The 288,358-nt window shown below is 45.0% G+C and overlaps 2 protein-coding genes across 3 annotated transcripts; both read right to left on the reverse strand.

Moving 5' to 3' along the window:
* Positions 1 to 4,162: 4,162 nt before the first annotated feature.
* Positions 4,163 to 125,639, reverse strand: CYP21A2 (cytochrome P450 family 21 subfamily A member 2). Of its 2 annotated transcripts, XM_082263706.1 has the most exons (10): positions 125,390 to 125,639; positions 79,580 to 79,669; positions 76,339 to 76,493; positions 49,204 to 49,299; positions 44,686 to 44,796; positions 36,005 to 36,091; positions 35,705 to 35,914; positions 32,216 to 32,385; positions 13,795 to 13,898; positions 4,163 to 4,479 (listed from the first exon to the last, which is right to left on the reverse strand). In XM_082263706.1, exons 1-10 carry the CDS (start codon positions 125,622 to 125,624, stop codon positions 4,217 to 4,219), a joined length of 1,521 nt encoding a protein of 506 aa, XP_082119832.1. In that variant the 5' UTR covers positions 125,625 to 125,639; the 3' UTR covers positions 4,163 to 4,216. The 2 variants fall into 2 exon arrangements, with proteins under 2 accessions (XP_082119832.1, XP_082119833.1); XM_082263707.1 differs by lacking the exon at positions 49,204 to 49,299.
* LOC309559772 (uncharacterized protein) lies at positions 116,110 to 116,745 on the reverse strand (the record flags this gene model as incomplete). Its single annotated transcript, XM_082263207.1, has 1 exon — positions 116,110 to 116,745. One exon carries the CDS (start codon positions 116,743 to 116,745, stop codon positions 116,110 to 116,112), a length of 636 nt encoding a protein of 211 aa, XP_082119333.1.
* Positions 125,640 to 288,358: the final 162,719 nt, after the last annotated feature.

Genomic DNA, 288,358 nt, shown 5'->3' on the forward strand with positions numbered 1-288,358 from the left:
CAGATGAAGCAACTTAAGAGTCGAAGAACCACCACCAGAAAGCACTCCAATATCACCACTCCTTACCAGCTGTAGTTGACCCCCATGACAGAGATCACATACGCCCAGAACACAGGTTTTGGAACAGGAAGCTCCCACTCTCTGATCCCAGACTGGCAAACTCAATGGATGGTATGATATGAAAAAGAAGGCAGGGACACTCACATAGCGCAGACTGCTATTAAAATTTATTCCCACACGTAAAAATCACACTTACAGAGCATAAAGGATGATCTCGCATCTCTGGTCAGTGTATAAGAACCTCCCCACGGTGTTCCTTGGCGTCCCTCGCATCGACAACCCAAAAGATGGCCGCCACGTCTCCTCCACGCCACAGCACGTGTCACCAAGAGCGCCACCCGACACACGTTTCGTCATCAAAAGACGTTGTCCAGGGGTGTGGCCTCGAGGTGCGCTCGTGCTATATAAAGCTGCGGAGGAGAGCGGAACAATCAAGGATAATTGGTAACCGGAAGTAGAAAATGCGCTCCACACACCGGAACAATCCACATACCGGAAAGGGAAGAAGAAAAATAGCAACATCCGGGGGATCAAGAACTAAATCATGATACCATCGGTGACAAAATTAAATAGCTAAATTCTCGACCACAATCCGTATGCACTACTCAGAATATGATTTCTGATGGTACAAATCACACAAGGGTGAATATATTTATAATTATGTATTAAGCCGCAACATGGGGGAGACAGTGCCATCTACCGGTGCCCGTGCGAAATACACCAAAGGAACAAGGAGGTCCACCCAATTAAAATACATATAAAATCACAAATGTATACAACATTCTTAATATAATACACAATAAAACATTAAATGGTAAATAACAAAGACACTGTTAAAACATCAAACAATTAGCACGAAAGTAAGGAAACCCAAGCTAGGAATTATTGATATGGGCATTCAAGTCCCATTCTATATTGAGCCCCAAGGGGGTATAAGACTTCAGCCTATAGATCCAACTCGTCTCAAGCCTTGATACTCCCCTCGTTAAATTGCTCCCCCTCCAGTGGCCTGAAAACCTATCAATGCCCAGAAATAAGGTACCGCTGGGGTCTCTCTGATGGCATTCGTCATAATGACGTGAGAGACTGTGTTTGGGGAAAATAATTTTAGGCCTGAAGAACACTTAGTGATTGTAAACCATCACCTTGTATAACAACCCATGCAGTTTAAATTCAAAATGAAAGGCAAAACATGTTTTAATTGATATAAAAATAAATTATAAATACCTTTTTCCTTTAATAAGTGATCACATTCCCTCTTCTCAGCTGCATAAGAGCTGGGGGAGGGGAAACGGCAGTACACCAAGCTTCCCAGTGCATGACTGTGCTGCGGGGGGAGGGGGGTCAGGACAAGTCTGATCATTGGAGAGCATTACTGATTTCCCAGCATAGCCAGAGAACCAGAGATGTATAGTAACTAAGTAGAACTACTTCACTACTGTACTTAAGTACCGAAAGGCGGTATCTGTACTTTCCTAGAGTAGAATTTTTTTCTCCTACTTCCACTTTTACTTCACTACATTTTTTCAATGATTTCAATACTTCTACTCCGATATTTTTTTTTTTTTTTTTTGTGCTGCATAGTTACTCGTTACAATTATAAAAATTACCACTGCCAGAACAGTAGATGGCAGGTTTCATGAAGCTCAAAACATGTGTATTATCAGCGCATACGAAAATAAAAGCTACTGTATGTAAAAATAAAAGCTGCATTTGAAATAATAAAAAACAATATGATGTTCAAACTTTTGACTTCTTTCTTTAATAACTACATAACACAGTACTTGTACTTTTACTTTCAGTACTTGAGTAGCAATTTTTTTTTTCAAAACTACTGGTACTTTTACTTTCAGTACTTGAGTAGCAACATTTAAAAAAAAACTACTTGCAATACTTAAGTACAAAAAATGTTGAATACTTTAGTACTTCTACTCAAGTTACTTTTTGATCGAGCACTTCCACTTCTACTCAAGTCACTTTTTGATCGAGCACTTCCACTTCTACTCAAGTCACTTTTTGATCGAGCACTTGTACTTTTACTCAAGTATGGGTTTCGAGTACTTTATACAACTCTGCGGAGAACTCACCACAGTGTGTTCTCCTGCTTAGTGTGGTAATTTAACAGGAAAGCAGAGGGACTGCTAGGAACACCAAGGATTTCACACAAAGAACAGGAGACTTCCTCATACAAGTACATGGTACATTTATTTATTGTTTTTATTTCAGGTAATTATATAGCGCTGTAATTTTACGCTTCGCTTTACATATATATTGTACATTCACATCAGACCCTTCTCTCAAGGAGCTTACAATCTAAGGTCCCTAAATCACATTCTTATATACACATAGTAAGGCCAATTTATACAGGATCCAATTAACCAACCAGCATGTCTTTGGAGTGTGGGAGGAAACCCGGGTACCCAGAGGAAACCCACACACGCACAGAGAGAACATGCAAACTCCAGGCAGGTAGTGTCATGGTTGGGATTCACACCAGCAACCCTCTTACTGCTAGGCGAAAGTGCTAACCACCACACCACTGTGCCGCCCAAATAAGTAACAAGAAGTTTTGGGGTAACAAACGCTTTAAAACCCCCACAAAAAACATTGTATAGAGCAGAGACCCTGAAGAATGAAATGGCAGCAGTTCCAGTTTTTTATGTCACACGATATTAGTGCAAGTGCAAAATTTCAATAAAAAAAAATGCACAAAGTTAACTACGGCAAGCAAACACAAGATTACCCAATTATTTGGTAAGATAGCAAAGATGGAGGTTGCACAGAGTTAATAGAGAACCAACATTGCATGGCTGAAAATGCCGACACCCTAAGGGCTCTTTCACACGGGCGATCCGATCAGATCCATGCAGCTCTATGGGGCAGCGGATGTCAGCGGAGACAAGATCCCCGCTGAGCAGCACGGATCCGCCAATGGAGGCAGACCGTGTGAAAGAGCCCTAAAGCTTCCATAGGTGATGCCTATCAGGTCATCAGTTTAGAGTTCGCCATGTACATTGGCGCTAGAATTTTTGCTCTCACTGTAGGCGACATTTAACCTGTGTAGAGCAAGCATTGTTTTTGCTCACAGACACCCCCATCATGTGAGGTTAGGTTTGTATTGTATGTGCATGTATGTGGGGGTAGCCCTGACTTTTTTTTTTGTTAGGTGGGGGGGGGGTGGGTTTGAGTGTGTGTAAAAACATTTTTGGAGACTTTTTTTTTTATTTTAGCTGAAGTCGTCAAAATTTTCTAGCAAGCTCAGAGTCGCATTACCAGTGAATAAAAATCTAATTGAACTGTGTGCTTAGAGTTTACCTTTTATCCCCGGGATCAGGGGTCTCCAAACTTTATAAGCAAAGGGCCAGTTTACTGTCCTTCAGACTTCAGGGGGGCCAGATGGTGGCCATTAGGAATAGAAAAGATCCCGACATCAATGAAAAAACAATAATCATTTGTTTCAGTGGTAAAAATTGTGCCCCATCGTTGGTGTCACTGGGAGGAATTGGGTCCCTTCATTGGTGTCAGTGGGGGGGGGGGGTTATGTCCCATTATTGGCATCAGTGGATGAAACAGTGCCCCAAGGGCCAGTTAAAAGCAAGCAAAGGGCCGCATCTGGCCCCTGGGCCACAGTTTGGTGAAATCTGCTCTGGATTATACACTAGGGGGCACCTGACAATGAAATGATGCATCAGTCGCCCCCTAGTGGATTCTTCAGGATAAATACAGAACATGCTGAGCTCAGGGACCCAGAAGCTTGGCTGGAAAACCATCATTGGCCTTACAAGGGTGTGGTATCCAATCAGTTTAATTGTTTGACAGCAGTGTTATGAAAATCAGATGTACCCCCATGTCTGCCAAAGATAGTAAGGTGAGGTCATTGTCATGCTGCATATTTATTAAACATTCTTTATACACAAATATTAGGCTTAAAAAGTCAAATTATTGTGCAATAGGAAAAAAAACTAAAATTTCTCTGGCATGATGAATCTACACTTGAAGATGCTATTTTGCAGGCAAAGCAAGTGGTGAGGAGAAGGCAGCCAGCCAATCCAAGGGGGGATACTGGCTTCCTTTTTACAATTGTTGGTTGTTTAAAGCTGGTTGTTTGGAGACAGGTACTCTTCAAAAAGTCTTCATCCATACCAAGTAAGAAGGTCTATGGTGGTAGAAGTAGGGTCTCCCGAGGCACGGCCCGGACTAGGAAAGGGTGGCACTTCAGATTTATCCCGAAGACCCCTTGGAGGTCAGGCAGATTATTCGGAGAGGGTGAGGAAAAGGAGAAATCCTTCAGGAGGTGAGAGAGAAAATAAAATATCTCCATACGAGCCAAAGACTCTCCGATACAGAACCGGGCCCCCACACTGAACGGAAGGAGAGAGCGTGAGCTGAGGTTGCCTTCCTCTTCGGACAGGAATCGCTCTACAAAAAAAAAAGGAAGATAATAGCTGTGTAAGGATAGAAGGCGGGGCAGTGGCACCAAGTCAGCAAAACTGGTCAACTCAGTTTGATAGAGTCCGATCTAAACCGAGTCTAAATTAATCGAAAGGTGTGTCAAAGCTAAAGAAAAAAAGCACACAGCATGGTGCAAGTGCATCGAAAAAAGGTCCAGTGCTGGCATCATGCATAGCTCCCAACTGTCCCTGATTTCGAGACCCTGTCCTTGATTTGGAACAAATTCTCTCTGTCCCCCTTTCCTTCTCATTTGTCCCTCAATTTGGTCTGATCTATATAGTTGTATATAAAGTCCACTTTTTATCTTTCAAAAAGTTTTTCCCAGTGCTAAACCTTTCATCCAATTTCTAAATTGCTGCATTTGTACATTTCAAAAGCCAATATAAAGGAATAGTAAAAAAAAAAAAAAAAAATCACTTGTGGATTTAACTAAAACTTTTTTTGTATAATTCTCCTTTAAGAGGGGGTGATGGGGGTGTAGGGGCGGGGCAGAGGGTGTGTCCTATGCCACATACTTTTGCTAATAAGTGTCCCTCATTCCTATCTCAAAAAGTTGGGAGGTATGTGTATCATGTGACCTGACAACCATTATATAGGCAAGCTGACCCCCCTCCTGAGCTCTGAGGAAGGGGGTGCATCCCCCGAAAACGTAGCTTGCCTGGGTAGCAGTACATCGGGTCAGGTCACATGATACCAATACTGGACCTTGTTTTGATGTGTTTGCTTGCTCCTTTGTGCTTTTTTCTACATTTGTCCACTAAGCGGGGTCCCCCAGGGCCCAGTCCTGGGACCAACCTTGTTCAATTTATTCATAAACAGCATTGAGGTCGGGGTCAGTAATTCGATATCAGTTTTTGCAGATGACACAAAATTGGGCAGGGCAATAACTGCACAGCATGAGGCAGATATCCTACAGGATGACCTGGACAAAATAACAGAGTGGGCAACGACTTGGCAAATGAGGTTTAATGTGGAGAAGTGTAAGGTTTTGCACTTGGGGACTAGAAACATAAAAGCACAATACACGTTAGGAGGGGAACCCTTGGGGGAATCAAAAATGGAGAAAGATCTGGGAGTCTTGGTTGATGATAGACTAGGCAACAGCATGCAATGTCAAGCGGCAGCTGCCAAAGCCGGCAGAATATTAGCATGCATAAAGAAATGGATGTATTCCAGAGATAAGACTATAATCCTTCCACTTTATAAAACTCTGGTCCGACCACATCTGGAGTATTCTGTCCAGTTCTGGTCACCAGTCCTCAGGAGGGATGTGTTGGAGCTGGAGAGAGTCCAGAGAAGGGCAACTAAACTGATTAGGGGATTGGAGGACCTTGATTATGAAGAGCGTCTGCAATCGCTTGATTTATTCTCCCTGGAGAAGAGACGCCTGAGGGGGGACATGATAGCAATTTTTAAATATCTCAACGGGGATCTCAGCTTAGAAAAAAAGCTGTTCAGTCGAAGGGATTGCATGAGGACTCGAGGGCATACAATGCGATTAGAGGAGAAGCGTTTTAACCTCAGGCAACGTGGGGAGTTCTTTACTTTTAGGGCTACAAGATTGTGGAATTCTCTACCACAAGAGGTGGTTTCTGCGGGAAGTATGGTGGCTCTCAAAAGACTCTTAGAGGTACACCTCAAGGATCAGAATATTCAGGGGTATGAGAGATGATTACAGCCGCACACACCTACACAGGTTGAACTGGATGGACTGTTGTCTTTATTCAACCTCACCTACTATGTAACTATATGTAACTATGTAACTAGATTCCCCTATCTGAGGAGGGCTGCACCAATGGAGAGGTTGCAGCTGAAGATTTTGCATTTGATAGTACACACTGCATGGTGATTGTGTAGCAATCCTCCGAGAACTGGGAGTTTTTGTCTGAATGTGTGTGTTGTAGCTATTTGATCAGTTTCTGATTAAATCATTTTTATCAAATTGCAAATCAATTGGGTAAAAAAAAAAAAAAAAAATCAAAGCATGTGTTGTGGCCACCTTTAGAGAGATTTTCTTGCAATTCCTTTCCTTCTGAAAACATTTAACCAGGCAAGAAGTGGGAAGAAAAAGAAAACGTTTTAGCTGGATGTACACCTTAAGATCAATAATACTTTGTTCCAACTGACACTGCCAGGTGTCAAGAGGTCACAGGGGACACTCCCATCAAAATTTTACTATGGGGCTCCATGAATTGTAGATAAGCCCCTGTATACAATCAGCCACAAAAATTCTACCATAGAGAGATGAGACCTAGTTGGGCTTTATGTTTATTTTACCCTTTATGTTTGGAAATTGGAAAATCATCCCTTGCAACTGGGTCTAGCCAATGCTGCTATAGTTAATTGTGCATTTAGTCTAGGGGAGGATGAAAATGCTTTAACTTGCCCGATCCTCTGCTCCCCCAGCAGATGGCGTTCCCCCATGCTCCAGAGGTGAATTGTCCCTCAGCATCATCATGTCTAGACCCTGCATTGGTCTTAATGATGTGAGAACCATAACCCACTAGAGAGTGGGGGAGAAGACACTGCAGGGACCGGTCTAGCTCTGTGGGTGACCAGGTAGGTAGATCTTCTTTTCCATGTCCCCTATAGACCTAAACAAACAATTAACCCTTGCACTTAGGGCCCAGATCCACTGCAAGAGATAATTTTTAAGTTTCTCAAAGCTTGGCTTTAAAATGGACTACAGGTTCACTTTTCATTGAGCGAGTGCCTATAGAATATACAATAAAACAAAAGCTTATTATAAAAGAGTGTTCAATATGTACAACTCACCAGCAACACGGTGACATGAGCTGTATCTTGTGCCAGAAGCCCCCCCAGGCAATGAGGAGAGACATTGAAGAAGAATATAGAAACGTATGAGCTGGTGAGGAGTTTGTCAGTGTATTGGCAATTGTTTAGTTTTGTGCTGACACCAAAGCACCTGAGTATTATTGAATGTATCCATTTCATCCAATATTATACCACTTGAGCCTTTCATTGCCTGACAGTTTGTAACAAAGTGAAAAAGAAAAAAACCATTGGCCGGCTGCCTGCCCGTGACCCTTCAGCTCTGGTTTTTACCAGTGGTTGTCTGCTTGTGACCCAATAACTCCAGTTTATGACTGGCGCATCAGTTCAGGTTTGCACCATTGGTTGGCTGCTTGTGGCAAATCAGCTTCGGTTTGCACCATTGGTTGGCTGCCTGTGGCGCATCAGCTTCGAATTGCACCATTGGTTGGCTGCCTGTGACCCATCTCATCATTGAGAAAAAGAAAAAAAAAATGTAAGAAATTTTAACATTCTCCTTAAAGAGGAACTTCATCCTACCTAAGCAAAATGCAATGTAATATCACCAATACTTGTATAAAAATAACAAATCAAAAATAGCATGGAGTCCAGCACTTTTCTCCTTGCAGGCAAAATTACCCATTCACCACTCTGCTCCTATGCTGCCATACCAAAGCACCCAGGTTATGTGGTATGTAACTAGGTCACCCAAAAAGATACCACATAAGCGTTCATTGCCTGTCGGTTTGTAAGAAAGTGATGAAACAAACAGCTCTGGTTTGCACCATTGGTTGGCTGCCTGTGACCCATCAGGCTTGGTTTGCACCTTCCGTTGGCTGCCTGTGATCCATCAGCCTTGGCTTGCACCTTCCGTTGGCTGCCTGTGATCCATCAGCCTTGGTTTGCACCTTTGGTTGGCTGCCTGTTGCCTATAAGCTCAGGTTAGCACCATTGGTTGGCTGCCTGTGATCCATCAGCGTTGGCTTGCACCTTCCGTTGGCTGCCTGTGATCCATCAGCCTTGGCTTGCACCTTCCGTTGGCTGCCTGCGATCCATCAGCATTGGTTTGCACCTTTGGTTGGCTGCCTGTTGCCTATAAGCTCAGGTTAGCACCATGGTTGGCTGCCTGTGTCCCCTCAGCTCAGGTTAGCACCTTTGGTTGGCTGCCTGTTGCCTATAAGCTTAGGTTAGCACCATTGGTTGGCTGCCTGTTTGCCATGAGCTCTGGTTTTCACCATTGGTTGGCTGCCTGTGACCCATCTCACCATAAAAAAAAAAAAAGAAAAAAAAAATGGATTTTTGTAAAATCTTACCGTAAAATCCTTTTCTCTTAGCTCATTGACAGACGTAGTCCTCGGTGATACAGCACCTTCGGGTTATGTTGCCTCCACAGGAGTAGGACTAGACAGGAAATAAAATGCTCTGGCCACACCCCAGGGGCAGTCCCCGAGGGTATATCCTCTCTCTCTCTGCCACAGCAAATCAGTTATGTCACAAAAGCAGTGTTTAGAGAATTTAACCCAACCCAACTCAAAAAACAGAGGGGCGGGTACTACGTCTGTCAATGAGCTAAGAGAAAAGGATTTTACGGTAAGATTTTACAAAAATCCATTTTTCTCTATCGCTCATTGACAGACGTAGTCCTCGGTGATACAGCACCTTCGGGAAGTCCCAGAGCAGTATCACAAATGAGGGGTGGGAAAATGGAAATCAAATCCAAATCTAGAAGGCCCAACCGGTGCCAACTAGAAGTTTACAATGCTCATCCTTGATGATGAGACTCAACAAAAAAATATTTCAACAGAAAAAAACCCTCGAGGTAGACCACCGGTCTCCTCAAATTGCGGCCAAAAGAGGCATCCGCCGATGCCATCACATCAATTTTATAAAATTTTGTAAAGGTATGTACCGACGACCAGGTGGCCGCCTTACATACCTGGACCACTGACGCCTGATGGCGAAAGGCCCAGGAAGTACTGAGCGCTCGAGTGGAGTGCGCCCTAACAGGGAACGGAGGACTCTGACCCTTAATAGAATAAGCCTGTACCACCGTCTGTCTAATCCATTTGGCAATAGTCGCGGCAGATGCAGGCAACCCCTTTCTGGGGCCATCCGTGATCACAAAAAGTGAATCCGTCTTACGGAATGATTCCGTAGCTTTCAGGTATACCCTGATTGCCCGAACCACATCCAAGGAATGCAACGCATGTTCCCGATGATGATTGGGCTGAGGACATAAAGGAAGGTAGTACAATATCTTCATTCAGATGAAAATCTGAAACCACCTTAGGAAGAAAGGATGGTTTAGGATGAAGTACTACCTTATCCCTATGAATCACTAGGTATGGGGACTGGCATGATAATGCAGCCAGTTCTGACACCCTGCGAGCAGAAGTGATAGCCACCAAGAAGGCCACCTTCTGGGATAAAGTAAGCAAGGGAATCTCCCTGATGTTTTCAAAGGGAGATTTCTGTAGAACCGACAAAACCAAATTAAGATCCCAGGGCGGTAAGGGCGCGCGGACTGGTGGAGCCAGGTGCCGCACCCCCTGGATGAAATTCCGCACCAAGGACTTGGTAGCTAAAGGTTTCTGAAAGAAGATTGCTAATGCTGAAACTTGACCCTTGATGGTGCTCAAGGCTAGTTTCTGCTCAACCCCTTTTTGCAAAAAGGCCAATATTCGAGTCACCGAATAGGTACGTGGAGGAAATCCTAAAGATTCGCACCACGCAATATAAGTCTTCCATGTGTGATAATAGACCTTGCTGGAAGTCGCTTTCCTTGCTTTAATAAGGGTAGGAATGACTGAAGCTGACAACCCTCTGTCCTTCAGTACTTGGGTCTCAATGGCCAGGCCATTAAAACCAGCGACTGTAAAGCACGATGGTAGATTGGTCCTTGAGACCACAGACACTCCCTGAGACGAAGTTCCCACGGAACGTCTGCGACTAGCATGTCCAAGTCGGCCAGGTGGCTTGACGAGGCCAGCCTAGAATTTCTAGGACCACTGGCGCTGACTGGATCTGAACCAGGCGTCCCTAGAGCTATCTGGCCCCGACCATCCGAGAAAGTCTGGTCGTTTTCTGTTCCCACACATTTATCAGATACCTGATTCCTATCAGGAACGGTGATCTTTTCTGGTTGAACCTCAGGGACCGAAGTCACCCGGCTAGAGGCTTCTTGGTCTGTCTGGTCAACCAGATCCGATTCCTGTGGGGAATAGAGACTAATCTTAGGAAAAGGTAAAGGAAAAGATCTATTCAGGGAACGGTGACTACCGCTCCCTGTAGTACTTAAATGTTGGAAGGGAAGAATCGCACCGGTAGTAGTAGTCGATGCTCGATCTAATGTCCTGAATACCCTCAACCCGGGTGGGGGCGCACCTTCAGGCTGTGTAATCCTTTGCTTCGGGTTTGGCTGAGTCGGTCCTCTGTTTGTCCGACCAGCCTTTCTTGAACCCTCCTGGAGGAGTCTTGCCTTTCCCGCTTTTTCCAGCCGGGCGTACGAACCCTTTATGGGCGGTAAAGAAAGGTCCTAGCTTGTTGCGAGGTCCCTTAGCTTTAGCAGCCTGTGGCAAGAAAGTGCTCTTGCCCCCAGTGGCGTCCTTAATAATTTCATCTAGGGTGGCCCCAAATAGGCGATTCCCCTGAAAGGGGAGATTCGTCAAGGTCTTTTTGGAACCTAGGTCAGCTGACCAGCATTTTAACCACAGCACACGTCTGAGGATTACCGCTGACATAGATGCATGCCCTAATAGGGGGGTAGCATCCAAGGCTGCGTCACAGACAAACTGTAGCCCTTGTATAATCTGTTCCATCAAATCAGATGTTCCCTGGGGGATATCTTTTCCCCTTAGGTCTTGGCGTACCAATCTTGCCCATTCCGTTAGTGTCTGGGAAACTAGACTAATAACAATTACTGGTCTAAATGCTGACCCTATCAGGGAGAAGATAGTGCGGGACTCTGCTTCCATCTTTCGATCCACCGGATCCTTAAAGGACGAAGTGTCCTCCACTGGGATAACCGTGGCTTTATTCAGCCTGGAAATAGGTGGATCCACCACTGGTGGTACCGTCCATTTCTTAATGAGGGATTCCTCAAACGGATAGCGTCTAGCAATACGCTTGGAAATAGTAAAGGTACGTTTAGAATGCTCCCATTCTCCTTTAATTTTATTACCAAAACACTTGGGTACAGGAAAAACCTTCACCGTTTTGATGGGCTTGTTAGTACCAAAGGGAATCTCTGTTTCAGTTGCCTCTGTCGGTGAAACCTCAAGTCTTAAGGTTTCCCGCACCGCCACAACTAGTGCGTCCACCAATGCTTCTTCCTGAATTATAGCGGGAGAAAGAACGTCCTCCTCACTGTCTGAGGGAGCTTTACCTGAGATAACAGCCCTTGCAGAGGGACCTGCAGCTGCAGTGACCATCTCTGAATCTGAGTCAGAGGTGTCAGATAATATAGGGGTAGGCGGGGGTCGCTTTCTTGACCCCCGTCCCTGACAGGCTGCCTCCACCCGAGCCACCAAAGACTCCAAAACTGCTGTAAATGCATCCATACTCTGTGCACCGGCGGGTCCCGTGGCCCCCTCGAGGGAAACAGGTGGGGGTATTTGTGTGGCAGGGTCCATGATTATTCCAGTAATTTCCCGGAAAATACAATTCAAATTTAAATAAAAAACTTTTTTTTTTTTTTTTTTTCAGACCCCCAGCGCCACAAAAGCCCCTCAGTGTTACCTGCTAGGGATCCCTATCGATCGAGAGAGAGAGAGAGATAGACCCCCAGGCTCACCACTTGATGCTCAGAGTTCACTGCAACAGGTTACAGCGCTGTGTTCACAAACAGGAAGTCTTTTGGCTGGCTGCCCAGGAAGAAAGGAGGCGGCTCCGCCCCTCTGCACGCCTTCCGGCGCCTCCTCTAGCTCCACGAGGTGTTTGGATCACCTCAAACATGGCCGCCCCCATGCTGGAGACACGAGGCTACGCCAAAATGGCGGCCTCGTGCGATCTAGCAAACAATGGCGGCGGTTAGTACCGAATAGCGGCGTGACTGCAGAGCATCACAACACCTTCTCTACATGGGGATTTAGCCTGGTCGGCGGTACCGGCCCTGGCGGACCGCATGGCCGTTCGGAAGGCCTGCTATCGCTGGAGACTTGACTAGGAAAGCAGTCTACATGTCCGTGGCTACTGACTGGTAGGATACTTATATTATCACAGTAAGATACCCATACTGCCACTAATTACAATCTTTTTAACATGTTTACAATTAGATTGTCAGCTCCCAAACCAAGCCTCCTGGCTTTTTGCACATAAAATCACACTCAAAGTAGGGGGATCTGTGCCATGTTATAGGATAGAGGGGAACTCATCCTTACCATACAGAGAGGGGCCCGCGTTCACCACAAGACCCGTCAGGGGAAAAGGGGGAACATGCTACTCACCATACCGGAACCAGGCGGGCACCAACTCCTGACAGTACCCCTCTCCACCGGGGCGGGAGGGCTGTCGACCAATACGGACGCCGTGACTCATGGTCCTTGGCATTTCAGCGAGACGTTTAACTCGCGGGGTCAGTCCCTCCAGTGGGACTATGTCGCGGCCGACCCAGCGCGGAGCTATGGCCTGCACGCGCTCGTAGGCTGAACTGGGGTGACCACCGGATCTCAACATCCAGCCCGTCGCCCAGTTCAGCTTTCTTGCTTGAAGATCTCACAGGAACACTGGAGAAAAAAGCTGTCTAAAAAAATCTTTTTAAGAAAAAAATCCTGCCAGGACCGAAGATCCCAGCAAGGTATCTAGGTCCTTACTCCTGACTAGACAGAAAAAAACTGATTTGCTGTGGCAGAGAGAGAGAGGATATACCCTCGGGGACTGCCCCTGGGGTGTGGCCAGAGCATTTTATTTCCTGTCTAGTCCTACTCCTGTGGAGGCAACATAACCCGAAGGTGCTGTATCACCGAGGACTACGTCTGTCAATGAGCGCTAGAGAAAAGGAATTTCAACGATTCTCCTTAAACAGGAACTATAACCTACCTAGCCATAATGGAATATAACATCTCCAAAACGTAACCCTGTGTGAAAATACCAAATCAAACAGTCCAGCATTGGTCTATTTGCAGGCAAAGTTCTCCATCCATGGCTCTGCTCCCCCTCTGCCATCTTGGAATTAGATCTGGCAGGTGCACAGGCACACAGTGGCTCTCTGCCATAGACCTGGTACACATGCACCGGGTTCCCCCAATGCATTTGCAGACACGTTGCAGGAGATCTCAAGAACAACCTCCAGGGATGTGCGATAAGTGACCCCCATGTAGTTGTATACATCATCCTTGTCTAGATAGGCATAAAGGAACATTAACAAGGATCAATGAAATTGAGACATTAAAAAAATGTGCTTGAAAAAATTGCAATAGTGTAATAGAGGAGGGAGGCAGGAGAAAGTAGGGAATTGAAATGGGTGAAAGTCTACAGATTATTCATACTATAAATGTGGATGAGCATACATACCGGGACAAAACTGATCAGGATTCTTCCAGATGGTTTGATCATGGTGTGCAGCAAATATATTTGGAATGACGATGGTCCCTTTTGGAATAGTGTAATCTGCGATACTGAATAGAATGAGATAGCATTAAAGAGCCAAACCAAAAACATAAAAAATATATTTAAGTTAAAAAGGTAGAGTCAGCTCGTAGCTTCAGCTATGGTAACATAAATACTAATTGTAATAAAGGGAATCTGAATGTGATTGGCTTACAGTAAACCGAATACACAAGTTAGAGCAATATAGACAATGAAAGCCATAAAAACGCATACAGTAGGCAAGGTTTCTCATTAGGTGATAATGATCATTAGATCCGCATATGGGATAGGTGGGAGATAAAGTGTATTCAAAGCCAAAACATTTATTAATTTTTGGGCTAGAGTAGGGAACAGTTAAAACCCATCATGTTATTTTTTGCTGTCTGTACTACTAGAGAGATTTTCCTTCACTTCCTGTCCAGGAGACGCAATGGGAAGTTACAGGAAATCTCACAAATTGAGGGGAATTCCTGTCTTAGGTGTCGCCATTGGAAGAATTCCCCTTACTACTTGTTGGGACAACTAAAAAAAAAAAAGAAAAAAAAAAAAAGCTTCCTCCCTAGCAATCCCTATTGGTCATGGTCAGTGTCGCTGCCCAACAAATATAGGGGCCAATAGGAAGAGATAGGAGATAGAAGGGTCTAAGCTGAGCTTTTTCAGTAAAAGTTGGGATTTGCATATAACTTGGTTGTAATCACAATCATTAAGGAGGCTTTGAGTTAATGGTGCTTAAGTAGCATTAAAGTGAATCAGTAGCCAAAACTTTTTCTTTCAGTTTGGATAAAGCGAAGAGGGGTTACATCCACTGCCAAGTAACTTTTTTGCTGTGTGTACCATTGGGGAAATTTCCCTTCACTTCCTGTCTAGGAGACTCAACAGGAAATTAGAGGACATCTCCCAAAGTGAGGGAATTCCTTTGTAAGACAGTTATCCCCAGAACAGGTGTCCCCGTTCAAAGATTTCCCTTTAACCCTTTTCCAGGGATAACTCCATAATTTCGGATTTCCCCTCACTTTCTCTCTCAGGGATAGTGGTCACCAGTACAAATAGAGGTGTAATCTCCCCAATAGGGGCAGAGACTGAAAATAAAAAGAGAAAAAATGAAAGGCCAAAAAGTATTGCATATCCACAGCTTTACACATTATATAGTCTATTGCTGTGTGTATTAATTGTTATGAACTTTGGTACCCTTAAGCACTTATGCACTACTGATTAGTAGGCTGTAGGTCCTCAGACTTGACCTGAAAGTCTTGGGGGGGGGGGGCCTTATGGCCAGGTTCTCCCCATCCCGTGTGTCTCTCTTCAGGGATGCCCCACCTAGTACTTGGGTGGGCTTTGCTTTGGCAGGTCTCCTGAAGAATGGAATCCGCCTGGTTTTAGTCGGGTGTTCCATGAGTATCTAGTCCCCACCAGGAGTCTTGCACTCCAGGATATCAGGGCTAGGGTACTTTCTCTTCGGAGGTGGACAATGTGATACACCCTGTGCACTTTTTTGTGTGCTTCAATTTTGTGTTTGAACTGGGATCAAAAGTTATATAATGGTTTACCAACACACAGGATTTTAAATTTTCAAAAAAAAAAAAAAAAAACCCCCTCAAAATTTGCATATAAAGAAACATACTTTATCAAAACCTATAGTTAAAAAGCCTCAGCCACACATGTAATATAAACCAATAAAAAAAAAAATAATATATAAATTAAACAATCAGTAATATGATCCAGAATCCTGAAAAACTGACCACATAGTAAAAAATGACTCCAAAGTGAGGACTTCTAATATACAGGGGTATCAATCACCATATGGATTCCAAAGATGGAAAGCAAAGTCCATGCCCAATATACAGACAAATATTTATCCAATGAAGAAAGTTCAAATACACCCACAGGGCAACTTTGTAAAGGGCTTGAGGAAGTTTAGAACAAAGTCCCCAACTGTGTTGTATAGTATAACTAAAAGGCAACACTTTTTTGTTCTGTTTTTTTTTTTTTTTTTTAACTAGTTTTGGATGGAGTGGGGAGGGTTTAGAGCCCCTGTCAGTGTTTGTTTCTGCCTGTGCCCCTGTGCTCCCACAAGCTCTTAATTGCATCTCCACTAGTAACTGGCGTAATCTTCTGGTGCATTCCAGTCTTCCATGATCGCCACTACAGACTTCCGGGTTCCGGTGACATGAGTTCCTCCGCTTTCTTGCCACAGCCGGTGTTCCGTGAAAAAACCATACCCGTGAGAAAACCATACCCTCGTCACTTCCGGTGCTCCTACGGAGGGTATGGATTTCTCACGGTAGTTCCATTTGCGGTGGTTCAATTAAAACAGCTCCTCTGCAACATACATCATCTCCGCTCCTTCACCTGCAACTTCCCTGATCTCCGGTAATAAATATAAAAGCGGATCACGGAGCCGCGATCGCCGTCATTTACATCTCATACACCCGCTGCCACTTTTATATTTATTAGGGGAGATCAGGGAAGTGACAGCGATAGGTGAGGAGATGATTGATGTTGCAGCCGAACTGTTTTAATGTACCCACCGCAAGCATTAAATTACACACAGTGCCGTGAGCATTTCATGCCCTCCGAGCATGCGCACTTGTCAAATTTTTTGATTGTCAATTAGGTATCCGGGGCTCTGAGCATGCGCACTGCTGCGCTGCTCAGCTGTTTCCCACAGGAAGTGACGAGGGTATGGTTTCTTCACGGGGTATGGTTTTTTAACGTTACACCGGTGTAACGTGAGAATTACCTACCCCGTGAGAAAAACCTACCCTCTTCACTTCCGGCCAGAAACAGCTGAGCAGCGCCGCAGTGCGCATGCTCAGAGCCCCCGATACGTAATGGAGCAGCTGAGGATCAGACTAGTGCGCATGCGCACTAGTATGAAATAATCACGGTGTCCGTGATAAAAACTTACCGACGTGGCGGTTACATTAAAACAGCTGGGCTGTAGTATGAGTCATTTCCGCTCCTCTCCCTGTCACTACCCTGATCTTGGCTAGTAAATATAAAAGCGGCTGGCGGCTCCGTGATCTATCTTTTCATACAGCCGCCGCCGCTTTTATATTTACTAGCCCAGATCAGGGAAGTGACAGGGACAGGAACGGTGATGACTTGTATTGCAGGCCAGCTGTTTTAATTTAACCGCCGCATTAAACACACTGCCGTGCAACCGGAAGTGACGAGGGTAGGTTTTTCTCACGGGTAGGTAATTCTCACGGAACACCGGTAGTTTTTTCCACTCACGGACCTTACAGACAACTTGGTCCCCAAGGTACATGCCGTATGCCCGAAGCATGTGACTGGTCAACTACTGGTAACCACTGTAAGTGACCAGGTCTAGCTTTTAACAATTTTTGGAATAAACTGACATTTTATTGGACATTTGTCCTTGTGTATGTGGGCTCTTGGATCCATCTGGTATTTAGCCCCAAGGGTCCCAATAATGCATCCACCAGATTATTCTGCACACAATTCGCCTTATAGGGGTGGAGGTTCACCAGGACAAATAATGGTCAAACAGTCCTTACAATAATGTTAAAGTTAAATCATTGGGGATCCCCGTAGTACTACAGCATAGTTGGATACATTTAAATAGGGAATATTATATCACTATTATGCATAAAGTATGAAGGGACAGGGCAAATAGTGATGTATAGCGCCATGATGGGTATAGATATGATTTTCCTTTAGTGGTAGAGCCCATCTAGGGCAGGCAAGGCTGTATGCTCTGGTATGGAAATAGTGAGATCCAGCATAAGCTTTAAAATAGCAGTCCATTTGAATATAATATATTCAAACAGAAAAAAACTAACCCCTACCCTTCCCCTAATTCTGCCCCTAAACACACTCAGACAACCTCAAATGTTATTGGGTTACAAAAATAATTATTAACAATAACTTTAACAGTGTCCATCAGCACAGCCTGACCAGTGCCCATCAATGTAGCCTGACCAGTGCCCATCAATGCAGCCTAATCAGTGCCCAACAGCGCAGCTTCACCAGTGCGCAGGGATTAGAGAGCCAGCTGAATCACACAGAGCCGGGAATCTCACAGCTTGGATTGGAATTGCCTGGCAGCGGCAGTCAAACGAAGTCATGCCTCCTATAGTAGACGTCACCCTTTTTTAATTTCCCAGCATTGGACCAGTGTGCTGTTCATCATAGAAGCTGGTCCAGGAGGCGGGACTACGTTTGACTGGGCAATTCAAATCCATGCTGTGTCACAGCCGGTGATCCGGCGGCGCTCGCCCCTTACATAGTCAGGTTGAAAAGTCCATTGTATGTAGGGAGTGTAGGCTTATGCTGGTCTGCACATCAAAAGAGTGCAGTACAGACATTGAGCCTAGGGGTTTGAGTGTGCCACAAATACCAATAAACAAATATAGAAACTTCCACACTTCCAGATAGTATAAAAGTCAATAAATATAAGTTTATTCAATTTTTGTTTACAACATTAAGGGATATAGGAGATCAAATATACATAGACAGTACATAGATTACATGTTTATAATATTCATTGCATTCCAACAAGCCCAAAAAGGTTCAGGGCTATACAAAATAAAGAAGGAGCTGGAACTATGCGTTTCGCATGATATGCTTCTTCAGGCTCCAGCAAGTTAGGAATATAAGTAATTCTATGAGATAAACAGTGTATGTATTAGTTTACAATAAAAATACATATTATTATTAATATGCATATAATCGAAGCGTACACAGTTTGAAAATGAAAAAAAATTTTAATGTTTTTTAATATTCAGTCTCATAAATGTACCAAAAAATTATTACTCACTTAAAAACAAATGTTTTACTCATTTTAGCCAGTATTAAACAATAAAGTATTTATTCCATATTTCTTAAACTTTAAAATCAAGAACGACTAGGCGGATATTAACTTGTTTAGCATTAGATTATAGATAATAGCAAGAGGAAAACAAGAAAGATAATAGAAACAGACAGAAAGGGGGAAAGAGAGAAGAGAAGAAAAAGGAAAAAGAAAGTGAGGCTCATTATTTGTATACAAAGTATTCCCTCAGAGAAGCTTAAGGGGGGGCATATTGGCCAAATCCCTGGTAACCACTGGATAGGAAGTCCAGGATATCCACGAGAAAGGGCCAGACATGAAGAGAGCTGGTAGGCAAATATAAATGGATGTTTACAAACAGATAACAGAGAGAGCTTACCTATGATCTTGTTCTAACGTTGATTCTTACTGGATATATATATATATGGTCAATTGACTAAGTATATGTCTTTCCGCATAAGTCACAAGATAAGAGGAGAAGGGGAGGTTGATAAAAATATGGGTGGAAAAAATAATGTTTGAGACCTAAAAATAAGGAAATAGTATTGCCAAGGTTATCTATATTAGCTAATTTGCTCAAAATGTGGATATAGGGAAAGTTTGTGCCTAGGAAAGAATGTGAAATGGTTGCATTGTCAACCAGATTAAAAAGTGAGAGAGTAAATGCTACAAGTAATAAACAGTGTAGCTAAGTGCCAAAGAAAAAATAAATAAAATGTTATAAATAGACAGATGGTTATCATAGAGAAGAAATATGGAGAAGGGGGAAGGGAGAAGGATGTGAGTGGAAGGATATGTAGTGTTAATAGGGGTAGGTGCCTCAAATAGATATGGGATATAAATGTTTAAAGGAAAAACTTGCCCTATGAGGGTGATATGGGATATTTTAAATCGATATATGTATATCCCAAAGAAGGGGAAAAGAGGATATGACATAGGAATATTGATATCAAACGATTTGATCGTATCTCTCAATAGCGCTGTTTGTGGATATTATTGACTAAAGAGTCAATTGCAGTCGCCCAGTCTCTAGGGAAGAGAAAAATCATGGGAATGTTTTACCGATTTTATCTATACATAAATAGGGTCATAAATGACCAAGAATAAAGTCTCGAAAGAAAAATAAAAATAAAGAAATATATTTAGAATTTGTGGGCTTTTACCTTATTCCATCAGTGCTGAATGAGAGAGTACGTAAAGAATGGACAATCAGAGGTGATCAAGTATGCATATCCCCGTAGGTTTAGCTGGCAGTGTCAGTTTGCACGTTTGTTTGATAGTTAAATAGGAGTAGGTTTGGCGCCAAAACAGTTCCCTTGCGTCTCCCGCCCCCCACGTCCGCCCGCCAATTGTCCGAAATGGACTTGCGGGAGGACGTTCCTGCGTATCCATCGCTAGCGTCATCTTCCGGTCATATGGACCGGAAGTGACGATAGCGTTCCACCTTCAGTGTCAGCAGAGGATGTATCTGCCGGAAAACAAATAGCGATGGTGTGTATAAACATAATTGGGATGAAGTGAGCGATCTCAACAACGGATTATAGAAGTAATATCTAGTTCACCTCTACATATAAGATCATAAAAACTACCGCAAGAGCGACAAGAAAAGAAAAATGATAGATAATAAATAGTAAAGTTTATAAAAAATATATTTTTTGGAAAAATAGAAAATTGCATATATATATATATATATGTCACATATCCAAATATTATCGATTTTTGAGTATACAATGTATCCGGACTAAAATTCTCACCATTATTTATAATAATTAAAAGAGATTGTATAATCATTTAATGAGCATAATAGAAGTTCATAAATGGAAAAGTATATTAGTCCGTCAACATTTGATATGCTGCTAATTATATATGCTTTCAGATTCCATTCGTTTATGCATATTACGGATCTCTTGCTCATAGATATTGTATGAAAAATGACCTTATTATTTATAAACTTGCCAGATATGAGGTGGAGTTGAGGATAGCAGGACAAAAGGTCCCCTGATAGTTAGATTATAAACAAAAAATGAGGGAGGAGAGGGAAAAAAAAAAAAAAAAAAAGGGAAGAAGGGAAAGGATAAAGGAGAAGAAGGGGAAAAGGGATGGGGAAGGGAATGGTTATTCCTAGGATCATCATGACTGACAAATAAGAGCCACAGGTGGGACGAATAAAAAGATGGGGTTTAAACCATCTACCGTTAAAGGTGGTTAGCCTCTCAAAAAAACCCCAAATAAGGAAGGACAATGTTATTTTTCTAAGAATGGTGCATAGCTTAATTGCTCATTTAAGCCTGGAGGAGTGCAGGCATTTAAATTAAAGATCCAGCGAGATTCTCTTTGAAGAATAACATTGTCAAAGGGTCCACCCCTGGGGCCTGGGTGGATTCTTTCTAGAGCGAAAAAACTAAACTTCGGCCGTTTGTATTTATGTATATAGGCTATGTGACGGGCTATGGGGCTTTCAAGATCCCCTCCTTTTATATATGTCACATGGTCCTTAATGCGTTCCCAAAAATGACGTTTAGTTTTGCCTATATAAAAGGCTGAACATTCGCATTTCCACAGATAAACTACACCGATTGTTTCGCATGTGACAAAGTGTCTTGATATAAAAGTTTTTCCATTTGGTAATTTCTGTTGCGATTTCGTGGCAATGAATTGGCAATATATACACGAGCGGCAAGGAAAAGTGCCATGTGGTAACTTCTCACAAGGGTCCTTTTTTTTAAATCTCTCGTAGTGGCTAACTGTAACTAAGTCACCCACAGACTTGTTTCTTCTGAATATAAGGTTGGGTTTAGTTTCTACAAAGTTGTTTAAGACCTTATCTTCTGTTAGTAGATGCCAATGTTTTGTTAGGATTTTTTTCAATTGATCTGATTGAGAACAGAATTTGGTTATCATCTTGGTTTTGTTAGTATTTGGGATGGGCTCTCCTTGGAATAGGAGAAGATCACGAGGGCTATCTTTAGCCTTTTTGTATGCCCTTTTTGTGCTTTTTTTACTATAACCTCTATTAAGGAATCTTGTTTGAAGTTGTTTAGCCTCTTGTTCAAAGGTTGCGTCTTCTGAGCAATTACGTTTGACTCTATAGTATTGTCCTGTGGGTATACCCTTTATGACGTGTTTAGGATGACTGCTATTAGCGTGCAATAGAGAATTGGTCGCTGTGGGTTTCCTAAATAAAGTTGTAGCAATTATATCATTGGAATCTCTGTAGATCTCTAGATCTAAAAAAGGTATTTTATGTTTATCAAAAATATATGTAAAGTGCAGATTGAAGATGTTACTGTTTAGCATTTCTGTAAAGTCCCTCAGTTTATCAAGGGGACCCGACCACAGAACGAAAATGTCATCGATATAACGTTTCCAGATTTCGATGTATTCCATATAAGGTAGGAGGTGTTCTTGAGAGAACAACCAACGCTCCCACCCCCCCAGGTACAGGTTAGCGTAGGATGGGGCACATTTGGTCCCCATCGCTACTCCCTGCACCTGGAGGTAGTGGGAGCCATCGAAGACGAAGACATTATGGGTAAGGATGAAAAATAACAAGTCTAGAATTAATTTATTCAAACGTCTGTGGTCGAGTCCCCTTTCATCGAGGAAGGTCTCCACTGTCTCAACCCCCAAATTATGGGGTATGTTTGAGTACAGGGATTCTACGTCTATAGAGACTAAAAGCGTGTCTTTTCCTATTTGGATTCCTTCAATTGTCAATAGCATGTGCATCGTGTCCTTAAGGTAAGATGGTAATGCCTCTACATGTGGGCGTAGATATGCATCTATGTAAGAACTAGCATTTTGTGTCAAACTGTTAATGCCGGACACAATAGGGCGTCCGGGGGGATTTTTTTTCCCCTTATGCATTTTAGGCAACGCATAGAAAGTAGGGGTGGTCGGTTCTTTGATAATCAGAAAGTTTGCTAACTCTTTAGTGATAATGCCCCATTGGAGATATTGGTTGATAAGTTGTGTAAATTGTCTTTGATTTTTTTGTAATTCAAGGCAGCTTACTCTCGAATACCAGGCTCGATTGTTAAGGATCTCCATACACATTTCCGTATATTGTGTATCGTTTAAAACGACTACGTTTCCGCCTTTATCGGCTGATTTTATAATTATATAATTTCTCGCCTGAAGATTTTTTAGAGCCTGATATTCGATTTCAGATAGGTTTTTGGCCTTTTTTTGGGGGTTTCATTTGTTTTATGTCTCTAGTTACTAATTGCACAAACAGGTCTACTTTTGGGTGGGTTTGGCTTGGGAATCGTTTTGATTTTTGTTTAAAAGGTTGTAAAGTATTTTGTTTAGTTTTTAGTATCTCCACTGATTCAGAGGAGGGGGGTCCGTCCAAGGAGGGACCTGATTCATCCTCTAATTCAGTGAGGATCTTTAAAGCCTTATAGTCTTTTTTTGTCCAATCTCGCCAACTCGATAGGAGGCCATCCATTGGGGCCTCTTTTTTCTTTATATCTGGCCCGGACGCCCTATTGTGTCCGGCATTAACAGTTTGACACAAAATGCTAGTTCTTACATAGATGCATATCTACGCCCACATGTAGAGGCATTACCATCTTACCTTAAGGACACGATGCACATGCTATTGACAATTGCTATTGACAATTGAAGAAATCCAAATAGGAAAAGACACGCTTTTAGTCTCTATAGACGTAGAATCCCTGTACTCAAACATACCCCATAATTTGGGGGTTGAGACAGTGGAGACCTTCCTCGATGAAAGGGGACTCGACCACAGACGTTTGAATAAATTAATTCTAGACTTGTTATTTTTCATCCTTACCCATAATGTCTTCGTCTTCGATGGCTCCCACTACCTCCAGGTGCAGGGAGTAGCGATGGGGACCAAATGTGCCCCATCCTACGCTAACCTGTACCTGGGGGGGTGGGAGCGTTGGTTGTTCTCTCAAGAACACCTCCTACCTTATATGGAATACATCGAAATCTGGAAACGTTATATCGATGACATTTTCGTTCTGTGGTCGGGTCCCCTTGATAAACTGAGGGACTTTACAGAAATGCTAAACAGTAACATCTTCAATCTGCACTTTACATATATTTTTGATAAACATAAAATACCTTTTTTAGATCTAGAGATCTACAGAGATTCCAATGATATAATTGCTACAACTTTATTTAGGAAACCCACAGCGACCAATTCTCTATTGCACGCTAATAGCAGTCATCCTAAACACGTCATAAAGGGTATACCCACAGGACAATACTATAGAGTCAAACGTAATTGCTCAGAAGACGCAACCTTTGAACAAGAGGCTAAACAACTTCAAACAAGATTCCTTAATAGAGGTTATAGTAAAAAAAGCACAAAAAGGGCATACAAAAAGGCTAAAGATAGCCCTCGTGATCTTCTCCTATTCCAAGGAGAGCCCATCCCAAATACTAACAAAACCAAGATGATAACCAAATTCTGTTCTCAATCAGATCAATTGAAAAAAATCCTAACAAAACATTGGCATCTACTAACAGAAGATAAGGTCTTAAACAACTTTGTAGAAACTAAACCCAACCTTATATTCAGAAGAAACAAGTCTGTGGGTGACTTAGTTACAGTTAGCCACTACGAGAGATTTAAAAAAAAGGACCCTTGTGAGAAGTTACCACATGGCACTTTTCCTTGCCGCTCGTGTATATATTGCCAATTCATTGCCACGAAATCGCAACAGAAATTACCAAATGGAAAAACTTTTATATCAAGACACTTTGTCACATGCGAAACAATCGGTGTAGTTTATCTGTGGAAATGCGAATGTCCAGCCTTTTATATAGGCAAAACTAAACGTCATTTTTGGGAACGCATTAAGGACCATGTGACATATAAAAGGAGGGGATCTTGAAAGCCCCATAGCCCGTCACATAGCTTATATACATAAATACAAACGGCCGAAGTTTAGTTTTTTCGCTCTAGAAAGAATCCACCCAGGCCCCAGGGGTGGACCCTTTGACAATGTTATTCTTCAAAGAGAATCTCGCTGGATCTTTAATTTAAATGCCTGCACTCCTCCAGGCTTAAATGAGCAATTAAGCTATGCACCATTCTTAGAAAAATAACATTGTCCTTCCTTATTTGGGGTTTTTTTGAGAGGCTAACCACCTTTAACGGTAGATGGTTTAAACCCCATCTTTTTATTCGTCCCACCTGTGGCTCTTATTTGTCAGTCATGATGATCCTAGGAATAACCATTCCCTTCCCCATCCCTTTTCCCCTTCTTCTCCTTTATCCTTTCCCTTCTTCCCTTTTTTTTTTTTTTTTCCCTCTCCTCCCTCATTTTTTGTTTATAATCTAACTATCAGGGGACCTTTTGTCCTGCTATCCTCAACTCCACCTCATATCTGGCAAGTTTATAAATAATAAGGTCATTTTTCATACAATATCTATGAGCAAGAGATCCGTAATATGCATAAACGAATGGAATCTGAAAGCATATATAATTAGCAGCATATCAAATGTTGACGGACTAATATACTTTTCCATTTATGAACTTCTATTATGCTCATTAAATGATTATACAATCTCTTTTAATTATTATAAATAATGGTGAGAATTTTAGTCCGGATACATTGTATACTCAAAAATCAATAATATTTGGATATGTGACATATATATATATATATGCAATTTTCTATTTTTCCAAAAAATATATTTTTTATAAACTTTACTATTTATTATCTATCATTTTTCTTTTCTTGTCGCTCTTGCGGTAGTTTTTATGATCTTATATGTAGAGGTGAACTAGATATTACTTCTATAATCCGTTGTTGAGATCGCTCACTTCATCCCAATTATGTTTATACACACCATCGCTATTTGTTTTCCGGCAGATACATCCTCTGCTGACACTGAAGGTGGAACGCTATCGTCACTTCCGGTCCATATGACCGGAAGATGACGCTAGCGATGGATACGCAGGAACGTCCTCCCGCAAGTCCATTTCGGACAATTGGCGGGCGGACGTGGGGGGCGGGAGACGCAAGGGAACTGTTTTGGCGCCAAACCTACTCCTATTTAACTATCAAACAAACGTGCAAACTGACACTGCCAGCTAAACCTACGGGGATATGCATACTTGATCACCTCTGATTGTCCATTCTTTACGTACTCTCTCATTCAGCGCTGATAAAATAAGGTAAAAGCCCACAAATTCTAAATATATTTCTTTATTTTTATTTTTCTTTCGAGACTTTATTCTTGGTCATTTATGACCCTATTTATGTATAGATAAAATCGGTAAAACATTCCCATGATTTTTCTCTTCCCTAGAGACTGGGCGACTGCAATTGACTCTTTAGTCAATAATATCCACAAACAGCGCTATTGAGAGATACGATCAAATCGTTTGATATCAATATTCCTATGTCATATCCTCTTTTCCCCTTCTTTGGGATATACATATATCGATTTAAAATATCCCATATCACCCTCATAGGGTAAGTTTTTCCTTTAAACATTTATATCCCATATCTATTTGAGGCACCTACCCCTATTAACACTACATATCCTTCCACTCACATCCTTCTCCCTTCCCCCTTCTCCATATTTCTTCTCTACGATAACCATCTGTCTATTTATAACATTTTATTTATTTTTTCTTTGGCACTTAGCTACACTGTTTATTACTTGTAGCATTTACTCTCTCACTTTTTAATCTGGTTGACAATGCAACCATTTCACATTCTTTCCTAGGCACAAACTTTCCCTATATCCACATTTTGAGCAAATTAGCTAATATAGATAACCTTGGCAATACTATTTCCTTATTTTTAGGTCTCAAACACTTTTTTCCACCCATATTTTTATCAACCTCCCCTTCTCCTCTTATCTTGTGACTATGCGGAAAGACATATACTTAGTCAATTGACCATATATATATATATCCAGTAAGAATCAACGTTAGAACAAGATCATAGGTAAGCTCTCTCTGTTATCTGTTTGTAAACATCCATTTATATTTGCCTACCAGCTCTCTTCATGTCTGGCCCTTTCTCGTGGATATCCTGGACTTCCTATCCAGTGGTTACCAGGGATTTGGCCAATATGCCCCCCCTTAAGCTTCTCTGAGGGAATACTTTGTATACAAATAATGAGCCTCACTTTCTTTTTCCTTTTTCTTCTCTTCTCTCTTTCCCCCTTTCTGTCTGTTTCTATTATCTTTCTTGTTTTCCTCTTGCTATTATCTATAATCTAATGCTAAACAAGTTAATATCCGCCTAGTCGTTCTTGATTTTAAAGTTTAAGAAATATGGAATAAATACTTTATTGTTTAATACTGGCTAAAATTAGTAAAACATTTGTTTTTAAGTGAGTAATAATTTTTTGGTACATTTATGAGACTGAATATTAAAAAACATTTAAAATTTTTTTCATTTTCAAACTGTGTACGCTTCGATTATATGCATATTAATAATAATATGTATTTTTATTGTAAACTAATACATACACTGTTTATCTCATAGAATTACTTATATTCCTAACTTGCTGGAGCCTGAAGAAGCATATCATGCGAAACGCGTAGTTCCAGCTCCTTCTTTATTTTGTATAGCCCTGAACCTTTTTGGGCTTGTTGGAATGCAATGAATATTATAAACATGTAATCTATGTACTGTCTATGTATATTTGATCTCCTATATCCCTTAATGTTGTAAACAAAAATTGAATAAACTTATATTTATTGACTTTTATACTATCTGGAAGTGTGGAAGTTTCTATATTTGTTTATTGGTATTTGTGGCACACTCAAACCCCTAGGCTCAATGTCTGTACTGCACTCTTTTGATGTGCAGACCAGCATAAGCCTACACTCCCTACATACAATTTTTGCTTCTGAGGGGAGGTGCCAATAAAACGTATGCTTAAAAAGCCACTACCTTCTCCACCACAATTTTCCTGTTGAAAAGTCCATCTTGTTCAATCAAAAAATAAATAAAAATAAAAATGTGTATATATATATATATATATATATATATATATACAGATACACATACACATATACATACGCATACATATATATACATACACACACACGTATATACAATCCCATATACACAATCATATACCCACGCATGGTCATGATCCAATTTCCTCCAGCAGGGGAAAAAATTCCTTCCTGATCCCCAGAGAGGCAATCGAATATTCCCAGGATCAACACTTTACCTATAAAATGTTAGTATCCAGTTAGTACATTTAGGAAAGAATCCAGGCCTTTTTTTAAGAAATCTACTGAGCTGACCAGAACCACCTCTGGAGGGAGTCTATTCCACATTTTCACAGCTCTTACGGTGAAGAAACCTTTCCATATTTGGAGACGAAATCTGTTTTCCTCTAGATGTAAAGAGTTCCCCCTTGTCCTCTGTGGTGACCTTAAAGTGAACAACTCAACACCAAGTTCACTATATGGACCCCTTATGTATTTATACATGTTGATCACATCCCCCCCCCCCTCAATCTCCTCTTCTTAAGAGAGAATAAAATCAGTTCCTCTAATCTTTCCTCATAGCTGAGCTCCTCCATGCCCCTTATCAGTTTGGTTGCCCTTCTCTGCACTTCCTCCAGTTCCCCAATATCCTTTTTGTGAACTGGTGCTCAAAACTGAACTGCATATTCCAGATGAGGTCTTACTAATGATTTGTACAGGGACAAAATGATATCTCTCTCTCTGGAGTCCATGCCTTTTTTAATACAAGAAAGGACTTTGCTTGCTTTGGAAACTGCAGCTTGGCATTGCATGCTATTATTAAGCTTATGATCTACCAGAACACCCAGATCCTTCTCCGCTATGGACTCCCCCAGTTCTACTCCCCCTAGTATGTATGATGCATGCATATTCTCAGCCCCCACGTGCATAACTTTACATTTATCAACATTAAACCTCCTTTCCTACATAGTTGCCCAATGAAATAGTGCATGGAGATTGGCTAGTAAGTTGGAAGCATCCTGTAAGGAAGTTATTTTATAAGAAAGCATTGAAGCTTCTTTATAACTTCATCTGGTGAGTCAATTTGGGGTGATCAGTGGAAGGATTGAAATAGTGTTTGGACAAATTTACCCGTTGAAGATTTTGCACTATGCTACAGTACATGTACTTTTTGCTATTTTTTTTTCCTTTTATCTGGGACTTAAAGCAGAGTTCCGGCCTCAACTAAAAAAGAAATGGATAATCACGATTTTATTTCATTTACTTACATTGTTATTGAAGAAAATATACTTACCTTTCTTCCACTTCCTCCCTCTGCGGCCGCGCCGGTGCCGTCTCTTCCTGCTTGCATTGACTCCTGGGAGCTGAACGTCATCGCTCTCCCAGGAGTCAATGCGCCTGCACCGGCCCCGCTCGTCACTTCCGGTGCAGGCGCATCATTCCCTGCTAAACAGCTTCTGGGCATGCCCAGAAGCTGTGGAGGGATGAGGCGCCTGCCCCGGAAGTGAGGAGAGGGGCCGGTGCAGGCGCATTCTGGGACAAAGAGGACGCAGAAGAGGATGCGCTGGCTTTAGCTGCCCACACCTGAGATGGCAGCGCTGGAAAATAAATTTTCAAGGTAAGTATTTCTTCTAAAAGGTAAGTGCGACCCGGGACAGTTGTGAAATGCACTAGCCCTGACTGTCCCGGGGGTATTTTTATCTAAAAAACCTTTCTGAGGCCGGAAATCCGCTTTAAAGAAATATGGGACAACTGTTGCGGCCTCGGATTTTTGGATTTCTTTATTGTGTTATTTGATTTTGGACTCATGGTATACATTTGTCATGCACTATATGAATTTGTAATTTATGATTGTATTTTTTTATATGCAATATTTATTTTTTCCTGTGGCACTTATTCATCATGCTTATATGAGAGGGATTGTTTCTAATAATTGTTTACAATAGATGCACCAGCATTTTAGGATGGAGCACAAATAAATTGTTTCTTGATATAATAGGGGATCATTTATTTAATTATCCCCACTTCATTAGCTGAGGGAGTGTAAAAGTTTCGGAACGCCTGCCTTTACACGCACATTAACTTTAATGGCATCGCAGTCTTAGTCCGTAGGGTTCAATATTGAGTTGTCCCACCTTTTGCAGCTATAACAGCTTCAACTCTTCTAGGAAAGCTGTCCACAAGGTTTAGGAGTGTGTCTATGGGAATGTTTGACCATTCTTCCAGAAGCGCATTTGTGAGGTCAGGCACTGAGGTTAGACGAGAAGGCCTGGCTCGCAGTCTCCACTCAAATTCATCCCAAAGATGTTCTAAATCGGGTTGAGGTCAGGACTCTGTGCAGGACAGTCAAGTTCCTCCACCCCAAACTCGCTCATCCAGGTCTTTATGGACCTAGTGAATATGTCCAAATTGTCCCAAAGTGTCAATGTTTTGTGTGCCCACCATTATTTTTCAGCACTGCCTTAAGCCTCTTGGGCATGAAGTTCACCAGAGCTTTACAGGTTGCCACTGGAGTCCTCTTCCACTCTTCCATGACGACATCACGGAGCTGGTGGATGTTAGAGACCTTGCGCTCCTCCACCTTTCGTTTGATGATTCCCCACAGATGCTCAATAGGGTTTAGGTCTGGAGACATGCTTGGTCAGTCCTTCACCTTTACTCTCAGCTTCTTTAGCAAGGCAGTGGTCGTCTTTAAAGGTGTGTTTAGGGTCATTATGTTGGAATACTGCCCTGCTGCCCAGTCTCCGAAGGGTCACAGTACATGTTGGCATTCATGGTTCCCCCAATGAACTGTAGCTCCCCAGTGCCGGCAGCACTCATGCAGCCCCAGACCATGACATTCCCACCACCATGCTTGACTGTAGGCAAGACACACTTGTCTTTGTACTCCTCACCTGGTTGCAGCCACACACGCTTGACACCATCTGAACCAAATAAGTTTATCTTGGTCTCATTAGACCACAGGACATGGTTCCAGTAATCCATGTCCTTAGTTTGACTTTTTCAAGCAGTAAGGCCTCATCCCTGCCACACATAGATTTCGTTTTTCTTTTTTGCTTTTGGTGGCTGTGACCATCCAAGTTATATGCAAATCTCAACCTTTTCTGAAAAAGTTCAGCATAGCGTTTCCCTTTCACCCATGTCTTTCTATTGGGCCCTTTTTTTTTAACCACTTTACAACCGGAGGATTTTGCTGTCTTCCGTCCAGGCCACTTTTTGCGATTCGGCGCTGTGCGACTTCAACTGACAATTGCGCGGTCGTGCGACGCCGTACCCAAACGAAATTTACGTCCTTTTTTTCCCACAAACAGAGCTTTCTTTTGGTGGTATTTGATCACCTGTGCGATTTTTACTTTTTGCGCTATAACCAAAAAAATAGCGTTTATTTTGAAAAAATAACAATATTTTTCACATTTTTTTATATGAAATTCCCCCCAAAAAAGATGTAAAAACCAATTTTTTTAAAAGTTTTTGGCCAATTTGTTTTATGCTACCTATGTTTGGTAAAAAAAATCGCAATAAGCGTATTTTGATTGGTTTGCGCAAAAGTTATTGCGTTTACTAACAAAGGGAAAGATTTCTGTCATTTTTGGTGTTTTTTTTTAAATGCGTAATGGCGGCGATCTGCGATTTTTTTTGCGGGACTGCGACATTGCGGCGGACAGACCGGACCCCTGACTGACATTTTTGACACTTTTGGGGGTACCAGTGACATTACTGCAGTAATCAGTGCTATATATATGCACTGTTACTGTAAAAATGACACTGGCAGGGAAGGGGTTAATTTTATTGGAGAGGGAGGGGTTAATGTATGCCTGGTGCTTACTGACGTGTAGGGGGGGAGGTGACTATGTGATTCATGGACAGATCGGATGTCCAGCTATGCTGAACAGTCCAATCTGTCACTCCCTGTCACTATGGAGATCCGCCCGCTGTGTTTACACACAGCGGGCGGATCTCCAGACTCGATCCCCGACGATCGGGTAAGAGCAGCGGCGATCGCCGCTGCTCCTCCCCTGGCCCGACTCCCGCTGTGAATGAAAACAGCGGGAGCGAGCCTCCGGCGGCGCGCAAGCGCCGCCCAGAAGGGGAGGAGTCCAGTCACGTTAATACTACGTGGCTGGACGATAACGAACCACTCTGCCGCAGTAGTATTACTGTGAGCGGTTGCAGAGTGGTTAAGGCACACGTACTGACTATTAGAGAAAGCTCGGACGGAAGCAGGGGACAAGTCCATGCTAGACATTTACAGGAAATGTTGTGATTGCTCCATACCTTTAATAGGACTATCGATAAATCATTCTTTGGATGAATTACACACAATTTGTGCATGCTGCACGAGTTTTGGCTGTAATTTCTCTAATAGATTAATTCCTATGATAGTCAGCTTCATCTAGTGGCCAAAATGCCATACATTTTTCGGAAATATCTCAAAGAAAAAAATGATGCCACATTTTAGCCACTAGATGGAGTGAACATTTATGGGGATTATACAACCAAAATTCATGCGACATGCACAAATGTGTTTGACAGAGCGCCTAACCTTCTCTCTATCCAAATCGAAAAAATTTTTTTAAAAATATTTTTTTTAACAACTTCTCACCTAGTGTCCCTGGTGGCAGAATGTGGAATAGCAAGGGGAACCGCTGGACGCATTCGGAGCACCTCGGAGATGGTGGCACTGAGATACGGTAACCTGTTACGCTCTGGGTATGCGGGGTAGCGATCCTGCCCCACTGCTTCAATGATCTCTTTATGAATTTTCTCCTGAGCCTAAAAGTAAAGAAAGTTTAAAGTCTAACCAATGGTGTCACTCCTGGATGAAGTATAACTCTTTCCTTTAACATGGCATTTGAATATTTGTTGCTGATCAAACACCTGACTTCAAAGCAATGTTCTTCTTTTACACAGAATAGAGTAAATCAGAAAAATACTGCATTATGGACACTAGATGAAGCTGACAATCTTTGTAAAGCATTTAAGCTTTCCCAGGCTCATCAACGCTATCTAGTGGCCATAATGCAGCGTTTTCCTGATTCACTCTTTAAAGAACATTCAACCAGGAGAAAAAAATAGCCTAATAAAATTAGATTTTGTCCTCATTCGCACAGGATAAATGTACATACAGTTGCACAGGATGACTATCTCTGCAAAAGAGCAAACAGGTTAGAGATCAAACATTTTAAAACACTGCACTTGCACTTTAAAAGCTGCACTCCAGGCAGCTATAAAATACAACAATCAATGCAATCTCTATTTATTATTACATCATTAAATACATTTCTTAAAAGCAGTGAAAGTACCTATGTTTGACTTGGTATAAGCCTCTTGTAGTACCTGTGACCCCTACCGAGGAAGTCAAAGGAGCATCACGCTCGACGTAACGCGTATAGGGGGGGCGGAGCGTGCGTGGCCGACGCAGATCGTTTCTCCGGAGCACTATCTACACTACATGTCAGCAAAGCAGGCACGGCTGAGTGCCCTGCAAATGTGAGTTTGTTTATTCTCTTCAATAAAGCTGATTTATATATATATATACGGAGAGCACTAGATTTTGTCCCATTCTTATCCCCACATATATCTTGGAATCCCTGGAGCTGCACAGTAGAGAGGCCCTTTCCTGGAAATCCATTATCCATTATCCATGTTATGTGATTGCTGGCCCATTTGGGTCTGATGGGAAGGTGAGAGGCTTATCTGTCTGGTGGAGGGATTCACTAAACGGTGCTCACAATATTCTTGTTTATCACGATTGGATCACATTTCAGTTGAACACTGGGACTTTTGGAGATTTCTTTGATTGGAGCACTAGCACGATTATGTGCCTTATGAACTGTTTTTCATCTATTATTATCACATATTATCACTGTTTTATTTGTGTGATTTCTGGCGCAGCACATTTTTGTATTATTAGTACCTGTGAAGCACAGAGAGTAAAGCAGCACAAGCCAATCAGTTGTGTTGCAGTGCTTATGCCAACAAGAACCATGCTGATAGGAGGAGAGAGCAGAGTGACAGACAGATGAGCTAATCAGTCTGCTGCATTTCCTTCACCGTCCAGTTACAGGCTGGGGGAGGGACAAGACCTGTAAACAATGCCGGGACAAGGTCATTTAGAGCCCAGGGCAAACATGCCAATCTGCATCCCCCCCCTCCTCCAAGTGTTCATTGTTTCAGAAAAAGCCCCCACCAAAAAAAAAAGTTGAGCACTAATCTACATGCTTACCCCCCGAAGTATAAATCCTCCCCTCCTAGTACAAATTTCACCTTCCAAAATTTTTTTTAAAAAAATCACCCCTTCCAGCACAAATCCACCCCTTCCCCTACTACCACAAATTGTCCCCCTTCACCATATGACCACCTTTAGCACAAACTCCCCAAATCACTCCTAGCACAAATCCTCATTCCCCCCCCCCCCCAAATGTCCCCACCTAAAAAATTTCTATCCCAAAAAATCCCCCTCCCAACACAAATCTCCACCCCAAATCCCCTTGCGGGGATGCCCCCCCCAGCTCACATGGTACCACAGTGTCCTGGGCAGTTATCCTTCCCGCCCACCCCTTGTCCCCAACCCTGCCTGTAAGTACTATCAAACTGTATCAGAGGGCAAACCAGTCTCATCTCTGCCACACAGCACAGCCCTGCCTTGAAGGGGCAGTTTAACTTTGGACTGGATGGACAGAAATACAAACAGTTCCTTTACTGGGGTTGTATCTGGTTATTTAGCGGTTTTCCTGGAGCAGAGCTTTAAAGAAAGAGGAACGCATGAAACATCAGCAAACTCATAAAGGACTTATAAACTCTAAAGGTGAACCTTTTCATTTTTTTGGGGAAGATGGGAAAAATGGGGGACCTGAGAGTGATTATACTGAGAAGTGCCAAGTCTACTAAATCGGGGGTCCCCAACCTCCGGGCTGCAAAGGCTGCACTGAGCGAAATGAGGCAGGTGAGCAGAGAGAGGTCATCATCTCTCATTCCCCACCCCACATCACTGCTGTTCCACCCTCTCACTCTAGGATGGGACAGGACAGGACAAAGTAGCGACTGCGCATGTGCCGGTTTCTCCGTTGTAGGGGGGGGCTGCGAGGCTTGGGGGTGGGAATGAGTCTGGGACATTCACTGCAGAGAGAAAAAAAAAACACACCTTAAAATTGGCCTTAAACTCCTTAAGTGGCAAACTGCATCTGGTATTTTGGTATTTTTTGGTATATGTGGTATTTTTTGGTGGCAGGCTACTGTGAAATTCCACAGCTGGTGACAGTGGGAAGTGAAACACTCCACCTGGTGGCTGGCGACGGTGGGAAGTGAAACACTCCACCTGGTGGCTGGCGACGGTGGGAAGTGAGACGCTCCACCTGGTGGCTGGCGACGGTGGGAAGTGAAACGCTCCACCTGGTGGCTGGCGACGGTGGGAAGTGACACGCTCCACCTGGTGGCTGGCAACGGTGGGAAGTGAAACGCTGCACCTGGTGGCTGGCGACGGTGGGAAGTGAAACGCTCCACCTGGTGGCTGGCGACGGTGGGAAGTGACACGCTCCACCTGGTGGCTGACTATTGTGAAATGTGACAAGCTGCTTCTGGTGACAGGCGACCGTGGAAAGTGACACGTTGCATCTGGTGGCAGGATAGGGACAAGCTGCATCTAGTTACAGGTGACCGTGGAAAGTGACACACTGCCTCTGGTGACAAGCAATGGTGGCAAGTGACATGTGGCATCTGGTGACAGGATAGTGACACGAGGTATCTAGTGACAGGCGACAGTGGCCAGTGACACGATCTGGTGAAAAGCGATAGTAGCAAGTGACACACTCAGGGCTCCCACTGATTCTGCATGATAATGTGTTGAGCTATTAAATGTTATATTACAATATAATAATATAAATAAATGCGCTTCAATCATCCTGACACCCTATTAACCATGGTGCCATGATGACTGAACTGCTAACACCAACAATTGCCCTGGCAAATCACCCATGGCCGCGAACCAATTCTTCCACAAAACTGGTCCTGAAGCCAAAAAGGTTGGGGACTGCTGTACTAAATAGACAACGCTCCTTATCATACATGGACTGCATTTCGTCTGGGGTCACACCTCAGGGTAATGGAGAAGGAAGGCCAAGGTCCAGGTTAAGATGGAAGCTGTGGTTTCGGTCCCTCCAATGAGTAGATCTACTAAAGCCATGTGAAGGTGTTCTTCTGTCAGCTGGGAGGCGTCACTGCCGTCCGCCTTGCACTTTTCTTTTAGAAAGTGGATCATTTCATCCAGGATGTCCTCCTGAGACTCGTCAGTGGGGGGATCAGACTGATGGGGAGACAGATGGGTTATTACATTATTGGAGTTTTTTTTACATGAAGAGGAAATCTTTGAACATGAGCCAATGTCCTCACGCACCTTATGCTTCTCCATCAGATTTCTCACAAAGCAATCTCTCTTCTCTACTGCCTTTAAGAGCCTCTTTAAGGATCCATTTGGGAATTTCTGATAAGAGAGACAATATATGAAGGAGTTGAGGATAAATGACATACACTTCACAAAGCTCCTTCCTATGTCACCCTGTAGGAACAGACACAGATTTACAACTATTTCCTATCGGTGTCACTCTGCAGGAGAAGGGACAGACTCAAAGCTCCAGGACCAGCAATGGGCGGGGGGGGGGGGGGGTTACAGGCTGCTCCTCTGTACTAGGCCTAGGCCCAACCTGGTCAGCCGCCTGTAAACCGCTCACAGTGCACTGGTATTCCAAACCCTGCCCCCCCCCCCTTTGCTCCTCATCCCTGAATAAAACTTCCAGAATCCCTTGTGCCCAGGAGAGTGGGGCCATGGTCATTCATAACTTTCAGCATGTGAAAACGTTGGAGGATCACCTGTGAGACAAGCAGAAGGTGCCGGCCATGACAACTACTAGAGGGTGCCGGACATGACAAATTTTTTTTTTTTTTTTTTAAGCCCGTAGCGTGTGAAACACACTCAAAAGACTCCACCCGGTGCATAAAAAAGTGCACACAAAAAAGCACAGGGTGTGCGACAAACGTATGGTCTTCCCTCCGAAGAGGTAGGACCCGAAACCTCGATCCCCCGGGGCGCAAGACTCCTGACAGGGATTTAAGGTACTTGTGGTCAGTCGGCCGAAACCAAACTGACCCCGTTCTTCAGGGGGACTGCCGAAACAGCCCACCCCAAGTACTAAGTGGAGCTCCCCCGAAGGGAGACCCCATGAGAGAGGGCGGACTAAGCCAGAAGGCCATATCCACCCCCTCCCAAGACTCAAGGCAGGGCCCGAGGACCCACACCCTCCAGTCGTGCAAAATAAAGAAAACAAAGGTGACAGTGCAGGTGACGGACTCCAAAGAAAAGGACAAACAAACAAAGAAGTGGGGAAGGGGGGGAAGGGGAAGTGGGGAAAGTGCAATGGTGCCATGTGAGGAACCAAGGCAGGCCTTCCAGCCGGAATAAAAAATTCCTCTGGTGCAAGCCAAAAGGCCTGTCCCAAGAGGCAGGTGTGAAAAAGATGTTCCACGTTATGTAAGTATAATCCACTTTATGCCACTTTAGGTAAGTATAATCCAAATGGATTGGATGGACTGAGTTTTAGCCCAAGCTCGCTTCCGGAGCAGTGATGAGGGCAAAAATAATTCAGCTGCACACCCCCACCAATCCACCAAGGTTTATTGAAAGAATCAAGTGACTGCCACCAGGACATGGAACTCAGATACCGAGGTTGTCGCGTTTCACACTAAAATCGTGCTTCTTTAAAAACTAAATCGCCACTCTTTAAATAGGAACACTCCCCACCAGGTGTGGGTGATGTGATTAGTATCCTCAATGTTTGACAAGCAAATAAAAAAACACTGCTATATCTATCTATCTAAAAACACAGTGTAAATAGACCAAATATACAAAATAACAAATATCTAACGTTTCAAAACTATAATGAGAAAGTATAATGAAAGTTATGAGCTTTTTTTTTAAGAGAAATAAATATAGGGAATATAAAAAAATAAACCAAAAACAAAAAAGACCAATATACACTTGACGACGATGACGAGGAGGAGGAGGAGGAGGACGAGGAGGACGAGGATGACGAGGAGGAGGAGGATGACGACGAGGAGGAGGACGACGACGAGGACGACGACAACGACGACGACGAGGACAAATATAGACTCGAACAACAAAAGAGTACATATGTCCCATTGAACCATGCCAATAAGACCAGAAGTGAAACAATTTATTCAATCAGGGTAAAGCAAAATGCACAGTCTAATGGGCCATACACACTATACAATTGTCTTTAGATTTTTGCCTTTAGATTTACCAAAACCATATAATATGGAGGTCAAATCTAAACACTTTCAAATTTGTATGTAATCAGTCAGGCCCTTGCACTACATAGTTGAAGGTAAATCTAAAGGAAATCTAACAATAGTTGTATAGTGTGTATAGTGTGTATCCAGCTTTAGTCTGACCCAAAGAAAATGGAGTTTACGAACCAGCAGGGGAAGGTGATGCCGAAAAATAGATATAGTATGAAACATATTACTGTATGTATATACATGATCAATACTTCCACCAATCTCATAAATCCCCAAATATAAAATGCAACTATAATAGTGGCCCACGTCGCACTCAAAATTGAGCCCGGAGGGAGTATGAGTCTGGGGCTGCAATATCCAGAACACTTCCCTCTGGTACAATAAATGGAACACATCACCCCCTTCTTGGGGGGCACATACTTTTTTCAATTACTTGGACCTGCATAGCAGAGATACGACACCCCTTAAAATGTCTGCCTATATTAGTAGCTTTAGTTTTCTCTACACTGTGGATATGCTCATAGAACCGATCCCTGAGCCACTTTATAGTCCTACCCACGTATAAATGTGGCATAGTCAAGAGTATAACATAGTTAGAGTTGCAATTATAGAATGACCGGATCTCAAATTCTTTTTGGTAGTTTGGGACACGAAACCTATTTCCCCCTAAAATGTGGCTACAACAAGGACATCCTGGTGCCCTACATTTGAAATTTCCTTGTGCCATGTAAGTGACTGCAGCGTAGATTTGTTGTTTTAAAAACTGGGAAACGGGAATTGGCCCAAGGTGGGTGCCCTTCTAGTTACTATGTCGATACCACATTTGAGGAGATCTGTGCATGTCTTGTCCATGCTAAGAATGGGAAGGTATCTATTGACAATATCTCTGATTTCACAGAATTCTGCACTGAACGGAGTAGAGAGGGTTACCTTGTTTTTTTTTTTTGTAGATCTACTTTTCTTCCTTTTTCCGACCTAACAAGTCCTCCCTCATTTTGTTTTTAGCTATCAATAAAGCTCTGTCAAGCATCCATTTAGGATAGTCCCAATCCAGGAATCGTCTGTATAGAAGACCTGCTTCCTTGTCAAATTGTAATTTACTATTACAGATATGATTAACACATAGAAATTGTCCTACAGGTATACCCTTAATGGTGTGTCTCGGGTGTCCAGATTGAGCCATGAGTAATGTATTCCCAGATAAAGGTTTCCTGTAAAGGCAGGTCCTGACTCCTGACTCCCAATCCCTCATCCATAAGGCAGACATTCAGATTATTGATCTCCCTACTGTTGGCCTGACCTGTAAAAGACAGGTTTTATATTTTGGCGTTCACATATTCCAACCTAATAGGTCAAGCCCACTCTCAACCACCAGTAAGAGGTCATCAATTAACCTCAGGTAAATCTTGATGCATGGCTTGAAGGGGTTCTCTCTTCCAAATACGCGGGACTGCTTCCACCAACCCATGTATAGGTTGGCAAGGGAGGGTAAAAATGTTGCCCCATCGCAGCCCTGCATCTCTGGAGATAGAACCCCTCATCAAACACAGAGTAATTATGGGGCAGTAAATATTACAATACTTCCAAGATATCTATTGAGTACCACATATATAGATCAGTGTATGGTTTGTAAGTATAAAGGAAACCGCCTCAACTGCCAAACTATGGGGTATGGAGGAATACAAACTCGTGATATCACAAGTGATCCACAGATAAATTCCCTCATGAGCTGCAAAAGATGGTTCTATCTTTTAAAATATCAGGTAGTTGTGTCACTAAAGGCTGTAAAATGTCTATCCGACCATTGTCCCAGTCTCTTTTAGCGAACCAATCCCAGAAATGATAGGTCTGCCCTGTAGGGGATTTCGTCCCTTTTGGGTTTCGGGAAGATGGCAAAAAGTGGATGAAGTTGGGCTATTCCAATATAAGGAATTCTGCCTCTTTTTTGTTGAAGATACCCAACCTGATTCCCCTATTGATTAATTATGTTAGGATGGTCTCATATTTTTTTGTAGAGTCCCCCTTAAAGTAGTTGTAAAGTCAGAAGGTTTTCTATCTTCGTGCAAAGCGCCATTGGCTCCCGCTGCTGTCAAAGTCAGTGAGCCAATGAGGAGAGAGAGGGGGCAGAGCCAAGCTGGGGCTCCGTGTCTGAATGGACAAAGGGAGCTGTGGCTCAGCTCTGGTTCCCCTCATAGCAAGCCGCTTGCTGTGGGGGCACTCAACAGCAGGGAAGGGCCAGGAAGGTCGACATGGGACCCAAGGAGGAGGAGGATCTGGACTGCTCTATGCAAAACCAGCTGCATTATGCAAAACCAACTGCACAGAGGTAAGTATAACATGTTTGTTGTTTTTTTTGCTTAAAAATAACAAACGAGACTTCAGTATCACTTTAAGTGCCCGTTCACCCTGCCACGGCACGACTTCGGGGGCGACCTGTGAAGTCACGTGCACTGCGACTTCGGGGGCGACTTGCACGGACTTCATATAATGAATGTCAATGCAAGTCGCTCTGATGTCGCCCCGAAGTAGTACAGGAACTATTTTCCAAGTCGGAGCGACTTGAGTCACTCCTATTAGAACGGTTCGCGTAGCACTGCATGGACCGCGACTTGTCAGGCTGACCAGTCGCCTGACAAGTCGCGGTAGTGTGAATGGGCACTAAGCTTCATGTATGTGTGACTATCAGATAGCTGCCGAACGGCTTCCTCCAAAATGAGATTTCACATTCATAACCACTATCAATCCTACTTTGTCAGAATTTCAGATGACATTGAAATTTGTCTTCCTCAAGACTCCTTAAAGCCACTCTTTCATGCTTAGAGATTTTAGCCTGCCAAGGTACAGGCCCCTCAGTAACCCGATGGCCTAGAGCTGTCAAGTCTCGTTCCACTGTTCTTTGGAATTAGCTCATATTGGGTGTAAGAGAGTTGACAGGATAAAAATCTGATCTTTTCCTGAATTATACCTTACCAACAGAATAATCACATGTACATTTCATCCTACAAGCTGGTTTGTATACTCCATCTTCTTTGGGTCTCACCTCTAGTCTATACATTCTTTGAGTGCATATTTGTCAATAAGCTTTGCTCTGATTGAATACATTGTTTCACTTTCTGGTCTTATTGCCATGGGTCATTTGGACATGTATGCGCTCTTTTGTTGTTCGAGTCTATATTTGCTCTTTTTTTTTTTTATATAGATAATAACTGATTATTGTTTATTATTTCTATTCATAATTTTTTCTATTTTTGATTGTTTCTTTTTGATTTGTTTATCGTTAGGTGTATTTTGGTCTTTTTTGTTTCTTTATATTCCTTGTTTTTATTTCTTTTTAACAAAAATTTATTTTATTAATGGTTTCATTTATTTTTTCTATGATAAAAGTATAATGAAAATTATAACCTTTCACATTATAGTTTTGAAAAGTTACATATTTGTGCTGTGTATATATATATATATATATATATATATATATATATATATACACACACACACACACATTATATATATATATATATATACACATATATATATATATATATATATATATATATATATATATATATATATATATATATATACATACATATATACATATATATATATATATATATATATACACACACACATACATATACATATATATATATATATATATATATATATATATATATATATATATATATATATACATATATACACACATATATACATACATACACACATATACATACAGTTTTTTTTTTTTTATCGGCTTGTCAAACAGTGAGAATACTAATTGCATCAACCGCACCGGTGACAGGTGGGGGGTGTTCCTATTTAAGGAGTGATGATTTCATTTTCCTTAGGTTTTGACCCACATGGAAGAAAAATATATTTAAAATATATTTTATAAAAACATTTTTTTATATTTCAAAATATTTTTTCCCTAAATATATTGGAAATACATTTTTCTTCCATATGGGGAAGAAGCACGATTTTAGTGTGAAATGCGTCAACCTCTGCATCGGTGTTCCATGTCCTGGTGACAGTCAGTTAATTGTTTCAATAAACATTGTTAGATTGGTATGGGGATATACAGTATCTCACAAAAGTGAGTACACCCCTCACATTTTTGTAAATATTTTATTATATCTTTTCATGTGACAACACTGAAGAAATAACACTTTACTACAATGTAAAGTAGTGAATGTACAGCTTGTATAACAGTCTAAATTTGCTGTCCCCTCAAAATAACTCAACACACAGCCATTAATGTTGAAACCGCTGGCCACAAAAGTGAGTACACCCCTAAGTGCAAATTGGGCCCAATTAGCCATTTTCCCTAGTGTCATGTGACTCGTTAGTGTTACAAGGTCTAAGGTGTGAATGGGAAGCAGGTGTGGTAAATTTGGTGTTATCGCTCTCACTCTCTCATACTGGTCAATGGAAGTTCAACATCGTACCTCATGGTAAAGAACTCTCTGAGGATCTGAAAAAAAAGAACTGTTGCTCTACATAAAGATGGTGTAGGTTATAAGAAGATTACCAAGACCCTAAAACTGAGCTGCAGGACGGTGGTCAAGACCATACAGCTGTTTAACAAGACAGGTTCCACTCAGAATAGGCCTCGCCATGTTTGACCACAGAAGTTGAGTGTGCATGCTCAGCGTCATATCCAGAGGTTGTCTTTGGGAAATAGATGTATGAGTGCTGCCAGCATTGCTGCAGAGGTTGAAGGGGTGGAGGGGGTCAGCCTGTCAGTGCTCAGACCATACGCCGCACAATGCATCAAATTGGTCTGCATGGCTGTCGTCCCAGAAGGAAGCCTCTTCCAAAGATGATGCACAAGAAAACCCGCAAACAGTTTGCTGAAGACAAGCAGACTAAGGACATGGATTACTGGAACCATGTCCTGTAGTCTGGTGAGACCATGATAAAGTTATTTGGTTCAGATGGTGTCAAGCTTGTGTGGCAGCAACCAGGTGAGGAGTACAAAGACAAGTGTGCCTTGCCTACAGTCAAGCATGGTGGTGGGAGGGTCATGGTCTGGGGCTGAATGAGTGCTGCCGGCACTGGGGAGCTACAGTTCATTGAGGGAACCATGAATGCCAACATGTACTGTGACATACTGAAGCAGAGCAGGATCCCCTCCCTTCTGAGACTGGGCCGCAGGGCAGTATTCCAACATGATAACGACCCCAAACACAACTCCAAGACGACCACTGCCTTGCAAAAGAAGCTGAGGGTAAAGGTGATGGACTAGCCAAGCATGTCTCCAGACCTAAACCCTATCTGAGCATCTGTGGGGCATCCTCAAACCGAAGGTGGAGGGGCGCAAGGTCTCTAACATCCACTAGCTCCATGATGTCGTGGAAGAGGCCTCCAATGGCAACCTGTGAAGCTCTGGTGAACATCATGCACAAAAGGGTTAAGACAGTGCTGGAAAATAATGGTGGCCACACAAAATATTGACACTTTGGGTCCAATTTGGACATTTTCACTTAGGGATGTACTCACTTTTGGTGCCAGTGATTTAGACATTAATGGCTGTGTGTTGAGTTATTTTGAGGGGACAGCAAATTTACACTGTTACACAAGCTGTACATTCACTACTTTACATTGTAGCAAAGTGTAATTTCTTCAGTGTTGTCACATGAAGATATAAAATATTTACAAAAATGTGAGGGGTGTACTCACTTTTGTGAGATACTGTATGTGGAGCAGAGTTCAGGGTAATAGGAATGCAGAGAGTGGGACAATAGGGCAGGGGGGGGGGGTGCAAAGAGTGTAGAGTGAAAGGTGGGGGGGTTGGGGACATTGCAAAGTGTAAGGAGGCTATATATAGAGTAGTGGGAGATGCAGGTGGTACTGAGTGTTGGTTAATAAAGAGCACAGGGGGTGTAAAGTGTAAGGAGAAACACAGTGGATACAGAGTACAGGGAAGTGGAGGGTACAAGGAGTACAGAGTATGGGCTAGTGGAGGGTGCAGGGGGTACAGAGTATGAGGTAGTGGAGGGTGCAGGGGTACAGAGTAGGAGGTAGTGGAGGGCGCAGGGGTACAGAGTGTGGGCTAGTGGAGGCTGCAGGGGTGCAGAGTGTGGGCTAGTGGAGGGTGCAGAGTGTGGGGTAGAGGTGGGTACAGTGTATGAGGTAGTGGAGGGCGCAGGGGTTACTTACAGAGTGTGGAGTAGAGGAGGGTGCAGGGGGGAACAGAGTACGAGGTACTGGAGGGTGCACAGAGTGTGGAGTAGAGGAAAGTGCAGGGGGTACAGTGTATGAGGTAGTGGAGGGTGCAGGGGTTACAGATTGTGGAGTAGAGGAGGGTGCAGGTGGTACAGAGTATGAGGTAGTGGAGGGTGCAGGGGATGAACAGCATGGGGTAGTGGAGAGTGCATGAGGTTCAGAGTGTGGAGTAGAGGAGGGTGCAGGGGGGAACAGAGTACAAGGTAGTGGAGTGTGCACAGAGTGTGGAGTAGAGGAAAGTGCAGGGGGTACAGAGTATATGGTAGTGAAGGGTGCAGGGAGCAAACAGTGTGGGGTAGTGGAGAGTGCATGGGGTAAACAGTGTGAAGTAGAGGAGAGTGCAGGGGGGATCAGAGTGTTGAGTAGAGGAGGGTACCCACTGATAAGAGGGTATGGGGGGGGGGGAGCTGTCAGGTGGGCTGTATGGGGCCCTATGATTTCTAACGATGGTCCTGCATAGCTCTCTCTCTCTGTCTCTGCAGGAGGAGAGGGGCCTGTTATTTATGTCTAATGTATACAGCTGTGCATAGCTCTCACCCTGAGAATTGGGATAAAGTCCAATGCGTTGACAGCTGGAACCTCAAATAATTTCACAATATTAGTTACACATTCATGGATTTCCTGAAATGTGGGGTCTGAGAGCTCATACTGAAAGAGATGAATTAGGAGATAAAACAATTAATAGCCATACTTGCTATGCATTTATTATATATGAATATAACATACAACTTCCATCACAACACATAACAATTCTGTTTTTATAACTCTTAATAGTAATGTTCAGATAACTAAATTTTAGGGTGTACACTGATTAACAAAACTTTATTAAGCGCTGCTTGTATCTGAAATGACAAACATTTGAATTTTATGGGCTGTACCACATAGCAACACATAAGACTTTGAAGTTTTGAATCTCTGCTATTGTGTTCTTAATATTAAAACTGATATGTTCTTAAAGTTTGGATTTTTAAAATCACCTTCATTGTTGCCAAGATACAGATTATTAATACAAAAATGTAATTTTGTGCTCAGTGTGGGAAAAAAGAAAGTGTACACAGAGCAGCACCCACTAAACAGCGGAATATGTAAATATCAGAATCCTGTTCCCCTGATGATGCTGTTTGACGGCAAAACATGTTGGGTGGGGCCTAACTTGTGACATCAGCGCTTTCACCGCATGGTCAGCGGACCGCATTAGTGCATGCTGAGACATGCTATATTTTCCTTTTACCTCTAAGTATCATTCTATGGTTTCAATTAAATTGTTTGGTGGTTTTACACTATGTGTGGCCTCGGTTCTCCACTAGGAGTGTGGATGCAGCCTAATTGGACATGCTGATCCTTGGGATCACTGGAACCGGAAGTTGGTGTTTTGCTATTGACATTGATAAATGTCTGGGGGGTCTGCTAGTTACATGCCCGGCTGATCTCTGTGGTGGGGAGCTTTCATATTTAGTAAGAGGCCAACTTTATTTGTGGTGAATATATATATATATATATATATATATATATATATATATACATACACACACACACACACACATATATACACATATATATATATATATATATATATATATATACACACATACATACATACACACACACACACACACACACACACATATACACGCGTATTGAACATGTCACCATTTTTCTGTGTAAATATATATTTCTAAAGTTTGTATGGACATGAAATTTTCACCATGTCAGTAACAACCCATGCAATCCATACATATAAAGAAACCAAAACAAATAAGTTCAGAAATTAAGTTATGTGTAATAAAATGGAATGACACGGGGAAAGAGTTTTGAACACACTAACTGAAATGTAATACTTTATTCAAAATCCTTTGTTGGTAATGACAGCTTCAAGACGCCTCCTGTATAGAGAAACTAGTCACATGCATTGCTCAGGTGTGACATTTAGTTCTTTCCAGATTTTCAATTGGATTCAAGTCAGGTGGTTGGTTGGGCCATTCCATCAGCTTTAATTCTTTTAAACCAGTTGAGAGTTTCCTTGGTTTTGTGTTTGGGATCATGGTCTTGCTAAAATGTCTATTCTTGTTTCATCTTCATCATCCTGGTAGATGGCAGCAGATTTTTATCAAGAATGTCTTGGTACATTTTTAAATTCATCCTTCCTTCAAAGATATGAAGTTTACCAGTACCGTATGCTGAAAAACAGCCCCACACCACGACGTTCCCACCTCTAAACTTCACTGTTGGTATGGGGGTGTTTTAGGGTTGATGTGCAGTACCATTTGACCTCCAAACATGGTGTGTATCTTAGCATCCAAAGAGTTTCATTTTGGTCTCATGTGACCAGACTATTTTCTCCCAGTATTTCACAGGCTTGTCTAAATGTTGTGCTGCAAACTTTAAACAAGCCTCAACATGCTTTTTCTTCAGCAATGGAGTCTTGTGCGATGAGCGTGCATACAGATCATAGTGGTTGAGTGCATTACTTATAGTTTTCTTTGATACAATTGTACCTTCCAATTCCGGGCCTTTCTGAAGCTCTCTAGAAGTGGTCCTTGGCTCTTGGACAACTCTTCTGATAATTCTTTTCACTCCTATGTCAGAAATCGTGCAAGGAGCACCGTGGCTGGTTTATGGTGAAATTATGTTCTTTCCACTTCTGGATAATGGCCCCAACAGTGCTCACTGGAACATCCAGAAGCTTAGAAATCCTTCTATAACCAATGCCAACAGTATGTTTTGAAAGAAGAAGGTTGCAAAGGTCTTGAGAGAGCTCTTTGCTTTTATTAATCATGAGATGTTTCTTGTGACACCTTGATAATGAGACACCTTTTTATAAGCCATCGGTTAAAACTGAACCAGCTGATAATAATTTGCATTGACAAAGGATTGCTTTCTAATTACCGATAGAAAAATGATGATGTGTTCAACACTTCTTTTCCCCACTGCATACAGGTATATGCAGATTTTAAAAAGGGGGAGGTCTCCTTCAATTTCTTTTCAGTAGCAGAATGGTCGCAGAATAATCTGCAGCTGAAAGAGGCTGAATTTTTTTTTGAAAAAAACACAACTCATTTCTTTTAGTACAGTGTTCTGTCCCCCGGGGGCCAAAGTACATATAGTACTTTGCCTCATCTTCCTACATGCTGTGGAAGGCTAGCTACATGGTCAGATGACCTTCCTCCTCTCACGGTCATCCAACAATGCAGCTAGCAAGGAGATCACTGCATTGATTGCTGGGCCTTAACTCCAGATCCAAACACTTTGCCAAGACAAGCAGTGGTAAGAGGAATACAAGGCTTTCCATCCTTTTTGCAGGCCTTGTCTAAAATGGAAAGTGCTTGAAGCCAGAGACAAACACCAGCTAGAAGTGCAGCAGTCTCCTTGCTAGCTGTGTTGTTTGACGGCATTGGTGGGGGAGGAGCATGTAGGAATGAGAGACACTGCATACCTCCTATCTCTCTGAAATGTGAATTAGGGACACCAATTAGCAAACGTATCTACAGTAGGCATAGGACACACCCCCTGCCATGCCCCATTTAAAGGAGAATTGGAGTCTAGGATGGAAAAGGACTTGGGGGTACTGGTAGACAACAGGCTTGGCAGTGGCATGCAATGCCAAGCCGCTGCAAGCAAAGCCAACAGAATACTGGGATGTATAAAAAGGGGATTCACTCCAGAAATAAAGAGATTATTCTCCCTCTCTACAAGACTCTGGTCCGGCCACATCTGGAGTATGCTGTCCAGTTCTGGGCACCGGTCCTCATGAAGGATGTGCTGGAACTGGAAAGAGTCCAGAGAAGGGCAACAAAAATAATTAGGGGAATGGAGGACATCAGCTATGAGGAAAGACTACAAGCACTGAACCTATTCTCTCTGGAGAAGAGACGATTGAGGGGGGGATATGATATCAATGTACAAATACTGTACTGGCGACCCTAGCATAAGGAACAAACTATTCAGAGAGAGGAGATACAATAAGACACGTGGCCATTCACTAAAACTAGAGGAAAGGCGGTTTAACCTTAAAATGCGTAAGGGGTTCTTCACTGTAAGAGCGGTAAGGATGTGGAATTCTCTTCCACAAGCAGTGGTATCAGCAGGGAGCATTGATAGTTTCAAAAAACTATTAGATGTGCACCTTGGAGACCACAACATACAGGGGTATACAATGTACGGTTAAAAGCAAACGCACACACATCATAGGTTGAACTGGATGGACTGATGTCTTTTTTCAACCTCACTAACTATGTAACTATGTAACTAGTACAAAAGAAAAAAAAAATGATTGGTTTTTACCACTACTATTCCTTGATTTCGACTTTTGGAATTTACAAATTGGATGAAAGGTTTAGCACTGGGAAAAACTTTTTGCTAGAGAAGTAGTGCATTTTATATACATAAATATATATAGTTCAGACCACAATGAGGGAAAAATTATGAGGAAAGAGGGACTTTGTTCCGAATGAGGGACAATCCCTCAAAATCAGGGACATTTCGGAGGTATGGACACTGTAATACATGGACAAAACTTTATATTAAAAAAAAAAAACAAAAGACTTGTTTAAAGCCCAACTCTTGGCAAAAAAAAAAAGAAGAAGAAAAGCTTTCCCATGCAGTGGGGCTGTGTCCACACTGCATGAGTTAACTGTTTGTTTTGTCCAGGGCAACCAGAAAGCTTACACACACCTGATCCTCCACTCCAGCGGCAATTGACGCCCCCCCCCCCCCCCCCCCACGATCCAGCGGTGGACTGTTCCTGATGTCCTCACATCAAGAGTAAGTCTATGGGCGTGATGACACAAGAAACAGTCCACCGCACAAGACAGCTAGACTGCAGGCGGGGAGGAGGGCAAGAGCCACAGGGACCGGTCTTGTCCTGGGAGGATAGGAAGATTAGGTAAATATATCTGTTCTTCAATCCCTTAAACAAAAACAAGCAGTTTTTTTGGGCTTTAAGAGCTATCCTCTCTTTTTCCCCAAGATTCCCTTATACTTGGTGCTGCCATCAAGAGGCGTCACTGAATTCTGGCCCATCCCCCTGGTGAAGGGAAACAGTTCAGCATATCTTACACTTATTCCAAACGTCAATGCTGCAATCAGCCTCAATGTGCGCAAAGAGAACTCTTCAGCTACATTCACTAGATCCCCACGTCGCTGCAGGAAATCCTGGAGACAAAAACAATGACAGTCAGTCGATATCCCAACCCTATCACTCAAACCCATTACTCAATATCATATTAGCACTGTTATGTCGCTTCTTCATAACACCAGACCATAAAATGCCAGTCCACATAAAAGGAATATCTTACTTCCAGGTGAAGGCTGGTGGGCCAAGTCTGCCTTGGCTTCTTATAAAGGTACAGTGAATCCGGAAAGTATTCACAGCGCTTCACTTTTTCCACATTTTGTTATGTTACAGCCTTATTCCAAAATGTATTTAAATTCATTATATTCCTAAAAATAAAAAATGAAATAATCACATGTACATAAGTATTCACAGCCTTTGCCATAACTAAAACTGGATTTTTGACTTACCGTAAAATCCTTTTCTCTTAAGTTCATTGACGTACGCAGTTCCTGATGCATATCAGTAGGGTTATACTACCCCCTACAGGAGTAGGACACTAGGCAGAAAAAATGTTCTGGCTACGCCTATGGGCAGTCTCGGAGGGTACACCCTCTCTCTTCCTGCATGGGATGTCAAGTTTTGTATCAAAGCAGTGTCAGAGAAGTAACACCAACCCAAATCAAAATAGAGGGGCGTGTACTGCGTCCGTCAATGAACTTAAGAGAAAAGGATTTTACGGTAAGTCAAAAATCCAGTTTTCTCCATCGTTCATTGATGGACGCAGTTCCTGATGCATATCAGTAGGGACGTCCCAAAGCAGCGCCATAAAATGAGGGGTGGGAACAGCAGAAAAAAAAACAAGTCCCCAAGGCTAAACATAGCCAACCAGGCAAATCAGAACAGCAAGATGAGGCCCACCTGAAACAAACGAACACCCTCAAGGAAGGCCAAAAAGCCCTCAAAACAGCAGCCAGCAAAACTTGCGGCCAAAAGAGGCATCTGCAGATGCCAGCACATCCACCTTATAAAATTTGGTAAAGGTGTGAACAGATGACCAGGTAGCCGCCTTGCAACCTGAAGCCCAGATGCCTGTATAGCGAAAAGCCCAGGAAGCACCAAGTGCCCGAGTAGAATGCGCTGAAACAGGGAAAGGTAGAACCTGACCCTTAATTGAATAAGCCCGCACCACCGTCTGTCTGATCCATCTGGAAATAGTTGCAGCAGACGCAGGAAGCCCTTTTCGTTGGCCATCCGTGAGTACAGAGAGCGAATCTGACTTACGAAAAGACTCAGTAGTCACCAAGTACACCTTGATTGCCCGAACTATATCCAAAGTATGCAGTGCACATTCCTTAGGATGTTTGGGCTTAGGACACAACGATGGTAATACAATGTCCTCATTCAAGTGAACACTAGAAACCACCTTCGGAAGGAAGGACGAACGGATCCGGACAAGTACCACTTGTCTTCATGAACCAACATATAGGGAGAACAACAGGACAATGTCGCCAGTGCCGACACCCTGTGCACAGAAGTGATAGACACCAAGAAGGCCACCTTCCGTGATAAAGTAGGCAGGGGAAACCCCCGAATACTTGCAAAAAAGGAGACTTTTGACCGACTGCACCAAATCAAGGTCCCCAGCTGGTGACGGAGGTCACACCGGAAGTACCAAGTGTCGCACCCCCTGGAAAAAGTTACGCACCAGGGAATGGGTGGCCAACGGCCTTTGGAAGAAAATTGCCAAAGCCGATACCTAACCCTTGATAGTACATAGTACTCAAGGCCAACTTTTGATCGACTCCCCGTTGGAAGGAAAGCCAAGATCCGGGCCACCGAGTAAGAGCGAGGGGGAGCCCAAAGAGACTCATTCCACGCAATATACTGTACAACCTTCTCATACGAGGAGAAATCATCCTAGAGGTTGCTTTCCTTGCTTTAAGCAGAGTGGGAATCACTGAAGCAGACAGACAATCCCCTGTCCTTCAGCACCTGGCTTTCAACAGCCAAGCCAACAAAGCCCGCGACCATAAAGCAGGATGGAAGATTGGCCCTGGAGACAATAGATCCTCTCAGAGGAAGTCTCCAAGGACCAGGTCGGCGTACCAAGCTCGGCGAGGCCAGTCCGGAGCAACAAGAATGACCAGAATCCCTTCCGCCTTGATCCTGCGAAGAAGTCTTGGTAGCATCTTGAGAGGAGGAAAGGCAGACAGCAGCTGATACTGACCCCAAGGTGCCACCAGTGCATCTGCCAGAGGGTCCCAGGAGCGGGCCACAAACCTCTGCACTATCCTGGTGATGCGCCGCCAACAGATCCATTTCTGGAGTGCCCCAACAAAGGCACAACTGCTGGAACACCTCCGGATGTAGGGACCATTCCCCTGCATCCAAGGCCTGTCGACTGAGGTAATCCGCCTGCCAATTTTCCACACCTGGAATGTGAACATCGGAAAGAGCTGGAACAAGGCGCTCTGCCCAACGAAGAATGCCTGTCACTTCCAAGGCCGCAAGGACACCCTTGGTGCACCCTTGGTGAATGACATAAGCCACGGTCATAGTCAAATTGAATGCGCACTGGACAGCTGCAGGTGCCTGGTCCAGTGAACTAGTCAAAGCCGGATTGCTCTCAGCTCCCGGACATCGATCGGTAACCTGGATTCCTCCAGGGACCATACTCCCGGAGCAGAAAACCTGCCAAGGAGTCCTCCTCAACCGGACAGGCTTGCATCCATGGTGACAAATGTCCAGTATAAGGGGAAGGAAGGATTTCCTGCTTGGGCATCGGCGACCGAAGCCACCAGATCAGGGACTCCCTGGTCACCTGGCTCCACTGGACTCGAATGTCCAGAGAGTTTGGATTCTAGTTCCATTTGAGAAGGATTGCCTCCTGGAGAATCCTCGTAAGGGAGGGAGCGAAAGAGACTGCCTCGAAAAATGACACCATCAGTCCCAGAACTTGGAGGTTCGAAGGGACAACCATGTACTGGAAAGCCACAGTTGAATCGCAGTCTGAAGTTTCAAGAGTTTTTCCAGAGGGAGAAACATTCTGGCTGAGGACGAGTCCAAAGTCAGGCCCAGATAGTCCAGTCTCATGGAAGGGACCAGGGATGACTTCTGAAGGTTCAGAACCCACCAAACTCCTCCAGAGTGCTCATGGTGACTTCAAAATTTGTCGTCAGCACCGAAGGGGACTCCGCACGGAGAAGCAGACCGGCCAGAAACCCAGGACTTGTATACCCCCGCTGTTGCAACAACGCCAGGACCTTGTGAAGACCCGAGGAGCAGAGGCTAGACAAAAGGGTAACACCACAAACCGATAATGATCCCCTCCCACGGCAAAAACTGAGAAGCCGTTAGCGTCCTGCACATAACGGGATGTGAAGTTAGGCATCTTTGATGTCTATGGAGGCCAGGAATCCCCCTGATGTAGGGAAGCCACCATCGTGTGAACCGATCCCATCTTAAATTTCTGATTCGCACGGAACCATCCAGGGCCATTAGGTCCAGCCTTGTTGAACCAGATCCTGTACTGCCCCATAGAGCCCCAGCAAGCAATCTGGGGACAGCCCTACATTGGAAGGTAAAACCTTACCGGAGAAACGGATCGAAACTCGATCTTGCAATTGGACCACATGATCTCCTGAACCAAGCTGTCTGGGATCCGAGCCAGCTGCAGGTCCGAGAACCGGCAAAGACATCCCCCCACCCCATATACAGGGGAGGACGCACCTTCAGGCCAAAGAGAGGCCTTGTCAGCAGGTCTGAAAAAAAAACAACCTTTTGTTCGCCAGACCAGGGTTGCTTGGAGCCACCCTAGGAAGTCTTGAAGGACTTTGCCGCGTCGCCTGTCCCAGAGGGACGAAGAAGCCGTTTGTGAGCCGAAAAGGAGGGACCCTGTCTGCGAAGAGGGTCCTTATCCTTGTTCGCCTGTGGAAGAAAAGTACTCTTCCCCCCCGTGAGACCCTTATATAAGGTCATCCAGGGCAGCGCCAAACAGGCGATCCCCTGAAAAGGGAGATCCATTAAGGCCTTCTTAAAAGTTTGATCCGCAGACCAACACTTCAGCCAAGTATACACCGGATAACCACTGCCGAAACTGACAGGTGACCCAATAAAGGAGCCGTGTCCAGCGCGGCATCACAAACAAATTGCAGCCCCTGCACCAGCTGGTCCATTAGCTTCCCCAAGGGCCTTCAGTCAGTCTGCTTGGCAAGGGCAATCTTAAACACTGTTCTCAGTGCAGACCCCGCCAGGGAGTACAGATCGTGGGCCACAACCTCCGCCATCCTATCCCCCAGGTCCTTAAAGGACAGGGATTCCTCCACTGGAATAACGGTAGCCATATTCAACATGGAGACAGGTGGGTCCACCTTACGTGGTACAGTCCACTTCTTTACCAGAGACAGCTCAAAATAGGCTGGAAATGAAAAAATAATTTCCGCTCTGGATGGCATGCGAGTGCCAAACGCAACCTGCGCCCCAGGCGCAGCCACCGCTGCGTCTTCCAAATTGCAGGGTGTCATGCACTGAAACAACCAGTGTATCCACCAGCGCCTGTATCTTGCACGGCAGGGGAGGTAGAAATGTCATCCCCATTATCCGAGGAGGCAGGGTGTGAGGTAACAGGCCCGGCAGGGAGGCCCACGTCTGCGGCGGCTGAGTCAGACTCAGAATCGAGACATCAGATGAGGTAGGGGGTAGGTGGAGATAGTTTCTGCGCACCTCGCCCTCTCAATGCCACCACCACCTGGACACAAACGCTTCCAGAGCTGCCAAAATTGCATTGGTGGACAGTTGAGATCCGGAAGGCCCTACGGCCTCCGTAAGGGGGTCAGGTGTCTATACTGCAATAGAAGAACACGCCAGCAAAATTTGAAAAAAACAACAAAAAAATTAATTTTCTTTTGCAAAAAAAACGGTCCCACTGTGTACAGTGCCCCCCGAAGGTCAGGCACGCCCTGAAGACCCCCAACAGAGAGAGAGAGAGAGAGAAAGAGAGAGACCCCCAGAACTCACTGTCCCTATATGCATCAGCCGGTCCCAGAACGTCTGCACGTGTAGCAGCAGTTCTCCAAAAAGGAAGGGAGCATTGAAAACTGCCCAGGGTGAAGGGAGGGGCTCCACCCACCGGAAAATGCCTCCAGGCACTCCCACCTAGATTCCTGGCAAGAATACATTGCAAAATGGCCGAAAACGGGTGTACCAAGATGGCCGCCGCACTGTAGCACACGAGGCCACAAGAAAATGGCGGCTCCGCTCGGCAAACGAGGACCCACAAGGGGACCCCCCCAGCCCTCCCAACACCATCAATAGGCTGGTAGGCTCTGGAAGAACCAACCAAGCCCCCCCCCCCATGCGGCCTGGGAACGTGGTCCCAGCCTCAGGTAGGCCAAAACAGCCTTCAGTCAGTGTCTAGGGGGGAGGGGGGAGGTCGGACAGAGGGGAAGCCAGGAATGTGAGGGTCTGACCATCGCAGGGAGGGGCCCGCGTCCACCCCAAATCTGCCAAGGAGGGGGGGGGAACATTTACTCACTGTACCTGCAACACAGGCCTAGACCCTGTCGTGTGCGACCTTGCGTTTAACTCGCGTGGCTAGTCCCCATCCAGTGGGACTAAAAAAAAAGCAAAGGGGGGAAAGGTTTGGGACTTTGAGTGAGATGCACGAAGGGGCCTTGTATCGTGCAACTCCATCCCTATTCATTTAGAAGAAGAAAAATTGGGAGGTTTGGGACTTTAAATGAGAGACATTGCAAGGCTGGTTGGACAGAAGATAAAAACATTTATTGATACATACATACATGATTGGTAACGTAAGATACAGGATAATAAAATAATAAAGAAAACGGGTAAGTAGTCCCCAAATCCCAGTACATCTCAATCAACAAGGCAGAGATTCCAGAAGGTAAAAAATTATTATACAAATCATGACATCATGGGACTCTACACATTTCGTGGACTTTGTGTATGCCACTTCTTCAGGAGTAGATGTGTGATATGTATCTAAAGAATAAATAAATATAAGGAAAATTGCAACTATGATGATGAAGGGAACTGGAAAGGGGAAGGGTGAAAGGGGGAGGGACAAGGCCCCCAAAAATTCCAAACTTACATAGAAGTTCTCATAGCACCAGCATTGGATGTGAAGACACGACCATGGGTGCCTCCCATGGGAGCTGAGGGGACACAGGGCAGGCAGGCAGGGTGAGATGCCACATATGTGGTGAGTCTGGGTGATTCAGTAGTGTTGACAGTAGTAGCATCATAATATCTAATAACGATGAGGTGTATAAAATATATAAAGTGCATATGGATAAAAACATGATGTTGCTTTCAAGCAAGTGCATATTAGATGAATGAAAATGAGGTGGGTGATAAGGGAGAATGTGGTAAGAGAGAAGATAAAGAAGTCTAGCCCAATCCAAGGAGAGTGAGTGAAAGCCCTTGTGGAAAAATCATGAGCCACTCATGATAGAGAAACCAGAAAAGGAAGGTGGGGGGGGGGGGGGGGGACAAATTATATGAGAGTGTGGGACCTAGAGTGAACCAGAGTCCAGGTATCCCCAGGGGAAGTAACCAGTGGGGCATAGCCGTAGTGAAAGACAGAAGGCAAGTTACCAAGGGAAGTGTTGATCCCAGAACTCAGACCACACAGTGCCCAGAACATCGCAAACCGCCTCCAATCACTGTGTTCCCAGCGTCACGTCGGTGTAACATGGTAAGGAAGCCGCGGGAGCGGAGGAGACAGTAGCAGCACCGTCCCATGGGCCACCTATTGTACACTGTGATGGACAAACAGCCGTCAACGATTGGCGCCAAAATGACGTCAGACGTCGGCGCAGGACGTGGCGCCGATGAGCAGCGGGACCGCCCACCAACCACCCCACACCAGGGGGGCGGGGGGAGAGAAGGAGGACATCCGCTGCGCATCGCAGCTCCCGGGTGAGACATCATGCGGTCAGTCAAAACAGACAGTGCATGTCCAGGTGCACTGTAATAAATAGTTGGAAACATGAAAATTAATTCATGATGGTAAAAGTATCATTATTGTGCTGTATGTACATTCTGGTTGTAAATTGTAAAAAAAGAGTATACACAATCCCCAAACTGTCTATGGGAAATATGTGAAACATCATGTGGGGCTGGGATATGTAGGCCATCACATGCGGTAACATAATGACTGTTTATTCAACCAATCGGCCAGAGCAATGTCTCTCCATCCCTATATTGCGTAGCAAAAGCAAAGGGGGGAAAGGTTTGGGACTTTGAGTGAGATGCACGAAGGGGCCTTGTATCGTGCAACTCCATCCCTATTCGTTTAGAAGAAGAAAAATTGGGAGGTTTGGGACTTTAAATGAGAGACATTGCAAGGCTGGTTGGACAGAAGATAAAAACATTTATTGATACATACATACATGATTGGTAACGTAAGATACAGGATAATAAAATAATAAAGAAAACGGGTAAGTAGTCCCCAAATCCCAGTACATCTCAATCAACAAGGCAGAGATTCCAGAAGGTAAAAAATTATTATACAAATCATGACATCATGGGACTCTACGCGTTTCGTGGACTTTGTGTATGCCACTTCTTCAGGAGTAGATGTGTGATATGTATCTAAAGAATAAATAAATATAAGGAAAATTGCAACTATGATGATGAAGGGAACTGGAAAGGGGAAGGAGGGAAAGGGGGAGGGACAAGGCCCCCAAAAATTCCAAACTTACATAGAAGTTCTCATAGCACCAGCATTGGATGTGAAGACACGACCATGGGTGCCTCCCATGGGAGCTGAGGGGACACAGGGCAGGCAGGCAGGATGAGATGCCACATATGTGGTGAGTCTGGGTGATTCAGTAGTGTTGACAGTAGTAGCATCATAATATCTAATAACGATGAGGTGTATAAAATATATAAAGTGCATATGGATAAAAACATGACAGTGGACATGCACTGTCTGTTTTGACTGACCGCATGATGTCTCACCCGGGAGCTGCGATGCGCAGCGGGTGTCCTCCTTCTCTCCCCCCGCCCTCCTGGTGTGGGGTGGTTGGTGGGCGGTCCCGCTGCGCATCGGCGCCACGTCCTGCGCCGACGTCTGACGTCATTTTGGCGACAATCGTTGACGGCTGTTTGTCCATCACAGTGTACAATAGGTGGCCCATGGGACGGTGCTGCTACTGTCTCCTCCGCTCCCGCGGCTTCCTTACCATGTTACACCGACGTGACACTGGGAACACAGTGATTGGAGGCGGTTTGCGATGTTCTGGGCACTGTGTGGTCTGAGTTCTGGGATCAACACTTCCCTTGGTAACTTGCCTTCTGTCTTTCACTACGGCTATGCCCCACTGGTTACTTCCCCTGGGGATACCTGGACTCTGGTTCACTCTAAGTCCCACACTCTCATATAATTTGTCCTCCCCCCCCCCCCACCTTCCTTTTCTGGTTTCTCTATCATGAGTGGCTCATGATTTTTCCACAAGGGCTTTCATTCACTCTCCTTGGATTGGGCTAGACTTCTTTATCTTCTCTCTTACCACATTCTCCCTTATCACCCACCTCATTTTCATTCATCTAATATGCACTTGCTTGAAAGCAACATCATGTTTTTATCCATATGCACTTTATATATTTTATACACCTCATCGTTATTAGATATTATGATGCTACTACTGTCAACACTACTGAATCACCCAGACTCACCACATATGTGGCATCTCACCCTGCCTGCCTGCCCTGTGTCCCCTCAGCTCCCATGGGAGGCACCCATGGTCGTGTCTTCACATCCAATGCTGGTGCTATGAGAACTTCTATGTAAGTTTGGAATTTTTGGGGGCCTTGTCCCTCCCCCTTTCCCTCCTTCCCCTTTCCAGTTCCCTTCATCATCATAGTTGCAATTTTCCTTATATTTATTTATTCTTTAGATACATATCACACATCTACTCCTGAAGAAGTGGCATACACAAAGTCCACGAAACGCGTAGAGTCCCATGATGTCATGATTTGTATAATAATTTTTTACCTTCTGGAATCTCTGCCTTGTTGATTGAGATGTACTGGGATTTGGGGACTACTTACCCGTTTTCTTTATTATTTTATTATCCTGTATCTTACGTTACCAATCATGTATGTATGTATCAATAAATGTTTTTATCTTCTGTCCAACCAGCCTTGCAATGTCTCTCATTTAAAGTCCCAAACCTCCCAATTTTTCTTCTTCCAGTGGGACTATGTCACGGCCGATCCAGCGCAGAGCTAAGGTCTGAACGCGCTTGCTGGCCAGCTGGGGTGATCACTGGATCTAAACAGCCAGCCCGTCACCCAGATTCTGCATAGTTGCTTGTAGATCTCACAGGAAAAAAATCCTGAGAAAAGAGCTAGCTAATAAAAACACTGTTTTGCCAGGACCAAAGATCCCAGCAAGGAACTAGGTCCTTACTCCTGACTAGGCAGATTAAAAACGGACATTCTATAGAGGAAGAGAGAGGGTGCACCCTCTGGGACTGCCCATAGGCGTAGCCAGAACTTTTTTTCTGCCTAGTGCCCTACTACTGTAGGGGGCAGTATAACCCTACTGAAATGCATCAGGAACTGCATCCGTCAATGAATGATAGAGAAATTGAGTTTAGGTGCATCTGGTTTCCACAGTTGATTGGACATGATTTGGAAAGGCACACACCTGTCCATATAATGTCCCAGAGTTAACAGTGCATGTCAGAGCACAAACCAAGCCATGAAGTCCAAGGATTTGTCTGTAGACCTCTAAGACAGGATTGTATCGAAGCACAGATCAGGGGACGGGTACAGAAAAACGTCTGCAGCATTGAAGGTCCCGTGGCCTCCATCATCCATAAATGGAGGAAGTTTGGAACCACCAGGACTCTTCCTAGAGTTGCCCGGCCTGGCCAAACTGAGCCATCGGGGGAGAAAGGCCTTAGTCAGGGAGGTGACCAAGATCCTGATGGTCACTGACAGCGCTCCAGTGTTTCTGTGTGGAGAGAGGAGATCCTTTCAGAAGAACAACCATCTCTGCAGCACTCCACCACCAATCCTGCCTTTATGGTAGTGTGGCCAGACGGAAGCCACTCCTCAGTAAAAAGGCACACGACAGCCCACCTGGAGATTGCCAAAAGGCACCTGAAGGACTCTCAGACCATAAGAAACAAAATTCTCTGGTCTGATGAAACAAAGATTGAACTCATTGGCAACACGTTTCACCTGGCCAATACCATACCTACAGTGAAGCATGGTGGTGGCAGCATCATGCTGTGGGGCTGTTTTTTAGCGGCAGGAACTGGGAGACTGTTGAGGGAGATATGAGTGCAGCAATGTACAGAGACATCTTTGATGAAAACCTGCTCCAGAGCGCTCTGGACCTCAGACTGGTTCATCTTCCAACAGGACAACGACCCTAAGCACACAGCCAAAATAAAAAAGAAGTAGCTACTGGACAACTCTGTGAATGTCTTTGAGTGGCCCAGCCAGAGCCCAGACTTGAACCCAATGAACACCCTCAAGGAAGGCCAAAAAGCCCTCAAAACAGCAGCCAGCAAAACTTGCGGCCAAAAGAGGCATCTGCAGATGCCAGCACATCCACCTTATAAAATTTGGTAAAGGTGTGAACAGATGACCAGGTAGCCGCCTTGCAACCTGAAGCCCAAATGCCTGTATGGCGAAAAGCCCAGGAAGCACCAAGTGCCCGAGTAGAATGCGCTGAAACAGGGAAAGGTAGAACCTGACCCTTAATTGAATAAGCCCGCACCACCGTCTGTCTGATCCATCTGGAAATAGTTGCAGCAAACACAGGAAGCCCTTTTCGTTGGCCATCCGTGAGTACAGAGAGCGAATCTGACTTACGAAAAGACTCAGTAGTCACCAAGTACACCTTGATTGCCCGAACTATATCCAAAGTATGCAGTGCACATTCCTTAGGATGTTTGGGCTTAGGACACAACGATGGTAATACAATGTACTCATTCAAGTGAACACTAGAAACCACCTTCGGAAGGAAGGACGGACGGATCCGGACAAGTACCACTTGTCTTCATGAACCAACATATAGGGAGAACAACAGGACAATGTCGCCAGTGCCGACACCCTGTGCGCAGAAGTGATAGACACCAAGAAGGCCACCTTCCGTGATAAAGTAGGCAGGGGAAACCCCCGAATACTTGCAAAAAAGGAGACTTTTGACCGACTGCACCAAATCAAGGTCCCCAGCTGGTGACGGAGGTCACACCGGAAGTACCAAGTGTCGCACCCCCTGGAAAAAGTTACGCACCAGGGAATGGGTGGCCAACGGCCTTTGGAAGAAAATTGCCAAAGCCGATACCTAACCCTTGATAGTACTCAAGGCCAACTTTTGATCGACTCCCCGTTGGAAGGAAAGCCAAGATCCGGGCCACCGAGTAAGAGCGAGGGGGAGCCCAAAGAGACTCATTCCACGCAATATACTGTACAACCTTCTCATACGAGGAGAAATCATCCTAGAGGTCGCTTTCCTTGCTTTAAGCAGAGTGGGAATCACTGAAGCAGACAGACAATCCCCTGTCCTTCAGCACCTGGCTTTCAACAGCCAAGCCAACAAAGCCCGCGACCATAAAGCAGGATGGAAGATTGGCCCTGGAGACAATAGATCCTCTCAGAGGAAGTCTCCAAGGACCAGGTCGGCGTACCAAGCTCGGCGAGGCCAGTCCGGAGCCACGAGAATGACCAGAATCCCTTCCGCCTTGATCCTGCGAAGAAGTCTTGGTAGCATCTTGAGAGGAGGAAAGGCAGACAGCAGCTGATACTGACCCCAAGGTGCCACCAGTGCATCTGCCAGAGGGTCCCAGGAGCGGGCCACAAACCTCTGCACTATCCTGGTGATGCGACGCCAACAGATCCATTTCTGGAGTGCCCCAACGAAGGTACAAATGCTGGAACACCTCCGGATGTAGGGACCATTCCCCTGCATCCAAGGCCTGTCGACTGAGGTAATCCGCCTGCCAATTTTCCACACCTGGAATGTGAACAGCGGAAAGAGCTGGAACAAGGCGCTCTGCCCAACGAAGAATGCCTGTCACTTCCAAGGCCGCAAGGACACCCTTGGTGCCCCCTTGGTGAATGACATAAACCACGGTCATAGTCAAATTGAATGCGCACTGGACAGCTGCAGGTGCCTGGTCCAGTGAACTAGTCCAAGCCGGATTGTTCTCAGCTCCCGGACATCGATCGGTAACCTGAATTCCTCCAGGGACCATACTCCCGGAGCAGAGAACCTGCCAAGGAGTCCTCCTCAACTGGACAGGCTTGCATCCGTGGTGACAAATGTCCAGTATAAGGGGAAGGAAGGATTTCCTGCTTGGGCATCGGAGACCGAAGCCACCAGATCAGGGACTCCCTGGTCACCGGGCTCCACTGGACTGGAATGTCCAGAGAGTTTGGATTCTAGTTCCATTTGAGAAGGATTGCCTTCTGGAGAATCCTCGTAAGGGATGGAGCGAAAGAGACTGCCTCTTCGAAGGGACAACCATGTGCTGGAAAGCCACAGTTGAATCGCAGTCTGAAGTTTCAAGAGTTTTTCCAGAGGGAGAAACATCCTGGCTGAGGACGAGTCCAAAGTCAGGCCCAGATAGTCCAGTCTCATGGAAGGGACCAGGGACGACTTCTGAAGGTTCAGAACCCACCCAAACTCCTCCAGAGTGCTCATGGTGACTTCAAAATTCGTCGTCAGCACCGTAGGGGACTCCGCACGGAGAAGCAGACCGGCCAGGAACCCAGGACTTGTATACCCCGCTGTTGCAACAATGCCAGGACCTTGTGAAGACCCGAGGAGCAGAGGCGAGACCAAAGGGTAACACCACAAACCGATAAAGATCCCCCCCACGGCAAAAACTGAGAAGCCGTTAGCGTCCTGCACATAACGGGATGTGAAGTTAGGCATCTTTGATGTCTATGGAGGCCAGGAATCCCCCTGATGTAGGGAAGCCACCATCGTGTGAACTGATCCCATCTTAAATTTCTGATTCGCACGGAACCATCCAGGGCCATTAGGTCCAGCCTTGTTGAACCAGATCCTGTACGGCCCCATAGAGCACCAGCAAGCAATCTGGGGACAGCCCTACATTGGAAGGTAAAACCTTACCGGAGAAACGGATCGAAACTCGATCTTGCAATTGGACCACATGATCTCCTGAACCAAGCTGTCTGGGATCCGAGCCAGCTGCAGGTCCGAGAACCGGCAAAGACATCCCCCCACCCCATATACAGGGGAGGACGCACCTTCAGGTCAAATAGAGGCCTTGTCAGCAGGTCTGAAAAAAACAATCTTTTGTTCGCCAGACCAGGGTTGCTTGGAGCCACTCTAGGAAGTCTTGAAGGACTTTGCCGCGTCGCCTGTCCCAGAGGGACGAAGAAGCCGTTTGTGAGCCGAAAAGGAGGGACCCTGTCTGCGAAGAGGGTCCTTATCCTTGTTCGCCTGTGGAAGAAAAGTACTTTCCCCCCCCCGTGAGACCCTTATATAAGGTCATCCAGGGCAGCGCCAAACAGGCGATCCCCTGAAAAGGGAGATCCAGTAAGGCCTTCTTAAAAGTTTGATCCGCAGACCAACACTTCAGCCAAGTATACACCGGATAACCACTGCCGAAACTGACAGGTGACCCAATAAAGGAGCCGTGTCAAGCGCGGCATCACAAACAAATTGCAGCCCCTGCACCAGCTGGTCCAACAGCTCCCCCAAGGGCCTTCAGTCAGTCTGCTTGGCAAGGGCAATCTTAAACACTGTTCTCAGTGCAGACCCCGCCAGGGAGTACAGATCGTGGGCCACAACCTCCGCCATCCTATCCCCCAGGTCCTTAAAGGACAGGGATTCCTCCACTGGAATAACGGTAGCCGTATTCAACATGGAGACAAGTGGGTCCACCTTACGTGGTACAGTCCACTTCTTTACCAGAGACAGCTCAAAATAGGCTGGAAATGAAAAAATAATTTCCGCTCTGGATGGCATGCGAGTGCCAAACGCAACCTGCGCCCCAGGCGCAGCCACCGCTGCGTCTTCCAAATTGCAGGGTGTCATGCACAGAAACAACCAGTGTATCCACCAGCGCCTGTATCTTGCACGGCAGGGGAGGTAGAAATGTCATCCCCATTATCCGAGAAGGCAGGGTGTGAGGTAACAGGCCCGGCAGGGAGGCCCACGTCTGCGGCGGCTGAGTCAGACTCAGAATCGAGACATCAGATGAGGTAGGGGGTAGGTGGAGATAGTTTCTGCGCGCCTCGCCCTCTCAATGCCACCACCACCTGGACACAAACGCTTCCAGAGCTGCCAAAATTGCATTGGTGGACAGTTGAGATCCGGAAGGCCCTACGGCCTCCGTAAGGGGGTCAGGTGTCCATACTGCAATAGAAGAACACGCCAGCAAAATTTGAAAAAACAACAAAAAAATTAATTTTCTTTTGCAAAAAAAACGGTCCCACTGTGTACAGTGCCCCCCGAAGGTCAGGCACGCCCTGAAGACCCCCAACAGAGAGAGAGAGAAAGAGAGAGACCCCCAGAACTCACTGTCCCTATATGCATCAGCCGGTCCCAGAACGTCTGCACGTGTAGCAGCAGTTCTCCAAAAAGGAAGGGAGCATTGAAAACTGCCCAGGGTGAAGGGAGGGGCTCCACCCACCGGAAAATGCCTCCAGGCACTCCCACCTAGATTCCTGGCAAGAATACATTGCGAAATGGCCGAAAACGGGTGTACCAAGATGGCCGCCGCACTGTAGCACACGAGGCCACAAGAAAATGGCGGCTCCTCTCGGCAAACGAGGACCCACAAGGGGACCCCCCCAGCCCTCCCAACACCATCAATAGGCTGGTAGGCTCTGGAAGAACCAACCAAGCCCCCCCCCCCCCATGCGGCCTGGGAACGTGGTCCTAGCCTCAGGTAGGCCAAAACAGCCTTCAGTCAGTGTCTAGGGGGGAGGTCGGACAGAGGGGAAGCCAGGAATGTGAGGGTCTGACCATTGCAGGGAGGGGCCCGCGTCCACCCCAAATCTGCCAGGGAGGGGGGGGGGGGGGGACATTTACTCACTGTACCTGAAAAAAATCCTGAGAAAAGAGCTAGCTAATAAAAACACTGTTTTGCCAGGACCAAAGATCCCAGCAAGGAACTAGGTCCTTACTCCTGACTAGGCAGATTAAAACGGACATTCTATAGAGGAAGAGAGAGGGTGCACCCTCTGGGACTGCCCATAGGCGTAGCCAGAACTTTTTTTCTGCCTAGTGCCCTACTACTGTAGGGGGCAGTATAACCCTACTGAAATGCATCAGGAACTGCGTCCGTCAATGAATGATAGAGAAATTGAGTTTAGGTGCATCTGGTTTCCACAGTTGATTGGACATGATTTGGAAAGGCACACACCTGTCCATATAATGTCCCAGAGTTAACAGTGCATGTCAGAGCACAAACCAAGCCATGAAGTCCAAGGATTTGTCTGTAGACCTCTAAGACAGGATTGTATCGAAGCACAGATCAGGGGACGGGTACAGGGGACGGGGAAGGTCCCGTGGCCTCCATCATCCATAAATGGAGGAAGTTTGGAACCACCAGGACTCTTCCTAGAGTTGCCCGGCCTGGCCAAACTGAGCCATCGGGGGAGAAAGGCCTTAGTCAGGGAGGTGACCAAGATCCTGATGGTTACTGACAGCGCTCCAGTGTTTCTGTGTGGAGAGAGGAGATCCTTCCAGAAGAACAACCATCTCTGCAGCACTCCACCACCAATCCTGCCTTTATGGTAGTGTGGCCAGACGGAAGCCACTCCTCAGTAAAAGGCACACGACAGCCCACCTGGAGATTGCCAAAAGGCACCTGAAGGACTCTCAGACCATAAGAAACAAAATTCTCTGGTCTGATGAAACAAAGATTGAACTCATTGGCAACACGTATCACCTGGCCAATACCATACCTACAGTGAAGCATGGTGGTGGCAGCATCATGCTGTGGGGCTGTTTTTTAGCGGCAGGAACTGGGAGACTGTTGAGGGAGATATGAGTGCATCTGGACCTCAGACTGGGGCAAAGGTTCATCTTCCAACAGGACAATGACCCTAAGCACACAGCCAAAATAAAAAAGAAGTAGCTACTGGACAACTCTGTGAATGTCTTTGAGTGGCCCAGCCAGAGCCCAGACTTGAACCCAATTAAACATCTCTTGAGAGATCTGAAAATAGCTGCACACCAACGCTCCCTATCCAACCTGATGGAGCTTGAGAGATCCTGCTAGAATGGGAGAAACTGCCCAAAAATAGGTGTGCCAAGCTTGAAGCATCATACTCAAAAAACTTGAGGCTGTAATTGCTGTCAAAGGTGCTTTAACAACGTATCGAGCAAAGGCTGTGAATGCTTATGTACATGTGATTTTTTTCATTTTTTATTTTTAATAAATTTGCAAAGATTTCAAACAAACGTCTTTAATGTGTCATTATAGGGTATTGTTTGCAGAATTTTGAAGAAAAATAATGAATTTAATCCATTTTGGAAAAAAGCTGTAACATAACAAAATGTGAAAAAAGTGAATCGTTGTGAATACTTTCCGGATGCACTGTATAATGTACTTTAATAGGGAGATTTCTCGCAATATTTTATTGACTTTGTTTGTTTCTGTCCTGCTGGGTGTTCCTGTCCACATTTGTGTGTCAAGCCAGTGCACGAATGGAAATCTTAGGCCTGGAGAAACAAAGACAACCATATGCCCCTTTCACAGCAGGTAGCAATTTATCTGAGCGAAAGAAAACATATCCATGGTGCCACACTGATTGGTGGACATGTTGGAAAGTGAGTTCTTCTAAAGCAGGGCTTCCTAAACCTTTTTGGGCCGAGACCCACTTCTGAGTTATTCAGTTATTTTTCGAGACCCACTTGCTTGTAATTATAGATTGTTAAGCGCTACAGAATTTGTTGGATATATATATATATATAAATGCAAATAATAATAATGCATATTTTAAAGGGAGGGGGATGTTAGGGCATAAAATCGGCACAATATGGCAATAAGTGTTAGGGGCATAGAGGGGCACAACATGGCAATAAGCTTTAGGGGCATAGAATTGGCACATGGCACAAAAAAAGGCAAAAAAATTTAAAAAACATTGCATAGAAATGGTTACTCACTGTGTGTAGATTCTTACAGACAGAAGTGCTGTGTCCCGCTCTTTCATCCACCAGGCACCACACGTGGTGCAGGAGATGCAGGGCTGCGGCCATGGTGCATGAGATGCAGGGCAGTGGGCATGGTGCATGAGATGCAGGGCAGTGGGCATGGTGCATGAGATGCAGGGCAGTGGGCATGGTGCATGAGATGCAGGGCTGTGGGCATGGTGCAGGAGATACAGGGCTGTGGCCATGGTGCAGGAGATGCAGGGCAGTGGGCATGGTACGTGAGATGCAGGGCAGTGGGCATGGTACATGAGATGCAGTGCAGGGGGCATGGTGCAGGAGGGGGGTCTGTCTTACCCATCCCTGAGGTGCCTTCCATTTAAAAATGGCGCCGCCTGGTTGCTGTGTCACTGCGCATGCGCCGCCTGCCCAAACGTGTGCGGGTCTCCCCGAGCAGTGGTGACGGCGCATGCGCAGTGGACATGGGCCAGCCGCAGCCATTTTTTTTTTTTTTATGGAAAGGTAGCGGCTCCGGCTTCCTATAATTTGAGCGGGTCTGCTCAGCGCGACCCACTCAAACTGAGCTCGCAACCCACAGTTTGGGAACTCCTGTTCTAAAGGACATGTTTAGTGTGACAAACCCTTTTGCATGTTGCAGCATTCGCTTCCGCTCCTTCCTTCCATTTCTCGATTTTTGATCACATGGCATGATGATCTGCCAAATGATCTGAGGTCTGAATGAGGAGCAGATAGTTATAAAATGCTCAGCATGGTCCTATTATGATCAATGTCTAAATGAAGTATCTCCACTCAGGGCCTCAGTCCTACTGATGCTGGCCCAGGGAGAAAATGCCTCCCTGTCCCCCAGCCCAGTCCTCCTCTAAAACTTCCAGCTTCTTTTGTGTTTGATTTACCATGGTCTATGACCCAATTGAAGAAATGTTTCCATACTATTTTCCCTGTGACACCCATATGTGAAATGAAGGTGTAATCGTCACTGGGATGAGAAGAAAACAAGATATGAATGGAGCACCATTGCTTTTCCAGATAGATAGATCAAATTTATAGCTTCAGCACATCTACAATTAAGCCCCAGTAGGGGGGGAAATGTGTTATTATGAAGTTCTGTTACGGAGTGTTCTCTGATGTGCTAGAAAAGGCGTCGCCAAACGGTCTAAACAAAGAGCCAGTTTACGGTCCTTGAGACATTAGGGGGCCAGACTGACCAATGGGAATAGAAAATGACCCAGAATCAGTGAGAGGAAACATTGCCTCAAGATTGGTGGTCAGTGGGTGGGAGTAAAAAAAAAAATTACAAAGTGTGGTCAGAAGGAGGAAGGATAGTATTCCGACTTTGGTATTGATACAAGGAATTGTGCCCCATGGTTGATGCCAGTGGAGGCAAATGAGGTCAGTTTAACCATTTAAAAGTGAAGTTCCACCGTAGTTCCACTTGAAGGACTCCTCATCCCCTTACATGTCACATTTGGCATGTCATTTTTTTGAAGGGGGAGCAGGTACCTAGGTTTGACAGGTACCCAGCTTCCACTTCCGCTCGGGGCGCCTAGGCCACTCAAGCAGAATTTCTCCTCTTCCCCCTCGCTCCCATCTTCTGGGACACGCCAAAGGTCCCAGAAGATTGCCCAGCCATTGAGGAGGGAGGGAGAGAATCGAGGGTCTGGGCGGCCGCATCGCTGGATCGTGAGACAGGTGAGTGTCTGTTTATTAAAAGTCAGCAGCTACACTTTTTGTAGCTGCTTACTTTTAACTACTTAAGCCCCGAAAGATTTTACCCCCTTCCTGACCAGGGTGTATTTTGCGATTCGGCACTGCGTGACTTTAACGGACAATTGCGTGGTCGTGCGACGTTGTACCTAAACGAATTTGACGTCCTTTTTTAACGAATTTGACGTCCTTTTTTTCCCACAAACAGAGCTTTCTTTTGGTGGTATTTGATCACCTGTGCGATTTTTTGATCATGCGCTATAAACAAAAAAAGAGCGTACATTTTGCAAAAAATAGCAATACTTTTCAAATTTTTTTATATGAAATTCCCCCCCAAAAAAATGTAAAAATCAAAATTTTTTTAACATTTTCGGCCAATTTGTTTTATGCTACATATGTTTGGTAAAAAAAAAAAAAAAATCGCAAAAAGCGTATTTTGATTGGTTTGCGCAAAAGTTATTGCGTTTACTAACAAAGGGAAAGATTTTTGTCATTTTTGTTGTTTTTTTTAACGCGTAATGGCGGCGATCTGCGATTTTTTTGCGGTACTGCGACATTGCGGCGGACAGATCGAACCCTTGACTGACATTTTTGACACTTTTGGGGTTACCAGTGACATTTCTACAGTAATCAGTGCTATACATATGCACTGTTTCTGTAAAATTACACTGGCAGTGAAGGGGTTAACTTTATTTGAGAGGGAGGGGCTGTGTGTCCCCCTAGGGGCGTGCTTCTAACTGTGATTGGCTGCGGCTTGAGCTGTAGGAACAATGATCAACGGTCCTACATAGTAGAACCGTATGATCATTGTTTCTACACAGGGGAGAATGACAGGCGGCTTGTTTACACTAGCCGCCTGCCTTTCTCCCTCTCCCCCGACGATCGCTGAGTGATGTCCGCCGGTCACACGCACGGGAGAGTCCGTGACCGAGCGGGAGCTTGTGTATAAATACGTCACTCTGCCTGTGAGGGGCTGACCGCCGCAGTATATCTGCTTGCGGCGGTTGGCAAGTGGTTAAAGACAAAGCCTTTTTCTGACACTTGTTGCTTGCAAGTTAAAAATCAATACTTTTTTGCTAGAAAATTAACTTAGAACCCAAACATTTATTATATATATATATATCTTGGTTTGAGAGCGCTTTGCAAGACAAGCGCATTTTTTAAATAAATTTTGACTTGATATACAAGCGATGTCTTGATATACAAGTAGCGTCATGTATAAAAAAGAAGAGAGGAGCCTTTAAAGCAGGGTTCTTCAAACTACGGCCCTCCAGCTGTTGCGGAACTACACGTCCCATGAGGCATTGCAAAACTCTGACATTCACAGACATGACTAGGCATGATGGGAATTGTAGTTCCTGAACAACTGGAGGGCCATAGTTTGAAGACCCCTGCTTTAAAGTGTAACAATATGGTTACATTTAATGAAGGTTCAATATTTAGCAACTCACATGGTTGATGATTAAAACAGGCACATCTAAGTATGCAGGCATCTGGGGTAAAGCTGTCCACATAGACCGTCTTCTGCACAGCCATCTTCATCATCCCTTCCCCGCTGCACTCCACGAGCGATTCAAAGCCTCACTTTCAGATCACTCTACTGCAGGCTATTCTTCCCGGTCAGGATTGCAGACTGACAGTGGTGAGAGCCGGCGGTTCAGAAGATGGTCTATGTGGACAGCTTTACCCCGGATGCCTGCATACTTAGGTGTGCCTCTTTAATCATCAACCATGTGAGTTGCTAAATGTTGAACCTTCATTAAATGTAACCATATTGCTACACTTGGAGGCGTCTCTCATCTCTCTTATATTCTGTAGCTAGATTTTGCTTCTAATCCCCTTGGGAAGGCTGCATATTGTGGATGGACATTTGGCATATTGTGGATGGACATTTTATGGTTACACAACCTATCACATTACTATAATCTTTGTATATAGACTATAAACTGAAGGACTTGTGGAACGAATCATCTGAGCTTCCATTATTTCTTATAGGGAAATTCGCTTTGATATAAGAGTGCTTTGGATTACAAGCATGTTTCCAGAACGAATTATGCTCACAATCCAAGGTTTTACTGTATATATATATATATATATTTTAGTAGAGACCCTAAAGAATAAAATTGCGGTCGTTGCAATATTTTATGTCACATTGTATTTACTCAGCGGTCTTCCAAAAGTAATTTTTTGGGAAAAAAAATACACCGCTGCTAAATATAAAAAAAAAAAAAAAAAACAAGTTTAATTTTTTTGTATAATGCGAAAGATGATGTTACGCCGAGAATTATTATGTTTTTTCCATGCAAAAAAAAAAAAAAAAATCGTAATTCTCATTTTATCAAGAATCGTGCAGCTCTGAGTGTAACTAGTGGGTACTGGTGAGGGTCCAGATGTAGTGCTAGCCATCAATGAGCAATTTTATCTGTTTCTTTGTAGTTACACATGCTTTACAGCTCCTGGAGAAGCAGGAATGCAAAACATGTTGCGCAACAAGCATTGTAACTGACACAGTTTGTCTATGTCTAAGCATATGTGTATTGGATGAAACCATTTTTAAATGCTTCATTGGGGAGCAGCTGTATCCCCCATCCCTTTTTTAAGTTTTGATTTAAATAAAAATTGTTTTTACCAATTTCTGTGTTGTGGCACCATTAAAATCCCTTTATCTATATACTTGTCTAAAAATTCCAGCAATGAGCAAGGTTCAGCGGGTAATATTGGGGGCATTAGTGGTAGGGTGTAAAGAATACCAAAACAGAAGGTAAGTTGGCATATCCAAATTGCAGCCCCATAACAACTGACAAGGAAATAGTATGCAACAGGAAAAAATTACGAGGCATGTACACCAATAAAATGGGAGAACTGGAGCTGGAGCTGCTAATGTACTAAGAGGATTTCAGAAACTTGGTTTGACATGTCACATGATTGGCTGACAACCATTCAGGGCTATTCCCTATAACGTAGGGATAGGAAGGGTAAGAAAGTGGGAAGGGTATGCCTGTATATCAATAATGATGTGCAAATGAACGCGAGGGAGGACATTACTAATGGAGCTATGGAGGAGGTGAAATCTTTGTGGGTGGAGCTACAAAAGGGCAAAAAAAGAATGGGAAAGTAATACTGGGCCTATGCTACAGGCCCCCTAACCTGAGCGAAGAGGAGGAGTCTGATCTCCTACCACAGCTTGGAATGGTGGCAAGGCAGGGCAATGTCATAATGGGTGATTTAAATTATCCAGATATATTGCTACACAATATAAAATGGGATAATATCCTAGAAACAAAAAAAAAATGAAAGTGCTTTATGAGCCTACTAAAATTAAAAAAAAAGGTATTGGCCAGTGCATTCCAAATGAGAAAAACGTTTAAAACAGCTAAAATTATCCTGGGTGGCTAAACTCTAACCTTAAAAATGCATATAAAAGCAAAAAGAAAAAAGGCCTTTACCTCCCTGGCGGTCTTGATCATGTCAGTATTTTTGAATGTCAAAGCTATACATTGTTTTGCTTGGAAATCTGTTTTATATTGTAGGCCTGTAATTCTTAGGAAGAAAAACAGTAAAAGGTGAATAAAAATTATAAATAATTATTAAATGAATAAATGAATTAATAAAAAAATTGTTAATAAAAATAAAAAGGAATAAAACCGTAAGTGCAGGCTGGACACTGGACAAAATTGAGGTGAAATGGTTTGATACAGTAATGTAATCCTAACAGTCATGTTTGGTGTACTTTTTTTTTTTTTTTAATTTTCAGCCCGGTTCCGCCCCCCGTGTGGCGGCACTCGCAGGGAAGGGAACCCGGAAGACTGATACGGGTATCGGCCGGAGGACATCAGGGGATCGTAGGGACAAGGTAAGTTTCACTACAGGGTAACCCAGAGTGTGGCTCGGGGTTACCGCTTTTGGTACTGAAAATAACCCAGAGCCACACTCAGGATTACCGCCAGGGAGGTTAAAAAATATAAGACTGAAGGGTCATTGTCAGCATTCAAACAATACAAAGAATGCAATAAGAAGTTTAAGCACACAATCAGGTCAGCTAACATAACACGAAAGGAACATAGCGGAGAAGAGTTAAAAAAAAAAAAAAAACACAAGAAAGGTTTTAAATATATTAACAGTAAGAAAGTGAGGCCAGAGCATATTGGACCCATAAGAAACGATGAAGGGAATTTGGTTACAAAAGAGAAGGAGAAGGCAAAAGTTTAAATTGCATTCTCAGTTTTCACAATGGAAAAAGGGGGAAAAAGTAACCTTGACTGTAACGTTAATAACACGTCACAGAATGTACCCTTATGGGCTCTTTCACACGGTCCGCCTCCGTAGGCGGATCCGTGTTGCTCAGCGGGGATCGATCCGCGATCCCCGCTGAGCCGGGCGGATGACAGCTCCGTCTCCGCTTGCAGATGGGAGAGGGAGGTGTCTCAGCACCTCCCTGCCCTCTATGGGGGATCGGATGAGAGCGGACTGCTTGTCCACTCTCATCAGATCCGATCCGATCCGATTACTGAACGGATGGAAAAATAGGGTTTCCATCCGTCCAGATTTCAAGAACAGGATCGGATGCGGATGGCAGCGGGTGTCAGCGGAGGTGTCTCCGCTGACACCCGCTGCCCCATAGAGCTGCATGGAGGATCCGATCAGATCCGCCTAAAAAACTGACAGGCGGATCTGATCGGATCGCCCGTGTGAAAGAGCCCTATGGCTAACAGAAATAGGCTTCAAAAACTTAAACAGGTCACCAGGACCAGATGGCTTATACCCGAGGTTCCTTAAGGAACTCAGTCAGGTAATAGCTAGACCATTGTTCCTAATTTTTATGGACAGTTTACTGACTGGAATGGTACCAGCTGATTGGAGGAAAGCCAAGGTGGTACCAATATTTGAAAAATATATACCCTAGAAGCTACAAGCCAGTCAGTCATCAATAGTCTGTAAGCTATTGGAGGGGATATGGGACTAAATCCAAGATCCAATGAAAACAGTATCATTAGTAGTGATCAGCATGGATTCATGAATAATTCTTCTTGCCAGACCAATTTATTAACATCCTATGAAGAAGTTAGATAAAGGAAGGACTGTGGATGTGGCGCATTTTGATTTTGCAAAGGCATTTGATACAGTTCCCCACAAATGTTTACTTTACAAACTGAGGTCTGTTGGACCATAGGGTGTGTACCTGGATAGAAAGCTGGTAACCGGGGCAGCTCCAAAGGGTGGTGATAAATAGCGAGTACTCGGAATGGTCCTGTGTTGGTAAATGGGGTCCCCCAGGGCTCTGACCTGGGACCAATTCTGTTTAATTTTATTCATAAACGTTCTAGAGGATGGGATAAATAGTTCAATCTCACTATTTACAGACCATACAAAGCTAAACAGGGCAATAACTTCTGTGCAGGATGTGAAAACCTTTACAAGAAGGACTAAATTAAAATAATGGGTTGGGCAAATAGATGACAAATGAGGTTAAATGTTGAAAAATGCAAAGTAATGCATTCGGGTGCTAAAAATACGAATGCAAGTTACTCGCTAGGGGGGGAGAACGTCTGGGGGAATCTAGGATGAAAAAGGACCTGGAGGCCCTAGTAGATGACTTATGAATGGCACCCAATGCCAAGCTGCTGCAAGTAAAGCCATCAGAAAGGAGATGTACTCTAGCGATAAAACAAATCTCCCACTCTACAAGACTCTGGTCCAGCCGCATCTTGCCATCCAGTTCTGGGCACAAGTCCTTAACTTCTTCCCATCCGCGCTACAGCCTATATACGGCTGCAGCGCGGACTCGAATTTTCGGGAGGCCGTTTTTAAACGGCCTCCCAGTGACACGCCCTCAGCGCGCTCCTGCGAGCGCGCTGCGGGGAAAATCTGTGTCGGCCGTGTCCCTTGGACACGGCCGATCACAGATCGTGGTGAATGGGCAATCACAGCGGCCATTCACCACGTGATCGGGCCGTCCAATGAGCGATGATCTCATATGTAAACATATGAGATCATCTCTCATCGCCGGCGCTCCTTCCTCACACGGAGCCTGCAGTGTGAGGAAGGAGGGGGAGCCTCACAGCGCCGGGGACACAGGAGAATGTAATCAGGGCACCGATCACCAGTGCCCTGATTACTGAAGGTAAAAACACACAAACACAGTGCCCACAGTGCCCGCCATCAGTGCCCCCCATCAATGCCCACAATCAGTGCCCATAGTGCTGCTAGTCAGTGCCCATCAGTGCCTGCTCATCTAGGCACTGATGAGCACTGACTGGCAGCACTATGGGCACTGAGTGTGGGCACTGATGGTGCTGCCCATCAGTGCCGCTCATCAGTGCCACCCATCAGTGTCCAGTGCCATCCGCCAGTGCCCATCAGTGCCGCCTATCAGTGCCCATCAGTGCCGCCCGTCAGTGCCGCCTCTCAGTGCCGCCTCTCAGTGCCCAGCAGTGCCACCTCTCAGTGCCCAGCAGTGCCGCCTATCAGTGCTCATCAGTGCCGCCTATCAGTGCTCATCAGTGCCGCCTCTCAGTGCCGCCTATCAGTGCCGCCTATCAATGCCGCCTATCAGTGCTCATCAGTGCGGCATATTAGTACCTCCTCATCAGTGCCCATAAGTGCCACCTCATCAGTGCCCATAAGTGCCACCTCATCAGTGCCCATCAGTGCAGCCTATCAGTGCCCATCAGTGCCGCCTCATCATCGCACATCAGTGAAGGAGAAAAATTTATTTTCAAAATTTACTCGCAGAAAATAAGAAAAACTTTTTTTTTTTCAAAATTTTCTGTCTTTATTCTTTTTTTTTGTAAAAAATAAAAAACCCAGAGGTGATTACATACCACCAAAAGAAAGCTCTATTTGTGTGAAAAAAATGATAAAAATTTCATATGGGTACAGTGTAGCATGACCGCGCAATTGTCAGTCAAAGTGTGACAGCGCTGAAAGCTGAAAATTGGCCTGGATGGGAAGGGTGTTTAAGTGCACAGTAGGCAAGTGGTTAAAAAGAATGCGCCGGAACTGGAGAGAGTCCAGAGAAGGGCAACAAAGCTAATAAAGGGACTAGAGGATCTCGGCTATGGAGAAAGACTACAAGCATTGAACTTATTCTCTCTGGAGATGAGACACTTGAGAGGGGATATGCTAGCGATGTACAAATGCCTTACAGGCCACCTTAGCATAGGGAAAAAACTTCAGTGAAGGAGTTTAAAAAGACAAGTGGCCATTCACTGAAATTTGAAGACAATTGGTTTAGCTCCAATCTGCATAGAGGGAAGAGCAGTAAGGATGGGGAATTCTCTTCCACAAACAGTGGTATCAGTAGGGAGCGTCGATCGTTTAGAATAACTGTTAGATAGGCATCTTAACGATCACAACATACAGGGATATACGATTTACTATTGACATAAAACACATACAAAACACACATCAGGATGGACTGGTGTTTTTTTGTTTTCAACCATAACTACGTAGCTATGTACTTTGACGAAGTTGGCCAGCTTAAACATATATTGCAATATGTGTGAACTAAAAAGCCCTATTTTTTTTTTTTTATTGCAAAGGGATTTAGTTTTTTATTGCTTGAAAGGGTATAGCAGTGTGCAGAGGGTTCATGCAGTATGTGTAGTGGGAGGAATAATACCCCATCTTTGGTGTCATTAGGGGTGAATTGTGCCCCATCGTTGGTGTCAGTAGAAAGAATAGTACCCTATTGTTGATGTCAGTGGGATGACTAGTGCCCCATTGTTGGTGTCAGTCGGAGGAATAGTTCCCCATCATTGGTTTTAGTGGAAGGAATAGTGCCTCATGGTTGGTGTCAGTGGGAGGAATAGTGTCCCAAGGTCTGGATAAAGGCAAGCAAAGAGCCACATCTAGCCCGTAGGCTACGGTTTGGAGGCCACTGTGCTAGAACAATAAAGTGGATTTTACTGAGGTTTCCTTGAGGTCACTGGAGGAGAGATCTTCCAACACTTCCTGTACTGACAGGAAGTCAGGGGAAATCTTCCCAACTGGGACATAAAAAATGGCAGTGAAAAAATGTGACATACCCCTTTTCTGATCTATCCAAAAAAACTTTTTTTTGGCTGGGGTTGGGCTTTAAAAGTGACCAAAAAAAAAAAAAAATCAGACTCCTGAGCTGCACAGAAGTTCCAAGGCACCAACATCACTCGAAGAGGTTCAGCTCCACTGCGCCGGAACTGGCAAGATACCTGAATGGCGGTGGAAGGTGGAAGCTCCCATCTGAAATTTCTTAGATATTTGCAGATTTTATTGAAAAATAGGCCTACCATTCAGCCTCCCCCAAAAATGTCACCTGACACAGCTTCTCAGCCTCCTCCTCCAGAAGGTTGTCCAGGCCCTGGCGCACTCTTTTCTGTAGGGCAATGTGTGTGAGACGTCTCTGTACCTTCCAGACAGCAGTGTAGTCTCCCAGTGACAAATCCTTCCCGCCATAAGATATCAGGTCACCTGAATCACAGACAAGACACACAATGCATTATATAGATGGTGGCAGCAGCAGCCAGGAGCTCAACTACTTCCAGTATCTGGGTAAGGTAAGTTATTATTATTATTATTTCAGGTACTTATATAGCGCTGTCAATTTACGCAGCGCTTTTACATATACATTGTACATTCACATCAGTCCCTGCCCTCAAGGAGCTTACAATCTAAGGTCCCTAACTTGCATACATACACAGTAGGGACAATTTTTTTTATACAGGATCCAATTAACCTACCAGCATGTCTTTGGAGTGTGGGAGGAAACCGGAGTACCCGGAGGAAACCCACACAGGCACAGGGAGAACATGCAAGTTGCCACTTTTAATCATTGTATGGCATGGGTTTCCAAGGTGCAGAATATATTTTGTGTTGTAGATTGTCATTCTTTCTTTACCCCTATGAGACAGTGCTGGGTGTAAGTGAGGCCAATCGCCACCAGCAAAGCCATGTGGGAGTAAGTTACATGTCCTCCTATATCCAGAAGAAATGGGTTTTTCTTGTCATTCTTGGTTGGGAAAGTTATGGGAACCTGCTGCCTTTCCTGCATGGACTATATGTGACTCAATTGCTGTATCAAAGACACACCTAGAAGGAAAATACCCTCAATGGGGCAATGTAGGTACCCTGAGTAATACAAATCTAAGGGTGGTTCCTCACTCAACAATTAAAAAAAATAAAAAAATCATAAAATAAAAAAATAAATAAAAAAAACAAAAAAAAAAAAAAAACTGACAGACTCAATCTTTTTCTGACATCACTTTTCTATGTTAATTTGACAAAAATGTGGCAAAAACTAGAAACTGCCTTTCACTGTAATAAAATATATTAGCTGAAAAGGGAAACATGGAGGAAAGTGAGTAAATCCTTGTCCGTGGTCTGAGTGTCCGGGTTATTCCTTGTTCTAGAGTAGCCTTTCCTCAATCTTTTTAATACGGAGGAACCCCTAAAATGTTTTTCAGGTCTTAGAAAAACCCTACTAATAGTTATTATAGCTACAACTTATGGGACATTAGATTAGCCTTTTTGATACTCAAGTCTTCCCTATACAACTAAATACATTTTAATAATAATAATAGGCAAATAATCACCAGAAAATAAACCCAGATAGTGGGAAAAATTGGTAATGCTTCCTAACATTCAATGAATTCAGTAGAAAAGTGATCCTCTACATTGATGGTCAGTGGACAGTTCAAGTACACTGGTTGTCAATGGGAAGAATGTTTAGTTACATTCAATGAAAACATGGGTGGCCTGTGGGAAGAATGCTCCTTGCATGGGTGGCCTGTGGGAAGAATGCTCCTTGCATAGGTGGCCTGTGGGAAGAATGCTCCCTTACATGGGTGGCCTGTGGGAAGAATGCTCCCTTACATGGTTGGCCTGTGGGAAGAATGCTCCCTTACATGGGTGGCCTGTGGGAAGAATGCTCCCTTACATGGGTGGCCTGTGGGAAGAATGCTCCCTTACATGGGTGGCCTGTGGGAAGAATGCTCCCTTACATGGATGGCCTGTGGGAAGAATGCTCCCTTACATGGGTGGCCTGTGGGAAGAATGCTCCCTTACATGGGTGGCCTGTGGGAAGAATGCTCCCTTACATGGGAGGCCTGTGGGAAGAATGCTCCCTTACATGGGTGGCCTGTGGGAAGAATGCTCCCTTACATGGGTGGCCTGTGAGAAGAATGCTCCCTTACATGGGTGGCCTGTGGGAAGAATGCTCCCTTACATGGGTGGCCTGTGGGAAGAATGCTCCCTTACATGGGTGGCCTGTGGGAAGAATGCTCCCTTACATGGGTGGCCTGTGGGAAGAATGCTCCCTTACATGGGTGGCCTGTGGGAAGAATGCTCCTTGCATGGGTGGCCTGTGGGAAGAATGCTCCTTGTATGGGTGGCCTGTGGGAAGAATGCTCCTTGTATGGGTGGCCTGTAGGAAGAATGCTCCTTGCATGGGTGGCCTGTGGGAAGAATGCTCCTTGCATGGGTGGCCTGTGGGAAGAATGCTCCTTGCATGGGTGGCCTGTAGGAAGAATGCTCCTTGCATGGGTGGCCTGTGGGAAGAATGCTCCTTGCATGGGTGGCCTGTGGGAAGAATGCTCCTTGCATGGGTGGCCTGTGGGAAGAATGCTCCCTTACATGGGTGGCCTGTGGGAAGAATGCTCCTTGCATGGGTGGCCTGTGGGAAGAATGCTCCCTTACATGGGTGGCCTGTGGGAAGAATGCTCCCTTACATGGGTGGCCTGTGGGAAGAATGCTCCTTGCATGGGTGGCCTGTGGGAAGAATGCTCCTTGCATTGGTGGCCTGTGGGAAGAATGCTCCCTTACATGGGTGGCCTGTGGGAAGAATGCTCCCTTACATGGGTGGCCTGTGGGAAGAATGCTCCTTGCATGGGTGGCCTGTGGGAAGAATGCTCCTTGCATTGGTGGCCTGTGGGAAGAATGCGCCTTGCATTGGTGGCCTGTGGGAAGAACGCTCCTTGCATTGGTGGCCTGTGGGAGGAACGCTCCTTGCATTGGTGGCCTGTGGGAGGAATGCTCCTTGCATCGGTGGCCTGTGGGAACAATTCACCTTTCAGTATATTAGCATTCAGAATGTTCCCCTCATTAGTGGTCAGTTGGAAAAATGCTTCCATTACAGATACCAGATCATTGAGTTCAGTGGTAGCTTTTCTGAGATCTATGTTCAAAGAACCACTAGCAACCTCTGGAGGAACCCTAAGATTCCATGGAACTCTTGTGAAAGACTGTTCTAGAGGAATTTTGGAATTTGTTATCCAACAGTCTCTCTACTACCATATACGTACCAAATACTGTACATATCTGGCAAAAGATTAGACAAAAAGAGGAAGCAAACCCCGCAACTTATTACCAACACCAAGGCATCTTTAGAATAGAGAGGTTTGGGGTTAAGAAGGTACAGAGGTCAGTCAGGTTTTGGCCCGGCTCCCCAGAACACCATGCCACCATATTGGTTTTGCTGGAGATCTCTTTTAATACAGGAGCCATGTTGGCTAAACTATTTGAGTTTAGGTAACAGAAGGATACCTAAAAAATGAACTTACCAACATAGCTCTTGGGTCGCCCAGCAAAATTGGCCCAGTTTTTGACAAGAGCTTCGCGGATCAATCCTGCATTGTTCAACACGACAATATCTATTTTGTGGCAAAAGAGAATAAAAACAGTTACCAAGCTGCAAAGGGTGAATTACAGGTTATGTAGATTACATTAGCTGGAGCAAAGCATAGGGTTTATAATCTTCAGACTTAATAAACTGGCTTACACACAACTCTGCAAATTTCTTTTACTACAGGCAGTCCCTGGGTTACAAACAAGCGGGGGTCTGTAGTTTTTGTTCTTAAAGTGGAAGTAAGCCTGAAATAATGCTTACCTGTAGGTACTGTGAATATTTCCTAAACTTGCACTGTTTAGGAGATATTCAGAATGCATGCAGCCGGCGACATCACTGGCGCATGCACTCTGAAGTTCCAGCATACCATGCCGGACCTTCAGAGTCCAAGCCGTAAATAGTGGCTCCAATGCACATGCACGGGAGTAACGTCATTGTGCCTCCAGCCACTCAGGTAGCCAGAGGCTGTGAACCCGAAGAAAGACCAGGTGAAGATGGAAGCCCTCTCAGTGGTGACTGCGCAATCTCATGTTCTAGTGTAGCACTACTCCCTTGGTAGTTGCTAGTGACAGGTTCCTCTGGGTTACCCATAGCAACACCACAATAGTTTAGCGACTTTGAAGTGCTTGGCTCAGTCAAGAAACAGTCTAGGGTTTTTTTTTTTTGTAGTTTGAGACCTTGGATAGGAGAAGGGATGAGTGGGATTCTCCAACTTGAATAAACTATGCACAGTTTGCTGGGACGTTTAGATAGGAGAAGGGATGAGTGGGATTCTCCAACTTGAATAAACTATGCACAGTTTGCTGGGACGTTTAGATATAACTGAGTGCGGCAAGGCCGCTGCTTCACCTTGTCACTAGCAGTGAAGAAAAATTTTACTGGACTTGTATTACTCTGTGAATCCCTCTTCAGGGCCCAACTAGGCACCCCCTTTATCCCTATTCTTCAGGGTTCTTCACGGCACCCCCTTTACTATAGTTCTCTCTGTGTGAGCTAGCTCCTTGATCCCCTGACTTCACTGGAGTGGTCCCCTTCCTGGGCCGACCCTTTGGCAAGTCCCTGAGTACTCACGGACACTGTTTTGCCTGAGAGACTCTGCCAGCAACTCCACCGTCAGCTACACTGGATCCTCTGCAGCTCAGCCCCACACCTGGTTCACTAGGCAGACTGCCTAAGACCTCCTTCCTCATACACAGCAGGAGGAGAGACAGCCATCTGCCTCCTCCTGGGACTCTGCTTCCTGCCAAAGATGCCCTGTCACATGTCCCCTCCGCTTTTATGAGCAATCCCTGGATGCATTGCAAGAATGCCCTCCCACTGTGACTCCCATAAAAGCTAATGTGTCACTGGCTGGGTTTCCGCCACTGTCCAACAAGCTCCCTCATTGGATACAGTGGGGACACTCCCTCAGACCCAGCGAATCACACCTGGAGACATGCAACAGGCAACCTAACAGATCAGGCTCCCCTGACAAGCCTGAGAAGCAATAGATGCTTTTTCCTAGCTCCTACCTAGGAGGGTGCTACCCTAGTATGCAATGCATAGTAGCACATTATGAAATTGCCTTGCAAGGGATTTTTTTTGTTTATCTTTTACTTTAACTGCAGTTTACTACTGCTTTAACCACTTAAGTCCCGGAGGATTCGGCTGCTCAAAGACCAGGCCCTATTTTGCAATTCGGCACTGCGTGATTTTAACGGACAATTGCGCAGCCGTGCGACGTTGTACCTAAACGAAATTTACGTTCTTTTATTCTCTACAAATAGAGCTTTCTTTTGGTGGTATTTGATCACCTGTGCGATTTTTATTTTTTGCACTATTAAAAAAAGAGCGACAATTTTGAAAAAACAACAATATTTTTCACATTTTTTTTTTATATGAAATTCCCAAAAAAACAAAATGTAAAAATCTAAGTTTTTTAACATTTTAGGCCAATTTGTTTTCTGCTACATATTTTTGTTAAAACAAAAAAAAAAAAAAAAAATTGCAATAAGCGTATTTTGATTGGTTTGTGCAAAAGTTATTACATTTACTAACTATGGGAAAGATTTATGTAATTTTTATTGTTTTTTTTTTAACTAGTAATGGCGCGATCTGCGTTTTTTTTTTTTTGCGGGACTGCGATATTGTGGCGGACAGATCGGACCCTTGACTGACATTTTTGACACTTTTAGGGGTACTAGTGACATTACTACAGTAATCAGTGCTATAAATATGCACTGTTACTGTCAAAATGACACTGGCAGGGAAGGGGTTAACTGTATTGGTGATCAGTGGGTTAAATGTATCCCTAGGGGTGTGTTTCTAACTGTGGGGGGGGCTAGTGATGTAACCACAGAGACATACGATCCTACATAGCAGGATCGTATAGTCTCTGCACTCACATCAGGGAGAATGACAGACGGTTGTGTTTACATCAGCCGTCTGCCTTTCTCCCTCTCCTGAGCGGGATCGCAAGTGGCCGGTGGACATCGGAGCCGTGGGTCACACGCGCGGGGATGCCTGTGAACGAGCGGGAGCGGGAATGTGCCTCCTGCGGCACGCCCTCACACCCTACAGGCTCCTGGGCGAGCGACGTAGATCTACGTCGGTTTGCCTAGGAGCGGCTGACTGCCGCAGTAAATATACTGACGGCGGTCGGCAAGTGGTTACGTTGAAACGGGTACGTGTGTTTTGCAGGCTGTGCCCCTGTTTAGAAGATTTATTCTCATTTTCTGTCCCCAGTGGGTTTTAAAAGATTTAGGTTGTCGTGGAAACAAGGATTGGTGATAAAACTTCAGTGGGAACACCTTTTTTCCATGATGACTCTTACAGGAGTGAGTTTCCCTTCCTAGGGGTAGGTAGACACAGACACAGAGCTGACAGACAGGGGGACAGAGAGCTGCGGATGAAGGAGGCATGTAAACGGACCATGGTGATCAGGGCTCAGCAGCCATGATTATTGTGGTCAGTAGAGAGAGAGGGGGACACAGGATCAGCCAGGTTTTTTACATATATAAAAGAAGAGGGGAAGGGAATAAAATGGATATTGAGGTATTATGGGATCGGCATATTGGATAAGATGTATAAAATTATATAAAGAGTAACAAGTATGTTGATAACATAATATTGGTATTAATCTTAAAAAAAGCCGATACCCAATACTATAGTAAGGTAGGACGGGAAAAGGGGAAAAAAAACGGGACTTTGAGTGAGGTGTGTGGAGTCGGTGGTCACAGTAAAATGGTACAGTCATCTGGTAAAAAATACAGATTTAGTAATTTGATAACATATACAGATATATACAAGGTACATCAAAATTGCATATGTATGATGATACAATCAAAGGGCAATTAAGAACATCCTGAACACAAGATCATAACAAAATTGATGGGATGTGCACTGGAAAGAATAGGTCATTAATGGGGTACAGCGTTAAAAAGTAACATGTAGGTATTGGTGGGGAGTACATCCATATTAGGCTCGATGCGTTTCGTGGATAGATTCCACTCATCAGGAGCCGGTACACCCCAAATCATCATTGTCAGGGGGGATAAGTATAAAGGGAAATATTGTGGACAGTGATCCAAAGGGTCAGAGAGGTCTGCTCTGGGAGCTGTAGGGGCCCAAACCGCGACCGAGGGATACCACATAGGCTGTCAGGACTCTGGAGGCGAGCCTGATGTGCAGAGGGTAGCCTCTAGCTCACCGAGGGATGGAGCACAGACGAGTCACCCAGGCAGTAGACGCAGGCTAACCCGAGGTGCGGAATCTAAGTGCCAACCGGTCTTCACCAGAGCCTCAGATGGTGAGGTTGGATTTTGCTGCGTGTATAGCACCAGGTCGCGGTCCTCGGGGTTGCCCTGCCAGGAGGTGAATAGGTCCGGATCTGGTGGCAGATAAACAGACAAGGATAAGACAAAAGAGTGGTCATAAACAAGCCGAGGTCAGGGCGGGCAGCAGACAAGCGAGGTGAGGGACAAGCCAGGAGGTCAAACAGGAATCAAACTGGATACAACAGGTTTCAGGTTCAGGAACACAGGAGAAGCTTCAGATCAGACAGCAAAGACACTGTGCTTCTGAGGTGCTTAAATAAGGCAGCCTATTGCCAATTAATGAAATTAGTCTGAGCTAGGTTAACCCTTAGGTGGCAGATTCATGACAGTACTTCAGTGTGCACAGGGAGCGTTCCTGACATTGCCCCCCCCCTTAAGGGCAACCTCCGGGTGCCCAATAGGTTTCTCTTTTGTGGGTGACTGCGAAAGAAAGCCTGGATAAGTTCCATAGCGTGGATGTTTTGTTCAGGCTCCCAAGAGTTTTCTTCTGGACCATAACCCTTCCACTTGACAAGGTACTGTAACAGGTTTCCTCTCTTCCGGCAGTCCACAATAGCTTCTACTTCATATTCTACATCTCCATCAACGATTACAGGTTCGGGTGGCTCTGAACTCCTACCAGGGAAGGCATTGGGAACTGCAGGCTTTAACAAGGATACGTGAAATACTGGGTGAATGCGGAGTGAATTGGGTAAAGATAATTCATAGGAAACTTCATTAAGTTTCCTCTTGAGCGGAAAGGGTCCAATAAACCTTCATTTTTTAGATGGACAGGCTAAACGGAGGTTAGTTGTGGACAACCAAACCTGGTCACCTGGTTGAAGAATTAATTCTCCCCTTCTTCTTCTATCAAAGATCTTCTTGGATGCCGTTTGTGCCTTAAGTATGGCTTCTTGCAGTAATTTGCTGTTGCGAGCAAAGAAATTAATAGTGTCCTGTACTGCAGGGACTCCAGAGTCAGACAGGATATCGGGCAAGAAGGATGGGTGGAAGCCGTAGTTTGAGAAGAATGGAGATTGTCCAGTAACAGAATGTTTAGCATTATTATAGGAAAACTCTGCGAATGGCAGCAAGGCCACCCATTCGTCTTGAACAAAGGTGGTAAAACACTGAATGTACTGTTCCAAGGTCTGGTTGGTCCTCTCGGTCTGCCCATTAGTCTGTGGGTGGTAAGCAGAAGACAAGGATAATTCAATCGTCAACAGACTGCATAATGCTTTCCAGAAGCGTGAGGTGAACTGCACCCCTCTGTCAGAGACAATATTTGCAGGTATGAACAAGGTATTTCTGTATAGGCCACAGAGAAAAGGAGGTTAATTAGTCAGCAAATGACATATCAGGCTCTGTGTAAAGTAAACATAGATATTTTATTAATAAATTTATAGGGTATAGTAACAACCGTGCAATAAAATCGTTGGATAGATACAATCAGTGCAAAAACGAGAAACAAGACAGACAAGACATATACATAAACATAAAGTGACAAAAAACCGGCCGGCTTGAGCTTATATTACTTCAATTAGTATAAATATACAGTCAAGTGCTTTATCAATAAGATTTCTTGAAGAGACTCCTTAAAGTACAATCGTACGCCGATTTGGATTGGTAGCTGTGTGTGGGTAATTAATGTTATCTGATTTGCTCCTGGAAAGCCACTAACCGTGGTATATATAGATAAGGCGGTTATGAAAGGTGTGCTGCTGTGAAAGAGTTATCGGGGTGGGATAGGATGACAGTTTATAATTTCCTTATATGGTGATATAACATTCCATATGGTTATATGGCTTGGTTCGGGATTTTTGCAGTGATCATGTATTGATGCCTTGATCACTGACGGTTGTAGTACCGTTGTTTCACCCCTAGGTGGTCGGATGTTGCTCCACATATAAAAAAATGAAAGTTAATTTATATCCAAGCACAGACTTCCTTTATCCTATTTAGAGCAGGAATATGTCTACCTCTCCGGGGACTAAACAATGGTATGACAATGGTGTCTAACTCATTGACGGTTAATCACCGTGTCTTCACCCCTATTTGGTAGATTTGCTCTTGTATGGAAGATATTCAGTAGTGCTGGGGACTAGGCAGAGCTATCTCTATGTTTTCCGCTGACCGCGCTTGTGTGTCGGTTCAGTACGGTTTGCATGGAGGGTGTTTGCTCTGACGGCATGAAGCCGTTTCTTCACCCCTGTATATCAAGTGCTTGGTTTACCTTTGCTGATAATCTGTGGAGCAGTGCATCCGCCTCCGCCGTTTGTCGCCGCCGTCTTCCATGTGCCGCCTTTAATTTCCGCTGGTAAAACACCGAATGTACTGTTCCAAGGTCTGGTTGGTCCTCTCGGTCTGCCCATTAGTCTGTGGGTGGTAAGCAGAAGACAAGGATAATTCAATCGTCAACAGACTGCATAATGCTTTCCAGAAGCGTGAGGTGAACTGCACCCCTCTGTCAGAGACAATATTTGCAGGTACCCCGTGAAGCCTAACAATCTCTTTTATGAAGACGGGGAGGGAGTACCCCTGAGGGGCAAAAAATGGGCCATTTTAGACAATCGCACCACAACAACAAAAATGGCAGAGCATCCCTTAGAAGGAGGAAGTTCCACAATAAAATCCATGGCGATCATCCTCCACGGTCTGTCAGGAACTGGTCTAAGGAGACCCCATGACTTACTTCTCGCGGGCTTGCTTCGGGAACACACAGCACAGGAAGACACGTAGTCCCTACAACTTTTTTCCAAGTCAGGCCACCAGAATGTACGCTGCAGCAAGTCAAGGGTCTTACGGACTCCAAAGTGACCTGCCAAGGGATGGTCATGACAAGAACCCAGAACCGACATTCGGACATCTTCTGGAACGAAGATCTTGTCCCCAAACCATAGCAAACCGTCCTTAGGTACCAGAGAAATTTCAGGAAGACAGGGAATACTCACAGAAGACTGTTAAATATGAGCCATCAGATTAGTTAATGGAAGAAGAAAGTTACCTTCAGACAGGATGGTGTCAGGTACAGGAATTTCCTTAGGGTCATCGAACATGCGGGAGAGTGCGTCTGGTTTGACGTTCCGGGAACCAGGTCGGTAAGTAATATGAAACGCGAACTTCGAAAAGAACAGAGCCCACCGTCCCTGGCGTGGTCTCAGCCGTTTAGCAGATCTCAAGTATTCAAGGTTCTTGTGGTCGGTGAAGATAAGGATGGGATGTGCTGCCCCTTCGAGTAAATATCGCCACTCCTCGAGTGCCACCTTGATGGCCAAAAGTTCACGATCGCCCACATCATAGTTTCTCTCCGCTGGAGAGAGTTTGCGGGAAAAAAAAGCTACAGGGTGTACCAAGTCTTTAACTCCCTGTCTTTGGGAGATAACAGCCCCTACAGCCACTTCTGAGGCATCTACCTCAAGGAGGTAAGGTAAGATGGGATCAGGGTGTCTCAGGATGGGAGCAGTAGTAAACAGCTTTTTCAGGACTGAGAAGGCGGTCTGGGCTTCAGGGGACCAATGGAAGCGAATGTTCTGCTTGGTAAGCTGTGTGATAGGGAAGATGATGGTAGAGAACTAGTGATGTCGTGAACATAAAATTCGCTGTTCGTGAACGCGAACATCGGCAAATGTTCGCGAACCGGCGAACATTGCGAACCGCCATAGACTTTAATAGGCAGGCGAATTTTAAAACCCACAGGGACTCTTTCTGGCCACAATAGTAATGGAAAAGTTGTTTCAAGGGGACAAACACCTGGACTGTGGCATGCCGGAGAGGGATCACACAAAAAAAAGTTCTTAAAAATTGTAATTTTTTGATAGAGAGCCAATTATTGGAAAAATTAAAAAAAAATAAAAATAAAAAAAATCTTTGGATTTAGCATCTGGGGGGGTCTAAAAAGTGTACCTGTGAAGTTTCAGCTCTGTAGCATGTCCGGAACCAGAAAAAAATATGAATTAGGGTTAGGGCTAGGGTTAGGCTTAGGGCTAGGGGTAGGGTTAGGGTTAGGGCTAGGGTTAGGGTTATTTTTATGGCTAGGCTTAGAGGGTTAAGGTTAGAGGGTTAGGGTTATGGTTAGAGGGTTAGGGTTAGGTTTAGTGTTAGGGGCTAGGGTTAGGGTTACGGTGAGATACTTAGGGTTAGAGTTAGTAGCCCTACCCCTACCCTCTAACCCTAAGCACTAAAAATAACCCTAACCTTAGCCCTGACCCTAACCCTAACCCTAATTCTATTTTTTTTTCTGGTTCTGGACATGCTACAGAGCTGAAACTTCACAGGTACACTTTTTAGACCCCCCCAGACACTAAATCACACAAAAAAAGTTATTAAAAATTGTCCTTTTTGATAGAGAGCCAATGATTGGAAAAATAAAAAAAAAAAAAAAAATTTCTTTGGATTTAGCATCTGGGGGGTCTAAAAAGTGTACCTGTGAAGTTTCAGCTCTGTAGCATGTCCGGAACCAGAAGAAAATACGAATTAGGGTTAGGGTTATTTTTATGGCTAGGCTTAGAGGGTTAGGGTTAAGGTTAGAGGGTTAGGGTTATGGTTAGAGGGTTAGGGTTAGGTTTAGTGTTAGGGGCTAGGATTAGGGTTACGGTGAGATACTTAGGGTTAGAGTTAGTAGCCCTACCCCTACCCCTCTAACTCTAACCCTAAGCACTAAAAATAACCCTAACCTTAGCCCTGACCCTAACCCTAGCCCTAATTCTATTTTTTTTCTGGTTCTGGACATGCTACAGAGCTGAAACTTCACAGGTACACTTTTTAGACCCCCCCAGACAATAAATCCAAAGAAATTTTTTTTTTTTTTTTTAAGTTTTCCAATAATTGGCTCTCTATCAAAAATGACAATTTTTAAGAACTTTTTTGTGTGATTTAGTGTCTAGGGGGGTCTAAAAAGTGTACCTGTGAAGTTTCAGCTCTGTAGCATGTCCAGAACCAGAAAAAAAGATAATTTTCAGTAGAGTAGGGATGGTGGGAACCCCTTTTACACCTATATGATCTTTTTTTCCTGGTTCTGGACATGCTGCAGAGTGTAAGATTCTGGTACCTCTGGTATCCTTATTTTCCATTTTCTTTCAATATGCGTCCCACCTTTCTAATTAGGTGGTACGCATATACCTTTAAGACGGATGACGTCATCGCCGAGCGCCGCAGAGCGGCTATTTCAACCTCCGGCGTTCTCTCTCACGTTGTTCGTTCAACCTGCCTGTGTGTCCACATGCTTACAAGCTTGTCTTGCTGCCGGAACCTCCAGCTATTCTCTTTTACTTGGAACAGACCGGAACCTCGCTACTGATCCCTGTATCTCGCTACTGGATCACTCCCTCACTACTGGACCCTTCTACTACTAACCTTACTAGTGATAAGTACCCCACAGGGGAATCCTCCATAACCTTACTTACACTATCTACCTCTGCACATTAAGGACTGTTACTATCTATGCATACTAATTCGATCATCTGCACTGTTACATAGATTGCTAGCTCTTGAGTCTACTACCATCTATCCTTGCACTGGGTTAGTCTATCCTGTATTTGTCATCTGCTGTCCTTACCACCTGTTACCATACTCAATTACTAACCTATCTACATTCTACATAATACCATCTAATACTCTCCTGAACATTTCTATCAAGTGCTTACCATCTCTGTCACTATTCACACCTGTCCCTTCAGCACATCATCTTCATACTATTATATACATCCTATCACTCCAGGAACATCTTATTGAGTGTGTATATCTGTATGCTGAAGCTGACAGGCCCACAGTGATGAGTCTGGAGAGTTGGATCTGGTTATTCAACACATCTCTACATGACTACTGAGTGGAGATTCTGCAGCTGCAAATCCAGCCTACTACAAAAACGCAGGAGCGTTACAGATTGAACGAACCTAAAAAATGGATTCAGCAGAATTACCCACTCAAGTGACACAATTAAAACAACAAGTAAATGCATTAATACTTGCTCTTACTGAAGTAAAAGAAGAAAATCAGACTCTGACACAGCAGGTAACCCGTCTTTCACGGCTTACTGCTGCTCAACCCCCTGAACCTAAAATAAACCCTCCTCTAGTGTTTACAGGTGATCGGAAAAAAATTAGTGAATTCAAAAACGCATGTCAATTGCTTTTTTTGTTAAAACCTCGTACATACCCTACTGATCAAATTAAAGTCTGTACCGTCATTTCATACTTAACGGGTGATCCACGGGCCTGGGCAGACTCTCTCTTTGAGAAAAATGATCAGCTTCTCAACTCCTATTCTTTATTCCTAGCGGAACTCGCTAGTTTATATGATGACCCCAACAGGCAGAGTACTGCTGATATTCAATTGAGGGCTTTAAAACAAGGAAGGAGACCTGTAGAAGACTTTTAGCTGAGTTCAAAAGATGGACCCTTGATTCAGGGTGGAATGATACATCTCTGCGAACTCAATTCAGACTCGGGTTGTCAGAAGCTGTTAAAGACGAGCTCGCCCGAGCGGATTTACCTGGCACCTTGGATGCCTTAATACAACTCAGTATCAACATCGACAGGTGACTGCGTGAAAGAAAGGCTGAGAAAATGGGAATGCCATTGTCTAGTCCTTCTCGGATTTCGGCCGTTGACCCTACTCCCATGGAGGTAGGAACCATACGTCCACCTTTATCAAATACTGAACGAGCCAGAAGAAGATCCAGAAACCTCTGCATGTACTGCGCATCCCCGGATCATTTGATAAGCGTCTGTCCCCTTGTCCGCAAAAAAAAAGGTGAGTGTTCACATGTCTTGCTAGGAGGATTAAAAACTTCCTTTTCTAACCCCTATCTCTTTGTTCATTTGACATTGCAGTGGGACCAGACTAGGATTACCACCAAGGCTATGATCGACACCGGATCTTGTGGAAACTATATTGATACATGTTTTGTTACCTCAAATAAAATACCTATTATTTCAAAACCTAAACCTGTTTCTGTTAGTTTCATTAACGGTATTCCACTATCTTCTGGTCCAATCACCAACCAGACACAAGCACTCCTTGTCACTGCTAACGAGTCTCATATGGAGACCACCACTTTTAATATACTATCTTCACCCCATTTTTGTATTATTTTGGGACTCCCCTGGTTACACACACATCAACCAATCATAGATTGAAAAAGACGGACTCTGTCTTTCCCTTCTCACTATTGCGAGATTACGTGTAACCTCCCATCTTATGGAAAGATCCTGTCTGTGGTGTCAGATGAGATTGCACCACTATGCTATCAGGACCTGTCCGAAGTATTCCTTGAAAAAAATGCTCAAGTGTTGCCTCCCCATAGGGATTATGATTGCACTATCGATCTACTCCCTAACAGCAAATTGCCTTTCGGTCATGTTTATCCTCTTTCACAGGATGAACTTTCTCATCTCAAGGAATACTTGGATGAGAATTTGACAAAAGGGTTCATCAGACCCTCTACTTCTTCCACAGCTGCAGGACTTTTCTTTGTCCGCAATAAGGATTCAAGTTTTAGGCCTATTATCGATTATAGGCAATTAAATACGATTACAATAAAGGATCGCTATCCTTTACCGCTCATCCCTGAACTTATTGAACAAGTGCGTGGGGCTACTTACTTCTCTAAATTAGACCTGAAAGGGGCATACAACCTAATCCGAATCCGTGACGGAGATGAGTGGAAAACAGCATTCAGAACCAGATACGGATTATTCGAATATCTTGTGATGCCATTCGGGTTGTGTAATGCTCCCGCAGCTTTCCAAAGGTTCATAAACGACATCTTTAGAGACTTACTTGATGTCTGTGTTGTAGTATATCTGGACGATATACTTCTCTATTCTCGATCTCTCTCTGAACATATAAAACATGTAAGACTTGTGTTATCCAGATTACTCGCACACAATCTATACGTGAAATTAAAAAAAATGCCTATTTCATAAAGAAGAAATATTATTCCTAGGATACATCATATCCAAAACTGGAATTAAGATGGATATGAGCAAGATATCCTGTATTCTGGACTGGCCTATACCAACAACTCGTAAGGCATTACAGCGATTCCTTGGATTTTCAAACTTCTATAGGAAGTTCATCAAGAACTTTTCTGCCATTGTGAGACCTCTCACACAACTGACAAGTATAAAGAAACCATTCAAATGGTCAGAAGAAGCAAATCGAGCTTTCTGCTTGTTAAAATCAAGCTTTACTTCTGCTCCCATACTACGCCATCCAGACCCATCCCTCCAATATATTCTGGAGGTAGATGCGTCAAATATGGCAGTAGGAGCAGTTCTCTCCCAACGACCAACAAATACTTCACCACTCCACCCAGTTGCTTTCTTTTCAAAATCATTAAGCAGGCCAGAGGGGAATTACCCAGTGGGTGAAAAGGAGTTGCTTGCCATAAAACTGGCACTGGAGAATTGGCGACATCTACTTGAGGGTACCCGGTTACCAATACTCATATATACAGATCATAAAAACCTTCAATACCTCCAGACTAACAAAACTCTCTCCCACCGGCAGGTACGATGGTCATTATTCTTCCTAAGATTCAACTTCTTAGTGACCTACACGCCTGCAGACAAAAATAAAAAAGCGGATGCGCTATCACGATTAACCGAAGATAACTGCGCTGAAATCCCTTCTATTCCTATAATACCCTATGAACGTATTATTGGGGTTGTTCGTTCCCTGAAGGAAGAGATTTTGCACAGTATAGGATTGGATTCACCTCCACCACAACTAAGTACTGATGCAGAAGGCTTCCTCTATTACAACGACAAACTCTACATACCCCCTACTATGCGCACCAAGATCTTGGAGTTATCACATGATGTGCCCATGGCAGGACATATGGGTATGACGAAAACCCTTAATTTGCTTACTAGGCAGTTTTGGTGGCCTGATATGAAGACGTCTGTACAAAAATTTGTATCTTCATGTGACATCTGTGCAAGGTCCAAAATTGACACTACAAAACCATCTGGTCTACTCTGCAGTCTACCAATACCCCAGGTTCCATGGGAAGTTGTGTCCTTAGACTTTATAGTAGAACTACCACCTTCTAAAGGATTTAATACCATTCTAGTGTCAGTGGACCACCTGACAAAGATGGCACATTTCATCGCTATCTGTAGACTACCTTCATCTAAACAAACAGCGGAACTACTGATGAAACATGTGTTCAAGTTACACGGAATTCCAAAGACTCTTTTATCCGACCGTGGTTCACAGTTCATCTCCAAATTTTGGCAAGCTCTTTGTCAAATATTACGGATTGAGCGAAAGCTCACTTCTCCCTATCACCCTCAGACCAACGGACAGACTGAAAGAGTCAACCAGTGTATAGAACAATATCTGCGTTGCTACACATCATACCTACAGGATGATTGGGTGGACCTTCTCCCTCTGGCGGAATTTGCTTATAACAACGCAACCCACAGTACTACTAAGCAAAGTCCGTTCTACTTGAACTATGGGTTTCATCCCACACTTCTTCCACCACGCATCCTACCATCAAGTAACCCAGTAGCCTCAGACTATCTTACCCAAATAAAGGACTCTCTGGGCTTAATTAATACCACTATCTCACACGCCCATAGCCAACAAAAAAGGTACTACGACCTACGTAGAAGACCTTCTCCTCAGTATGCTATTGGGGACCTCGTTTGGCTATCGACAAGAAATTTAAGATTAAAGATCCGTAGCAAAAAGCTTGGACCTTTATTTCTGGGACCCTTCCCAATTAAGAAACTTATTGGAAAAGCTGCAGTACAGCTCACCTTACCAGCAGATCTAAAGATCCATCCCATCTTCCATGTGTCGCTACTGAAACCCCATGTTCCTAATCAAGGAATAAGGCCTACCATCTTGCCTCCACCTCCAGTACAAGTTGAAGACGGAGAAGAATATGAGATTAAGGAGATTTTGGATTCTCGTATCCATAGAGGAAGACTCCAGTATCTCATAAGATGGAAGAACTATGGACCCCAAGACGACACCTGGTTGGATACCTCTGATGTTCACGCACCTAGGCTTATACGAAGGTTTCACTCGAAATACCCAGAGAAAGCAGTGCTATAGGCCTTCCGGAGCCGGCCTTAAGGGGGGGGGGGTACTGTAAGATTCTGGTACCTCTGGTACCCTTATTTTCCATTTTCTTTCAATATGCGTCCCACCTTTCTAATTAGGTGGTACGCATACACCTTTAAGACGGATGACGTCATCGCCGAGCGCCGCAGAGCGGCTATTTCAACCGCCGGCGTTCTCTCTCACGTTGTTCATTCAACCTACCTGTGTGTCCACATGCTTACAAGCTTGTCTTGCTGCCGGAACCTCCAGCTATTCTCTTTCACTTGGAACAGACCGAAACCTCGCTACTAATCCCGGTATCTCGCTACTGGATCACTCCCTCACTACTGGACCCTTCTACTACTAACCTTACTAGTGATAAGTACCCCACAGGGGAATCCTCCATAACCTTACTTACACTATCTACCTCTGCACATTAAGGACTGTTACTATCTATGCATACTAATTCTATCATCTGCACTGTTACATAGATTGCTAGCTCTTGAGTCTACTACCATCTATCCTTGCAATGGGTTAGTCTATCCTGTATTTGTCATCTGCTGTCCTTACCACCTGTTACCATACTCGATTACTAACCTATCTGCATTCTACCTAATACCATCTAATACTCTCCTGAACATTTCTATCAAGTGCTTACCATCTCTGTCACTGTTCACACCTGTCCCTTCAGCACATCATCTTCATACTATTATATACATCCTATCACTCCAGGAACATCTTATTGAGTGTGTATATCTGTATGCTGAAGCTGACAGGCCCACAGTGATGAGTCTGGAGAGTTGGATCTGGTTATTCAACACATCTCTACATGACTACTGAGTGGAGATTCTGCAGCTGCAAATCCAGCCTACTACAAAAACGCAGGAGCGTTACACAGAGCTGAAACTTCACAGGTACACTTTTTAGACCCCCCAAACAATAAATCCAAAGAAATTTTTTTTTTGTTAAGTTTTTTTTTTTTTTTTTCCAATAATTGGCTCTCTATCAAAAATGACAATTTTTAAGAACTTTTTTTGTGTGATTTAGTGTCTAGGGGGTCTAAAAAGTGTACCTGTGAAGTTTCAGCTCTGTAGCATGTCCAGAACCAGAAAAAAAAGATAATTTTTCAGTAGAGCAGGAATGGTGGGAACCCCTTTTACACCTATATGATCTTTTTTTCTGGTTCTGGACATGCTACATATATATATATATATATATATATATATATATATATATATATATATATATATATATATATATATATATATTATATATTAAAAAAATACTCAAATACCAGCCCTCAAAGGGGCTTTTGGGGACAATAATATATATATATATATATATATATATATATATATATCCAAAAAAAAACCTCAAATACCAGCCCTAGGAAGGGCTTTTTGGGGTGCTGTCCTTACAGCAGGAGTGTACCAAGAACACTGGCTAACAAGACCGGGAACTGTCCCTAGCTATAACAGCAGCAGCAGCACCAGCACTTTCCCTGCTCTCAGTAACACAGAAATGATCTAAGATGGATGCTGCCCTTGCTTATTTATAGGAGGTGGGAAGGTGTGGGAGGGAGGTATGCTGATTGGCCTGGAATGTGTCTGCTGACTGTGAGGTTCAGGGTCAAAGTTTGCCTCAATGATGATGTATAGGAGGCGGACCGAACATCGCATATGTTCCCCCGCAGCGGCGAACGCTCGAAGTTCGCCGGGAACCGTTCGGTACATCTCTATCGCCGGGAACCGTTCGCCGGCGAACCGTTTGGTACATCTCTATAGAGAACCCCTTAATGAATCTCCTGTAAAAATTTGCAAATCCAACAAAGCGCTGCACCCCCTTTTTGTCAGATGGAGCTGGCCAATCCAGGATAGCTGAAACTTTTTGAGGATCCATCCTAACTCCTTCGGTGGATATGATCAGGCCCAAGAACTGGATGCTTTGCTGTTCAAATTCACATTTCTCGGCCTTAGCATAGAGTCCATGTTGGCGGAGGCGGCCGAGAACGTTCCTGACGTGCTCCCGATGCTGGTCCAGAGATGCAGAAAAGATTAAAATATCGTCTAAATAGACAATTACGAAGGTGTCAAGCCAGTCTCTGAAGATGTCGTTTACAAAATGCTGGAATGTAGCCGGGGCGTTGCAGAGACCGAAGGGCATCACCAGGTACTCGAAATGCCCAAACCTGGTACGGAACGCCGTTTTCCACTTGTCCCCTTCGCGGATATGAACCAAATTGTAGGCCCCACGTGAGTCTAATTTGGTAAACAAGACAGCAGACCTTAATCTCTGAAAGAGTTCTGTAACCAAGGGGAGAGGATATCGGTTTTTAACCGTGACTTTATTCAACTCTCGGTAATCCACACAAGGACGGAGAGAGTGATCCTTTTTTTCTACAAAAAAGATTCCTGCTCCTGCTGGTGAAGTAGATGGACGGATGAAACCCTTCTTTAAGCTTTTGTCCACGTATTCCTTAAGAACCTCCAACTCCCGTTTGGATAGTGGGTAGATACGACCAAACGGAATCTCGACCCCTGGAAGCAGCTCTATAGGGCAGTCATAAGGACGATGAGGGGGGAAGGGTCTCAGCCCCACGTTTGCTGAAAACATCCAGAAAATTATGATAAGCCTCAGACACAACAGAGCATAAATCTGGATCAGATTCTAGGCACAGCAAGGCTCTGGAGGAGCTGAGAGAGTCAGGCAGGCAGGAATTCAAGCAGTAGGTAGACGGGAACTTGAGGACTCCAGAGGTCCAGTCGATTTGGGGGTTGTGTGCCTTCAACCAAGGTAGCCCCAAGATGACTGGAAACAAGGGGGACGCAATAGCGTCTAGGCTTATTAGTTCCTTATGGTCACAAGAGGAGATCATGAGGAGAGGAGGGGTCTCCTGGGTCACAGGTCCGGAACTGATGTGGGAACCATCAGCCAGGAAGATGGTAAGTCCTTGGGTTGAAGTGGAATACCCAGTTGAACAGCGAATGATAGGTCGATAAAGCAACTACATGCTCCGGAGTCAATAATCGCGGTTACTGATATGCTACCTCCTGGAAGCTGAAACGAGACAGGGAAGGCTAGGTGAGAAGCACTGGAAGCGGATGCTGGACCACTGGATGGGGAGATGGAAAGGCACTTACGTAGCTTCGCAGGGCAGGAGCGCACGTAGTGACCGGCTTCTCCACAGTACAGGCAGAGATTGTTCTGTCGCCGGCGATGCCTTTCTTCAGTAGACAGGGCAGGTCTCTTAACCCCAAGCTGCATGGGTTCCGGGACATCCGTAGCAAGGTTTGCAGGAGCAGAGCTGGTAGGAATCGGATTAAAGGAAGGGACGTTTACCGGGGCCGCGAACCGCGGCATCATCCAGGCTGGACGAGGCCGCTGGGTGGAACGTTCTGCACGGCGTTCCCTGAGCCGGCGGTCTATCTGGATAGCCAGATTTATTAGAGTCTCTAGGGTGTCAGGAACCCCAACCCGGGCTAGCTCATCCTTCAGCCCTTCAGAGAGACCTAAACTAAACTGATACCGTAATGCAGCGTCATTCCACTGGGTGTCGGAACTCCAACGCCTAAAGTCTGTTACATAGTCTTCCACAGCTCTTTGACCCTGCTGAAGCGCATGCAGAGCAGCTTCAGCGGTGGAGGTTCGCTGAGGGTCGTCATACAGCTGAGCCATGGCACTGAAGAAAGACAATAAGTACTCTAGATGAGGACTGCGCTCTTCAATAAGCCGATGAGCCCAAGACTGTGGTTTATCCAGGAGCAGGGAGATGACAAAGCCCACTTTGGTAGCCTCCAAGGAAAAAGTCCGAGGTTGCAGAGAGAAATATAATTCACATGCGTTGCGAAACGCCCTGAACTTGCCTCTGTCCCCTGAGAACTTTTCGGTGTAGGGACCCGGGGTTCAGGTGGCAACATCACTACGGTGGGACCTGGAGTAGGTTCTGCTGGTACCGAGGAAGAAGAATCTGTCATCACAGGGGGGTTCCCAGGTGTAGAACGCATCCGTTCCTCCAGATGCATGTAGCCCTCCTGAAGTGTCTACGGCTTGAGATAAAGTTGTGAGATGCTGGCAGATCTCATCCAATGGGGAGGCCCCTCTTGCAGGCTGCGACATGGCTGTCTGATACTGTCAGGACTCTCGAGGCGAGCCTGATGTGCAGAGGGTAGCCTCTAGCTCACCGAGGGATGGTGTACAGACGAGTCACCCAGGCAGTAGACGCAGGCTAACCCGAGGTGCGGAATCTAAGTGCCAACCGGTCTTCACCAGAGCCTCAGATGGTGAGGTTGGATTTTGCTGCGTGTATAGCACCAGGTCGCGGTCCTCGGGGGTTGCCCTGCCAGGAGGTGAACAGGTCCGGATCTGGTGGCAGATAAACAGACAAGGATAAGACAAAAGAGTGGTCACAAACAAGCCGAGGTCAGGGTGGGTAGCAGACAAGCGAGGTGAGGGACAAGCCAGGAGGTCAAACAGGAATCAAACTGGATACAACAGGTTTCAGGTTCAGGAACACAGGAGAAGCTTCAGATCAGACAGCAAAGACACTGTGCTTCTGAGGTGCTTAAATAAGGCAGCCTATTGCCAATTAATGAAATTAGTCTGAGCTAGGTTAACCCTTAGGTGGCAGATTCATGACAGTACTTCAGTGTGCACAGGGAGCGCTCCTGACATAGGCATTCCATATTACATAGGTGTGACTGAAGTATTGAGAGATGATATCTCAGATATTAATCTCCAAGGATTTCTACATGGCAGTGGCGGCCCGTGCATAGGGGGCGCCAGGGCGCCGCCCCCCTACCCCTAAAAAAAAAGAAAAAAAACAAAAAAAAAACAAAAAACAAATAAAGTTGTTCAAAAAAAAATTGGGGTTCGCCGGCCTGAACCCAAGGAACTGGTGGCTGGGGGGGGGGGGGGGGGGTGGGGTTACGTCCCAGAAGAGGCACCGATTGGCTGCCTTCTGGGGGGGTAGGGGGGTATCCTGGGCGCAAGTCTTTGCGGTTGGACACCCCCACTTTCTGATATCCTGGCTGTGATTGGTCCAGTCTACAGCCAGGATATCATCCAGGATATCGCTGACGTCGCAATGGGGGCGGTGCCGGTGCGTGCGTCAGTCACTCACCGTCACCGCCGCTCAGAGAAGAGGAGAGGCCGCCCGCCCACCGGTTCCCGCCGCCGAGACGACTAGGGAGAAGGACCCGCCGCAGAAGAGGAAGAAGCTGAGCCGCGCCGCCGCCAGGTAAGTTTGAAGGGAGCACGCACGCTGGCACTCTGCAATCATTGGGGGACAATGCTGGCGCTCTGCAATCGTTGGGGGACAATGCTGGCGCTCTGCAATCATTGGGGGACAATGCTGGCGCTCTGCAATCATTGGGGGACAATGCTGTGGTGCTCTGCAATCATTGGGGGACAAAGCTGTGGCGCTCTGCAATCATTGGGGGACAATGCTGTGGCGCTCTGCAATCATTGGGGGACAATGCTGTGGCGCTCTGCAATCATTGGGGGACAATGCTGTGGCGCTCTGCAATCATTGGGGGACAATGCTGTGGCGCTCTGCAATCATTGGGGGACAATGCTGTGGCGCTCTGCAATCATTGGGGGACAATGCTGTGGCGCTCTGCAATCATTGGGGGACAATGCTGGCGCTCTGCAATCATTGGGGGACAATGCTGGCGCTCTGCAATCATTGGGGGACAATGCTGTGGCACTCTGCAATCATTGGGGGACAATGCTGGCACTCTGCAATCATTGGGGGACAATGCTGGCACTCTGCAATCATTGGGGGACAATGCTGTGGCGCTCTGCAATCATTGGGGGACAATGCTGTGGCGCTCTGCAGTGATTGGGGACAATGCTGTAGCGCTCTGCATTGAAAGGGGCTCGCACGCTGAACTCTGCATTGATGGGGGCACGGAACAGTTGCATTGAAGGGGGCACGCACGCTGAACTCTGCACAGTGTTTATTGCATTGAAGGGGGCACAGCACAGTTGCATTGAAGGGGGCATGCACGCTGAACTCTGCATTGTGGGGGCACAGCACAGTGTTCATTGCATTGAAGGGGGCACAGCACAGTTGCATTGAAGGGGGCATGCACGCTGAACTCTGCATTGTTGGGGCACAGCACAGAGTTCATTGCATTGAAGGGGGCACAGTGTTTATTGCATTGAAGGGGGCACAGTGTTTATTGCATTGAAGGGGGCACAGCACAGTGTTTATTGCATTGAAGGGGGCACAGCACAGTGTTTATTGCATTGAAGGGGGCACAGCACAGTGTTCATTGCATTGTGGGGGCACAGCACAGTGTTCATTGCATTGAAGGGGGCACAGCACAGTGTTTATTGCATTGAAGGAGGCACAGCACAGTGTTTATTGCATTGAAGGGGGCACAGCACAGTGTTGCATTGAAGGGGGCATGCACGCTGAACTCTGCATTGTTGGGGCACAGCACAGTGTTCATTGCATTGAAGGGGGCATAGCACAGTGTTTATTGCATTGAAGGGGGCATAGCACAGTGTTTATTGCATTGAAGGGGGCACAGCACAGTGTTTATTGCATTGAAGGGGGCACAGCACATTGTTCATTGCATTGAAGGGGGCACAGCACAGTTGCATTGAAGGGGGCATGCACGCTGAACTCTGCATTGAAGGGGGCATGTACACTGGTCTCTGCATTGAAAGGGGGCATGTACGCTGGTCACTGCATTGAAAGGGGGCATATACCATCTCCTGTACCATGACCTGTGACATGCCTATACCATATCTGTGCCATGCCTATACCATCACCTGTACCATGCCTGTACCATCACCTGTGCCATGCCTATACCATCACCTGTGCCATGCCTGTACCATCACCTATGCCATGCCTATACCATCACCTGTGCCATGCCTATACCATGACTTCAAAGTCACGCAATTTTTTACTGCGTTTTTTGACGCGAAGCAATACCCATTACATTTTTCTTTTTGCGCCCCCCCCCCCAAAAAATTTTGAGCACCAGCCGCCACTGCTACATGGATAAAGAAGTTACACCAATATGAAAATATTTTCACTGGTAATACAGTGACAGATATAAATTAATAGAATCAATGTGAAGGTAAATATTATACCTGGATGAATTAATAATTTGAGTTGATCAAGGGAGATGAACAAAGTGATCTGAAAAATCTAAAAAAATGGTGAAAAAGGACTGGTTAGTGAGGAATGAGTAGAAAGAGATGATTCCAAACCAAACCACCAAAAAAACACCAAAAAATTATAAAAAAGTGCAGTAGTGAAAAAATAAATAAAGTGCTAAGGTGGGAAAGAATCAAGGGTGATTGAGTGAATAGAATTGTGAGAAAGAGGGAATACTAAAGAAAATACCTGATTTCAAATGAAGATCTGAAAAATTGAAGTGATGAAAAAATAAAAAGAAAGGGGATCGGTTGGTAAGAAGTGGATAAATGTTGTTTGGTTCTAGACCAAACCACCGAGGGAGAGTGATGGGAAGTGTAATGGTGACCAAGGAATGCTCAAGTGAAAAAACGTGAAGGGAAAAAACGTGAAGGGAATGGAAAAGCGTAAAGAGAAAGGAATGCCAAGGGAAATACCTATTAGCGGCCACAGGAGGGGCTCCTAGCGTCACGTCCGCACACAAAGAAGTAGAGGAAACATTGTCAAGTCCAGGGCCAGATGCTGTCATGGATCGTGACACAAATGACCAGGTTTTTTACATCTTAGATAGCGGCAGCTGAGACAGCCTAAGCCTAAACAGGAGTTTGTTTTTGTTTTTTTTTGGGTTACAAACACTTTAGGTCATGCTAGATCCCTTCAGGCTGGCCCCTTTAGCGAGTAGAACTATGTAAAACATATATTTTTTTTTTTTTTAAATAAGTGTCTATACTGTGTAAAATCCAGTAATACATGGTCTTACCCTGCTCTGCACATGCTCAGTTGCTCTCTATTTTTAGGCGCTGCGCCAAATTTGTAGAGAATGATCTGCTGACAGCCTATAAATTTGCTGCTGTTCAGGGCCTCTGGGCTTCAGCAAAATGGCAGCCTCCAGCAAGAAGAAACAGGCGCAATCATGGAGGCAATTTATAACACACTCATTTTGGTAGCATAAATATTAAAGTGGTTGTAAAGTCAGAAAGTTTTTCATCTTCATGCTTTCTATGCAGGAAGATAAAAAGCCTTCTGTGTGCAGCAACCCCTCTCAGCCCAGATTAACCTGATCCCATCTCAATCCAGCCATGTCTCAGGTGCCTGGGACTCTCCCTCATTGGCTGAGATGGCAGCTCAGTGCCGTCGGCTCCCGCTGCTGTCAAAGTCAGTGAGCCTATGAGGAGAGGGGGTGGGGCCAAACCGCAGCTCTGTGTCTGAATGGACACACAGAGCAGCAGCAGGGCTGGGTGCCCCCATAGCAAGCTGCTTCCTGTCGGGGCACTTAACATGAAGGAGGGGCCAGGAGCGGTGGAGGGGGACCCGAGAAGAGGAGGATATGGGCTGCTCTGTGCAAAACCAACTGCACAGAGGTGATGGATAAGTATTTTTTATTACTATTATTATTACTATGTAGGATTTATATAACGTTTGTTATGTTTAAAAGAAAAAAAAAAACTGGGACTTTAGTAACACATTAATGTGATATGTATGTTCTTGCTAAAGAACATAATTTTTTATCAAGTGGTTATCGGTATAGTTCCACTTTAAGCATAACAAATGTGCCGCATACCCAAGACTTTTGGAAGTCATGACAGAAGAAGTTTTATTGAACTGCTCCTCTCCTTTAGAACCGCTATTAGTCGTTCCATCTCATTAATTTCATTCACCACAGCTTTCCACTGACCAACCGTCAGGGGAAGGCTTGACATTACCAATTTTGAGAAAGTCTTTTCTTTAGAAGGTATTTATATGCAATTTTTGTTATTTATGGGAAGCCATAGACCTAAAATGTACCCACTCTCATAGCGACATCTCCCACGTCCATCTTATTTCAAAGGACAGAAAAGCAATAATAAAGTTTTGTCTGATTGAATATTTCCTGGAGAGCAAATGGCCAGGGGTCTTTGCTGCTGCTATGGACAGAAAATTGTCACTCGGTCTGGCCAAAAATGGTTAGAGTGGGTGGGTGGGTGACAATCATACCAGATTATGGGGTCTTTTAAAAAAAAAAAACATTTGTTGTGCAAATGCCTTGGCATTCCTACAGGTCTTCACAAATAATTCCCATAATGTGTCTAATATGTGTATTTCCTATGTTCGGCAGCTCCATCTAGTGGCCATAATGCAGTATTTTCCTAAACCCGGTATTTAACCACTTAAGCCCCGGAAGATTTTACCCCCTTCCTGACCAGGGCCTATTTTGCGATTCGGCACTGCGTGACTTTAACGGACAATTGTGCGGTCGTGCGACGCTGTACCTAAACAAATTTAATGTCCTTTTTTTCCCATAAACAGAGCTTTCTTTTGGTGGTGTTTGATCACCTGTGCGATTTTTACTTTTTGCGCTATAAACAAAAAAAGAGCGTTAATTTTGCAAAAATAACAATATTTTTCACATTTTAGGCCAATTTGTTTTATGCTACATATGTTTGATAAAAAAAAATAAAAGTCGCAAAAAGCGTATTTTGATTGGTTTGCGCAAAAGTTATTGCGTTTACTAAGGGAAAGATTTTTGTCATTTTTGCTGGGTTTTTTTCAACGCGTAATGGCGGCGATCTGCAATTTTTTTTGCGGTACTGCGACATTGCGGCAGACAGATCGGACCCTTGACTGACATTTTTGACACTTTTGGGGTTACCAGTGACATTACTACAGTAATCAGTGCTATACATATGCACTGTTACTGTAAAATGACACTGGCAGTGAAGGGGTTAACTTTTTTTTGAGAGGGAGGGTTTATGTGTGTCCCTAGGGGCGTGATTCTAACTGTGATTGGCTGTGGCTTGAGGTGTAGGAACAGTGATCAACGGTCCTACATAGTAGAACCGTATGATCACTATTCTTACACAGTGGAGAATGACAGGCGGCTTGTTTACATTAGCCACCTGCCTTTCTCCTGCTCTAATGGACGATCGCGAGTGACCGGCGGACATCGGGTCCGCTGGGCACACGCGCGGGGGGGGGGTCCGTGACCACGCGGGAGCCCGCCTCCGGCGGCGCGCGCTCGCTCCCTAGACCCTCACAGGCTAGCGACGTAGCCCTACGTCGCTTTGCCTGTGAGGGGCTGACTGCCGACGTAAATAGTCGTGCGGCGGTCGGCAAGCGGTTAAAGGAACATAACATTATGGCCACTAGATGGAGCTGACAAACATAGGAAGTAGGAATGTTATGGGGATTTGTGGCAGCTGTGTATAATTTGCAGAATGAATGAATTAAAAAAAAAAACCACCACACACACACACACCATTATGTCTTTCCATGCTCTGGAAAAGCTGATCATTTACAAAAAGTTTGTGTATAAAACGTGCTGCCTTAAAAAAAACAAAAACAAAGTGGTTGTAAACTTCAGACATGAAATATGAACAAAGCATATCCCTCTGTAGCGTGTACTTGTCTCAAGAACACCAGGTGTCATTTCTGTCTGCTGCTCCCTTCCTCTGCTATCTTTATGAACCACTTCTGGTAAGTTTGACACCAAGAGAAAAACAGTGACAGCAGAGGGATCTAAAACACACAGCCTGTGATTGGCAACCTCAGCTCTCTTCCTGTGTGCTGTGGGAATGGAGGTATGTCCCTTCCCTCTAATCAGCTTTGAGAGCTCTCCTCACTGAGCTCTGTGATGTGTAATTTGTAGTGTAGTTAATAGGCAAAGGCTTGCCAGCCTTACTTGAAATGGTAGAGTTCTTCCTCGGCAGTAGAAGTCAGGATGAGGAATCCTCATAAGCTTCCCATCCTGGTCCTTTAGGAACTGACCAAGCCTGGCCAGATCCATCTGGGCGGTGGTCCTCCACTCAGTCCAGGTAGATGGACCGCCTGTAATTCCATTGGGTCCTGACTGATAGAAAGTTTTTCCACAGATCTATCCTGGATTGGTTGCGATATGGTTTGGGAATAAAGAGAGAGTCCCATATGGCCTCATCACACCAGGATTCTCTCTTAGCCTCAATCTCAAGCATGACCTCCCGTGGAGCGTAAGGATAATCGTACCCGTACTCCAAGGCCACCGTTGCATCCTGGAAAATCTGGGAAGGGTTTTCCGGTTTCCTCTCCCAGCTGGAGAAAATGGGGTCTCTTCTTGCTGGATGAGAGAGTCATAGGCCTCATTCTGATCCCGAGCATAGTTCTTGGGTGGGGTTAGATCTGGGACCCGATTGACATAGGCCTCACAGAACCCCAGATTCTTGGCGCACTCTCCCTGCACCACAGAGTCCCTAGTATCTTCATCTAGCACATCAAGACTGGCTGGACTGCTCCACTCTTTGGACCCCCAGTCCCATTCAGTCTCCTCCTCCTCATACCTCCAGACATCTATTCCTTCTTCCAAGGACCCAAATCGATTCTGGAGGAGACCCCACACCAATGACCACGGCCTCTTCCTCGCTGCTCACTCTCACTTTAGCAGCCCTGGTCACCGCTGGCCATCTTTTCTCCTCTATTTTTATGGCGGGTCCCGTCCCATTCATTTTAATGGCAGGCGAACATGAAAAACCTCCAGGTCATATTTGCAGCCACAAAATACTTACTAGCTGTGCACACATAGTTCCACAACATGGACAATGACATACCAGAAGTATTAAGCGAATGTGCGATCGACAAGCATTTTTTTTTTCTGCAAAATTTCGTCAATTCAGGAGCACATGAAGGCCATGGAGGAGAGGCAACGCCAGGCTATGAAGGGGGTGCAGGAGATGTTATTTGAAAAGTTGCCATAAAATGTTTTTTTTTTTTATAAGTTATATAGTTTATACAGTTATAACGTATATTTTGTTTTTTGTAATATTGCTCGGTTTTAGTGAAATAGCTCGGCCTAAATCAGCCAGAACTGTCAGCAGCCGGTAAATACATGTCAAATACATATAGGGTCCATTCACACATCTGTAAAATGGGTCCGCATCCGTTACACAATTTAGCAGAACGTTTACAGACCCATTGATTTTCAATTAAAGTCTGAAAAATTAGGCATTCGCACGATAAAGAAGTATCGGCCATTACAGACCCCAAAAATTAGGCATTCAACGGACATAAAAGGCCTTTTATGCCCATGTATTTACCTAAGACAGGGACCATGAATTGTTATGGGTGGTGGCGGATATTTGTGGCCTGTCATGAGGAATTTGAATCAGACATAGTCTACTGGTCACGTGTTGAATTCCTCCGAGATCCATGCCTCATTCGTTTTTAGAAATGTGAGGTAGTCAAGCGCACTCGCCTAGCTCACGACAGTATTATCGGTCACGATCCCCCCTGCTGCGCTGAACGTCCTTTCAGACAGGACACTGGACGAGGTGCAAGCCAACAGTTCCATTGCAAATTGTGCAAGCTCTGGTCAGAGGTCAAGCCTGCCCACCCAGTAGTCCAGGGGTTCATCCCTTCTCAAGAGCGTCCACATCGGCCGTTAACCTGATGTAGTCGGACACCCTTCGGTCTAGGCGTTCTCCGATGCTTGATCCGGAGGACAGCTGTCGATGGGTTGGCTGAAAGAATGATCTCATATCAGAAGTGACCAACACATCTTCAAATCGCCCTCTTCTTACAGGCACTGTTGGATTGGTACCCGCAACCGTTTCTCTGTGAGTGAAAATTCCTCTGCCAGCGCGCGCAAAAGCAGAATGCAGCATTTCTCGAAGCAAGGCCTGGAAGTGCTGCATTCTGACTGCCCTCTGTGATGGTGGTAACATTTCCGCCATTTTTTGTTTGTAACGGGGATCTAAGTACGTTGCCACCCAGTACTGGTCCTTGCCCTTTATGCTTTTTATACGGGGGTCCCTCTAAAAAACTGGAGCATGAAGGCCCCCATTTGCACTAAAATGGAAGCGGTGTAGTGGCCTGGCTCCTGCTCATCATCCAGGATAAGGTCGTCCTCGTTCTCCTTCCCCCATCCACGGACAACACCAGGAATCCCAGAAAGGTTTAAAGCATGCTCTTTTTGCTCCGGCACCAGCCCCGGGACCATCCTCCTCTGACTCCTCTTCAGACTCCTGATGTTGACTTGTCTCAGATGGAGTAGCCCCCCTGGGAATTCATCCAGCATTGTGACTTTCTCATCTTCCTGCTCCTCGACGGCTTGATCAATGACACGACCCAATGCACGCTCCAGAAAGAAGGTGTAAAGTACGATGTCACTGATGGCACCCTGGCTGCGACTGACCAGTTTGGTGATCTCATCAAATGGCTTCAGAAGTCTGCATGCATCACCCATGAGCAGCCATTGGCGCGGTGAAAAAAAAAACAAGCTCCTCAGAACCTGTGCTGCCGCAGAATTCGTACAGGTAGTCGTTAACTGCACGTTTCTGCTGGAGCAGCCCATCAAGCATATACAAGGTTGAGTTCCATCGCATTGGGCAGTCACAAATAAGACGTCTGACGGGCAGGATGTGTCGCCGCTGAATGTCAGCAAGGCAAGCCATGGCTGTGTAAGATCTTCTGAAATGAGCCGAGATTTTCCTGGCCTGCCGCAAGACGTCCTGGACCCCAGGGTATTTGTCATCGAATCGCTGCACGACCAAGTTCAGGACGTGTGCCATGCATGGCACATGTGTAATCTTGCCCTGTTTCAGCGCGCTCAGCAGATTGGCACCGTTGTCGCACACCACTTTACCAACTGTCAAATTGAGTGGTGTTAGCCACTGATCTGCCTGTGAACGCAAAGCTGAAAGGAGTGCAGGACCAGTGTAGCTCTTGGCTTCCAGGCAAAACAGACAAAGCACAGCATGGCAACGCCTCACCTGGCATGTTGAATAGGTTCTGGGGATCTTGGGCGGCGAAGCGGAAGAGACGGTAGCAGCAGAAAAGGAGGAGTCAGCCGAGGAGGAGAGGGAGGATGGAGTAGGAGGAGGAGAAGAGACAGGCCTGCATGCAATCGGTGGCGATAAAACCAAATCTACACGGGTGCCACGAGTTACATGCTTGACGGCCATCAGAAGGTTCACCCAGTGGGCAGTAAAAGTTATATACCTTCCTTGCCCATGTTTGCTAGACCACGTGTCTGTGGTCAGATGTATCTTGGCACCGACACTGTGTGTCAGAGATACATTCACTTGCCGCTGAACATGGCCATATAGCTCTGGGATGCCCTTCTGCGAAAAATATTCCACCAGTTTATATGGCAGCAGTTGGCGGGCTATCGGTTCCGACAAGCCAGCGGTCAACCTTTTGGCAAGAGGGTTATACGACATCATCATTTTTTTACGCTCTAACATTTTGGCCACGGACGCCTGCCTTTTTCCAGAAAAAAGTGAGGACGGCATGATGAAAGGTGGAGTGGAGGACAATTGTGAGGAGAGAGGAGAAAGAGAAGAGGCTGGATGGTGAGAGCCTGGAGTGTGGCTTTGTGGCTTCTGACGGCGTTGCTCCCACTGTGCTCGATGATGGGAGCCCAGGTACCTTCTTAAGGCGGTCGTCCCTAGGCAGAGATGTATAGTAACGAAGTAGAACTACTTAAGTACCGAAATGCGGTATCTGTACTTTCCTAGAGTAGAATTTTTTTCTCCTACTTCTACTTTTACTTCACTACATTTTTTTGATGATTTCGATACTTCTACTCAAGTATTTTTTTTTTGTGCTGCATAGTTACTCGTTACTTTTTAAAAAATTACCACTGCCAGAACAGTAGATGGCAGGTTACATAAAGCTCAAAAAAATGTGTATAATGTCATTTGTAAATCAGCGCATACGAAAATAAAGGCTGTGTATAATAAAAGCTGCTATACCAAATCTTTCCAATAAAAAGAAAATATGAAACAAACAAATAAATTGTGCTACAGCGCTTAAAGTGCATCAAGAAACTACTAACAAACAACTTGGCTGTGCGAATAAAGTGCCTGTGCAATCGATATAATATCGATGTGGCCCACACTCCACACAGTATCAAAAATAAAGTGACATGAATGTGCTAAAGCCTAAATCCAGTGAAAATAATTATTCCCACAATGGAACAGTAAATTCAATTCATATAAAATATGACAATAAATCACAATAAAATAAGTTATGAAATAAGTTAGGTCAGGTGCGTGCAACAAGTTGAAGTGTGTAAACCTATCTATAACGAAAAGTCCATAAATGAATTCCAGTGTGCAAATCTAAAGTGTCACTTCACTTGTCAGATGCTTCCACCCCCTTCAGTGCTCGAGTGACCGACCAACACACTTAATGGTGGTGGCACTGGTGGATAGCGTCTGGGTGGCACTGTGGCACTGGCACTGACTGCACTGGTTCAAAAAGCCATATATATATTTAATTATTTCAATTCTCAATCCCATAGGTCCTCTGCTCATAAGATATTAATAACTTAGGTGATGAACTTCTTGGCGGCCCTGGCAGGATGACGGGGACACCCGCCACTTCTGGAGCCGAGCCGCTGTGATTCCCCAACATGTGACAAAGTGACAGCCAGGAGATCTAGCGGCTAGTAGTGCTCAACAATACCGCTTTTATATATAAAATTGAAATAAAATATACTGACTCACAATTTAGTAGTAGGTAGCGCGTAGCAGTAGGCAGCACAACTCAATTCAATCAATCCCACAGCCTCGCTCGCACCGCGGCCCGCGGAATCACTGTCATGATCATCAAGTTAAGACCGCACTGGAGGAGCCATGCTGCCGTCTTCCCACTCGAGGTCTCCGCCTCTAAACGTGTTGTGTGTCACTCAGACTCCACCCCTTAGGGCCCTTACTGAGAGGAGTTGTGACACGGGCGGCCGGACGCGGGAGCAGGACTCGGAGCATTTTCTTCTCTATGAGGTGAGTGAGGTGGACCGTGGAGAGGGCCTAATCCTTGCCATGGCAAATGTGCCATTTGAGAATCAAATAATCAATATAAAATATTAATATATTATATACACACGGGTCATGGGTGGCTTTTCTGAACCAAGAAGAGTGAGACTGACGGCTATGATGATTATCCGACCATCCATGGTCCATGGACCATAAGTGTTGTGTTGTGGTGGTGCCTGTGCTTCCTGCGGCCTGCCTCTGCCTGTGCGGCTGTGCCTGCACTGCAGTGGCCACTGGCAGTGGCACTTGACTTGAGCAAAGCAAATGAGCACTACTAGTGTGAAGGACAGGTGGTGGAAGCATGTTCTGACAAGTTCTTATAATGAAAATAATATAGACAGCTTTTGGAACCAGTGCAGTGCCAGTGCTACTAAGGTGAGAGGCAGAGAGAGAGGCTATCCAGTCCACCACTTTACTTGAGCAGATCACAGAAGAAAGGTGGAAGCATCTGACAGCAAGTGACAAGCACTTCTTAGATTGCACACTGGAATTCAGTTATGCACTTTTCCTTATAAAGTTTAGTTTACACACTTAAACTTGCACCTAACTTATTCACAATCACAACTTATTTTATTGTGGTATTGTCATATATATTTTATATGAATTAAATTTACATTGTGGGAATAATTTGCACTGCATTTAGCACAGACATGTCACTTTATTTTTGATACGGTGGGCGATGATTTTGAATACAAGAAGAATATATATATATATATATATAATTGCAGGCACTTTATTAGCATTTTTAGCACAGCAACTTTGTTAGTAGTTTTTGATGCATTTTTCACTTTAAGCGTTGTAGGTTTGATGAAGCTGGCCTGGCACATCATCATCAATTGAGCAAATCAAATCAAACCGCGATTAAGAAGACTGCGCATGCTCCTGTTCTCCCTTTTGATCAGCTGAAAAGATGGACGAACCAAAAACACCACCTTCCACCCCTAGCCCTTCAACTTCAAGTGATCTGCCTGGCTGTGAGAGTGAGGAAGCTCAGGAAGGAGGCCACCCCTGGCTTTAAAAGGTGGATGCTTTAAAAGGGGAAGGGAGGGACATACTTTATCTGTTTTTTGTTTACAAAAAGTTACAGCCTAAGGAATTGTGATTGTCCTTTAGGTTAATCATTTGAATAAATAATTTGAAATAATAAAAAACAATATGATGTTCAAACTTTTGACTTCTTTCTTTAATAACTACATAACACAGTACTTGTACTTCTACTTTCAGTACTTGAGTAGAATTTTTTTTTCAAAACTACTGGTACTTTTTACTTTTAGTACTTAAGTAGCAATTTTTTTGAAAAAACTACTTGCAATACTTAAGTAAAAAAAATGTTGAATACTTTAGTACTTCTACTTAAGTAACTTTTTCTGCGAGCACTTCCACTTCTACTCAAGTCACTTTTTGATCGAGCACTTGTACTTTTACTCAAGTAGAAATTTTGAGTACTTTATACAAGTCTGTCCCTAGGTGAGTGTTGGGCTTACCACGACTTATGCGTTGACTGCAAAGGCTGCAGATGGCAAAACTATTGTCAGCAGCGGACATGTTAAAAAAAGCCCACACTGCGGAGCCATGTGCCGGCTTCCTGGGAGTGCCAGATGTGGCCGTACATGGTTGATGGCTCACTCCTGAATACATTAACAGTCCCTCCTGTAAGTTCGGCCTGCTCCTCCTCCCTATCTGCTGGTCCGTCTCTCCCTCTGAACTCCCCTCCTCTTCCTCTCTTGTGGGCACCCACGTGATGTCCATAGACACGTCATCATCTACGTCACCTTCCCCACCACTAACATTAGAGATCTCAGAGTAGGCAGCAACAGCAGGGACCAGCCTCCTTGGGCTGATCTGGGTACTGTCAGACTGCTGAGTGGTGGCTGTTGCTACCTCCTCTTCCTGATCCGATGCCAAGAATGGCTGTGCATCGCAAATGTCTTGTGATGGATCAGAAAATAATTCCTGTGACTCAAGCATAGGGTAGATGGTGGTGGTGGTGTCTTTGGGGGTGCACACAGCAGAGAGTGAAGGGGGTGCAGATAGAGAGAATGAGGAAGGATTCAGAAGAGAAAGGCTGAGTGAGCCACTCAACCAAGTCCGGTGCATCCTTTGACGCAAACCTTCTGCAACTTCCCACTTTGGCTCTGGCCTGGTGCTCCTGCCCTACCCCTACCACCCCTGCGGAAGGGCCTGCCTCTTCCTCTGCCTGTCATTTTTTAAATGACCCTGTGACAAGTCTCTAGAGAAGTGCAGTATGTGTGGAAGAAGGTAAATAACACCCCGCTTCAATCTGTCGTTTTGGGGGGCCACTGGTCTATCACACCAGTTATAAAATAATTTTCCAGTAAATTTTGTCACTGTGTGTAGCAGAGGTAAAGCAGAGAAAGAGGCAAAATTTCTGCAGTACCCAAATACACTATTATGAAAGTGTATTGTTATATAACACCCCATTTCAATCTGTCGTTTTGGGGGGGCCACTGGTATATCACACCAGTTATAATACTTTTTTTCCAATAACGTTTGTCACTGTGTGTAGCAGAGGGAACGCAGCCAAAACAGAAAAAAAAAAAATTCTGCAGTACCCAAATACACTATTATGAAAGTATATACGTACAACACCCCACTTCAATCTGTCCTTTTTGGGGGGCGACTGCCTATCACACCAGTTATAATACTCTTTTCAGTATCGCTGCAGAACCGCTCACAACGCTGCACAATACAAATCCACTATAATATGCTTTCTATATTAGAAAGTATATTATAAGAGTATTACACCCCTATATACTGCACACCAAACAATAGTACACCTATACCAGTCCTTAAAAAGGACTTTTGTGGACCTATTAGCTAGCGATTTATGTCACTAACAGTCTGTCCCTGCTCTACACAACAACCTCTTCCCACACTGACAAAAGACAGAATGTAAAATGGCAGCCAGATCAGGTCTATTTATAAGGTAGGGGGTATGTCCATGTGCTGAAATGTCTCAATTGGCTGTCCTGTACCACCTGATGGATGTGTCATGGGTCAAAGTTCTTCACATTGTAAAAGAATATGGCAGTCGCGAATATCGGCATATGTTAGGCGAACGAGCAAAGTTCTCCACGAACCGACCACTGGGCGAACCGCAAGGCCATCTCTAGCGGCCACTCTGCAGCCCGCATTACCTGCATGCATCTTGGCTCGGACATTCGGGCTTCCTTCCACCTGCACGTTGGACCACTGTCAGTCTACATGGTCTTCAGCTGCATCATCAGCCTTAACACTCCTTTCCCACGATCCAGGAGAGGTCCCGATTATACAGCCAACAAAGCACGAGGGACTCCGGTCTCCCATGTCACACTTAACCTCTTGGGCCGACCTTCACTCTTCTTTGCCCGCAGCAGCAGATTGCCGCAATGCCCGCACTGGCTCCAAGCTTGCACCCGCATGGTCACATTCAAGCAATGGGGACATACCAGGCCTTCTGTGCATAACACCAGTCTTCCGTCGGGCACCATCCACACCCCTGTATCCCACAGGGTGGACATCTTTGGCTCGCCGGTCTGCTCCCTGATCTGCCCTGCAGGTTCTACGCCAACATGTGGGTTAGTTACTGTTGCTCCTCTGCACACGTGTCTCCCTCTCAGCCACGCCTGGAGGCGGAAGTAATTTATGGACTTTCCTTCTGGCTCCCGATTGGCTGTGCGTGAGCGGCGTCTCCGCCCACATCTCCAGGTTGGCGGTGGCTCCTCCTGCTGGGCAGAACTTTTCAGCGCATGCTTTCCAGCGTGGTACAGTAACCCCTCCAATGCCGCTCTCTCAGCTCAGTCGGCATGAAAGTCACTGCAAAGCGGACTGTGCCTCTCAGCTTGCACGCATCCGCTCTTCTTACTTGTAACAGGGTTCCAACTGTGCCCATCACTCTGAGCCAGCTGACCCTTTCTGCTAGTCCGTAGAATTGTCCTGCTGTCATATGCACGGCAAATATTTCTCTTCATAGCACATGTACAAGTAAGGTTCACCGTACTGCGTTTGAAAAATGTCCCACTGTCATTGAATGCATTGCCGACAGATTTCTTCACAGTATCCACCCTGCCACTTTATTGAAAGAATGTCCCGCTGTCATTATATGCACAGCCAACACTTTTCTGTATAGTTTTGGCACACACACGGCCCCTGACACACCGATCCACGTGCCCTGGGCCACCAATTTCTCTATCCACACTCGCATCATTTACTGTTAAGCAGACACAGTCCATGTTCACAGAAAGATTCATCTCTCCCGCCTTCCAGCACATTGCGGGAACAAACAGCTTGTGATTCAGACAGGAATTCTCCTGTTGCCATGAGCAACCATCATTTTGCAATTTTCTCTTCATCCCACTCTCCCTATTTCCTGTAGAGCAGGCCTCACACTTGTCTTGAGCATTAGAACACAGTTCTTGAGAAAAAAAAGAAATTTTCAAAGAATTTCTTTGGCCGTTGCAATTAGCAGCCGGGCCGATAACCCAAGGCGACATCCCAGACAAGCCCCCAAATGTAGCACTACTCCCTTGGGAGCTGTTTGAAGTGGGTTACCCATAGCAACAACATGCAAATCCTTAGTGCTTTAGGTTCTTAGCTCAGTCAGAAAACAAGTCTAGGGAATTTGGTTTTTTGTTGTTTATTGTAGAACTTGGGATGGGAGAAGGAATGAGTGGGATACTCCAACTAGATGAACTATGCACAATTTAAGGACTTCTAGCTATGTTGAATGTGACAAGGCCGCTGCTTCACCTTGCCACAGTAGTGAAGTATAAGATAAGCAAACTATACAATGAATCACTCTTCAGGGCCCCGCTTGGTACCCCCTTTGCCCTTACTCTTCAGGGTCATGTTTGGCATGCCCTTTTACTCTTACTAATCATGTGAGCTGACCGTCTATCCTCTGACTTCCATGGAGTGGTCCCCTTCACTAGGTGGACCCCTTGGCAAGCCCCATGGTACTCACGGACACTGTTATTTCCAGAGGACTCTGCCCGCAACTCCATCAGCTTTCCAGGATCCTTTAGGCTCAGCTCCACACCTGGTCCACTAGGCCGACTGCCAGTGACCACCTTTCTCAGACAGCAGGAGGAGAGACAGCTGTCACTCTCCTCCTGGGACTCTGCTTTTCGCCAAAGACCCCGTCACATGTGCCCTTGGCTTTTATGGTCAATCCCAGGATGCACTGCAGTGGTGCCTTCATGCTTGGACTGCCACAAAAGCCTGTTTGTCACTGGCCAGGTTACATCCACTGTCCAACAGGCTCCCCTATTGGATACAATGGGGACACTCCCTCAGACCAAATGAATCACACCTGGACACATGTAACAGGCATAACAGATCAGGCTCCCCTGATAAACAGAATGGAGCAACAATGCTTTTAATCTAGCACCTATCTAGGAGGGTGCTACATCTACAACCACTTTGGCCCCTTTCACACGAGCGATCCGATCAGATCCGCCTGTCAGTTTTTTAGGCCGATCTGATCGGATCCCCCATGCATCCCTATAGGGCAGCGGATGTCAGCGGAGACATGTCCGCTGACACCCGCTGCCATCCGCATCCGATCCTGTCCGTGCAATCCGGACGGATGGAAACCCTATTTTCCATCCGTCCAGGGGATCGGATGAGAGCGGACAGGCGGTCCGCTCTCATCTGATTCCCCCATAGAGATGCATGGGGCTCTGAGACCCCCCTCTCCGCACACAGAGCAGAGAGGGAGCTGTCACCTTCCTGCTCAGCGGGGATCTGTGTTTACGATCCCCTGCTGAGCAGCACAGATCCGCCTACGAAGGCAGACCGTGTGAAAGGACCCTTTAACTTCTAAAAATATATGAAATTTCATGTGTCGCCAAACAAATTAACTCTATTAAAGTGGTAGTAAACGTCACTTTATTTATACCTACAAGTAAATCTATAATAACGCTTACTAGTAGGTACAGTAAATATCTTTTAAATGTGTTTAGGAGATATTTACTTTATTAGTAGCCGGTGACCTCACCGGCGCATGTGTACTGCGCTCTCAATGGATAGCATGCCGTCTATGAGTGATGTCGTTGTGGCTCAGCCAAACAGTTGGAACCCGCAAGCCCAGAAGGAAAACCCGGTGAAGAGAGAAACCTCATCAGCGATGACAGGAGAAATTTGTTTTAAAGTCAAGGCTTTCATAATGTGCTAATATGCAATGCATGACTGGGGTATTGCCCAATGTTTCCGGCTGCCCGGGCTCACACCCAACAACCCACACCTACCTGTGTCCCAATAACTGACACACACACCTGGTATGGTTTAAAACGGCCAAGGCAGCCTATTTATTAACAAAACATAACTGATAACCACATTTTATTACACCATTTTAATATCAAACATCCAAAAACCAGCCTGACAACAAAAATACCTGCTCTCCCAATAGGTCTCCGGATTTTAGAAGGCACCCTTAAACTGACCAACCGGCTGTATCTGTCACCACCTTAGTGTCACCATAGGCCCCCAGACGCACTTACACCGACTCGGGGACAAACACTTGTAACTCCCCCCACCGATACAGCCAGTTTCCAACTTTGATTCTTAACACCACCACTTCTTAGGGCAGGTACACCCATACCAACGATGGGCCCAGACCCTCGCTCTCCAAAGAGCGTACCAATCCCCTGCCCTCAAAAACCCAGAGACCTCTGCCACAGACGCCCAGCGTGAAACCTTACTCCTGGGCGTCCCCCCACACCCGCACAGCTCTGCGTAAACCCTCCTGCAAACCCAAGCACCACAAATCGATGCCCACCGCATTAAGGTGATCACCATCCCCTCGAAGAAACAATCCCACATCCCGTTCCAGCTCCACGTGCCGCACCACCAAGCCCTCATTACGGACCACAAATCTGGACACCTCCTTGTTTACTTTGATGTGGGCCTTGTTGAGCCGGTGCACCAACCTGGCCAAACGCCACGACGTTCGGGCCACTATGTCCGACCACACCACCACCGTGTCCGGAAAGAGGGTGCGCAAACGCAAGAAGTCAAACTTAATGTCCCGGATCAGCTCCCTCATGGAACGAAGCCCCAGGTCATTCCCCCCCACATGCAACAGGAGCACGTCAGGAGGCCTATCCAACCTGGAGCAGCGGTGCACCTCAGGCAACACTCGGGACCACAGCATGCCCGGGACCCCAATCCATTTAACCCTGGCCTCCCTCCTAGAGAAACCCAACTGCCGACCATCCGGGCGAACATCCGCCCGCTTTGCCCCCCAGAACACATAAGAGTGCCCTAGGATCCACACCAAGCATTCAGAACCTGCAAAAACAGAAGAGAGGACAATAGCCACCAAGGGAACCATTCCCCCAGACATAACAACAAACAGGACGGAAAATTAAAAAACACGGAACCCGAGGGGTCCACACAGAAACATGACATAAGACCACACGAAAGAGACATGACCCCCCCCCAGGACCCTCCCCGGAAGGACACCCCAACACTCCCACACCCTCCAGTCTTACAACAAATGCGGGCGGACATACAGCCGGAACCGCCCCGACTCCCAACAGCCAATCTTCTGAACCACGCGATCATCCAGACCCCATCGAGCCGCCTCCGTAGCCGCCCCAATGCGGAAGGAATGCGAGGAAAAGTTGGCCGTCAACCAACCGGCAGCCTCCAAGGACTTCCGGAAAACCGACACAAACTGGAAGCGGGACAACGCCGATCCATCAGCATGCCGAAGCAAGGGCCCCGGTCCTGAGGGCCGTATGAGAAACCAGTCCCGGACAGCCCGCACCGGGCACACCCGGGAGCATGGAACCTCGCCCAAGTCAATCCACCGTCCCACCCCTAGCTGATCCGTCTTGGACCGACGGACCCGCAAGGACACTCCGGCCCCCCTAAAAGATACATCCGCTACATCTAGACCACCACCCCCTTTTTGGGACTGACACACCAACTCACCCACCCGAAAAGCCCCGAAAAAGGCCAACACGAAAGCCGTACGAAAGAGGGTCGCCTCAAACGGCGAGGAACAGACCCCACCCAAACACCCCACAATGGCCCCCAGCATAGCAAAAGAGACCGGGCGGCGTGAGTCCGGAGCCCCCTTACCCCGATTGAAGCCCCGTGCCGCCCGCCTAACCAGAAAATCCTTGGTCACATCCCTGACCCCGGACAACTGAAAAAGAAACGCCAGAGCCGCCAATTTTCGGCTCACAACCGAAACAGACGCGCCCCTTTCCACCTGCAGCTCGAGAAAAAACACTGCACCCAATCGATCACCATCTGAGAAACAGCCCCCAAGGTCACTCACCAGCCCATGCCACTCACTCCAAACCTTCTCATAAGCCGACCACGTAGACGGGCACACCGAGTTCCTGACTAACCCAGGTATCAAGCGAAGGCGATGCTCCACAAGTGTTCCGGACAGGGTAGCCCGTTCCGCTCCGCTTCCGGTGCCAAGACGCGAAACTTCTCCCACTGAAAACGAGACAGAGCATCAGCCACCGTATTCTCAACACCCGGTACATGCACCGCACAAACATAACAGTTCAGACACAGACAACGCAAGACCAAATGCCGGAGAAAACGCACCACCGGGGGAGAGGAGGCCGACGTATTATTGATGGCCTGGACCACCCCCATATTGTCACAATGAAAGCGGACTCGCCGGTTCCGCAAAGCCTCCCCCCACAGTTCCACCGCCAACACAATCGGGGACAACTCAAGAAGCACCAGGTTGCCCAGCAACGCGGCCTCCCGCCACGAAGCCGGCCATACTCCCGCACTCCATTGCCCCCGAAAGAAAGCCCCGTAACCAACAGACCCGGCCGCATCCGTAAACAGATCCAACTCGCCCTGAGACACCATGCTAGCCATCCAGAGCGACCGCCCATTATACAGTTCCAGGAATGAACGCCACACCAGAAGATCCGCCCTATGGTCCGGCGACAACCGCACAAAATGATGGGGTGCCCGTACCCCCGCCGTCGCCGCCAGCGCCAAAAAATGCGACCCATCGGCATAATGCGACAAGCAAAATTAAGCTTCCCCAACAGCGACTGAAGTGCCCGCAACTGAATCTTGCGACTCCCAAGCGCAGCAGCCACCGACGCGCGCAGGTCACTCAATTTATCCAGCGGCAAGCGACACTCCATCGCCCCCGTGTCAATGACAATCCCCAAGAACTGCAAAGCGGTAGTAGGCCCCTCCGTTTTGTCCGCGGCCAGCGGCACCCCAAAAGACTCAAAGACATGCTGCACCGTGGACAACAGAATCCTACACACCGGGGAATCTGCCGGACCCATCACCAAAAAATCGTCCAAATAATGAATGATGGAAGACAACCCAGAAACGTCCTTCACCACCCACTCCAAAAAGGAACTAAAGGCCTCAAACAAAGAACACGAAATGGCACAACTCATGGGCAAACAGAGGTCAACAAAAAACTGACCCTCCCAAACGCAGCCCAACAGATGAACACTACTAGGGTGTACCGGCAACAACCGAAAGGCGGATTCAATGTCCGTCTTGGCCAAAAGAGCCCCCGCCCCCAACTTGCGAACCCACGCAACCGCCCTATCGAAGGAGGCATAGGACACCGAACAAAGGTCCGGATCAATCGCATCATTCACCGAAACCCCTTTAGGGAACGAAAGGTGGTGAATCATCCGAAATTTTGCAGGCTCCTTCTTAGGAACCACCCCCAATGGGGACACCACCAGGTCCCCCATCGGCGGGGAGGAAAAAGGACCCACCATCCTGCCCAAGGAAACCTCCTTGGCCAATATATCGAACACCACCGCCGCATGCAGCTTGGCAGACCGTAAATTATCAGGCACCGGAGGGACACGCTCAAGCGCACTCGGAATCACGAACCCCTCGGAAAAACCCCGAAACAACAAACGCGCCGCGGCCCGATCCGGATACCTACCTAAGAACGGCGCCATTTTTTCCACCCGAACTGGGGTCCTCCCCCTTTCCAGCTTCAGATGGCTTCCCTTTTCCTTGCCGTAAAAAATTAGACCCAGGGTGCGAGCCCCCGCAACTGGAGCACTCGTGCCTGAAACGGCAAGAACCCCCGAACTTGCAGTTCCCCTCGTTGAACTGCCAGCAGAACCCCTTGCGCTTGGAGGCCGACGGTGCAGAGGTAGAAACGCCACCCCCGGCCCCCCCAGAAAAGGGGGTGCTGGAACCCCGCACCTGTGTCATAAGTTTCATCCACAGGCCGATGTCCTTGTGGTCCCACCGCAATTCAGGGCGAACTGCCTTCCGTTGCCGGAACTGTTTGTCGTACCGCAACCAGGCCACGCCCCCATACACCCGCATCGCCTCTCCGATAGAATCGAGGTAACAAAAAAAGCGCAGAGCCAAAATGTTAAACGCCTGCAGTCAATTCCCGAAAGTCCTCGGGATCAGCCGATAACGCCGCTTCTCCTCCTCCTCCTTCTTGCTCTCGTCCGGCTTAACCTTATCCAGGTTAAATTTTTCCAGGGGGAGCAAGGAGAAAATCTCCACATACTCACCCTTCCAGATGCGTTCCTTCACCTCCGGCTTGAGATGAGCACCCAAGGGGCCCTCAAAACATACATAAACTTCGCAGCGCGCCGCGTCTGCCAGACGCACGCCGTCACCGTCCCCCGCCGTCTTCTTGGGTTCAGCCACAGCCGGCGCCGCAGGAGGTACCGAACCCGAAACCTGCGTTCCGCCCGCCGAAACGGACCCCGCACCAGCCGCCGCACCCGGAATCACGGGCGGCGGGGAAGGCCCGCCCTGCCCCCCAACCGCCGTCCCCAGCACACCCCCTCCCCCGGTCCATGCCTGCACCGGGGAACCCGCCAACGCCTGAGACCCACCATCCCCACAGCGCGACAGCACCGCGCTGAATCCAGACATAAAGGCTTGCAGAACATTAGCCACAAGCCCGTCCCCCCCACAGCAGGAGCCCCCGACAGGGACCCCCCCCACCTACTACCCCGGGAACCCCCCCCCCAAGGCACCCGGACCCCCCAACACAGACACCCCAGACTGCACAGACGGAGAGACAACCAGAGAGCTGCCAGAGGCAGACTTACCAGGCTGTGCCGAGGCCTCCAGCCTCACAGCCGCCGATCCCGATCCTTTTAGTCAACTCCGATCCTCCTGCTGGACATCTGGACCCGCCGACAGTTCTCCATCCTCAGACCCAGTCAGCTCTCCCTCCGAACGGTCATCCGCTGCAGCGCCACCGCCATCCAGCAGAGGGAGCTCCAAGCGCCGGCCGATGACGTCATCCACCGCTCCGCCGCAATCTCCCGCCACGCTTCTCCTCCGCAACACCCGCTGGGCACTCTGCAATCGGAAGGCAGCCGCCGCAGTCCGCTCCGGATTTCTAGATGAGGCGCCGCTCGCTCCACCACAGGTACCTCCGCTTCTGTCCCCGGCAGTCCCGGCCGCCATGGCTAGGCCGCAACTCCTCCCACGCCGAGCTCCGCTCCTAGCTGTCCGACCACCAGCGGAGCAGGCCGCAACAGAACTTCCACGAGGAGAGGGGGGAGGGGAGCACGACACCGACCTTGCTCTCCCTCCAGGGGCCCGCCGGTGACGGGGATTCCTCCCAGCCCCCCCGGGAGAAGAAGCAGGCATCCTCTTTGCCGCAGGGGCTGAAGGGTCCCGGATGGGGCTCCCATTGCGGCGACCACCCCTAGGGGTCACCTCTGGACTCAAGCGCTCAGGGGGCCTTGACCGCCTAGCGCGCACTCTGTGGGGCACGGGCACAGCAGGTGCCCGGCCCGACCCCTGTAGCACCTCAGGCATCTGAGCACGCAGCCACTGAGGTCCGTTCGCCATCGCTGCAGCCCTCACGCTGGCCAACATGGCTTCCAAATCCTCCATCTTGATTTTGTAATGTCTCTTACACAGGAGAGAAGATTTTCACCCTGCACTGTCCCTTGCTGGAATGAGGCTTCAAGCAATACTCCCCAAGAAGACCCCCTTGAGACCACACCCTGCCCCACCCTGACCTCCACCAATAAGGTAAGTCCTTTATTTACTTAAAACTCCTGAACTTAATTAACCCTTAGTTCCGTGGCCTGCAAGTCCAAACCCCAGTCATGCAGGCCCTCTGCCTAGGCTGCGCCTCAGCTCCTGGCCTATTCCTTTATGCTCCTAACTTGCAGGCGGAAGATTTTATTGTTTTCTCTTTTATGGTTTACCATCTCTTTAACCACTCGCCGACCAGCCACAGTACATGTACCACGGTAGGTTGGCACGTGCATGTACATCATTGTGACTGTTCGAGCGAAAAAAAGAAAAAAATAAATCCTTGATTATCCCCCCAGAGTAGTACAGTGTTACTATGCTGACACATCTAGTCTAAAGAAGTAATGAAATAAAACATATACATATACACACATAAAAGACAAGTTAATGTCTCCTGTGCTCAAATGTTGCGTAAAAACCAAAGAGAAGGTGGCTAAATTGTTGGCATCTTACGTCTTGCTGCCCTCTCAGGATGATGGGTATCCACACAAACTGAAAGCATAAAAGACAAGAGAAGGGCGCACCGACCTAGTGCAATACCATAAAACATTTATTGGAAAATTGTTAAAACCAAGTCATACATTATACTCACAAGAGTATGCTATGTAAAAGCATAAAACCAAAGGGTTCCTTTGGCTATCCAAAAACCTAGAATCACACCACAAAATTGCTCTTTAAAAAAAAATATATATATATATTTATTACCAATTTATTATTATTAATTTTTTTATTTAAGAGCAATTTTATACATGTGGTGTAATTGATTCTGGGTGGTAGCCATTCAATAAGGTTTTATTTGTTTTCAAAGTGAAGATGCACTGTATTGTTTTTGGGTGTTTTTTTTAAAAATCACAAATTAATTGTTTGTATTTACAAGTGCATGTAAATGTTACTAGAGGGGCAGGGCCTACCTCTGTGGGAGGTCCTGTCCACCCTGCTGGATAGTATATATAGGTCTGACTGGTCATTTGCAACCATGGCTCTGAGGAAGAGGGTTCTCGCGTTAGCCCTAGCTATATGGACACCTTCAAGTTCGCTTGTCTTTATTAAGGAATATGGTCCTGCGTTCTCTGGATAGCCAAAGGAACCCTTTGGTTTTATGCTTTTACATAGCATACTCTTGTGAGTATACTGTATGACTTGGTTTTAACAATTTTCCAATAAATGTTTTATTGTATTGCACTTGGTCGGTGCGCCCTTCTCTTGTCATATATATATACATATACACACACTATTTTATTATATCTTTTCATGTGACAACACTGAGAAAATTACACTTTCCTACAATGTAAAGTAGTGAGTGTACAGCTTGTATAACAGTGTAAAGTTGGTGTCCCCTCAAAATAACTCAACACACAGCCATTAATGTCTAAACCGCTGGCAATAAAAGTGAGTACACCCATAAGTAAAAAAGTTCAAATTGGGCTCAATTAGCCATTTTTCCTCCCCGGTCTCATGTGACTTGCTAGTGTTACAAGGTCCCAGGCGTGTTAAAATTGGTGTTATTGCTCACACTCTCTCATACTGGTCACTGGAAGTTCAACATGGCACCAAAGAACTCTCTTAGGCTTTAAAAAAAGAATTGTTGCTCTTCATAAAGATGGCCTAGGCTATAAGAAGTATGCCAAGACCCTGAAACTGAGCTGCAGCACGGTGGCCAAGACCATACAGTGGTTTAACAGGACAGGTTTCACTCAGAACAGGCCTCGCCATGGTCGACCAAAGAAGTTGAATGCACATGCTCAGCATCATATCCAGAGGTTGTCTTTGGGAAATAGACGTATGAGTGCTGCCAGCATTGCTGCAGAGGTTGAAGGGTTGGGAGGGGGGGGTCAGCCTGTCAGTGCTCAGACCATACGCCGCACACTGCATCAAATTGGTCTGCATGGCTGTCATCCCAGAAGGAAGCCTCTTATAAAGATAATACACAAGAAAGCCCGCAAACAGATTGCTGAAGACAAGCAGACTAATGGGCCATACACACTATAAGATTTTCTGAAGACTTTTTCCTTTAGATTTACCAAAAACATATAATATGAGGTCAAACCTAAACACTTTAAATTTGTATGCAATCTGGCAGGCCCTTGCACTACATAGAAAAGGTAAATCTGAAGGAAAAAATCTTCAGAAAATTTTATAGTGTGTATGGCCCTTTAGGAGATGGATTAATGGAACCATGTCCTGTGGTCTGATGAGACCAAAATAAACGTATTTAGTTCAGATGGTGTCAAGCGTGTGTGGCGGCAACCAAGTGAGGAGTACAAAGACAAGTGTGTTTTGCCTACAGACAAGTATGGTGGTGGGAGTGTCATGGTCATGGGCTGCATGAGTGCTGCCGGAGCTGGGGAGCTACAGTTCACTGAGGGAACCATGAATGCCAACATGTACTGTGACATACTGAAGCAGAGCATGATCCCCTCTCTTCGGAGACTGGGCCACAGGGCAGTATTCCAACATGATAACGACCCCAAACACACCTCCAAGACGACCACTGCCTTGCTAAAGAAGCAGAGGGTAAACGTGATGGACTGGCCAAGCATGTCTCCAGACCTAAACCCTGTTGAGCATCCTCAAACAGAAGGTGGAGGAGTGCAAGGTCTCTAACATCCACCAGCTCTGTGATGTCGTCATTGAGGAGTGGAAGAGGACTCCAGTGGCAACCTGTGGAGCTCTGGTGAACTTCATGCCCAAGAGGGTTAAGGCAGTGCTGGAAAATAATGGTGGCCACACAAAATATTGACACTTTGTCCCCAATTTGGACATTGTCACTTAGGAGTGTACTCACTTTTGTTGCCAGCAGTTTAGACATTAATGGCTGTATGTTGAGTTATTTTGAGGGGACAGCAAATTTACACTGTTAGTCCCCGTTCACACTGGGGGCGACCTGTGAGGCGACCTGGTCGCCTCACAGGTCGCCTTCCATAGAGAAGCTGCAGACCCGTTCTAATAGGAGCGACACAAGTCTCTCCGACTTAGAAAAAGGGTCCGGAGCTTCTTTGGGTCGACCCGGAGCGACCGTCATAGACTTCAATGTTATGAAGTCCGTGCCGGCCGCTCCGAGGTTGCGGCGCGCTGCTCGCACCGCGACCTCGGAGGTCGCCCCGGGAAGTCGGATAGCCCCAGTGTGAACGGGGCCTAATACAAGCTGTACACTCACTACTTTACATTGTAGCAAAGTGTCATTTCTTCGATGTTGTCACATGAAAAGATATAATAAAATATTTACAAAAATGTGAGGGGTGTACTCACTTTGTGAGATACTGTGTAATATGTATATATATATATATATATATATATATATATATATATATATGGAAATTATTATTATTTATTTTATACACCATATTTATTACACACACTAAGTATGCTTGCAGGTTATTAGCCCCGGTTCACACTGGAATGTGGTGCAGGAAACCCACAATCCATTCAAAACACACTGCGATCTGCAGCAGGTGTCAGTGCAATTTTAACACCATCCCAAATTCAGGTTGCAAATGCAGAGCGTTTGCCCACACCGGATCGCATGGATACCGGATACAAAACTACCATGCGATCTGGTTGCAGTGCGTTTCCAATAGTACACGTACAACTTTGGTGCAATGCAGTGTGATTTGCACCAATTCAAAATGAATAGGCTCAAATTACACTACCCTGAATTGCAGTCGCGGTGCACATTCCTATGCGATTGATAATGTGACCCTAGCCTTGTTCTTGATGTGCAAATGTTTCATCTACATTTTTCAAACAAAGCGACTTTCCATATTACAAGTGAGTTATTTGCAGAGAGAAACGGTTGTGTGCCAGGGCAATCAAAATAATCAGCTTACATGCAGCCTGTTCATTCTGTGCTTGGCTTGCACTTTACAGTAAAAACAGAAGACAGTAAATCATTTCTTGCACTCACTGAAAAATCTTCAAATTAAAAATTCAGTTCTAAACAGAATGTTTTGCAAGCTTTATACACAAACTCTTGCCCTTACCTTTTCCCCAGAAGCTCAGTCGGAAGATGGGTCCGTATTTCTGGGAAAGTTGCAGGAAGTGGCGAGGTAGATCTGAGCGTCCTAGATCAAACATATTATCCAGGAAGGGTAGATAAGGGAGATGTGGGGGGTACTTTTTGCCAGTCTGGGGTAATTCTGGGACCCTCCATGGTAAGCGCCCTAGGTACAGACAGACCAGGAGGAGAAGAGGTGGCAAAAGCAGCAGAATGACCATAGCGACACTGAAACTGAGGATTGATGGAGTATTTGTAGAGGAGGGATGGGTATAACCTTGGGAAGACTGAGAACTGCAAAAACAAAAGGGAGGAGCTGTAGACTTGCAGATGAATGCTCATGGAACATAGATGACCTGAATGCTACTAAGGCTTACCAATTAATAGTACATGATTCACCCGGTAAAGCTCCGTTTTAGGTTTACACAGCATGTCCCACCTTATGCCACCAGCAAATATAAAGTAGAACCAAACAGTAGGGGAGACAAAATGAAGACATTGCTGTCTATAAACATAAGACTATATAACACTTGGGAGCAGTGGGTTGTTCTAGGATCAGCTGACATGCAGCTTGTTTGTTCTGAGCTCATCAGAATTATCCCCTCCATCAGCTGTTATCCTGGGTTGGTCCACACACCCTTTCTAATGTTCTGGCATGAGTTGACCTTGCTTGTTATGGCGTGTTATGTATTCATCAGAATCACAGTTGATAGCTTCCACCCTATGTTGGGTTGTAGTTGGCCTACACACCCTTTGCTTTCTAAGATTAATTGACAAGCAACCTATTTATTCTAAGCTCATCAGAATCATCAACTTGTGTCTTGGGTTGGATTATAGTCAGCCCACCCTTTCTTTCCACTGTTCTAGGATCCAGGGAAATAAGTTTGTTCTGAGCTCTTATCTTTATCAGCTACTACCCTGGATTGGGTTATAGTTGGCTGCCCACACTCTTTCCACTGTTCTAGGATGAGGTGACTTATGCCTTGTACACACGCAACGATTATCGGCCGACCGATCGTCTGACTTTTGTCCAGAGTGGTGTTTTGTTGGTTGGAATGTGCCTAGACTGCACACGAATTTTCTCGGCCAACAAAAATCTACTTCTGAAGTGATGTCTTGTGCTGGTTTACTTTCCGTGTGTTTTTTCTTCTCTGAGCATGCCCAGTCTTGCTCATCAGATTTTTGTCTGCCGAAATCTGTACTGACTGACGGAAAATCGGCCGTTGTGTTGACGGCCAACAAAAATTTTATAGCCTGCCTAGTGAATCCTTAGTGCAAATTTCCAAATACAAATTCCAATAAATGTGCAATATAAAGTGAGTCCTTTGTGCAAACTTCCAAACAAAAGTGCAAGTGCTCAGCGTGATGATTACTCTGTCCACTCAGTAATAATCCTGATATTTGTAATATCACTGTGACAAAGGTAAGATTCAATCACTTACCAGACGTTGTGGGTCATGTGTGACTTATAGCACCTTGACCTATCAAGCTTGTATAGCCGTCCAGGCTAAAAGATCTTTTTGGCTTGCTTCAGATGGATAAGGTGGTAGGGTCTCCCTCTGTCTCCTCTCCCCTCGTGCCAGAAAAGATATGAAAAAAATGGAGCTCCAAATAGTGTGATATCCTTAAGATTTTTTTTTTCCCAATTGGGCAAAAATATATATAAAATGTCATGCAAATAAAAGCCAAACACAACAAAAAGCAGATAGTGAAAAAGATCGGGGTTTAGTTCTCCCGAATGCAGCCCTGGTATAGCCGCTTGTGACCGTGTGTTTCAGCGCAAGCCGATCAGCGTGGAAGCAAGCGGGAGAACTTTCCGACTTGCGTTCCACCTATGACACACGTCACCAAGCCGTGCGTTCCAAACTGACGCGTTTCGTCACTTCCGGTGACGTCTTCGGAGATCTTTGTTTTTCTGGTTGATATCCAATTTTTCTCTGACTTCTCTATGTTTTATAAAGATATCTTAATTTTCCCTATTACTAGTGTAGCACCACCCCTGTAGGGGCCACTGGAAGAGGACTGTCCCAGAGGTTGCCCTGACCTTGCAAGCCTCCCGACAACTCTGACACCCTGGGTTCTGACATTATTCAAAGAGAGAACACAAATGCAAAGACCCCCAAAAAAATATCAGATTGTAAGTGGATATACTGGATATTCTTGGCCTAACAAGGGAAAGAAAATATAAAATGTAGGTATTCCCCAAATTGCAACTTTAGCATTAACAGAATTACAAAGATATACAATGAAATGGTAATACCAGTGAACCTGGCAGTAGAAGCCATCAGATCTCAAAGGAAAGTTATGACCCGAAGTACAAGAGGGGGAAGAGAAGACTTTTTGTCAGTCAGCTCCCTCTAAGCCCTGATGCCACGGGTGGAAAGAAATAACAAAACACAAAATGTACAACCTGAGTGAGAGGTTCCCCTTTAACCTCTTCCTGCTTGTGCTATAGCCGAAAGAAGGCTAAAGCGCGGGCCTAAATTGTCAAGAGGGCGTCCAAGTACGTCCTCCCATGCATGAGCATGCCTGTATGCCCCCTGCGGGGCGCGCGGCCTTGCTCTGTGATCAGCTGTCAGCCAATGACAGCTCATCACGTGTTGTAAACAGAGCCGGTAATCTGCTTTTTTTTTTTTTTTTTATCCCTCACGCTAACAGGCCATTTACTGGCTTCTGTCAGAGGGACATCGGTCCCGGACAGAGAGAGGCACTGCCGCCTCATCTGTGCCACCTACCAGTGCTGCCTATCAGTGCCACCCATCAGTGCAACCCATCTGTTCCACCTCATCAGCGCACATCAATGAAGGATAAAAAAAATTGTTTGTGAAATTTTATAACAAATTATGAAAACTGTTAAAAAAAAAATGGGGTATCTACATACTTACAAGAGGCGTTCTTGATGGACATGACAAAGTATTATATTGTGAAAGAAACCTGAAATAGTAACAAAACAATGTAAGATAAGGCAATGGTGTCTGGATGGGTGGAGGGGGGACTAAAGGATGGTGTTGACATCGAGCTCCTCATTTAGTCCATTGGGACTGAGGCTGTCTAAGGTGTAGATCCAGAACGTTTCACGTTCACATAGTAATGCGAAATGTTCTGCTGGTGGTAGACTTTTGGGGATGGATTCAAGGATCCAGACTCTTAGTCCGACTGTGGACTGTTGGTGAAATTCTAAGAAGTGACGGGGGACGCTATGTAGGTCGCAACCTGTTTCAATGTAGCGCCGGTGTTTACCGAAACGCTGTCTTAAGGGACAGATTGTACGTCCCACATACAGGAGTGGACATGGACATGACAAGCCATACACCACATGGTCGGTGGAGCAATTATGGAAATCGTTGAAAGTATAGGTTTATCCTTTATGCGTGAAGGATTTTTGACCGTGTTGTATGAACTCACAAGTCTTGCAGAGGGCCTTTTTGCACTGAAACATCCCTTTAAGGTGTATGAGACAGAGAGGATTGGGTTTGGGGTTTTTTAATTTGCTTGGGGCGATTTTGGCTTTGAGGGAAGGGGCCCTACGGTAAGTGATCCGGGGTTTGTCAAGGATGTTGGCGGAAAGGAGGGGATCCTGTTTCAGGATACCCCAATGTTTGGAAAAAATGTTTTCCATTTTTTGTGTCGTCCATGAAATTGAGTAATGAATCGGACAGTAGAATCGGATGTGGTATTGTCTTTTTTGGGGGGTTTTCCAGGAAGGTAAGTTTTGTAGGCTGTGTCGATCAGAGTATCGGGGTAACCCTTGTCCAGAAATTTCTTTTTAAGGTAGTTACTGTGAGTAATGTAATCTGTGTCTCTAGTACAATTTTGTCGTAAACGACAGAACTGGCTTTTGGGAATATTTTTAACCCATAATGGGTGGTGGCAGCTGTCAAAATGTAAGTACGAGTTGCCTGCAGTTGGTTTGGTATAATTGCATGAGATTATGGAATCGCCATCATGACCTAGCTCTAGGTCTAGATAGGCTAGTTTCTCAGGGTGCCAGGCTAGTTTCTCAGGGTGCCAGGAGAAGGTGAATGATAGGCCGAAGGGGTTATTATTGCAGTGGTTCACGAATTCCTGAATGGTGGTGGAGGGACCGTCCCAGATGATGATCAGGTCATCAATATATCGTCCATAAAATATAAGATGTTTGGTGTATGGGTTATTGTGCCAGATAAACGAGTTCTCCCAAAAACCCATAGTAAGGTTGGCGTAGGATGGGGCAAAATGTGCCCCCATGGCAGTGCCTGTAGTCTGGAGGTAATAGGTGTTTTGGAAAAGAAAATAGTTATGAGTAAGGCAGAATTTGATGACATCTGTTATGAATATGGCTTGTTCAGGATTGATCATGTTGTCATGGGATAGGAAGTATTGGACGGCTGTCAGTCCAACGTCGTGAGGGATGGATGTGTATAAAGAGTTGACGTCAAGTGACAGCCATAAGTATTGACCTTCCCAGGTGTACGGCTTAAGGAGTTCCATAAGATGGGCCGAATCGCGTATGTATGAGGGGAGGGATTGGGCAAGGGGTTGAAGGAAAGTGTTTGGAAGGGAGCCGAGAAGTCACTTCCACCATCGGGTGTAGCTGAGGAGCAGACACCCTGTGTGTGGAGGAGCAAGATGGCGGATGCGGGAGCGTAGGGGCTATCCCACGTGTTTGCGGAGAACCTGACGAGCAGACTGAGTCACTAAGCTCAACCCTGTGGGACACTGGGGTGCAACTAGTGCCCAAAGGAAGTCTTGCCCTGTGCAGGGGAGGGGACATGGAGCATCTGGGACTGGTATGTAGCTGATGCCTGAATGTGTCCATGCAGCTGCGGGCTTGGGGTCAGTGTGGGCACTGCGGTGACATTTTGTTGCAGACGGAGAGGAGTGATTGACAGCCCAGGAGACTGTATGTAAGCTGGGTAACAGGAATCACACAGGAGTTGTTGACACCCAGAGTGGCGATCCCTGTGGGAAGTGGATAGAAAATGGCGAAAGCACCGGTGGGGCCGAGACCAGTGATGCAAACCTATACCACCATCTGCAGAACCAGGGAGACTCACATTTCAGGAGGTGCACTGTATGCAAATTGTTAGGGCCGAGCAGTGGCCGCAAGATGCATTGGCAACAGTTACAACAATGAACAGTCTGGTTCTTAACCACTTAAGCCCCGGAAGATTTTACCCCCTTCCTGACCAGACCCCTTTTCTCAACTTGGCACTTTGTGACTTTAACTGACAATTGTGCGGTCATGCAATGTGGTACCCAAACAAAATTTACGTCCTTTTTTTCCCACAAACAGAGCTTTCTTTTGGTGGTATTTGATCACCTCTGCGCTTTTTATTTTTTGCGATATTAATAAAAAAATAGCAAAAATTTTGCAAAAAAATGACATTTTCAACTTTGTCTTTTAAAAAATATCCAATATACTCAATTTATGTCTTTTTTTTTGGCCAAAATATATTTAGCTACATGTCTTTGACAAAAAAAATTCAATGAGCGTATTTTTATTGGTTTGCGCAAAAGTTATAGCGTCTACAAACTATGGTGTAAATACTGAAATTTACGCAGCTTTAATTTCTGACTGCCTATCTCATTTCATGAAGTGCTAAAATGGCAGGGCAGTACAAAACCCCCCCAAACTACCACTTTTTGGAAAGTAGACATCCTAAGGAATGTTCTGGGAGGCATGTTGAGCTCATTGAATATTTCATTTTTTTGTCACAGGTGTTTGAAAAATGACTAAAAAAATTTTTTTTTTTTTTTACACAAAGTTGTCATTGAAATTATATATTGCTCACACATGCCATGGGTATATGTGTAATTACTCCCCAAAATATATAAATATATTCTGCTGCTTCTCCTGAGTACAGGGATACCACATATGTGAGACTTTTTGGGAGCCTAGCTGTGTACGGGAGCCCGAAAACAAATCACCACCATCAGAATTTCAAAGGGCGTACATTTTTCATTGCATTTTCTCACTACCTATAATGGTTTAGGAGGCCCTGAAATGTCAAGATACCACAAAACCCCCCCAAATGACCCCATTTTGGAAAGTAGACACCCCAAGCTGTTTGCTGAGAGGCATGGTGAGTCCATGGAATATTTTATATTTTGCCACAAGTTTTGGGAAAGTTACAATTTTTTTTTTTTATTTTTTTTTTTTTTACACAACGTTGTAACTAAAAGATAAATTTCTCACACATGACATGGGTATATGTGGAATGACACCCCAAAATACATTCTGCCGCTTCTCTTGAGTATGGGGATGCCCCATGTGTGAGACTTTTTGGGAGCCTAGCTGAGTACAGGACCACGAAAACCAATCAACTCTCTCAGGTTTTCTAATGGCGTAAATTGTGCATGTCACCTCTGCACTACCTGTCACTGTTTCGGAGACCCTAAAATTCCAAGATAGCACAAACCCCCCCAAAATGACCCCATTTTGGAAAGTAGACACCCCAAGCTATTTGCTGAGAGGCATGGTGAGTCCATGGAATATTTTATATTTTGCCACAAGTTTCGGGAATTATATATATATATATATATATATATTTTTTTTTTTTTTTTCACAAAGTTGTCATTAAATGATATATTGCTCACACATGCCATGGGTATATGTGAAATGACACCCCAAAATACATTCTGCTGCTTCTCCTGAGTACAGGGATACCCCATGTGTGAGACTTTTTTGCAGTCTAGCCGAGTACAGGTCCCCGAAAACCAATCCCCACTTTCAGGCTTTCCAAGGGTGTAAATTGTTGATTTCACTCCTGACTACCTATCACAGTTTCGGAGGCCATGAAATGCCAAGACAGCACAACATCCCCCCCCACCCCCCACCCCCAATGACCCCTTTTCGGAAAGTAGACACCCTAAGCTATTTGCAGAGAGGCATGTTGAGTGTTTTGCAGATCTCACTTTTTGTCACAAAGTTTTGGAATTTGAAAAAAGAGGGAAAAAAAATGCATTTTCCTGTTTTTTCTTCATTTTCCAAATGAGAGCTGCAAAATACTCACCATGCCTCTCAGCAAATAGATTGGAGTGTCTACTTTGCAAAATGGGGTAATTTGGGGGGGGGTTTTGTGCCATCTTGTCTTTTTATGGACTTCAAAAGTGTGATAGGTAGTAAGGAGTGAGATCAACAATTTAAGCCCTTAGAAAGCCAGAAGGTGCGGATTGGTTTTCCGGTTCCTGTACGCAGCTAGACTGCCAAAAAGTCTCACACATGGGGTATCCTTGTACTCAGGAGAAGCAGCAGAATGTATTTTGGGGTGTCATTTCACATATACCCATGGCATGTGTGAGCATTCTATCATTTACTGACAACTTTGTGTAAAAAAACAAAAAAAAAAAATAATAAATTTCCAGAAACTTGTGGCAAAATATAAACTATTCCATTGACTCACCATGCTTCTCAGCCAATAGCTTGGAGTGTCTACTTTGCAAAATGGGGTCATTTGGGGGGGGTTTTGTGCTATCTTGAAATTTCAGGGCCTCTGAAACTGTGACAGGTAGTCAGGTGTAAAATCAGCAATTTACGCCATTAGAAAACCTGAAGATGGGGATTGGTTTTCGGGGTCGCGTACACAGCTAGGCTGCCAAAAAGTCTCACACATGTGGTATCCCTGTACTCAGGAGAAGCAAAAGAATGTGTTTTGGGGTGTCATTTCACATATTCCCATGGCATGCATGAGCAATATATCATTTAGTGACAACTTTCTGTAAAAAAAAACAAAAAAAACAAAAAAATAATAATTTTCCCGAAACTTGTGGCAAAATATAAAATACTCCATGGACTCACCATGCCTCTCAGCAAATAGCTTTGGGTGTCTACTTTTAAAAAAGGGGTCATTTGGGGGGTGTTTGAACTGTCCCGGCATTTTATGCTCAATCTTATCCACACATCACCCACTCTTCTAACCACTTGAAAACCAAGCCTTTTCTGTGCCTTTTTTGTTTACATGAAAAATATTTTTTTTTACTAGAAAATTACTTTGAACCCCCAAACATTATATATTTCTTTAAAGCAGAGGCCCTATAGAATAAAATGGTGGATGTTGCAAATTTTTTTGTCACACGGTATTTGCGCACAGATTTTCCAAACACAATTTTTGCAAAAAAATTTTTTTTTTTTAATTTATTGCACAAATACACTATATAATTCCAATTTTTTTGGTAAAATTTAAAAGATGATCTTATGCCGAGTACATAGATACCAAACATGACATGCTTTAAAAATTGCAGCGGCAACAAAGTACGTACATTTTTAAAAACCTTTAAAAGTCTCTACAGGTTACCACTTTAGACTTACAGAGGAGGTCTACTGCAAGAATTACAGCACTCGACCTGGCTTTCACGGCGATACCTCACATGCATGCTGCAATTGCGGTTTACATATGACACTAGACCAACGCTTGCGTGCGCCATTGCGCGCAAGCACGGGGGGAAAGGGGGGGGGCTTGATTTTTTATTTTGCTTTTTTATGTTATTTTGACACCTTTCCTTTCATTTTTTTTTTATCATTTTTATTTTTATCACAGTGAATTTAACTATTCCCTATGATAGCAATCTGTAGTGACAGGTACTCTTTTTAAAAAAAATTGGGGTCTTTTAGACTCTAGATCTCTCCTCTGACCTTAACGCATCTGACCACACCAAAATTGGTGTGATAAAATACTTTCCCAATTTCCCAATGGCCCTGTTTATTTCTGGCGAAACAGAAGTCATGAAATGCTCGTAGCTAGATAATTGAACCACCGGCTGCACTCTCGGGTTAACCGGTGGGACAGGAGAGCCCGAGAAAAACCACGGAAGGCGGCGGAAGGCAGTGGTGGGGGGGGGGAATCCCCTCCCACTGCATGTAAAAGCAGTCTAGCGGCCAATTACCTGCTAGGATTGCTTTTACATGTAAGCCGACCGCTGGCTGTAAAAAACGATACCAAGATGATGCCTAAATCTGCAGGCATCATCCTGGTATAACCACTCAAAGTCCAGCAACGTACCAGTACATTGCTGGTCCTTGTTTGGCATATAGGTTTTTTTTTTTTTTTTCATGCAGCCTGTGGGCTGAACGGAAAAAAAGAGAACCTATCAGAAATCAGCACAGGAATAATGTGTAGTATTACTCATCATTAACCGCCCAAACAACCACCCACTGAATTTAATGATGGGTATACACGACACTATCCACGTATACCAAAATAGGATTTTAACTGCAGTGCTGAAATCAGAAAATCACCACAGCTGCTGCCAGCAAAGGAATCTATATATGCTGAGCGCAAACGCTGTTTGTGTCAGAATATATAAAATCAATGTCGTGGCAGCCGACGAGTACCTGCAAGAGAAACAGGTAACAAAAGAATGAAAAAACAAACATAGTACATTAAAAGTACAGTAGGAAGAGTAGAAGAACATATAAAATGACTGACAACACAACAGTTTTTGGATCCCTTTATTTTTTTTTTTCTAACTGTTTCTTGATTTCTTGATTTGGGACTGCGATCTTCCAGCTTGGGTCTCTCAAAATGTCGATGGACATCCAACATCTTTCGAGACCCTGTGTTTGTGTGCCCTACAGTGTGTCGTGCTGTACCCTACACTAATACTCCACTAGTGTATGGTAGCGCTCAAAACATTCCCCGATGCAGAGTCCAGGTTGGTCAGGACATTTGGGACAATAATAGCGGGTGTCACGCCTACATCCGCGCCTGCTACAGACACGACATCTTTTTTGGGGGTATCTTTGGGTAGGGGTACTCGGGAGGACATAAGAAAAATGCAGCCGGCTCACTGCATCTGGAAGGGGAAGTTGGGCAGGCATGCCTCCTGGGTACAGGTAGGCAAGGATGATCGCTTCCTGGAATTCCCGGAAGGATCCAGTTCGTCCTGACGCCCTGTATAGGACAAAGGCGTTCAGCATAGCCAATTGGTAAAGGTGAACAGACACTTTTTTGTACCAGCGTCTGGCTTTACGGGCAACTAAATACGGTGCCAAAAGCTGGTCATTAAGGTCCACCCCTCCCATATTAAGGTTATATTCGTGGACACAGAGGGGTTTCTCCATAACACTAGTTGCCGTAGGGATTTGTATCATCGTGTCTGCGTGAAAGGGAGGACAGAACATAAACATCCCGTGTATCCTTCCACTTCACCGCAAGCAATTTGTCCGTTTTCAAGCAGGCTAGGTCGCGCATGCCACATGCGCCAATTTGTAAATCAAGCAGGTGACTAAATAGTGGCACGCTTGTGTAAACGTTTTCCACGTACAAATGGTACCCCTTTCCGGATAAGGGTGACACCAAGTCCCAAACAATCTTACCGCTGCTCCCTATGTAGTCTGGGCAGTTCGGGGGCTCCACACAGCTATCTTTTCCCTCATAGACCCGGAAACTAACTGTATAACCTGTGGCCCTGTCACACAATTTATACAGCTTGACCCCGTACTTGGCACGCTTGCTGGGGAGGTACTGATTCATAGCAAGGCGGTCAGTAAATTTAATCAGGGACTCATCAACGCAGACAACTTGTTCGGGGGTAAACAAGGCTTCAAACCGCTGATTGAAGTGGTCTATGAGGGGCCGAATTTTGTGGAGCCGATCATATTCAGGGACTCCCCAAGGACGACAGATTTCATTGTCGCTGAAATGCATAAATCGCAGAATTTGCTCGTATCTCCCCCTGGACATGGAGGCAGAGTACATGCGCATATGGTGAACTGGGCTAGTGGACCAATATAGCCGCAATTCACTCTGTTTAGGTATGCCCATGTGGAGGGAAAGGCCCAGAAAGATTTTAAATTCGGAAACCGTTATAGGTTTCCAGCCGAATTGTCTGGCAAGGGGCGAATTTGGGTTGGCGGCGATGAATTGTTGTGCGTATAAATTTGATTGATCCACAATAGATCTGTAAAGATCTTCCGTGAAGAACAGCTCATAAAAGTTCAGGGGCGTAAAACCAGCCGTTTCTATGTGGATTCCAGGTTGGGCAGTGAATGGGGGAAGTACTGGCGCTGTAGAATCAGTGGGTTGCCAATTGGGATATGCCAGCGCATCAAGGAGGGCACTATGGGCTCTACGGGCCTGTCTACGAATACGCGGTGGCTGCGGGCCACTACTTGTGCTAGCCACCGCACCAGCTTCAACTGCACTTAGGGGACTCGCCACGTCACCAGGTGATACTGCAGTGCTGGTTGTACTAGGTCCAGGGTGTCGTAGGCTGCTGGCGCTTGCCAGGTCACCAGAAGGATGAGCGGCACTAGTAACCACACTCTGCTCCATAAGAGCACCCTGCGATTCCTGCATCTCAACAACTCCAGAATGGGGTCGGGTACGCCTGGGTCTAACGGGGACCCATCTGTCGTCGGAGCTATCTGTCAGGGAGCCGTTGCTGTCATCTGGTTCGTATACTGACAGTAATTTGGCCACTCTAGCTTCCCCATCGCTATCAGAAGACACGGCCAGTATAATATAAGCCTCTTCACCACTGTACAAACGTTTGGACATTTTGGTAACTAAATTTACCTTTTTAAAAGGTGAAGAATGTTGCGCTCAAACATGTAATAAAGTGTTTGTGCAGATAATAAATTTCACATATAACAAAATAAATAAATAAATGTGGAGATTATCAATCAAAGCTAAATATCACAACGTGTATAGTCCATATGCATCAACTGAAACCCAAAGTCCATATAGCATTGGTATCACTAAGTAAAGCAGAGACTTGATAGTGGTGCAGAAAAGCCTTCACCTCCACACTTCCACCCAGTGCTCAAGCAAGGTACTCCTGGAGGAGAGCGGCGGTGGCACTGCTGAACCCGAGCAGATCCGGGTTGCATTCTGAGAGCTCACCTTAGGAATATGTACTTTGGAGCTGAGGAGCTGAGGATCGTATACTGAGTGGATTCAATGTCTATAATCAAGGGGTCATATATCTCCGGTAAGGAGTACCTTGCTTGAGCACTGGGTGGAAGTGTGGAGATGAAGGCTTTTCTGCACCACTATCAAGTCTCTGCTTTACTTAGTGATACCAATGCTATATGGACTTTGGGTTTCTGTTGCTGCATATGGACTATACACTTTGTGATATTTAGCTTTGATTGATAATCTCCACATTTATTTATTTATTTATTTATTATATGTGAAATTTATTATCTGCACAAGCACTTTATTACATGTTTGAGCGCAACATTCTTCACCTTTTAAAATTGTCATAGCACTATAGCTTTTCTGTTTGCTGCTCACAGTAAGGAAGAAATTCCTTAGAAAGTCACACTAAGATATACAGCCTTTTGTATTTATTTATTTATTTATCTATACATTTTTTCACTAGTTTCACGGTATTAACCATGTGCGCAGTTTCTTTTGGTTCCCACCAAAATTTTTCTCACTAACTAAATTTATCTGTACAGTGGTGTTGACTCACAGGTAATAAAAGCACCTGGTTGTCAAGGGCTATTTCAAGTGCTACCAAAAAAACTGCTAATGCTAGCAGGGATCAGGCCTGACTCTGCTAACACAGCGCTTTTGTGTGTTGTGTTTTTTTGTAAGTGACAGTAATCTATTGATTACTACACTTGCCTGGGTGAAAGGGTTAAACGCAGGTGCTGGCAGGAATCAGTGCTGATCGTGCAAACACCGCGTTTTGGGAACCCTAAACTATGGGGGCGCTAGTATAGTTCTGATCAGATCAGATATTGATCTGTTCAAACACTATACTAGTAATGGAAGTGTATGTGTGTGTGGTAATCAAGGGGTTATTTCTAACTATGTGCCGGGGATGGCGGGGACCCTAAACCTCCTTTGGGATAGAAACTAACTCGCTAGCGCAACCTCAAGTCACAATCACACTAATACAACATACAGTAAAAACAGTATATTATGTGTGTATTAGTGTGCAATGTGACAGGGTGGAAGGGGTTAACTGGATGTGATCAGGGGGTTAAATCTTTATTGGGAGGGGCTGGCGGGTATCCTAAGGATAAAAGGAACGGTGGCAAGCGCTAAACCTGGTCACAAGTCACACTTATACGGGTATATAGAAAATGCTATATACTGTATACAGTGTGTGTTGTGACAGGGGGTGTAGGGGTGATCAGGGGGGGGGGGTCAGGGGGTTAAATCTTTATTGGGGGGGGGTGGCGGGGGACCTTAAACCTTCTTGGGACAGAAACTTAGTCGCCTGCGCTAATTCTGATCACAATCACACTAATACAAAAATACAAAAACACTGTATATTACGTTTGTATTAGTGTTGAATGTGACAGAGGGGTAGGGGTTAACTGGAGGTGATCAGGGGGGGATCAGGGGGTTAAATCTTTATTTGGGGGGGTGGCGGGTAATTTAAGTGGAAAAGGGGGGGTCGCAAGCGCTACACCTGACCACAAATCACACTTATACAGGTATATAGGAAAATGCTATATACTGTATACGGTGAGTGTTGTGACAGGGGGTGTAGGGGTGATCAGGGGGGGGGGTCAGGGGGTTAAATCTTTATTGGGGGGGTGGCGGGGGACCTTAAACCTTCTTGGGACAGAAACTTAGTCGCCTGCGCTAATTCTGATCACAATCACACTAATACAAAAATACAAAAACACCGTATATTACGTTTGTATTAGTGTTGAATGTGACAGAGGGGTAGGGGTTAACTGGAGGTGATCAGGGGGGATCATTGGGTTAAATCTTTATTGGGGGGGTGGCGGGTAATTTAAGTGGAAAAAGGGGGGTCGCAAGCGCTACACCTGACCACAAATCACACTTATACAGGTATATAGGAAAATGCTATATGCTGTATACAGTGTGTGTTGTGACAGGGGGTGTAGGGGTTAACTAGGTGGGCGATCGGGGGTTAAATGTGCCTATCTAAGTGTATGTGACTGTGCTTGGTGCTGTACTTACAGTTAGATGTGTTCTCCTCTCGAGATGAATCCAAAAAGGATCATGCCAGAGGAGGGCACGTCTTTTCTGAGCCTGTGTTTACATTTCACAGGCTCAGAACAGGATCTGATTGGGCAGGACCGATCTACAGGTCCAGACCAAAAATCATTGGCCTGGACCTGATGACTGATCGGTTCTTAACCCAATCCAGCCATCTGTGTCGGCAGGGACGCGTGGGAGCGCCCACAGGACCGGCGGGAAGTAGCGACGTAGACCTACGTCACTCTGCCTGGCCGGGCTGACTGCCGCAGTAAATATACTGTGCGCAGTCGGCAAGTGGTTAAAGTGGTAGAGGGAAATCAATGGACCCAGAACTTGAAGGCATCCAGTGAGGAAGAAGCCAGGGCCATTGAAATAAGGTCACCCAGTTTTAAAAAAATCAGTGTGGGTCCCTGGAAGTGGGAGTTGATGACTGGAAGTCTGAAGTGGAGACTGAGTGGGACTGGGGAACTAAGGAGAGAAGCAGCCCTGCAACTTCCAGTTCCCTCAGTGAAGAGACAGACGAGTGTCGTCCGAATGCAGTGTGCAAGGAATCTGGGGTTCTGTGAGGCCTATGCCACAAGGGTCCCAGATCTGTCCCCACCTCGCGACTACCCCAAGCTCAGGCTCAAAACGACGCTTATGCCAGCCTCATCAAAAGAGTGGAGACCCCTATATACCCCACCTGGGAGAGACGACAGGCAGAAACTTCCCAGATTCTTCCGCTTTCAGCGCCTGGTACAGAAGAAGGTGGCCCTGGAATATGGATATGACTATCCATACGCTCCTCGGGAGAGAATGGAGGAGATCGAGGAAAAGAGAGGGGCTTGGTGTGATGAAGCCATTTGTAACTTTATGTCCCTAAACCATATCCAAGCCAGTCCAAGCCTCAACTATGGAACACCTTCAAATCTGTCAAGGTAAATTGGAATCTGGGGCTGTCCATCTACATTGACTGAGAAGTCAACCGCCCCGATGGAAAAGGCCAAGCCTGGGCCATGAGCATCTAAAATCCTGAGGGAAAGATCATCAGCATACCACATCCTGATCAATACTACTGAGGTGTGCAATGTTCTTGTCCCATCAATTGAGTTACTAAAAGGGGCTAGATGATGCTGGTGAGAAGGTCACCTCTGTGACGAGGGCAGTCTCATCGTGAGTATATAGGATGAGCAAATTGCTGTGTACTCACCTTTTCCTTTGCAGACTTGCGGAGGACCTTCAGGCCTTGGAGAGGCCATCCACTGTCCTCAATGTACATATGTAAAGTTGTTCTGTGTAGTTTAGTCAGAAAATCCAGTTTTCTCTATCGTTCATCGACAGACGCAGCTCCTGATCTTCATTACTCATAGGCATGTCCCAAACCAGTATAATCATGAGGGGTGGGAAACAACGCAGAAACAAAAACGTAAGTCCCCAATGGCTAAACTTACTAACATGGAGCTCAACCAGGAGCAACTGGAGCTCACCCAGGAAAAAATTGAACCCTCAAAGAGAAACTAAACAGGATTTCTCTTTTAAACTGCAGCTTGCAAAACCTTGCGGCCAAAAGAAGCATCCGCGGATGCCAACATATCTACCTTGTAGAATTTTGTGAACGTATGCACTGACGACCAAGCTTGCCGCCTTGCAAACTTGTAGCACCGATGCCTGATGGCGAAAAGCCCAAGAGGATCTCAGCGCTCTCATAGAATGAGCCTTCATTGGGAAAGGAGGAACCTGACCCCTCAGTGAATAGGCCTGTACCACCGTCTGCCTGATCCCTCTGGAAATGGTCGCAGCAGGCGCAGCCAATCCCTTACGAGGTCCATCAGTAAGGACAAAAAGAGCGTCTGATTTTCTAAAAGGACTCAGTGGTCTCTAAATAAACCCTGATCACCCCAAACCACATCCAAAGAATGCAAGGCATACTCCTTAATTCAAATCTGTAAAGAAAAGCGCACGCAACCTCGGACAATAACGATTTAATAAAGGACAATAACACAGTACATTGGAATTGCACTCACACTTTTTCTTTAAGACAATCGCTTTACAGCATTCCAACAGGAGCTACTCACTCCTCCCGTCCCTCCAGATGGTGACTCTGCGGTCTCCTCATCCGCGGCTGCCGCCGCTGTATGCCCGCTCTCCTTCACTTCCTGTGTTGCCTGGTCACCGGATGCCAGTTCTAGTGCGCCTGCACACTATACCGACGTGATCTACGGCGCCTCAGGAGAGCCTCAGCCAAAGTCGGAGCCACAAGTTGTACAGAGCTGCGAGGTGGGGGATTCAAGGCACGGGTGCACTGCCTCTGCTGTTACTACGGACAACGCGTTTCGGAGGCTGAGCCTCCTTCCTCAGGTCCCACCTTGCTTCCTGCTAACGCCCCTCCCTATATACCCGGGATACCATCGGCCCTAATTATTTCATTGTGTATTCTTAAAGGGGCCAGTAACCAATAATCCTTATCCACCTTGGCTGGGACGGGAGAAGCAAGGGGCTATCCACTTTTAAAAAACATATATTAAAAATACAATTTAAGATACAATTTAAAATACAATTTAAAAACAGTACAATACCAGCGCAGATATTAACCAGAGTTTTTAAATTGTATTTTAAATTGTATTTTTAATATATGTTTTTTAAAAGTGGATAGCCCCTTGCTTCTCCTGTCCCAGCCAAGGTGGATAAGGATTATTGGTTACTGGCCCCTTTAAGAATACACAATTAAATAATTAGGGCCGATGGTATCCCGGGTATATAGGGAGGGGCGTTAGCAGGAAGCAAGGTGGGACCTGAGGAAGAAGGCTCAGCCTCCGAAACGCGTTGTCCGTAGTAACAGCAGAGGCAGTGCACCCGTGCCTTGAATCCCCCACCTCGCAGCTCCGTACAACTTGTGGCTCCGGCTTTGGCTGAGGCTCTCCTGAGGCGCCGTAGATCACGTCGGTATAGTGTGCAGGCGCACTAGAACCGGCATCCGGTGACCAGGCAACACAGGAAGTGAAGGAGAGCGGGGATACAGCGGCGGCAGCCGCGGATGAGGAGAACGCAGAGTCACCATCTGGAGGGACGGGAGGAGTGAGTAGCTCCTGTTGGAATGCTGTAAAGCGATTGTCTTAAAGAAAAAGTGTGAGTGCAATTCCAATGTACTGTGTTATTGTCCTTTATTAAAGCGTTATTGCCCGAGGTTGCGTGCGCTTTTCTTTACAGATTTGAATTGTTTTGATCCGCCCCCCCCCCCCCCCCCAGTGGAGTGAGAGAGGAGTAGCACCAACCAGGACATTTCAGCTAAAAAACATACAAACAAAGGAGGTGAACACATGGACAGCGCCATGGGCTGGTGAAGTACTCCTCTTTGTACTTGTTGTATATCAGCATGTGCAGGATTTGTCCTTTTTGAAGGCATACTCCTTAGGATGCTGAGGTTTAGGGCAAAGTGAAGGCAACACAATATCTTCATTCAGATGAAAATCAGAAACCACCTTAGGAAGTAACGACTGATTAGGTGACGGTGAGCTTGCAAGACAACGCCGCCAATTCAGATACCCTGCGGGCAGAAGTGATCGCTAACACGAAGGCAACCTTCTAAGAAAATGAAAGCAGCAAAATTTCCCGATTTTTTTTTTTTTTTCAAAAGGAGGCTTTTGAAATACAGAACACCAGATTTAGATCCCACGGAGGTAACGGGGATCGCCTCGGAGGAGCCATATGGCGCACTCCCTGCATAAAAGTCCGGATTAGGACATGCATGGCTAACGGGCGATAAAAATATATAGCCAAAGCCGAAACTTGGCCTTTGATAGTAACCAAAGCCAACCGCTGTTCAACCCCTTTCTGCAAAATGGCCAAAACCCTAGAGATCAAAAACAGGCGAGGGTGCGCCTTCAGCGATTCCCACCATGAAATGTACGATTTCCACGTACAATGGTAGATCTTCCTGGTTGTTGACTTCCTAGCCTTCAGGAGTGTAGGAATCACAGATTCAGAAAGACCCCTATCTTTCAACACCTGACTTTCAACAGCCATGCTGTTAAAGCCAGAGAATGTAAAGCGGGATGGATGATCGGACCTTGAGACAGAAGATCTTAATAGGTAGCATACATTATACTCCCAAACGTAAGATGTATACATGCATGTAGGAAATAGGAACCAATTGCCTCGAACACTTCTCTACTGCTGGATGGCATGATGGCGTCCACAATGACCTGGCTTGGGCTTACGCATTTTGAGGTGGAACCCTCTTCCTCAAAACCAAAATTGCCACCCAGCAGTAGAGAAGTGTTTACACCCAGGCCAGAATCTCGGCCACCTCCTTGGCCGCCAAGACACTCTTGGTGCCCCCCTGGTGATTGATGTAAATCACAGATGTGGCGTTGTCTGATTGAATCCGAACTGGACAACCTTGCAGACGTGTCATCCAATAACTCAGACAAAGCTTTATCGCTCTGAGCTCCAAAACGTTTATTGGAAGTTTTGACTCTTCCATCGTTCAAGTACCCTGGGCACAGAGCTTCCCCAGCACAACAGGCTGATGTCCATGGTTACCACTGTCCAAAACAACTGAAGGAAGGACTTGCCTGGCACAGTGCTGGAGACTGAATTGCTTGCAGTGCCTCTGGATCTTGGTCCTCAGGAACTAACTTAACTAGTTAAAAATAAAAAAAATAAAACTTTTCCGATCCCCCCCAACAAGGCTGAATGAGAGTCCACTCTTAACAGGAGATTGTATAGGTACCCCAGTACCACAATCCCCCACCGGGTAATACCGGTGCAAGTACCTTGGTAAACACTCTGGGAGCAGAGGCAAGACCAAAAGGGTAACGCCACAAATTGATAATGCTCCTCTGCGACCGCAAAGCGAAGAAACCGCTGGTGTCCTGTTACAGATAAGACCGAAGTCCCAGCAGGAAGCTAGGTCCTATTCCTAACACTAGGCAGAACAAAACTGTTTGATGATAGCAGAGTCTGAGGGGTTATGCCTGCAGGGACAGCCCCTATAGGCGTGGTTAAGTTTTTTTCCTGCCTAGTGCCTATTCCTAGAAGGAGGAGCATAACGCTATGAGTAATGAAGATAAGGAGCTGCGTCTGTCAACGAATGATAGAGACATCCCATTGGGACGTCCCAAAGCAGTGTTAAACATGAGGTGTGAGAAAACAGTAGAAAAAAATTCCCAAGGCGATCCATAGTCAACCAGGTAACATGGAGCTCAACCATAACAACTAGAGCCAACCTGAGAAAAACAAATACACCCTCAAAGAGGACCAAGTCCTCTAAACAGCAGCCTGCAAAACCTTGGGGCCAAAAGAAGAATCCACAGATGCCAACACATCCACTTTCTAAAACTTTGTAAGAGAGTGTGCACAGAGGACCAGATGGCTGCCTTGCAAACCTGCATCACTGATGCCTGACGGAAGGCCCAGGAGGCACTAAGCGCCCGAGTAGAGTGCACCTTAACAGGGAAAGGAGGAACCTGACCCCTAATTGAATAGGCCTGAATCACTGTCTGTCTGATCCATATGGAAATGGTTGCAGCAGAAGCATCCAACCCTTTTCGAGGTCCAACCACCACAACAAATAGTGAGTAGGACTTCCTAAAAAAGACTCTGTAGCTGCCAGGTACACCCTGATTGCGCTGCATTCCCTGGATGTGGTTTAGAGAATTTCCTAGGGGATTTCACAGGGAAGGAAACACAATGTCTTCATTCAAATGGAAATCAGAAATGACCTTTGGAAGTAACAAAGTACAGGGATGAAGAACCACCTTAGCTCTGTAAACCAACAGGTAAGGTGAACGACAAGACAACGCTGCCAGCTCAGACACCCTGCACAGAGAAGTAATAACCACCAAAAAGTCCACCTTCTGGGACAATGTAAGTGGGGGAACCTCCCAATATTTTCGAAGGGAGATTCCTGGATAACTGACAACACCAATTTGAGGATCCATGGTGGTAATGGAGACTGCACAGGAGGAACCAAGTGTCGAGCTCCCTTGATAAAAGGTACGCACTAAGATATGTGAGGCCAATGGATGTTGAAAGAAAACCGCCAAGGCCGAAACCTGGCCCTTGATGGTACTCAAGGCCAGGCACTGCTCACCCCCCCCCCCTCCCTCCCGTTGGAGGAACGCCAAGATTCGAGCCACCGAAAAGGAGTGAGAGCGGAACCCCAACACTAACACCACGCAACGTACGTCTTCCAAGTACGATGGTAGATCTTAATAGAGGTAGATTTGTAACCTTTACCTGCATAGGAATCACCGATTCAGACAAACCTGTATTCTTCAGCACCTGGCTTTCAACAGTCAAGCCATTAAAACCAGCGACTAATCCAATGATCCCAGACAAAGTCTGATCGCTCGGAGATCTTCCTGAGTCCAGACCCCCTGAGCACAAGCTGTGCCAGGGACGCCTCCCCACCCGGTCAGGCTGGCATCCATGGTGACAACCACCTAGTACAGGGGGGAGAAGGATTTCCCTGTTGAAGTGCTGGAGAACGAAGCTGCCTCTAGAGACTTTGGCTTCCTGTCTCATGTCACCAGAATCTTTTTTTGCAGAGATCTCATGTGGAACTGTGCAAACGGAACTACCTCAAAAAGGTAGACACCATCAGGTCCAGCATACGCATGCAAGCCCGGAGGGATGACCGTCGGCTGGACAACAGAAGCTGAATTGCCATCCAGAGGAAGCAACACACTGGGCTGAGGCCGAATCCACCCAGATAGTCCAGTTTTGTGGACAGAACCAGAAGACTTCTGAAGGTTCAGAATCCAACCAAACTCCCTCAGAGATCGCAAAGCAATCTCCAAGGTGATATGTATGGGTGGTTCCTGCGCTATCTGAGGTGATATGTATTTTTCTTCCTGCTGCTGCACCACGATACTGGTACCAGGGACCAGTTAATACAGGATAAGACAATGTGGGTTTGTGGCGCGCTTCAGAAGAAAAATATATAAAACGATGTGAATGGTGAAATGAATAAAAACGTGTTCTGTTTCTATAGTCGTATGTTGCCACTTAATTATAACCGTGATATTGTTGTTCAATATATCATACAAAATAAACAAATATATAAAAATCCTTCCAAAAAGTGCTAAGTGCTGGTGTTTCTTAAAGATGTCAATAAAATATAAAGATGAAATTAAAATATAATATAAAAAGTTCCTGTTGATATAAATTCTCTGCTGTCAAAGTATAAATATTACTTAAAAAAAACAAAAAGTGTCGTGTGCTTCCACTCTGCAATCTGAATCAATAAAGTGCAGTGTTCATAGTGTCCATATAAAATCAAAATTAAGGTGCAATTCCATTCGATATCTTCATAAGGGAAAAAAGTGCTCTCATGCAAAAATCAGGGTGTTGTGACTTGCTGCCTCCACCAGGTGTCACATCTAAGTGTTCTAAACTCTCACCTCAATAAGGTGTATATTGCGCCTGTATATATGGTATAGCAATCAAAAAGGACAGATCCTGCACATGCTGATATACAACAAGTACAAAGAGGAGTACTTCACCAGCCCATGGCGCTGTCCATGTGTTCACCTCCTTTGTTTGTATGTTTTATAGCTGAAATGTCCTGGTTGCTGCTGCTCCTCTCTCACTCCACTGGGGGGGGAGGGAGCGGATCAAAACAATTCAAATCTGTAAAGAAAAGCGCACGCAACCTCGGGCAATAACGCTTTAATAAAGGACAACAACACAGTACATTGGAATTGCACTCACACTTATCCTTTAAGACAATCGCTTTACAGCATTCCAACAGGAGCTACTCGCTCCTCCCGTCCCTCCAGATGGTGACTCTGCGGTCTCCTCATTCGCGGCTGCCGCCACTGTTTCCCCGCTCTCCTTCACTTCCTGTGTTGCCTGGTCACCGGATGCTGGTTCTAGTGCGCCTGCGCACTATACCAACGTAATCTACGGCGCCTCAGGAGAGCCTCAGCCAAAGCCGGAGCCACAAGTTGTACGGAGCTGCGAGGTGGGAGATTCAAGACACGGGTGCACTGCCTCTGCTGTTACTACGGACAACGCGTTTCGGAGGCGGAGCCTCCTTCCTCAGGTCCCACCTTGCTTCCTGCTAACGCCCCTCCCTATATACCCGGGATACCATCGGCCCTAATTATTTAATTGTGTATTCTTAAAGGGGCCAGTAACCAATAATCCTTATCCACCTTGGCTGGGACGGGAGAAGCAAGGGGCTATCCACTTTTAAAAAACATATATTAAAAAACATACATTAAAGATACAGTTTAAGATACAATTTAAAATACAATTTAAAATTAAAATACAATTTAATACCAGCGCAGATATTAACCAGAGCTATTATAGATACATGTTTGGATATCACATTCCCTACATAGCAATGGTTGTCTCCTGCTAAAAATACATAAACGTATCCTAAAAGTATATATGTATATATATATATATATATATATATATCAGACCAGTGATGGGACTTTTTTAGACCGCCCCCCTCCCGCAGAAAAAAGGAAAATAGGAGATATAGAGGAAGCAGAGGAGGAAAGGGGAAGCGAAATAAAAAGAGGAAAACTACATCACCCATCTCCACAGTAAAAATATTCAATTTGTCAACACATGTACTTGGAGAAGGAGAAATCAGCTTACTACAGAAGGGGCTCAATTTTGCCCCAAGTAGAAATGCTAACATCTTTGATCTGTTTAAAGATCTGCATAAGTATATGAGGGACCTTACAGTGCAGAGATACTTCAGCCTCCAAAATGCAAAGGTTAAAGAGGTGTCCATAGGCCCCTCAGACTCCACGGAGATGGCTGAGGAGGAGGACGGTGGGGAGTTAGGAGAATCAGAATTAGATAGAGAAGTGTTAGACATATTGGAAGAATTATGGCTTGAAGGGGGTACAACACCAGATAATGCTATCTCCAACCCCTATTACAATGAGATAAAGTATAGCCATTTTAGACCCAAGTCTAGTTTCTACCCACATCATGTTAAGAATGAATACACCAAAACGTTCTATGCCATAATGTATGCGGATTTTAACAAAATCTGTAACCGCCCTAAGGGGAAGCTAAGTACTAATAACTTATCCTCAGAAGAAATAGTGGCACTCAATCGAATGAAAAAGAATAACGATATTATCATAAGGGTAGCGGACAAAGGAGGAGGGATAGTAGTACAAAATAGGGAGGATTATATTGGGGAAGCGGTAAGACTATTGTCGGACCATAACACCTATGAGGTTCTGAGCCAGGATCCCCTCCCTCAGTATAAGATAGAACTAAAGGAGCTTATTAATAAGGCCTTCAACAGTAAAATCATTAATAAATCTGAGAAACTGTTTTTTCTAAATAATTATTTTAAAACCCCGTACTTCTATCATACCCCAAAGATACACAAAAATCCAGTTTGTCCTCCTGGTAGGCCAATTGTAGCGGCCATGGAGAGTATTACCAGCAGACTCTCCCAATATGTGGATCTCCATCTACAGCCGATAGTTACATCACTCCCGGCATACATTAGGGATTCCACACAGGTGCTGGAGATACTACAGAATTATAGGTGGGAACCCAACTATCTGTGGCTATCCCTGGATGTGTGCTCCCTGTATACTTCAATACCCCATGAGGGTGGACTAAAGGCCGTAGAACACTTCCTGTCGGGTGCGGAGTACCTCAATCCAGACCAGTCTGGATTTATCAGTGCTTGCACGCAGTTTGCACTGGAAAGGAACTATTTCGAGTTCCAGGGAAAACACTATAGACAGATTTCAGGCACTGCGATGGGCGCACATTTTGCACCATGCTATGCAAACTTATTCATGGGGTTTTGGGAAAAATTCAATTTCTGGATGCAGAACCCGTTTGCACAGCATTTGGTGTACTATGGGCGTTACATCGATGATGTAATAGTAATATGGGATGGTACAGCTGATAGGGCAGTAGAATTTGTGAACTACTGTAACACCAATCCGTATGGCATTAGGTTTACGCATGTACTAGATGCGAAGTCCCTTGTATTTTTGGATCTAGAATTGACCTGGAATGAAGAAGGGGCTATCACCTCCAAAACGCATTTTAAGGAAACAGCAGGTAACTCTTATTTACATTGGAAGAGCTGCCATTTGCCCAAATGGAAAGAAAACATACCCTACAGTCAATTCTGTAGGCTGCGTAGAAATTGCACAGACACTGAGCAATATCTGTTGCAAGCTAAAATTTTAGAGAAAAAATTTATGGAGAAAGGGTATGCTGTGCAGCATATACAAAAAGCCAGAGATCGCTATATAGAAGGCTGTAGTAGCAAGGCAGCTGTGGAGAACGGTGCTCCCCGAGAGGTTATGTTTATTACAAAATTCAATAACCAACATTGGGCCATTAAGAGAGCTTTGCAGAAACATTGGCCTATTCTGCAGCAGGATGCAGCCTTAGGTAGAGTGCTCCCTAAAAAACCCAAAGTGGTGTTTAGGCGGGCTAGCAATGTAAAGAGTCTGGTTGCTCCAAGCAAAATAAAAAGTATGAAATGCCAAAATAGAGCATCCACTATCCCAGTTCTCTTTAATATGGTAGGCTCCTACAAATGCAAGCAGAGCAGATGTAAGGCTTGTGCATTTATGCAACATGGCAAAAGTAGCTTTACATCAGTTGCAGGGCGCTCCTATAATATCAAACAATTCATTAGCTGTGGTACACAGTTTGTGGTCTATGGCTTGAGGTGCCCATGTGGCTTAATTTATGTTGGCAGGACAGTTAGAGCAATGCGCACCAGGTTTGGCGAACATCGCCGGTTTATTGAGCAGAAAAAAGACAAGCACAGCGTGCCAAGACACTTCTGTAAAGCGCATGGTGGGGATACTGCAGGCCTGGAACTATTTGGGATTGAAGCCATATCTATGACTCTCCCAGAAGGTGAAAGGTTTTCGATCCTGTGCAGGCAAGAAACATTCTGGATCTTTACGCTTGGGTCCATGTCGCCGGGTGGGCTCAATGAGGAGCTGGAAGTCAACACGATCATTTGACATATCAGCACGGGGGTGTGGGCATGGTAGAGTGGGTTTCAGCACATGCACATACACATGGTTACCAAGGGTAGGGAACATAGTCCCTGCCAGGCCATGTGTCTGTGAAGTGTGCACGGAGGCATACGCACATTCGTGTCCACACAACAATATCTGAGCAGCTGGGTATGTGAATAGGTGTATATGTATAGATATATATTTGGGGGTACTCAGGGTGTCACCACCGATGGGTATGTGTAGGTATATGTATATGTATTTCTCATGTGTGTGTGTGTATATATATATATATATGTGTGTGTGTGTATATATATATATATATATGAGAAATATAAACAACTGTCGTGTAGTACATTTGGTTGGCCCATATGGAGTAGTATCCTCATATACTAATTGATATTTGCATATGTGCCATATGGAATTGAATCTTATCTTACTGAATTCTAATGAGACTAGTATTTTTATATATTTATTATGTGTATTATCCTGACTTATGAAATTATCCTGGTAGATGGATGAGAGATAATGTGGAATTAATATGATCCGTCGACTATTGGCATTAGGAAATGCTGATGTAGCTTAGAGTCTTATATACATATATACTTTTAGGATACGTTTATGTATTTTTAGCAGGAGACAACCATTGCTATGTAGGGAATGTGATATCCAAACATGTATCTATAATAGCTCTGGTTAATATCTGCGCTGGTATTAAATTGTATTTTAATTTTAAATTGTATTTTAAATTGTATCTTAAACTGTATCTTTAATGTATGTTTTTTAATATATGTTTTTTAAAAGTGGATAGCCCCTTGCTTCTCCCGTCCCAGCCAAGGTGGATAAGGATTATTGGTTACTGGCCCCTTTAAGAATACACAATTAAATAATTAGGGCCGATGGTATCCCAGGTATATATGGAGGGGCGTTAGCAGGAAGCAAGGTGGGACCTGAGGAAGGAGGCTCCGTCTCCGAAACGCGTTGTCCGTAGTAACAGCAGAGGCAGTGCACCCGTGTCTTGAATCTCCCACCTCGCAGCTCCGTACAACTTGTGGCTCCGGCTTTGGCTGAGGCTCTCCTGAGGCGCCGTAGATTACGTTGGTATAGTGCGCAGGCGCACTAGAACCGGCATCCGGTGACCAGGCAACACAGGAAGTGAAGGAGAGCGGGGAAACAGCGGCGGCAGCCGTGAATGAGGAGACCGCAGAGTCACCATCTGGAGGGACGGGAGGAGCGAGTAGCTCCTGTTGGAATGCTGTAAAGCGATTGTCTTAAAGGATAAGTGTGAGTGCAATTCCAATGTACTGTGTTGTTGTCCTTTATTAAAGCGTTATTGCCCGAGGTTGCGTGCGCTTTTCTTTACAGATTTGAATATATGGTATAGCCTCCGGGTTAATGGTTATAGGCTTTTTCTCATTCCGATATCCTGTTGAAAAACCTCCGGGTATTCCCTGTTCTGTCCGTTTGTGGGGTGTTTAAACTTTTGTGGCATCTTTGACTTCTTATCGTAACCTCGGGCTCAGTGAAAATAGAGGGCAATCATGGTGCAGTATGCCAAACAAGTTTATTATTAAAAGAGATAGTTGCACTTACAATTAGTCGGTATTTTGCTCGCAAACAATCAATAAATGCAGCATTGGGAGCGCTTCGCTCCGATCTCCAACGTCACTTCCGGTAATTTGGCGGCTCCTCCTACGCGTTACGTCACGTGACTTCCTCAGGGAGTGGCCTATACTGGATGTGACGTTTATTTAAAAAGTAATATTTATACTTTGACAGCAGAGAATTTATATCAACAGGAACTTTTTATATTATATTTTAATTTCATCTTTATATTTTACTGACATCTTTAAGAAACACCAGCACTTAGCACTTTTTGGAAGGATTTTTATAAATTTGTTTATTTTGTATGATATATTGAACAACAATATCACGGTTATAAACAGAACACGTTTTTATTTATTTCACCATTCACATCGTTTTATATATTTTTCTTCTGAAGCGCGCCACAAACCCACATTGTCTAATCTCCAAGGTGTCCATCAGAGCAGTCAGAAACTCTGCTCGCAGAAGATCGTCCAGGTACCCCAGTACCGCGATTCCCCACTGACGCAACAATGCTAGCACTGGGGCCAACCCTTGTGAAGACACGAGGAGCAGAGGCGAGACCAAAAGGTAAATGCCACAAACTGATAATGCTCCTCACCCACGGCAAAGCAGAGGACGCGCTGGTGACAGGCACATAATGGAATGTGAAGATAGGCGTCCTTGATGTCGACAGAAGTGAAAAAATCTCCCAGATGTAGGGACGCCACTACTGTGCAAATGGACTCCATTCGGAACTTCTGTAGCCGCACAAAGAAGTTTAGCGCTTTGGAGGTCCAGAATTGGACGTACCTTGCCTTCCTTCCAGGGAACTGTAAACAGGTTTGAGTAAAACCCCTGAAAACATACCGAAGTCGGAACCGGAACAATTACCCAATGAAGTAACAAGTCTTGCACTGCCCCAAAGTGACCCTGTAAGCGATCTGGGGACAAGTGCAGGTTGGAAGGAAAGACCGAAAATCGATCTTGTAGCTGGACCAATGACAATGCAGAGGAAGCCTTGTCCGCAGATCTGAAAGAGCCCCTTGTGGCTTGCCAGACCAGGTCCTCTTGGAACCTCCGGGGGAGGCCCTAAAGGACTTTTATCCCTTGAGGGACGAAAAAGGTCTCTTATAAACCAAGAATGGCCCGGGTCTACGACGGGGCTCCTTGCCCTTGGTAGCTCCAAACAGGCGATCCCCCACAAAGGGGGGGGGGGGATCAGATAAGGCCTTCTTAGAAGTCTGGTCCGCAGACCAGCATTGTCAGTCAGATAAGACACCGTCGGACCACTGTTGATTGATAATGCCTAAAATCAAAGGAGCTGCATCCAAAGAGGCATCACAGAAACTGTAGCCCCTGGATCAACTGATCCGTCAGTGCAGCAAAGGCAGGGGGAAGCAGTTTCCCCTCCAGGTCCCGGCCTAAAAGTTTAGCCCACTCGTCAGAGTTTGTGACACTAAGACAATAGTAAATACCGGCCTAATCCGAACCAGCCACAGTGAAACATATGGCGGGCCAGAGCCTCCGCTCTCCTATCAACCTCATCTTTAAAGGCCAAGGACTCCTCAACCTGAATTAACCACTTAAGCCCCGGAGGATTTGGCTGCTAAAAGACCAGGGGGTTTTTTGCGATTTTTTACTGCGTGACTTTGATGGACAATTGCGCGGTCGTGCGACGCTGTACCTAAACGAATTTCACGTCCTTTTTTTCCCACAAACAGAGCTTTCTTTTGGTGGTATTTGATCACCTGTGCGATTTTTTGATCATGCGCTATAAACAAAAAAAGAGCGTAATTTTTGCAAAAATAACAATATTTTTCACTTTTTTTTTATATGAAATTCCCCCCCAAAAAAATGTAAAAATCAAAATTTTTTTACATTTTCGGCCAAATTGTTTTACGCTACATATGTTTGGTAAAAAAAATCGCAAAAAGCGTATTTTGATTGGTTTGCGCAAAAGTTATCGCGTTTACTAACAAAGGGAAAGATTTTTGTCATTTTTGGTGTTTTTTTTTTAACGAGTAATGGCGGCGATCTGCGATTTTTTGCTACTGCGACATTGCGGCGGACAGATCGGACCCTTGACTGACATTTTTGACACTTTTGGGGGTACCAGTGACATTACTGCAGTAATCAGTGCTATATATATGCACTGTTACTGCAAAAATTACACTGGCAGGGAAGGGGTTAACTTTATTGGACAGGGAGGGGTTAAGTGTGTCCTAGGGGCGTGTTTCTAACTGTGCAGGGACATGGCTATTGGTGTAAAAGCAAAGATCAACGGTTCTACATAGTAGAACTGTCAGATCTTCATTTTTACACCAGGGAGAATGACGGGTGGCTTGTTTACATAAGTCGCTCCGCCTTTCTCCCTTCACAGGAGCGATCGTAGTGTGACCGGCGGACATCGAGTCCGCCGGACACACGCACTGACTTGTCTGTGAACGAGCCGCGGCGGGCGCGCGCCCGCCCACAGTAGGCTCGCAAGTCAGTGACAGGCGAGTGACGTATCCGCAGTATATAGTCGTGCGGCGGTTGGCAACCGGTTAAGGTAGCTTTATTTAACCTGGAACCCAGCGAGTCCACTACAGGTGGGACTGTCCACTTTTTAACCACTTGCCTACTGGGCACTTATACCCCCTTCCTGCCCAGGCCAATTTTCAGCTTTCAGCGCTGTCGCGCTTTGAATGAAAATTGCGCGGTCATGCTACACTGTACCCATATGAAATTTGTATCATTTTTTTCACACAAATAGAGCTTTCTTTTGGTGGTATTTAATCACCTCTGACTTTTTTATTTCTTACAAAAAAAAAAGAAAAAAGACAGAAAATTTTGAAAAAAAAAAGTTTTTCTTATTTTCTGTGAGTACATTTTGAAAATAAATACATTTTTCTCCTTCACTGATGTGCGCTGATGAGGCGGCACTGATGGGCACTGATAGGCTGCACTGATGGGCACTGATGAGGTGGCACTTATGGGCACTGATGAGGTGGCACTTATGGGCACTGATGAGGTGGCACTGATGAGGAGGTACTAATATGCCGCACTGATGAGCACTGATAGGCGGCACTGATGCGCACTGATAGGCGGCAATGATGAGCACTGATAAGTGGCACTGCTGGGCACTGAGAGGTGGCACTGCAGGGCACTAAGAGGTGGCACTGCTGGGAACTGAGAGGCGACACTGACGGGCAGCACTGATGGGCACTGAGAGACGGCACTGATGGGCACTGAGAGGCGGCACTGATGGGCACTGATGGGTGACACTGACGGGTGGCACTGATCAGCACTGATGGGCAGCACCATCAGTGCCCACACTCAGTGCCCATAGTGCTGCTAGTCAGTTCCCATCAGTGCCTAGATGAGCAGGCACTGATGGGCACTGACTGGCAGCACTATGGGCACTGAATGTGGGCACTCATGGGGGGCACTGATGGCGGGCACTGTGGGCAGTTGTGGCATTTTTTCCCCTCTTCTGTAATCAGGGCGCACTGGTGATCAGTGCCCTGATTACATTCCTTTGTGTTCCCCTTACCGCTGTTCGGGCTCTCCTCTTCCTCACACTGCAATCTCTGTGTGAGGAAGAGACCTGGCGATGAGAGATGATCTCATATGTTTACATATGAGATCATCTCTCATTGCACGGCCCAATCACGTGGTAAATGGCCGCTGTGATTGGCCATTTACCACGATCTGTGATTGGCTGTGTCCAAGGGACACGGCCAACACAGATTTTCCCCGATGCGTGCTCGCGGGAGCGCGCGGGGAGCCTGTTATAGCCGAGTCCGTGCTGTAGCCGTACTTCGGCTATATCGCGGACCAGAAGTAGTTAAGCAGGGAATCCTTAAAAGGATATCGCATAGCAAAATGCTTAGGGACCACAAGAGTGCATTTTGGACAACCTCACTGTTATGTGACAATGTTGTCAAAGTAAGCGGGAAAGGGGAACACCCCCACCACAGTGCAGGACCTGTGGTGCCAAAAGGGACTGGCGCCTCCAAAGCAGCATCTCCACCATGTTTAAAATTTCACGCTCTGACACAATCAGTGCATCCACTAGCACCGCACAGCTAGAGGAGCAGAGAAAACATCCTCAGTGTCTGAGCACTCAGGGTGCGTGGACACAGACCCAGTAATGCGGCCGAAACAGATTCAGGATCTGATGGACAGACGAGGCAGGGGAGGGCGGTGTATGCTATATATTAAGGTCACCCAGAAAAACATGCCAATCAGGGGAGGGCCACAGACTGCGATCCCACAAGGGGGATGCCGACCCAGGGTCTACGAATGGACCACCTACTGGACCCTGCAATAAAACAAGGGGGTCACCCTCTGAGCCCCTCCATAGAGGCCGGCACAATAAGAAATAGCCCCGTTAAAAGGGGGCTGCCTGCTGTGACCTGCAGGCAGGGTATCCCGATAGTCCTGCAGCGCGAAAAGGGGTAGGTGCCCTCCACAATAATGGCGACATGGTAGCCATCAAAAATTAAACCGCCCCTACAGCGCGACCTCTTCCAAGAGGTGCCAAGCTGGCCGCATGGCCTAGTAGGTGGCAAGCCGTGGCCCCAATTTGTGTGGGCGCAAGCCTCAGCGGAGTCGACCACCCAGGGTCATTGGAGAGGAGGGCAGATGCCCAAACGGAGGGTAGTGGCTTCAGCCACCCTCATTGGGGCCTTCCCACATAGCTCCCAACCAGTAGGCTGGGGAACCCTGCTCGACCCCCCCCGTTGTGCAACAGGATAAACCCGGTCAGCAGCAACTCCAACAAGCCCCCCTTAAGAGCACGTGGCAAAAGCCAGCACATAACCTCTCCTAGGTGAGGGGGAGGCAAAAGCCCACAGTGACACCAAATTTTTAGAGGGCTGGGGGGGGGGACTCAGGGGTCCTAACATCCCAGGGAGGGGCCCACATCCACCCCAAGACCCTCCAGGGGTAAAGGCAGGACAACTACTTCAACACCAGGAACAGGGTGGGCACCTCTCCTGACAGACCAGGCATCGGGATATGGGTGGCTGTCGGCTAGGAGGAACATTACGACTTAGGCCGAGGCCAGATCGTATGCGCCCTCACGAGACGTTTAACACAGGCCAGCCCCCTTCCAGTGGGACCACATTGCGGCCGACCTAGCCTGGAGCCCTAGGCCTGCGCGCGCTCGCTGGCCAGACTGGGGGGACCCTCTGGATCTAGATTATCCAGTCCGGCAGTTGATAGTAAATTCTCACAGTAATAAAATAACAAAAGATAGGAAAAAAATCCATTTAAAAAAGGAAACAAATTGCCAGGACCAGAGATCCCAGCAAGGAACTAGGTTCTTACTCCTGACTAGTCAGAAAAAAACTGCCTATAGCAGAGAGAGGGAGTATATCCCCTGGGACTGCCCATAGGTGTAGTAAAGCTTTTTCCTGCCTAGTTTCCTACTCCTGTAGGGGGGCAGTATAACCCAATGTTTAAGAATCAGGAGCTGCCAATGAACGAAAGTGAAATATATATTTTTTCACGTAACTTATTGTATTCACTGGCCACATATGGGGTATGCCCCATGGCCCTGTACATATGTTATTTCCCTTTTCCCCCTTTCCAAGTTTGAGGGATACTCCTTGTAAAATTTTGTACAGGTATTTTTGTAGGGGCAGATGCCCAGAGCCAATGAGGACATGGCTCAGTTTGGTGGGGGGTTGGATGTAGCACCCTCCTAGGTAGGTGGTAGAGAGAAAGTACAGTATAGTTTTGGGTCCTGTCTGCTTACCAGGACTGCAGGTAAATCTATATTGTTCTCGGCTTACCAGAGAGCAGGATCTGTTAGTGAGGGATCTGCTCATTGTGTTCAAGTGCAACTCGTTCTGTCTGCAGTGTGTTTCACACTGGTCCAATAGGGAGGCATATTGGACAGTGGGAGGAAACCTGACAAATGAGTGCACAGGCTTTTGATACGGCCGTGATGATCTAGCAGAGGAAAAGTTCCTTGACGCATGCTAGGATACTGTATAAAAGCCAGAAGCACATGTGCTCGGGGTCTTTCGGCTGGATAGCGGAGTCCCGGAGGGAGGGGGCGGCTGCCTCCTCCTCGGTAGAGGGGTCATGCGGCCTCAGGTAGTCAACCTGAGGGCCTAGAGAGTACCACTAAGGCGCTGAACCCAGAGGTCAGGGAAGCTAACTGAAAGGGTAGACACTGGAGGATTGGATTCTGCAGTACAGTAAGTACAGATCTGTGTCAAGGAGCCTGACCTGAGGGGGGCCACCCCTGCAGCTAGAAGTCAGTGGACGGGTGTCAGTAAAGTGGATGCTAGTGAGCGTCCCGAAGATAAGGTAGATTTACCAAGTCTATTGTTGGAGAGAAAAGATTAAGGAGACTTAACCCTTTTCATACATGTGGCAGTATAGATTAAGCAGTGCAGCTGCTTCCACAAGCAACCTGGTGAGGCAAAGTGAGAGTTGTCCTTATTCATTGTGAATAGTTACAGTTGGAGTATTCCACTATTCCCTTTCTGCCATTCCAAGTTCCAAAAGAAACACTAAAAACCAATACCCCTGGACTTTTTGTGTGACGAGCCATCAGGAGTAAGGAGGAATGTGTGAACTGTACCACTGTGTGCTGGTAGTCAGAGGAGGCCTGAGAAGTCACTTTACAGCAGGTCCTACGGGGACAGTGCTACACTTATGTACAAGGTAAATTTTAAGGGCTACTCCACACAAAAGTGATATTTCAGTTGTAGACAGAGCCTGGCAAGCTGAGTCTCCTCACATGTCATGGATATTCCAACTTTTCTATCTTGCAATAATTCCCAATTGTTATTGCCCATCTTGGGGCTTTGGGTGTCCCCACCCCACTTTGTGTGTTCCAAAACTATTGGGGTTGAATTCTCAGCATTTACAAAATACTGAAATATCAGTTTAGGGTGGACTGGCCCTTTAGTGATTGTAGATGTGCCAGACATGTAATCTCAATGAGTTACTAATATGGCTGCATAAAGCAGTCATTGAGTGATTTGTTCAAAAACAACTCAAATTATAAAGCAGAGACTAAAAAGGAGATCCTGACCTTCTGCTGCATTATCATTCCATCTGATAGATGGCGAAGAATCGTGAGGGCCTTGCCATCATTCCCAGAATAAGTCAAGGAGAGATGGAGCAAGAGATAGCTATGACACCGAAAGAATGAAAAATAGCTTAGTTTTTTTTTTTTTTTTTTTAACCACTTTACCATTAGAGCATTTTGCTGTCTTACGTCTGGGCCACTTTTTGTGATTCGGCACTGTGCGACTTTAACTGACAATTGCGAGGTCGTGCAACGCCGTACCCAAATGAAATTTACATCCTTTTTTTCCCACAAACAGAGCTTTCTTTTGGTGGTATTTGATCCCCTGTGCGATTTTTACTTTTTGCGCTATAAACAAAAAAATAGCGTAAATTTTGAAAAAACAACAATATTTTTCACATTTTTTTATATGAAATTCCCCCCCCCCCAAAAAATGTAAAAATCAAAATGTTTTTAAATTTTTGGCCAATATGTTTTCTGCTACCTATGTTTGGTAAAAAAAATTCACAATAAGCGTATTTTGATTGGTTTGCGCAAAAGTTATTGCGTTTACTAACAAAGGGAAAGATTTCTGTCATTTTTGGTGTTTTTTTTTTTTAACGCGTAATGGCGGCGATCTTCGATTTTTTTTTTTGCGGGACTGCGACATTGCGGCGGACAGATCGGACCCTTGACTGACATTTTTGGGGGTACCAGTGACATTACTGCAGTAATCAGTGCTATATATATATGCACTGTTACTGTAAAAATGACACTGGCAGGGAAGGGGTTAATTTTATTGGAGAGGGAGGGGTTAATGTATGCCTGGTGCTTACTGACATGTGTGGGGGGAGGTGACTGAGTGACACAAGGACAGATCCAGGGTTCAGCTATGCTGAACCCTGCAATCTGACCCTGCCTGCCACTTGGGAGATCCGCCCGCTTGTGTTTACACAGGCGGGCGGATCTCCACACTAGATCCCCGACGATCGGGGAAGAGCAGCGGCAATCGCCGCTGCTCCTCCCCTGGCCCGACTCCCGCTGTGACTGAATACAGCGGGAGCGAAGCTCTTGTACTTCTTTGGAGCGTATTGCGTCCCGCGATTTTGTTTGCGCGATGTTGCCGCGATTCGGCAGGCGGAAATCGCGGCAACATCGCTCGGCGTTTGGGGGGCTATTGCAAATCAACGGGCAACGCTAGGCGTCCCGCGATTTGCAATAAATCTCCGGATCGCGGGCGGAACCGCGGCGGTTCTGCCCGCGATCCATACGCTCACATGTGAACGGAGCCTTAAAGAGAAGAAAAAAAAACAAAGAAAAAAAATATTAACGGTCCATTTACACCTCGGAAATTTGAATTGCTGTGATTCTGCACGTGATTCCAGAATTGCAGCGTAACGCGGAATGCATTTGCAATGCCATTACTTGTTTAATGGCACCCCAATCATGATGCGATTTTGCTGTGATAAATCTCACTGCAATTGCAGCAAAATCGCAACACTGTCGCCCAAAAGGGGAAGTTCCGCTTTAAAGCCCAGCCCCGTCCCCAAACAGGTTTTGACAGGTTCTGCTCCCACATCCGCTCAGATCGCCTAGGCAGTCCAAGCAAAGTTCTCCTCTCCCCCTCCCTCCTCGCAGTCATCTGGGACACATCACAGGTCCCAGAAGACTGCGGCACCATTTACAATGCGCAGCGCAGCTCACTCATGCCCAGTGGGCACCCAGCTGTCAAGCTGCAGGCTGTCACAGCCGGCTGCCCAGTTGAGATGTCGGCTTTGGGAACAGAAGATGGAAGGAAGGGGCGGCTTGGGTGAAGACATTGCTGGACCCTTGGACAGGAAAGTATCTGTTTATTAAAAGTCAGCAGCTACAGACTTAATAAATGCAAAAATGACTGGAGCTCCTCTTTAAATATATTGTGTTAGTCGGCGGCATGCACAGCTGCACACCCGTTTAGGTGGGTGGTAAAACCATTGTTCAACCTCCTGATTTTACAACCCCTAGGTCATGTCTGAACAAGCCCTTAGACCATAGTCACCAAACCTAGTGTTCCCTTTGGATGATTTATCAACTATTACTGTTCTGGTGGCAACTCAAAAATTTGAGGTTTCCTCTCACATTCAGTGACAGGATTATTAGAAAAGGGTGATTTTCCCCAACAGTGACACAGACCGCAATAAAGAACCCATCATCACCATTCACATCTATATACAGTCACTTATAAGTCTCATTCTTTACATATTCATGTAAATTCACAAGTCATTTTAGGCATTTTTTTTTCCAAATCGGCAGCTTTCATTTAACCACTTGCCTTCTGTGCACTTATACCCCCTTCCCATCCAGACCAATTTTTAGCTTTCAGTGCTCTCACACTTTGAATGACAATTGCGCGGTCATGCTACACTGTACCCATATGAAATTTTTATCATTTTTTTCACACAAATAGAGCTTTATTTTGGTGGTATTTAATCATCTCTGGGTTTTTTATTTTTAAAAAAAAAAAAGAGAAAAAGACAGAAAATAAAAAAAGTTTTTCTTATTTTCTGTGAGTAAATTTTGAAAATAAATAAATTTTTCTCCTTCACTGATGTGCGCTGATGAGGCGGCACTGATAGGCTGCACTGATGGGCACTGATAGGCTGCACTGATGGGCACTGATGAGGTGGCACTTATGGGCACTGATGAGGTGGCACTTATGGGCACTGATGAGGTGGCACTGATGAGGAGGTACTAATATGCCGCACTGATGAGCACTGATAGGCGGCACTGATGAGCACTGAGAGGTGGCACTGCTGGGCACTGAGAGGTGGCACTGCTGGGCACTGAGAGGTGGCACTGCTGGGCACTGAGAGGCGGCACTGACGGGCGGCACTGCTGGGCACTGAGAGGCGGCACTGACGGGCGGCACTGACGGGCGGCACTGATGGGCACTGGCGGGCGGCACTGATGGGCACTGGCGGGTGGCACTGATGGGCACTGGCGGGTGGCACTGATTGACACTGACGGGTGGCACTGATGAGCACTGATGGGCGGCACTGATGAGCAGCACCATCAGTGCCCACACTCAGTGCCCATAGTGCTGCCAGTCAGTGCTCATCAGTGCCTAGATGAGCAGGCACTGTCTGATGGGCACTGACTGGCAGCACTATGGGCACTGATTGTGTGCACTGATGGGGGGCACTGTGGGCATTGATGGTGGGCAGTTAGTGTGTTTGGTGTACCTTGTGTAATCAGGGCACTGGTGATCAGTGCCCTGATTACTTTTTTCTTTGTCCCCAACGGCTGATCTGCTCTCTCCTTCCTCACACTGCAGGCTCCGTGTGAGGAAGGAGCGCTGGCAATGAGAGATGATCTCATATGTTTACATACATATGAGATCATCTCTCATTGGACGGTCCGATCACGTGGTGAATGGCCGCTGTGATTGGCCATTCACCACGTTCTGTGATCGGCTGTGTCCAAGGGACACGGCCGACACAGATTTTCCCTGATGCGTGCTCGCGGGAGCGCGCGGGGAGCCTGTGTCTGGGAGGCCGTTTAAAGACGGCCTCCCGAAAATGTGAGTCCGCGCTGCAGACGTACATAGGCTGTAGCGCGGATGGGAGGAGGTTAAATAACTTGCTGTTCTAGGATGACCACACTCTTCCCTCTAGAGTTAATGAACATTTTTATTCCTGGAGTAGGGCTTAACTAGACACTGTCAAGAAAATGAAAAATTGTATCAAATACTCACCGTAATTTTCCTTTCCTAGCGCCAATCCATGGGAGTATATGTAGCACCCTCCTAGGTAGGTGCTAGGAAAACACATTTGGTGGCTCTGTTCTGCTTATCAGGAGAGCCTGATCTGTTAGTTTAGCCTGTCACATGTTTCCAGGTGTGATTTATTGGGTCTAAGGGAGTCTCCCCACAGTATCCAATAAGGGAGCTTGTTGGACAGTGGAGGAAACCTAACCAGTAGCACACCAGGGTTTATGGCTGTTCCAGTGGGTGGGCATTGCTGCAATGCATCCTGGGATTGGCAATAAATCCTGAGGGAGCATGTGACGGTGTCTTTTGGCGGGAGCAAAGTCCCAGGAGGAGGTGGACTCTCCTCCTATAGGTGTGAGGAAGGTGGTTCAGGCGGTTGGCCTTGGATCCAGATGTGGAGCTGAGCTGCGGAGCATCCAGTGTGCTGACCAGTGGAGCTGTTGGCAGAAGTCTTTGGGAAAAACAGTATCATGAGTACTGAGGGGTCTGCCTAGGAGAGGGGACCACACCAGAGAAGTCAGGGGATCAAGAAGCCAGCTCACACAGAGCGTTACAGAAAAGGGGTGTCGTGTAATTATCCCTGAAGATTAGGGACAAAAAGGGTGCCAGGAAGGGGCCCTGAAGTTGTCCAGCAGTACAGTCTACCTCAGGACACAGTTTACCTCAGGAAGCTCAACTAATTTCTTTCACAGCCAAGGGCAATGTGAAACAGCGGCCTAGACGTGACTAGCTCTACTCAGCTTTTTTCAAGTCGTCCCAGCCTATTGTGCATAGTTTTTTCAAGTTGGAGTATCCCACTCATTCCCTTCTCCTATCCAAGTTCCAAATAAAACATAAAAACCAAAGATAATGGACTGTTTCCTGACTGAGTAAAAACACTTGGAAAAATGCCAGACTATTCTGTCGTTGCTAATGGTAACCCAGGGGAACCTGTAACCAGCCGCTCCCAAGGGAGTAGTGCTACATATACATGTCGTAATATGTTACCATGTTCGAGGGATACTCCTTGTAAAATTTTGTACAGGTATTTTTGTAGTGGCAGATGCCCAGAGCCAATGAGGACATGGCTCAGTTTGGTGGGGGGTTGGACGTAGCACCCTCCTAGGTAGGTGGTAGAGAGAAAGTATAGTTTTGGGTCCTGTCTGCTTACCAGGACTGCAGGTAAATCTATATTGTTCTCGGCTTACCAGAGAGCAGGATCTGTTAGTGAGGGATCTGCTCATTGTGTTCAAGTGCAACTCGTTCTGTCTGCAGTGTGTTTCACACTGGTCCAATAGGGAGGCATATTGGACAGTGGGAGGAAACCTGACAAATGAGTGCACGGGCTTTTGATACAGCCGTGATGATCTAGCAGAGGAAAAGTTCCTTGACGCATGCTGGGATACTGTATAAAAGCCAGAAGCACATGTGCTCGGGGTCTTTCGGCTGGATAGCAGAGTCCCGGAGGGAGGGGGGCGGCTGCCTCCTCCTCGGTAGAGGGGTCATGTGGCCTCAGGTAGTCAACCTGAGGGCCTAGAGAGTACCACTAAGGAGCTGAACCCAGAGGTCCAGGGAAGCTAACTGAAAGGGTAGACACTGGAGGATTGGATTCTGCAGTACAGTAATTACAGATCTGTGTCAAGGAGCCTGACCTGAGGGGGGCCACCCCTGCAGCTAGAAGTCAGTGGATGGGTGTCAGTAAAGTAGATGCTAGTGAGTGTCCCGAAGATAAGGTAGATTTACCAAGTCTATTGTTGGAGAGAAAAGATTAAGGAGACTTAACCCTTTCCATCCATGTGGCAGTATAGATTAAGCAGTGCAGCTGCTTCCACAAGCAACCTGGTGAGGCAAAGTGAGAGTTGTCCTTATTCATTGTGAATAGTTACAGTTGGAGTATTCCACTATTCCCTTTCTGCCATTCCAAGTTCCAAAATAAACACTAAAAACCAATACCCCTGGACTTTTTGTGTGACGAGCTATCAGGAGTAAGGAGGAATGTGTGAACTGTACCACTGTGTGCTGGTAATCAGAGGAAGCCAGAGAAGTCACTTTACAGCAGGTCCTACGGGGACAGTGCTACACTTATGTACAAGGTAAATTTAAAGGGCTACTCCACACAAAAGTGATATTTCAGTTGTAGACAGAGCCTGGCAAGCTGAGTCTCCTCACGTGCCATGGATATTCCAACTTTTCTATCTTCTTGCAATAATTCCCAATTGTTATTGTCCATCTTGGGGCTTTGGGTGTCCCCACCCCACTTTGTGTGTTCCAAAACTATTGGGGTTGAATTCTCAGCATTTACAAAATACTGAAATATTAGTTTAGGGTGGACTGGCCCTTTAGTGATTGTAGATGTGCCAGACATGTATTCTCAATGAGTTACTCATATGGCTGGATGAAAGCAGTCATTAAAGCGGAGTTCCGGGCACAAAAACGATATTTTTTTTTTGTGCCCGTCCGCTAGTTCAGCCTAACCTGAAAAGGAATTGGATAGTTAGATTTTTTTTTTTTTAAAACTCACCTTGTAATTGACGATCGTAAATACTCACCTATGACAGCTTCCTCCTCCAGCGCCGAGGCTCTCCCCGTCACTTCCTGCCTCGCAATGATTCCTGGGAGCTAAACGTCATAGCTCCCAGGAATCAATGCGCCGCACCGGCCCCGCTCGTCATTTCCGGGCGACGCCGCATTCCCCTGCTAAACAGCTTCTGGGCATGCCCAGAAGCTGTTTAGGAATGCGGCGCCGCACCGGAAGTGACGAGAGGGGCCGGTGCAGCGCATTCTGGGACACGAAGACGCGGAAGAAGACAGAGAAGAGGACCGCGCCGGCTTCAGCTGCCCACAACCGAGATGGAAACGCTGTGGAAGAAAACCTCTAAGTAAGTATTTCTTCTAAAAGGTAAGTGCGAACCGGGACAGATCAGAGGCTAGCCATTGTGGAATGTGCTAGCCCTGACTGTACCGGGGGTATGTTAAAAAAAAAAACGTTTCTCTGCCCGGAACTCCGCTTTAAGTGATTTGTTCAAAAACAACTCAAATTATAAAGCAGAGACTGAAAAGGAGACCCTGACCTTCTGCTGCATTATCATTCCATCTGATAGATGGCAAAGAATCGTGAGGGCCTTGCCATCATCCCCAGAATAAGTCAAGGAGAGATGGAGCAAGAGATAGCTCTGGCACAGAAAGAATGAAAAATAGCTTAGCTTTTTTTTTTTTTTTTTTTTTTAACATATATTATAAAATGTACATTTTACACACACACTCCAACATTTCCTCATTTAACAGAAGATGAAAAAACATTTTGCATAGTTTGTAAATGTTATCTGTGTTTGTGTCAGTATCCTCCAGTTTCCAGACCTAAAAGAGAAGAAAAAAAAAAAAACAAAGAAAAAAAAACATTTAGTCTCCATTTACACCTCTGCAATTTGAATTGCTGCGATTCTGCCTGTGATTCCAGAATTGCAGCGTAACGTAACGTGGGATGCATTTGCGATGCCATTACTTGTTTAATGGCACCCCAATCATGATGCGATTTTGCTGTGATAAATCTCACTGCAATTGCAACAAAATCGCAACACTGTCGCTCAAAAGGGGAAGTTCCGCTTTAAAGCCCAGCCCCGTCCCCAAACAGGTTTTCTCAGCTTCCGCTCCCACATCCGCTCAGATCGCCTAGGCAGTCCAAGCAAAGTTCTCCTCTCCCCCTCCCTCCTCGCAGTCATCTGGGACACATCACAGGTCCCAGAAGACTGCAGGACCATTGACAATGCGCAGCGCAGCTCACTCATGCCCAGTGGGCACCCAGCTGTCAAGCTGCAGGCTGTCACAGCCGGCTGCCCAGTTGAGATGTCAGCTTTGGGAACAGAAGATGGAGGGAAGGGGCGGCTTGGGTGAAGACATTGCTGGACCCTGGGACAGGAAAGTATCTGTTTATTAAAAGTCAGCAGCTACACTTGGCAGGTGGTGCTGTGGAGCAGAGAAGAGAGCAGAGAGCGTGGGATCAGTGCGGCGTGTGTGGGTGTGTGAGAGGAGCAGGTGTTTTGCAGATCAGTGTGTGTGAGTACCCCCCCCCCCCAGTAGAAGCGGCGGCGTCCGGTGCTAGAACCCCCCCCCCTCTGAATTAAAGCGGGCAGCGAGCGGTGCGGTAAACCCCACCCACCCCTCCCTTGCTGCGGCGGCGTCGGGTGCTAGAACCCCCCCCCCCCGAGGTAAAGGTGGGCGGCGAGCGGTGCGGTAACCCCCCCTCCCTTGTTGCGGGCGGCAGTGAATCCCCCACACAGAGAGGAGCAGAGACTAGATGACAGGGAAGTGACCAAGGGAGGCGGGTGCAGAGAGGAGACTGACCGACTGAGGGAGAGGGAGGAACTGCAAGTGACAGGCTTAAAGGGACACACACTAGGTAAGTAAGACTGGTGACTGAGTTTGAACACTGACTGAGGGTGTACTGTAGTGTAGTACCTGAGTGTCTGGGAGTACCTGTTACTGCCTGAGGATCTGGGAGTGCCTGTTACTACCTGAGTGTTGGGAGTACCTGTTACTACCTGAGTGTTGGGAGTACCTATTACTACCTGAGGATCTGTGAGTACCTATTACTACCTGAGTGTCTGGGAGTACCTATTACTACCTGAGTGTTGGGAGTACCTGTTACTACCTGAGTGTTGGGAGTACCTATTATTACCTGAGGATCTGTGAGTACCTATTACTACCTGAGTGTCTGGGAGTACCTATTACTACCTGAGTGTCTGGGAGTACCTATTACTACCTTAGTGTCTGGGAGTACCTATTACTACCTTAGTGACTGGGAGTACCTATTACTACCTGAGTGTCTGGGAGTACCTGTTACTACCTGAGTGTCTGGGAGTACCTGTTACTACCTGGGTGTCTGGGAGTACCTGTTACTACCTGAGTGTCTGGGAGTACCTGTTACTACCTGAGTGTCTGGGAGTACCTGTTACTGCCTGAGTGTCTGGGAGTACCTGTACTACCTGAGTGTCTGGGAGTACCTGTTACTACCTGAGTGTCTGGGAGTACCTGTTGCTGCCTGAGGGTCTGGGAGTACCTGTTACTGCCTGAGGGTCTCGGAGTACCTGTTACTGCCTGAGTGTCTGGGAGTACCTGTTACTGCCTGAGTGTCTGGGAGTACCTGTTGCTGCCTGAGGGTCTGGGAGTACCTGTAACTGCCTGAGGGTCTGGGAGTACCTGTAACTGCCTGAGTGTCTGGGAGTACCTGTTACTGCCTGAGTGTCTGGGAGTACCTGTTTCTGCCTGAGTGTCTGGGAGTACCTGTTACTGCCTGAGTGTCTGGGAGTACCTGTTTCTGCCTGAGTGTCTGGGAGTACCTGTTACTGCCTGAGTGTCTGGGAGTACCTGTTACTGCCTGAGTGTCTGGGAGTACCTGTTTCTGCCTGAGTGTCTGGGAGTACCTGTTTCTGCCTGAGTGTCTGGGAGTACCTGTTTCTGCCTGAGTGTCTGGGAGTACCTGTTACTGCCTGTGTGTCTGGGAGTACCTGTTACTGCCTGTGTGTCTGGGAGCACCTGTTACTGCCTGAGTGTCTGACCAGGCTGTGTGTCTGTGAGTGTTGTGCGACTGACCGGACTGTGTGTCTGTGAGTGTTGTGCGACTGACCGGGCTGTGTGTCTGTGAAGTGTGGTGCGACTGACCAGGCTGTGTGTCTTGAGTGTTGTGCGACTGACCAGGCTGTGTGTCTTGAGTGTTGGGAAACTGAGAGTGGGTGCGACTGACCGGGCGGTGAGACTGTGAGTGTGTGCGACAGGAGTGTTGTGTGACTGACCAGGTGGTGCGACTGGGAGTGTCGTGAGACTGACCGGGCTGTGAGATTGTGAGTGTTGTGCAACTGAGTGTCAAGTGAGGGTAGCGGAGTACCAGAGGGTGAGAAGGTAGAGATAGGAAGCTAGGAAATAGCCACATAGGATAGACTTAAATCACTGAATCCCCATTAGATTAGATTAGCAGGTACAATGCCCGGCGGGTGTGGAGATGCGATTTGGTGTACATCTTGTGGTATGTATACGTTCCTCGATCATGAGATCGAGGGCGAATACAAATGCACAAAGTGTAAGCACGTTGTTTCCCTGGAAGCTCAGGTCCTGAATCTAGGGAAGCAACTGGCAGCACTGAGACGTATGTCCATACTGAATTAGAGCTGGGATCGTACCCACCAGGGGCAGGCAGGGGTCTGCACAGAGGTGGGCAGAATGACGGAGGTGCAGGCAGCAGAGCAGAGTAGACATGTGACAGTTAGGAAGGGTAGAGGGCAAAAAGGCAAGGAGGCTGATCCTGGGCTGGAGCACCCCAATAAATTCGCCCCGTTGCGTGATGTTGGGGAAACCAGTCAGGGACCAGCAATACTGGAGCAGAGCGACGCCCCTAGCTCCAGTGAGGCTGGGAGAAAGGGAAAGGAAAGACAGGTGCTGGTGGTAGGGGACTCAATTATTAGAAGGGCAGACAGTGTAATCTGTGACAAAGACTGTGTGTGCCGAACAGTCTGTTGTTTGCCGGGCGCTCGGGTTCGGCACATTGCGGATCGGGTGGACAGATTATTGGGTGGGGCTGGGGAAGACCCAGCTGTCATGGTACACGTGGGTACCAATGACATAGGCAGAGGAAGATGGAGAGTCCTAAACGATTTCAGGGACTTAGGAGCTAAGTTGAGGACAAGGACCTCCAAGGTAGTATTTTCCGAAATACTACCTGTACCTCGAGCCACACCAGAGAGGCAGCGGGAGATTAGGGAAGTTAACGAGTGGCTGAGGAGCTGGTGTAGTAAGGAGGGTTTTCGGGTTCTTGGAGAACTGGGCTGCCTTCTCAGTCGGCCACCGGCTCTTTAGTAGGGACGGATTGCACCTAAATGGGGAGGGTGCAGCCGTACTGGGTGCGAGGATGGCCAAAAAGTTAGAGGGGCTTTTAAACTAGGGAATGGGGGGGAGGGTACAGATGTAGAATTAGCCAGTGGAAAGCAAGTTTCAGAGGGCAGAAATGGGGGCATTAGCGGTAGGGTGTTCGGAGCTCCTATACCCAGGGTGGGAATGGGGAAAAATCAAGAGAGCAGCCTAAAAACATCAACTGAGGATAAATGTAACCGGTCAAAATTAAGAGGTTGGAATACCAATGCCAGAAGCCTGGCCAATAAGATGGGAGAGCTGGAGCTACTGATGTTTGAGGAAGACTTCGATTTTGTGGGGATAACTGAGACTTGGTTTGACAGCTCCCATGATTGGATGGCGACCATTCAGGGGTATTCCCTTTATCACAGAGATAGAGAGGGTAAAAAAGGGGGAGGGGTATGTCTGTATATTAAGAACAGTGTACAGGTTAATATGAGGGATGATATTAATAATGGAGCTAAGGACGAGGCAGAATCCCTATGGGTAGAGCTTCAAAGGGAAGGCACGGTGGGGAAGGTAATATTGGGCGTATGCTATAGGCCCCCCAACCAGAGGGAGGAGGGGGAGGCGGACCTCCTTTTACAGATAGGATTGGCAGCAAGGACGAGAAAAGTCATTATAATGGGGGACTTTAATTATCCAGATATAGACTGGGCAGAAGGAACCGCACACTCAGCCAAGGCTCGGCAGTTCCTAAATGTTTTGCAGGACAATTTCATGGGTCAGATGGTGAATGCACCGACAAGAAACAATGCGGTACTTGACCTACTGATTACCAACAATACAGACCTACTCACGGATATAGAAATACGGGAGAACTTAGGAAACAGTGACCATAGGTCAATAAGTTTCAGTATTAATTACAGTAATAGGAAGCAGAGGGGTAATATAAGGACGCTGAATTTCAAAAGAGCCAATTTCTCAAAACTGCGCTCGCTGCTAGAAAATATCAATTGGGATGGAACCCTGGGAACAAAGAACACGGAGGAAAAATGGGAGTGCTTCAAAAGCATACTTAACAAGGGGATTGGCCAGTGCATTCCAAAGGGAAATAAATTTAAAAGAGCAAAATTAAACCCTGGGTGGCTAAACTCCAACATAAAAATGCATATTAGTGCTAAAGAAAAGGCCTTCAAAAAATACAAGACTGAGGGGTCATTGGCAGCATTTAAGCATTACAAAGAGTGTAATAAGAAATGTAAAGACGAAATCAGGGCGGCTAAAATAGAACACGAGAGACAAATAGCGGAGGAGAGTAAAAAGAACCCCAAGAAGTTCTTTAAGTATATAAACAGTAAGAAAGCGAGGCCAGAACACATTGGCCCCATAAAAGATGACAAAGGAAATATGGCCACTGAGGACAGAGAAAAGGCGGAAGTCTTAAATCATTTCTTCTCTTCAGTCTTCACAAAAGAATCGGGGGGCTACACAAACCTTGCTTGCAAGGCAGAACTAAACAACACACCACAGGAAGTGCCACCATGGCTAACAGAAGATAGACTTAAAACTAAACTAGAGAAACTTAACATAAATAAATCACCGGGACCGGATGGCTTGCACCCGAGGGTTCTTAAAGAGCTCAGCCAGGTGATTGCCAGACCATTATTCTTGATCTTTAAGGATAGTTTACAGACAGGTATGGTGCCAGCTGATTGGAAAAAAGCCAACGTGGTACCAATATTTAAAAAGGGGCCGAGGTATATCCCGGGGAACTATAGGCCAGTCAGCCTAACATCTGTAGTCTGCAAGATTTTGGAGGGGATGTTAAGGGACCACATACAAGACTTTAGTAATGAAAACAGTATAATTAGTAATAATCAGCATGGATTTATGAAAAATCGTTCTTGCCAAACCAATCTATTAACCTTCTATGATGAAGTGAGCTGCCACCTAGATAAAGGTAAGCCTGTGGATGTGGTGTATCTGGACTTTGCAAAGGCCTTTGACACCGTTCCCCACAAACGCTTACTGTACAAACTAAGGAAGGTAGGTATGGACCATAAGGTGAGTACCTGGATAGAGAACTGGCTCCAGGGGAGAGTCCAGAGGGTGATGATTAATGGGGAGTACTCGGATTGGGCGGGTGTGTGTAATATTCTGGTACCTTTGGGTACCCTAATTACTCTTTCATAAGTGTATGCGCCCCACCATTCTCTTTTGGTAAGGTGCGCATACACCTTTAAGACTGATGCTGTCATCACTGAGCGCCGGACTGGATGGCTATTTAGATCGCCGGCTCTCACTCACATGTGTTCGTTCAAACCATACCTCCCAACCGTCCCGGAATTCGCGGGACTGTCCCGCAATTCGAAGTGAGTCCCGGAGTCCCGCAGAGCCGGCATAAGTCCCGGAAAACCTGGCTGGCCATCTCTGCTTCCCCCTCCTCCTCCCAGCTCCGCCCACGTCCTCTGCGCCTGATCCTGCCTCTCAGCGGCAGTGGCTAGCGTGCGGGGTACAGCCGCTACTTTCGCCCTGGGCAAAATGTAAGGGGTTATTTGTTTTGTGGCCGTGTCCTCCCTGGGTCCGATGTCCCTGCCAGCCGCGAGAGTTTAGAGTCAGCACCCACTGCCTGCACTGAACTGTGAGGGGGATCGCTGCAGTGGGGACCAATCAGAGGAACCAAGTCAGGGAAAGATAACTCCGTGGCCGCCCGACACAGACTATAGGTAAAAAGTGCTTTCAGCTGCTGGAGGGACAAAGATACAACAGGCATGATTTCTGTAATAGTTTCATGCTGCAGCGGGCTGTCTTCACTCCGGCACTTTTTAACTACCATCTGTGTCAGGTGGCCGCGGAGTTATCTTCCCCTGACTGTCATTACAGTGCTGGCTGGGAACAGGACCTGCGGGCGGGTGCAACGGGACTCGGAAGTAGCCCTGGAAGTACATGCTGAGAGTGAGTGAGTAGACGGCTGTGTGTGAGATAGAGGCAGAGCCTGAGCGGGATTTTCGTGTACCCCATTGTAGAGGGGAGTTTGTGGGACTACAGTGTTCAGCATGTCTATGGAGGAGGAGCTCTCCCGCCTTTCACCCCTCTGTCCTCCCCCCCTCTCTCCCCCCCCTCTCCCACCCTCCCTCTGCCCTCTCTCCCCCCTCTCTCCTCCTCCCTCTCTCTGTCCTCCCGCCCTCTCCCCCCCCTCTCCCACCCTCCCTCTGTCCTCTCCCCCCTCCCCCCCCCTCTCTCCCCCTCCTCCCCCCTCTCTCCCCCTCCACCCCCCTCTCTCCCCCTCCTCCCCCTCTCTGTCCTCCCACCCTCTCTTCCCCCCCTCTCCAACCCTCCCCCTGCCCTCTCTCCCCCCTCTCTCCTTCTCCTCCTCCTCCCTCTCTCTGTCCTCCTGCCCTCTCTTCCTCCCTCTGTCCTCTCTCCCCCTCCTCCCTCTCTCTGTCCTCCCGCCCTCTCTTCCCCCCTCTCCCACCCTCCCTCTGTCCTCTCTCCCCCCTCTCCCGCGCTCCCTCTGTCCTCTCTCCCTCTCTCTGTCCTCTATCCCCCCTTCCTCCCTCTCTCTGTCCCCCCCCCCCTTCCTTCCTCTCTCTGTCCTCTTTCTCCCCCCCTTCCTCCCTCTCTCTGTCCTCTCTCCCCCCCTTCCTCCCTCTCTCTGTCCTCTCTCCCCCCCTTCCTCCTTCCCTTTGTCCTCTCTCCCCCCCTTCCTCCCTCCCTCTGTCCTCTCCCCCCCCCTTCCTCCCTCGCTCTGTCCTCTCCCCCCCTTCCTCCCTCTCTCTGTCCTCTCTCCCCCCCTTCCTCCCTCTCTCTGTCCTCTCTCCCCCCCTTCCTCCCTCCCTTTGTCCTCTCTCCCCCCCTTCCTCCCTCCCTCTGTCCTCTCCCCCCCCCCCTTCCTCCCTCGCTCTGTCCTCTCCCCCCCCTTCCTCCCTCGCTCTGTCCTCTCCCCCCTTCCTCCCTCCCTCTGTCCTCTCCCCCCCTTCCTCCCTCGCTCTGTCCTCTCCCCCCCTTCCTCCCTCGCTCTGTTCTCTCCCCCCCTTCCTATCTCGCTCTGTCCTCTCTCCACCCCCTTCCTCCCTCGCTCTGTCCTCTCCCCCCCTTCCTCCCTCGCTCTGTCCTCTCCCCCCCTTCCTCCCTCGCTGTGTCCTCTCCCCCCCCTTCCTATCTCGCTCTGTCCTCTCTCCACCCCCTTCCTCCCTCGCTCTGTCCTCTCCCCACCCCCTTCCTCCCTCGCTCTGTCCTCTCCCCACCCCCTTCCTCCCTCGCTCTGTCCTCTCCCCACCCCCTTCCTCCCTCGCTCTGTCCTCTCCCCACCCCCTTCCTCCCTCGCTCTGTCCTCTACCCACCCCCTTCCTTTCTCGCTCTGTCCTCTTCCCACCCCCTTCCTCCCTCGCTCTGTCCTCTCCCCACCCCCTTCCTCCCTCGCTCTGTCCTCTCCCCCCCCTTCCTCCCTCGCTCTGTCCTCTCCCCACCCCCTCCCTCCCTCTCTCCCTCCCGTCCTCTCCCTCCCTCTCTCCCTCCTGTCCTCTCCCTCCCTCTCTCCCTCCTGTCCCCTCCCTCCCTCTGTCCTCTCTCTCCCCCTTCCCTCTGTCCTCTCTCTCTCTCTCTCTCTCTCCCTCCCTCTTCTCTCTCCCCCCTCCCTCTTTCCTCTCTCTTCCTTTCCTCTGTCCTCTCCCTCCCTCCACCCTCTCTCTCCCTCCCTCCACCCTCTCTCTCTTTCCCTCCCTCCACCCTCTCTCTCTCTCCCTCTCTCTCCCTCCACCCTCTCCCTCTCTCTCTCCCTCCCTCCACCCTCTCCCTCTCCCTCCCTCCTCTCTCTCCCTCCCTCCACCCTCTCTCTCCCTCCCTCCTCTCTCTCCCTTCCTCCCTCTGTCCTCTCTCCCCCTCCCTCTCTCCGTCCTCTCTCGGTCCTCTCCCCCCTCTCCCCCTCTCTCTCTCCATCCTCTCCCCCCCTCCCACCCCATCTCTCTCCTCAGTCCTCTCCCTCCTCCCTCTCCCTCCCTTCCTCCCTCTCTCTGTCCTCTCTTCGTCCTCCCTCTCTGTCCTCTCTCCCCTACTCCCTCCCTCTGTCTTCTATCCCCCCTTCTGTCTTCTATCCCCCCTTCCTCCCCCCCCCCGTTCTGAATTAAAGGGATCACGTTGGTCATTCTGCATTGAAAGGGATCACGCTGGCCATTCTGCATTGAAAGGGGTCACGCTGGTCATTCTGCATTGAAAGGGGTCACGCTGGTTATTCTGCATTAAAGGGGTCACGCTGGTCATTCTGTATTGAAAGGGGTCACGCTGGTTATTCTGCATTGAAAGGGGTCACGCTGGTTATTCTGCATTGAAAGGGGTCACGCTGGTTATTCTGCATTGAATGGGGTCACGCTGGTTATTCTGCATTGAAAGGGGTCACGCTGGTTATCAGGTGGCCGCGGAGTTATCTTCCCCTGACTGTCATTACAGTGCTGGCTGGGAACAGGACCTGCGGGCGGGTGCAACGGGACTCGGAAGTAGCCCTGGAAGTACATGCTGAGAGTGAGTGAGTAGACGGCTGTGTGTGAGATAGAGGCAGAGCCTGAGCGGGATTTTCGTGTACCCCATTGTAGAGGGGAGTTTGTGGGACTACAGTGTTCAGCATGTCTATGGAGGAGGAGCTCTCCCGCCTTTCACCCCTCTGTCCTCCCCCCCCTCTCTCTCCCCCCTCTCCCACCCTCCCTCTGCCCTCTCTCCCCCCTCTCTCCTCCTCCCTCTCTCTGTCCTCCCGCCCTCTCCCCCCTCTCCCACCCTCCCTCTGTCCTCTCCCACCCTCCCTCTGTCCTCTCCCCCCTCCCCCCCCTCCTCCTCCCTCTCTCCCCCTCCTCCCCCCTCTCTCCCCCTCCACCCCCCTCTCTCCCCCTCCTCCCCCTCTCTGTCCTCCCACCCTCTCTTCCCCCCCTCTCCCACCCTCCCCCTGCCCTCTCTCCCCCTGCCCTCTCTCCCCCCTCTCTCCTTCTCCTCCTCCTCCCTCTCTCTGTCCTCCCGCCCTCTCTTCCTCCCTCTGTCCTCTCTCCCCCTCCTCCCTCTCTCTGTCCTCCCGCCCTCTCTTCCCCCCTCTCCCGCGCTCCCTCTGTCCTCTCTCCCCCCTCTCCCGCGCTCCCTCTGTCCTCTCTCCCTCTCTCTGTCCTCTCTCCCCCCTTCCTCCCTCTCTCTGTCCTCTCCCCCCCCCTTCCTTCCTCTCTCTGTCCTCTTTCTCCCCCCCTTCCTCCCTCTCTCTGTCCTCTCTCCCCCCTTCCTCCCTCTCTCTGTCCTCTCTCCCCCCCCTTCCTCCCTCCCTTTGTCCTCTCTCCCCCCCTTCCTCCCTCCCTCTGTCCTCTCCCCCCCCCTTCCTCCCTCGCTCTGTCCTCTCCCCCCCCTTCCTCCCTCTCTCTGTCCTCTCTCCCCCCCTTCCTCCCTCTCTCTGTCCTCTCTCCCCCCCTTCCTCCCTCCCTTTGTCCTCTCTCCCCCCCTTCCTCCCTCCCTCTGTCCCCCCTCCCCCCTTCCTCCCTCGCTCTGTCCTCTCCCCCCCTTCCTCCCTCGCTCTGTTCTCTCCCCCCCTTCCTATCTCGCTCTGTCCTCTCTCCACCCCCTTCCTCCCTCGCTCTGTCCTCTCCCCACCCCCTTCCTCCCTCGCTCTGTCCTCTCCCCACCCCCTTCCTCCCTCGCTCTGTCCTCTCCCCACCCCCTTCCTCCCTCGCTCTGTCCTCTACCCACCCCCTTCCTCCCTCGCTCTGTCCTCTACCCACCCCCTTCCTCCCTCGCTCTGTCCTCTCCCCACCCCCTTCCTCCCTCGCTCTGTCCTCTCCCCCCCCTTCCTCCCTCGCTCTGTCCTCTCCCCACCCCCTCCCTCCCTCCCTCTCTCCCTCCCGTCCTCCCCCTCCCTCTCTCCCTCCCGTCCTCTCCCTCCCTCTCTCCCTCCTGTCCTCTCCCTCCCTCTCTCCCTCCTGTCCCCTCCCTACCTCTGTCCTCTCTCTCCCCCTTCCCTCTGTCCTCTCTCTCTCTCTCCCTCCCTCTTCTCTCTCCCCCCTCCCTCCACCCTCTCCCTCCCTCCACCCTCTCTCTCTCTCCCTCTCTCCCTCCCTCCACCCTCTCTCTCTCTCTCTCCCTCCACCCTCTCCCTCTCTCTCCCTCCACCCTCTCCCTCTCCCTCCCTCCACCCTCTCCCTCCCTCCCTCCACCTCTCTCTCCCTCCCTCCACCCTCTCTCTCCCTCCCTCTGTCCTCTCTCCCCCTCCCTCTCTCCGTCCTCTCTCGGTCCTCTCCCCCCTCCCTCCTCTCCCCCTCTCTCTCTCCATCCTCTCCCCCCCTCCCACCCCATCTCTCTCCTCAGTCCTCTCCCTCCTCCCTCTCCCCTCCCTCTCTCTCCCTTCCTCCCTCTCTCTGTCCTCTCTTCGTCCTCCCTCTCTGTCCTCTCTCCCCTACTCCCTCCCTCTGTCTTCTATCCCCCCTTCTGTCTTCTATCCCCCCTTCCTTCCCCCCCCCGTTCTGAATTAAAGGGATCACGTTGGTCATTCTGCATTGAAAGGGATCACGCTGGCCATTCTGAATTGAAAGGGGTCACGCTGGTCATTCTGCATTGAAAGGGGTCACGCTGGTTATTCTGCATTAAAGGGGTCACGCTGGTCATTCTGTATTGAAAGGGGTCACGCTGATTATTCTGCATTGAAAGGGGTCACGCTGGTTATTCTGCATTGAAAGGGGTCACGCTGGTTATTCTGCATTGAATGGGGTCACGCTGGTTATTCTGCATTGAAAGGGGTCACGCTGGTTATTTTCCATTAAAGGGATCACGCTGGTTATTTTCCATTAAAGGGGTCACGCTGGTTATTTTGCATTGAAAGGGGTCACGCCGGTTATTCTGCATTAAAGGGGTCAGGCTGGTTATTCTGCATTGAAAGGGGTCACGCTGGTTATTCTGCATTAAAGGGGTCACGGTGGTTTTTTTCCATTAAAGGGGTCACGCTGGCCATTCTGCATTGAAAGGGGTCACGCTGGTTATTCTGCATTGAAAGGGGTCACGCTGGTTATTCTGCATCGAAAGGGGTCACGCTGGTTATTCTGCATTAAAGGGGTCACGCTGGTTATTCTGCATTAAAGGGGTCACGCTGGTCATTCTGCATTGAAAGAGGTCACGCTGGTCATTCTGCATTGAAAGGGGGCACGCTGGCCATTCTGCATTGAAAGGGGGCACGCTGGCCATTCTGCATTGAAAGGGGTCACGCTGGCCATTCTGCATTGAAAGGGGGCACGCTGGCCATTCTGCATTGAAAGGGGTCACGCTGGTTATTCTGCATTGAAAGGGGGAACGCTGGTCTCTCTGCATTGAAAGGGGGCACAATGATCTCTCTGCATTGAAGGGGGGCACGGCACGGTGGTTATTTTCTATTAAAGGGGTCACGCTGGCCATTCTGCATTAAAGGGGTCACGCTGGTTATTCTGCATTGAAAGGGGTCACGCTGGTTATTCTGCATTGAAAGGAGTCACGCTGGTTATTCTGCATTAAAGGGGTCACACTGGTTATTCTGCATTAAAGGGGTCACGCTGGTCATTCTGCATTGAAAGAGGTCACGCTGGCCATTCTGCATTGAAAGGGGGCACGCTGGCCATTCTGCATTGAAAGGGGGCACGCTGGCCAGTCTGCATTGAAAGGGGTCACGCTGGCCATTCTGCATTGAAAGGGGGCACGCTGGCCATTCTGCATTGAAAGGGGTCACGCTGGTTATTCTGCATTGAAAGGGGGCACGCTGGTCTCTCTGCATTGAAAGGGGGCACAATGATCTCTCTGCATTGAAGGGGGGCACGGCATGCTGGTCATTCTGCATTGAAAGGGGGCACGCTGGTCTCTCTGCATTGAAGGGGGGCACGGCATGCTGGTCACTCTGCATTGAAGGGGGCACGCTCTACCTTGATTACTGAAGGCCCCTTTCACACTTTTGTTACCTCAAAGTCACTCAATTTTTAACAGCGTTTTTTGCCGCAAAGCAATGCCTATTACATTTTTCTGTTTGCGCCCCCCAAAAGGGGGCATTTGGGTTGGATGGAGCTGGGGGCATTTGGGTTGGATGGAGCTGGGGTGGGCATATGGGGTGAATGGAGCTGGGTTGGCATTTGGAGTGTTTGGAGGTTGGATGGGTGTTTGGGATAGATAGTGCTAGGGTGGGCATTTGGGGTGGATGGAGCTAAGGTGGGCATTTGAGGTGGATAGAGCTGCTGGGGGCATTTGGGGTGGATGGGGGGTGTATAGAGCTGGGGGGGTGGATGGTGCAGAGTCCGACCCCTGCATTCTGTACATTACATACTCCTGTCTCCTGCATACTGTACATTACATACTCCTGTCTCCTGCATTCTGTACATTACATACTCCTGTCTCCTGCATACTGTACATTACATACTCCTGTCTCCTGCATTCTGTACATTGCATACTCCTGTCTCCTGCATTCTGTACATTGCATACTCCTGTCTCCTGCATTCTGTACATTACACTCTCCTGCACTATATACACAATACTGTACATTATATATTTCTCACCAAAGTCTTCATTGTCCCAACAGTTGCTGGTTGCTATGCAGTCCCTGACTATTTTAATGAAGTTCTTCTTTAAGGTAGGCTGAGCAATCAAAGCTTATTTTATGAGTACCAGGAAGTCTGGGTTTTGTTTACCCTATCCCTTAAGCCCCTCCCACTGCTAAGCAATTGGCCACACCCACAATTTGCCACGCCGCAGGTTTACTTTCTCTTTCAGTGTCCCTCATTGCGAAGTTCAAAAGTTGGGAGGTATGTTCAAACTGCTTTGTGCCTTGATGCTAACCTGTCTTGAAGCTCTCATGCTTGCAAGCATACCTCGCTGTCGGAACCACGCTGCGCTGATCCCTGTATCCCGCTACCGGATCATCCGCTCTTGCCGAACCTCTCCTCTGCTACATTGCTATTAGTGATAAGTACCCCACAGGGGAAACCTCTATAACCTTTATACTAAAGCTTACACTATCTAGCTCTGCATACTAAGGACTATTACTACATCTGCATTATCTAAGATTGCTAGCTCTTGAGCCTACTACCATTTCCTTTCAAGTGTCTGTCATCTACCATCTCTACCCAACCTGTCTCTTCAGCCTATCATCACTGTGTTACTATATACATAAGTCACTCTAGGAAACATCTTATTGAGTGTGTGTATTTACTTGCTGAATTGAGATCCTCCACACATGATGAGTCATTGAGAGTTGGGAATGGTGTCTCAGCGTTTCTCTTACATGACTACTGAAGTGGAATATTTCTGCAGCTGAAAATCCACATCATACATAAAACGCAGGAGCGTTACAGTGTGGAAAGTGGGGTCCCCCAGGGTTCGGTCCTGGGACCAATCCTGTTTAATTTATTTATAAATGATCTAGAGGAGGGGATTTCTTGTACAATCTCAGTATTTGCAGATGACACCAAACTAGGCATGCCGATATCTTCTATGCAGGATGTAGAAACCTTGCAAGCGGACCTGAACAAAATAACGGGGTGGGCAACTAGTACCTGCGTTAATACACGCACTCGCTGAATTAAAAGAAGACAATCAGGCTCTGTCGCAGCAGGTAATTAGACTGACACAACTTACCACTGCTCAGTCCCCTGAACCCAAAATAAATCCTCCTTTGGTATTTACAGGCGATCGCAAAAAATTTTGCGAATTTAAAAACGCATGTGAGTTACTTTTCTTGCTAAAACCCCGTACCTACCTTACTGATCACATTAAGGTTTGTACTATTATTTCTTACCTAACAGGCGATCCTCGGGCCTGGGCAGACTCTCTTTTTGAGAAAAGCGACCAGCTTCTCAACTCCTATGCCTTGTTCCTAGCAGAACTCACTAGCCTATATGATGATCCCAATAGGCAGAGTACTGCCGATCTTCAATTAAGATCCTTGAAACAAGGTGGGAGACCTGTAGAAGACTTTGTCGCAGAATTCAAGAGATGGACCCTTGATTCAGAATGGAATGATGCATCTCTGAAATCCCAATTTAGGCTTGGCCTATCAGAGGCCGTTAAAGACGAGCTCGCCCGAGCGGATCTGCCAAAAACCCTGGATGCATTGATACAACTCAGTATCACCATAGATAGAAGACTACGAGAAAGAAAGGCTGAGAAAATGGGAACGCCATTATCCAGTTCTTCTCGGATCTCGGCCGTTGACCCCGTTCCTATGGAGGTAGGAACCATATGCCCACCTCTATCAACTATGGAAAGAGCCAGAAGACGATCTGGTAATCTCTGCTTGTACTGTGCATCCCCGGATCACAAGATAAACGTCTGTCCCCTAGTCTACAAAAAGAAGGGTGAGTGTTCACATGTCCTCCTAGGGGGATTGACAACTTCAATCACTAACCCTTACCTTTCTGTTTGCTTAACATTACAGTGGGACCAGAACAGGATTACTACTAAGGCCATGATTGACACAGGATCTTGTGGAAATTATATTGACATACGTTTTGCTGCTTTAAATAAAGTTCCTATTATTTCTAAACTTAAACCTGTCTCAGTGAGTCTTATTAACGGTGTTCCTTTATCCTCTGGTCCGATCACTGATCAGACACAGGCACTCCTAGTCACTACTAACGGGTCTCATATGGAAACCACTACCTTCGATCTAATACCTTCACCCCACTTTCCCATTGTTTTGGGACTTCCCTGGTTGCACACACATCAACCAACCATAGATTGGAAGGCACGGACCCTGACCTTCCTCTCTTGCTATTGCGAGGGTACATGTAACCTCCCGTCTTTCGGGAAGATCCTGTCTGTGGTGACAGATGAGATTGCACCACTATGTTATCAGGATCTCTCTGAGGTTTTTCTTGAGAAAAATGCTCAAGCACTACCTCCCCATCGAGACTATGATTGTAGCATTGATCTACTCCCAAATAGCAAATTGCCGTTCGGTCATGTTTATCCTCTTTCACAGGATGAACTTTCCCATCTCAAAGACTATTTGGATGAGAATTTGGAAAAAGGTTTTATTAGACCTTCCACTTCTTCCACAGCAGCAGGACTCTTTTTTGTCCGCAATAAGGACTCAAGTCTCAGGCCTATCATCGACTATAGACAATTGAATGCTATTACAATAAAAGATCGCTATCCTCTACCGCTTATCCCTGAGCTCATTGAGCAGGTGCGTGGAGCTACATATTTTTCAAAATTGGACCTGAAAGGAGCATAAAATCTCATTCGAATCCGTGATGGACACGAGTGGAAGACTGCATTCAGAACCAGATACGGATTGTTCGAATATCTTGTAATGCCATTCGGGCTATGCAACGCCCCTGCAGTTTTTCAACGATTTATAAACGATATTTTCAGAGACTTGCTAGATGTCTGTGTTGTGGTATATCTGGACGATATACTTATATATTCACGATCCCTGTCTGAACACATAAGACATGTAAGACTAGTATTATCGAGATTGCTTGCACACAACCTTTATGTGAAACTGAAAAAATGCTTGTTTCATAAAGAAGAGGTACTGTTTCTAGGCTACATCATATCCAAAACAGGAATCGAGATGGACATGAGTAAGATATCCTGCATTCAGGATTGGCCTACACCAACCACACGCAAGGCGCTACAGCGATTCCTTGGATTTTCGAATTTCTACAGGAAGTTCATTAGAAACTTCTCTGCCATTGTGAGACCCCTCACACAGCTCACTAGCATTAAAAAACCATTCAAATGGTCAGATGAAGCAAATAAAGCTTTTCACCTGTTAAAGACAAGGTTTACTACTGCTCCCATACTACGCCATCCAGACCCATCCCTCCAATACATTCTGGAAGTAGATGCGTCAAACATGGCAGTAGGAGCAATACTCTCCCAACGACCAACTCACACTTCACCACTTCATCCAGTCGCCTTTTTTTCTAAATCCCTAAGCAGTCCAGAGATAAATTACCCCGTGGGTGAAAAGGAACTGCTTGCTATAAAATTGGCTCTGGAGAATTGGCGACATCTACTCGAAGGCACCCAATTACCAATACTTATATACACGGACCATAAAAATCTCCAATATCTTCAGACTAACAAAACTCTCTCGCACCGACAGGTACGATGGTCACTATTCTTTCTAAGGTTTAACTTCCTAGTGACCTACACACCTGCAGATAAGAACAAAAAGGCGGATGCACTATCACGACTAACTGAAGAAAACTACTTTGAAATCCCTTCCGTTCCTATAATACCTCACAAACGCATTATTGGAGTTGTCCGTTCCTTGAAGGAAGAGGTTTTGCATGGTATAAGTTTGGATACACCCCCACCACAACTAAATACTGATGCAGAAGGCTTCCTCTACTACAACGACAAACTTTACATACCACCTACCATACGCACCAAGATCTTGGAATTATCGCATGATGTGCCTATGGCAGGACATATGGGTATGACAAAGACTCTTAATCTGATTACCAGGCAATTCTGGTGGCCTGACATGAAAACATCTATACAAAAATTCGTCTCTTCATGCAATGTCTGTGCCAGGTCCAAAATTGACACTATGAGACCATCCGGTCTACTATGCAGTCTACCAATACCCCAAACTCCATGGGAAGTTGTGTCCTTGGACTTTATAGTGGAATTGCCTCCTTCCAAAGGATTTCATACCATCTTAGTGTCAGTGGACCATCTGACAAAAATGGCACATTTCATTGCTATTCGTAGACTACCTTCGTCCAAACAAACGGCAGAACTCCTGATGAAACATGTCTTTAAGTTACATGGTATCCCAAAAACTCTTCTGTCTGACCGTGGATCAGAATTTATTTCCAAGTTCTGGCAAGAACTATGTCACATACTACGGATCGAGCGGAAGCTCACTTCTTCTTACCATCCGCAGACCAACGGACAGACTGAAAGAGTCAACCAATGCATCGAGCAATATTTACGTTGTTACACTTCTTACCAACAGGATGATTGGGTGGATCTTCTCCCTCTGGCAGAATTTGCCTACAACAACGCAACCCACAGTATGACCAAGCAGAGTCCGTTCTACTTGAACTATGGGTTTCATCCCTCTATTCTTCCACCACGCATCTTTCCTTCAAATAACCCAGTAGCTTCAGACTATCTTACCCAAATAAAGGACTCTCTGGGTTTGCTTAATACTACCATTGCACTCGCTCATAGTCAACAAAAGAAGTACTATGATCTTCGCAGAAGACCTTCTCCTCAGTACGCTATCGAGGACCTCGTTTGGCTCTCAACAAAAAATTTAAGACTGAAAATCCCTAGCAAAAAGCTTGGACCTCTGTTCTTGGGACCTTTCCCAATCAAGAAACTTATTGGAAAAGCTGCAGTACAGCTTACATTGCCAATAGACCTCAAAATACATCCCATTTTCCATGTGTCGCTACTGAAGCCCCATGTTCCTGACCAAGGAATAAGGCCTACTATCCCACCTCCTCCTCCTGTACAAGTTGAAGGTGGAGAAGAATACGAGATAAAAGAGATTCTGGATTCTCGTATCCACAGAGGAAGACTTCAAGACTTGGTTCGATGGAAGAACTATGGGCCCCAAGACGACACCTGGCTAAACACCTCTGACATACATGCCTCTAGATTAATCCGCAATTTTCATGAGAAGTACCCAGACAAACCAGCTCCAGGGGCCTTCAGGAGCCGGCCTTAAGGGGGGGGTACTGTAATGTTCTGGTACCTTTGGGTACCCTAATTACTCTTTCATAAGTGTATGCGCCCCACCATTCTCTTTTGGTAAGGTGCGCATACACCTTTAAGACTGATGCTGTCATCACTGAGCGCCGGACTGGATGGCTATTTAGATCGCCGGCTCTCACTCACATGTGTTCGTTCAAACTGCTTTGTGCCTTGATGCTAACCTGTCTTGAAGCTCTAATGCTTGCAAGCATACCTCGCTGTCGGAACCACGCTGCGCTGATCCCTGTATCCCGCTACCGGATCATCCGCTCTTGCCGAACCTCTCCTCTGCTACATTGCTATTAGTGATAAGTACCCCACAGGGGAAACCTCTATAACCTTTATACTAAAGCTTACACTATCTAGCTCTGCATACTAAGGACTATTACTACATCTGCATTATCTAAGATTGCTAGCTCTTGAGCCTACTACCACCTGTTCTTGCACTGGGTTGATCTCTCTTGTATGTCCACCTGCTACTCTGTCATCTGCTACCATACATGATTGCTAAACCTATCTGCATCCCATCTGCTACTATCTTACTTTCAAGAACACTTCCTTTCAAGTGTCTGTCATCTACCATCTCTACCCAACCTGTCTCTTCAGCCTATCATCACTGTGTTACTATATACATAAGTCACTATTTACTAGTATTTACTTGCTGAATTGAGATCCTCCACACATGATGAGTCATTGAGAGTTGGGAATGGTGTCTCAGCGTTTCTCTTACATGACTACTGAAGTGGAATATTTCTGCAGCTGAAAATCCACATCATACATAAAACGCAGGAGCGTTACAGTGTGGAAAGTGGGGTCCCCCAGGGTTCGGTCCTGGGACCAATCCTGTTTAATTTATTTATAAATGATCTAGAGGAGGGGATTTCTTGTACAATCTCAGTATTTGCAGATGACACCAAACTAGGCATGCCGATATCTTCTAGAAACCTTGCAAGCGGACCTGAACAAAATAACGGGGTGGGCAACTACATGGCAGATGAGGTTTAATGTTGATAAATGTAAAGTAATGCACTTGGGGGCCAAAAACCAGAAAGCAAGCTACTCACTAGGGGGGAACCTCTGGGTGAGTCTAGGATGGAAAAGGACTTGGGGGTACTGGTAGACAACAAGCTTGGCAGTGGCATGCAATGCCAAGCCGCTGCAAGTAAAGCCAACAGAATTCTGGGATGTATAAAAAAGGGGATTCACTCAAGAAATAAAGAGATTATTCTCCCACTCTACAAGACTCTGGTCTGGCCACATCTGGAGTATGCTGTCCAGTTCTGGGCACCGGTCCTCAGGAATGATGTGCTGGAACTGAGTCCAGAGAAGGGCAACAAAAATAATTAGGGGAATGGAGGACATCAGCTATGAGGAAAGGCTACAAGCACTGAACCTATTCTCTCTGGAGAAGAGAAGATTGAGGGGGGATATGATATCAATGTACAAATACTGTACTGGCGACCCTAGCATAAGGAACAAACTATTCAGAGAAAGGGAATACAGTAAGACTCGTGGCCACGCACTAAAACTAGAGGAAGGGCGGTTTAACCTTAAAATGCGTAAGGGGTTCTTCACTGTGAGAGCAGTAAGGATGTGGAATTCTCTTCCACAAGCAGTCGTATCAGCAGGGAGCATCGTTAGTTTCAAAAAACTGTTAGATGGACACCTTAGAGACCACAACATACAGGGGTATACAATGTACGGTTAAAAACAAACACACACACACATCATAGGTTGAAGTGGATGGACCGTTGTCTTTTTTCAACCTCACTAACTATGTAACTATGTAACTATGTACAGACTTAATAAATGCAAAAATGACTGGAGCTCCTCTTTAAATATATTGTGTTAGTCGGCGGCATGCTTCTTAGTGTACAGCCTCATGTAGCTGCACACCCGTTTAAGTGGGTGGTAAAACCATTGCTCAACCTCCCGATTTTACAACCCCTAGGTCACATGTCTGAACAAGTCTTAGACCATTGTCACCAAACCTAGTGTTCCCTTTGGATGATTTATCAACTATTACTGTTCTGGTGGCAACTCAAAAATTTGAGGTTTCCTCTCACTTTCAGTGACAGGATTATTAGAAAAGGGTGATTCTCCCCAACAGTGACACAGACCACAATAAAGAACCCATCATAACCATTCACATCTATACCTAGTCACTTATAAGTCTCATTCTTTACATATTCATGTAAATTCACAAATCATTTTAGGCATTTTTTTTTTCCAAATCGGCAGCTTTCATTTAAATAACTTGCTGTTCTAGGATGACCACACTCTTCCCCCTAGAGTTAATGAACATTTTTATTCCTGGAGTAGGGCTTTAAAGAGACACTGTCAAGAAAATGGAAAATTGTATCAAATACTCACCATAATTTTCCTTTCCTAGCGCCAATCCATGGGAGCATATGTAGCACCCTCCTAGGTAGGTGCTAGGAAAACACATTTGGTGGCTCTTTTCTGCTTATCAGGAGTGCCTGATCTGTTAGTTTAGCCTGTCACGTTTCCAGGTGTGATTTATTGGGTCCAAGGGAGTCTCCCCACTGTATTCAATAAGGGAGCTTGTTGGACAATGGAGGAAACCTAACCAGTAGCACACCAGGGTTTATGGCTGTTCCAGTGGGTGGGCATTGCTGCAATGCATCCTGGGATTGGCAAAAAAACCTGAGGGAGCACGTGACGGTTTCTTTTGGCGGGAGCAAAGTCCCAGGAGGAGGTGGTCTCCCCTCCCATAGGTGTGAGGAAGGTGGTTCAGGCGGTTGGCCTAGGATCCAGATGTGGAGCTGAGCTGCGGAGCATCCAGTGTGCTGACCAGTGGACCTGTTGGCAGAAGTCTTTGGGAAAAACAGTATCATGAGTACTGAGGGGTCTGCCTAGGAGAGGGGACCACTCCAGAGAAGTCAGGGGATCAAGGAGCCAGCTCACACAGAGTGTTACAGAAAAGGGGGTGCTGTGTAATTACCCTGAAGATTAGGGACAAAGGGAGTGCCAGGAAGGGGCCCTGAAGATGTCCAGCAGTACAGTCTACCTCAGAGTACAGCTTACCTCAGGAAGCTCAACTAATTCCTTTCACAGCCAAGGGCAATGTGAAACAGCGGGCTAGCCGTGACTAGCTCTACACAGCTTTTTTCAAGTCGTCCAGTTCTTTTAAGTTGGAGTATCCCACTCATTCCCTTCTCCTATCCAAGTTCCAAATGAAACATAAAAACCAAAGATAATGGACTGTTTCCTGACTGAGTTAAAACACTTGGAAAAATGCCAGACTATTCTGTCGTTGCTAATGGTAACCCAGGGGAACCTGTAACCAGCAGCTCCCAAGGGAGTAGTGCTACATATACATGTGGTAGTACGCTACCATGTTGGCGCCAGGAAAACGGAAAGTTGTATCAAATACTTATCGTAATTCTCTTTTCCTGGCACCAATCTATGGCAGCATACTACCACATGTATGCTGCCATGTTAGTGCCAGGTAAAAAAAAATAATCAGAATTTTTGTCCTCCACCAATTCCTAACTGGCCTATGCTACTTCCTTTGTTGCAGCCAGTGACAAAACCCTGTGACCTCTTCCTATGTGATTGGATGCGGATCTAGCCGCCATTTGCTAGGCCTTAACAATGTCACATGACCAAGAAAGTGACATCACCGCTCCCCCTTACACCCAACACTGTGGATATTAGTACCAGTAAGTATCAAGGGTGGGAGGCAAGGGGCCTTACACAAAGACACTGTTACTGCCCCTGAACACTCAAGGTGACAGTGTCACTTTAACCACTTGCCGACCGCCGCTTCTCGGCCTTTTGGCTAAGATCAAGTGTAGTATCTGTTCTTATCAGTGTTGGAATGGAACCTGAAGGTTAGTATCGGTGGTGGCCGAAGTATACCGGGGCGCTCTGGGCGTAACTGGAGGACCGGAGTAGGCCAAACCAGAGAAAGCCGGAGGGTTCCAATGCCTTCCTGATTTGAATGGGTCCGCCCCTACCAGTTTGAAGGGAGCAAGAAAGCTGGGAAATGACGGTTAGTATTGCTCCTGGATGTAATTGGTGAGGAATTGGGATGGCGGTGGGAGGGCCTTTCCTCCTGGGTTGAATCTGGCCTTGCAAAAGGCTTGTCCCCAGTTGAAGGCAGGCTCTCTCTAAGCTGTCCACGTTCCAAACCTCCTGGTAGGCAAGGGCTACACTCGGTCTGGCCATTGGGCCGGGGTAGAGGAAGCCCGTAGTGTATGTGCCCCTGGGGTGGCAGCCCAGGGGTGCCTTAATTCTCACTGGTGAGGGGCAGCTCGCCTTGAGTTTTTCGGCACCATGGTCACTGCACCTACGCACACTTTTTTAAGCACCTGCCTCTTGGGCAAGGCCTTTTGGCTTCGACCAGAGGAATTTTTATTCCGGCCGGAAGGCCTGCCCTTGTATTTTCACAAGGGCACTAATTCACCTCTCCACTTCCCTTCCCCCACTTTTTTGTTTGTGTGTGCCTTTTCTTTGTAGTTTGTCACTTGCTATCACCTTTTTTTCACTTGCACGACTTGTAGGGTGTGGGTCCTCGGGCCCTACCTTGAGTCTTGGGAGGGGGTGGATATGGCCTTTTGGCTTGGTCCGCCCTCTCTCATGGGGTCTCCCTTCGGGGGAGCCCTACTTAGTACTCGGTGGGGGCTGTTTCGGCAGTCCCCCTGAAGAACGGGGTCAGTCTGGTTTCGGCCAGACAGACCATGAGTACCTTAAATCCCTGTCAGGAGTCTTGCGGCCCGGGGGATGGAGGTTCGGGTCCTACCTCTTCGGAGGGAAGACCATTTGTTTGCACACCCTGTGCACTTTTTGTGTTCCTCACGTTTGTGTGTGTGCACTTTTTTATGCACCGGGTGAAGTCTTTTGAGTGTGTTTCACACGCTACGGGCTTTAAAAAAAAAAAAAAAACTTGCCGACCGCCGCAAGTATATATACTGCGGCGGTCAGCCCCGTGCAGGCAAAGTGACGTACCGGTTTGTCACTAGCCTGTGAGCCAAAAGGGGGCGAGCGCACGCCGCCGGAGGCGTGCTCCCGCCCCTGCTCATTCACGGACACCTCCGCGCGAGTGACCGGCGGACCCGATGTCCGCCGATCACTCGCGATCGTCGGTTACAGAGGGAGAAAGGCAGGCGGCTAATGTAAACACAGCCGCCTGTCATTCTCCCTTGTGTAACAGCAGAGATCAAACGGTCCTGCTATGTAGGACCGTTGATCTCTGCTGTTACACACACAGCCACATCCCTGCACAGTTAGAAACAGGCCCCTAGGGACACACTTAACCCCTCCCTCTCCAATAAAGTTCGCTTATTGCGATTTTTTTTTACCAAACATATGTAGCAGAAAATAAATTGGCCAAAAATGTAAAGAAAAAAGTATAAGGTGATATATGCGCTGTCACGTGTGTATCCGAGTAGGAGGATTCCTCTAGTGTGTTTTTTGCAGCTGGTGACAAATATATAACTCTGAGATTCGGATTCAATCCGATTCTACATGCAGCCAACTCTAGTAATTCTCACTAAATTACCAATAACAATCAAAAAAACCCCAGTGAGTCGGCGCACAATAGAAGAGAACTCAGAAGGAACTCAGACCGAGTCAACCAATCGCAGCGAGACCTCTCAAACTAAAATAAGAGAGGGGTCTCACCATAAATATGTACCAATGTTAAGAATGACCAAATAAATGATCTATAAGCAGCTTAAAGGTAAGCTGATTGAAGCAAACAACATATAAAATCCAACTCTTGTAGGCTGATCCGATTCCTTAAAAAATCCTTAAAAAAATCCCTATGTCCGCCTAGGATATATGAAGATAGGAAAATATATCCAACTTGTAGACAACTCCCAATCTATATTAAAAGACGTATATGATGCGAATCCTAAGATCCTAAAATTGATCCAATTCCTAATCATAAATTAGTAATCTAAAATATCTGTTCCCAGTGGAATTGTGGCTTCTTTTCCTAAAACAATATGAGATGAAAACAGGCTAAATAGTCGCAACAGCCGACTGGATCGCAATACTAGTTGGTTATTCACAAATATAGCCAATATTCTCACAAATGAATCAGTGATGATGCATGTGTACCCAAAGATCGAAAATGAACTAATAAATAAATAGTTAGTGTCGTGATGCATAAATATCAACCCATCAAATGTTCATAAATAAACACAGATGAAAAAGGATGTATAAAATAAAATGAATAAATAAATAAATACGTATAATCTTGATAATAATTCCAAGTGCCTCAATATATCTAGTGCAGTGATCAAATAAATAATTATAAATCAATATAAATATAATTCAATATAAATCAATATTTCTATGTGCAATCCAGAGTCCATGTGACTATAAAATGAAGTCTTGTGCAATCAATAATCCTTGTGCAGTGAATACGATAAGTGCAGTGATAAAATAAAGTTCATCCATGCACAAATAATAAAGTGACAGTTTGTGATTCTCTTAGGGCAATATTGTGAATATCTCGTGCTGTGATCCGAAGTGAGCCGTGATAATACAGGCGCAGTGGCAGCTCACCTCACTGCGCCTTTTATGGTGCTTTTAGGCTGGTCTCTCCCCCTAGGGGTGGAATGCTGGGTTACTCTGGTAGCGAGAGATACTCCGACCTCCACTCTATACTCCACAGCTATCGATCCAAGATTGGCTCCAAACGGTACCAGTGTTTCCAAAAAAAAAGGATAATACCCAATCGTGAAGCAAGTAAACACTATCTTTATCTGTTAAAAACAGGGGAATACACTCACATTTTAGAAGTAAATAATAGGCAGAGATGAAAACAGTGTTGCCGCAATCTTGCGGTGTTGATTCCTGGGCACTTCCGGCTACGGCCGTCCAACCGGAAGTCGACGTCACCCAAACCTCCCGACCGGTTGCGTCACAGATCACGTGACTTTCTCAAGATTAAGTCCAAATTAAACAAGGCGAGCTATTTTAAATGGGTGACTTTGAAGGCCTTTAGGTAATAAAAAGTCTGTTATCCCAGTCCTTCCTGTGTTCCTCAAATCTGTCGAGTGAGCTGCATGTCCTGGATAAAGAGGGTGACCCTTTTGGTGTGCAAACAGCAGAGGTAAGAGTCTTCAAAGAGTCGCACCAGAAAAGCTTCAGCGGCCTGCTCAAAATAAACACACAAGCTGGTCAGATCTTCATCACAGGATTTTAGCACCACTCTCTGCACCATTACATTTTTTGGGGGGAGAGGAGAAGGACCAGGACAACTGCGGTCACAGAATGTGCTCAATTTTCCAGGTTGAATGACACTAGATGCCATTCAACCCTGAAGAAATTATTGCAGGGGACAGCAGAAGATAGGAGGTGGGTATTGTACCCCGATTTTTATTTATTTATTTATTTTTTTAGTCCATCTTTTAGGGAAAAAAAAAAGAGAAAGAAAAGCACATATATTTTCAGGGAAAAAAAAGGGGGATTTTTTGACTTACCGTAAAGTCCATTTCGCTGATGTTCATTGACGGAAACAGCTCCTGATTCTTCTTAACCATTGGGTTATGCTGCCCCCTACAGGAGTAGAACACTAGGCAGGAAAAAAACAAAAAAAACTTGACTACACCTATGGGGCAGTCCCAGGGAGTATACTCCCACTTCCTGCTATAGGTACTCACTCAGATTTGTTACAAGCAGTGTCAGAAGAAAAAAACCCAACTCCAAAGAGGGGTCCGTCAATGAACATCAGAAAAATGGATTTTACGGTAAGTCAAAATACCCATTTTCTCTTTCGTTCATTGACGGACACAGCTCCTGATTCTTCTTAACCATTGGGATGTCCCAAAGCAGTCTCAAACATGAGAGGCAGGAAATGGCAGAAAAAAAAAAATTCCCAAGGCTAGCCATAGCCAACCAGTTAACATTGAGCTCAACTGAAAAAAACAATATATCCTCAAAGAGGACAAGGTCCTCTAAACAGCAGCCAGCAAAAACCTTGCAGTCAAAAGAAGCCTCTGCAGATGCCAATACAACCGCTTTACAAAAACTTTGTAAAAGCATGCACCGACGACCAGGTGACCACCTTGCAAACCTGCGTCACTGACGCTTGATGACTGAAAGCCCAGGGGACACTAATGCCTCATTTCCACTGAGTGGTATGGTTCGGTACGGTACGCAATTTTTGCCGTTTTAATTGTCAAAAGTTGTGAATGGTACCCTAATTCCGAACCGTACCGTACCACTTTTTTGGGACCCTTTCGTTGGCGTACCAAGCACAATCGTAACGTACCAACATGGTGGAGCTACATTCTGCAGAACGTTGATTGGTTGACAAGTGACGTCGCTCACTATCACCACGCCTATCAAGTGACGTAGATCACTACATTCAGGCTAAACCACGCCTATCATGTAAGGGTACTGTGGGCGGTAAAAACGCATGCCCGAACAAGGTGTACCAATCAGAACCGTACCACTCAGTGGAAACGAGGCATAAGCGCCCTAGTAGAGTGCTCCTAAACAGGGGAAAGAGGAACCTGACCCCTAATGCAAAAGGCCTGAACCACCATCTGATCCATCTGGAAATGGTCGCAGAAGAAGCGGACAACTGTTTGTAAGGTCCATCCGAGAGCACAAATAGAGAGTCTGACTTCGTAGCTGCCAGGTACACCCTAATTGCCCAGACCACATCCAAGACATGCAAGGCAATTTTCTTCAGATGTTTAGGCCTGGGGCACCGAAGGCAACATTCAAAAGACAGTCAGAGACCACCTTAGGAAGGAATGACAGACCGAGGCAAAAGCACCACCTTATCCTTGTGAATCACCATAAGGTAAACAACAGGATACGCCGTCAGTTCCGACACCCTGCACGCAGAGGTGACAGCCACCAAGGTGGTCACCTTCTGGGGCAGTGTAAGCAGGGAAACCTCCTAAATATTTTTAAAGAGAAGCTTCAATAGAGCTGAAAGCCACAAATTAAGATTCCAGGGCAGCAACGGAGCCCACACTGCAGGAACCAAATGTCGGACACCCTGAGGAAAAGGTACGCACAAAGGTCGTTGGAGAAAGACCGCCAGAACCCGATACCTGACCCTTGATGGTACGCAAGGCCAATTTCTGTTGATGGAAGGTTAAGATCTGATCCACCGAGAAGGAGCGATGATGAACCCCCAAGAGACTCACACCACGCAATGTACGTCTTCTACATTTGATGGTAGATCTTCCTAGAGGCAGATTTCCTAGCTTTTAACAGCGTAGGAAGCTCTGATTCAAAAAATCCTCCATTCTTCAGCACCTGGCGTTCAACAGCCAAGCCGTTATAAGGCAGCGACTGTAAAGCAGGATGGAAGATTGGTCCTTGGTACAGCAGATCCTCCAAAAGAGGAAGTCCCCAAGGAGCATCGGCAACCAGTCGTACCACAGCATACCAAGACTGGCGAGACCAGTCTGGAGCCACTAGAATGACCGGAATCTCTTCTGCCTGAATCCTGCACAGGAGTCGTGGCAGAAGTTTGAGAGGGCTGGAACGAATCAGTCAGCCCACCTTAGAATGCCGGCTACTTACTGAGCCACCAGGACACTTCTTGTGCCCCCTTGGTGATTGAAAGACCACGGCTGTGGCATTGTCCAAAGGAATTTGTACCCGACACCCCTGAAGACGGTTGTCCAATGAGCCAGACAAAGTCTGATCGCTCGAAGGTCCAGTATACTAATCGGCAGTCTGGGCTCTGCCAGAGTCTAGACCCCCTGAGCACGTCTGTGCTAAGGATGCCTTTCCACCCAGGAAGGCTGGCATCCGTGGAGACAACCGTCCAGTATAGTGGGGGGGGGGGGGGGAGTATTTTCCCTGTTGAATTGTTTGCTGTGTTATACATTTTTTTTTTTATCAAAACGAACCTTTATATTTCTCCAGCAGCAGGATCCCATCTTAATTGCTGGCATGTGAAGCCCACATGTACCTTCTTCTGGGAACAGATGCTGCTGGTTCCTATTCTTCAGGGTTATCTACACGGCAACCCCTTTACTGTTACACTTCCTGTGTGAGCTAGCTCCTTGATCCCATGACTTCTCTGGAGTGGTCCCCTTTCCTGGGCAGACCCTTTGGCAAATCTCCTGGTACTCACTGACACTGTTTTTTCCTGAGAGACTCTGCCAGCAGCTCCACTTGTCAACACTCTGGATCCTCTGCAGCTCAGCTCCACACCTGGTTCACTAGGCCGACCGCCTGAACCACCTTCCTCACACCTGCAGGAGGAGAGACAGCCGTCCACCTACTCCTGGGATCTGGCTTCCCACCCAAAGATGCCCTGTCACATGTCCCCTCAGTATTTATGGTCAATCCCAGGATGCACTGCGGTAGTGCCTTCCCACTGGGACTGCCATAAAACCTGATATGTCACTGGCTAGGTTTCCTCCACTGTCCAACAAGCTCCCTCATTGGATACAGTGGGGACACTCCCTCCGACCCAGTGAATCACACTTGGAAACATGTGACAGGCAAACTAATAGATCAGGCTCCCCTGATAAGCAGAAGGAGCAATAGCTGCTTTTACCTAGCACCTACCTAACTAGGAGGGTGCTACACATAATTTGTTTGTGGACCAAATACCAGACTGATAGTGGAGGCGTCAGCACCGTAGGCAGCCTGGTGGAGTTGAATACAGTTGGGTGATGCTCAGTCCAATGTTTAGGCCTTACTATCTATAAGTGGACAGGTTACAGAGAAGCATACAATAGCAATAAATAAAATCCAGAAGGAAGAGAATCTAACTGACAAATCAGCACCACGCTGCATGAAATTAGCGGCACACATTGAACTGGTTAGAGCAGCAAGCCACTTATGATAACCAGAACTCCATCAATCACATTTTAATAACTGCCTGATGAAAGAGAGCTCAGGGACTCCGCAGCTACCCTCCAATAAATGTATCACTGACGGAAATCCCCTTCCATCCCGTCACCCTACAAATCTGAAGATAAACATAATGAACACCAGCAGGAAGAAGAGGAGCTGCACTTGTCAGAATTGTAATGCCACGAAGTACAGGACAGTGATTACAGATCACTTCCACACAAAATACATCAGAAATGTATCCACATTAAATGGTTGTAAACCTCAATTTGTTTTTTTTTCTAAAATTAAAACATGTTATATGTCCCTGCTCTGTGGAATCGTTTTGCACAGAGCAGCCCTGATCCTCTTCTGGGGTCCCCCATTGGCGCCCCAGGCCCCTCCTCTTCATCGGGTGCCCCCACAAAGCAGCTTTCCATGGGGGGCACCCGTGCGGGCTCACTCTGGAGTCCTGCTGCTGCGTCCATTGACACAGACAGCAGAACCCCCCCCCCCCCGCTTCACAGGACAGGATCTGATTGACAGAAGTGGGAGTCAATGGCTCCTGCTGCTATCGATCTGTCCAATGAGGAGAGACAGCAGCTGCACACAGAAGGTTTTTCACCTTCATGCATAGAATGCATGAAGGTGAAAAACCTTAAGGCTTTACAGCCATTTTAATCTGCTTCTGGTTTGCCTTCCCATGGTTCCTCCTCCCCCCAACCCCTTTATTAACAAGCTAAATTATATTTTTAACTAAAATCTCTCTTTTTTTCTTTTATTACATACCTTATTTTAAGTCCAGTGACATCATCACTGGGTCTCTATTCTTCTCCATGTAATGTAGGCAGATCATGGCTGGTGGAAGGTTACATAGCTTTATGAAAACACAGCACCCTGCCACAGTACTCCTCTCAGGAGCCCTCAGCCCTGATGTAAGCAGTGTGCTGACGGTGTCCGCACTGCATAGGTTAATGTAGAACTAAGAGCACAACTTTTTTTTTTTTAAGTTTTGGATAGAGTGGAAAAGGATTAGAACACCTGCCAGTTATTATTTCTGTTTGTGCCCTAGAGCTGCATGATTAAACGTAAAAAAACGCAATCTCAATTCACCCCCCCTCGCGATCCTAAAATGGGATTTCCTCGATTCTTAAGGCCCGTACACACGTACCGATCGTCGGCATACAAACGTCGGTGGACGAAGGATCTGCCGATTGTACGCGTGTTAGTATGGTGCCTCCGACAGATGTCTGCGCACAATCCGCGGACAAAAGTCTTTCGTGCAAACATGAAAATATTTGTATGCCGACACCAGAACGGACGATTGTTCGCCTGTCAGTACACAATTCGGCCGACAGACCGCAGATTTGCAAGACTGGGCATGCTCAGAAAATAGAAAACACAGGGAAAGTTAACCATTACATGACATCACTTCTGCAGTCGGCGGACAAAATTCTTGTGCTGTCCTTGTGCTGTCTTTGCACTTTTCAGCAGACACCGACATCCCGGGGAGAAAAGAGGAACATTTGTAAGCCGACCATCGGTACGTGTGTACGGGGCTTTAGGCTCCATGTACACGGGACGTTAGAAAAAACGTCCTGCAAAGCTATTTCTGACGCCGGGAAAAAGCAACTGTTAAACGTGCTTTCAGTAGCTTTTTCCATTTGCGTTATTGCAGGTTTGGCCACGTTGCTTTTAGCAGTGTTTTTCTGCCTCCATTCAAAATCAATGGTTCCCTATGGGAGCCTATTGATTTGAATGGAAGGCGCACCGCAAGTCAGATCAGGATGATCCGACTTGCGGCGCGACCTGCACTGTGAGAATCTTGAGGGGGAATCTTGAGGGGGTCTTCTGCTCTTTTGCTGTTGGCTGTCGGCTCTTCTTCCTCCGGTCCTCCTCCGACGACGTCTCCTTGATTATTAGGACGATCTCCGGTCTCTGCACCTTGTTATATAGCCATTAGGGCGTGGCCACGATGATGTCATCGGGAGGCCCCACCCCTCACGTCACAGATGACGTCATCTGTGACGTGAGGGGTGGGGCCTCCCGATGACGTCATCGTGGCCACGCCCTAATGGCTATATAACAAGCTGCAGAGACCGGAGATCGTCATAATCAAGGAGATGTCGTCGGAGGAGGACCGGAGGAAGAAGAGCCGACAGCCAACAGCAAAAGAGCAGAAGACCCCGGAGAGGAGAAGACCCCGGAGAGGAGAAGAAAAGAAGAGAGGACAGCAGAAGAGGGACAGCAAAAGAGCAGAAGACCCCGGAGTAGAGAAGAAAAGAAGAGAAGACCCTGGAGAGGGGACAGCAAAAGAGCAGAAGACCCCGGAGAGGAGAAGACCCCGGAGAGGAGAAGACAAGAAGAGCCGGATGAAGATTTTTAATAAAACTTTCCAAAACGTCTCCTGTCATTATTTCCATACACTGCCTTTTATGTGGTGAATGAGTAGGGGTACAGTGTACCCCATACCCATTCACATAGGGAGGGGGTCCGGGATCTGGGGGGCCCCTTGTTAAAGGGGGCTTCCAGATTCCGATGAGCCCCCTGCCCGCAGACCCCCACAACCACCGGCCAGGGTTGTGGGGATGAGGCCCTTGTCCTCATCAACATGGGGGCAAGGTGCTTTGAGGTGGGGGGTGCAGAGCTCCCCCTGCCCCAAAGCACCAACACCCCCCCCATGTTGAGGGCATGTGGCCTGGTGTGGTCCAGGGGGGGAGGGGCCGCTCGCTCGTCCCCTCCCCTTTCCTGGCCTGCCGGGCTGCATGCTCGGATAAGGGTCTGGTATGGATTTTGGGGGGGACCCCACGCCTTTTTTCGGCGTGGGGCTACCCTCAAATTCCATGCCGGACCCGAAGGGCCTGGTTTGAAACCTGGGGGGGAACCCCACGCAATTTTTTTCAAATTTTTGGGTGGAGTTCCCCCTCAAGATTCTCACAGTGCAGGTCGCGCCGCAAGTCGGATCATCCTGATCCGACTTGCGGTGCGACTTCCATTCAAATCAATAGGCTCCCATAGGGAAGCATTGATTTTGAATGGAAGAAAAAAAACGTAGGTTCATCACGTTCAGTCACGTTTAGTCACGTTCGGCCGCGTTTCTGCGTTTGAAACGTCGGGAAACACACGTTCGAACGCAATATAATTGCGTTCTAAAAAAAGTCCCTGAACGCAACTGCCTGCAAATTACTGTAAACGACCATGTGTACATGGACAGATAAGATAACATGGAGCTGCGTTCAGGGACTTCTGAAAAAAACGCCCAACTGCTCCTAAACGGCCATTTCCAGCGTCCCGTGTACATGGAGCCTTACAGTGACGAGTCATTCTCTGCTCACTCACAGCTGTAAAAAAATAAAATAAAAAAGCCTCCGACAAATATTTATTAACATTGCTAAGGCTGGGAGATAACTATAAACAAAGTATTTTGTTCTTTTAGGTCCGGTTCACACTTATGCGATGCGGGAAGGCTGCGAATTCGCAGCCTGTTCCCGCATCGCACACGCACCCCCGGCAGTTCACACTGCCATATGCGATACGCTGGGGGTGTCAATGTCATCTTAACGACACCCCCAGTTTGATCGCATATCGCAGTGCGATCTTGCAGTTCGCACAGGATCGGATCGCACAAGTGTGAACCGCTGTGCGATCCGATCCTGATGCAAAAAAGGGTCCTGTGCGTGTTTGCTGCGGGTGCGGTGCGAATTTAGCCATACAAAGTGTATGGCTAAACTCGCACCGCACAGCCGATCGCATGTAATGAAGGAGCAGTGCGCTCCGACATTACATGCGAACCCCGCACTCGCATAAGTGTGAACCGGGGCTGAGAACAAAATGATGTACTCAAGTCTGTAAATGAGGTCAGTTTAACCACTTAAAGAGGTTGGAAACCTCCTAAAAAAAATAAAAACCTGAAAGACAAAGGCCAATGAGCTACATTCTAATGTACATTATGAGAAGCGCACTGTGTGCAGTGAAATCAGAATAAGTAATCTCGGTCCAGGAGAGGATCCTGTACGACTGGGTAAGACTTCAGGGAATGCCGGAGTTCTGCTTCAAATAAAGACAGCATTACAAAGATACAGAAAGTGTAAATGGACTACAAGTGCGGTAATCAGCAGACCTGTATTACATTGAGAAGTACAAGATCCCCTTCCATGGTGGCAGACAGAACTTGTAGTTTATTCATTTGTGGATTTCAGCGAATGATGAGACTGTGCAGCCACACAATGTAAAAAGTGACTGGACCGCTGGGCAGAAGGACCCCTAGACCCTGTAAGTGTGGGGGGGAAGGACAGGACAGAATGTCACCATGTTACACACAAAACATGGCCTTGTTCACACGGGGTGCACTTTAGTATAAACCTGTGCCCGTGTGAGGGCCGTATTTGCCTGCACAGGTGTTCCATGCATCCCCATGCTGGCAATCTCATTCATGTCAATTGGGAGGCAGTGGCGGAAGATGCTCCCAATTTAACATCCGTGGGGGTGCATGTCCCCGACACATATCTGTATCCACACAGACAAACAATCCCATGCAGGTAAACACAGCCCTCCCCCATGTGTACCCTAAAGTACACCCACGTGAACAAGGCCTAACATAGTATAAAAGGTAGACCTAGCCTTTACAGTTTAAAGATATAACAGCAATAGTAGCAGTAGGCTGCTTTGATCTGCTCAACAGATTTTTAGATTTGTAAGCACACACTAAAACACTTGTGCCAAATAGAATATTCAAACATTCAGGGCTGTTATCAGTTTTCTGGTTTTTATCTTTTAAAAATCTGAATACAACAGTGACATCTGCTGGCGGAATGGCTTTACAACATTTTAATACAGTTTTATTGTACATATCTCTCAACATAGTTATGCTTATGGGGGCACTCATGTGTGCTTGCTCCCGAGCCGGTTGTGTGTCCATAGCCCTGCCCCCCGCTCACTGACTGATTGATAGCAGCGGGCCAATGGTTCCCACTTCTGTGTCTAAGCCAATGAGGAGGGAGAGAACAGAGAAAGACGCTGCTCTCGTGCAAAGTGCTAGATCGAGATCGGCTCAGGTGAGGGGGACAGCTGCATACAGGTTTTTTTTTTTTTTTTTAAAAACCTTTAAGCAGTCGTACCCTGAAAGGGAATATCATAATGTGTGCTAGTATGCATTGTATACTAGTACATTATTTTAAACTTACCTTAAAACAAAGCCCTTCCAGCCCTGAGAGTATTCCTTCAGAGGGCATGTGCCAATGATGCCACTGGCTGCATATACAGTAAATATCTCACAAACAGGTATCTATTAGGAGATATTTACACCTATTATAGGCTTACCTATAGGTAAAAGTTAGTGATGGAAATTTACTTCCACTTTAATGCAATGTATAGAATGCATAAGAGTAAAACCTTCGCATTGTGAACTAAATTGCCTATCTGTAATCTCTCAAACATTTGTTTCAACAATTCCTTTTTATTACAAATTCTACAATCCCCCCCCCTAAAAAAATTAATAAATAAAGGGGGGTATTTGGGATACCTAGCCACTGTCCCAGAACTACTTTATAACTTTGTCCAGGGCTCAAGGTCTTAAAGCTTAATTCCAGGCAGATATAAAAGATGCTTTCGCCTCATCGCGGCGAGGTCCTCCAGAAGTTCGGCCCCCTTCATCCTTCCCCCCGCAGCTTGGCCATTCACAAATAGTGATGGACGAGCATCGGCCGGGGCGGTTCGCGAACGTCAGCCGCAAATTTTCTCAAAAGTCCGCGAACCGTGAGTTTGCGGCGGGCCCCATTGACTTTAATGGGAGGCGAACTTTAAAAACCTTTAGGTCATATTTGCAGCCACAAAATACATACTAGCTGTGCACAAATAGTCCCAGCACATGGACAATGTCATAACAGAAGTATTGCAATTGAAAAAGTTGCCCTAAACAGCAGGCCATAGTGGAGTTTCAGCTGCAGCACGCACGCGTGAGTCGCTCTGCGGAACAGCACCACTTCACCACCAATAACTGGGCCTCCATGCGAGACCTGTGTGCCTTGTTGCGCTGTTTTGAGTACTCCACTAACATGGCCAGTGGCAATGACGCCGTTCTCAGCTTAACTATCCCACTTCTATGCCTCCTTGAAAAAACAATTCGGGCGATGATGGAAGAGGATGTGGCACAGGATGAGGAGGAGGATGAAGAGGTAACATTTCCAAGGCTTTCAGGGCAGTCATTCGCAAGGGGCTCCGAGGGTGGGTTCCTGCACACACAAACGCTAGGGACACAATTGTCCAGCAGGGGCACAGTTCTGGAGGATGAGGAAGAGGAGGAGGAGGAGGAGCTGGAGCTGGAGCTGGAGGAGATGGAACCATGTTCACAGCAGGGTGGCACCCAGGCCAGCTCATGGCCATCACTGGTGCGTGGCTGGGGGGATACAGAGGACACGGACGATACACCTCCCACAGAGGACAGCCTTTCGTTGCCTCTGGGCAGCCTGGCACACATGAGCGATTACATGCTGCAGTGTCTCCACAACGACCGCCGAGTTGCCCACATTCTAACTTGTGCTGATTACTGGGTGGCCACGCTGCTGGATCCCCGTTACAAGGACAACGTACCGTCCTTAATTCACTCACTGGAGCACGATCGCAAGATGCGCGAGTACAAGCGCACGCTGGTAGACGCCATGCTGCTGGCATTCCCATCTGACAGCGGGGCCGCAGTGGAAGCACAAAGCAGAGGAGGAGGAGGAGGAGGTCGCCAACGCAACCAGGGCACCGCCAGCACCTCAGAAGGCAGGGTTAGCATGGCCGAAATGTGGAAAAGCTTTGTCAGCACGCCACAACAAACAGCAGCACCAGCAGCTCAGATGGAACGTCTTAGCAGGAGGCAGCATTTTACCAACATGGTGGAGCAGTATGTGTGCACACGCCTACATGTAGTGAATGACGGGTCTGCCCCCTTCAACTTCTGGGTCTCCAAATTGGGCACATGGCCTGAGCTTGCCCTTTATGCCTTGGAGGTGCTGGCGTGCCCTGCAGCCAGTGTATTATCTGAACGGGTATTTAGCACGGCTGGGGGCGTTATAACAGACAAGCGCAGCCGCCTGTCCAGAGACAATGTGGACAAGCTCACGTTCATTAAAATGAACCAGGCATGGATCCCACGGGACTTTTCCGTACCTTATGCAGAATAGCAATGGATACCGACCTTACCCACCCATTGTTCCATTTTTGCTCTTTCTCACTCTTTTGGGGTGTACCCTCATTTAAAATTTGTGAAAAGAAGCAGTGTTGGCTACCTCGTCCTCCTCCTCAGGGCCAGATTAACGTAGGAGCTATTGGAGCTGCAGCTCCAGGCCCCTACCTTTTATATAGGCCCCGGGTTGGCCATAGTCACTGTTACCGCTCTTCTGTCACTTGTAAACACAGAAGTCTGGCTTCTATGCTCGCTTCCCCAGGCAGCACCCTCAGAACCTCCCCACACAGCGCGAAGGCCGGACAAGGAGGGACAGTTGCCGATGCATGGATGTGTTTATGGGCTTCAGAGACAGCATCCCATGTTGAATTAGGCATGCATGGCTGCACCCTTCCTCCTCTGGGTGCATGCCAAGGCACGGCCCTTAAGGCCCTTCAAAATCCTCAGCACCAAGCCCATGATGCTCTTAATCCGGCCCTGGTCCTCCTCCACCGCCGCTTCCACCTACACCGCCCATAGGTGTGCGCAGCCTATTGCATTAAGGTGTGCACCCCAAAGTTGAAATACACATGCATGTGTTTGCCTACAGGTACATGGCCCCGATACATTACTCTCCCTGCTGGCAAAGAGAAATAGAGCAGAGCAGGTCAGAGGGAGATCTTTCCCATCTCCTCACTGGCAATGCTATGTGCCCTAGGTGATTAGGGTGTGCCCAGGCACACCCGGCACACCCTGTGCGCACGCCTATGTCACCGCCACATCCACCACCACCTCAACCTCCCTCCTACTCCATATGGGCCTCGTCCTTCAGAGATGAAGAAGAACATTGTTTTATTTTTCTGTTTTTTTTTGTTGTTTTAAGTTATTTCCCTATCCACATTTGTTTGGAGAGCACTTGCCATGCTCTTAATTACGTTTTGCTGCCATTTGCAGAACTCTAGCCCTTTCCTTTGGTGTTTTAGAGCCATTTTAGTGCCTTAAAGTTCGGGTCCCCATTGACTTTAATGGGGTTCGGTGTCCGGGAAAAGTTCGGTAAAAGTCCGGGACACGGACCTGGACTTTTTTTTAAAGTTCGGCCGAACCCGTCGAACACGGACATCTAGGTGTCCGCTCAACCCTACTTACAATCCAAAGGGGGGGGGGAGGCATTTTTTATTCTTTGTTTTCACACGGGCAGAAGATTCAGCGTTGTCTAATATAGAACCGCACTTTGCTTTACACCCATATAGGTTACAGGTTACCGCACCCCCACGTCATCACATTAATGTGGCTTTGCCGCAACCTCGATCAGAGGTTTGTAATAGAACTGTATCCTTCTAGCGCCCTCTATTGGTTTTCTTCTAATGTGACAGCTCAGTTCAGTTAAAAAAAAAAAAAAGAAAGTGTTCAGTCATTCGTCGGTTTGCTATGACTTCAACTGGTCAATAAATCTGTGATGCTTAAGCGCCATCTATTGGTTTGTTATGACTTCAACCGGTCAGTAATACATCTGTACTACCTAGAGCGCCATCTATTGGTTTATTACTGCAGGAGGTTAATAACTGTGACCTTCAGCGCCATCCATTAGTTTATTATTTAAGCGGGTCAGCAATAAATCATTACCTTTAGAGCCATCTATTGGTTTGCTAATAGTGCCGCAGTTCAATAATACATCCGTGACCCTTCATCGCCATCTATTGGTTTATTATAACTTCAGCCCGTGCTGAAGTTATAATAAACCAATTACATCTGTGCTCTCTTCAGCGCCATCAATATTGGTTTTCTATTACTGCTGCAGTTCAATAATAAATCTGTGACCCTTTAACTCCATCTATTGGTTTGTTAGGACTGCAGCCAGGGCCAGTCATAAATTGAATGTTATGTGAATAAAGCCGGCACACGAAAAGTCTTCTTCCAAGTAAAATACTTTATTCCAACATGGATAGCGGTGACAACAAGACAAACGCTGACGCGATTCGGCTTTATGCCTTCCTCGTAGCGTGGTGTGGGAAAAGATGCAATCTCATGCATTCCCACACCTGGTGTGATCCAGACCTAAGAAGAGTCTCACTTCTCCGAGGTACATTACCATTTATGGAGCACCCCACGCAGATGTACTGCGGCGGGGCGGCTCTCCTGAGCCAAATCGTGTACCTGTACGTGACTTTGTGCGCAGGGTCTGGGGCTAGCACCACCGCCAACCTGCTCCCGCTGTAGCCAATCAGCGGCTCCGGCAGACGTGATGTCCACTGGGCCCCGCCCATCGTTCACAGGAGAGGCAGAACAGCGGTCTGTCAGAGGGCAAGATGGAGATCTTGTGTTTCTGCTAAGCAGTTCCTCCAATTAAGCACCTCCACCGCAGTTAGAAAGCACTCCCTAGGAGCACACTTAGGGCCAGTTCACACCACATGTGGTCCGGTGTGTTTTTTATCCGCATCAAAAAAAAAATGCATGGAGAATAGGTTGTACGGTTTTCAACGGCATAGTTCACAGCAGTGCGGTCAGTTCCAGAAAAAAAAAGTAGAACGTGCTGCATTTTTTCTGCACTGGAATGCTGAAAAAACGCACCAAAAATTCACTGGAACGCACATGTCCTTATTTAGGGTTAAGGGCCAGTTCACACCATTGAAAAGCAGTCCGGGTGCCTTTCAGGAGGCTTTTTTGCATGCGTGTTTTGGAGGCATTCCAGTACGTTTTTGGCACGTTCCGGTGCACTTTTTCCCTGTCTTTTTTCTTCACCTTAAATAAGGATGTGCGTTCCAGTGCATTTTTGGTGCGTTTAGGTGCATTCCAGTGTGATTTTTATATGTTTTACTGCGCTCCAGTAAAGTTCGGTGCAGGAAAAATGCAGCACGTTTTACTTTCTTTTCCTTTTTTTTTTTCTGGAACTGGAACGCGCTGGAATTCTGCTGCCTACACTGGTGTGAACTATGCCATTGAAAACCATATAACCTACTATCCATGTGTTTTTGATGCAGAAAAAAACCCGCACTGAACCGCATGTGGTGTGAATTGACCCTAAGAAAAAGGAGAAAAATGCACTAAAAATACAGTTCAATAAAGAAGGAATAGGAGGGCCCTGCTCATGGAGTTTACAGTCCAAAGGGGAGGGGGCCATTTTTTTTTTTTATTCTTTTCCTGGATTTTGTAGAATTGATTTGGTGTAAGAAATAAATTTGTTGTGAACCGACCCGCTCCATAAATTTATGCTACGGTTAACACAGAACTCAATTAAAACAAGGTCTTCAGCAGTATTTATACCCCATGATTTTAAACAGGGTCAACTTAGGGAGAGGGTTCCATTTTTATTTTTTTACCTCTATACATCCCAAACTGATTGTAGAAATGACCTTCTATCGAGGAATAATGTCTGTGAAAAAAAAAGTTGATTATAAGATACAAAAAAATAAGGCAAATCACCGTTTGCAAATCAAAAAATGCATCTTGGGAGCAAGCTGTTTTCAAAGACCATACTAGACTGTTTACTGGCTGGTGGGTGGGGTCTGTGCTCCAAAAATGCATCTGGTTGGCTGGTGGGCGGGGTACGCTTTCCTGGCAGGGCCGCTGACTTCCATACAGCGATAAGCCCTCACGCAATGTGCTGTATTCTTTTTAAAATCAAATTTTCATTTCACAGACATTATTCCTCAGGAAGACGGTCATTTATAGAATTGGTTTGGAATGTATAGATGAAAATATTACAATTGTACCCTCTTCCTAAGTTCAAAATTTATTTTGGTCTGGACCGGCCATTTTTCTGACACTTGTTGTTTACAATTTAAAATCAGTTTAGGGATTTTTTGGCTAGAAAATTACTTAAAACCCCCCAAAGATTATGTATTTCTTTTTAGCAGAGACCCTAGAGAATAAAATGGAGATGGTTGCAGTATTTTTTAGCACACCGTATTTGCGCAGCGGTCTTACAAACAAAATAGGAATAGGAGGGCCCTGCTCATAGAGCTTACAATCCAAAGGGGGGGGGGCATTTTTTATTCTTTGTTTTCACACGGGCAGAAGATTCAGCGTTGTCTAATATAGAACCGCACTTTGCTTTACACACATATAGGTTACAGGTTACCGCACCCCCATGTCATCACGTTAATGTGGCTTTGCAGCAACCTCGATCAGAGGTTTGTAATAGAACTGTATCCTTCTAGCGCCCTCTATTGGTTTTCTTCTAATGTGACAGCTCAGTTCAGTTAAAAAAAAAAAAAAAAAAAAAGTGTTCAGTCATTCGTCGGTTTGCTATGACTTCAACTGGTCAGTAATAAATCTGTGATGCTTCAGCGCCATCTATTGGTTTGTTATGACTTCAACCGGTCAGTAATACATCTGTACTACCTAGAGCGCCCTCTATTGGTTTTCTTCTAATGTGACAGCTCAGTTCAGTTAAAAAATAAAAAAAAAAAAGTGTTCAGTCATTCGTCGGTTTGCTATGACTTCAACTGGTCAGTAATAAATCTGTGATGCTTCAGCGCCATCTATTGGTTTGTTATGACTTCAACCGGTCAGTAATACATCTGTACTACCTAGAGCGCCATCTATTGGTTTATTACTGCAGGAGGTTAATAACTGTGACCTTTCAGCGCCATCCATTCGTTTATTATTTAAGCGGGTCAGCAATAAATCAGTACCTTTAGAGCCATCTATTGGTTTGCTAATAGTGCCGCAGTTCAATAATACATCCGTGACCCTTCATCGCCATCTATTGGTTTATTATAACTTCAGCCCGTGCTGAAGTTATAATAAACCAATTACATCTGTGCTCTCTTCAGCGCCATCAATATTGGTTTTCTATTACTGCTGCAGTTCAATAATAAATCTGTGACCCTTTAACTCCATCTATTGGTTTGTTAGGACTGCAGCCAGGGCCAGTCATAAATTGAATGTTATGTGAATAAAGCCGGCACACGAAAAGTCTTCTTCCAAGTAAAATACTTTATTCCAACATGGATAGCGGTGACAACAAGACAAACGCTGACGCGATTCGGCTTTACGCCTTCCTCGTAGCGTGGTGTGGGAAAAGATGCAATCTCATGCATTCCCACACCTGGTGTGATCCAGACCTAAGAAGAGTCTCACTTCTCCGAGGTACATTACCATTTACGGAGCACCCCACGCAGATGTACTGCGGCGGGGCGGCTCTCCTGCGCCAAATTGTGTACCTGTACGTGACTTCGTGCGCAGGGTCTGGGGCTCGCACCACCGGCAACCTGCTCCCGCTGTAGCCAATCAGCGGCTCCGGCAGACGTGATGTCCACTGGGCCCCGCCCATCGTTCACAGGAGAGGCAGAACAGCGGTCTGTCAGAGGGCAAGATGGAGATCTTGTGTTTCTGCTAAGCAGTTCCTCCAATTAAGCACCTCCACCGCAGTTAGAAAGCACTCCCTAGGAGCACACTTAGGGCCAGTTCACACCACATGTGGTCCGGTGTGTTTTTTATCCGCATCAAAAAAAAATGCATGGAGAATAGGTTGTACGGTTTTCAACGGCATAGTTCACAGAAGTGCGGTCAGTTCCAGAAAAAAAAAGTAGAACGTGCTGCATTTTTTCTGCACTGGAACGCTGAAAAAAACGCACCAAAAATTCACTGGAACGCACATGTCCTTATTTAGGGTTAAGGGCCAGTTCACACCATTGAAAAGCAGTCCGGGTGCCTTTCAGGAGGCTTTTTTGCATGCGTGTTTTGGAGGCATTCCAGTACGTTTTTGAAACGTTTTTGGCACGTTCCGGTGCACTTTTTCCCTGTCTTTTTTCTTCACCTTAAATAAGGATGTGCGTTCCAGTGCATTTTTGGTGCGTTTAGGTGCATTCCAGTGTGATTTTTATATGTTTTACTGCGTTCCAGTACAGTTCGGTGCAGGAAAAATGCAGCACGTTTTACTTTCTTTTCCTTTTTTTTTTCTGGAACTGGAACGCGCTGGAATTCTGCTGCCTACACTGGTGTGAACTATGCCATTGAAAACCATATAACCTACTATGCATGTGTTTTTGATGCAGAAAAAAAAAACGCACTGAACCGCATGTGGTGTGAATTGACCCTAAGAAAAAGGAGAAAAATGCACTAAAAATACAGTTCAATAAAGAAGGAATAGGAGGGCCCTGCTCATGGAGTTTACAGTCCAAAGGGGAGGGGGCCATTTTTTTTTTTATTCTTCTCCTGGATTTTGTAGAATTGATTTGGTGTAAGAAATAAATTTGTTGTGAACCCACCCGCTCCATAAATTTATGCTACGGTTAACACAGAACTCAATTAAAACAAGGTCTTCAGCAGTATTTAGACCCCATGATTTTAAACAGGGTCAACTTAGGGAGAGGGTTCCATTTTTATTTTTTTACCTCTATACATCCCAAACTGATTGTAGAAATGACCTTCTATCGAGGAATAATGTCTGTGAAAAAAAAAGTTGATTATAAGATACAAAAAAATAAGGCAAATCACCGTTTGCAAATCAAAAAATGCATCTTGGGAGCAAGCTGTTTTCAAAGACCATACTAGACTGTTTACTGGCTGGTGGGTGGGGTCTGTGCTCCAAAAATGCATCTGGTTGGCTGGTGGGCGGGGTACGCTTTCCTGGCAGGGCCGCTGACTTCCATACAGCGATAAGCCCTCACGCAATGTGCTGTATTCTTTTTAAAATCAAATTTTCATTTCACAGACATTATTCCTCAGGAAGACGGTCATTTATAGAATTGGTTTGGAATGTATAGATGAAAATATTACAATTGTACCCTCTTCCTAAGTTCAAAATTTATTTTGGTCTGGACCGGCCATTTTTTGACACTTGTTGTTTACAATTTAAAATCATTTTAGGGATTTTTTGGCTAGAAAATTACTTAAAACCCCCCAAAGATTATGTATTTCTTTTTAGCAGAGACCCTAGAGAATAAAATGGAGATGGTTGCAGTATTTTTTAGCACACCGTATTTGCGCAGCAGTCTTACAAACAAAATAGGAATAGGAGGGCCCTGCTCATAGAGCTTACAATCCAAAGGGGGGGGGCATTTTTTATTCTTTGTTTTCACACGGGCAGAAGATTCAGCGTTGTCTAATATGGAACTGCACTTTGCTTTACACACATATAGGTTACAGGTTACCGCACCCCCATGTCATCACATTAATGTGGCTTTGCCGCAACCTCGATCAGAGGTTTGTAATAGAACTGTATCCTTCTAGCGCCCTCTATTGGTTTTCTTCTAATGTGACAGCTCAGTTCAGTTAAAAAAAAAAAAAAAAAGTGTTCAGTCATTCGTCGGTTTGCTATGACTTCAACTGGTCAGTAATAAATCTGTGATGCTTCAGCGCCATCTATTGGTTTGTTATGACTTCAACCGGTCAGTAATACATCTGTACTACCTAGAGCGCCATCTATTGGTTTATTACTGCAGGAGGTTAATAACTGTGACCTTTCAGCGCCATCCATTCGTTTATTATTTAAGCGGGTCAGCAATAAATCAGTACCTTTAGAGCCATCTATTGGTTTGCTAATAGTGCCGCAGTTCAATAATACATCCGTGACCCTTCATCGCCATCTATTGGTTTATTATAACTTCAGCCCGTGCTGAAGTTATAATAAACCAATTACATCTGTGCTCTCTTCAGCGCCATCAATATTGGTTTTCTATTACTGCTGCAGTTCAATAATAAATCTGTGACCCTTTAACTCCATCTATTGGTTTGTTAGGACTGCAGCCAGGGCCAGTCATAAATTGAATGTTATGTGAATAAAGCCAGCACACGAAAAGTCTTCTTCCAAGTAAAATACTTTATTCCAACATGGATAGCGGTGACAACAACACAAACGCTGACGCGATTCGGCTTTACGCCTTCCTCGTAGCGTGGTGTGGGAAAAGATGCAATCTCATGCATTCCCACACCTGGTGTGATCCAGACCTAAGAAGAGTCTCACTTCTCCGAGGTACATTACCATTTATGGAGCACCCCACGCAGATGTACTGCGGCGGGGCGGCTCTCCTGCGCCAAATCGTGTACCTGTACGTGACTTCATGCGCAGGGTCTGGGGCTCGCACCACCGGCAACCTGCTCCCGCTGTAGCCAATCAGCGGCTCCGGCAGACGTGATGTCCACTGGGCCCCGCCCATCGTTCACAGGAGAGGCAGAACAGCGGTCTGTCAGAGGGCAAGATGGAGATCTTGTGTTTCTGCTAAGCAGTTCCTCCAATTAAGCACCTCCACCGCAGTTAGAAAGCACTCCCTAGGAGCACACTTAGGGCCAGTTCACACCACATGTGGTCCGGTGTGTTTTTTATCCGCATCAAAAAAAAATGCATGGAGAATAGGTTGTACGGTTTTCAACGGCATAGTTCACAGAAGTGCGGTCAGTTCCAGAAAAAAAAAGTAGAACGTGCTGCATTTTTTCTGCACTGGAACGCTGAAAAAAACGCACCAAAAATTCACTGGAACGCACATGTCCTTATTTAGGGTTAAGGGCCAGTTCACACCATTGAAAAGCAGTCCGGGTGCCTTTCAGGAGGCTTTTTTGCATGCGTGTTTTGGAGGCATTCCAGTACGTTTTTGAAACGTTTTTGGCACGTTCCGGTGCACTTTTTCCCTGTCTTTTTTCTTCACCTTAAATAAGGATGTGCGTTCCAGTGCATTTTTGGTGCGTTTAGGTGCATTCCAGTGTGATTTTTATATGTTTTACTGCGTTCCAGTAAAGTTCGGTGCAGGAAAAATGCAGCACGTTTTACTTTCTTTTCCTTTTTTTTTTCTGGAACTGGAACGCGCTGGAATTCTGCTGCCTACACTGGTGTGAACTATGCCATTGAAAACCATATAACCTACTATGCATGTGTTTTTGATGCAGAAAAAAAAAACGCACTGAACCGCATGTGGTGTGAATTGACCCTAAGAAAAAGGAGAAAAATGCACTAAAAATACAGTTCAATAAAGAAGGAATAGGAGGGCCCTGCTCATGGAGTTTACAGTCCAAAGGGGAGGGGGCCATTTTTTTTTTATTCTTCTCCTGGATTTTGTAGAATTGATTTGGTGTAAGAAATAAATTTGTTGTGAACCCACCCGCTCCATAAATTTATGCTACGGTTAACACAGAACTCAATTAAAACAAGGTCTTCAGCAGTATTTATACCCCATGATTTTAAACAGGGTCAACTTAGGGAGAGGGTTCCATTTTTATTTTTTTACCTCTATACATGCCAAACTGATTGTAGAAATGACCTTCTATCGAGGAATAATGTCTGTGAAAAAAAAAGTTGATTATAAGATACAAAAAAATAAGGCAAATCACCGTTTGCAAATCAAAAAATGCATCTTGGGAGCAAGCTGTTTTCAAAGACCATACTAGACTGTTTACTGGCTGGTGGGTGGGGTCTGTGCTCCAAAAATGCATCTGGTTGGCTGGTGGGCGGGGTACGCTTTCCTGGCAGGGCCGCTGACTTCCATACAGCGATAAGCCCTCACGCAATGTGCTGTATTCTTTTTAAAATCAAATTTTCATTTCACAGACATTATTCCTCAGGAAGACGGTCATTTATAGAATTGGTTTGGAATGTATAGATGAAAATATTACAATTGTACCCTCTTCCTAAGTTCAAAATTTATTTTGGTCTGGACCGGCCATTTTTTGACACTTGTTGTTTACAATTTAAAATCATTTTAGGGATTTTTTGGCTAGAAAATTACTTAAAACCCCCCAAAGATTATGTATTTCTTTTTAGCAGAGACCCTAGAGAATAAAATGGAGATGGTTGCAGTATTTTTTAGCACACCGTATTTGCGCAGCAGTCTTACAAACAAAATAGGAATAGGAGGGCCCTGCTCATAGAGCTTACAATCCAAAGGGGGGGGCATTTTTTATTCTTTGTTTTCACACGGGCAGAAGATTCAGCGTTGTCTAATATGGAACTGCACTTTGCTTTACACACATATAGGTTACAGGTTACCGCACCCCCATGTCATCACATTAATGTGGCTTTGCCGCAACCTCGATCAGAGGTTTGTAATAGAACTGTATCCTTCTAGCGCCCTCTATTGGTTTTCTTCTAATGTGACAGCTCAGTTCAGTTAAAAAAAAAAAAAAAAAGTGTTCAGTCATTCGTCGGTTTGCTATGACTTCAACTGGTCAGTAATAAATCTGTGATGCTTCAGCGCCATCTATTGGTTTGTTATGACTTCAACCGGTCAGTAATACATCTGTACTACCTAGAGCGCCATCTATTGGTTTATTACTGCAGGAGGTTAATAACTGTGACCTTTCAGCGCCATCCATTCGTTTATTATTTAAGCGGGTCAGCAATAAATCAGTACCTTTAGAGCCATCTATTGGTTTGCTAATAGTGCCGCAGTTCAATAATACATCCGTGACCCTTCATCGCCATCTATTGGTTTATTATAACTTCAGCCCGTGCTGAAGTTATAATAAACCAATTACATCTGTGCTCTCTTCAGCGCCATCAATATTGGTTTTCTATTACTGCTGCAGTTCAATAATAAATCTGTGACCCTTTAACTCCATCTATTGGTTTGTTAGGACTGCAGCCAGGGCCAGTCATAAATTGAATGTTATGTGAATAAAGCCAGCACACGAAAAGTCTTCTTCCAAGTAAAATACTTTATTCCAACATGGATAGCGGTGACAACAACACAAACGCTGACGCGATTCGGCTTTACGCCTTCCTCGTAGCGTGGTGTGGGAAAAGATGCAATCTCATGCATTCCCACACCTGGTGTGATCCAGACCTAAGAAGAGTCTCACTTCTCCGAGGTACATTACCATTTATGGAGCACCCCACGCAGATGTACTGCGGCGGGGCGGCTCTCCTGCGCCAAATCGTGTACCTGTACGTGACTTCATGCGCAGGGTCTGGGGCTCGCACCACCGGCAACCTGCTCCCGCTGTAGCCAATCAGCGGCTCCGGCAGACGTGATGTCCACTGGGCCCCGCCCATCGTTCACAGGAGAGGCAGAACAGCGGTCTGTCAGAGGGCAAGATGGAGATCTTGTGTTTCTGCTAAGCAGTTCCTCCAATTAAGCACCTCCACCGCAGTTAGAAAGCACTCCCTAGGAGCACACTTAGGGCCAGTTCACACCACATGTGGTCCGGTGTGTTTTTTATCCGCATCAAAAAAAAATGCATGGAGAATAGGTTGTACGGTTTTCAACGGCATAGTTCACAGAAGTGCGGTCAGTTCCAGAAAAAAAAAGTAGAACGTGCTGCATTTTTTCTGCACTGGAACGCTGAAAAAAACGCACCAAAAATTCACTGGAACGCACATGTCCTTATTTAGGGTTAAGGGCCAGTTCACACCATTGAAAAGCAGTCCGGGTGCCTTTCAGGAGGCTTTTTTGCATGCGTGTTTTGGAGGCATTCCAGTACGTTTTTGAAACGTTTTTGGCACGTTCCGGTGCACTTTTTCCCTGTCTTTTTTCTTCACCTTAAATAAGGATGTGCGTTCCAGTGCATTTTTGGTGCGTTTAGGTGCATTCCAGTGTGATTTTTATATGTTTTACTGCGTTCCAGTAAAGTTCGGTGCAGGAAAAATGCAGCACGTTTTACTTTCTTTTCCTTTTTTTTTTCTGGAACTGGAACGCGCTGGAATTCTGCTGCCTACACTGGTGTGAACTATGCCATTGAAAACCATATAACCTACTATGCATGTGTTTTTGATGCAGAAAAAAAAAACGCACTGAACCGCATGTGGTGTGAATTGACCCTAAGAAAAAGGAGAAAAATGCACTAAAAATACAGTTCAATAAAGAAGGAATAGGAGGGCCCTGCTCATGGAGTTTACAGTCCAAAGGGGAGGGGGCCATTTTTTTTTTATTCTTCTCCTGGATTTTGTAGAATTGATTTGGTGTAAGAAATAAATTTGTTGTGAACCCACCCGCTCCATAAATTTATGCTACGGTTAACACAGAACTCAATTAAAACAAGGTCTTCAGCAGTATTTATACCCCATGATTTTAAACAGGGTCAACTTAGGGAGAGGGTTCCATTTTTATTTTTTTACCTCTATACATGCCAAACTGATTGTAGAAATGACCTTCTATCGAGGAATAATGTCTGTGAAAAAAAAAGTTGATTATAAGATACAAAAAAATAAGGCAAATCACCGTTTGCAAATCAAAAAATGCATCTTGGGAGCAAGCTGTTTTCAAAGACCATACTAGACTGTTTACTGGCTGGTGGGTGGGGTCTGTGCTCCAAAAATGCATCTGGTTGGCTGGTGGGCGGGGTACGCTTTCCTGGCAGGGCCGCTGACTTCCATACAGCGATAAGCCCTCACGCAATGTGCTGTATTCTTTTTAAAATCAAATTTTCATTTCACAGACATTATTCCTCAGGAAGACGGTCATTTATAGAATTGGTTTGGAATGTATAGATGAAAATATTACAATTGTACCCTCTTCCTAAGTTCAAAATTTATTTTGGTCTGGACCGGCCATTTTTTGACACTTGTTGTTTACAATTTAAAATCATTTTAGGGATTTTTTGGCTAGAAAATTACTTAAAACCCCCCAAAGATTATGTATTTCTTTTTAGCAGAGACCCTAGAGAATAAAATGGAGATGGTTGCAGTATTTTTTAGCACACCGTATTTGCGCAGCAGTCTTACAAACAAAATAGGAATAGGAGGGCCCTGCTCATAGAGCTTACAATCCAAAGGGGGGGGGCATTTTTTATTCTTTGTTTTCACACGGGCAGAAGATTCAGCGTTGTCTAATATAGAACTGCACTTTGCTTTACACACATATAGGTTACAGGTTACCGCACCCCCATGTCATCACATTAATGTGGCTTTGCCGCAACCTCGATCAGAGGTTTGTAATAGAACTGTATCCTTCTAGCGCCCTCTATTGGTTTTCTTCTAATGTGACAGCTCAGTTCAGTTAAAAAAAAAAAAAAAAAAGTGTTCAGTCATTCGTCGGTTTGCTATGACTTCAACTGGTCAGTAATAAATCTGTGATGCTTCAGCGCCATCTATTGGTTTGTTATGACTTCAACCGGTCAGTAATACATCTGTACTACCTAGAGCGCCATCTATTGGTTTATTACTGCAGGAGGTTAATAACTGTGACCTTTCAGCGCCATCCATTCGTTTATTATTTAAGCGGGTCAGCAATAAATCAGTACCTTTAGAGCCATCTATTGGTTTGCTAATAGTGCCGCAGTTCAATAATACATCCGTGACCCTTCATCGCCATCTATTGGTTTATTATAACTTCAGCCCGTGCTCCATAAATTTATGCTACGGTTAACACAGAACTCAATTAAAACAAGGTCTTCAGCAGTATTTATACCCCATGATTTTAAACAGGGTCAACTTAGGGAGAGGGTTCCATTTTTATTTTTTTACCTCTATACATCCCAAACTGATTGTAGAAATGACCTTCTATCGAGGAATAATGTCTGTGAAAAAAAAAGTTGATTATAAGATACAAAAAAATAAGGCAAATCACCGTTTGCAAATCAAAAAATGCATCTTGGGAGCAAGCTGTTTTCAAAGACCATACTAGACTGTTTACTGGCTGGTGGGTGGGGTCTGTGCTCCAAAAATGCATCTGGTTGGCTGGTGGGCGGGGTACGCTTTCCTGGCAGGGCCGCTGACTTCCATACAGCGATAAGCCCTCACGCAATGTGCTGTATTCTTTTTAAAATCAAATTTTCATTTCACAGACATTATTCCTCAGGAAGACGGTCATTTATAGAATTGGTTTGGAATGTATAGATGAAAATATTACAATTGTACCCTCTTCCTAAGTTCAAAATTTATTTTGGTCTGGACCGGCCATTTTTTGACACTTGTTGTTTACAATTTAAAATCATTTTAGGGATTTTTTGGCTAGAAAATTACTTAAAACCCCCCAAAGATTATGTATTTCTTTTTAGCAGAGACCCTAGAGAATAAAATGGAGATGGTTGCAGTATTTTTTAGCACACCGTATTTGCGCAGCAGTCTTACAAACAAAATAGGAATAGGAGGGCCCTGCTCATAGAGCTTACAATCCAAAGGGGGGGGGCATTTTTTATTCTTTGTTTTCACACGGGCAGAAGATTCAGCGTTGTCTAATATAGAACTGCACTTTGCTTTACACACATATAGGTTACAGGTTACCGCACCCCCATGTCATCACATTAATGTGGCTTTGCCGCAACCTCGATCAGAGGTTTGTAATAGAACTGTATCCTTCTAGCGCCCTCTATTGGTTTTCTTCTAATGTGACAGCTCAGTTCAGTTAAAAAAAAAAAAAAAAAAGTGTTCAGTCATTCGTCGGTTTGCTATGACTTCAACTGGTCAGTAATAAATCTGTGATGCTTCAGCGCCATCTATTGGTTTGTTATGACTTCAACCGGTCAGTAATACATCTGTACTACCTAGAGCGCCATCTATTGGTTTATTACTGCAGGAGGTTAATAACTGTGACCTTTCAGCGCCATCCATTTGTTTATTATTTAAGCGGGTCAGCAATAAATCAGTACCTTTAGAGCCATCTATTGGTTTGCTAATAGTGCCGCAGTTCAATAATACATCCGTGACCCTTCATCGCCATCTATTGGTTTATTATAACTTCAGCCCGTGCTGAAGTTATAATAAACCAATTACATCTGTGCTCTCTTCAGCGCCATCAATATTGGTTTTCTATTACTGCTGCAGTTCAATAATAAATCTGTGACCCTTTAACTCCATCTATTGGTTTGTTAGGACTGCAGCCAGGGCCAGTCATAAATTGAATGTTATGTGAATAAAGCCAGCACACGAAAAGTCTTCTTCCAAGTAAAATACTTTATTCCAACATGGATAGCGGTGACAACAACACAAACGCTGACGCGATTCGGCTTTACGCCTTCCTCGTAGCGTGGTGTGGGAAAAGATGCAATCTCATGCATTCCCACACCTGGTGTGATCCAGACCTAAGAAGAGTCTCACTTCTCCGAGGTACATTACCATTTATGGAGCACCCCACGCAGATGTACTGCGGCGGGGCGGCTCTCCTGCGCCAAATCGTGTACCTGTACGTGACTTCATGCGCAGGGTCTGGGGCTCGCACCACCGGCAACCTGCTCCCGCTGTAGCCAATCAGCGGCTCCGGCAGACGTGATGTCCACTGGGCCCCGCCCATCGTTCACAGGAGAGGCAGAACAGCGGTCTGTCAGAGGGCAAGATGGAGATCTTGTGTTTCTGCTAAGCAGTTCCTCCAATTAAGCACCTCCACCGCAGTTAGAAAGCACTCCCTAGGAGCACACTTAGGGCCAGTTCACACCACATGTGGTCCGGTGTGTTTTTTATCTGCATCAAAAAAAAATGCATGGAGAATAGGTTGTACGGTTTTCAACGGCATAGTTCACAGCAGTGCGGTCAGTTCCAGAAAAAAAAAGTAGAACGTGCTGCATTTTTTCTGCACTGGAACGCTGAAAAAAACGCACCAAAAATTCACTGGAACGCACATGTCCTTATTTAGGGTTAAGGGCCAGTTCACACCATTGAAAAGCAGTCCGGGTGCCTTTCAGGAGGCTTTTTTGCATGCGTGTTTTGGAGGCATTCCAGTACGTTTTTGAAACGTTTTTGGCACGTTCCGGTGCACTTTTTCCCTGTCTTTTTTCTTCACCTTAAATAAGGATGTGCGTTCCAGTGCATTTTTGGTGCGTTTAGGTGCATTCCAGTGTGATTTTTATATGTTTTACTGCGTTCCAGTAAAGTTCGGTGCAGGAAAAATGCAGCACGTTTTACTTTCTTTTCCTTTTTTTTTTTCTGGAACTGGAACGCGCTGGAATTCTGCTGCCTACACTGGTGTGAACTATGCCATTGAAAACCATATAACCTACTATGCATGTGTTTTTGATGCAGAAAAAAAAAACGCACTGAACCGCATGTGGTGTGAATTGACCCTAAGAAAAAGGAGAAAAATGCACTAAAAATACAGTTCAATAAAGAAGGAATAGGAGGGCCCTGCTCATGGAGTTTACAGTCCAAAGGGGAGGGGGCCATTTTTTTTTTATTCTTCTCCTGGATTTTGTAGAATTGATTTGGTGTAAGAAATAAATTTGTTGTGAACCCACCCGCTCCATAAATTTATGCTACGGTTAACACAGAACTCAATTAAAACAAGGTCTTCAGCAGTATTTATACCCCATGATTTTAAACAGGGTCAACTTAGGGAGAGGGTTCCATTTTTATTTTTTTACCTCTATACATCCCAAACTGATTGTAGAAATGACCTTCTATCGAGGAATAATGTCTGTGAAAAAAAAAGTTGATTATAAGATACAAAAAAATAAGGCAAATCACCGTTTGCAAATCAAAAAATGCATCTTGGGAGCAAGCTGTTTTCAAAGACCATACTAGACTGTTTACTGGCTGGTGGGTGGGGTCTGTGCTCCAAAAATGCATCTGGTTGGCTGGTGGGCGGGGTACGCTTTCCTGGCAGGGCCGCTGACTTCCATACAGCGATAAGCCCTCACGCAATGTGCTGTATTCTTTTTAAAATCAAATTTTCATTTCACAGACATTATTCCTCAGGAAGACGGTCATTTATAGAATTGGTTTGGAATGTATAGATGAAAATATTACAATTGTACCCTCTTCCTAAGTTCAAAATTTATTTTGGTCTGGACCGGCCATTTTTTGACACTTGTTGTTTACAATTTAAAATCATTTTAGGGATTTTTTGGCTAGAAAATTACTTAAAACCCCCCAAAGATTATGTATTTCTTTTTAGCAGAGACCCTAGAGAATAAAATGGAGATGGTTGCAGTATTTTTTAGCACACCGTATTTGCGCAGCAGTCTTACAAACAAAATAGGAATAGGAGGGCCCTGCTCATAGAGCTTACAATCCAAAGGGGGGGGGCATTTTTTATTCTTTGTTTTCACACGGGCAGAAGATTCAGCGTTGTCTAATATAGAACTGCACTTTGCTTTACACACATATAGGTTACAGGTTACCGCACCCCCATGTCATCACATTAATGTGGCTTTGCCGCAACCTCGATCAGAGGTTTGTAATAGAACTGTATCCTTCTAGCGCCCTCTATTGGTTTTCTTCTAATGTGACAGCTCAGTTCAGTTAAAAAAAAAAAAAAAAAAGTGTTCAGTCATTCGTCGGTTTGCTATGATTTCAACTGGTCAGTAATAAATCTGTGATGCTTCAGCGCCATCTATTGGTTTGTTATGACTTCAACCGGTCAGTAATACATCTGTACTACCTAGAGCGCCCTCTATTGGTTTTCTTCTAATGTGACAGCTCAGTTCAGTTAAAAAAAAAAAAAAAGTGTTCAGTCATTCGTCGGTTGGCTATGACTTCAACTGGTCAGTAATAAATCTGTGATGCTTCAGCGCCATCTATTGGTTTGTTATGACTTCAACCGGTCAGTAATACATCTGTACTACCTAGAGCGCCCTCTATTGGTTTTCTTCTAATGTGACAGCTCAGTTCAGTTAAAAAAAAAAAAAAAGTGTTCAGTCATTCGTCGGTTGGCTATGACTTCAACTGGTCAGTAATAAATCTGTGATGCTTCAGCGCCATCTATTGGTTTGTTATGACTTCAACCGGTCAGTAATACATCTGTACTACCTAGAGCGCCCTCTATTGGTTTTCTTCTAATGTGACAGCTCAGTTCAGTTAAAAAAAAAAAAAAGTGTTCAGTCATTCGTCAGTTGGCTATGACTTCAACTGGTCAGTAATAAATCTGTGATGCTTCAGCGCCATCTATTGGTTTGTTATGACTTCAACCGGTCAGTAATACATCTGTACTACCTAGAGCGCCATCTATTGGTTTATTACTGCAGGAGGTTAATAACTGTGACCTTTCAGCGCCATCCATTAGTTTATTATTTAAGCGGGTCAGCAATAAATCAGTACCTTTAGAGCCATCTATTGGTTTGCTAATAGTGCCGCAGTTCAATAATACATCCGTGACCCTTCATCGCCATCTATTGGTTTATTATAACTTCAGCCCGTGCTGAAGTTATAATAAACCAATTACATCTGTGCTCTCTTCAGCGCCATCAATATTGGTTTTCTATTACTGCTGCAGTTCAATAATAAATCTGTGACCCTTTAACTCCATCTATTGGTTTGTTAGGACTTCAGCCAGGGCCAGTCATAAATTGAAAGTTATGTGAATAAAGCCGGCACACGAAAAGTCTTCTTCCAAGTAAAATACTTTATTCCAACATGGATAGCGGTGACAACAAGGCTGACGCGATTCGGCTTTACGCCTTCCTCGTAGCGTGGTGTGGGAAAAGATGCAATCTCATGCATTCCCACACCTGGTGTGATCCAGACCTAAGAAGAGTCTCACTTCTCCGAGGTACATTACCATTTATGGAGCACCCCACGCAGATGTACTGCGGCGGGGCGGCTCTCCTGCGCCAAATTGTGTACCTGTACGTGACTTCGTGCGCAGGGTCTGGGGCTCGCACCACCGGCAACCTGCTCCCGCTGTAGCCAATCAGCGGCTCCGGCAGACGTGATGTCCACTGGGCCCCGCCCATCGTTCACAGGAGAGGCAGAACAGCGGTCTGTCAGAGGGCAAGATGGAGATCTTGTGTTTCTGCTAAGCAGTTCCTCCAATTAAGCACCTCCACCGCAGTTAGAAAGCACTCCCTAGGAGCACACTTAGGGCCAGTTCACACCACATGTGGTCCGGTGTGTTTTTTATCCGCATCAAAAAAAATGCATGGAGAATAGGTTGTACGGTTTTCAACGGCATAGTTCACAGCAGTGCGGTCAGTTCCAGAAAAAAAAAGTAGAACGTGCTGCATTTTTTCTGCACTGGAACGCTGAAAAAACGCACCAAAAATTCACTGGAACGCACATGTCCTTATTTAGGGTTAAGGGCCAGTTCACACCATTGAAAAGCAGTCCGGGTGCCTTTCAGGAGGCTTTTTTGCATGCGTGTTTTGGAGACATTCCAGTACGTTTTTGAAACGTTTTTGGCACGTTCCGGTGCACTTTTTCCCTGTCTTTTTTCTTCACCTTAAATAAGGATGTGCGTTCCAGTGCATTTTTGGTGCGTTTAGGTGCAATCCAGTGTGATTTTTATATGTTTTACTGCGTTCCAATAAAGTTCGGTGCAGGAAAAATGCAGCACGTTTTACTTTCTTTTCCTTTTTTTTTTTCTGGAACTGGAACGCGCTGGAATTCTGCTGCCTACACTGGTGTGAACTATGCCATTGAAAACCATATAACCTACTATCCATGTGTTTTTGATGCAGAAAAAAAAAACGCACTGAACCGCATGTGGTGTGAATTGACCCTAAGAAAAAGGAGAAAAATGCACTAAAAATACAGTTCAATAAAGAAGGAATAGGAGGGCCCTGCTCATGGAGTTTACAGTCCAAAGGGGAGGGGGCCATTTTTTTTTATTCTTTTCCTGGATTTTGTAGAATTGATTTGGTGTAAGAAATAAATTTGTTGTGAACCCACCCGCTCCATAAATTTATGCTACGGTTAACACAGAACTCAATTAAAACAAGGTCTTCAGCAGTATTTATACCCCATGATTTTAAACAGGGTCAACTTAGGGAGAGGGTTCCATTTTTATTTTTTTACCTCTATACATCCCAAACTGATTGTAGAAATGACCTTCTATCGAGGAATAATGTCTGTGAAAAAAAAAGTTGATTATAAGATACAAAAAAATAAGGCAAATCACCGTTTGCAAATCAAAAAATGCATCTTGGGAGCAAGCTGTTTTCAAAGACCATACTAGACTGTTTACTGGCTGGTGGGTGGGGTCTGTGCTCCAAAAATGCATCTGGTTGGCTGGTGGGCGGGGTACGCTTTCCTGGCAGGGCCGCTGACTTCCATACAGCGATAAGCCCTCACGCAATGTGCTGTGTTCTTTTTAAAATCAAATTTTCATTTCACAGACATTATTCCTCAGGAAGACGGTCATTTATAGAATTGGTTTGGAATGTATAGATGAAAATATTACAATTGTACCCTCTTCCTAAGTTCAAAATTTTTCTGACACTTGTTGTTTACAATTTAAAATCAGTTTAGGGATTTTTTGGCTAGAAAATTACTTAAAACCCCCCAAAGATTATGTATTTCTTTTTAGCAGAGACCCTAGAGAATAAAATGGAGATGGTTGCAGTATTTTTTAGCACACCGTATTTGCACAGCGGTCTTACAAACAAAATAGGAATAGGAGGGCCCTGCTCATAGAGCTTACAATCCAAAGGGGGGGGGGCATTTTTTATTCTTTGTTTTCACACGGGCAGAAGATTCAGCGTTGTCTAATATAGAACCGCACTTTGCTTTACACCCATATAGGTTACAGGTTACCGCACCCCCATGTCATCACGTTAATGTGGCTTTGCCGCAACCTCGATCAGAGGTTTGTAATAGAACTGTATCCTTCTAGCGCCCTCTATTGGTTTTCTTCTAATGTGACAGCTCAGTTCAGTTAAAAAAAAAAAAAGTGTTCAGTCATTCGTCGGTTTGCTATGATTTCAACTGGTCAGTAATAAATCTGTGATGCTTCAGCGCCATCTATTGGTTTGTTATGACTTCAACCGGTCAGTAATACATCTGTACTATCTAGAGCGCCCTCTATTGGTTTTCTTCTAATGTGACAGCTCAGTTCAGTTAAAAAAAAAAAAAAAGTGTTCAGTCATTCGTCGGTTGGCTATGACTTCAACTGGTCAGTAATAAATCTGTGATGCTTCAGCGCCATCTATTGGTTTGTTATGACTTCAACCGGTCAGTAATACATCTGTACTACCTAGAGCGCCATCTATTGGTTTATTACTGCAGGAGGTTAATAACTGTGACCTTTCAGCGCCATCCATTAGTTTATTATTTAAGCGGGTCAGCAATAAATCAGTACCTTTAGAGCCATCTATTGGTTTGCTAATAGTGCCGCAGTTCAATAATACATCCGTGACCCTTCATCGCCATCTATTGGTTTATTATAACTTCAGCCCGTGCTGAAGTTATAATAAACCAATTACATCTGTGCTCTCTTCAGCGCCATCAATATTGGTTTTCTATTACTGCTGCAGTTCAATAATAAATCTGTGACCCTTTAACTCCATCTATTGGTTTGTTAGGACTTCAGCCAGGGCCAGTCATAAATTGAATGTTATGTGAATAAAGCCGGCACACGAAAAGTCTTCTTCCAAGTAAAATACTTTATTCCAACATGGATAGCGGTGACAACAAGACAAACGCTGACGCGATTCGGCTTTACGCCTTCCTCGTAGCGTGGTGTGGGAAAAGATGCAATCTCATGCATTCCCCACCTGGTGTGATCCAGACCTAAGAAGAGTCTCACTTCTCCGAGGTACATTACCATTTATGGAGCACCCCACGCAGATGTACTGCGGCGGGGCGGCTCTCCTGCGCCAAATTGTGTACCTGTACGTGACTTCGTGCGCAGGGTCTGGGGCTTGCACCACCGGCAACCTGCTCCCGCTGTAGCCAATCAGCGGCTCCGGCAGACGTGATGTCCACTGGGCCCCGCCCATCGTTCACAGGAGAGGCAGAACAGCGGTCTGTCAGAGGGCAAGATGGAGATCTTGTGTTTCTGCTAAGCAGTTCCTCCAATTAAGCACCTCCACCGCAGTTAGAAAGCACTCCCTAGGAGCACACTTAGGGCCAGTTCACACCACATGTGGTCCGGTGTGTTTTTTATCCGCATCAAAAAAAATGCATGGAGAATAGGTTGTACGGTTTTCAACGGCATAGTTCACAGCAGTGCGGTCAGTTCCAGAAAAAAAAAGTAGAACGTGTTGCATTTTTTCTGCACTGGAACGCTGAAAAAACGCACCAAAAATTCACTGGAACGCACATGTCCTTATTTAGGGTTAAGGGCCAGTTCACAAAATTGAAAAGCAGTCCGGGTGCCTTTCAGGAGACTTTTTTGCATGCGTGTTTTGGAGGCATTCCAGTACGTTTTTGAAACGTTTTTGGCACGTTCCGGTGCACTTTTTCCCTGTCTTTTTTCTTCACCTTAAATAAGGATGTGCGTTCCAGTGCATTTTTGGTGCGTTTAGGTGCAATCCAGTGTGATTTTTATATGTTTTACTGCGTTCCAGTAAAGTTCGGTGCAGGAAAAATGCAGCACGTTTTACTTTCTTTTCCTTTTTTTTTTTCTGGAACTGGAACGCGCTGGAATTCTGCTGCCTACACTGGTGTGAACTATGCCATTGAAAACCATATAACCTACTATCCATGTGTTTTTGATGCAGAAAAAAAAAACGCACTGAACCGCATGTGGTGTGAATTGACCCTAAGAAAAAGGAGAAAAATGCACTAAAAATACAGTTCAATAAAGAAGGAATAGGAGGGCCCTGCTCATGGAGTTTACAGTCCAAAGGGGAGGGGGCCATTTTTTTTTTATTCTTTTCCTGGATTTTGTAGAATTGATTTGGTGTAAGAAATAAATTTGTTGTGAACACACCCGCTCCATAAATTTATGCTACGGTTAACACAGAACTCAATTAAAACAAGGTCTTCAGCAGTATTTATACCCCATGATTTTAAACAGGGTCAACTTAGGGAGAGGGTTCCATTTTTATTTTTTTACCTCTATACATCCCAAACTGATTGTAGAAATGACCTTCTATCGAGGAATAATGTCTGTGAAAAAAAAAGTTGATTATAAGATACAAAAAAATAAGGCAAATCACCGTTTGCAAATCAAAAAATGCATCTTGGGAGCAAGCTGTTTTCAAAGACCATACTAGACTGTTTACTGGCTGGTGGGTGGGGTCTGTGCTCCAAAAATGCATCTGGTTGGCTGGTGGGCGGGGTACGCTTTCCTGGCAGGGCCGCTGACTTCCATACAGCGATAAGCCCTCACGCAATGTGCTGTGTTCTTTTTAAAATCAAATTTTCATTTCACAGACATTATTCCTCAGGAAGACGGTCATTTATAGAATTGGTTTGGAATGTATAGATGAAAATATTACAATTGTACCCTCTTCCTAAGTTCAAAATTTTTCTGACACTTGTTGTTTACAATTTAAAATCAGTTTAGGGATTTTTTGGCTAGAAAATTACTTAAAACCCCCCAAAGATTATGTATTTCTTTTTAGCAGAGACCCTAGAGAATAAAATGGAGATGGTTGCAGTATTTTTTAGCACACCGTATTTGCACAGCGGTCTTACAAACAAAATAGGAATAGGAGGGCCCTGCTCATAGAGCTTACAATCCAAAGGGGGGGGGGGGGGCATTTTTTATTCTTTGTTTTCACACGGGCAGAAGATTCAGCGTTGTCTAATATAGAACCGCACTTTGCTTTACACCCATATAGGTTACAGGTTACCGCACCCCCATGTCATCACGTTAATGTGGCTTTGCCGCAACCTCGATCAGAGGTTTGTAATAGAACTGTATCCTTCTAGCGCCCTCTATTGGTTTTCTTCTAATGTGACAGCTCAGTTCAGTTAAAAAAAAAAAAAGTGTTCAGTCATTCGTCGGTTTGCTATGATTTCAACTGGTCAGTAATAAATCTGTGATGCTTCAGCGCCATCTATTGGTTTGGTATGACTTCAACCGGTCAGTAATACATCTGTACTATCTAGAGCGCCCTATATTGGTTTTCTTCTAATGTGACAGCTCAGTTCAGTTAAAAAAAAAAAAAAAAGTGTTCAGTCATTCGTCGGTTGGCTATGACTTCAACTGGTCAGTAATAAATCTGTGATGCTTCAGCGCCATCTATTGGTTTGTTATGACTTCAACCGGTCAGTAATACATCTGTACTACCTAGAGCGCCATCTATTGGTTTATTACTGCAGGAGGTTAATAACTGTGACCTTTCAGCGCCATCCATTAGTTTATTATTTAAGCGGGTCAGCAATAAATCAGTACCTTTAGAGCCATCTATTGGTTTGCTAATAGTGCCGCAGTTCAATAATACATCCGTGACCCTTCATCGCCATCTATTGGTTTATTATAACTTCAGCCCGTGCTGAAGTTATAATAAACCAATTACATCTGTGCTCTCTTCAGCGCCATCAATATTGGTTTTCTATTACTGCTGCAGTTCAATAATAAATCTGTGACCCTTTAACTCCATCTATTGGTTTGTTAGGACTTCAGCCAGGGCCAGTCATAAATTGAATGTTATGTGAATAAAGCCGGCACACGAAAAGTCTTCTTCCAAGTAAAATACTTTATTCCAACATGGATAGCGGTGACAACAAGACAAACGCTGACGCGATTCGGCTTTACGCCTTCCTCGTAGCGTGGTGTGGGAAAAGATGCAATCTCATGCATTCCCACACCTGGTGTGATCCAGACCTAAGAAGAGTCTCACTTCTCCGAGGTACATTACCATTTATGGAGCACCCCACGCAGATGTACTGCGGCGGGGCGGCTCTCCTGCGCCAAATTGTGTACCTGTACGTGACTTCGTGCGCAGGGTCTGGGGCTTGCACCACCGGCAACCTGCTCCCGCTGTAGCCAATCAGCGGCTCCGGCAGACGTGATGTCCACTGGGCCCCGCCCATCGTTCACAGGAGAGGCAGAACAGTGGTCTGTCAGAGGGCAAGATGGAGATCTTGTGTTTCTGCTAAGCAGTTCCTCCAATTAAGCACCTCCACCGCAGTTAGAAAGCACTCCCTAGGAGCACACTTAGGGCCAGTTCACACCACATGTGGTCCGGTGTGTTTTTTATCCGCATCAAAAAAAATGCATGGAGAATAGGTTGTACGGTTTTCAACGGCATAGTTCACAGCAGTGCGGTCAGTTCCAGAAAAAAAAAGTAGAACGTGTTGCATTTTTTCTGCACTGGAACGCTGAAAAAACGCACCAAAAATTCACTGGAACACACATGTCCTTATTTAGGGTTAAGGGCCAGTTCACAAAATTGAAAAGCAGTCCGGGTGCCTTTCAGGAGACTTTTTTGCATGCGTGTTTTGGAGGCATTCCAGTACGTTTTTGAAACGTTTTTGGCACGTTCCGGTGCACTTTTTCCCCTGTCTTTTTTCTTCACCTTAAATAAGGATGTGCGTTCCAGTGCATTTTTGGTGCATTTAGGTGCATTCCAGTGTGATTTTTATATGTTTTACTGCGTTCCAGTAAAGTTCGGTGCAGGAAAAATGCAGCACGTTTTACTTTCTTTTCCTTTTTTTTTTTCTGGAACTGGAACGCGCTGGAATTCTGCTGCCTACACTGGTGTGAACTATGCCATTGAAAACCATATAACCTACTATCCATGTGTTTTTGATGCAGAAAAAAAAAACGCACTGAACCGCATGTGGTGTGAATTGACCCTAAGAAAAAGGAGAAAAATGCACTAAAAATACAGTTCAATAAAGAAGGAATAGGAGGGCCCTGCTCATGGAGTTTACAGTCCAAAGGGGAGGGGGCCATTTTTTTTTTATTCTTTTCCTGGATTTTGTAGAATTGATTTGGTGTAAGAAATAAATTTGTTGTGAACCCACCCGCTCCATAAATTTATGCTACGGTTAACACAGAACTCAATTAAAACAAGGTCTTCAGCAGTATTTATACCCCATGATTTTAAACAGGGTCAACTTAGGGAGAGGGTTCCATTTTTATTTTTTTACCTCTATACATCCCAAACTGATTGTAGAAATGACCTTCTATCGAGGAATAATGTCTGTGAAAAAAAAAGTTGATTATAAGATACAAAAAAATAAGGCAAATCACCGTTTGCAAATCAAAAAATGCATCTTGGGAGCAAGCTGTTTTCAAAGACCATACTAGACTGTTTACTGGCTGGTGGGTGGGGTCTGTGCTCCAAAAATGCATCTGGTTGGCTGGTGGGCGGGGTACGCTTTCCTGGCAGGGCCGCTGACTTCCATACAGCGATAAGCCCTCACGCAATGTGCTGTGTTCTTTTTAAAATCAAATTTTCATTTCACAGACATTATTCCTCAGGAAGACGGTCATTTATAGAATTGGTTTGGAATGTATAGATGAAAATATTACAATTGTACCCTCTTCCTAAGTTCAAAATTTTTCTGACACTTGTTGTTTACAATTTAAAATCAGTTTAGGGATTTTTTGGCTAGAAAATTACTTAAAACCCCCCAAAGATTATGTATTTCTTTTTAGCAGAGACCCTAGAGAATAAAATGGAGATGGTTGCAGTATTTTTTAGCACACCGTATTTGCACAGCGGTCTTACAAACAAAATAGGAATAGGAGGGCCCTGCTCATAGAGCTTACAATCCAAAGGGGGGGGGGGGCATTTTTTATTCTTTGTTTTCACACGGGCAGAAGATTCAGCGTTGTCTAATATAGAACCGCACTTTGCTTTACACCCATATAGGTTACAGGTTACCGCACCCCCATGTCATCACGTTAATGTGGCTTTGCCGCAACCTCGATCAGAGGTTTGTAATAGAACTGTATCCTTCTAGCGCCCTCTATTGGTTTTCTTCTAATGTGACAGCTCAGTTCAGTTAAAAAAAAAAAAAGTGTTCAGTCATTCGTCGGTTTGCTATGATTTCAACTGGTCAGTAATAAATCTGTGATGCTTCAGCGCCATCTATTGGTTTGGTATGACTTCAACCGGTCAGTAATACATCTGTACTATCTAGAGCGCCCTATATTGGTTTTCTTCTAATGTGACAGCTCAGTTCAGTTAAAAAAAAAAAAAAAAGTGTTCAGTCATTCGTCGGTTGGCTATGACTTCAACTGGTCAGTAATAAATCTGTGATGCTTCAGCGCCATCTATTGGTTTGTTATGACTTCAACCGGTCAGTAATACATCTGTACTACCTAGAGCGCCATCTATTGGTTTATTACTGCAGGAGGTTAATAACTGTGACCTTTCAGCGCCATCCATTAGTTTATTATTTAAGCGGGTCAGCAATAAATCAGTACCTTTAGAGCCATCTATTGGTTTGCTAATAGTGCCGCAGTTCAATAATACATCCGTGACCCTTCATCGCCATCTATTGGTTTATTATAACTTCAGCCCGTGCTGAAGTTATAATAAACCAATTACATCTGTGCTCTCTTCAGCGCCATCAATATTGGTTTTCTATTACTGCTGCAGTTCAATAATAAATCTGTGACCCTTTAACTCCATCTATTGGTTTGTTAGGACTTCAGCCAGGGCCAGTCATAAATTGAATGTTATGTGAATAAAGCCGGCACACGAAAAGTCTTCTTCCAAGTAAAATACTTTATTCCAACATGGATAGCGGTGACAACAAGACAAACGCTGACGCGATTCGGCTTTACGCCTTCCTCGTAGCGTGGTGTGGGAAAAGATGCAATCTCATGCATTCCCACACCTGGTGTGATCCAGACCTAAGAAGAGTCTCACTTCTCCGAGGTACATTACAATTTATGGAGCACCCCACGCAGATGTACTGCGGCGGGGCGGCTCTCCTGCGCCAAATTGTGTACCTGTACGTGACTTCGTGCGCAGGGTCTGGGGCTTGCACCACCGGCAACCTGCTCCCGCTGTAGCCAATCAGCGGCTCCGGCAGACGTGATGTCCACTGGGCCCCGCCCATCGTTCACAGGAGAGGCAGAACAGTGGTCTGTCAGAGGGCAAGATGGAGATCTTGTGTTTCTGCTAAGCAGTTCCTCCAATTAAGCACCTCCACCGCAGTTAGAAAGCACTCCCTAGGAGCACACTTAGGGCCAATTCACACCACATGTGGTCCGGTGTGTTTTTTATCCGCATCAAAAAAAATGCATGGAGAATAGGTTGTACGGTTTTCAACGGCATAGTTCACAGCAGTGCGGTCAGTTCCAGAAAAAAAAAGTAGAACGTGTTGCATTTTTTCTGCACTGGAACGCTGAAAAAACGCACCAAAAATTCACTGGAACGCACATGTCCTTATTTAGGGTTAAGGGCCAGTTCACAAAATTGAAAAGCAGTCCGGGTGCCTTTCAGGAGACTTTTTTGCATGCGTGTTTTTGAGGCATTCCAGTACGTTTTTGAAACGTTTTTGGCACGTTCCGGTGCACTTTTTCCCCTGTCTTTTTTCTTCACCTTAAATAAGGATGTGCGTTCCAGTGCATTTTTGGTGCATTTAGGTGCATTCCAGTGTGATTTTTATATGTTTTACTGCGTTCCAGTAAAGTTCGGTGCAGGAAAAATGCAGCACGTTTTACTTTCTTTTCCTTTTTTTTTTTCTGGAACTGGAACGCGCTGGAATTCTGCTGCCTACACTGGTGTGAACTATGCCATTGAAAACCATATAACCTACTATCCATGTGTTTTTGATGCAGAAAAAAAAAACGCACTGAACCGCATGTGGTGTGAATTGACCCTAAGAAAAAGGAGAAAAATGCACTAAAAATACAGTTCAATAAAGAAGGAATAGGAGGGCCCTGCTCATGGAGTTTACAGTCCAAAGGGGAGGGGGCCATTTTTTTTTTATTCTTTTCCTGGATTTTGTAGAATTGATTTGGTGTAAGAAATAAATTTGTTGTGAACACACCCGCTCCATAAATTTATGCTACGGTTAACACAGAACTCAATTAAAACAAGGTCTTCAGCAGTATTTATACCCCATGATTTTAAACAGGGTCAACTTAGGGAGAGGGTTCCATTTTTATTTTTTTACCTCTATACATCCCAAACTGATTGTAGAAATGACCTTCTATCGAGGAATAATGTCTGTGAAAAAAAAAGTTGATTATAAGATACAAAAAAATAAGGCAAATCACCGTTTGCAAATCAAAAAATGCATCTTGGGAGCAAGCTGTTTTCAAAGACCATACTAGACTGTTTACTGGCTGGTGGGTGGGGTCTGTGCTCCAAAAATGCATCTGGTTGGCTGGTGGGCGGGGTACGCTTTCCTGGCAGGGCCGCTGACTTCCATACAGCGATAAGCCCTCACGCAATGTGCTGTGTTCTTTTTAAAATCAAATTTTCATTTCACAGACATTATTCCTCAGGAAGACGGTCATTTATAGAATTGGTTTGGAATGTATAGATGAAAATATTACAATTGTACCCTCTTCCTAAGTTCAAAATTTTTCTGACACTTGTTGTTTACAATTTAAAATCAGTTTAGGGATTTTTTGGCTAGAAAATTACTTAAAACCCCCCAAAGATTATGTATTTCTTTTTAGCAGAGACCCTAGAGAATAAAATGGAGATGGTTGCAGTATTTTTTAGCACACCGTATTTGCACAGCGGTCTTACAAACAAAATAGGAATAGGAGGGCCCTGCTCATAGAGCTTACAATCCAAAGGGGGGGGGGGGGGCATTTTTTATTCTTTGTTTTCACACGGGCAGAAGATTCAGCGTTGTCTAATATAGAACCGCACTTTGCTTTACACCCATATAGGTTACAGGTTACCGCACCCCCATGTCATCACGTTAATGTGGCTTTGCCGCAACCTCGATCAGAGGTTTGTAATAGAACTGTATCCTTCTAGCGCCCTCTATTGGTTTTCTTCTAATGTGACAGCTCAGTTCAGTTAAAAAAAAAAAAAGTGTTCAGTCATTCGTCGGTTTGCTATGATTTCAACTGGTCAGTAATAAATCTGTGATGCTTCAGCGCCATCTATTGGTTTGGTATGACTTCAACCGGTCAGTAATACATCTGTACTATCTAGAGCGCCCTATATTGGTTTTCTTCTAATGTGACAGCTCAGTTCAGTTAAAAAAAAAAAAAAAAGTGTTCAGTCATTCGTCGGTTGGCTATGACTTCAACTGGTCAGTAATAAATCTGTGATGCTTCAGCGCCATCTATTGGTTTGTTATGACTTCAACCGGTCAGTAATACATCTGTACTACCTAGAGCGCCATCTATTGGTTTATTACTGCAGGAGGTTAATAACTGTGACCTTTCAGCGCCATCCATTAGTTTATTATTTAAGCGGGTCAGCAATAAATCAGTACCTTTAGAGCCATCTATTGGTTTGCTAATAGTGCCGCAGTTCAATAATACATCCGTGACCCTTCATCGCCATCTATTGGTTTATTATAACTTCAGCCCGTGCTGAAGTTATAATAAACCAATTACATCTGTGCTCTCTTCAGCGCCATCAATATTGGTTTTCTATTACTGCTGCAGTTCAATAATAAATCTGTGACCCTTTAACTCCATCTATTGGTTTGTTAGGACTTCAGCCAGGGCCAGTCATAAATTGAATGTTATGTGAATAAAGCCGGCACACGAAAAGTCTTCTTCCAAGTAAAATACTTTATTCCAACATGGATAGCGGTGACAACAAGACAAACGCTGACGCGATTCGGCTTTACGCCTTCCTCGTAGCGTGGTGTGGGAAAAGATGCAATCTCATGCATTCCCACACCTGGTGTGATCCAGACCTAAGAAGAGTCTCACTTCTCCGAGGTACATTACCATTTATGGAGCACCCCACGCAGATGTACTGCGGCGGGGCGGCTCTCCTGCGCCAAATTGTGTACCTGTACGTGACTTCGTGCGCAGGGTCTGGGGCTTGCACCACCGGCAACCTGCTCCCGCTGTAGCCAATCAGCGGCTCCGGCAGACGTGATGTCCACTGGGCCCCGCCCATCGTTCACAGGAGAGGCAGAACAGTGGTCTGTCAGAGGGCAAGATGGAGATCTTGTGTTTCTGCTAAGCAGTTCCTCCAATTAAGCACCTCCACCGCAGTTAGAAAGCACTCCCTAGGAGCACACTTAGGGCCAGTTCACACCACATGTGGTCCGGTGTGTTTTTTATCCGCATCAAAAAAAATGCATGGAGAATAGGTTGTACGGTTTTCAACGGCATAGTTCACAGCAGTGCGGTCAGTTCCAGAAAAAAAAAGTAGAACGTGTTGCATTTTTTCTGCACTGGAACGCTGAAAAAACGCACCAAAAATTCACTGGAACACACATGTCCTTATTTAGGGTTAAGGGCCAGTTCACAAAATTGAAAAGCAGTCCGGGTGCCTTTCAGGAGACTTTTTTGCATGCGTGTTTTGGAGGCATTCCAGTACGTTTTTGAAACGTTTTTGGCACGTTCCGGTGCACTTTTTCCCCTGTCTTTTTTCTTCACCTTAAATAAGGATGTGCGTTCCAGTGCATTTTTGGTGCATTTAGGTGCATTCCAGTGTGATTTTTATATGTTTTACTGCGTTCCAGTAAAGTTCGGTGCAGGAAAAATGCAGCACGTTTTACTTTCTTTTCCTTTTTTTTTTTCTGGAACTGGAACGCGCTGGAATTCTGCTGCCTACACTGGTGTGAACTATGCCATTGAAAACCATATAACCTACTATCCATGTGTTTTTGATGCAGAAAAAAAAAACGCACTGAACCGCATGTGGTGTGAATTGACCCTAAGAAAAAGGAGAAAAATGCACTAAAAATACAGTTCAATAAAGAAGGAATAGGAGGGCCCTGCTCATGGAGTTTACAGTCCAAAGGGGAGGGGGCCATTTTTTTTTTATTCTTTTCCTGGATTTTGTAGAATTGATTTGGTGTAAGAAATAAATTTGTTGTGAACCCACCCGCTCCATAAATTTATGCTACGGTTAACACAGAACTCAATTAAAACAAGGTCTTCAGCAGTATTTATACCCCATGATTTTAAACAGGGTCAACTTAGGGAGAGGGTTCCATTTTTATTTTTTTACCTCTATACATCCCAAACTGATTGTAGAAATGACCTTCTATCGAGGAATAATGTCTGTGAAAAAAAAAGTTGATTATAAGATACAAAAAAATAAGGCAAATCACCGTTTGCAAATCAAAAAATGCATCTTGGGAGCAAGCTGTTTTCAAAGACCATACTAGACTGTTTACTGGCTGGTGGGTGGGGTCTGTGCTCCAAAAATGCATCTGGTTGGCTGGTGGGCGGGGTACGCTTTCCTGGCAGGGCCGCTGACTTCCATACAGCGATAAGCCCTCACGCAATGTGCTGTGTTCTTTTTAAAATCAAATTTTCATTTCACAGACATTATTCCTCAGGAAGACGGTCATTTATAGAATTGGTTTGGAATGTATAGATGAAAATATTACAATTGTACCCTCTTCCTAAGTTCAAAATTTTTCTGACACTTGTTGTTTACAATTTAAAATCAGTTTAGGGATTTTTTGGCTAGAAAATTACTTAAAACCCCCCAAAGATTATGTATTTCTTTTTAGCAGAGACCCTAGAGAATAAAATGGAGATGGTTGCAGTATTTTTTAGCACACCGTATTTGCACAGCGGTCTTACAAACAAAATAGGAATAGGAGGGCCCTGCTCATAGAGCTTACAATCCAAAGGGGGGGGGGGGGCATTTTTTATTCTTTGTTTTCACACGGGCAGAAGATTCAGCGTTGTCTAATATAGAACCGCACTTTGCTTTACACCCATATAGGTTACAGGTTACCGCACCCCCATGTCATCACGTTAATGTGGCTTTGCCGCAACCTCGATCAGAGGTTTGTAATAGAACTGTATCCTTCTAGCGCCCTCTATTGGTTTTCTTCTAATGTGACAGCTCAGTTCAGTTAAAAAAAAAAAAAGTGTTCAGTCATTCGTCGGTTTGCTATGATTTCAACTGGTCAGTAATAAATCTGTGATGCTTCAGCGCCATCTATTGGTTTGGTATGACTTCAACCGGTCAGTAATACATCTGTACTATCTAGAGCGCCCTATATTGGTTTTCTTCTAATGTGACAGCTCAGTTCAGTTAAAAAAAAAAAAAAAAGTGTTCAGTCATTCGTCGGTTGGCTATGACTTCAACTGGTCAGTAATAAATCTGTGATGCTTCAGCGCCATCTATTGGTTTGTTATGACTTCAACCGGTCAGTAATACATCTGTACTACCTAGAGCGCCATCTATTGGTTTATTACTGCAGGAGGTTAATAACTGTGACCTTTCAGCGCCATCCATTAGTTTATTATTTAAGCGGGTCAGCAATAAATCAGTACCTTTAGAGCCATCTATTGGTTTGCTAATAGTGCCGCAGTTCAATAATACATCCGTGACCCTTCATCGCCATCTATTGGTTTATTATAACTTCAGCCCGTGCTGAAGTTATAATAAACCAATTACATCTGTGCTCTCTTCAGCGCCATCAATATTGGTTTTCTATTACTGCTGCAGTTCAATAATAAATCTGTGACCCTTTAACTCCATCTATTGGTTTGTTAGGACTTCAGCCAGGGCCAGTCATAAATTGAATGTTATGTGAATAAAGCCGGCACACGAAAAGTCTTCTTCCAAGTAAAATACTTTATTCCAACATGGATAGCGGTGACAACAAGACAAACGCTGACGCGATTCGGCTTTACGCCTTCCTCGTAGCGTGGTGTGGGAAAAGATGCAATCTCATGCATTCCCACACCTGGTGTGATCCAGACCTAAGAAGAGTCTCACTTCTCCGAGGTACATTACAATTTATGGAGCACCCCACGCAGATGTACTGCGGCGGGGCGGCTCTCCTGCGCCAAATTGTGTACCTGTACGTGACTTCGTGCGCAGGGTCTGGGGCTTGCACCACCGGCAACCTGCTCCCGCTGTAGCCAATCAGCGGCTCCGGCAGACGTGATGTCCACTGGGCCCCGCCCATCGTTCACAGGAGAGGCAGAACAGTGGTCTGTCAGAGGGCAAGATGGAGATCTTGTGTTTCTGCTAAGCAGTTCCTCCAATTAAGCACCTCCACCGCAGTTAGAAAGCACTCCCTAGGAGCACACTTAGGGCCAATTCACACCACATGTGGTCCGGTGTGTTTTTTATCCGCATCAAAAAAAATGCATGGAGAATAGGTTGTACGGTTTTCAACGGCATAGTTCACAGCAGTGCGGTCAGTTCCAGAAAAAAAAAGTAGAACGTGTTGCATTTTTTCTGCACTGGAACGCTGAAAAAACGCACCAAAAATTCACTGGAACGCACATGTCCTTATTTAGGGTTAAGGGCCAGTTCACAAAATTGAAAAGCAGTCCGGGTGCCTTTCAGGAGACTTTTTTGCATGCGTGTTTTGGAGGCATTCCAGTACGTTTTTGAAACGTTTTTGGCACGTTCCGGTGCACTTTTTCCCCTGTCTTTTTTCTTCACCTTAAATAAGGATGTGCGTTCCAGTGCATTTTTGGTGCATTTAGGTGCATTCCAGTGTGATTTTTATATGTTTTACTGCGTTCCAGTAAAGTTCGGTGCAGGAAAAATGCAGCACGTTTTACTTTCTTTTCCTTTTTTTTTTTCTGGAACTGGAACGCGCTGGAATTCTGCTGCCTACACTGGTGTGAACTATGCCATTGAAAACCATATAACCTACTATCCATGTGTTTTTGATGCAGAAAAAAAAAACGCACTGAACCGCATGTGGTGTGAATTGACCCTAAGAAAAAGGAGAAAAATGCACTAAAAATACAGTTCAATAAAGAAGGAATAGGAGGGCCCTGCTCATGGAGTTTACAGTCCAAAGGGGAGGGGGCCATTTTTTTTTTATTCTTTTCCTGGATTTTGTAGAATTGATTTGGTGTAAGAAATAAATTTGTTGTGAACCCACCCGCTCCATAAATTTATGCTACGGTTAACACAGAACTCAATTAAAACAAGGTCTTCAGCAGTATTTATACCCCATGATTTTAAACAGGGTCAACTTAGGGAGAGGGTTCCATTTTTATTTTTTTTACCTCTATACATCCCAAACTGATTGTAGAAATGACCTTCTATCGAGGAATAATGTCTGTGAAAAAAAAAGTTGATTATAAGATACAAAAAAATAAGGCAAATCACCGTTTGCAAATCAAAAAATGCATCTTGGGAGCAAGCTGTTTTCAAAGACCATACTAGACTGTTTACTGGCTGGTGGGTGGGGTCTGTGCTCCAAAAATGCATCTGGTTGGCTGGTGGGCGGGGTACGCTTTCCTGGCAGGGCCGCTGACTTCCATACAGCGATAAGCCCTCACGCAATGTGCTGTGTTCTTTTTAAAATCAAATTTTCATTTCACAGACATTATTCCTCAGGAAGACGGTCATTTATAGAATTGGTTTGGAATGTATAGATGAAAATATTACAATTGTACCCTCTTCCTAAGTTCAAAATTTTTCTGACACTTGTTGTTTACAATTTAAAATCAGTTTAGGGATTTTTTGGCTAGAAAATTACTTAAAACCCCCCAAAGATTATGTATTTCTTTTTAGCAGAGACCCTAGAGAATAAAATGGAGATGGTTGCAGTATTTTTTAGCACACCGTATTTGCGCAGCGGTCTTACAAACAAAATAGGAATAGGAGGGCCCTGCTCATAGAGCTTACAATCCAAAGGGGGGGGGGCATTTTTTATTCTTTGTTTTCACACGGGCAGAAGATTCAGCGTTGTCTAATATAGAACCGCACTTTGCTTTACACCCATATAGGTTACAGGTTACCGCACCCCCATGTCATCACGTTAATGTGGCTTTGCCGCAACCTCGATCAGAGGTTTGTAATAGAACTGTATCCTTCTAGAGCCCTCTATTGGTTTTCTTCTAATGTGACAGCTCAGTTCAGTTAAAACAAAAAAGTGTTCAGTCATTCGTCGGTTTGCTATGATTTCAACTGGTCAGTAATAAATCTGTGATGCTTCAGCGCCATCTATTGGTTTGTTATGACTTCAACCGGTCAGTAATACATCTGTACTACCTAGAGCGCCCTCTATTGGTTTTCTTCTAATGTGACAGCTCAGTTCAGTTAAAAAAAAAAAAAAAGTGTTCAGTCATTCGTCGGTTGGCTATGACTTCAACTGGTCAGTAATAAATCTGTGATGCTTCAGCGCCATCTATTGGTTTGTTATGACTTCAACCGGTCAGTAATACATCTGTACTACCTAGAGCGCCCTCTATTGGTTTTCTTCTAATGTGACAGCTCAGTTCAGTTAAAAAAAAAAAAAAAGTGTTCAGTCATTCGTCGGTTGGCTATGACTTCAACTGGTCAGTAATAAATCTGTGATGCTTCAGCGCCATCTATTGGTTTGTTATGACTTCAACCGGTCAGTAATACATCTGTACTACCTAGAGCGCCATCTATTGGTTTATTACTGCAGGAGGTTAATAACTGTGACCTTTCAGCGCCATCCATTAGTTTATTATTTAAGCGGGTCAGCAATAAATCAGTACCCTTAGAGCCATCTATTGGTTTGCTAATAGTGCCGCAGTTCAATAATACATCCGTGACCCTTCATCGCCATCTATTGGTTTATTATAACTTCAGCCCGTGCTGAAGTTATAATAAACCAATTACATCTGTGCTCTCTTCAGCGCCATCAATATTGGTTTTCTATTACTGCTGCAGTTCAATAATAAATCTGTGACCCTTTAACTCCATCTATTGGTTTGTTAGGACTTCAGCCAGGGCCAGTCATAAATTGAATGTTATGTGAATAAAGCCGGCACACGAAAAGTCTTCTTCCAAGTAAAATACTTTATTCCAACATGGATAGCGGTGACAACAAGACAAACGCTGACGCGATTCGGCTTTACGCCTTCCTCGTAGCGTGGTGTGGGAAAAGATGCAATCTCATGCATTCCCCACCTGGTGTGATCCAGACCTAAGAAGAGTCTCACTTCTCCGAGGTACATTACCATTTATGGAGCACCCCACGCAGATGTACTGCGGCGGGGCGGCTCTCCTGCGCCAAATCGTGTACCTGTACGTGACTTCGTGCGCAGGGTCTGGGGCTCGCACCACCGGCAACCTGCTCCCGCTGTAGCCAATCAGCGGCTCCGGCAGACGTGATGTCCACTGGGCCCCGCCCATCGTTCACAGGAGAGGCAGAACAGCGGTCTGTCAGAGGGCAAGATGGAGATCTTGTGTTTCTGCTAAGCAGTTCCTCCAATTAAGCACCTCCACCGCAGTTAGAAAGCACTCCCTAGGAGCACACTTAGGGCCAGTTCACACCACATGTGGTCCGGTGTGTTTTTTATCCGCATCAAAAAAAATGCATGGAGAATAGGTTGTACGGTTTTCAACGGCATAGTTCACAGCAGTGCGGTCAGTTCCAGAAAAAAAAAGTAGAACGTGCTGCATTTTTTCTGCACTGGAACGCTGAAAAAACGCACCAAAAATTCACTGGAACGCACATGTCCTTATTTAGGGTTAAGGGCCAGTTCACACCATTGAAAAGCAGTCCGGGTGCCTTTCAGGAGGCTTTTTTGCATGCGTGTTTTGGAGACATTCCAGTACGTTTTTGAAACGTTTTTGGCACGTTCCGGTGCACTTTTTCCCTGTCTTTTTTCTTCACCTTAAATAAGGATGTGCGTTCCAGTGCATTTTTGGTGCGTTTAGGTGCAATCCAGTGTGATTTTTATATGTTTTACTGCGTTCCAGTAAAGTTCGGTGCAGGAAAAATGCAGCACGTTTTACTTTCTTTTCCTTTTTTTTTTTTTTCTGGAACTGGAACGCGCTGGAATTCTGCTGCCTACACTGGTGTGAACTATGCCATTGAAAACCATATAACCTACTATCCATGTGTTTTTGATGCAGAAAAAAAAAACGCACTGAACCGCATGTGGTGTGAATTGACCCTAAGAAAAAGGAGAAAAATGCACTAAAAATACAGTTCAATAAAGAAGGAATAGGAGGGCCCTGCTCATGGAGTTTACAGTCCAAAGGGGAGGGGGCCATTTTTTTTTATTCTTTTCCTGGATTTTGTAGAATTGATTTGGTGTAAGAAATAAATTTGTTGTGAACCCACCCGCTCCATAAATTTATGCTACGGTTAACACAGAACTCAATTAAAACAAGGTCTTCAGCAGTATTTATACCCCATGATTTTAAACAGGGTCAACTTAGGGAGAGGGTTCCATTTTTATTTTTTTACCTCTATACATCCCAAACTGATTGTAGAAATGACCTTCTATCGAGGAATAATGTCTGTGAAAAAAAAAGTTGATTATAAGATACAAAAAAATAAGGCAAATCACCGTTTGCAAATCAAAAAATGCATCTTGGGAGCAAGCTGTTTTCAAAGACCATACTAGACTGTTTACTGGCTGGTGGGTGGGGTCTGTGCTCCAAAAATGCATCTGGTTGGCTGGTGGGCGGGGTACGCTTTCCTGGCAGGGCCGCTGACTTCCATACAGCGATAAGCCCTCACGCAATGTGCTGTATTCTTTTTAAAATCAAATTTTCATTTCACAGACATTATTCCTCAGGAAGACGGTCATTTATAGAATTGGTTTGGAATGTATAGATGAAAATATTACAATTATACCCTCTTCCTAAGTTCAAAATTTTTCTGACACTTGTTGTTTACAATTTAAAATCAGTTTAGGGATTTTTTGGCTAGAAAATTACTTAAAACCCCCCAAAGATTATGTATTTCTTTTTAGCAGAGACCCTAGAGAATAAAATGGAGATGGTTGCAGTATTTTTTAGCACACCGTATTTGCGCAGCGGTCTTACAAACAAAATAGGAATAGGAGGGCCCTGCTCATAGAGCTTACAATCCAAAGGGGGGGGGGGCATTTTTTATTCTTTGTTTTCACACGGGCAGAAGATTCAGCGTTGTCTAATATAGAACCGCACTTTGCTTTACACCCACATAGGTTACAGGTTACCGCACCCCCATGTCATCACGTTAATGTGGCTTTGCCGCAACCTCGATCAGAGGTTTGTAATAGAACTGTATCCTTCTAGCGCCCTCTATTGGTTTTCTTCTAATGTGACAGCTCAGTTCAGTTAAAAAAAAAAAAAAAAAAGTGTTCAGTCATTCGTCGGTTTGCTATGACTTCAACTGGTCAGTAATAAATCTGTGATGCTTCAGCGCCATCTATTGGTTTGTTATGACTTCAACCGGTCAGTAATACATCTGTACTAACTAGAGCGCCATCTATTGGTTTATTACTGCAGGAGGTTAATAACTGTGACCTTTCAGCGCCATCCATTAGTTTATTATTTAAGCGGGTCAGCAATAAATCAGTACCTTTAGAGCCATCTATTGGTTTGCTAATAGTGCCGCAGTTCAATAATACATCCGTGACCCTTCATCGCCATCTATTGGTTTATTATAACTTCAGCCCGTGCTGAAGTTATAATAAACCAATTACATCTGTGCTCTCTTCAGCGCCATCAATATTGGTTTTCTATTACTGCTGCAGTTCAATAATAAATCTGTGACCCTTTAACTCCATCTATTGGTTTGTTAGGACTTCAGCCAGGGCCAGTCATAAATTGAATGTTATGTGAATAAAGCCGGCACACGAAAAGTCTTCTTCCAAGTAAAATACTTTATTCCAACATGGATAGCGGTGACAAGACAAACGCTGACGCGATTCGGCTTTACGCCTTCCTCGTAGCGTGGTGTGGAAAAAGATGCAATCTCATGCATTCCCACACCTGGTGTGATCCAGACCTAAGAAGAGTCTCACTTCTCCGAGGTACATTACCATTTATGGAGCACCCCACGCAGATGTACTGCGGCGGGGCGGCTCTCCTGCGCCAAATTGTGTACCTGTACGTGACTTCGTGCGCAGGGTCTGGGGCTTGCACCACCGGCAACCTGCTCCCGCTGTAGCCAATCAGCGGCTCCGGCAGACGTGATGTCCACTGGGCCCCGCTCATCGTTCACAGGAGAGGCAGAACAGTGGTCTGTCAGAGGGCAAGATGGAGATCTTGTGTTTCTGCTAAGCAGTTCCTCCAATTAAGCACCTCCACCGCAGTTAGAAAGCACTCCCTAGGAGCACACTTAGGGCCAGTTCACACCACATGTGGTCCGGTGTGTTTTTTATCCGCATCAAAAAAAATGCATGGAGAATAGGTTGTACGGTTTTCAACGGCATAGTTCACAGCAGTGCGGTCAGTTCCAGAAAAAAAAAGTAGAACGTGCTGCATTTTTTCTGCACTGGAACGCTGAAAAAACGCACCAAAAATTCACTGGAACGCACATGTCCTTATTTAGGGTTAAGGGCCAGTTCACACCATTGAAAAGCAGTCCGGGTGCCTTTCAGGAGGCTTTTTTGCATGCGTGTTTTGGAGACATTCCAGTACGTTTTTGAAACGTTTTTGGCACGTTCCGGTGCACTTTTTCCCTGTCTTTTTTCTTCACCTTAAATAAGGATGTGCGTTCCAGTGCATTTTTGGTGCGTTTAGGTGCAATCCAGTGTGATTTTTATATGTTTTACTGCGTTCCAGTAAAGTTCGGTGCAGGAAAAATGCAGCACGTTTTACTTTCTTTTCCTTTTTTTTTTTTTCTGGAACTGGAACGCGCTGGAATTCTGCTGCCTACACTGGTGTGAACTATGCCATTGAAAACCATATAACCTACTATCCATGTGTTTTTGATGCAGAAAAAAAAAACGCACTGAACCGCATGTGGTGTGAATTGACCCTAAGAAAAAGGAGAAAAATGCACTAAAAATACAGTTCAATAAAGAAGGAATAGGAGGGCCCTGCTCATGGAGTTTACAGTCCAAAGGGGAGGGGGCCATTTTTTTTTATTCTTTTCCTGGATTTTGTAGAATTGATTTGGTGTAAGAAATAAATTTGTTGTGAACCCACCCGCTCCATAAATTTATGCTACGGTTAACACAGAACTCAATTAAAACAAGGTCTTCAGCAGTATTTATACCCCATGATTTTAAACAGGGTCAACTTAGGGAGAGGGTTCCATTTTTATTTTTTTACCTCTATACATCCCAAACTGATTGTAGAAATGACCTTCTATCGAGGAATAATGTCTGTGAAAAAAAAAGTTGATTATAAGATACAAAAAAATAAGGCAAATCACCGTTTGCAAATCAAAAAATGCATCTTGGGAGCAAGCTGTTTTCAAAGACCATACTAGACTGTTTACTGGCTGGTGGGTGGGGTCTGTGCTCCAAAAATGCATCTGGTTGGCTGGTGGGCGGGGTACGCTTTCCTGGCAGGGCCGCTGACTTCCATACAGCGATAAGCCCTCACGCAATGTGCTGTATTCTTTTTAAAATCAAATTTTCATTTCACAGACATTATTCCTCAGGAAGACGGTCATTTATAGAATTGGTTTGGAATGTATAGATGAAAATATTACAATTGTACCCTCTTCCTAAGTTCAAAATTTTTCTGACACTTGTTGTTTACAATTTAAAATCAGTTTAGGGATTTTTTGGCTAGAAAATTACTTAAAACCCCCCAAAGATTATGTATTTCTTTTTAGCAGAGACCCTAGAGAATAAAATGGAGATGGTTGCAGTATTTTTTAGCACACCGTATTTGCGCAGCGGTCTTACAAACAAAATAGGAATAGGAGGGCCCTGCTCATAGAGCTTACAATCCAAAGGGGGGGGGGCATTTTTTATTCTTTGTTTTCACACGGGCAGAAGATTCAGCGTTGTCTAATATAGAACCGCACTTTGCTTTACACCCACATAGGTTACAGGTTACCGCACCCCCATGTCATCACGTTAATGTGGCTTTGCCGCAACCTCGATCAGAGGTTTGTAATAGAACTGTATCCTTCTAGCGCCCTCTATTGGTTTTCTTCTAATGTGACAGCTCAGTTCAGTTAAAAAAAAAAAAAAAAAAGTGTTCAGTCATTCGTCGGTTTGCTATGACTTCAACTGGTCAGTAATAAATCTGTGATGCTTCAGCGCCATCTATTGGTTTGTTATGACTTCAACCGGTCAGTAATACATCTGTACTACCTAGAGCGCCATCTATTGGTTTATTACTGCAGGAGGTTAATAACTGTGACCTTTCAGCGCCATCCATTAGTTTATTATTTAAGCGGGTCAGCAATAAATCAGTACCTTTAGAGCCATCTATTGGTTTGCTAATAGTGCCGCAGTTCAATAATACATCCGTGACCCTTCATCGCCATCTATTGGTTTATTATAACTTCAGCCCGTGCTGAAGTTATAATAAACCAATTACATCTGTGCTCTCTTCAGCGCCATCAATATTGGTTTTCTATTACTGCTGCAGTTCAATAATAAATCTGTGACCCTTTAACTCCATCTATTGGTTTGTTAGGACTTCAGCCAGGGCCAGTCATAAATTGAATGTTATGTGAATAAAGCCGGCACACGAAAAGTCTTCTTCCAAGTAAAATACTTTATTCCAACATGGATAGCGGTGACAACAAGACAAACGCTGACGCGATTCGGCTTTACGCCTTCCTCGTAGCGTGGTGTGGAAAAAGATGCAATCTCATGCATTCCCACACCTGGTGTGATCCAGACCTAAGAAGAGTCTCACTTCTCCGAGGTACATTACCATTTATGGAGCACCCCACGCAGATGTACTGCGGCGGGGCGGCTCTCCTGCGCCAAATTGTGTACCTGTACGTGACTTCGTGCGCAGGGTCTGGGGCTTGCACCACCGGCAACCTGCTCCCGCTGTAGCCAATCAGCGGCTCCGGCAGACGTGATGTCCACTGGGCCCCGCTCATCGTTCACAGGAGAGGCAGAACAGTGGTCTGTCAGAGGGCAAGATGGAGATCTTGTGTTTCTGCTAAGCAGTTCCTCCAATTAAGCACCTCCACCGCAGTTAGAAAGCACTCCCTAGGAGCACACTTAGGGCCAGTTCACACCACATGTGGTCCGGTGTGTTTTTTATCCGCATCAAAAAAAATGCATGGAGAATAGGTTGTACGGTTTTCAACGGCATAGTTCACAGCAGTGCGGTCAGTTCCAGAAAAAAAAAGTAGAACGTGCTGCATTTTTTCTGCACTGGAACGCTGAAAAAACGCACCAAAAATTCACTGGAACGCACATGTCCTTATTTAGGGTTAAGGGCCAGTTCACACCATTGAAAAGCAGTCCGGGTGCCTTTCAGGAGGCTTTTTTGCATGCGTGTTTTGGAGACATTCCAGTACGTTTTTGAAACGTTTTTGGCACGTTCCGGTGCACTTTTTCCCTGTCTTTTTTCTTCACCTTAAATAAGGATGTGCGTTCCAGTGCATTTTTGGTGCGTTTAGGTGCAATCCAGTGTGATTTTTATATGTTTTACTGCGTTCCAGTAAAGTTCGGTGCAGGAAAAATGCAGCACGTTTTACTTTCTTTTCCTTTTTTTTTTTTTCTGGAACTGGAACGCGCTGGAATTCTGCTGCCTACACTGGTGTGAACTATGCCATTGAAAACCATATAACCTACTATCCATGTGTTTTTGATGCAGAAAAAAAAAACGCACTGAACCGCATGTGGTGTGAATTGACCCTAAGAAAAAGGAGAAAAATGCACTAAAAATACAGTTCAATAAAGAAGGAATAGGAGGGCCCTGCTCATGGAGTTTACAGTCCAAAGGGGAGGGGGCCATTTTTTTTTATTCTTTTCCTGGATTTTGTAGAATTGATTTGGTGTAAGAAATAAATTTGTTGTGAACCCACCCGCTCCATAAATTTATGCTACGGTTAACACAGAACTCAATTAAAACAAGGTCTTCAGCAGTATTTATACCCCATGATTTTAAACAGGGTCAACTTAGGGAGAGGGTTCCATTTTTATTTTTTTACCTCTATACATCCCAAACTGATTGTAGAAATGACCTTCTATCGAGGAATAATGTCTGTGAAAAAAAAAGTTGATTATAAGATACAAAAAAATAAGGCAAATCACCGTTTGCAAATCAAAAAATGCATCTTGGGAGCAAGCTGTTTTCAAAGACCATACTAGACTGTTTACTGGCTGGTGGGTGGGGTCTGTGCTCCAAAAATGCATCTGGTTGGCTGGTGGGCGGGGTACGCTTTCCTGGCAGGGCCGCTGACTTCCATACAGCGATAAGCCCTCACGCAATGTGCTGTATTCTTTTTAAAATCAAATTTTCATTTCACAGACATTATTCCTCAGGAAGACGGTCATTTATAGAATTGGTTTGGAATGTATAGATGAAAATATTACAATTATACCCTCTTCCTAAGTTCAAAATTTTTCTGACACTTGTTGTTTACAATTTAAAATCAGTTTAGGGATTTTTTGGCTAGAAAATTACTTAAAACCCCCCAAAGATTATGTATTTCTTTTTAGCAGAGACCCTAGAGAATAAAATGGAGATGGTTGCAGTATTTTTTAGCACACCGTATTTGCGCAGCGGTCTTACAAACAAAATAGGAATAGGAGGGCCCTGCTCATAGAGCTTACAATCCAAAGGGGGGGGGGGCATTTTTTATTCTTTGTTTTCACACGGGCAGAAGATTCAGCGTTGTCTAATATAGAACCGCACTTTGCTTTACACCCACATAGGTTACAGGTTACCGCACCCCCATGTCATCACGTTAATGTGGCTTTGCCGCAACCTCGATCAGAGGTTTGTAATAGAACTGTATCCTTCTAGCGCCCTCTATTGGTTTTCTTCTAATGTGACAGCTCAGTTCAGTTAAAAAAAAAAAAAAAAAAGTGTTCAGTCATTCGTCGGTTTGCTATGACTTCAACTGGTCAGTAATAAATCTGTGATGCTTCAGCGCCATCTATTGGTTTGTTATGACTTCAACCGGTCAGTAATACATCTGTACTAACTAGAGCGCCATCTATTGGTTTATTACTGCAGGAGGTTAATAACTGTGACCTTTCAGCGCCATCCATTAGTTTATTATTTAAGCGGGTCAGCAATAAATCAGTACCTTTAGAGCCATCTATTGGTTTGCTAATAGTGCCGCAGTTCAATAATACATCCGTGACCCTTCATCGCCATCTATTGGTTTATTATAACTTCAGCCCGTGCTGAAGTTATAATAAACCAATTACATCTGTGCTCTCTTCAGCGCCATCAATATTGGTTTTCTATTACTGCTGCAGTTCAATAATAAATCTGTGACCCTTTAACTCCATCTATTGGTTTGTTAGGACTTCAGCCAGGGCCAGTCATAAATTGAATGTTATGTGAATAAAGCCGGCACACGAAAAGTCTTCTTCCAAGTAAAATACTTTATTCCAACATGGATAGCGGTGACAACAAGACAAACGCTGACGCGATTCGGCTTTACGCCTTCCTCGTAGCGTGGTGTGGAAAAAGATGCAATCTCATGCATTCCCACACCTGGTGTGATCCAGACCTAAGAAGAGTCTCACTTCTCCGAGGTACATTACCATTTATGGAGCACCCCACGCAGATGTACTGCGGCGGGGCGGCTCTCCTGCGCCAAATTGTGTACCTGTACGTGACTTCGTGCGCAGGGTCTGGGGCTTGCACCACCGGCAACCTGCTCCCGCTGTAGCCAATCAGCGGCTCCGGCAGACGTGATGTCCACTGGGCCCCGCTCATCGTTCACAGGAGAGGCAGAACAGTGGTCTGTCAGAGGGCAAGATGGAGATCTTGTGTTTCTGCTAAGCAGTTCCTCCAATTAAGCACCTCCACCGCAGTTAGAAAGCACTCCCTAGGAGCACACTTAGGGCCAGTTCACACCACATGTGGTCCGGTGTGTTTTTTATCCGCATCAAAAAAAATGCATGGAGAATAGGTTGTACGGTTTTCAACGGCATAGTTCACAGCAGTGCGGTCAGTTCCAGAAAAAAAAAGTAGAACGTGCTGCATTTTTTCTGCACTGGAACGCTGAAAAAACGCACCAAAAATTCACTGGAACGCACATGTCCTTATTTAGGGTTAAGGGCCAGTTCACACCATTGAAAAGCAGTCCGGGTGCCTTTCAGGAGGCTTTTTTGCATGCGTGTTTTGGAGACATTCCAGTACGTTTTTGAAACGTTTTTGGCACGTTCCGGTGCACTTTTTCCCTGTCTTTTTTCTTCACCTTAAATAAGGATGTGCGTTCCAGTGCATTTTTGGTGCGTTTAGGTGCAATCCAGTGTGATTTTTATATGTTTTACTGCGTTCCAGTAAAGTTCGGTGCAGGAAAAATGCAGCACGTTTTACTTTCTTTTCCTTTTTTTTTTTTTCTGGAACTGGAACGCGCTGGAATTCTGCTGCCTACACTGGTGTGAACTATGCCATTGAAAACCATATAACCTACTATCCATGTGTTTTTGATGCAGAAAAAAAAAACGCACTGAACCGCATGTGGTGTGAATTGACCCTAAGAAAAAGGAGAAAAATGCACTAAAAATACAGTTCAATAAAGAAGGAATAGGAGGGCCCTGCTCATGGAGTTTACAGTCCAAAGGGGAGGGGGCCATTTTTTTTTATTCTTGTCCTGGATTTTGTAGAATTGATTTGGTGTAAGAAATAAATTTGTTGTGAACCCACCCGCTCCATAAATTTATGCTACGGTTAACACAGAACTCAATTAAAACAAGGTCTTCAGCAGTATTTATACCCCATGATTTTAAACAGGGTCAACTTAGGGAGAGGGTTCCATTTTTATTTTTTTACCTCTATACATCCCAAACTGATTGTAGAAATGACCTTCTATCGAGGAATAATGTCTGTGAAAAAAAAAGTTGATTATAAGATACAAAAAAATAAGGCAAATCACCGTTTGCAAATCAAAAAATGCATCTTGGGAGCAAGCTGTTTTCAAAGACCATACTAGACTGTTTACTGGCTGGTGGGTGGGGTCTGTGCTCCAAAAATGCATCTGGTTGGCTGGTGGGCGGGGTACGCTTTCCTGGCAGGGCCGCTGACTTCCATACAGCGATAAGCCCTCACGCAATGTGCTGTATTCTTTTTAAAATCAAATTTTCATTTCACAGACATTATTCCTCAGGAAGACGGTCATTTATAGAATTGGTTTGGAATGTATAGATGAAAATATTACAATTGTACCCTCTTCCTAAGTTCAAAATTTTTCTGACACTTGTTGTTTACAATTTAAAATCAGTTTAGGGATTTTTTGGCTAGAAAATTACTTAAAACCCCCCAAAGATTATGTATTTCTTTTTAGCAGAGACCCTAGAGAATAAAATGGAGATGGTTGCAGTATTTTTTAGCACACCGTATTTGCGCAGCGGTCTTACAAACAAAATAGGAATAGGAGGGCCCTGCTCATAGAGCTTACAATCCAAAGGGGGGGGGGCATTTTTTATTCTTTGTTTTCACACGGGCAGAAGATTCAGCGTTGTCTAATATAGAACCGCACTTTGCTTTACACCCACATAGGTTACAGGTTACCGCACCCCCATGTCATCACGTTAATGTGGCTTTGCCGCAACCTCGATCAGAGGTTTGTAATAGAACTGTATCCTTCTAGCGCCCTCTATTGGTTTTCTTCTAATGTGACAGCTCAGTTCAGTTAAAAAAAAAAAAAAAAAAGTGTTCAGTCATTCGTCGGTTTGCTATGACTTCAACTGGTCAGTAATAAATCTGTGATGCTTCAGCGCCATCTATTGGTTTGTTATGACTTCAACCGGTCAGTAATACATCTGTACTACCTAGAGCGCCATCTATTGGTTTATTACTGCAGGAGGTTAATAACTGTGACCTTTCAGCGCCATCCATTAGTTTATTATTTAAGCGGGTCAGCAATAAATCAGTACCTTTAGAGCCATCTATTGGTTTGCTAATAGTGCCGCAGTTCAATAATACATCCGTGACCCTTCATCGCCATCTATTGGTTTATTATAACTTCAGCCCGTGCTGAAGTTATAATAAACCAATTACATCTGTGCTCTCTTCAGCGCCATCAATATTGGTTTTCTATTACTGCTGCAGTTCAATAATAAATCTGTGACCCTTTAACTCCATCTATTGGTTTGTTAGGACTTCAGCCAGGGCCAGTCATAAATTGAATGTTATGTGAATAAAGCCGGCACACGAAAAGTCTTCTTCCAAGTAAAATACTTTATTCCAACATGGATAGCGGTGACAACAAGACAAACGCTGACGCGATTCGGCTTTACGCCTTCCTCGTAGCGTGGTGTGGAAAAAGATGCAATCTCATGCATTCCCACACCTGGTGTGATCCAGACCTAAGAAGAGTCTCACTTCTCCGAGGTACATTACCATTTATGGAGCACCCCACGCAGATGTACTGCGGCGGGGCGGCTCTCCTGCGCCAAATTGTGTACCTGTACGTGACTTCGTGCGCAGGGTCTGGGGCTTGCACCACCGGCAACCTGCTCCCGCTGTAGCCAATCAGCGGCTCCGGCAGACGTGATGTCCACTGGGCCCCGCTCATCGTTCACAGGAGAGGCAGAACAGTGGTCTGTCAGAGGGCAAGATGGAGATCTTGTGTTTCTGCTAAGCAGTTCCTCCAATTAAGCACCTCCACCGCAGTTAGAAAGCACTCCCTAGGAGCACACTTAGGGCCAGTTCACACCACATGTGGTCCGGTGTGTTTTTTATCCGCATCAAAAAAAATGCATGGAGAATAGGTTGTACGGTTTTCAACGGCATAGTTCACAGCAGTGCGGTCAGTTCCAGAAAAAAAAAGTAGAACGTGCTGCATTTTTTCTGCACTGGAACGCTGAAAAAACGCACCAAAAATTCACTGGAACGCACATGTCCTTATTTAGGGTTAAGGGCCAGTTCACACCATTGAAAAGCAGTCCGGGTGCCTTTCAGGAGGCTTTTTTGCATGCGTGTTTTGGAGACATTCCAGTACGTTTTTGAAACGTTTTTGGCACGTTCCGGTGCACTTTTTCCCTGTCTTTTTTCTTCACCTTAAATAAGGATGTGCGTTCCAGTGCATTTTTGGTGCGTTTAGGTGCAATCCAGTGTGATTTTTATATGTTTTACTGCGTTCCAGTAAAGTTCGGTGCAGGAAAAATGCAGCACGTTTTACTTTCTTTTCCTTTTTTTTTTTTTCTGGAACTGGAACGCGCTGGAATTCTGCTGCCTACACTGGTGTGAACTATGCCATTGAAAACCATATAACCTACTATCCATGTGTTTTTGATGCAGAAAAAAAAAACGCACTGAACCGCATGTGGTGTGAATTGACCCTAAGAAAAAGGAGAAAAATGCACTAAAAATACAGTTCAATAAAGAAGGAATAGGAGGGCCCTGCTCATGGAGTTTACAGTCCAAAGGGGAGGGGGCCATTTTTTTTTATTCTTTTCCTGGATTTTGTAGAATTGATTTGGTGTAAGAAATAAATTTGTTGTGAACCCACCCGCTCCATAAATTTATGCTACGGTTAACACAGAACTCAATTAAAACAAGGTCTTCAGCAGTATTTATACCCCATGATTTTAAACAGGGTCAACTTAGGGAGAGGGTTCCATTTTTATTTTTTTACCTCTATACATCCCAAACTGATTGTAGAAATGACCTTCTATCGAGGAATAATGTCTGTGAAAAAAAAAGTTGATTATAAGATACAAAAAAATAAGGCAAATCACCGTTTGCAAATCAAAAAATGCATCTTGGGAGCAAGCTGTTTTCAAAGACCATACTAGACTGTTTACTGGCTGGTGGGTGGGGTCTGTGCTCCAAAAATGCATCTGGTTGGCTGGTGGGCGGGGTACGCTTTCCTGGCAGGGCCGCTGACTTCCATACAGCGATAAGCCCTCACGCAATGTGCTGTGTTCTTTTTAAAATCAAATTTTCATTTCACAGACATTATTCCTCAGGAAGACGGTCATTTATAGAATTGGTTTGGAATGTATAGATGAAAATATTACAATTGTACCCTCTTCCTAAGTTCAAAATTTTTCTGACACTTGTTGTTTACAATTTAAAATCAGTTTAGGGATTTTTTGGCTAGAAAATTACTTAAAACCCCCCAAAGATTATGTATTTCTTTTTAGCAGAGACCCTAGAGAATAAAATGGAGATGGTTGCAGTATTTTTTAGCACACCGTATTTGCGCAGCGGTCTTACAAACAAAATAGGAATAGGAGGGCCCTGCTCATAGAGCTTACAATCCAAAGGGGGGGGGCATGTTTTATTCTTTGTTTTCACACGGGCAGAAGATTCAGCGTTGTCTAATATAGAACCGCACTTTGCTTTACACCCATATAGGTTACAGGTTACCGCACCCCCATGTCATCACGTTAATGTGGCTTTGCCGCAACCTCGATCAGAGGTTTGTAATAGAACTGTATCCTTCTAGCGCCCTCTATTGGTTTTCTTCTAATGTGACAGCTCAGTTCAGTTAAAAAAAAAAAAAGTGTTCAGTCATTCGTCGGTTTGCTATGATTTCAACTGGTCAGTAATAAATCTGTGATGCTTCAGCGCCATCTATTGGTTTGTTATGACTTCAACCGGTCAGTAATACATCTGTACTACCTAGAGCGCCCTCTATTGGTTTTCTTCTAATGTGACAGCTCAGTTCAGTTAAAAAAAAAAAAAAAGTGTTCAGTCATTCGTCGGTTGGCTATGACTTCAACTGGTCAGTAATAAATCTGTGATGCTTCAGCGCCATCTATTGGTTTGTTATGACTTCAACCGGTCAGTAATACATCTGTACTACCTAGAGCGCCCTCTATTGGTTTTCTTCTAATGTGACAGCTCAGTTCAGTTAAAAAAAAAAAAAAAGTGTTCAGTCATTCGTCGGTTGGCTATGACTTCAACTGGTCAGTAATAAATCTGTGATGCTTCAGCGCCATCTATTGGTTTGTTATGACTTCAACCGGTCAGTAATACATCTGTACTACCTAGAGCGCCCTCTATTGGTTTTCTTCTAATGTGACAGCTCAGTTCAGTTAAAAAAAAAAAAAAGTGTTCAGTCATTCGTCGGTTGGCTATGACTTCAACTGGTCAGTAATAAATCTGTGATGCTTCAGCGCCATCTATTGGTTTGTTATGACTTCAACCGGTCAGTAATACATCTGTACTACCTAGAGCGCCATCTATTGGTTTATTACTGCAGGAGGTTAATAACTGTGACCTTTCAGCGCCATCCATTAGTTTATTATTTAAGCGGGTCAGCAATAAATCAGTACCTTTAGAGCCATCTATTGGTTTGCTAATAGTGCCGCAGTTCAATAATACATCCGTGACCCTTCATCGCCATCTATTGGTTTATTATAACTTCAGCCCGTGCTGAAGTTATAATAAACCAATTACATCTGTGCTCTCTTCAGCGCCATCAATATTGGTTTTCTATTACTGCTGCAGTTCAATAATAAATCTGTGACCCTTTAACTCCATCTATTGGTTTGTTAGGACTTCAGCCAGGGCCAGTCATAAATTGAAAGTTATGTGAATAAAGCCGGCACACGAAAAGTCTTCTTCCAAGTAAAATACTTTATTCCAACATGGATAGCGGTGACAACAAGACAAACGCTGACGCGATTCGGCTTTACGCCTTCCTCGTAGCGTGGTGTGGGAAAAGATGCAATCTCATGCATTCCCACACCTGGTGTGATCCAGACCTAAGAAGAGTCTCACTTCTCCGAGGTACATTACCATTTATGGAGCACCCCACGCAGATGTACTGCGGCGGGGCGGCTCTCCTGCGCCAAATTGTGTACCTGTACGTGACTTCGTGCGCAGGGTCTGGGGCTCGCACCACCGGCAACCTGCTCCCGCTGTAGCCAATCAGCGGCTCCGGCAGACGTGATGTCCACTGGGCCCCGCCCATCGTTCACAGGAGAGGCAGAACAGCGGTCTGTCAGAGGGCAAGATGGAGATCTTGTGTTTCTGCTAAGCAGTTCCTCCAATTAAGCACCTCCACCGCAGTTAGAAAGCACTCCCTAGGAGCACACTTAGGGCCAGTTCACACCACATGTGGTCCGGTGTGTTTTTTATCCGCATCAAAAAAAATGCATGGAGAATAGGTTGTACGGTTTTCAACGGCATAGTTCACAGCAGTGCGGTCAGTTCCAGAAAAAAAAAGTAGAACGTGCTGCATTTTTTCTGCACTGGAACGCTGAAAAAACGCACCAAAAATTCACTGGAACGCACATGTCCTTATTTAGGGTTAAGGGCCAGTTCACACCATTGAAAAGCAGTCCGGGTGCCTTTCAGGAGGCTTTTTTGCATGCGTGTTTTGGAGACATTCCAGTACGTTTTTGAAACGTTTTTGGCACGTTCCGGTGCACTTTTTCCCTGTCTTTTTTCTTCACCTTAAATAAGGATGTGCGTTCCAGTGCATTTTTGGTGCGTTTAGGTGCAATCCAGTGTGATTTTTATATGTTTTACTGCGTTCCAGTAAAGTTCGGTGCAGGAAAAATGCAGCACGTTTTACTTTCTTTTCCTTTTTTTTTTCTGGAACTGGAACGCGCTGGAATTCTGCTGCCTACACTGGTGTGAACTATGCCATTGAAAACCATATAACCTACTATCCATGTGTTTTTGATGCAGAAAAAAAAAACGCACTGAACCGCATGTGGTGTGAATTGACCCTAAGAAAAAGGAGAAAAATGCACTAAAAATACAGTTCAATAAAGAAGGAATGGGAGGGCCCTGCTCATGGAGTTTACAGTCCAAAGGGGAGGGGGCCATTTTTTTTTATTCTTTTCCTGGATTTTGTAGAATTGATTTGGTGTAAGAAATAAATTTGTTGTGAACCCACCCGCTCCATAAATTTATGCTACGGTTAACACAGAACTCAATTAAAACAAGGTCTTCAGCAGTATTTATACCCCATGATTTTAAACAGGGTCAACTTAGGGAGAGGGTTCCATTTTTATTTTTTTACCTCTATACATCCCAAACTGATTGTAGAAATGACCTTCTATCGAGGAATAATGTCTGTGAAAAAAAAAGTTGATTATAAGATACAAAAAAATAAGGCAAATCACCGTTTGCAAATCAAAAAATGCATCTTGGGAGCAAGCTGTTTTCAAAGACCATACTAGACTGTTTACTGGCTGGTGGGTGGGGTCTGTGCTCCAAAAATGCATCTGGTTGGCTGGTGGGCGGGGTACGCTTTCCTGGCAGGGCCGCTGACTTCCATACAGCGATAAGCCCTCACGCAATGTGCTGTGTTCTTTTTAAAATCAAATTTTCATTTCACAGACATTATTCCTCAGGAAGACGGTCATTTATAGAATTGGTTTGGAATGTATAGATGAAAATATTACAATTGTACCCTCTTCCTAAGTTCAAAATTTTTCTGACACTTGTTGTTTACAATTTAAAATCAGTTTAGGGATTTTTTGGCTAGAAAATTACTTAAAACCCCCCAAAGATTATGTATTTCTTTTTAGCAGAGACCCTAGAGAATAAAATGGAGATGGTTGCAGTATTTTTTAGCACACCGTATTTGCACAGCGGTCTTACAAACAAAATAGGAATAGGAGGGCCCTGCTCATAGAGCTTACAATCCAAAGGGGGGGGGGCATTTTTTATTCTTTGTTTTCACACGGGCAGAAGATTCAGCGTTGTCTAATATAGAACCGCACTTTGCTTTACACCCATATAGGTTACAGGTTACCGCACCCCCATGTCATCACGTTAATGTGGCTTTGCCGCAACCTCGATCAGAGGTTTGTAATAGAACTGTATCCTTCTAGCGCCCTCTATTGGTTTTCTTCTAATGTGACAGCTCAGTTCAGTTAAAAAAAAAAAAAGTGTTCAGTCATTCGTCGGTTTGCTATGATTTCAACTGGTCAGTAATAAATCTGTGATGCTTCAGCGCCATCTATTGGTTTGTTATGACTTCAACCGGTCAGTAATACATCTGTACTATCTAGAGCGCCCTCTATTGGTTTTCTTCTAATGTGACAGCTCAGTTCAGTTAAAAAAAAAAAAAAAGTGTTCAGTCATTCGTCGGTTGGCTATGACTTCAACTGGTCAGTAATAAATCTGTGATGCTTCAGCGCCATCTATTGGTTTGTTATGACTTCAACCGGTCAGTAATACATCTGTACTACCTAGAGCGCCATCTATTGGTTTATTACTGCAGGAGGTTAATAACTGTGACCTTTCAGCGCCATCCATTAGTTTATTATTTAAGCGGGTCAGCAATAAATCAGTACCTTTAGAGCCATCTATTGGTTTGCTAATAGTGCCGCAGTTCAATAATACATCCGTGACCCTTCATCGCCATCTATTGGTTTATTATAACTTCAGCCCGTGCTGAAGTTATAATAAACCAATTACATCTGTGCTCTCTTCAGCGCCATCAATATTGGTTTTCTATTACTGCTGCAGTTCAATAATAAATCTGTGACCCTTTAACTCCATCTATTGGTTTGTTAGGACTTCAGCCAGGGCCAGTCATAAATTGAATGTTATGTGAATAAAGCCGGCACACGAAAAGTCTTCTTCCAAGTAAAATACTTTATTCCAACATGGATAGCGGTGACAACAAGACAAACGCTGACGCGATTCGGCTTTACGCCTTCCTCGTAGCGTGGTGTGGAAAAAGATGCAATCTCATGCATTCCCACACCTGGTGTGATCCAGACCTAAGAAGAGTCTCACTTCTCCGAGGTACATTACCATTTATGGAGCACCCCACGCAGATGTACTGCGGCGGGGCGGCTCTCCTGCGCCAAATTGTGTACCTGTACGTGACTTCGTGCGCAGGGTCTGGGGCTTGCACCACCGGCAACCTGCTCCCGCTGTAGCCAATCAGCGGCTCCGGCAGACGTGATGTCCACTGGGCCCCGCTCATCGTTCACAGGAGAGGCAGAACAGTGGTCTGTCAGAGGGCAAGATGGAGATCTTGTGTTTCTGCTAAGCAGTTCCTCCAATTAAGCACCTCCACCGCAGTTAGAAAGCACTCCCTAGGAGCACACTTAGGGCCAGTTCACACCACATGTGGTCCGGTGTGTTTTTTATCCGCATCAAAAAAAATGCATGGAGAATAGGTTGTACGGTTTTCAACGGCATAGTTCACAGCAGTGCGGTCAGTTCCAGAAAAAAAAAGTAGAACGTGCTGCATTTTTTCTGCACTGGAACGCTGAAAAAACGCACCAAAAATTCACTGGAACGCACATGTCCTTATTTAGGGTTAAGGGCCAGTTCACACCATTGAAAAGCAGTCCGGGTGCCTTTCAGGAGGCTTTTTTGCATGCGTGTTTTGGAGACATTCCAGTACGTTTTTGAAACGTTTTTGGCACGTTCCGGTGCACTTTTTCCCTGTCTTTTTTCTTCACCTTAAATAAGGATGTGCGTTCCAGTGCATTTTTGGTGCGTTTAGGTGCAATCCAGTGTGATTTTTATATGTTTTACTGCGTTCCAGTAAAGTTCGGTGCAGGAAAAATGCAGCACGTTTTACTTTCTTTTCCTTTTTTTTTTTTTCTGGAACTGGAACGCGCTGGAATTCTGCTGCCTACACTGGTGTGAACTATGCCATTGAAAACCATATAACCTACTATCCATGTGTTTTTGATGCAGAAAAAAAAAACGCACTGAACCGCATGTGGTGTGAATTGACCCTAAGAAAAAGGAGAAAAATGCACTAAAAATACAGTTCAATAAAGAAGGAATAGGAGGGCCCTGCTCATGGAGTTTACAGTCCAAAGGGGAGGGGGCCATTTTTTTTTATTCTTTTCCTGGATTTTGTAGAATTGATTTGGTGTAAGAAATAAATTTGTTGTGAACCCACCCGCTCCATAAATTTATGCTACGGTTAACACAGAACTCAATTAAAACAAGGTCTTCAGCAGTATTTATACCCCATGATTTTAAACAGGGTCAACTTAGGGAGAGGGTTCCATTTTTATTTTTTTACCTCTATACATCCCAAACTGATTGTAGAAATGACCTTCTATCGAGGAATAATGTCTGTGAAAAAAAAAGTTGATTATAAGATACAAAAAAATAAGGCAAATCACCGTTTGCAAATCAAAAAATGCATCTTGGGAGCAAGCTGTTTTCAAAGACCATACTAGACTGTTTACTGGCTGGTGGGTGGGGTCTGTGCTCCAAAAATGCATCTGGTTGGCTGGTGGGCGGGGTACGCTTTCCTGGCAGGGCCGCTGACTTCCATACAGCGATAAGCCCTCACGCAATGTGCTGTATTCTTTTTAAAATCAAATTTTCATTTCACAGACATTATTCCTCAGGAAGACGGTCATTTATAGAATTGGTTTGGAATGTATAGATGAAAATATTACAATTGTACCCTCTTCCTAAGTTCAAAATTTTTCTGACACTTGTTGTTTACAATTTAAAATCAGTTTAGGGATTTTTTGGCTAGAAAATTACTTAAAACCCCCCAAAGATTATGTATTTCTTTTTAGCAGAGACCCTAGAGAATAAAATGGAGATGGTTGCAGTATTTTTTAGCACACCGTATTTGCGCAGCGGTCTTACAAACAAAATAGGAATAGGAGGGCCCTGCTCATAGAGCTTACAATCCAAAGGGGGGGGGGGGGCATTTTTTATTCTTTGTTTTCACACGGGCAGAAGATTCAGCGTTGTCTAATATAGAACCGCACTTTGCTTTACACCCACATAGGTTACAGGTTACCGCACCCCCATGTCATCACGTTAATGTGGCTTTGCCGCAACCTCGATCAGAGGTTTGTAATAGAACTGTATCCTTCTAGCGCCCTCTATTGGTTTTCTTCTAATGTGACAGCTCAGTTCAGTTAAAAAAAAAAAAAAAAAAGTGTTCAGTCATTCGTCGGTTTGCTATGACTTCAACTGGTCAGTAATAAATCTGTGATGCTTCAGCGCCATCTATTGGTTTGTTATGACTTCAACCGGTCAGTAATACATCTGTACTACCTAGAGCGCCATCTATTGGTTTATTACTGCAGGAGGTTAATAACTGTGACCTTTCAGCGCCATCCATTAGTTTATTATTTAAGCGGGTCAGCAATAAATCAGTACCTTTAGAGCCATCTATTGGTTTGCTAATAGTGCCGCAGTTCAATAATACATCCGTGACCCTTCATCGCCATCTATTGGTTTATTATAACTTCAGCCCGTGCTGAAGTTATAATAAACCAATTACATCTGTGCTCTCTTCAGCGCCATCAATATTGGTTTTCTATTACTGCTGCAGTTCAATAATAAATCTGTGACCCTTTAACTCCATCTATTGGTTTGTTAGGACTTCAGCCAGGGCCAGTCATAAATTGAATGTTATGTGAATAAAGCCGGCACACGAAAAGTCTTCTTCCAAGTAAAATACTTTATTCCAACATGGATAGCGGTGACAACAAGACAAACGCTGACGCGATTCGGCTTTACGCCTTCCTCGTAGCGTGGTGTGGAAAAAGATGCAATCTCATGCATTCCCACACCTGGTGTGATCCAGACCTAAGAAGAGTCTCACTTCTCCGAGGTACATTACCATTTATGGAGCACCCCACGCAGATGTACTGCGGCGGGGCGGCTCTCCTGCGCCAAATTGTGTACCTGTACGTGACTTCGTGCGCAGGGTCTGGGGCTTGCACCACCGGCAACCTGCTCCCGCTGTAGCCAATCAGCGGCTCCGGCAGACGTGATGTCCACTGGGCCCCGCTCATCGTTCACAGGAGAGGCAGAACAGTGGTCTGTCAGAGGGCAAGATGGAGATCTTGTGTTTCTGCTAAGCAGTTCCTCCAATTAAGCACCTCCACCGCAGTTAGAAAGCACTCCCTAGGAGCACACTTAGGGCCAGTTCACACCACATGTGGTCCGGTGTGTTTTTTATCCGCATCAAAAAAAATGCATGGAGAATAGGTTGTACGGTTTTCAACGGCATAGTTCACAGCAGTGCGGTCAGTTCCAGAAAAAAAAAGTAGAACGTGCTGCATTTTTTCTGCACTGGAACGCTGAAAAAACGCACCAAAAATTCACTGGAACGCACATGTCCTTATTTAGGGTTAAGGGCCAGTTCACACCATTGAAAAGCAGTCCGGGTGCCTTTCAGGAGGCTTTTTTGCATGCGTGTTTTGGAGACATTCCAGTACGTTTTTGAAACGTTTTTGGCACGTTCCGGTGCACTTTTTCCCTGTCTTTTTTCTTCACCTTAAATAAGGATGTGCGTTCCAGTGCATTTTTGGTGCGTTTAGGTGCAATCCAGTGTGATTTTTATATGTTTTACTGCGTTCCAGTAAAGTTCGGTGCAGGAAAAATGCAGCACGTTTTACTTTCTTTTCCTTTTTTTTTTTTTCTGGAACTGGAACGCGCTGGAATTCTGCTGCCTACACTGGTGTGAACTATGCCATTGAAAACCATATAACCTACTATCCATGTGTTTTTGATGCAGAAAAAAAAAACGCACTGAACCGCATGTGGTGTGAATTGACCCTAAGAAAAAGGAGAAAAATGCACTAAAAATACAGTTCAATAAAGAAGGAATAGGAGGGCCCTGCTCATGGAGTTTACAGTCCAAAGGGGAGGGGGCCATTTTTTTTTATTCTTTTCCTGGATTTTGTAGAATTGATTTGGTGTAAGAAATAAATTTGTTGTGAACCCACCCGCTCCATAAATTTATGCTACGGTTAACACAGAACTCAATTAAAACAAGGTCTTCAGCAGTATTTATACCCCATGATTTTAAACAGGGTCAACTTAGGGAGAGGGTTCCATTTTTATTTTTTTACCTCTATACATCCCAAACTGATTGTAGAAATGACCTTCTATCGAGGAATAATGTCTGTGAAAAAAAAAGTTGATTATAAGATACAAAAAAATAAGGCAAATCACCGTTTGCAAATCAAAAAATGCATCTTGGGAGCAAGCTGTTTTCAAAGACCATACTAGACTGTTTACTGGCTGGTGGGTGGGGTCTGTGCTCCAAAAATGCATCTGGTTGGCTGGTGGGCGGGGTACGCTTTCCTGGCAGGGCCGCTGACTTCCATACAGCGATAAGCCCTCACGCAATGTGCTGTATTCTTTTTAAAATCAAATTTTCATTTCACAGACATTATTCCTCAGGAAGACGGTCATTTATAGAATTGGTTTGGAATGTATAGATGAAAATATTACAATTGTACCCTCTTCCTAAGTTCAAAATTTTTCTGACACTTGTTGTTTACAATTTAAAATCAGTTTAGGGATTTTTTGGCTAGAAAATTACTTAAAACCCCCCAAAGATTATGTATTTCTTTTTAGCAGAGACCCTAGAGAATAAAATGGAGATGGTTGCAGTATTTTTTAGCACACCGTATTTGCGCAGCGGTCTTACAAACAAAATAGGAATAGGAGGGCCCTGCTCATAGAGCTTACAATCCAAAGGGGGGGGGGGGGCATTTTTTATTCTTTGTTTTCACACGGGCAGAAGATTCAGCGTTGTCTAATATAGAACCGCACTTTGCTTTACACCCACATAGGTTACAGGTTACCGCACCCCCATGTCATCACGTTAATGTGGCTTTGCCGCAACCTCGATCAGAGGTTTGTAATAGAACTGTATCCTTCTAGCGCCCTCTATTGGTTTTCTTCTAATGTGACAGCTCAGTTCAGTTAAAAAAAAAAAGTGTTCAGTCATTCGTCGGTTTGCTATGACTTCAACTGGTCAGTAATAAATCTGTGATGCTTCAGCGCCATCTATTGGTTTGTTATGACTTCAACCGGTCAGTAATACATCTGTACTACCTAGAGCGCCATCTATTGGTTTATTACTGCAGGAGGTTAATAACTGTGACCTTTCAGCGCCATCCATTAGTTTATTATTTAAGCGGGTCAGCAATAAATCAGTACCTTTAGAGCCATCTATTGGTTTGCTAATAGTGCCGCAGTTCAATAATACATCCGTGACCCTTCATCGCCATCTATTGGTTTATTATAACTTCAGCCCGTGCTGAAGTTATAATAAACCAATTACATCTGTGCTCTCTTCAGCGCCATCAATATTGGTTTTCTATTACTGCTGCAGTTCAATAATAAATCTGTGACCCTTTAACTCCATCTATTGGTTTGTTAGGACTTCAGCCAGGGCCAGTCATAAATTGAATGTTATGTGAATAAAGCCGGCACACGAAAAGTCTTCTTCCAAGTAAAATACTTTATTCCAACATGGATAGCGGTGACAACAAGACAAACGCTGACGCGATTCGGCTTTACGCCTTCCTCGTAGCGTGGTGTGGAAAAAGATGCAATCTCATGCATTCCCACACCTGGTGTGATCCAGACCTAAGAAGAGTCTCACTTCTCCGAGGTACATTACCATTTATGGAGCACCCCACGCAGATGTACTGCGGCGGGGCGGCTCTCCTGCGCCAAATTGTGTACCTGTACGTGACTTCGTGCGCAGGGTCTGGGGCTTGCACCACCGGCAACCTGCTCCCGCTGTAGCCAATCAGCGGCTCCGGCAGACGTGATGTCCACTGGGCCCCGCTCATCGTTCACAGGAGAGGCAGAACAGTGGTCTGTCAGAGGGCAAGATGGAGATCTTGTGTTTCTGCTAAGCAGTTCCTCCAATTAAGCACCTCCACCGCAGTTAGAAAGCACTCCCTAGGAGCACACTTAGGGCCAGTTCACACCACATGTGGTCCGGTGTGTTTTTTATCCGCATCAAAAAAAATGCATGGAGAATAGGTTGTACGGTTTTCAACGGCATAGTTCACAGCAGTGCGGTCAGTTCCAGAAAAAAAAAGTAGAACGTGCTGCATTTTTTCTGCACTGGAACGCTGAAAAAACGCACCAAAAATTCACTGGAACGCACATGTCCTTATTTAGGGTTAAGGGCCAGTTCACACCATTGAAAAGCAGTCCGGGTGCCTTTCAGGAGGCTTTTTTGCATGCGTGTTTTGGAGACATTCCAGTACGTTTTTGAAACGTTTTTGGCACGTTCCGGTGCACTTTTTCCCTGTCTTTTTTCTTCACCTTAAATAAGGATGTGCGTTCCAGTGCATTTTTGGTGCGTTTAGGTGCAATCCAGTGTGATTTTTATATGTTTTACTGCGTTCCAGTAAAGTTCGGTGCAGGAAAAATGCAGCACGTTTTACTTTCTTTTCCTTTTTTTTTTTTTTTGGAACTGGAACGCGCTGGAATTCTGCTGCCTACACTGGTGTGAACTATGCCATTGAAAACCATATAACCTACTATCCATGTGTTTTTGATGCAGAAAAAAAAAACGCACTGAACCGCATGTGGTGTGAATTGACCCTAAGAAAAAGGAGAAAAATGCACTAAAAATACAGTTCAATAAAGAAGGAATAGGAGGGCCCTGCTCATGGAGTTTACAGTCCAAAGGGGAGGGGGCCATTTTTTTTTATTCTTTTCCTGGATTTTGTAGAATTGATTTGGTGTAAGAAATAAATTTGTTGTGAACCCACCCGCTCCATAAATTTATGCTACGGTTAACACAGAACTCAATTAAAACAAGGTCTTCAGCAGTATTTATACCCCATGATTTTAAACAGGGTCAACTTAGGGAGAGGGTTCCATTTTTATTTTTTTACCTCTATACATCCCAAACTGATTGTAGAAATGACCTTCTATCGAGGAATAATGTCTGTGAAAAAAAAAGTTGATTATAAGATACAAAAAAATAAGGCAAATCACCGTTTGCAAATCAAAAAATGCATCTTGGGAGCAAGCTGTTTTCAAAGACCATACTAGACTGTTTACTGGCTGGTGGGTGGGGTCTGTGCTCCAAAAATGCATCTGGTTGGCTGGTGGGCGGGGTACGCTTTCCTGGCAGGGCCGCTGACTTCCATACAGCGATAAGCCCTCACGCAATGTGCTGTATTCTTTTTAAAATCAAATTTTCATTTCACAGACATTATTCCTCAGGAAGACGGTCATTTATAGAATTGGTTTGGAATGTATAGATGAAAATATTACAATTGTACCCTCTTCCTAAGTTCAAAATTTTTCTGACACTTGTTGTTTACAATTTAAAATCAGTTTAGGGATTTTTTGGCTAGAAAATTACTTAAAACCCCCCAAAGATTATGTATTTCTTTTTAGCAGAGACCCTAGAGAATAAAATGGAGATGGTTGCAGTATTTTTTAGCACACCGTATTTGCGCAGCGGTCTTACAAACAAAATAGGAATAGGAGGGCCCTGCTCATAGAGCTTACAATCCAAAGGGGGGGGGGGCATTTTTTATTCTTTGTTTTCACACGGGCAGAAGATTCAGCGTTGTCTAATATAGAACCGCACTTTGCTTTACACCCACATAGGTTACAGGTTACCGCACCCCATGTCATCACGTTAATGTGGCTTTGCCGCAACCTCGATCAGAGGTTTGTAATAGAACTGTATCCTTCTAGCGCCCTCTATTGGTTTTCTTCTAATGTGACAGCTCAGTTCAGTTAAAAAAAAAAAAAAAAAAGTGTTCAGTCATTCGTCGGTTTGCTATGACTTCAACTGGTCAGTAATAAATCTGTGATGCTTCAGCGCCATCTATTGGTTTGTTATGACTTCAACCGGTCAGTAATACATCTGTACTACCTAGAGCGCCATCTATTGGTTTATTACTGCAGGAGGTTAATAACTGTGACCTTTCAGCGCCATCCATTAGTTTATTATTTAAGCGGGTCAGCAATAAATCAGTACCTTTAGAGCCATCTATTGGTTTGCTAATAGTGCCGCAGTTCAATAATACATCCGTGACCCTTCATCGCCATCTATTGGTTTATTATAACTTCAGCCCGTGCTGAAGTTATAATAAACCAATTACATCTGTGCTCTCTTCAGCGCCATCAATATTGGTTTTCTATTACTGCTGCAGTTCAATAATAAATCTGTGACCCTTTAACTCCATCTATTGGTTTGTTAGGACTTCAGCCAGGGCCAGTCATAAATTGAATGTTATGTGAATAAAGCCGGCACACGAAAAGTCTTCTTCCAAGTAAAATACTTTATTCCAACATGGATAGCGGTGACAACAAGACAAACGCTGACGCGATTCGGCTTTACGCCTTCCTCGTAGCGTGGTGTGGAAAAAGATGCAATCTCATGCATTCCCACACCTGGTGTGATCCAGACCTAAGAAGAGTCTCACTTCTCCGAGGTACATTACCATTTATGGAGCACCCCACGCAGATGTACTGCGGCGGGGCGGCTCTCCTGCGCCAAATTGTGTACCTGTACGTGACTTCGTGCGCAGGGTCTGGGGCTTGCACCACCGGCAACCTGCTCCCGCTGTAGCCAATCAGTGGCTCCGGCAGACGTGATGTCCACTGGGCCCCGCTCATCGTTCACAGGAGAGGCAGAACAGTGGTCTGTCAGAGGGCAAGATGGAGATCTTGTGTTTCTGCTAAGCAGTTCCTCCAATTAAGCACCTCCACCGCAGTTAGAAAGCACTCCCTAGGAGCACACTTAGGGCCAGTTCACACCACATGTGGTCTGGTGTGTTTTTTATCCGCATAAAAAAAAATGCATGGAGAATAGGTTGTACGGTTTTCAACGGCATAGTTCACAGCAGTGCGGTCAGTTCCAGAAAAAAAAAGTAGAACGTGTTGCATTTTTTCTGCACTGGAACGCTGAAAAAACGCACCAAAAATTCACTGGAACGCACATGTCCTTATTTAGGGTTAAGGGCCAGTTCACAAAATTGAAAAGCAGTCCGGGTGCCTTTCAGGAGACTTTTTTGCATGCGTGTTTTGGAGGCATTCCAGTACGTTTTTGAAACGTTTTTGGCACGTTCCGGTGCACTTTTTCCCTGTCTTTTTTCTTCACCTTAAATAAGGATGTGCGTTCCAGTGCATTTTTGGTGCGTTTAGGTGCATTCCAGTGTGATTTTTATATGTTTTACTGCGTTCCAGTAAAGTTCGGTGCAGGAAAAATGCAGCACGTTTTACTTTCTTTTCCTTTTTTTTTTTCTGGAACTGGAACGCGCTGGAATTCTGCTGCCTACACTGGTGTGAACTATGCCATTGAAAACCATATAACCTACTATCCATGTGTTTTTGATGCAGAAAAAAAAAACGCACTGAACTGCATGTGGTGTGAATTGACCCTAAGAAAAAGGAGAAAAATGCACTAAAAATACAGTTCAATAAAGAAGGAATAGGAGGGCCCTGCTCATGGAGTTTACAGTCCAAAGGGGAGGGGGCCATTTTTTTTTATTCTTTTCCTGGATTTTGTAGAATTGATTTGGTGTAAGAAATAAATTTGTTGTGAACCCACCCGCTCCATAAATTTATGCTACGGTTAACACAGAACTCAATTAAAACAAGGTCTTCAGCAGTATTTATACCCCATGATTTTAAACAGGGTCAACTTAGGGAGAGGGTTCCATTTTTATTTTTTTACCTCTATACATCCCAAACTGATTGTAGAAATGACCTTCTATCGAGGAATAATGTCTGTGAAAAAAAAAGTTGATTATAAGATACAAAAAAATAAGGCAAATCACCGTTTGCAAATCAAAAAATGCATTTTGGGAGCAAGCTGTTTTCAAAGACCATACTAGACTGTTTACTGGCTGGTGGGTGGGGTCTGTGCTCCAAAAATGCATCTGGTTGGCTGGTGGGCGGGGTACGCTTTCCTGGCAGGGCCGCTGACTTCCATACAGCGATAAGCCCTCACGCAATGTGCTGTGTTCTTTTTAAAATCAAATTTTCATTTCACAGACATTATTCCTCAGGAAGACGGTCATTTATAGAATTGGTTTGGAATGTATAGATGAAAATATTACAATTGTACCCTCTTCCTAAGTTCAAAATTTTTCTGACACTTGTTGTTTACAATTTAAAATCAGTTTAGGGATTTATTGGCTAGAAAATTACTTAAAACCCCCCAAAGATTATGTATTTCTTTTTAGCAGAGACCCTAGAGAATAAAATGGAGATGGTTGCAGTATTTTTTAGCACACCGTATTTGCGCAGCGGTCTTACAAACAAAATAGGAATAGGAGGGCCCTGCTCATAGAGCTTACAATCCAAAGGGGGGGGGGCATTTTTTATTCTTTGTTTTCACACGGGCAGAAGATTCAGCGTTGTCTAATATAGAACCGCACTTTGCTTTACACCCATATAGGTTACAGGTTACCGCACCCCCATGTCATCACGTTAATGTGGCTTTGCCGCAACCTCGATCAGAGGTTTGTAATAGAACTGTATCCTTCTAGCGCCCTCTATTGGTTTTCTTCTAATGTGACAGCTCAGTTCAGTTAAAACAAAAAAGTGTTCAGTCATTCGTCGGTTTGCTATGATTTCAACTGGTCAGTAATAAATCTGTGATGCTTCAGCGCCATCTATTGGTTTGTTATGACTTCAACCGGTCAGTAATACATCTGTACTACCTAGAGCGCCCTCTATTGGTTTTCTTCTAATGTGACAGCTCAGTTCAGTTAAAAAAAAAAAAAAAGTGTTCAGTCATTCGTCGGTTGGCTATGACTTCAACTGGTCAGTAATAAATCTGTGATGCTTCAGCGCCATCTATTGGTTTGTTATGACTTCAACCGGTCAGTAATACATCTGTACTACCTAGAGCGCCCTCTATTGGTTTTCTTCTAATGTGACAGCTCAGTTCAGTTAAAAAAAAAAAAAAAGTGTTCAGTCATTCGTCGGTTGGCTATGACTTCAACTGGTCAGTAATAAATCTGTGATGCTTCAGCGCCATCTATTGGTTTGTTATGACTTCAACCGGTCAGTAATACATCTGTACTACCTAGAGCGCCATCTATTGGTTTATTACTGCAGGAGGTTAATAACTGTGACCTTTCAGCGCCATCCATTAGTTTATTATTTAAGCGGGTCAGCAATAAATCAGTACCCTTAGAGCCATCTATTGGTTTGCTAATAGTGCCGCAGTTCAATAATACATCCGTGACCCTTCATCGCCATCTATTGGTTTATTATAACTTCAGCCCGTGCTGAAGTTATAATAAACCAATTACATCTGTGCTCTCTTCAGCGCCATCAATATTGGTTTTCTATTACTGCTGCAGTTCAATAATAAATCTGTGACCCTTTAACTCCATCTATTGGTTTGTTAGGACTTCAGCCAGGGCCAGTCATAAATTGAATGTTATGTGAATAAAGCCGGCACACGAAAAGTCTTCTTCCAAGTAAAATACTTTATTCCAACATGGATAGCGGTGACAACAAGACAAACGCTGACGCGATTCGGCTTTACGCCTTCCTCGTAGCGTGGTGTGGGAAAAGATGCAATCTCATGCATTCCCCACCTGGTGTGATCCAGACCTAAGAAGAGTCTCACTTCTCCGAGGTACATTACCATTTATGGAGCACCCCACGCAGATGTACTGCGGCGGGGCGGCTCTCCTGCGCCAAATCGTGTACCTGTACGTGACTTCGTGCGCAGGGTCTGGGGCTCGCACCACCGGCAACCTGCTCCCACTGTAGCCAATCAGCGGCTCCGGCAGACGTGATGTCCACTGGGCCCCGCCCATCGTTCACAGGAGAGGCAGAACAGCGGTCTGTCAGAGGGCAAGATGGAGATCTTGTGTTTCTGCTAAGCAGTTCCTCCAATTAAGCACCTCCACCGCAGTTAGAAAGCACTCCCTAGGAGCACACTTAGGGCCAGTTCACACCACATGTGGTCCGGTGTGTTTTTTATCCGCATCAAAAAAAATGCATGGAGAATAGGTTGTACGGTTTTCAACGGCATAGTTCACAGCAGTGCGGTCAGTTCCAGAAAAAAAAAGTAGAACGTGCTGCATTTTTTCTGCACTGGAACGCTGAAAAAACGCACCAAAAATTCACTGGAACGCACATGTCCTTATTTAGGGTTAAGGGCCAGTTCACACCATTGAAAAGCAGTCCGGGTGCCTTTCAGGAGGCTTTTTTGCATGCGTGTTTTGGAGACATTCCAGTACGTTTTTGAAACGTTTTTGGCACGTTCCGGTGCACTTTTTCCCTGTCTTTTTTCTTCACCTTAAATAAGGATGTGCGTTCCAGTGCATTTTTGGTGCGTTTAGGTGCAATCCAGTGTGATTTTTATATGTTTTACTGCGTTCCAGTAAAGTTCGGTGCAGGAAAAATGCAGCACGTTTTACTTTCTTTTCCTTTTTTTTTTTTTCTGGAACTGGAACGCGCTGGAATTCTGCTGCCTACACTGGTGTGAACTATGCCATTGAAAACCATATAACCTACTATCCATGTGTTTTTGATGCAGAAAAAAAAAACGCACTGAACCGCATGTGGTGTGAATTGACCCTAAGAAAAAGGAGAAAAATGCACTAAAAATACAGTTCAATAAAGAAGGAATAGGAGGGCCCTGCTCATGGAGTTTACAGTCCAAAGGGGAGGGGGCCATTTTTTTTTATTCTTTTCCTGGATTTTGTAGAATTGATTTGGTGTAAGAAATAAATTTGTTGTGAACCCACCCGCTCCATAAATTTATGCTACGGTTAACACAGAACTCAATTAAAACAAGGTCTTCAGCAGTATTTATACCCCATGATTTTAAACAGGGTCAACTTAGGGAGAGGGTTCCATTTTTATTTTTTTACCTCTATACATCCCAAACTGATTGTAGAAATGACCTTCTATCGAGGAATAATGTCTGTGAAAAAAAAAGTTGATTATAAGATACAAAAAAATAAGGCAAATCACCGTTTGCAAATCAAAAAATGCATCTTGGGAGCAAGCTGTTTTCAAAGACCATACTAGACTGTTTACTGGCTGGTGGGTGGGGTCTGTGCTCCAAAAATGCATCTGGTTGGCTGGTGGGCGGGGTACGCTTTCCTGGCAGGGCCGCTGACTTCCATACAGCGATAAGCCCTCACGCAATGTGCTGTATTCTTTTTAAAATCAAATTTTCATTTCACAGACATTATTCCTCAGGAAGACGGTCATTTATAGAATTGGTTTGGAATGTATAGATGAAAATATTACAATTGTACCCTCTTCCTAAGTTCAAAATTTTTCTGACACTTGTTGTTTACAATTTAAAATCAGTTTAGGGATTTTTTGGCTAGAAAATTACTTAAAACCCCCCAAAGATTATGTATTTCTTTTTAGCAGAGACCCTAGAGAATAAAATGGAGATGGTTGCAGTATTTTTTAGCACACCGTATTTGCGCAGCGGTCTTACAAACAAAATAGGAATAGGAGGGCCCTGCTCATAGAGCTTACAATCCAAAGGGGGGGGGGGGGCATTTTTTATTCTTTGTTTTCACACGGGCAGAAGATTCAGCGTTGTCTAATATAGAACCGCACTTTGCTTTACACCCACATAGGTTACAGGTTACCGCACCCCCATGTCATCACGTTAATGTGGCTTTGCCGCAACCTCGATCAGAGGTTTGTAATAGAACTGTATCCTTCTAGCGCCCTCTATTGGTTTTCTTCTAATGTGACAGCTCAGTTCAGTTAAAAAAAAAAAAAAAAAAGTGTTCAGTCATTCGTCGGTTTGCTATGACTTCAACTGGTCAGTAATAAATCTGTGATGCTTCAGCGCCATCTATTGGTTTGTTATGACTTCAACCGGTCAGTAATACATCTGTACTACCTAGAGCGCCATCTATTGGTTTATTACTGCAGGAGGTTAATAACTGTGACCTTTCAGCGCCATCCATTAGTTTATTATTTAAGCGGGTCAGCAATAAATCAGTACCTTTAGAGCCATCTATTGGTTTGCTAATAGTGCCGCAGTTCAATAATACATCCGTGACCCTTCATCGCCATCTATTGGTTTATTATAACTTCAGCCCGTGCTGAAGTTATAATAAACCAATTACATCTGTGCTCTCTTCAGCGCCATCAATATTGGTTTTCTATTACTGCTGCAGTTCAATAATAAATCTGTGACCCTTTAACTCCATCTATTGGTTTGTTAGGACTTCAGCCAGGGCCAGTCATAAATTGAATGTTATGTGAATAAAGCCGGCACACGAAAAGTCTTCTTCCAAGTAAAATACTTTATTCCAACATGGATAGCGGTGACAACAAGACAAACGCTGACGCGATTCGGCTTTACGCCTTCCTCGTAGCGTGGTGTGGAAAAAGATGCAATCTCATGCATTCCCACACCTGGTGTGATCCAGACCTAAGAAGAGTCTCACTTCTCCGAGGTACATTACCATTTATGGAGCACCCCACGCAGATGTACTGCGGCGGGGCGGCTCTCCTGCGCCAAATTGTGTACCTGTACGTGACTTCGTGCGCAGGGTCTGGGGCTTGCACCACCGGCAACCTGCTCCCGCTGTAGCCAATCAGCAGCTCCGGCAGACGTGATGTCCACTGGGCCCCGCTCATCGTTCACAGGAGAGGAAGAACAGTGGTCTGTCAGAGGGCAAGATGGAGATCTTGTGTTTCTGCTAAGCAGTTCCTCCAATTAAGCACCTCCACCGCAGTTAGAAAGCACTCCCTAGGAGCACACTTAGGGCCAGTTCACACCACATGTGGTCCGGTGTGTTTTTTATCCGCATAAAAAAAAATGCATGGAGAATAGGTTGTACGGTTTTCAACGGCATAGTTCACAGCAGTGCGGTCAGTTCCAGAAAAAAAAAGTAGAACGTGTTGCATTTTTTCTGCACTGGAACGCTGAAAAAACGCACCAAAAATTCACTGGAACGCACATGTCCTTATTTAGGGTTAAGGGCCAGTTCACAAAATTGAAAAGCAGTCCGGGTGCCTTTCAGGAGACTTTTTTGCATGCGTGTTTTGGAGGCATTCCAGTACGTTTTTGAAACGTTTTTGGCACGTTCCGGTGCACTTTTTCCCTGTCTTTTTTCTTCACCTTAAATAAGGATGTGCGTTCCAGTGCATTTTTGGTGCGTTTAGGTGCATTCCAGTGTGATTTTTATATGTTTTACTGCGTTCCAGTAAAGTTCGGTGCAGGAAAAATGCAGCACGTTTTACTTTCTTTTCCTTTTTTTTTTTCTGGAACTGGAACGCGCTGGAATTCTGCTGCCTACACTGGTGTGAACTATGCCATTGAAAACCATATAACCTACTATCCATGTGTTTTTGATGCAGAAAAAAAAAACGCACTGAACCGCATGTGGTGTGAATTGACCCTAAGAAAAAGGAGAAAAATGCACTAAAAATACAGTTCAATAAAGAAGGAATAGGAGGGCCCTGCTCATGGAGTTTACAGTCCAAAGGGGAGGGGGCCATTTTTTTTTTATTCTTTTCCTGGATTTTGTAGAATTGATTTGGTGTAAGAAATAAATTTGTTGTGAACCCACCCGCTCCATAAATTTATGCTACGGTTAACACAGAACTCAATTAAAACAAGGTCTTCAGCAGTATTTATACCCCATGATTTTTAAACAGGGTCAACTTAGGGAGAGGGTTCCATTTTTATTTTTTTACCTCTATACATCCCAAACTGATTGTAGAAATGACCTTCTATCGAGGAATAATGTCTGTGAAAAAAAAAGTTGATTATAAGATACAAAAAAATAAGGCAAATCACCGTTTGCAAATCAAAAAATGCATTTTGGGAGCAAGCTGTTTTCAAAGACCATACTAGACTGTTTACTGGCTGGTGGGTGGGGTCTGTGCTCCAAAAATGCATCTGGTTGGCTGGTGGGCGGGGTACGCTTTCCTGGCAGGGCCGCTGACTTCCATACAGCGATAAGCCCTCACGCAATGTGCTGTGTTCTTTTTAAAATCAAATTTTCATTTCACAGACATTATTCCTCAGGAAGACGGTCATTTATAGAATTGGTTTGGAATGTATAGATGAAAATATTACAATTGTACCCTCTTCCTAAGTTCAAAATTTTTCTGACACTTGTTGTTTACAATTTAAAATCAGTTTAGGGATTTATTGGCTAGAAAATTACTTAAAACCCCCCAAAGATTATGTATTTCTTTTTAGCAGAGACCCTAGAGAATAAAATGGAGATGGTTGCAGTATTTTTTAGCACACCGTATTTGCGCAGCGGTCTTACAAACAAAATAGGAATAGGAGGGCCCTGCTCATAGAGCTTACAATCCAAAGGGGGGGGGGCATTTTTTATTCTTTGTTTTCACACGGGCAGAAGATTCAGCGTTGTCTAATATAGAACCGCACTTTGCTTTACACCCATATAGGTTACAGGTTACCGCACCCCCATGTCATCACGTTAATGTGGCTTTGCCGCAACCTCGATCAGAGGTTTGTAATAGAACTGTATCCTTCTAGCGCCCTCTATTGGTTTTCTTCTAATGTGACAGCTCAGTTCAGTTAAAACAAAAAAGTGTTCAGTCATTCGTCGGTTTGCTATGATTTCAACTGGTCAGTAATAAATCTGTGATGCTTCAGCGCCATCTATTGGTTTGTTATGACTTCAACCGGTCAGTAATACATCTGTACTACCTAGAGCGCCCTCTATTGGTTTTCTTCTAATGTGACAGCTCAGTTCAGTTAAAAAAAAAAAAAAAGTGTTCAGTCATTCGTCGGTTGGCTATGACTTCAACTGGTCAGTAATAAATCTGTGATGCTTCAGCGCCATCTATTGGTTTGTTATGACTTCAACCGGTCAGTAATACATCTGTACTACCTAGAGCGCCCTCTATTGGTTTTCTTCTAATGTGACAGCTCAGTTCAGTTAAAAAAAAAAAAAAAGTGTTCAGTCATTCGTCGGTTGGCTATGACTTCAACTGGTCAGTAATAAATCTGTGATGCTTCAGCGCCATCTATTGGTTTGTTATGACTTCAACCGGTCAGTAATACATCTGTACTACCTAGAGCGCCATCTATTGGTTTATTACTGCAGGAGGTTAATAACTGTGACCTTTCAGCGCCATCCATTAGTTTATTATTTAAGCGGGTCAGCAATAAATCAGTACCCTTAGAGCCATCTATTGGTTTGCTAATAGTGCCGCAGTTCAATAATACATCCGTGACCCTTCATCGCCATCTATTGGTTTATTATAACTTCAGCCCGTGCTGAAGTTATAATAAACCAATTACATCTGTGCTCTCTTCAGCGCCATCAATATTGGTTTTCTATTACTGCTGCAGTTCAATAATAAATCTGTGACCCTTTAACTCCATCTATTGGTTTGTTAGGACTTCAGCCAGGGCCAGTCATAAATTGAATGTTATGTGAATAAAGCCGGCACACGAAAAGTCTTCTTCCAAGTAAAATACTTTATTCCAACATGGATAGCGGTGACAACAAGACAAACGCTGACGCGATTCGGCTTTACGCCTTCCTCGTAGCGTGGTGTGGGAAAAGATGCAATCTCATGCATTCCCCACCTGGTGTGATCCAGACCTAAGAAGAGTCTCACTTCTCCGAGGTACATTACCATTTATGGAGCACCCCACGCAGATGTACTGCGGCGGGGCGGCTCTCCTGCGCCAAATCGTGTACCTGTACGTGACTTCGTGCGCAGGGTCTGGGGCTCGCACCACCGGCAACCTGCTCCCGCTGTAGCCAATCAGCGGCTCCGGCAGACGTGATGTCCACTGGGCCCCGCCCATCGTTCACAGGAGAGGCAGAACAGCGGTCTGTCAGAGGGCAAGATGGAGATCTTGTGTTTCTGCTAAGCAGTTCCTCCAATTAAGCACCTCCACCGCAGTTAGAAAGCACTCCCTAGGAGCACACTTAGGGCCAGTTCACACCACATGTGGTCCGGTGTGTTTTTTATCCGCATCAAAAAAAATGCATGGAGAATAGGTTGTACGGTTTTCAACGGCATAGTTCACAGCAGTGCGGTCAGTTCCAGAAAAAAAAAGTAGAACGTGCTGCATTTTTTCTGCACTGGAACGCTGAAAAAACGCACCAAAAATTCACTGGAACGCACATGTCCTTATTTAGGGTTAAGGGCCAGTTCACACCATTGAAAAGCAGTCCGGGTGCCTTTCAGGAGGCTTTTTTGCATGCGTGTTTTGGAGACATTCCAGTACGTTTTTGAAACGTTTTTGGCACGTTCCGGTGCACTTTTTCCCTGTCTTTTTTCTTCACCTTAAATAAGGATGTGCGTTCCAGTGCATTTTTGGTGCGTTTAGGTGCAATCCAGTGTGATTTTTATATGTTTTACTGCGTTCCAGTAAAGTTCGGTGCAGGAAAAATGCAGCACGTTTTACTTTCTTTTCCTTTTTTTTTTTTTCTGGAACTGGAACGCGCTGGAATTCTGCTGCCTACACTGGTGTGAACTATGCCATTGAAAACCATATAACCTACTATCCATGTGTTTTTGATGCAGAAAAAAAAAACGCACTGAACCGCATGTGGTGTGAATTGACCCTAAGAAAAAGGAGAAAAATGCACTAAAAATACAGTTCAATAAAGAAGGAATAGGAGGGCCCTGCTCATGGAGTTTACAGTCCAAAGGGGAGGGGGCCATTTTTTTTTATTCTTTTCCTGGATTTTGTAGAATTGATTTGGTGTAAGAAATAAATTTGTTGTGAACCCACCCGCTCCATAAATTTATGCTACGGTTAACACAGAACTCAATTAAAACAAGGTCTTCAGCAGTATTTATACCCCATGATTTTAAACAGGGTCAACTTAGGGAGAGGGTTCCATTTTTATTTTTTTACCTCTATACATCCCAAACTGATTGTAGAAATGACCTTCTATCGAGGAATAATGTCTGTGAAAAAAAAAGTTGATTATAAGATACAAAAAAATAAGGCAAATCACCGTTTGCAAATCAAAAAATGCATCTTGGGAGCAAGCTGTTTTCAAAGACCATACTAGACTGTTTACTGGCTGGTGGGTGGGGTCTGTGCTCCAAAAATGCATCTGGTTGGCTGGTGGGCGGGGTACGCTTTCCTGGCAGGGCCGCTGACTTCCATACAGCGATAAGCCCTCACGCAATGTGCTGTATTCTTTTTAAAATCAAATTTTCATTTCACAGACATTATTCCTCAGGAAGACGGTCATTTATAGAATTGGTTTGGAATGTATAGATGAAAATATTACAATTGTACCCTCTTCCTAAGTTCAAAATTTTTCTGACACTTGTTGTTTACAATTTAAAATCAGTTTAGGGATTTTTTGGCTAGAAAATTACTTAAAACCCCCCAAAGATTATGTATTTCTTTTTAGCAGAGACCCTAGAGAATAAAATGGAGATGGTTGCAGTATTTTTTAGCACACCGTATTTGCGCAGCGGTCTTACAAACAAAATAGGAATAGGAGGGCCCTGCTCATAGAGCTTACAATCCAAAGGGGGGGGGGGGGCATTTTTTATTCTTTGTTTTCACACGGGCAGAAGATTCAGCGTTGTCTAATATAGAACCGCACTTTGCTTTACACCCACATAGGTTACAGGTTACCGCACCCCCATGTCATCACGTTAATGTGGCTTTGCCGCAACCTCGATCAGAGGTTTGTAATAGAACTGTATCCTTCTAGCGCCCTCTATTGGTTTTCTTCTAATGTGACAGCTCAGTTCAGTTAAAAAAAAAAAAAAAAAAGTGTTCAGTCATTCGTCGGTTTGCTATGACTTCAACTGGTCAGTAATAAATCTGTGATGCTTCAGCGCCATCTATTGGTTTGTTATGACTTCAACCGGTCAGTAATACATCTGTACTACCTAGAGCGCCATCTATTGGTTTATTACTGCAGGAGGTTAATAACTGTGACCTTTCAGCGCCATCCATTAGTTTATTATTTAAGCGGGTCAGCAATAAATCAGTACCTTTAGAGCCATCTATTGGTTTGCTAATAGTGCCGCAGTTCAATAATACATCCGTGACCCTTCATCGCCATCTATTGGTTTATTATAACTTCAGCCCGTGCTGAAGTTATAATAAACCAATTACATCTGTGCTCTCTTCAGCGCCATCAATATTGGTTTTCTATTACTGCTGCAGTTCAATAATAAATCTGTGACCCTTTAACTCCATCTATTGGTTTGTTAGGACTTCAGCCAGGGCCAGTCATAAATTGAATGTTATGTGAATAAAGCCGGCACACGAAAAGTCTTCTTCCAAGTAAAATACTTTATTCCAACATGGATAGCGGTGACAACAAGACAAACGCTGACGCGATTCGGCTTTACGCCTTCCTCGTAGCGTGGTGTGGAAAAAGATGCAATCTCATGCATTCCCACACCTGGTGTGATCCAGACCTAAGAAGAGTCTCACTTCTCCGAGGTACATTACCATTTATGGAGCACCCCACGCAGATGTACTGCGGCGGGGCGGCTCTCCTGCGCCAAATTGTGTACCTGTACGTGACTTCGTGCGCAGGGTCTGGGGCTTGCACCACCGGCAACCTGCTCCCGCTGTAGCCAATCAGCAGCTCCGGCAGACGTGATGTCCACTGGGCCCCGCTCATCGTTCACAGGAGAGGAAGAACAGTGGTCTGTCAGAGGGCAAGATGGAGATCTTGTGTTTCTGCTAAGCAGTTCCTCCAATTAAGCACCTCCACCGCAGTTAGAAAGCACTCCCTAGGAGCACACTTAGGGCCAGTTCACACCACATGTGGTCCGGTGTGTTTTTTATCCGCATAAAAAAAAATGCATGGAGAATAGGTTGTACGGTTTTCAACGGCATAGTTCACAGCAGTGCGGTCAGTTCCAGAAAAAAAAAGTAGAACGTGTTGCATTTTTTCTGCACTGGAACGCTGAAAAAACGCACCAAAAATTCACTGGAACGCACATGTCCTTATTTAGGGTTAAGGGCCAGTTCACAAAATTGAAAAGCAGTCCGGGTGCCTTTCAGGAGACTTTTTTGCATGCGTGTTTTGGAGGCATTCCAGTACGTTTTTGAAACGTTTTTGGCACGTTCCGGTGCACTTTTTCCCTGTCTTTTTTCTTCACCTTAAATAAGGATGTGCGTTCCAGTGCATTTTTGGTGCGTTTAGGTGCATTCCAGTGTGATTTTTATATGTTTTACTGCGTTCCAGTAAAGTTCGGTGCAGGAAAAATGCAGCACGTTTTACTTTCTTTTCCTTTTTTTTTTTCTGGAACTGGAACGCGCTGGAATTCTGCTGCCTACACTGGTGTGAACTATGCCATTGAAAACCATATAACCTACTATCCATGTGTTTTTGATGCAGAAAAAAAAAACGCACTGAACCGCATGTGGTGTGAATTGACCCTAAGAAAAAGGAGAAAAATGCACTAAAAATACAGTTCAATAAAGAAGGAATAGGAGGGCCCTGCTCATGGAGTTTACAGTCCAAAGGGGAGGGGGCCATTTTTTTTTTATTCTTTTCCTGGATTTTGTAGAATTGATTTGGTGTAAGAAATAAATTTGTTGTGAACCCACCCGCTCCATAAATTTATGCTACGGTTAACACAGAACTCAATTAAAACAAGGTCTTCAGCAGTATTTATACCCCATGATTTTAAACAGGGTCAACTTAGGGAGAGGGTTCCATTTTTATTTTTTTACCTCTATACATCCCAAACTGATTGTAGAAATGACCTTCTATCGAGGAATAATGTCTGTGAAAAAAAAAGTTGATTATAAGATACAAAAAAATAAGGCAAATCACCGTTTGCAAATCAAAAAATGCATTTTGGGAGCAAGCTGTTTTCAAAGACCATACTAGACTGTTTACTGGCTGGTGGGTGGGGTCTGTGCTCCAAAAATGCATCTGGTTGGCTGGTGGGCGGGGTACGCTTTCCTGGCAGGGCCGCTGACTTCCATACAGCGATAAGCCCTCACGCAATGTGCTGTGTTCTTTTTAAAATCAAATTTTCATTTCACAGACATTATTCCTCAGGAAGACGGTCATTTATAGAATTGGTTTGGAATGTATAGATGAAAATATTACAATTGTACCCTCTTCCTAAGTTCAAAATTTTTCTGACACTTGTTGTTTACAATTTAAAATCAGTTTAGGGATTTTTTGGCTAGAAAATTACTTAAAACCCCCCAAAGATTATGTATTTCTTTTTAGCAGAGACCCTAGAGAATAAAATGGAGATGGTTGCAGTATTTTTTAGCACACCGTATTTGCGCAGCGGTCTTACAAACAAAATAGGAATAGGAGGGCCCTGCTCATAGAGCTTACAATCCAAAGGGGGGGGGGGCATTTTTTATTCTTTGTTTTCACACGGGCAGAAGATTCAGCGTTGTCTAATATAGAACCGCACTTTGCTTTACACCCATATAGGTTACAGGTTACCGCACCCCCATGTCATCACGTTAATGTGGCTTTGCCGCAACCTCGATCAGAGGTTTGTAATAGAACTGTATCCTTCTAGCGCCCTCTATTGGTTTTCTTCTAATGTGACAGCTCAGTTCAGTTAAAACAAAAAAGTGTTCAGTCATTCGTCGGTTTGCTATGATTTCAACTGGTCAGTAATAAATCTGTGATGCTTCAGCGCCATCTATTGGTTTGTTATGACTTCAACCGGTCAGTAATACATCTGTACTACCTAGAGCGCCCTCTATTGGTTTTCTTCTAATGTGACAGCTCAGTTCAGTTAAAAAAAAAAAAAACAGTGTTCAGTCATTCGTCGGTTGGCTATGACTTCAACTGGTCAGTAATAAATCTGTGATGCTTCAGCGCCATCTATTGGTTTGTTATGACTTCAACCGGTCAGTAATACATCTGTACTACCTAGAGCACCCTCTATTGGTTTTCTTCTAATGTGACAGCTCAGTTCAGTTAAAAAAAAAAAAAAGTGTTCAGTCATTCGTCGGTTGGCTATGACTTCAACTGGTCAGTAATAAATCTGTGATGCTTCAGCGCCATCTATTGGTTTGTTATGACTTCAACCGGTCAGTAATACATCTGTACTACCTAGAGCGCCATCTATTGGTTTATTACTGCAGGAGGTTAATAACTGTGACCTTTCAGCGCCATCCATTAGTTTATTATTTAAGCGGGTCAGCAATAAATCAGTACCCTTAGAGCCATCTATTGGTTTGCTAATAGTGCCGCAGTTCAATAATACATCCGTGACCCTTCATCGCCATCTATTGGTTTATTATAACTTCAGCCCGTGCTGAAGTTATAATAAACCAATTACATCTGTGCTCTCTTCAGCGCCATCAATATTGGTTTTCTATTACTGCTGCAGTTCAATAATAAATCTGTGACCCTTTAACTCCATCTATTGGTTTGTTAGGACTTCAGCCAGGGCCAGTCATAAATTGAATGTTATGTGAATAAAGCCGGCACACGAAAAGTCTTCTTCCAAGTAAAATACTTTATTCCAACATGGATAGCGGTGACAACAAGACAAACGCTGACGCGATTCGGCTTTACGCCTTCCTCGTAGCGTGGTGTGGGAAAAGATGCAATCTCATGCATTCCCCACCTGGTGTGATCCAGACCTAAGAAGAGTCTCACTTCTCCGAGGTACATTACCATTTATGGAGCACCCCACGCAGATGTACTGCGGCGGGGCGGCTCTCCTGCGCCAAATCGTGTACCTGTACGTGACTTCGTGCGCAGGGTCTGGGGCTCGCACCACCGGCAACCTGCTCCCGCTGTAGCCAATCAGCGGCTCCGGCAGACGTGATGTCCACTGGGCCCCGCCCATCGTTCACAGGAGAGGCAGAACAGCGGTCTGTCAGAGGGCAAGATGGAGATCTTGTGTTTCTGCTAAGCAGTTCCTCCAATTAAGCACCTCCACCGCAGTTAGAAAGCACTCCCTAGGAGCACACTTAGGGCCAGTTCACACCACATGTGGTCCGGTGTGTTTTTTATCCGCATCAAAAAAAATGCATGGAGAATAGGTTGTACGGTTTTCAACGGCATAGTTCACAGCAGTGCGGTCAGTTCCAGAAAAAAAAAGTAGAACGTGCTGCATTTTTTCTGCACTGGAACGCTGAAAAAACGCACCAAAAATTCACTGGAACGCACATGTCCTTATTTAGGGTTAAGGGCCAGTTCACAAAATTGAAAAGCAGTCCGGGTGCCTTTCAGGAGGCTTTTTTGCATGCGTGTTTTGGAGACATTCCAGTACGTTTTTGAAACGTTTTTGGCACGTTCCGGTGCACTTTTTCCCTGTCTTTTTTCTTCACCTTAAATAAGGATGTGCGTTCCAGTGCATTTTTGGTGCGTTTAGGTGCATTCCAGTGTGATTTTTATATGTTTTACTGCGTTCCAGTAAAGTTCGGTGCAGGAAAAATGCAGCACGTTTTACTTTCTTTTCCTTTTTTTTTTTCTGGAACTGGAATGCGCTGGAATTCTGCTGCCTACACTGGTGTGAACTATGCCATTGAAAACCATATAACCTACTATCCATGTGTTTTTGATGCAGAAAAAAAAAACGCACTGAACCGCATGTGGTGTGAATTGACCCTAAGAAAAAGGAGAAAAATGCACTAAAAATACAGTTCAATAAAGAAGGAATAGGAGGGCCCTGCTCATGGAGTTTACAGTCCAAAGGGGAGGGGGCCATTTTTTTTTTATTCTTTTCCTGGATTTTGTAGAATTGATTTGGTGTAAGAAATAAATTTGTTGTGAACCCACCCGCTCCATAAATTTATGCTACGGTTAACACAGAACTCAATTAAAACAAGGTCTTCAGCAGTATTTATACCCCATGATTTTAAACAGGGTCAACTTAGGGAGAGGGTTCCATTTTTATTTTTTTACCTCTATACATCCCAAACTGATTGTAGAAATGACCTTCTATCGAGGAATAATGTCTGTGAAAAAAAAAGTTGATTATAAGATACAAAAAAATAAGGCAAATCACCGTTTGCAAATCAAAAAATGCATTTTGGGAGCAAGCTGTTTTCAAAGACCATACTAGACTGTTTACTGGCTGGTGGGTGGGGTCTGTGCTCCAAAAATGCATCTGGTTGGCTGGTGGGCGGGGTACGCTTTCCTGGCAGGGCCGCTGACTTCCATACAGCGATAAGCCCTCACGCAATGTGCTGTGTTCTTTTTAAAATCAAATTTTCATTTCACAGACATTATTCCTCAGGAAGACGGTCATTTATAGAATTGGTTTGGAATGTATAGATGAAAATATTACAATTGTACCCTCTTCCTAAGTTCAAAATTTTTCTGACACTTGTTGTTTACAATTTAAAATCAGTTTAGGGATTTTTTGGCTAGAAAATTACTTAAAACCCCCCAAAGATTATGTATTTCTTTTTAGCAGAGACCCTAGAGAATAAAATGGAGATGGTTGCAGTATTTTTTAGCACACCGTATTTGCGCAGCGGTCTTACAAACAAAATAGGAATAGGAGGGCCCTGCTCATAGAGCTTACAATCCAAAGGGGGGGGGCATTTTTTATTCTTTGTTTTCACACGGGCAGAAGATTCAGCGTTGTCTAATATAGAACCGCACTTTGCTTTACACCCATATAGGTTACAGGTTACCGCACCCCCATGTCATCACGTTAATGTGGCTTTGCCGCAACCTCGATCAGAGGTTTGTAATAGAACTGTATCCTTCTAGCGCCCTCTATTGGTTTTCTTCTAATGTGACAGCTCAGTTCAGTTAAAAAAAAATAAAAAGTGTTCAGTCATTCATCGGTTTGCTATGATTTCAACTGGTCAGTAATAAATCTGTGATGCTTCAGCGCCATCTATTGGTTTGTTATGACTTCAACCGGTTAGTAATACATCTGTACTACCTAGAGCGCCCTCTATTGGTTTTCTTCTAATGTGACAGCTCAGTTCAGTTAAAAAAAAAAAAAAAGTGTTCAGTCATTCGTCGGTTGGCTATGACTTCAACTGGTCAGTAATAAATCTGTGATGCTTCAGCGCCATCTATTGGTTTGTTATGACTTCAACCGGTCAGTAATACATCTGTACTACCTAGAGCGCCATCTATTGGTTTATTACTGCAGGAGGTTAATAACTGTGACCTTTCAGCGCCATCCATTAGTTTATTATTTAAGCGGGTCAGCAATAAATCAGTACCTTTAGAGCCATCTATTGGTTTGCTAATAGTGCCGCAGTTCAATAATACATCCGTGACCCTTCATCGCCATCTATTGGTTTATTATAACTTCAGCCCGTGCTGAAGTTATAATAAACCAATTACATCTGTGCTCTCTTCAGCGCCATCAATATTGGTTTTCTATTACTGCTGCAGTTCAATAATAAATCTGTGACCCTTTAACTCCATCTATTGGTTTGTTAGGACTTCAGCCAGGGCCAGTCATAAATTGAATGTTATGTGAATAAAGCCGGCACACGAAAAGTCTTCTTCCAAGTAAAATACTTTATTCCAACATGGATAGCGGTGACAACAAGACAAACGCTGACGCGATTCGGCTTTACGCCTTCCTCGTAGCGTGGTGTGGGAAAAGATGCAATCTCATGCATTCCCCACCTGGTGTGATCCAGACCTAAGAAGAGTCTCACTTCTCCGAGGTACATTACCATTTATGGAGCACCCCACGCAGATGTACTGCGGCGGGGCGGCTCTCCTGCGCCAAATCGTGTACCTGTACGTGACTTCGTGCGCAGGGTCTGGGGCTCGCACCACCGGCAACCTGCTCCCGCTGTAGCCAATCAGCGGCTCCGGCAGACGTGATGTCCACTGGGCCCCGCCCATCGTTCACAGGAGAGGCAGAACAGCGGTCTGTCAGAGGGCAAGATGGAGATCTTGTGTTTCTGCTAAGCAGTTCCTCCAATTAAGCACCTCCACCGCAGTTAGAAAGCACTCCCTAGGAGCACACTTAGGGCCAGTTCACACCACATGTGGTCCGGTGTGTTTTTTATCCGCATCAAAACAAATGCATGGAGAATAGGTTGTACGGTTTTCAACGGCATAGTTCACAGCAGTGCGGTCAGTTCCAGAAAAAAAAAGTAGAACGTGCTGCATTTTTTCTGCACTGGAACGCTGAAAAAACGCACCAAAAATTCACTGGAACGCACATGTCCTTATTTAGGGTTAAGGGCCAGTTCACAAAATTGAAAAGCAGTCCGGGTGCCTTTCAGGAGGCTTTTTTGCATGCGTGTTTTGGAGACATTCCAGTACGTTTTTGAAACGTTTTTGGCACGTTCCGGTGCACTTTTTCCCTGTCTTTTTTCTTCACCTTAAATAAGGATGTGCGTTCCAGTGCATTTTTGGTGCGTTTAGGTGCATTCCAGTGTGATTTTTATATGTTTTACTGCGTTCCAGTAAAGTTCGGTGCAGGAAAAATGCAGCACGTTTTACTTTCTTTTCCTTTTTTTTTTTCTGGAACTGGAACGCGCTGGAATTCTGCTGCCTACACTGGTGTGAACTATGCCATTGAAAACCATATAACCTACTATCCATGTGTTTTTGATGCAGAAAAAAAAAACGCACTGAACCGCATGTGGTGTGAATTGACCCTAAGAAAAAGGAGAAAAATGCACTAAAAATACAGTTCAATAAAGAAGGAATAGGAGGGCCCTGCTCATGGAGTTTACAGTCCAAAGGGGAGGGGGCCATTTTTTTTTTATTCTTTTCCTGGATTTTGTAGAATTGATTTGGTGTAAGAAATAAATTTGTTGTGAACCCACCCGCTCCATAAATTTATGCTACGGTTAACACAGAACTCAATTAAAACAAGGTCTTCAGCAGTATTTATACCCCATGATTTTAAACAGGGTCAACTTAGGGAGAGGGTTCCATTTTTATTTTTTTACCTCTATACATCCCAAACTGATTGTAGAAATGACCTTCTATCGAGGAATAATGTCTGTGAAAAAAAAAGTTGATTATAAGATACAAAAAAATAAGGCAAATCACCGTTTGCAAATCAAAAAATGCATTTTGGGAGCAAGCTGTTTTCAAAGACCATACTAGACTGTTTACTGGCTGGTGGGTGGGGTCTGTGCTCCAAAAATGCATCTGGTTGGCTGGTGGGCGGGGTACGCTTTCCTGGCAGGGCCGCTGACTTCCATACAGCGATAAGCCCTCACGCAATGTGCTGTGTTCTTTTTAAAATCAAATTTTCATTTCACAGACATTATTCCTCAGGAAGACGGTCATTTATAGAATTGGTTTGGAATGTATAGATGAAAATATTACAATTGTACCCTCTTCCTAAGTTCAAAATTTTTCTGACACTTGTTGTTTACAATTTAAAATCAGTTTAGGGATTTTTTGGCTAGAAAATTACTTAAAACCCCCCAAAGATTATGTATTTCTTTTTAGCAGAGACCCTAGAGAATAAAATGGAGATGGTTGCAGTATTTTTTAGCACACCGTATTTGCGCAGCGGTCTTACAAACAAAATAGGAATAGGAGGGCCCTGCTCATAGAGCTTACAATCCAAAGGGGGGGGGCATTTTTTATTCTTTGTTTTCACACGGGCAGAAGATTCAGCGTTGTCTAATATAGAACCGCACTTTGCTTTACACCCATATAGGTTACAGGTTACCGCACCCCCATGTCATCACGTTAATGTGGCTTTGCCGCAACCTCGATCAGAGGTTTGTAATAGAACTGTATCCTTCTAGCGCCCTCTATTGGTTTTCTTCTAATGTGACAGCTCAGTTCAGTTAAAAAAAAATAAAAAGTGTTCAGTCATTCGTCGGTTTGCTATGATTTCAACTGGTCAGTAATAAATCTGTGATGCTTCAGCGCCATCTATTGGTTTGTTATGACTTCAACCGGTTAGTAATACATCTGTACTACCTAGAGCGCCCTCTATTGGTTTTCTTCTAATGTGACAGCTCAGTTCAGTTAAAAAAAAAAAAAAAGTGTTCAGTCATTCGTCGGTTGGCTATGACTTCAACTGGTCAGTAATAAATCTGTGATGCTTCAGCGCCATCTATTGGTTTGTTATGACTTCAACCGGTCAGTAATACATCTGTACTACCTAGAGCGCCATCTATTGGTTTATTACTGCAGGAGGTTAATAACTGTGACCTTTCAGCGCCATCCATTAGTTTATTATTTAAGCGGGTCAGCAATAAATCAGTACCTTTAGAGCCATCTATTGGTTTGCTAATAGTGCCGCAGTTCAATAATACATCCGTGACCCTTCATCGCCATCTATTGGTTTATTATAACTTCAGCCCGTGCTGAAGTTATAATAAACCAATTACATCTGTGCTCTCTTCAGCGCCATCAATATTGGTTTTCTATTACTGCTGCAGTTCAATAATAAATCTGTGACCCTTTAACTCCATCTATTGGTTTGTTAGGACTTCAGCCAGGGCCAGTCATAAATTGAATGTTATGTGAATAAAGCCGGCACACGAAAAGTCTTCTTCCAAGTAAAATACTTTATTCCAACATGGATAGCGGTGACAACAAGACAAACGCTGACGCGATTCGGCTTTACGCCTTCCTCGTAGCGTGGTGTGGGAAAAGATGCAATCTCATGCATTCCCCACCTGGTGTGATCCAGACCTAAGAAGAGTCTCACTTCTCCGAGGTACATTACCATTTATGGAGCACCCCACGCAGATGTACTGCGGCGGGGCGGCTCTCCTGCGCCAAATCGTGTACCTGTACGTGACTTCGTGCGCAGGGTCTGGGGCTCGCACCACCGGCAACCTGCTCCCGCTGTAGCCAATCAGCGGCTCCGGCAGACGTGATGTCCACTGGGCCCCGCCCATCGTTCACAGGAGAGGCAGAACAGCGGTCTGTCAGAGGGCAAGATGGAGATCTTGTGTTTCTGCTAAGCAGTTCCTCCAATTAAGCACCTCCACCGCAGTTAGAAAGCACTCCCTAGGAGCACACTTAGGGCCAGTTCACACCACATGTGGTCCGGTGTGTTTTTTATCCGCATCAAAACAAATGCATGGAGAATAGGTTGTACGGTTTTCAACGGCATAGTTCACAGCAGTGCGGTCAGTTCCAGAAAAAAAAAGTAGAACGTGCTGCATTTTTTCTGCACTGGAACGCTGAAAAAACGCACCAAAAATTCACTGGAACGCACATGTCCTTATTTAGGGTTAAGGGCCAGTTCACACCATTGAAAAGCAGTCCGGGTGCCTTTCAGGAGGCTTTTTTGCATGCGTGTTTTGGAGACATTCCAGTACGTTTTTGAAACGTTTTTGGCACGTTCCGGTGCACTTTTTCCCTGTCTTTTTTCTTCACCTTAAATAAGGATGTGCGTTCCAGTGCATTTTTGGTGCGTTTAGGTGCAATCCAGTGTGATTTTTATATGTTTTACTGCGTTCCAGTAAAGTTCGGTGCAGGAAAAATGCAGCACGTTTTACTTTCTTTTCCTTTTTTTTTTTTTCTGGAACTGGAACGCGCTGGAATTCTGCTGCCTACACTGGTGTGAACTATGCCATTGAAAACCATATAACCTACTATCCATGTGTTTTTGATGCAGAAAAAAAAAACGCACTGAACCGCATGTGGTGTGAATTGACCCTAAGAAAAAGGAGAAAAATGCACTAAAAATACAGTTCAATAAAGAAGGAATAGGAGGGCCCTGCTCATGGAGTTTACAGTCCAAAGGGGAGGGGGCCATTTTTTTTTATTCTTTTCCTGGATTTTGTAGAATTGATTTGGTGTAAGAAATAAATTTGTTGTGAACCCACCCGCTCCATAAATTTATGCTACGGTTAACACAGAACTCAATTAAAACAAGGTCTTCAGCAGTATTTATACCCCATGATTTTAAACAGGGTCAACTTAGGGAGAGGGTTCCATTTTTATTTTTTTACCTCTATACATCCCAAACTGATTGTAGAAATGACCTTCTATCGAGGAATAATGTCTGTGAAAAAAAAAGTTGATTATAAGATACAAAAAAATAAGGCAAATCACCGTTTGCAAATCAAAAAATGCATCTTGGGAGCAAGCTGTTTTCAAAGACCATACTAGACTGTTTACTGGCTGGTGGGTGGGGTCTGTGCTCCAAAAATGCATCTGTTTGGCTGGTGGGCGGGGTACGCTTTCCTGGCAGGGCCGCTGACTTCCATACAGCGATAAGCCCTCACGCAATGTGCTGTATTCTTTTTAAAATCAAATTTTCATTTCACAGACATTATTCCTCAGGAAGACGGTCATTTATAGAATTGGTTTGGAATGTATAGATGAAAATATTACAATTGTACCCTCTTCCTAAGTTCAAAATTTTTCTGACACTTGTTGTTTACAATTTAAAATCAGTTTAGGGATTTTTTGGCTAGAAAATTACTTAAAACCCCCCAAAGATTATGTATTTCTTTTTAGCAGAGACCCTAGAGAATAAAATGGAGATGGTTGCACTATTTTTTAGCACACCGTATTTGCGCAGCGGTCTTACAAACAAAATAGGAATAGGAGGGCCCTGCTCATAGAGCTTACAATCCAAAGGGGGGGGGGGCATTTTTTATTCTTTGTTTTCACACGGGCAGAAGATTCAGCGTTGTCTAATATAGAACCGCACTTTGCTTTACACCCACATAGGTTACAGGTTACCGCACCCCCATGTCATCACGTTAATGTGGCTTTGCCGCAACCTCGATCAGAGGTTTGTAATAGAACTGTATCCTTCTAGCGCCCTCTATTGGTTTTCTTCTAATGTGACAGCTCAGTTCAGTTAAAAAAAAAAAAAAAAAAGTGTTCAGTCATTCGTCGGTTTGCTATGACTTCAACTGGTCAGTAATAAATCTGTGATGCTTCAGCGCCATCTATTGGTTTGTTATGACTTCAACCGGTCAGTAATACATCTGTACTACCTAGAGCGCCATCTATTGGTTTATTACTGCAGGAGGTTAATAACTGTGACCTTTCAGCGCCATCCATTAGTTTATTATTTAAGCGGGTCAGCAATAAATCAGTACCTTTAGAGCCATCTATTGGTTTGCTAATAGTGCCGCAGTTCAATAATACATCCGTGACCCTTCATCGCCATCTATTGGTTTATTATAACTTCAGCCCGTGCTGAAGTTATAATAAACCAATTACATCTGTGCTCTCTTCAGCGCCATCAATATTGGTTTTCTATTACTGCTGCAGTTCAATAATAAATCTGTGACCCTTTAACTCCATCTATTGGTTTGTTAGGACTTCAGCCAGGGCCAGTCATAAATTGAATGTTATGTGAATAAAGCCGGCACACGAAAAGTCTTCTTCCAAGTAAAATACTTTATTCCAACATGGATAGCGGTGACAACAAGACAAACGCTGACGCGATTCGGCTTTACGCCTTCCTCGTAGCGTGGTGTGGGAAAAGATGCAATCTCATGCATTCCCACACCTGGTGTGATCCAGACCTAAGAAGAGTCTCACTTCTCCGAGGTACATTACCATTTATGGAGCACCCCACGCAGATGTACTGCGGCGG

Source organism: Pelophylax lessonae (assembly GCF_965119305.1).
Source record: "Pelophylax lessonae genome assembly, chromosome: 7".
Lineage (NCBI taxonomy): Eukaryota > Metazoa > Chordata > Amphibia > Anura > Ranidae > Pelophylax > Pelophylax lessonae.

Bases quoted from the DNA above. Each gene is read 5' to 3' on its own strand.
- CYP21A2 (XM_082263706.1), bottom strand. From the start codon at position 125,624: ATGGTCATTCTGCTGCTTTTGCCACCTCTTCTCCTCCTGGTCTGTCTG. The intron at 49,300-76,338 runs GTGACATTTTTG...TTTTGTCTCCAG, and splicing joins AGGCTGAGAAGCTGTGTCAG to GATTTCCTGCAGCGACGTGG. The intron at 36,092-44,685 runs GTGAGAGCTATG...CTCTCTTATCAG, and splicing joins ACTTTATCCCAATTCTCAGG to AAATTCCCAAATGGATCCTT.